This window comes from Malus sylvestris, chromosome 15 (assembly GCF_916048215.2).
Source record: "Malus sylvestris chromosome 15, drMalSylv7.2, whole genome shotgun sequence".
NCBI classification, from domain to species: domain Eukaryota; kingdom Viridiplantae; phylum Streptophyta; class Magnoliopsida; order Rosales; family Rosaceae; genus Malus; species Malus sylvestris.
In genome coordinates, this window is record NC_062274.1 from 4,434,483 (window position 1) to 4,642,906 (window position 208,424).

Consider the following 208,424-nt stretch of genomic DNA (forward strand, 5'->3'; position numbering starts at 1 on the left):
TTATCAATTCCCGATCAAAATTAAAATATTACAGGAAAAAGGAGATAATTGCCAATAGAAACCAACCCACCCACGTCTGTCTTTTATTCCCCCATTTTCTGATCAAACTTCTTCTTCACATAAACCTCTATATACAATCGATCATTCCAGAGACTTTGTAACCTCCCACAAAGAAAATGCGCGTTAATTTGAAACATTGAAGTGTCCCTCTTTTCCTGTGTTGCTAGGTAGATAAAATGGATGAGGAGGGAGTGTTTGGACTGGTGAGGATGCATCTTCACGTGGTTTAGTTGATGTCGTTGGTTCTAATGTGGTTATTTTAAGATAGAAGGAGACGAGAGGGAAAAAGAGAACGAAAGCTCAAAACGGAATCACAAAATCATAAAAGGAGTAATCAAAACAAATGGAGAAGAAAACACCATGAAAGACTAGCAGAACACACTATGTTCATGTCCATTTTTGTAAGATCATTTTTTAAAATCATGCAACTCACATATAATAAATCATAGCAAAGCATAATTTTTGGAATTTAGGAAAAATCTGTTGTAAACTTCTTTTATTTGTTTCTCTATAAATGAGTTTGGTTTTTCTAAGAGTTTAAGATAAGCTGTTATAATTATAAAACATAACAAAACTTCATTTTTTTCCCCACACGCATATTGTGTAAGCATTTTGCTAAACAACGATCGTTGCTAATGTTTGAAGTTTTAAATTCATTATTTGACTTTTTTTTTAAGGGAACTTTAACGAAAAGCTTCCGGTATTGTTCATTTTAACGAAAAATCACATTTTTACACTAAAAAATCAATCATTGCACTATTCACTTTACCATTTATTTTGTCATTTTCGTTAAAACTCAAAGTTTTCAAGCATTTTTCATTAATTTTTCCCTTTTTTAAATCTTTGCAAGGGTCAATTTTGCAGGTACTAAAAGAACTTAAAGACGCTTGAAATTCAAGGTCAAAAGAGTGTATGGTTTATCAGGGAACTTCCAGTTCTGTCTTCTGCAAACTATCCCACTACCATGCAAATCGAGCCTCAATAGCTTTATCACCACTTTCAAAATTGTTCTAGATGGAATAATACATATTAAGACATTAAATTCTACTGTATATGCTATGCTCATTGGGACGTTTTGTAGATTCGATGTTAATTTCAGCTTCACCGTAAGTTTACACAAGTTTCCTTTAGTTTCTTCGTGTTGTTTCGATTTCAATATATTGGGATTTCTAATATATTATGTGTTGTAACTTGATTTGAGTATTTCATGTATCATAGGATATGAGGATTATGAACCCAATAGAGAGGAGATTTTTCAGTTGGCGAAGAAAAATGTGAACGGTCTATTTGTCAGGAAGGAAAACGATTGATGCTTCATGCATGTATATCCACTGCATTTCACACGCATGAAATTGACTGCAAAACCAGAGGGCTGTTTTAATATTAGTCACTACCAAGGGTGAAAGACCATTGTTATTTCTTTATTCCTAGCTCTACCAAAGGCATGCGTACATATGTTTTTTATTTTGAATTTAAGGTTTGATCAAGTTTTTTTTTTTTTTTTATCAAACATCTATAACAATATTTGAAGTTATATTAAACGCTTTTTCTTAGACGATATTATTGCATCTTTCTTCTTCATGATAATTTTCCATCACTTTCTTTCCACACCATCCCACTTAATCATCTTTCTCTCTATAACAAGTTTCAATGCTGAGATGTGAATTTGAAAAAAAAAAAAGAAAAAAAAAACAACCGTGTCTTTGCATTTTTAGATGTCTAACAGTTCCTTAATTTAGTTTTTCTGTGTCATGGTTTTTTGCAGATCAATGCACAACGATTTAATTTTGATAAAACTCCTCATAAAAACATTCGTTAGAAGAAAGTTTAGGACTCAAATATTATTCGATCTACATTCTTATTTGGATATAATTGCAAACATGAATGTACCATAATATATAGTAATTGTAAGGGTGAACAAACACTTATTTTTGGTTCTTCCAATTTCTTTTTTCATTGCTCGACAAAATGTATTTAATTATGTTGTATACATTTTTAAAGTAAAGGAAGAAACAAAAATTGATATTGTGATTTGTTGTGAAATGGTAAAGTAAATAGTCTTCTTTTCATTTGTTTTGTCATCTTATCCATTATTTTCCTTCAACTAAAGACTCTATAATATTAGGCACTAGAAGAAACAAGAGCAGCAAATTCTAAACAAAAGAAAAATGTAGTATGATGATGTTGATGATATGCCATGTTCAATGACAACCCTAATGCCCTAATGATTTCAATCATTTGAATTTTTTTTTTACAGCTCTCTCAACCAAATATATATTCTTTAGGCAAATAAAAGGTCCTTAACAGAAGAAGAAATTAGTAGAGAAATTACGTATTATGGATTAATATAAAGTAAAAGATAGAGGGACATAGAGCAAGATTATAAATAAACGTCATATATTTAAAAGAATTTTAGGGGCGCATAGCGCCTTTGCTTAATGAAACTTTGTATGCCGAACGTAGCACATTGGGATGTAAAAAAAGCATTTCGCACGCGCAAGGCGTGTGCAGGAAATAGCTAGAGCTTTTATAAATGAAGTTTTTGAAGCTAGAGCTCTGTAAATGAAGTTTTTGAAGCTAGAGCTTTTGTAAATGAAGATTTTGAAGCTAGAGCTCTGTAAATGAAGCTTTTGAAGCTAGAGCTCTGTAAATGAAACTTTTGAAGCTAGAGCTTTTGTAAATGAAGCTTTTGAAGTTAGAGCTCTGTAAATGAAGCTTTTGAAGCTAGAGTTTTTGTAAATGAAGTTTTTGAAGCTGGAGCTCTGTAAATGAAGCTTTTGAAGCTAGAGCTTTTGTAAATGAAGCTTTTTGAAGTTGGAGCTATGTAAATGAAGCTTTTGAAGCTAGATCTTTTGTAAATGAAGCTTTTGAAGCTGATTGACATGAGTGATGCTCATGAATGTTTATGTTGATTGATATAAGTGATGCTCATGGATGTTGACATGAGTGATGCTCATGGATGTTGACATGAGTGATGCTCATGAATGTTTATGTATGATTGATATGAGTAATGCTCATGAATGTTTATGTATGATTGACATAAGTAATGCTCATGTATAATTTGAAGTACTGGACGTACTTTTGATTACCTAGATGATGATAATAGCGGCAAGCTGCCGAATAATTTGGAGTATTGGGCGTACTTTTGATCACTTGGTTGGCGATAATAGCGGCGGGCTGCCGAATAATTTGGAGTACTGGGCGTACTTTTGATCACCTGGTTGGCGATAATAGCGGCGGGATGCCGAATAATTTTTTGTAGTACTGGGTGTACTTTTGGTCACCTGGTTGGTGATAATAGCGGTAGGCTGCCGAATAGTTTTTTGTAGTACTGGACGTACTTTTGGTCACCTGGTTGGTGCTATTTTGGGCTTATGGGCCTTCGCCCTCCACACAACATTTCAGCCTATTTATTTTGGGCTTTTCCGTTTTATTTTTATTTTTTATTATTACCCTCTGATAGGGTTTATACAGATGTCTCCGAAAGATAAGAAAAATAAATCACATCATACAAAAACAAGAAAATAAATCACATCATTCTGGTGGGGTGTTTATTCCTTACTTTTGCTTTCTCTTTTGTTTTTGCTTTCTTAGAGGACCGCTCTTTTTAGGAATAATGGTGCTCGGTGTCTTCTCAATCCAACGTCCCAAGGCACTGATACAAGGAGATGCTGAGACCTTGTAGTGGGATGGTAACAGCTTGGCATCATTAGATGTTTGAATTCTTTTATCATCGTGGTCACTGGACCATTTTCCAGTTGTGTGTTTAAAGAAACCTGCTTTACCTTTACTGCTTTTCTAGTCAGATGTCATCTTTTGCTGAGCAAGCATAAGTTGCTGGTGTTGACCCGTAACTTCCCGGACCGGAAAATTGCAAACTTGGAGACCTCCGAGTACCGAAACCTAATCCTGTTCTCCACTTGTTAGAAGAGAACATGATTAGGTTTCGGTACTCGGAAGTCTCCAAGTTTGCAATTTTTCAGTCCGGGAAGTTGCGGGTCAACACCAGCAACTTATGCTTGCTCAGCAAAAGATGACATCTAACTAGAAAAGCAGTAAAGGTAAAGCAGGTTTCTTTAAACACACAGCTGGAAAGTGGTCCCGTGACCACGATGATAAAAGAATTCAAACATCTAATGATGCCAAGCTGTTACCATCCCACTACAAGCTCTCAGCATCTCCTTGTGTCAGTGCCTTGAGACGTTGGATTGAGAAGACACCGAGCACCATTATTCCTAAAAAGAGCGGTCCTCCAAGAAAGCGAAAGCAAAAGAAAAAGCAAAAGCAAGGAATAAACACCCCACCAGAATGATATGATTTATTTTCTTGTTTTTGTATGATGTGATTTATTTTTCTTATCTTTCGGAGATATCTGTATAAATCCATAAGAGGGTAATAATAAAAAATAAAAATAAAAATAAAAAAATAAAAAAATAAAAAAATGGCAAAGCCCAAAATAAATGGGCTGGAATGTTGTGTGGAGGGCGAAGGCCCATAAGCCCAAAATAGTACCAAACAGGTGACCAAAAGTACGTCCAGTACTACAAAAAATTATTCGGCAGCCTACCGCTATTATCACCAACTAGGTGACCAAAAGTACGTCCAGTACTACAAAAAATTATTCGGCAGCCTACCGCTATTATCACCAACTAGGTGATCAAAAGTACGTCCAGTACTACAAAAAATTATTCGGCATCCCGCCGCTATTATCGTCAACCAGGTGATCAAAAGTACGCCCAGTACTCCAAATTATTCGGCAGCCTACCGTTATTATCGCCAACCAGGTGATTAAAAGTACGCACAGTACTTCAAATTATTAAGCAGCCTGCCACTATTATCACCATCCAGGTAATCAAAAGTACGCACAGTACTTCAAATTATACATGAGCATTACTCATGTCAATCATACATAAACATTCATGAGCATTACTCATATCAATCATACATAAACATTCATGAGCATTACTCATGTCAACATCCATGAGCATCACTCATGTCAACATCCATGAGCATCACTCATATCAATCAACATAAACATTCATGAGCATCACTCATGTCAATCAGCTTCAAAAGCTTCATTTACAAAAGCTCTAGCTTCAAAAGCTTCATTTACATAGCTCCAGCTTCAAAAAGCTTCATTTACAAAAGCTCTAGCTTCAAAAGCTTCATTTACAGAGCTCTAGCTTCAAAAGCTTCATTTACAAAAGCTCTAACTTTAAAAGCTTCATTTACAGAGCTCTAGCTTCAAAAACTTCATTTACAAAAGCTCTAGCTTCAAAAGCTTCATTTACAGAGCTCCAGCTTCAAAAGCTTCATTTACAAAAGATCTAGCTTCAAAAGCTTCATTTACAGAGCTCTAGCTTCAAAAGCTTCATTTACAAAAGCTTCATTTATCTTTTCTCCGATTTTTCTCTCTTGGTCCTCCTCCATCTCTCTCTATCTCTCTCTCTCTAACTCTTACTTCCACAGCTCAAATCCGAAGCAGAAGCAACAGAGCTCGTTCAACAACTCACCGCCGTTCGATCAGAGTAAGCAGATATATATATATACACACGTATACGTGTATGTATAGGTATACGTATAAGTGTATGATGGGTACATGCCAGCGAGTGTTGGAGATTACCTTATACGCAGTACGACAAAGTTTTAGCTCGGAGGGAAACTCGGGGCGCCGATGCGGGCGAGCGAGTCACGGGAAATAGCAGACAGAAAATGTGTTGTGTGTTAACCGCAAGAGGAGCGGATGAGGGAGATTTTGAAACTGGATCGGACCGTTGAATCAAAGTTTCAGATCTAAGACAGATCATTCTCAAAGAATAAAGCAAGAGGGAAGAGAGATAGAGAGATATGACCTCGGAAGATTGCGTGAAGTCCTGACTCCGGAATGGAGCTTTTATATATCTTTAGATGGAGTGTCCTTCCCCTCCTCTAATATCTGTAAAGACCCAAACTTCTTGGTGTAGTCTGCAGTGTTTCCAGAAATGTAAAGAGGGAAAGATGAGAGCTTTCTACAGAGAGAAAGAGAGAGAGTGTGGTGTTCTTGGTTTTTTGTGATTTTTGCAGTGTTTGATTTTGCAAATTTTGCAGATTCACAGTGGAGGTGAAAAAATGAAAGAAAACCAACATAGTTTTTCGTGTTGATTCCCACAGACGGCGCCAAATGTTGATATACAAAACCAAAACAACGGAAATCCGACCGTGAATCTGCATGAAAGTAAATAACACAAAATGTATCGTGGTTCACCCCAATGTTTGGGCTATGTCCACACTGATATTGTATTTATGTGAAAGGATTGTGAGAGAAAGAACCTCTGTAATGTGAGAGGGTGAGAGGGCTTCAGGCCTAAGAGTTGGCCTCTTCTAATTGTGAGGGTGAGAAGTCATTTTGTAAAATAAGGGCTCCTCACTTATTACATATTTGCCCCTTCTTTTATTACATAATTACATTTAAGTCCTTCGAGTATTTGTACGATATCTAAGTACGGAAGCCTTAAGTATGGTATAAACACTTATATTAGGCGCCATTATATATTTTGACTTATTCTCATATAACACGTATTATGACATTGATTTGAGATATTACCAAACTAACGTTCTAGTTTCATGTGATTTCTTCTTCTGAGCATGGTTATATTTGATAAAAATGAATAACTTGGACAAAGACAAGTTCAATTGATGTGTCTGATTACTTAACTTAACCCCGACATCAGCACCCTGACTAAGACTAAGTGTTTGGACCCAAATTTACACCATCGGCCCGTGTAATCAAGGCCATTGAGTAAACATAGTTCTCAACCGTCGGATGGAAAAGGGAAGATATTTTTGTTAAAGGATAATATTATGGTTTTTATCATAATTATCTTTTAATACGAATTATATGCATCTTCTTAAACCAGATAAATAGGGTTCGAATTATATCTCAACGGAGAGACATGTGGAACATTCCGATTTAATTTGGATTTATTAACAGTGTACCGTGTGGGTTAAAGCAACTCGGCTATATATATATATATATATATATATATATATATATTTGATTGATGGTTGCCGTAACATGCATATGATGGAAGGTCAGGTTGTCAGGATGACAGCAAGGTGAGATTTTTACGTGAAGAGCCATGTAGAACCATCTTAAAAGATTCAGTGATTGGATAAAGATAAGTCAAAGGTGGGATAAAGTGGGATTGGCATGCAGAAGTCCTTATTTTTCATCAAATTCGCATGTGGTCATGGTTTTATTTCTCAGGACATTCCGTCACAAAGACTTTGGGTGCGATTGAGATGTTTATCATCCAACCGCGGCAAGCATATATCCAACCCTATAAATACAAGACTCGGTGCAACGGAATAAGGACCTCTAATTCAACAAACAACTGCCCTGTGCAAATTCTCTCAACAAACTTGAGATTTTTTATTTTCTTTTTCGCTGACACATCTTCAGTTGGCATAAACAACACTGTGGAGGCAACTGGTGATATCTTCAGTTGGCATAAACAGCACTGTCGTTGTAAAATCAGCCGATCTCGCAGCATCTTCAGTTGGCATAAACAGCACTGCGTCGAGGCCGACTGGTTACCTATCCAAGTCTCGGTCGAGAAGGATTTCTGAATCCTTGTTGGTCAAGGTCATTTCATCAGCCTTCTCGACGAAGTGAGGTGTTACGAGTTATTACATTCAGCACATTAGAAGCCGAATTTGATATTGAACTTCGCTAAATTAGCAGCTTTGTCTTCATGCTCTAGAACCCGAAGGCTGAGACAAGTTCCTTCCTTTGCCGCAATCGCAAGACGCAGAAGTCAGCTGCGCACCCAACACAACATCAACATATTTTACTCTTCGGCCGACGAGTTGGCACGCCCCGCACACAACCGAAGGATGTAGTTAGCTCATAGATTACTCGGCTTGCGCACCACGTAGACTTAGTAGTTTTTAGGGTCAATATTTTGGCACGCCCAGTGGGAAACAGTGCTAATACTACAAAATTCATATGATATATCAAGATTCCAATCTGGTTCAATGTAGCCGATTGCACGAGCTCCTAGAGGAATTGAAAAAACACAATGAGGAATGTAAAAGATCTTTGGAAGTGGAAAAAGTTCTTCGTGGCCATAGAGAGACGCAAAAGTCATTTGTTTACATGTTGAGAATAAAAGCTCCTGTTACCCTGCAAGAGCAATGGGTAAATGAAGACAGGGCTCGATTTAATGCCTGGCTAGATGATGACCGTTTTCCTTACGTTTCTGATTACAGATCAATTCCATTTGAAAAATGGTTAAGTCCAAAGGTCGGGGGGTAATTTTTCGCTCCGGCCACAAACATCATTCGGCCTAAGAAGATTGTCACGATTGCCGAAGAAGAACCTAGGCCACCTGTTTTGTCGGTCGAGACTAAAAGTGTGGTAGGCCTAGAAGAAAAAGTTCAAGTTTCTGAGCCAAAAATTGAATCAGAAAATAATTCATCAAATGAAGGTTCCAATGATGAACGAGGCCGATACACGGCTTCAAACCATAAAATCACAACGATTGATAGGGTAATTGAAGACATAGGCCTAGCCGGAAAAATCACGCCAATTGATATGATTATTGGTGATAAAGCCGATATGGAGAAATCCCATTCGACTAAGTTGTTCGAGTTAAAAGCCGAAATTGGCGAAATTATTATGCCTGGGGGGCATAATAATTGTTCACGACATTCGGTGGCCAATAAAAATATTCGTTCAAGCCGAACATATTTGGAGATGATCTTTTCTTCGGCTTTGGAAAATCTCAAAGTGAAAATTTTAATGTAAAAAGATCTTGGCTCGGAATAAAACATTGTTGGCCCCCTCCAGTTTATAGTTCGGCCACTTTTGTTTTCTTTTGTTAAATAAATAACTTATTTTCTTAACCATTCGGCTGCTCGGGCCGATACTTAAGAAAATAGGGGGCAAATAATCAGAGATCTGATTGCATTACATTTTGAAAAAAAAAAAGAATTATATATATATATCTAATGAATAAATTATTTTCTTAAACATACGGCTATGCAAGCCGATGTAAAGAAAATGGGGGGCAGATATTATAGGCTTGCTCTCAATAAGCTCCTCGGTGAAATTTAAGCGGTGAATGCTTGATACTTTTCTCGACTTCGGCCTAATGGTTTGTCTCGGCCCCACAATATGCAAGCATGACACTTGGTGCAATACTAAAAGATGCTTGGTGCAACTACTATGGGATAAAGGTGAAATGGCCATAGGCTGATGTGATGTGGTGATTATATCTAGACATGAGAAAAAGTAGGCTTTAGACATGTTATGGCGTGAGGAATTATGATTTGCTTCCAAATTATGTCAGAATACCACTGGGATGACAAGTTTTTGAAGGTTGAGCTCGACTAACTAGTCGAGATACACTTTCCAAGTTATGCAACAAAATCTTTGGGCATAACTTTTGAAACGGGGGGAACATGTGATATAATCGGCAGTTAAAATTTTTTTTTTAGTCTTGCCGTGAGAAGTGTTTTTAGCATGTTGGGCTACCATTCTTAATATTAATGCCAAGGCTAGTGGTTCTCCATGTTGCTCTGTTCAACATAATCACCTAGTCTATGGCTGTTTTTCTTCCTCGACAAGCGGTTCACTTGATGCGATTGTACTCGTCTTTCCTTTCCAGCTACCGGTATTGAAGGCTTCCTTGAGAGTCATGCTTGAGATTCATGGAGATTATTTTGTGGAAGGAAAAGGCAAACAATGGGAGTTCAAATTTTTCCATTCGACCATTAAGATTTGACCATTTAAAGTAATAAGAATTGCAGTATTGGTGCTCGGCCATAAGAAGTTTAGTTTTTCCATTCGGCCAATACATACATTTAGGACATTTAGTTACTTGATTGAGACAAAATGAGGAAATGTGTTAGGCAGCCCACTCATTGATGAGAACCAGATTGGGACCCCACAGTGAGATTGGAGATATAGAAAATGACCCATTTCTTGTGGCCATTCGACATATGCATGTTGTATCCTTTCTTGGTAGCAGAACGTGCTCAGTTGAGATTTAATATATAATTAGCAGTAGCACATAAGGATGCCATTACCAAATTTTAAAAACACCAAGAAGTGGATGGCTGAATGACACGTAGACCAGCTAGCCGAGGAACATCACATGCAGCACCGAGCCATGCGTTGACAGGACCCTTCTAGTATGCATGGCATATCTACATTAAAAGGTTATTGTTAACCCTAAAAACTATCAAGCCTACGTGGCGCGCAGGTCGAGTAATCTATTAGCTAACTACATCATTCGGTTGAATGCGGGGCATGCCAACTCGTCAGCCGAGCTCGGCCGAGGAGTAAAATATACTGATGTTGCGTTGGGTGCACGGCTGACTTCTGCGTCTCGCGATTACGACTGAGGAAGGAACACGTCTCGGCCTCTTGGGTTCTCGAACCTGAAGACAAGGCTACTATTCTTACGAAGTTTACAAATTGTCGTCGTCGGATTCGGTCACAATGATGGTATTTGTCAGAGTAAACTCACGTCGAATCGACACCAAAGTGTAAGGGCACAAATACTCAAAGCGGATATATATCTTAATAATAAACGTGGTTCGACCGTCGGAATGCCAAACTCTAAATCCCACTTAAGAGTATCTAATCATAAACTAACTCGGCGTGTAATATGCCGAGCTCAATAAACTGTAACACCTCACTTCACCGAGAAGGCTAATGAGATGACCTCGACCAATAAGGATTCGGAAATCCTTTTCGACCGAGACTTGGATAGATAACCAATCACCCTTGACGCAGTGCTATCTATGCCGACTAAAGATGCTGCGAGACCGACTGGTTCTACAGTGACAATGTTATCTATGCCGACTGAAGATATCACCGGTTGCCTTCACAGTGTTGTTTATCCAAACTGAAGGTGTGTCGGCAAAAAAAAAAAAAAGTCTCAAGGTTGTTGAGAGAATTTACGCAGGGCAGTTGTGTGTTGAATTGAATGGGGGCTTTGAATGTTGCTTGCGACTCTGTATTTATAATGACGAATACGCACTGGTTGATAAGATGAGAAAGACTCCCAAACTATTAAAACTGATTTTATCTCATCGAATCCAAGATAACCTGCATGCTTGGATAACGTCCATCTAATCAACCACCAATTATATACATATATATATATATATATATATATATATATATATATGTTGATGCACAAAACCAGTGATGACTTTGGTACAACAGAAAGTGTTAAGTTTGTGACCTTCGCTAGATTGCTCCGGCCACTAGTATGGATAAGTAAGTAAATGGATAGGGACAGGGAAGCAAACACAATATGTACGTGGTTCATCCAGATTGGCTACGTCCACGGAGTAGAAGAGTTCTCATTAATTGTGAAAGGTTTACACAAGTACATAGGTTCAAGCTCTCCTTTAGTAAGTACTGGTGAATGATTTAGTACAAATGATATTAGGAAATATTGTGAGAGAATTATCTCTATTTATAGAAGAGAGTTTCTAGTTTCATTCTGACATTGACACGTGTCGTGTTGTGATTAGCTTCTTATGTTAACACGTGTCGCGCTATGATTGGCTTCCAATGTCGACACGTGTCACGCTGTGATTGGCCTTCTGGTTGGAAAGAAACTCTTCTGGGTCCTTGACGGTATAACGTTGACCGGTGCTCAATAGTTTTGGGATTGGTTAAGTATGGTACAAACAATATATATGTATATATATATAACAAAGTTTGCACCTTTCCAATGAGTTCGCATACATAATGTCGCCAATTATATATATATATATATATATATATATATATATATATATATATATATATATATATATATGTGGCTGGTAGCCTTTGACACGGCATGCGGGCCATGTCTATTCACTTCATCTGACAACATCCATAAACCTAGCCCTCTTAGGTCTCCTATCTCATCCTCACCTCATCAACAATAGCCATCATCATTCTGATCAAATGAATTTTAAATCCATTTTACTTCCAAGTGTTGTCAGACATCCCAAATCAATTCGAATTGTACTGCTTATTCGGTACATGAATCACATTCTATTTATCTGGTTTAAGAAGATACCGAGATAATTCATTTTAAAAGATAATTATAATATTATCCTTTAATAACCAAATTATCTCCACTTTCTCATCTGACAGTTGAGAACCATGCCCACTCAACTGCCTCGATCGCTTGGGCCGATGGTGTAAAATCGGGTCCAAATAGTTATCCAGGTTATCATTTCAAGTAGGAAAAGGATGTGATGGAGATGCATGGCCGACAATTCATATAGGCAATCAGGTTACCTATATATATGTTTTTTTATTTATTTAGATATAAGTACTAGGAGAAGCAGTGGGCAAGAGTCCTTGAGACTTCGATCTCATTTGGTTTTTATCGGCCTTCGACTTCAGTTGGTTCCCTTGGCCCAAATTTCCTCGACGCCATTTGGATTTCCTCAGTCCAAATTCGAGATGGTCGAAGAGGTTATTTATTAAAGTGGCCGAGCCTTGTATGGAATTGTGGCAACCGAGAAAGATCATAGCGTTGGCAATACAGAGATATTGTTACTGAGTAAAAAGTTTCATTTTCGACAATAGGGGAGGTTCTTCGACTGACTAATTTCCTTCACCATTCGGCTTACGGGCCGAAGCTCAAGGAAACTGGGGGGCAATGTTTGGACCCAAATTTACACCATCGGCCCGTGTAATCAAGGTCGTTGAGTAAGCATAGTTCTCAACCGTCGGATGGAAAAGGGAAGATATTTTTGTTAAAGGATAATATTATGGTTTTTATCATAATTATCTTTTAATACGAATTATATGCATCTTCTTAAACCAAATAAATAGGGTTCGAATTATATCTCAACGGAGAGACAGGTGGAACAGTCCGATTTAATTTGGATTTGTTAACAATGTACCGTGTGGATTAGAGCAAATCAGCTATATATATATATATATATATTTGATTGATGGCTGATGTAACATGCATATGGCAAGAAAATGAGGCCTAGCCTAGCTAGGCTTCTAATATGATGGAAGGTCACGTTATCAAGATGACAGTAAGGTGAGATTTTTACGTGAAGAGCCGTGTAGAACCATCCTAAAAGATTCAGTGATTGGATAGGGACAAGTCAAATATGGGATAAAGTGGGATTGGCATGCAAAAGTCCCTATTTTTCATCAGACTCGCATGTGGTCATGGTTTTATTTCTCAGGATATTCCGTCACAAAGACTTTGGGTGCGATTGAGATGTTTATCATCCAATCGTGGCAAGCAGATATGTACAAGACTCGGTGCAACGGAAGAATGACCTCCAATTCAACACACAACTGCCCTGCGCAAATTCTCTCAACAACCTTGAGATTTTTTTCTTTTCTTTTTCCCCGACACATCTTCAGTTGGCATAAACAGCACTGTGGAGGCAACTGGTGATATCTTCAGTTGGCATAAACAGCACTGTGGAGGCAACTGGTGATATCTTCAGTTGGCATAAACAGCACTATCATCGTAGAATTAGCCGATCTTGCAGCATCTTCAATTGGCATAAACAACACTGCGTCGAGGCCGACTAGTTACCTATCCAAGTCTCGATCGAGAAGGATTTCCGAATCCTTGTTGGTCGAGGTCATCTCATCAGCCTTCTCGGCGAAGCGAGGTATTACGAGTTACTACATTCAGAACATTGGAAGCCGAATTTGATATTGAACTTCGTTAAGTTAGCAGCCTTGTCTTCAGGCTCTAGAACCTGAAGGCCGAAACAAGTTCCTTCCTCGGCCGCAATCGCAAGACGCAGAAGTCAGCCGCGCACCCAACGCAACATCAACATATTTTACTCCTCGGCCAAGCTCGGCCAACGAGTTGGCATGCCCTGCACACAACCGAAGGACGTAGTTAGCTCATAGATTATTCGGCCTGCGTGCCACGTAGGCTTGGTAGTTTTTAGGATCAACACTAAGTTAATTAAACTTGAAGCTAATTACTTGCTTATTTTATCCACTTGTTTATTAACTTTAATAGAAGAATTGATGGTACGCTTGTAGGGCCTTGTATACATTTCTCTGGTAATAATAGTACGGAGATTTTTCGAAACTTTTTTAATAGGACATCATCATAAAGTCCTGCATCATTAAGCATGGACCATCTAGCAGTTAGTATTAAGCCAACCAAATATTGTTGACAGAAACCAAAAAAGTAGACAGAAGTGGAGGTTTGCTAGTAATAATTAGACGCAAGATGATGGCTAATGGAAGCAGAAATGCACGAGGATAAAGTTAACAGTGTATCCTCTGTCCATCCTCTGCCTGCATCTTTTGTAGGCCAAAAAGACTCGTAAAGTCATTTCAACTTTTTTACTACCATCTTGTGATTCAATGTATGGTTGTATGACGATCATATTTAGAAAATTCATTCAATTTATGGTTGTATGACGATCATATTTGGAAAATTCATTCAATTTGGAGACTGTTTAGTATATGAGTTGAACACAGGCGTTTATAAAAACAAGTAGCATTCTTATGATTAACTATCAATTTGATTGATTACCTGGATGACTAAGGCCCCGTTTGGGATTGAGGTGATTTTAAAAAAAGCCACTGTGAAAAAAAGCTGAGGGTCATTTTTGTGTTTGGTAAACTGAAAAAAGGGCTTATTTTGGAAGCTGCTGTGAGAATAAGCTGAAAATCAAATGAAAAGCTGAAGCTGCTATTTGCTGCTTTGAAAAAAAGCCAGTTTTTTCAAAGCACACGAAGCTACAGTGCTCCTTTAATGAAAAGACACACTATCATCCTGATTTTTTTTCCAAAAGCACTTTCACAAAAAAGTTTACCAAACACTCTACTGGCTTTATTTCACAGCCGCTTATTCTCACAGCACAGCCGCTTATTCTCACAGCAGCTTTTTTTCAAAGCACAGCAATACCAAACCAGCCCTAAGTAGTTTCGAAATCAAATGAATTTTTTTAGAAATAATTTTTAAATGATGATCATGAAGAAAATGAACGATTCATATTATAATATTTATACACTGAAATAATGTGCCCGTCATCATTGAAAGAATAGTAACTTATTATATGTAAAGAGTTGAGCAGTATTCGTGATTTAAGTATCATCCTTTAAAGAACAAGCCAAGATTAAGGCTATTGGGTCCGGCAACGAAGGCATGTACTTCGGCCCTAATTTTCCGCATATAAGATATTCTTAGCCCAACCCTAGGTTTTTCTCTGGGCCTAATACAAATTGGGTCAAATTAGCCCAACCCAATGGACCCATTTGGAAATCCATTAAGATTTAAGACGGGAAAACACTGGACTGAAACTAAAGGCAGGAATTAATTAATTTAAAAGGGCGGGTGTAGCGGGAACCCTTCCACCGCCGCAGCAAACAGGCAACCGCCGCCGCCGCAAGCAAACCTCACAGCAACAATGGAATTATTTGAGAGCTCTACTCTCGGTCTCTGGAAAGAATCACTCTCTTCTTACTCGTCTCGCATCGAATTGCTCAACAAACCCGATCTGGTTTCTCTCGACGAATTCTACCGCCACCAACTCCCTCCTCTCCTCCGCCAGCGAAACCCTAACCCCTTCATCACCACCTCCGAGCTCTCCGACCTCATGCGCTGGAAGCTCAGCCGTGGCAAATGGCGGTACCTCCTCTCTCTCCCTCTCTTGATTTCTTCTATACATATAGTGATGATGTACTAACTTGGATGTAAAATTCTGGAATTTGAGGCCGCGGCTGCTGGATTTCGTTTCATCCTTGGATGATTCCGTGGTGAAATCGGCATCCGAAAAGGCGTTTCGGTCTCTTCCCGATATCTCGAAGGCCATCTCTGAGCTCACGGTGCTCAAAGGCGTGGGTCCCGCCACCGCCTCCGCCGTTCTTGCAGCTTATGCGCCCGACGTGGCGCCTTTCATGTCCGACGAGGTGATTTAATATTTAGGGTTTGGGTTGTTGATTTTTGTGGTAATTGCTTCTGATTAGAGTAAATATCCTCTGCTTAACATTGAAACTTATTCATTTGATTATGTGTTAATTGCTTCTGATTAATGTAATCCTGCTGCTTAATTATGGAATTGAATTTGTGTTTGGAATGGTGGAAGGCTATGGTTGCAGCTCTTGGAAACTCCAAAGACTATACACTTAAGCAGTACCTGTTATTTGCAAATAAATTGCAGGAGAAGGCAAAGGTCAGTCAGTTTCTTGCGGGTTTGTGTTACATCGAAAATTACTTGATGATTCCTTAGTATATAAGTTAACACATGCACATTACACAAATCTGATGCCACTGAATGTAATGTGGTGCTGGTGTGGGACGATAATTCTAAGTTCCGGCGGTTGTGATGAGATGAGTATGAGAGGGCGCATATACAACCTTCTCGATTGAAGACATTCTCAGGGCTATTTTTTTGTCCTCGTGACAGTTCAAAACTGCCGGCCATCTCTCCTCCCAATTGAAAAAGGATAATACTATGATACATATAGAATTCTGTGGAAAGCTGTAATCTTAACTCAAGGCATTCTTTACGATGGTTTGAGTGTAGCATTTTCTTTTTCGGTGTTCAATTCTCGTAAATTCTGTTCATATGATTTAGCATGCTGTTAAGCAAAACCAACTTGTGATCATGTAAAGTAATTTCCAAAGTGTTTACATGCAAGTGCCCTTCCTTGTATTTCAAGTAATGGTACGCGTGATCGAGTTTGTAGAGCTTTACATTTATATAGATTTTGCTTCACTTTTAAGTTTCTGCTTGAAATGTCTGCAGGAATTGAGCGCAGAAGGCGAGACCTTCACGCCATCAGATGTAGAGAGAGCTCTGTGGAGTTGCACTGTTGGGGCCAAGTTATCTTCACAGAAAGTACAAGACCCCAAAAGTGATACAAGTAAAAACTCCAAGCGGAAGAGAAAGCGTTGATATGGTGCCATGCCATTTAACTGGCAATGCCTGTAAGTTTTAACTAACTTTATAACCTAGATTGAAATGCCACCGCTGCTGAAGGCATGACACTTGTGTACTGTATAATATGTTGTGAGTTCTTAGACCTAAACCTTGTCGCTTCCACTTTGCATCCTACAAACGATGAACCTTCGACCCAAAGGTAACACAGATCCTGGTGATAATTAGTGTCAAGTTTTTCTAAGCACTCCTCTTTTAGGCTCCTACAATCACGAGAAAAATTGTAAAATATCGAATCTGGAGTGCAGATGGTCAATAATGAAGTGCGAAAATCGCTACCCTTGATTATTGATCAAGTCTCCTCATCTTCCATGCCTTCAGCTGCTGGAGTCAAATTAGATGCTTCATTCAACTTCTATGTTTGGTCAAAAGACTTCAATGCGTAAATTGGGCTGCAACTTCCGCAACCTAGAAGATCAAGTCTCCTCATCGTGTCGCTATCTCTCGTCATAGACGTATGCATCTGGCGGCACCTAAAATTCTGCCATGTAAGCAATCCGATTTGAAAACGTCTATGACAAAATTTTGAAATGCCCAAATGGGAAGGAAATCCGAGTAAAGCTTTATAAAATCCGATTTCAATGGAAAAAAAAAAGTCTCTTCAACTTAATTACTTGCGATGGTCCTAGTTGGGCGCCTCATCCCATCCTTGTGCGTTTTGCGGCAACGTAAGGACTTTCCAAAGCTCACCTTTTGTCTCTTTCTCCTCCCAAAACAACCTCGCAACTTGAAATAAACTTCCAACCAAACGGCAGCGTCACGCGTTCAAAAGCCTGCTTTCGGAAAGATATTCACGCGCGTCAACGCGTTACTGGTAAATACAGGTCGGCTCCATTGCAGACAACCCCCTCACATAAATCCGTTCACCAAATTTCCTCAACGGCTAAAACACCAATCAACCACCTCCCCGGAATGACGATTCTCTCCTCGGACCGGAAGCAGCGGCGCAACCCCAAGGCCCCGCTGCTGCCACAGAAGCACGACGAAGACTATGGCTCCGTCGAGGCCGGCTTCGAGGGGGCGTCTTTTTCAGGCGCCGTGTTCAACCTCTCGACGACTATCGTCGGTGCCGGGATCATGGCCCTCCCGGCGGCGGTCAAGCAATTGGGCCTGGTTCCGGGCCTGATTATGATCGTCTTGGGCGCGATGCTGACGGAGTCCTCCATCGACATGATCATGCGGTTCACCAGAGCTTCCAAGGCCGCCTCGTACTCCGGCCTTGTCGGCGACGCGTTCGGTGGGCCCGGCCGGACACTCCTCCAGCTCTGCGTCGTCGTCAACAACTTTGGGATGCTCGTCGTCTACATGATCATCATCGGTACAGATTAGATATGCTTTCGCTTTCTTTCTTTTTCTTTTGTCAAAAGATATGCTTTCTATTTTGGTATAGGGTTTTTGGGTCAACGTGGTTCTGACTTTCCGAATTTAGTTGCCGAGCGGCTATCGGGCTGAGATTTATTGGTTGGGAAATTGAATGGTCGGAATTGTGGGGGTAATTTTGGAATTCTATGGTGTTGCAGGGGACGTGCTGTCGGGGACGTCGTCGGAAGGAGTCCGCCATTCGGGGGTGATAGAAGAATGGTTCGGACAACGTTGGTGGACGGCCCGGTTCTCGCTGCTGCTTCTCACCACGCTGTTTGTTTTGGCTCCCCTTATTTCTTTCAAGCGCGTAGGTACAATCTCTCTACTTCTCTCATTTTTCTTTATATTATAATAAAAGTAACACGTATTTGTGAAATATATTTGTCGCTTGCATTGAGACTTTAGAGATTGGTTGAAGAATTAAAGACACAAATGAAGGTTTAGATGCTTAATTCTCCGTCTTTAGCTTAATTGTGTAAGGTATTGCTTTCGGTTTCTTGATTAGAATGAACAGCTAACGACTAATCGAGTGAATGCTGCAAAGATGTGAAGCGTGTTAATTGTCGTATAAGTAGCTGTAGTTTGGGTGGTGAGCTTGTATTCGTCATTTTGATCAAACCATGTGCAGCGCATTACCCGTTGTACATTGTTGTGTTGCCTAGCTTGCTTGCTGTCGCTGGATCATTCTTGTATAGAAGTTTGTAGAGGATTCGAACTTATGCACATTCGATTCTTTAACGTGCCCAGGATTTTAACAACTGTTGCTACATGCAGTGAATTACTAGTTTTAGTTGTTGACTAGCATAACAGCAATTTAATTAGTGACTGATTTCTGTACATATACTAACTTTTGATGCAGATTCTTTGAGATACACATCAGCGTTGTCCGTTGCTTTGGCTGTTGTATTTGTCGCAATAACTGCGGGAGTAGCAATCTTTAAGTTGATTGATGGAAGCATTGAATTTCCACGTTTGATGCCCAAACTGGTTGACCAGGCATCGTTTTGGAAGCTTTTCACCACCATCCCTATTCTTGTCACCGCCTATATCTGCCACCATAACAGTAAGTACTCCATATGCAAATTAGCCTGCTAGATTTGTTATGAATACAGAGGGAGTGGTTAAAGATCAAATGACGTGGTGGATACGCTTTACTTACCATGGTGCATATCTTCATCTAAAATGCGATTCGATTGCTTAATACATGGTTGTGTATTATTTTAGCTGACTACTATTCTATTGTACTTCTTGCAGTTCACCCTATAGAGAACGAACTAAGAGACCCTGCGCAGATGAAGTCAATAGTGCGAACGTCACTTGCATTTTGCTCAACTGTTTACATCGCAACCAGCTTCTTTGGCTTCCTTCTCTTTGGGGATCATACAATGGATGATGTGCTGGCAAATTTCGATGCTGATCTTGGAATCCCATATAGCTCGTTTCTTGATGATATTGTTAGGGTGAGCTATGGTGTCCACCTGATGCTCGTTTTCCCCATTGTGTTTTTCTCCCTCCGCCTACATTTGGATGGCCTTCTCTTTCCCTTTGCCATTCCTATCGCATATGACAACCGAAGATTCTACTCAGTAACTGCAGTTCTCATGGGTTTTATTTTTCTGGGAGCCAATTTTGTGCCTAGCATCTGGGTTGCCTTTCAGTTCACAGGTGCTACAGCTGCCATCGCCGTTGGTTTCATATTTCCAGCTGCCGTAGCTCTTAGGTAAGCAATTTATTAACTCTTATGAACTACTGATATCGTATAATTTGTGGCTTCTTACATTTAAGAGCTTGCTTAGTTATGATCATCAAATATCAGAAGGGAAAGTTGTCTCGAACTTGGACTAGAACCACTGAGAGCACTTTTGTGCCGTATGACTCGAATCAAATATCTACGTTGATGAATGCACTTTTGGTCATTTGAAAACGCTTCCTCTCTTTTGTTGCGCAGGAACACTAGTGGAATCGCGACGAAGAAGGACAAACTAGTCTCATGGGTGATGATATTTTTAGCAGTCTCCTCGAGCACGGCGGCCATCTCCAGTGACATTTACAGCATTTTCAGCCGTGAGAAAGTCGCTAGAAGCTGACACAGCAAAGTTTTACAATCTTTTCACATAGAATTACAGTTGATTTATTTTATTTATTTTATTTTTTTATAGAAAAATTCAAGCACCAGCAGTTAAAACCTGTTCTAACGGGAAGCTTGACAAAAGCACTATCAATGACTGATGATTTGTGACTTAGTCAGTTGTTATATTCCGTTAGTGGATAATTACATTAAATAATCATGATTTGCTGTCATTAACCAAAGCTGTTTTGAATCTTATGATTTCTACTGGCCCCCACAAAGCTGCTTTCATCTTCTGCCGCATCGTCTGCATTGTGAATTCATCTTTTTCGTTTGACTAGGTAATTTGACGTGGTACATAAACTTCCGCATCATCTGATTAGTACATTGCTCGCTTAGTGATTAAATTGGATTTTTCAGACTAGTGCGTTACAATTTGAAATGTTAGAGCATCACTTCAAGCGCGTACAAACGAAAAAGATGAATTCACTATTGTTCGCACTTAGTGTGGAGAAGTTCATAACAATGCTACGTGTTGTTTGAACGCACTTTCACATCGTTGGATTAGTACGTTGCTCTTTCGAAATGATTGATCGAGTCTGCAAGCTCGTGCATCGCCATTCCAAGCATAAATACAACCTCTTCCAGCATGTGAACTACCATTCCGAAGCGTAGACTTTGCAACTGTCGGCACTCATCGACTGTGACAAATGCATGCGAGGAAAAACCGTGTTGGGTCTGTCCGTTGTGTCCACTGTCAAAGTGTTATATGCACGCGACGCATGTATTGATTCAACCAATTTTAATTGTGGCTTTATCTCCACCTGGCGGAATAGCTGTTCCGCTTCACGCTCAATTCATCAAGACGTGAAGATTTGATGTGTATCACCCTTTTCACAAAGCTCTATAAAGTTGTATTGCCCTGTTTGTTTGGGCCATCTCTCTCCTATCGACAGCTGCTCTTCCGACGTGTTTCTGGATGAGAGCTTAAGCATAGACGGTTGGATTTCAAGTTCAGGCTAAATTTACTATTCTAGATTATCTTTCTCATCTTTTTCTAGTTATGGTTTTAGTCTTGTTTTTATGGGTTGCTCCAAGGCTGGAATATAATATTTTAGTGTCAAAGCGACCTATAAAAACAAGGAAACTTTAACGAAAAGTTTTTGGTACTGTTCATTTTAACGAAAACCCATATTTTTACACTAAAAAGTCAATCCTGATAGTATTCACTTTACTCTTTATTTTGTCTGTTAAAACTCAAAGTTTTCAAGCCATTTTAATTAGTTTTCCTTAACAACAAATACCCATTTAAAAGTTTTTGAAAAAAAAAACCCATAAATCTGATGTAATAATAATATTCCACAAGAAATGGTCCCTTGAGGATGAAGACGTTGTCTGAAGTTATGATTCAGAAATAGACAGCCACCTTAAACCAATGGGGTGGACCTAGGGATGTGTAATCATTATGGCGAGCGGGTAATTGTGGTTATTTACCCATAACTATTTATGTTCATAGTCGCATAACCGCTTATCCGTTGGGTAATTGCATAAACGTTTATACTCATAGCCATAACCGTTTATAAATGGTTAACCATACTCATAACCGTGTACCCATTTAACCATAACCGTTCACCCATTTAACCATAACCATAACCGTTTACCCATTTAACCATAATCATTTACCCGTTTTTGAATCCGTTTATCTTTTTTTACCCATTTACCCATTTTTTCACCTGCCTACATGTTTATTTTTTTAACAACTTGAAAATTACAAAATTCGGGAATTTCGAATGCTTGATAGACGACTAAACATCACAGTCATACACTGCATTTTGTGTCACAACATATACAACATTAACAAAGACCCATTTTTTCGACATTTTAGCTCATCAAACATAGAAAACATAATACTTAATCCTATAAAATACAACGTTAGAAGGCTACCGAACATAAACTGAACATCTAAAAATCATATCAAGACCCTTTTTTCTCCATTGACAAAAAAAAAAAAGAATATGATTAATCTTTAACACGTGATCAATTATATAGAAATTCAAGCTTCATCAATTGCTAAAGCACAAAAATTCATAAAAATATTGCAATTCTTAGAGAAACTCAATTCATGAAACTTGAAATAATAAGCAATCAAAACCCATCACTGAATAATAGTTAAAAAGAAAAATTAAATTTGATGTTGTGTTTGGTTTCTGAGAAAATGCAAGAAAATATGGAAACTGAAACCAAAGAGAAACCGCGAGAGAGAGAGAGAGAGAGAGAGAGAGATGAGCGGCATAGATGAGAAAGAGGGCGGCGTAGATGAGAGAGGGCAGCGAGGAGGGAGAGATGAGCGGGGACGGGACGTTTCAGACTCTAGCGGAGAAATTGAAAATTTAAGGTTTTTATTTTTATTTTTTAATTTTACATATATTAAATTAAATGGGTAAATAGATATCCGTTATAACCGCGGATAATACCCATAACCGATGGATACCCGTTATAATCGCGGGTAATACTTATAACCGCTCATTTAAATTTCACATATAAACGGTTATACCTATAACCGTTTTTTCGTCTAAACTGTTACCCATATCCGTAACCGTGAACTTTAAATAGACAGGTAACGGCGGTTATACAAACCCATGAGTATTTTGCCCATCACAACAGAACGCGACAGCAAAAGTTTTTGGACCATTTGTGGGAGCGGCCTCTAATTTGGCCATGTTTGATTGAAATGTTCACGGCGCTTAAATGTTTCAAATTACTTTAAAGTTTGGACAACGTCCATATTCACTTGACCCTAGCTTGGTATCTTCGGTCTGCTCACCAACCTACATCCAGCCAAAATGCCTAAACGGAAGACAATCAACCTACTAGATTACGATCGTTGGGTTCAACGGTATCTAGTCTTTATTTTGTTGAGAAAGTTCGACTACTCATTTCATGAACGAGGGCGTCATTATTTGCGTAGGAAAACTCCCAATCTCATGATCTATGGCGGCATTGTGATTTTTACAGAATGATTCGTAATATGAATTATTTTGATCATAAACACAAATTTTTGTGATTCAAACACGAAGAGTTTTTAGTAGGAATTCTTATGTCATCTCTAACCAAAAGATGGCCAAAATGCTTCCTTTAGCCCTATAGCCCTGCAATAAATTATATTTTAATGAACAATATCATGCTATATTTTATACTATCTCCAACCGAGAGGGCCAAATGGTCATAGACCAAACATAATTTATTATTTTAATTGAATTAATACGGTTACTTAAATTAAACTACCATATTAAGATAAGGTTTTCAAACATATTTTGAGTGTCACTTATCGCCAAATGAATAAGCCTCCAGATTTCTTATCTTTATATAATCTTAATATTTTTTTGGATAAAATTTTCGAATGACATATGTCGCTAACGTGAGTAACTCTCCATATTTCTTATATTTTATGTAATCTCAATAATTTTTCGGATAAGATTTCGAGTGACACGTTTGCTAAAGTGAGTAACTTTCTAGATTTCTTATCTTTATGTAATCTTAATAAATTTTTTTATAGGATTTCGAGTGCCACGTGTCGAGATATAATTGGTTGTGCAAATTTTAGATATGATTCTTATTTACGTGATACTTCTTATCTTCAGCTTCCAATGTTAATAAATTGACTGGATATTGGGGTAGAATTCACACACCTTCACTTGTTTGATAAGTACCATTGACACTATCTTTCGAGACCCATCTATAAGACCTGCAAAAAGCTTCATATTCTTTTTGGGTCTAAGCCCTTCCTTTCATTGCATATTTGGCCATTTGAAAATTATTGAAAAAAATTAAAGGAAAGATTATTGGAAGATGTAAGATAATAGAATGTGAAGAATTGAAATAAAGTGAGGTAAGATAGTATGTAATGGTGAAAAGTATGTGAGAAATGGTGTATGAATGACTTAGATATTTATAGGAATAAAAATTAGATTTTTTTTTTAAATTCGTAAAAAAAGAATCAAATTTCAAAGGTAACCTAACGGCAGCATGATGTCAACTAGTTGTTGCTAGCTAGTGTTATGCTGATGGCAAGTAGTTGTTGGCATTCAAATGGGCTAAGATTGAGGGCTAGCAAAATGTCAAGCTTGACATTCTGGCCCTGGAGGGTTGGCTGCTCTTGGCCAAACCTTTAGCCGGTTCTCCCATTTTTGGCCGGATGGGGACCAAGAGCCATTTGGCCTAGCCCTTGGTTGGAGATGGTTTTTGTGTCTTCCGCTATAAAAAAGCTAAAAAATAAAAATGCTTTTTTTTTTTTTTTTTTAAGAACAGGAAAGTGCATTCCAAGGCACATAGGCAAGAGAGGAAACAAGAGAGCCTACAAAGAGGCAAACAACAGATAGGATAAAGTAGGAAGACAGTGTAAGGAGTTACATACAGAGACGCTTCAACTAAGCAAAATCGTCACCCCCTACATTACCGCCTACAGCTAATGAGGACATGGAAGACCATCATTGATTAAAACAAAAACCAGCGAAGATGGAGGCCTATCGACCCAAACAACATCACACAGCTCCGCAGAATCATGCGACGTAAGAGTATCCGCTGCCATATTGGCTGATTTTGGGACCCAAGACCAGTGACAATTCTGGAAGGTTTCCCCCAAGAGCTTCACCCTTTCTAAAATAGGAAAAGCCTCACAACTGCCATTCTCCATAGAATTTGAGAGGCAAGAAATCGCCTCGGAAGAGTCAGATTCCAGAACTACCTCAGAAAAACCCAAAGCTGCACCCAGTTCACATTCGTGAAGCAAAGTTATAGCTTCGACAGCAGCATCACAAGGGGCCCGAATGTGGTATCGAGCTACTACAATGAAATGTGCCTCAGCGTCATGTAAAACCACTCCCACAAACCCCGAACACGACATCTTGAACTAGCTGGCATCAACATTTATTTTAGTAAAAGGGGGAGGATGAGGAAACCAAAAAGTGGCTCGACCTGGAACCTGGCCGACACACTCCCGAACCCTATTAACCACCGAACTATTGGAAACAGCCAGGAAAGACCCCACCGCATTAGAGATGGCCAAAACAACATTTAAAGGGTTGATTCGCACCTGGTTAAACACAAAAGCACACTTGGCTTTCCAAATATACCAACAAATGTAAGCCACTATCCTTTGGATCCATAACAACTCAGTAGGATTACCAATAGTAGGATTAAAAATAGCGTGCAGCTAACTTATCCAAGAGTTAATAGCTAGCCTGTTTATCTTATAACCCAAAACCCCTCCAAACCAAACAGCTTGAACCCACAGACAGAGAATGAGCAAATGTTCAACAGTTTCATCATCGCCCAAGCAAATAGGACAGGTGAGGGATGTGGTAGACCGCCTCTTGTACAGATTTGCTTTAGTTGCCAAAATATTGTGCAGAGAGTTCCATAGAAAATGGCGGATCTTTGGTGGAACATCGACCTTCCATATACAATTCCACAGCTCCTCCGGGATAGATCGAACATGAGGTAGGCGATGATCTCTCACGCTCAGAAACCTAGATTGCAACGATCTATACCCAGATTTTACCGTGTACCTACCATTTTTTGTTGCAGCCCAAATCAAACGATCTTTTCTACTAATATCCCCAATAAGCGTACCTTCAATTGCCTCTTGATCAGCCACTGAAAAGAAAGGAAGCAGAAAAATGATATCCCAATCACTAGACTAAGGACAAATAAGAGAGCAAACACGAAGGTTTCTAGTCACCATAGCCTCACCAAGCGGAGAAAGACGCCCCAATGGAATGGAGGATAACCAGTGGTCAACCCAGACTCTCACATCCTGACCACCCATAATTTGCCAGTGAGTTCCATTAATAAGAAGATCTCGACCCGTAAGGAGGCTACTCCAAGCCCAAGAGGCCCTACCCCCTTTTTTGGCATCCAAGAAAGAGCAATTGGGGAAGTAACGAGCCTTAATCACTCTAGCCCACAGTGAGGATGGCTTACAAAGAAGGCGCTAACATTGTTTGGCTAGTAGCGCATCATTGAACTCCATGAAGTTTCGAAAGCCTAAACCCCCCAAATTCTTAGGGAGGCCCAAGACCTTATTCGACACCTAGTGAATTTTATTGTCACCACCCTTGTTTCCCCACCAAAAACCAGCAACCAAAGTGTCTAGCTCCTCACAGACCATAGCCGAAAATTTAAAGATATTCATTGGATATGCAGGTATAGCCTGAACAACCGCCTTAATTAGGACTTCCTTGCCCGCCTTCGAAAGGGTACTGTTTTTCCACCCTTGTAGTTTCTCTAAAATTCTCCCCTTCACATAAGCAAGGCCATGTTTCTTTGAGCGTCCCCATAAAGCCTAGACACCTAAATAAGTACCCAGGTTGTCAACTACCGGCATGCTAAGAATAGATCCCAACTCCTCAGAAACTTTCACCGGAGTATTCGCCTTAAAGAATACACTGGATTTTTGCAAGTTTACTTCCTGACCCGAAGCATCATAGAATAACCTAAGGAGGTTGACAAGATTTCTGCAATTTTTCACATTTGCTCTAAAAAAAATTAGCATATCATCATCAAAGAAAATATGGGATAGAACCGGCCCAGTGACTCCCAATTTCACACCATCCAAAGACTTGTTTTCCACCACAACTTGGATCAATCTGGATAAAACTTCTCCAATCAAAAGAAACAGATACGGTGATAGAGGGTCGCCCTGTCGTAGACCTCTAGACGGAGCAAACTTTTTTCCTGAATGCCCGTTGAGAATGACAGCAAACTTGACAGAAGTCACACATCCCATGATAAGTTTCCTTCACTGTCTGCAGAAACCCAATTTTTCCATTGTTGCCTCCAGGAAGTCCCATTCGACTCTATCATAAGCTTTTTGCATGTCTACTTTAATACCCAACTCGAACTTGTTTTTCGACTTGCACCCTTTCAAAAAATGAAACACCTCATGTGTTATCCCAATATTATCCTGTATCTGTCTTCCCACCACAAAAGCATTCTGAGAAGGAGAAATAATCTGTGGTAGAATGACTTTTAACCTGTTTGCCAGAACTTTGGATAACACCTTGTAAGAATAATTGCATAGGCTTATGGGTCGGAAATGAGACACTAACTTTGGGTTCGAAAACTTGGGGATCAACACAATATGGGTATTATTTATCTCCGTCGGGCTGACCACATCTTGCAATAAAGACTTCACTAGATTGTTGACATTTTCCACAATAATCTCCCAGAAAGACCGGTAAAAAATCCCTTGAAAACCATCCGGACTTGGAGCTTTGAAACCCCCCATTTGAAGAGCAGCCTCCTTTATTTCCTCCAAGGAAACTGACTCCATGAGAGTCAGGACTCCATGAGAGTCAGATTCATCTCATTTGTAATTCCAATATTTATGCCTTCCAGCAAGTTTCCCCAGTCCCGAGGTCCTCTCGATTTGAAAACATTGAGAAAATGATCATCCACCAGCTTCCAGATATGGGTGGGACTCTCCATCCAACTGTCTTCACCATCTTTTAACTTTAGTATCATATTCCGTCTGCGTCTCTGAAGAGTGGATTGATGGAAAAACTTAGTGTTCGCATCTCCTTCCCGTAACCATTTTACCCTAGACCTCTGGTGCCAGAAACTTTCCTCTTGAGCCCAAAGAGTATCAATAAGTCTAGACTTCTCTTTTATCTCTGATACATTTGTGCTCCAATTCATTTGAAGTTCCCCCAACTGTCTGAGTAACTCCTCAATCTATAATCTCTTTTTTTTTTTAATTTGTTTCTGCTCCATTTGATCAAGAGAGATCGATAGTCATCGATTTTCTTCACCCATCTCCTTTGGACATCCCCACAAATCAGCCGGGCCCATCAATTTTCCACCAAATTCCTACATTCCTCTTCCTTCGCCCAAAAAACTTCAAACCTGAAAAGTTTTCTTCCCTTCCTCCCATCCAACTCCGTTTTGATAATAACCGGGCAGTGGTCAGACATTTTCTCACCAACTATTATTCCTAAATAACCTCTAGTATGCTATTTCTCCACCCACTATTATTCCTAATTTAAACGCTATTTTACCAACAATGCAGTCTTCTTCGACGATACTTTACTAACAAATGAATGACCCTCCAAATATTATGTTGTTGTATGATTATGCACTCCAATAACTATCATCAATATCTAATCATATTAGATGCTTGCTTCTTACCCTTCAATGGAAAGGGGATCTACATTCCAGGATTCATTCTATCCTCATCTTTTATTATCTTTTTGGCGACCTACATATTGTCCTTTCCTTTCACAACACAATATAAGTCTAGAGCTCCTATTACCTTTTCACACCTAACTTATTATTATTATATATCTTTTTCAATCATTTAACAAATGAACAAACTTGTAATTAAAAATTTCATTGAAGAGTGAGTGAGGAGATAAGACACTAGGCGCGGGAATAACGCTACTCTTCTTCTTTATCGTCTGATTTCTTTTGCTTTGTTGGTGAAAGCAGAAAGGATTAGTAACGATAATGTGTCTGATTGGGAATCCGAATAAATCAAAACACATCACACTAATCACGTTCTAATGATAGAAGAACTTGGGAAAGAAAGCAATATTTGTTGACTTGATTAAAACAGCAATTGAAATGTTAAACAATCTAAAAACTATACATTATGGTTGTCCAGTTTCCATCTGCAAGAGAACGACAATGAACTTGGACTGTTTGGATCCTCAGAAAGTCATTAGCAGCAATACAAAATTGAGGGAATGATGAAGACATGGACAGCATGAAACCACGCACAGAAAAGGCTAAGAGCTGCACGTTAAAAAATTTATTAGAAAACGACATGCCATTTTTCAATGCAACCACCATTTTCCATTTGTAACTTTCTCCCTTTTTTGTCATGGCTCGTTTAGAAGTTTTTTTTTATTTTTAAAATAGTTAAAAGCATTTTTTGTAAAAATGTTTTTAGAATAAATTTTGAGAAAAAAACAACGTATTTTGGGAACAAAAAAATATTTTTTCTAAAAGTACTAGTCATTTTAAAGCATTTCCATACAAGCTATTGTGCTTTTTTATTTTGCTTTCTTCTTTTAAGTTGGTCTGCTTAGTATTTTTATGTTTATCTTAGACTAAAAATATGAAACCCTTTGAATATAAATGATTTGACGAAATTGTTCGAATTAAATAAGAGTATCCCTAGGATCCTAGCTTTACTTGAAAGTTACTTTTTTTATTTTCCAAAACTAATGGGTTTATAATAATCGTAATTAATCATTGATTAGGGATTTGACGAGAGCAGTGTCGGTTTGTGTTTGCGCCGACGCAGATGATATCAAATACTAAATATATAAATATAGTATTTCAAAATTGCAATAGACCGTCCACCTGGACTGTAATTATGATCCCTAAACATAAATTAAGGATTAAGGGCTGTGCTCTTTGATCTCACCCGTCACCAAATCGTGATTAGATAAATAAAGATACCACGTCGAGGTCCTACATGTCCTCCAACTTTTAGAACTTTTAACTTTTCTTAATCCTTTTTTACATAATTAAAGTATTAATTAAAAGCTAAGACCATCACAAAGTAGAGCTGTCATCCACAAATTAACTTGTATAATTGGGTCATTAGTGTCCCGTTGCATGGCATCTTCTCTAAAATTGCTTATGGAATCATTAATTCCATCATTAATCCATGTGTATATGACAAATTATGTTTTCGTACGTAAATCTAAACAATTTAAACTTAATCTAAACATGCAAAACAATTTGATAAGAAAATACGTATGGTGATGACATTTGGTATATAAATTTTACGCCTCAACTTTGTTCTAAAGAATAAGTTTCTGATTAAATTTGCTAGCAAAATGATAGGATAACATTTTATTTATGTAAATATGAAGTGGGTTACAAGTTTATTTACTAAACTTTCTTATAGAAAAATGGGTGATAATTTATACTTACAAAAATGAAATATTGTCATATCATTTTTCCATAAATAAAAGTTAGAATACCTTATATTTACATAAATAAAATACCATCATATCATTTACTAAACATGTCATTGTCACTCTATGATTCGACATACGTTCTCTATTGACAAATTAAAAAAAAAAGTTAGAGAAACTGTATTTTTGTAGTATCATATAATGTGACAAGTACATAACACATCAATTAACGTATGATCTCACTAAATGTTTATTGTATTCATTATTTGACATGATATAGTACACTAATACGGTAAAAAGATGTGATATTTGTAGCCATTGCTCAACGAACCATCGTAAAGTGTCAATATTATTATAGGTAACATGTTTAAGATAAAACATGCCGTTATCGATACAACTCATGCAAATATAATTACAGTTAAACAGAGGGAACTACGTAGTCTTATGATCTTAACTATTCACTTACGTAGTAACTACGTGCATGTTGCATAGGTTTTCTTTCCTTTTCCAGAATTAGAAAAAAAAAAAAAAAAAAAGGGTTGGATGACTTGGCATTTGGCAAGGGGCCGGGAATTACGCTCAAATAGCTGTGTGTGGCCCAGTGCCGGCTGAGGGGTGGAAAACCAGTTTATGATTAATGCACCACCGACGTTCCACGTGTCTCATCCTCCGGTCGTCATCGCGCACACATTTTATGGAAACCTGGACGTCAACGGCGGTTTGTGCCCTTACCTCATCGTTCTTATGTGTCAAGATCAGCCGTCTTTCGAGAATACTATTCTAACCATTTATTTGCTAGAAAATGATAGGGAGATCAATTTATAAATAAAATTTATAAATTAAATGATGTGTCATCAAATGAGTACGTTTATTAATACTTAAGTAATAATTCAATTATCAGATCAACAAGAACGAAATCATAACGCTAACGTAACTAACCGAAACCAAGAGAACGATTTTGCACACCTTATGACATTTGGTATATAAATTTTTGTTGTTTGTTGTGTCAAATGTAAGATAGACAGAACTAGACATGATGTGTTATGAATTCACAATAGAATGAGTTGTCCAATCTATTCTTGCTCATGAATTACAAGTCCCTGCCAATTCAATCTTATCTCCAAAGCTCAATCTCTTTCGTGTCACCAAATAGGTTGTAAAAGAATACCAAGATCCTACTTAAAATTTTACCAAAAAAAGATCCAACTTAAAAAATATGCTATAAATACTGCTCATCAAACTAATACATTTTCCAGCTCAAGGGTTGTAATTATTTAGATTCAGTAAATTATGAAAAACTTTTGTTGAAAAAAAATTTACGATAAACTTATTTTAATAATAGAAATAAAAAAATTGTGGCATTACTTAATTTATTTCATTTGAATTATCAAGCATAGCACTTAACATTACAAATTATAATCTACTTTACTTGTACCTATTAATTATAAGAAAAACTAATGAAAAATACTTGAAAATTTTGAATTTTAACAATAATGATAAAATAAAGAGTAAAGTGAATAATACCAAGATTAATTTTTTTAATGTAAAAATATGATTTTATTTAAAATAATCAGTACAATAAGCTTTTAATTAAAATTCCCTTAATTATAATTATGTAGCTGCCTTTTCCCTAACGAAACGAGCTCATTTGAAGCTTCGAACTACCATCCGTCCATTAATTAATAATTAACAAAATACAAAACAAAACAATAAAAAAAACCATATTAAAAAAAAAAAAAAAAAAAAAAACCATTTCACTTTTTGTCGCATCAAGACTTATTTGGTGGTAGGTAGATACCCTGTCTTTTTCGTTGAAATATTATTATTATTATTATTCCTTATTATTTTTTTTTTCCTATTTTTCTTCTCAGATTAAAACATCAAAAAGTAAAAAGAGAGAAATGGTCAAAAAGTAAAAATTATGAGCTCTGAATTCACACGAGGAGGAGGAGGAGCCACCCAGACCCAGATGGAATTCCAATCGGATTCGGAAGGAGGAACGAAGCACCTCGTACCTTCCACCGCGCCGGAACATCTCTGTAAATTCTCCTTCCCCATTTTTCTCAATTGTAAATTGTAACAAAAACAAAAATTCCCAGAAAAAAAGATGCTCCTTTTACATGTACGAAGGAAATTTCCAGGGTTAGGGCTTACGTTGTTGGTCGTTGCTGATATTATTATACCTTAAAAGCGGTAGGTGAAAAAAAAGAGCAAAACCACCCAAACAAAAAAAACAAAAAAAAGGAGAAATTGTCTTCTTTTTTTTTTTGTCGGACATCCGGTTAATAACTGCCCTTTTTTTCTGAATTTCTGCACAGTTTGATTGACTGGATTTTTTGTTGTTGTTGTACGGAACCCAAATTATCCCAAATTAATTTATTTTTTCCGGTTTGGTGAAAAGTTTAGAAGGAAAATCTGGGAATGTTGTTACTGGTAAAAAGGATCAATTCCAGACATTGACCTTCGGGAACGTGGGTTCTGCGAATCAATTCAAATAAATTATATATATTTTTTGGTCAAGTTTTTTTTTTTTTGTTTTTCTTGCCTCCTCTTTTGATATTTTTTAATTAATTAGTTTCACTAATCAAAATCAAAGACGTGTTGAGCTGTTACGATTACCATCTCTTTCATTTCTCCTCTCCCTCTCTCTGTATCTTTCTCTCTCTTCTTCTTCTTCTTTTTATTGCGTCCCAGAGTCCTCATTTGCAAGCTGTAAATTGAAAGGTAGCGCATTTGGCCTCAGCCCCCACAGGAAAAGTCGCAACCTTTGTTCCTGTTGTTGTTTCTCTCTCCTCAATCACTTTCTCTCTCTCTCTCTTACACTCGGCAGCACCGAATTTGGCAATGATTTAGAGACGCCTCGCTCTGCTTTCTCTCCACCACGCGTCCTTCTTCTCCTTCCCCTTCTCTCTCTCTCTCTCTCTCTCTCTCTCTCTCTTTCCTTTGTCTCGCTTTCTCTCTCTACATTTCCTGACAATGAGACCAAACTCGTAGCCTTTTCTGCCTTCTGGGTCTCTTCATCTTCAAGCGGTCGAAAAGGGGTTTTGGCTCCGACCCAAAAATCGACAAATTTACAAACAAAAAAAATAGAAACGTTTCGGTTCGTTTCTGAGCTGGGTTTCGTGAGATCAGACACCCAGAGGAACTCACACCAATAAAAATGGCGCCCTCCTTCAGCTGGTGGAATAATAATAAAGACACCCACCGCGGCACTCCCGTCGTCGTCAAGATGGAGAACCCCAACTGGTCCATGGTCGAGCTCGAAGGCCCCACCGACAAGGACTTCCTCATCTCCGAGTCGCCTGGTCGGGTCCGTGGCAAAAACGCCAAGCAGTTCACTTGGGTCCTCCTCCTCAGAGCCCACAGAGCCGCCGGCTGCCTCACCTCCATTGGCTCCGCAATGCTGGGCCTCGCATCCGCAATCCGCCGCCGCATCGCCTCCGGCAGGATGGACACCGACGCCGACGTCAGGCCCGCCAGCGTCAGGGAAGTCGAAAACCCGGCCGTCCGGAGCCGGTTCTATTTCTGCATCAAGATGATCCTGTGGCTGTCGGTGCTCCTTCTGGGGTTTGAGGTGGCGGCGTATTTCAAAGGCTGGCACTTTGGGGCGCCGCATCTGCAGCTGGAGTATTTGTGGGCGTCGCCATTGGGGGTTAAGGGCGCATTCGATTGGGTTTATTCGAAATGGGTATTTTTCCGGGTTGAATATTTAGCTCCGCCGCTGCAGTTTCTCGCCAGTTCCTGCATTGTTCTGTTCATGATTCAGAGCTTGGATAGGCTAATCCTCTGTCTGGGTTGCTTCTGGATCCGATTCAAGAATATCAAACCGGTCCCAAAAGAAGACGCTTTCGACCCCGAAACAGGGGAAACCGGTTACTTCCCCATGGTTCTTGTTCAGATCCCCATGTGCAATGAAAAGGAGGTAAATTTACTGAATTTACGAATTTTTGTAGCTCAGTAACTTTTAATTGTACGCTTTTTGTGCATTTTGTTCTTGGCTGATTGTAGATTGTTTGGAAAATCAGGTTTATCAGACGTCAATTGCTGCAGTGTGCAATTTGGACTGGCCGAAATCTAAGCTGTTGATTCAAATTCTCGATGATTCGGATGACCCAACCACGCAGTTTCTGATCAAAGAGGAAGTTCATAAGTGGCAGCAGGAGGGAGCCAACATTCTGTACCGGCATCGAGTGATTCGAGACGGATACAAGGCTGGTAATCTCAAGTCTGCAATGCATTGTAGCTATGTCAAAGACTATGAATTCGTGGCGATTTTTGACGCAGATTTTCAGCCCACCCCAGACTTCCTCAAGAGAACAGTGCCTCACTTCAGGGTAAACCCTAATTGCTGCCAATTATGTTGTTAATCATAATCTGTTAGACTTTGATTGAGACTGTTCGAACTGCATTATTGTAAAGATTGTTGCTTTTAATGAGACGAGGCAGTTAATTATTGCGATTAGGATAGCCTTAATTACTAAAATTGGTTAATTATTGAAAATTTCAGGGCAATGATGAACTAGGGCTGGTTCAGGCTAGGTGGTCCTTTGTGAACAAGGATGAGAACCTACTCACAAGGCTACAGAACATTAATTTGTCCTTCCACTTTGAGGTTGAGCAACAAGTGAACAGCGTGTTCATTAATTTCTTCGGTTTCAATGGGACAGCTGGTGTGTGGAGGATAAAGGCGTTGGAGGAAGCTGGTGGGTGGTTGGAGAGGACCACTGTCGAGGACATGGATATTGCTGTTCGTGCCCACCTCCACGGATGGAAATTCATTTTCCTCAATGACGTCGAGGTACTATTTAGTCCTTATTAATCCTTTGTTAAAACTGGTTTACTTCCACCGTTTCAATGGTTGGCTAATGGTTGTTAGTGCTATATCTTCTATGTGCTCAGTGCCAGTGTGAATTACCCGAGTCTTATGAAGCTTATCGGAAGCAACAACACCGATGGCACTCGGGGCCTATGCAATTATTTCGCCTCTGTTTGCCCGCTATTATAAAATCTAAGGTATATATCCTTTGGGTGTTACTTGTCCCCTTGTTCAATTAAGGTTGTTTTGCAGCTTTTGCTTGCCAAGGAATTGTTTTGGATTGCGGTTAACTAATATATATCTTGTTCTTTGCTTGTCGCAGATCAGCATTGGCAAGAAATTCAATTTGATCTTTCTCTTCTTTCTGCTCCGGAAACTTATATTACCCTTCTACTCGTTTACTCTTTTTTGCATAATTCTCCCCATGACAATGTTCATCCCAGAGGCCGAGCTACCAGCGTGGGTTGTATGTTACATCCCCGCCACCATGTCGTTTCTCAACATCCTCCCAGCCCCAAAAGCCTTCCCTTTCATTGTTCCTTACCTTCTCTTTGAGAACACCATGTCGGTAACAAAATTCAACGCCATGATCTCCGGCCTGTTTCAGCTTGGCAGCGCATACGAGTGGGTTGTCACTAAGAAATCCGGCCGTTCCTCAGAGGGCGATCTCACCTCCTTAGTTGAGAAGCCAAAGCATCAAAGGGGGGTCTCAGTGCCGGACCTTGTTGAAATGAAGGAAGTAATTAGACAGCAGGAGCAAAGGGCCTCCAAGAAAAAGAAGCACAACAGAATATACACAAAGGAATTGGCATTGGCATTCCTCCTTCTAACTGCTGCGGCGAGGAGCCTTCTGTCTGCTCAGGGTATCCACTTCTACTTCTTGTTGTTTCAGGGAGTATCGTTCCTGCTGGTCGGTTTAGACCTAATCGGCGAACAGGTAGAATAAAAAGGGAAAGCAATAAACTTTCATAGCGATATATGGCCGATTGAGACACAGACAAGCCGGGGTGGTAAACACCGTATCTAAGTAGAACAACCGAGAGAGAAGACTCCTTGGGAGAAGGTCGTCGAGAGGGCCGAGAGTGTTGCTCTCTTCCTGCTTGTCCTCCACCCTCCGGACTCCCTCCACCCGGAAGAACAAGAATAGTTGTGCTATAAACGGAGAAAGGATATCATCCATGAGAAAAATACAGATGAGAATTAGTGATGCATGTTCATTGTTTGTTTTTTTTTTTTTTCAAATTTATTTTTCATTCTTTTGTTTGTAGTCATTCTTTTTTGTAAGAAAATCTGCTTCTTCAAACATCAAAACACAAGCTACTTTACAATTTCAAGGGCAATCATCTTGATGCTTTACTCTGATCATGTATAAATGGTATATATGTTTCTCTCTCTTGTGAAATTTTGCAATTTCAATTGAAGGTTGAGCACCTAACATTGGAGGAAAACCTTATCTGTAAACGTCGTTTCTTCAATCCAAATGTTAGAAATATAATTCTACAGATCAAACAAGGCCATATCAGGTTGAACTAGGCCTGTAAATTGGTATCAAACTCATTGCTTTTATATAGTACAAAAATATCTATCAAAAATTAGTTTGGACCACAAAACTGAAACTGCTGTGGTTTTTCTTCCTGGGTCACAAAGGCTGGTGGCAAAAATATGCACAAATAGAGCCGCTCTGAACCTGCTATAAGTCGGTTTTTATTTTTTATTGAAGTTTATAACCATTTCTATTGATGCATTAAATTGACAACCGGAACTTGCAGAAACATAACTCGTACTTTATTGCAAGAGAAACGGAGATTTTTTAGAGGAAGTTACAAAAACAATTGTTTCACAGTTTTTCCCCCCAAAATAAGACCCTAAGAAAGCTTCAAGCAAAGTCCTATTTCTACAAACACCAACCAACAAAGCTTCATCACCAATCAAACCTCTTGCCTTGCTGTCTCATTATACACATCTTTTGTAATATAACAAAAGTCATCTTCTTCTGCTAAAAATTCGAAGAACAAACAATTAGGAACGAGAGAGCCTATACAACCGAAATAACCTTTGTTTTCCTTTTCTTTCCGCTTTTCTTCTTCTCTAGCTGTGTCAAGTACAGTTAACCGAAAATTTGAATCATCCTTCGGGTGGGAGTAGACCATAATCTGTTCTCAATCTTATAGCTCTGGTTTCAAGCGGCCTGCTGAACATTATATCGTGTCAAGGTTAGAGGAAAGCTAAGACACAAGAACTTTGAAAGTGATTTGCAAACATGAATTTGGGTTATTTACCATTTTGTGCCATATTGTCAATAGCTGAACTAGAATCAAAACCCATATGGAGAAGACCTTGGAGCTCGTTGTCTAATACATTCTGCAAAATCACATGCATTAGTTCAACCGATGTTTCGACAAGCAAAAAGGAATGATTTGAAGTCTCTCAATTCAAATTACCTGAGGCAAGGAAGGAAATTCTGGAGCTGAAGTTAGCATACTTGGCAAGTTTCCATGGAACATACCGGGATGGTATGGGTGAGGAGAGCCGATTCCAGGACTAAACCTGAAGACAGCTCCACCACCACTCCTCGAGTTAAGAATCTACAGAGAAGGCAAACCAAGATAAAGTTCAATACATTCACTAATAGTTTTGTTGTAATTGACAAAATTATTGAGTAATACTAGCATTTTATGAACTTACGTCTTTGGATAGAATCCGTTCAATATCAATGTTGAGTTCTGGATTCACGGTCGCAAGTTTCATTGATAAAAACTGAAACATTAAAGAAAGCAAACCTTCACTGAATCATAAAACATTTCAGGGGTAGACAACCACGGTACTAAATTTCACAATCATGCACACGGACACGGTTATCTAGTTTCAGCTTTCGACTAGCAGAAATAGCAGGACAACTATAAACGTAGTGGATTAATTTTTTCTACAAAACACGCAAGTAGTTCCTCATTTTAGACTGCAGAATATCATACCTCAACTTGCTGTTGCAGAGACTGCACATAATTGATGATCTCATCAAGCATTACAGCCTTCCCAGTAATCTAGAAAAGTGATTGGTTATTAAATTGATCAGTATTCTATATATATATAACATAAGAGAACAATCATAAAACTGACCAACTCCCAAACACATCAATACCTTATTGCATCCCGGAACAAGTTCTTGAAGCGATCTCATCCGCTCGCTAATCTTTTCTCTTCTTACCTGCAAGCAGAAACTTATATTGCTTCAATTAACTAATTTGATGCGTGTATATATGTATATAGTAATGAGAACGCACCCTTTCTGCGAGGCTATGACTATTCGTAGCCTGGCCCCTTCGGGCTCTAACATGAATGTAACTGTCTTTTGGATCTCCGCTTTGAGAATTTTCTTTAGTCTGTTTGCCCATCTGCTTACCGCGCAGATTTGCAGCTGCGTTTTCGTCAGTTTTTGCTTTCTTCTCATCTTGTTCTTTCAGATAATCAGAGCTCTCCCCAGACATATCCTTGTTAAGTTCCCCATCAGCATTCTATTACAGATAACAAAGAAATTAACATCACGGGGATAAATAATCAATAAAAAAACTTACACAAATTCAGCATAGCAATTTACCTTATTTGGACTGAATGCAGAGTTGGATTCGGGAACTCGTTTCCTTCTCTTTCCATTCGGCGAAGATCCTAAAGCACTCTCTTCAGAAATTTGGCGATCATCGTGCGATTGGGCACCGATTGTTGAAGTGCCCCCCTCCCTGTTCGGGTTATAGTTCGGAGGACACCCAGAGTTAGCAATCTGGCCACACTCAGAGACACCAAAAGAACCAACCATTTCTGTGAAGCTCCCACTTCCAAAACATGGAGGAAGCTTTGGCATCATCCCAGCATAGCTTGAATCAGATGGATATTGAACAAGGTGGGAGGTGCTACTCATTCCCTGATTCTCCATCGCAATGGGGTAAGGTGGATTGGGAAATTCGCTGTGGGAAATACCCGTAGAACTGCCAAAATGATCACTCAGACTCAATGAAACAATTGGATCCCAACCAGAACCAAAGAAAGGGTCAGCCCCATTTGACGGCTTAAACATGGACACAGAACTCATCGCCATTCTCGAAACCTTTTCGGGCAGCGGATTCGTGTTCATCCCGGAAGATGGATAGTTCAGGCTCCCATTATTTCTATGCTGAAACCCTACATCCTCACTGTCATGACCTCCCATTTTCTCAACTCAGAAGTTATAATCCTCCAAAACTATGGAGTCCTCCACCACCACCCTATATGTTATTCAAATGATAAAAGAAATCTAAGAAACTAAAGGGAAAGTGGATGGCTTTGACCAAATTTGACTGGTGATATCTTGCAGACTCAACAAGGAACAAGTAACCTTTGCAGCTTTATGGTGCTAAAGCAACAGATGCCCCTTGTTGCAGCATCCCATGGACACAAAGTGAGAGGATAAATCCAGTGTACCAGGCATAAAATCTTATGCTGCACCACCCTACTGACCTCAAAAACCCTAGGATCAAGCTTCTAGTGCAGGGAAGGGAAAAATAAACAAAAGAAAATGCTCCCCACAGACAAGAAAAGTGAACCTTTCAGAGCATAAAGTAAGACATGGACAAACAATGACATTAGCTAAAGCAACAGCTCACCAGACTAACAAAAAGAAAGCAGATTCCCTTTTTCTCTTTATATATATGAGAGAGAGCTAAATTTTCAATTTTTTTTTTTAATCCTCAACTCAATCAAACATCAATCTGATTGATGGAAAAGGGCGTTTTGAATCTCTTCAAACTATGACCAAAATTGGGGAGAAAGGAGAATCTCTCCGAGCTTCAAGCAATCGAATATTATAATAATAATAATAATAATTTATAATAAAAATGGCCGCCAAATTACCTATCAGGAAATAACAACTAGCTCTTGCAAGTTTTGAATCAAAAGCTAGAAGCCTAGAAACTGAGAAAAAGGAAAGTTGCAGAACCCCTTTTGAGATATTCTCCGATGGGTACTCCAAGAAAGACCAAAAGGCATCAAATTTATGCTTGAATTCTGAAGGAATAGAAAATGGGCAGGGTTTTAGCTCAGTCCCTGAATTGGGTTTTTGATTTTACCTCCAAAATAATCAAATTCTTGGTCAAATTTGACAGGAAAATCTCAGTTCACCAATTGGGTATTTGAACAAACAGCAAAAGAAGCATCAAGTTCCAAACTTTTTATATAGATCACACACACAATGCAGCAGAGAGAGAGAGAGAGAGAGAGCTATGGAGCTATAGAAAAAAAGAGTGAGACTTTGCTTACCTGCCCAAGTTCACAGATGACATGTATGATTTTAAAAGAACCAAAAATAACCACTGCCAACTGCTCTGGTTGGAAAAATTATTGCAGAACCTAATCCCTCACTCTCTCTCTCTCCTTCCACACTTTACTCTCTTGTAATTTCTCCCTCTCTCTACTTTGAGCTTTCTTTGTCTGCAATTTTTCCAATACAATAATGCTTTCCCTCTGTTTTCTTTTGGGAATTATAAAATTGGAGAGGTTCTTCTCTTCAAGGCCAAGTTTGCCTGCTTCCCATCTTTGACATACTTTAAAAAAAATAAAAATTACTGACACATTTGCCAACTATTCTAGACCTCTCCTTGCTGTTGCACACTCATTTTTCTCAGTGCCAACTAACCCAATAACCCCCTTTCATTTCTTTTGAGAAGAAACTCATTATGCTCCTAACCTCCATCACCCTTCCATCTGCATCATTGCACATCAACTCTAATTCCTCTGGACCCCACTTCCAAATCACCTCCCTTCTCCACCTTTGGATTTCTGATTTTTATTTTTTTAACCCTCCTTTTTCATTACACTATTTACAGCTACCCAATGTGTTAGTCGTGGTAATTTAAAGTGCAATTACTTGTCATTCATAAGTATCGATGGAATGTAAGATTTATCCCTTAAATATTAATAGTAATATTATTTGAAGCTTGGTGGGCCCCGCTTTGACAGGTGTGTGCTTCTAGGGGACCACATTGAGAGTTAAGCTGGGGATGCATAACAGAGGCTAAAATCTCAAAGTTTTACTTAAATTAATCTAATATTAGCATATGGGTACTCAGTGTGTTGGGAAAAATTTTTATTTTTGTTTTTGAAATAGAATGAGAGATTAAGAGAGTGATAGAGAATATAGAAGTGGGAATTTTTTATTTTTTATTTATTTATAATTAAATATATGTTAAGATTACATGTATGTGAGGTTTTGAAAAAAAACAAACAAAATTTAATTGTGTGAAATTACATTTCTACCCCATATTTCTTATTCATGTTCTATTTTAATTAGAGGGTTAAATTGATAATTTCATAAAATATTGGTTGACAATTAATGTTTTATTAATTAGTAAAGATTAGTTTGTGGGGATTTGGATCCTCTCCTGAGCTAATGGAGAGGATCCTCCTGACCAGTTATCATGGGCCGTTCGATTTTATCCAACGGCTACAAATAGGAGATCCCTTTAAAGTTATAATAATTATAGCCGTTGAATTTTTATCCAACGGCTCATGATAACTGGTCAGGAGGATCCTCTCCATTAGCTTGGGAGAGGATCCAAATCCAGTTTGTGGTACTGGTATGTTTTGTTTCCATTTTTTTTAAGGAAAACTAATGAAAAGGGTTTGAAAACTTTGAGTTTTAATGATAATGACAAAATAAAGGGTAAAGTGAATAGTGACTTTTTAGTGTAAAAATGTGGTTTTTCGTTAAGGTGAACAGTACCAGGTGCTTTCCGTTAAACTTCCATTTTTTTTAACTTTGGAGGGTTTTGAGTCTGTGAGTGGTGAGGAACATAAGGAATAACGGAATCTAATCATGAATTTACCTCCTTGTCCTGGTACGGTTATCCAGCTGTGCTAGTATTATTGCCTGTTTAAAGCTTCTTAATCTCTTAATCTAAGTACCCAACAAACCTGGTCAAACAAAATTATCTGGTCAAACCTCCTCCCCCTCCTCCTCCTAGGCCTGGTTGTGATCTTTCTGGAAAAACTACAAATTTATTCCGAATTCAGCGGCTAATTTGATCCCAAGTCGTAATCCCCTACACCCTAGAAATGAGTCCTAAAATATTCATTAATTAATAATCCCGGAGTACATATTTGAGATGATGAATTTAAGTTGGCTCGGTCACTGTATTTCATATGCATTCAAATTCAAATCGTTTTTTTTAAATTAGTCTGACAACGGTAAAATAAGGAACTTTTGAATGAGATCACTTGATAGTTCCCTCCATATCGTTTCAACAATTTTTCGCTTGAGTCATGATACCTTTTCGATGGGTTTGGTGATTGATAACATTAAGCAATTGCTGAATTCGATCAATGGAGATTATGAAGCCTATATTGGTCGTCATGCTAATGGTGTGACTCATCAGCTAGCTCGTGTTTCTTACCATATCGATATGGAGCGGTATTTAGCTTGAAGAACCACCAGATTTTATTTTGGACGTGCTGTGTAATTTGTCATTTTTAAATTGCATTTAGTGAAGGCAGGGGGCAGGTTGTTTTTACAATAAGCACTTCAAAGCAAATATAAATTGTTAGATACGATGATAAGGATGGTACACCAAACTGATCAACGTGAGGACTCACGTTGGGTTTCATTGTTTGAGAGAGGTTACTTATACTAAACATTTTACTCCTAACATATGTAGTCTAAAAGTCTCCATGGGTTGGTGCAAATGTATCGTTGTATCAAAAGTATTTCGTGAATGAATGCATCCAAAACCATGAGAATGATACTCTCTCAAAATTGGAACTCGAATTCTCTGACACCTCACAGTTTAACGCTAATTCTCGTGCCAACATTATAAAATATTTTGTCAAAAACGTGTGGTGACTGAAAATCTATGAATAATCGCACTTTTGAGAGAATCTCATTGACATTTCTCATATAACTATTCCACCCCATCTTATTTTAAGATCAATATAGCTTCCATTTAATCTAATCAATGTTTTCATCTGACAAAAAAGAAAAAATTAAGAGCTTTAATTTAGTTTCGCCAGCTCTGCTTGAAGATAAACAAACCACAGATTTGATTCAATTCAGCCAACTTCCTCATGAAAATGTTTCAAATTCCAAAACCCCACAAAGAAATGTTTTTTTTTTCTCCCAAAACAGAGTAAAATTGATTATAAATTGATCACAATAATTCACCTTGAGCAATTTGCAGATATGAGTTAGATCGCTTAATCATTATTGCAACAGTTTAAGCTACACATCGTAGAAAACAAAATCAAATTCATTTGAGAGAAATTTGAACATTTGTCCCGCATGCATATGTGAATTGATCATGGTCGTTAATGAAGAAACACACAATTCATCAACGAACAAGATTAGTCATTACGAACAGACGATTGTCCGAGCTACACCAGTGGGCCCAACCTTTGAAAGTATGAGAGGGCATTCGACCCCAACAATTGTTGCATGTGTTGTGTTGTACATAAAACAAGTAAACAACCAAAATTAAACAAGTAAAGAACCAACATTATTATTAAGTTAATAATAAAAGTTAAATTAAAGCAAAACCAAAAAGACATTTAATTGAAGACTAATTAGAGAGAGAAATTGGTCCTAATAAGGTATCACGCGTGCGGCTGCATTCAGGACCTCAGGTGGGTCTTAATCTTAGAAGAAGCAGCAGCATAGATGTGGATTTGTGGTGGTCCTGCCGTGATTAGCAATGATGGGGTTGATACCTAAGAGAAGACGCATCTTGCAAGATTTAGCATCCATTGATTAGAAATTTCTAAACCCTAAGTTATCACTCTAATTAAAAACTCTAATCTTTGCTTTAACTTAGTTCACAGCCTATGCTTGAAAGGTTTATGCTTTTAAAGAAGCTTTTCCCTTCTTTACCAAACAGAAAAAATGATGCCACCCCTCCTTTTCCAAATTGCATAAAGCTCTACTAATGGCATATCGGAACTCATTAAAAAATAATTATCTGGTGTACATAGCCCAGTAATGTTAGATTGAAACACTCGAAGAGTTTAAATATAGAGAAAACTCATAATTTAACTATTTATGTGCGATACAATAATAGTATGGTGTATGAGAGATTATAACATATAATTAATCGAGAGTACGTATATCTCCTTATTAGTATATCTCTTATCACATGATAGTGACACGCATTGATTGGCCAAAGATTTCATCCTTGAAAAAGCCTGGGGGGTTCAAAATAGGCTAAATGGAAGTGTTTTGAGGGGGGGGGGGGGGTTTGATGATCATACTAATAATATTAGCCCATACATTAATAGGGATTAGTACTTTAAGCTTAAATAAGTTTATGCTACGTGGGCGGACATCCATACTTGATTTTATGTAAGTCCGACCATGGTGACAAGTTCACGTAATCAGAGAGATATTAGAGAAGAGGTACATGTCTCTTATTGCATTCAAGAGTTTCCAAATTCATAGTTTTTTTCTTAATTAAGTTGTTTTCAGTGTTTTTTTTTTTTACCATGAAACACAGTTTTGAAGAACATTGATCTTGTATTATATTAATTAATGGGTGGTTGGAGATTTTACTATGAAACACAATTTTGAACTCGTGAAGAACAGTTTAAACAAATAGAGGCACCAGCAGTGAAATTCAGTGCATGATGGAGATTAGAGAAACTAAATCCACATTGGAATTAATTAAGTATCCCCAAAACTCCATATATCTTCCAATGAAAATAGCGAAGCATGCGCAGCAAGAGAAGTAATCATCATCCTGATTTAGCTATGATGCATGCATGCCTTGGTCTTTACGATCATTTAAAATGTTTCTTCAAACAAAGTGAAACAGTTTTCTGCAGGCAGGCAGCCACTCGAAACTTGCTGCATCTTTTACGTGTGGAAGTACTAAACTAGACCAATTGAAATTGATGGCCTAACTAAACATGCATTTAGGCCCTACCACACCAACACAATAATCAAATGATGGGTTTATGTTCATTTTATCTCTTGTAAGTAAGAACGGACTAGTTTTGGATTGACTTGTAAGTAAGGACGGCTATTTAAATCTTGGTCAATAGATAATTGGTTAAGAAAATAAAGATAAGAAATCAAGATGTACATGTATCGAATATATTGAAGTATACTACAACAAACACGTTGTGATTGACATGTAAGTATGTAAGAATGACTGGCTACTTACATCTTCTTAGTTATTAGATCCTTGATCAAGGACGTAACCGAATACACTAAAACATAGTAGAACATTCATGGAAAGAGCCAAGCATTTTCTGGAAGGAAATGAAGGAGCATATGAAACTTGCATTGACCGCTGATGGAAAAGATTCATGTATCGAACGTACAATGATGAATTCAGAAGCTAGAAGTTGCAGCAGCAGAATAGGTACTTGTTGTCTCAGCTTCTGCAGGTCACTAGACTTGCGGTAGATTTTATTCTTCTGAAAAGGAGGAAGTGTCTGCTATCAAAATCTATGGAGTCAGTCGGGTAATAGGAACATAATTTCGCATTGCAGTCTAGCCCTCTACCTCTCCAACCTATATACTATCACTATTCTCCCATGTGAATATATCATAGTTCTTGACAAATTAACACAAAGAGAATATATCCCTATATCATCGCCTTTTGATTTGGCGTCGCCTGAATTGCGCTGAGATATATATATATATATTATACTCATTTTTACTTCATTTGTTTAAACCACAACGAAATTTTTTGTCACAAGTTCATCTTGTTCTTTCCTATTGACTGTCATAGACGGCTTTTTGTTTTGTGTCGTTCTGTTTTTTTATGCATAGTTTATTTGTGCACATAATAATAAGACAGTGGTTAAACGCTCTCTAATACATACGAGCATATACAATGTTAAGACTTAATTTTTATTAGAGAGTGTATTAGTAAGTTTATCATCTTTGCGTGTACTAATAATATCATTGTACTAACATTGATTGGTGAGTTTTGCAACCAATAGTCTTGCAATTTCACATGTTAGTAAAAAAGTTGTAGCGGCCAACATTATGCTTCCATATATAAATCCAACAATTATGTTGTTTTTTGTCGTTTTTGATAAAATTCAATATATACTAAAACCCAAATATAACTGATTCACTGTTCATAAGTACAGTGTGCTTCCTATTTTGTCCCAATTAATTTTGCTTTATTACGTTTCTGCCACTGTTTGAGAAAATATATATACATTTTTAAAAAAAAAAAAATTATTCTTCTTCCCTCTTTCCTCTCACGCTGCCGTGTTGCGACGCCCCGTTCATTCTCTTCGACAGCAGAGCACGAAAACTCAGTTTTCCTCCTTCCCCTCTTTGTTCCTGCTCACTTCAATTCTAACCTAAAAGCTCCCTAACAAGTCCGGAGGGCTCCTCCATATCACTCCCTACTCTTTGCTTCCCCTAACCCTAGAATCCAAATTTCACGAGCCACTTCGCTCGAGATCGTTCCAATTTTTGAATGAGAAACCCAAAACTCACTCACTCGATAGCCTTTTCAACTCGATCTCAATCTTCAAATCCATTGGTTTTGGTTAGCATGCAACATTAGATCCAGAACCCTCGAACCCAGTTTGGGTTCGACATTCCCAACAGCTTTCATAAGTTTTCCGGTTGTGGCCGACCCTGCAACCACATCTATTCGACTCAGGAGAGTCCCACCAACAACATTAGAGAGGTGAAGGTTTGAAGAAGATTGAAGCTCAATACGTAACCCAGATTCCGGCGAATCCGCCAGCTTCCCTGTATTTTTTTAGGCCCTCACAGTCATCCAATCACCAAATCTTAGGTATATTTTGATTCTACGCCTCTTGGGTCTATAGATTGTGATTTATGTCAAAATTTCGGTTAATAGATTCTTCAACTTTGATTTGAATCAAATTTTGGGTCTTCATGTTGTAATTGATGTTAAAATTTTAAAAATTTGACAATCTTTATTTGATTCATCAAATTTTGCACTATAAATGATGTAAGAGTTAGTCTTCAGGGGTTTAAGAGAATGGTGGTTTTACAGGAGTTTACATCTGCTTTAGTAAATATGAAATTATATTACTAATTAAATTTCATATCTAACAAAACAAGAAAAATATCATAAGATAAATCGTAATATTAGTAAATTGGTTGACTACAATTGTTAGTATTTGTAGCAATCCTATGAGATTTTTATTTTTATGCCCTCAAATTGTAATTTTGCCATGTCTACCACTTGCATTATACAGAAAAGACTTAAATTTTTCACTTTTATACCGAATTAAGTACTCCAATGTTTTCTAATGCAGACGTATGTGGCGTTTAGGAAACCAGAGCTTCTGGGGTTTGAATGTTTTCCAATTTTAGCTTATCCTTGAGTAGAGAATTTTGATGAATTTTTCCCTCCGCTATTTTGTGTTTTCATGTCCAAATAATTCTTTAAATTTGGTTCCCTTATGGCTCGGATATGCATCCAATCATTGTTTGGAATTTGGTTTTTACTGCAAATTTGGAATTTGGTGTTTTTATCATTTGGTTTTCTCTGATTTTTTATGTGTATTTGTGGTGACGGGGGACGAATTCTAGGATGGAAGTGGAAGGATTTGGAAGAATCAGATGTTTATGATGAGAATAGAAGAGTTGCCACAATGCTTGAGGTTGCCAACGCCAAGAGTTGTAGCTGGTTCAATCCGAAGAAGGGTTAATCTTTTTACAAAATAAGTTCCAATTCCTTAGTGGTTTGGCTTTACAGTAAATACCAAGTGAATTTTTCATTTGGTAGGTTTTTTTAATGCAGTTCATTAACTTGGTAGATTTATGTTGTTTATAGAATACATATGAGTTTTCATGGTTCTCAATCGTTCAATACCTCTATATGGTTACAAAGGGTTGAAGGTAATCTTTATACATTTTGTAAATAGCACTACCTAGCTATGGTATATCAGCGTTCTCAATTTTTGCATATAATATATGTACATAAACACTATTCTTTAGCACATACTTTTTCAAAATTTTCTACATGTTTAACAAAGTTTTGTAACCCGCGGCATCGCGCGGGTTTAGCTGCTTGTTGGTATCAAAAAGAGGAGCGAATCAAAAACAGGATGTGAGCTCTACCACTTAAGCTATAAGCTTCTTACACCAAACAAATAGAAGGTATAAATTCCAAAGTGGTATATGCATGGATCCGGTTCCTCTACGTTTTCTTTTTATACCGGTTAAATCTTAATTTTAGGATGAAACATATATGTATTTGTATCGTGCTTAGGTCCAAAACTACATCGTAAAAATAAGATCAAATTGTAGTCCAATTTCATCTAATGATGAAGGCCAAGTAGGTGGTGAGCATGTATAGTGAATCAGTGAGCCTATTAGACAGTTCAAATAATTTTTTGGGCCACAAGTTTTATCGAGCCTTGTAATCAATCGTAGGAGTGGTCTGACCCAGAAAAAAAGGTAAGAAGGTGGAGCCAAGCCTTCAAGATTTTTAGCCCACTACAAATCATTATGGACCCTATTTTATTGTGATAAATGGGCCACAAGATTAAACTCCAACAGAGAACCAGCGATGAAGCTTATCCCCGTCGTAGCCATAACCGACATTCAACTCGTGATTTTGAGGTCATATCTAAGTATATATAAGAGTACTCGTGGCAATTGGCCCAAACAGGATGCCGGCCACAATTCAAATTTCATGCAATTTTTTGTTCTCGAACGATTAGTGCAGTAGAAGGGTAGGATATTCAAACATAAATGGCGAGCGAGAACACATTATTCTAGCCAACTTATGCACGCTCGAATTTGACAAAATTCGTGGAAATTGTAAGAAAAGAATATGAGAAGTAAATCACTTAGACCATCTCCAACCGAATGGTCCAGAAGACCAAAAATAGCTCAAAAATTGTCTTCAACCGAGGGCCAGGTCAAATGGCTCGTGGCCCCCACTAGACAAAAAAAGGCCAAAGGGCCAACCGGCTAGCCCAACCCAGCCATCCCCGGACGGGGCTACATGCTGACCTCATATTTGATTTTTTTTTTCACAATTTTTTTTAACATTTTTTTTTTAAAGTTAAAAATTATGTTTGTTTTTCTTATAACATACTAAGTCATTAAACAACATTAAATAACATTAAGTAACATGAAACAACATTAAACAATATTAAACAACATTAAATAACATTAAGTAATATGAAACAACATTAAACAAAATTAAATAACATTAAGTAACATTAAACAACATTTTTTAAAACATTTAACAACATGAAAATTATTGACAATTCATATCATAAAATTATTGAGGTAATTTAAATTAAGTAACCATAGTAATTCAATTAAACTAATAAATTATGTTTGACTCTATGACCCTTTGGCCCTCGGTTGGAGATGATTTTTTTTTCACAAAGCCATATTTGGCATATGACCCTCTGGCTCATCGGTTGGAGATAGTAAAAAATATGATCTTATATTATTTATTAAAATATTAATTTTTTGAAGAATCAGATAAGACTAATTTTAAAGGAAAACTAATGAAAATAGCTTGAAAACTTTGAGTTTTAATGATAAGGACAAAATAAAGGGTAAAATGAATAGTACCAGGATTGACTTTTTAGTGTAAAAATGTGGTTTTTCGTTAAAATGAACAATAACATGTGCTTTTCGTTAAAGTTTTCTAATTTTAACCCACTGACCCTCCATCAATTGAAAATACCTTGGTAGCTAACAGCTATACCTGCAGGAGATATCAGAAAAGAGTAAGCAGGAAACTTTGGCGGTAAGTGGGATAAAAAACAAAGAACAAAACAATTCAGCCAGCAACAAACCATAAGGAAGTGATTGCGCGTAAGATACTGTGACAGTGACAATGCAAAGCAAACATTAATGTTTGAAGGGCCCACCTGCAAAATTTGCAAAATCTAATTTTCTCTTTAGTTTCCATCTCAGGGTCCAGCTATTTTGACTATATAGTAGTAGCCTAGTAGAGTAGGGGTTGTAAACTGTAGAGCAAAAGAATAAAAATTAATAATTAATTTTATTAATGGATTAGATTTGCTAAAAGAAGTAAAAATTACAGTAATCTGGTGAGCCACATTTAAGTCTGAGAGGCTCCGAGAAGTGTGGGCCAAGATGAAGATGAGGAAATCAACAAGGCTCCATCGACTCTCTTAAATTTGAAAGTAATAATATTGCAACTGACATGTATATATTCCATGCATGCTGCATAAATTGCAGCCCAGCATGTACACCTAGGTTTGTACGTGCACTTTGCTAGTTCGAGTCGTTAATGGAGGCAAATTATCTGTTCTCTTTTTTTTCATATATTTTTCATCTTTTTCTATTTGTACGGTCACGGTTAAGTTACGTTAATATTTTATATTCTTATTACTTTTTATTTTATTATTTTTATTAAAAAATTAATATAAAATGTTGACGTGGCTTAATCGTGATCGCACAAATAAAAGGGGACGAGAAGGGTATGAAAAATGGAGGGCACTGCCTTTGTGGTTAATAACGTAGATTCTTACACCGATGTGATGTATTCAATTTTAGGTTTTCTGCGAGAAAAAGAAACAATAGTACATCTTCATGGACTAAATGACTTCTTATGATTGTTAGATTTAAAGGCAAATGTTAATTAGGTCAGTTAGTTGGTAAATTATCCATCAGCTAATATTGGTCACAGTCCAATTGAGCAGTAAGAAGTATTTCTCCAGTTGACCATACAATGTGTCCACTCATTACATGCAAGTTAAAATCTCCATACTCGTACTTTATAATACCACATTGTAAAAAATGTATAGATTCAGAGCTTTATCCTCAGTTTTAAGTTGGCATCTCTCTGTTGTAAGCTAATGAAGGTCACATGAGGATTGGAACATTGATATGCACGGCTGGTCCCAAATTGACGATCAAACAACTAGAAAGTTGAAACATACTAGATTGGACAGAGAGTACGTGGTCCAAACCAAAACCCAAAACCCGAAAACCAAAAACCAAGACCCTAACAAGTTCAGTGTTTTGAGGTTGAAGTTGGGTAAAAATAAAAAATCTAGGGTTTTGTAGGTCTCCTTGGGAGAAACAGGTGTCCTTGAGAGGGAGCAATGAGCATCAAGTATGGACTATATTTATCCCATCAAATCAATTATTAGCAGAAAATGGTTTGCCAGGGCTCCTTTTGTTTAGTCCCAGAAATATTGCCATTCTTATTAGACAATCACAGAACCTGAGATAGGTCACCATCCCATGAGCTGTAACCTGTAAACCTGCAGTTTATAATTTACCGAAGTTCTACAAAAATTTGGGGACCATTTTTACTTGTTTTTTTGTATATTTGTAGGATTACATGTTTATAGGACATTGCCCACATCTAAAACTACTTTGAGGATCTTTCTCTCAGGCCACCACCATGGATCTTGGATCTATATTTGTGTTTCCCAAATCCTAAATTGATTGAGAAAAGCTCAAGCATTGTATTAGGGTTATTATTATCATTGTTTTTTTCTTTTGGTGTTTCACGTAGTAGGGTTTCTCTACGTTAAGCATTGTAATTTACATGTTATGTAGACTTTCGCAAAATGCACATAACTATTTCATCGTGTGGTCGTGTTTGACAAATAAGATGTAGTATTCTTTCGTTCAATGGACATGAATTTTATGTATAAAACCAAATAACCAATGTTATAGCAAAGATTGTTGAGAGTATGAATCCCAAAATAAAAGACTTTCTATATGCTTATAAGTAATTTGACTACTCTTTATATTGCTAATTAATTTTGATTTATAATCCAACCTCAACTTTAAATTTTGAAATATATTAGAGCAATTAAGATTGGCAGTGATAAAGCTTCCATATCAGTAAAGTATACTGAATACGAAATACAGCAGATATAAACTGATCAATTTAAAGCTCAGAACTCTTCTGCCAAGTTGCATGGAACTAATTGAAAAAAGTTGGAAGGACTGGTTGAAAATTTAATAAACTTGCTATATGGATGTATTGTGTACGTGTAATTTTTCTTCTTTTTTGTTACTTTTTGGGGGCTTATCTTACAGCACTGCGCAAGATATATATATATATATATGTTACCACTGATGCTGCCAAAGTCCTTCAATCCCTTCTGTGACAAAAATTGAGTTATTACCCATGGCATATGCCTTGCAGACAAGATTTAACCAATTGTACCATACATTTTTGTGTATTTACGTGATTTATGACTTGAACTAGACCACCTCACGTTATCACCAACTTATATATATATAGATGTTTGGTTCTCATCTGAACAAGGGAATTAATTGTCTGGAAGCCGGTTGTACATCTTTAAGTGTCTCTATTTTATGTACTACAATTAAGGATGTTAAAAGTCTCCCCGTCTTATATATCCATTAGGATCGCATTCATATGGTTACACTATCTATATTATATATGTCTCATTCGAGAACAAGAGAGAGCTTGTATATATGTAACCGGTTGTATATCCAACGTATGTATCTCTCTCATTACGTAATATATATAACTTAAGGTGGCTAAAAATCTCAACTTGTTGAAACTTATTTACCTACTTGAACCACAAATCACATTATTACATTTTATCTAGTTAGTAGTTATATAGGTCTCATTCATGAACGAAACAGTTTGTATTGTAACCGGCTGTATATCTAATGTATGTATATCTCTTTCATTATGTAATATAACCGAAGGAGCTAAAAGCCTCCGAATTTAACTTCTTGTTGAAACTCATTTACATACTATGATCACGTTCACATGGTTTTACTGTCTATGGTATCTTGGTACCATGTACTTTTTCTCTCCAATTAGATCTGCATGCAAGGAAAGATCCAGCTCGTACGCAGTTAAGATGAACAGAAAATTACGATTATTTTCTCCTATCCAACCTGTACACAACAAGCTGGTAATCATATTTGTTGACTAAACTGAAAAAAGGTTGAAGAAAATGTGATAAGTGATGCTTACTTTTCTGTAAAAAAGAACAAGAAACCCTTATTGCTTTTCAATCTTTTCCCACAAAACAGGCTTTTAATCTTTTGACCATTGAACTCGTTACTTATTTTCTAACCAAAAAAAAAAAAAAAATATTAGAAATCAGTAACTGTCAGTTGGTATAAATTTGTTGGTATAAATTTTGTTTGTTACTTAGGTTGTTTACTTCTTATATGTAGCAGAAGATATATTATAATTACATGTATTAAGTTTTTCTCTTTGATATCTCTTTCTTTTCACGTTCAGTTGCTATTGTTTGCTTAGCGCTCATATTTCTAAGTTTATAAATGCTCGTAAAAATAAGAGTTTGACTATTACTCTTCTCTAGGATTTTTTTTTTAATTTATATTTTTTATCTTGGCTTAACCTTCCCGCTTTTCCGGCATAAATCCCTCATTGCACCTTTTATCATATGAACCCTAATTGGTCAAGATTGCAATCGAGCTCAACCGTGTGGAATGCCATGATGCCAACCACTTATCACTGCAAGTGCAAACGTACGTGTGGAATGATTTGTCATACAATTTTATTTTAATTATTAAGCATCCACATTGCATACCACGACATGGAATAGCTTTTACATCCAAAAATTCTCTTTGGATTACAGCAAGAAGTGTGATTACAAAAGCTATAGAAATTTTCATCTCATATAAGTGCTTTTGCAAAAAGAAATAGCAGACCAAGTGCTTACTAATTATGAGCCATTAAATCCTAAAATATAAGCAAAACTAAAGTCTTGATATCCAAGAATCTCTTCCATCCTTTTTTTGAATAATGGGGAGGAATATTTGTTTGCCTTTGTGGAAGGCTCAAGTAAGAAAATGGTGTATTTTTGCTGACCAACCCCAATGGTAGTAGCACTTATCACTTTACTTATTATCGTTAGATGATTTTAAATTTTGAGATTTGTGTCTATCTACTACGTATATCTTGAAATTTAATTCACTCAACGGTGATAAATAAGGGATTAGGCATCATTATCACTTGAGATTAGTGAACAAAAATATTCCCATAAAAAAAGGGTAGTTGTAATCATGGTGTTATGCAGATTGAGGAACATGGATTAGATAGTTGAGTCAAAGCAAAGGACTTTAAACTCTTGTTTTTTGCATTATTGGAGAACATTGAGCTGGTTTTGTACTTGGGAGTTAGGAGGACCTTAAGAAAGTTTGAAAAGCTGATTCAACCATGGAAGGGCCACTTCTAATGTTGCATGCATCATTTCATAATTTCATTGCATAGTCATTAAGCACCCCTTAGGCTCTCAAAATGTAAAAAAGAGTCAGATGTGTGCATTGTAGGTTATATTTATGCGAGTTCAGATGATATTCAAATTCCCTACCCAAAGTAGCTCATCATCCAACCGTTTAGATTGTTGTACTTGTACCCAAGTTTTTTTTTACTTCCGTCGACGTTGCAAGATCTTCATAATTACCATATGAGCCAAAAGGTTTGGTTTGAAAAAACGTTTCTAACACTTCGGTTACAGACAGAAAAGTGGAACCCCCAAGGCCCACAATTGTCTTTTTGATTAATCCAGAATTTCCTCCACTAATTACTTACCCTAAACATAAATCAACCTTTATCTTTTTCCCTCCCTAAACATAACTAATTTCTTCCCATTTTTCCTTGTTCATGCAGAACACATCAGAGCTTTCTAGGTCTCATTCCAGGCAGCAAAGAGAGGCAACTGAGACATGGAGACAGCAGAAGGCCTCAGCTGTGCTGATGGGAACCAGGAGCTAACAGCTGCAGCAGCAGTTGGACTGATAAACTTTGATGCCAATGGAGGTTTTGCAAACAGCATGTTGGAGCCAGATTTATCAGGGCTTCCTTCTCTGGAGCTGCCCAAACTTGTCACCAACGACGATGGATTCGAAAAGTGAGCCCCAACCCTAGCTGATTCATCCATCAATGTCTGACTTGAGTGCACTGATTCAACTCCAATATAATCCTCCAATGCCATTGAGAAGGAAGGGTTTCTATAGCTCCCTGATCCGATTGATTTCTGATCAACTGTTTGAGCACAACTGTTTGCTTGTTGCTGTGCAGCAGATTGGTACAATGCCATCTTCCAGTCTAGGCTATTCCCATTGTTGATTTCGGTTTGAGTGGCTTCAACAATGTTCTGTGTTGGTGGGTTATGCTCAATGGCCAGGATGTCAGGTTCGATCACCTTGGTGCGCCTAGCAAATTCTCCGGCAAGTAGGGTATTGCTGGACATGATTTTTTCGACATCATACTTGGTAATGTCAAAGTTGGTGACCGCATTTGCGCCACGGAATTTGATTGCTGCTATGTCATAAGCTTCTGCAGCTTCCTCTTGGGTGCCTGAAATCACTTGAAATTTAGAAATTTGGACAAAACCGCATTCTAGCTGGGAAGTCCTTTTCTAACACAGCCTTCAAAAAGTTCATTGTTACATTTCGTCAGCCTTAAAAAAAGTGTGAGACTGAGTTGCCATATAAATAAGTCCTTCGAAAAAGTGCTTAAGCACAGAGCCTCATGCAATTTAGAAAATGTATAAATTTTACCAAAAGGAAAAATTCAAACAATACACGAATTTTACCAAAAGTTCCAAGATAAAGATCCTTGTTTCCAGCAACCCTGCCAATCCTAGCTTGCCATCTCCCATGCTGGTGGTGTCTGCAGAAAACAAAACCAAAATTAGCACAAAGTTTTAACTATTTTAACCTTCAAATTCGGTGTGTTTAATACAAAGGAAAAACTGAAAAAAAAACCTTGTCACGCCTCGGTACATTGAAGCCCCTCTCGAAAATCCACTGCTTTTCCTGAAAATCAAAGGAACACATGAATACACATCTAAAAATCTAGAAACATTAGAAATTACATTCTGCGAATAACAAACGAAAATTCCTACCTTCTCAGATGCGCAACATATTCCTGCCGGCTCATATTCTTCATCTCTTCAAGTTGTGCAGTGTAATTGTCCAACTGAAAAAAGACCAAGAGAATGAAACTTCAGCTACCATAAAGCTTTCACAATCTGATAAAACCCCGAGAGTCAGAACCCTACCGGAAAGTTTATATGAGTTGCAGAACCCCAGTACTTAAGAGCAGCAAGATCATATGCTCTAGCAGCTTTCTCCTCCATATCATAACCTCCTGCAGTTCAAATGAACAAATGATTAATTGAAATCAACAACAAATTAGTAATAATTAAAACTAAAATTCAAATTTATTCTTGTAGAGAAAAGACATACCAAGATAAACTGCATTATTTGATTTGAATGGTATCCAACAGCAGCAGAAACATGACAGGTAAAGAATTAATAGCAGAAGTCAAATTTCAGTCGCAGACGGGCCAAAAAAAAATTTCAGTAAAAAAAGAAATAATTCCAAAAAAATAGTAAGAATGGTGTCTTGTTTTAATTGACCAACCTTGCCTTCCTTTTCTGGTTTGCCCTTCCTTCTTACAGCTGTTGTCCCACAGATGTGCCTCATATCTTCCAGTCCATCTATGCCTAAGGGAAGCAAAAATTTAAAAAAAATGGTTACTTGAAGAACAATCTGAGAAAAAAGAAAAGACAAAGGGTAACGATTTTCACACTCCGGTTTTCCCCTTATACGCTACTTCCATAGTTTCCATCCCTCGATTCTCCTTGGATTTACCGTATCCAAAGACTAGGAAATAAGGAAGATGTGTGGCGGGAAAAAATGGGAATGCAAAAATCACTTCTCAATGACCCCCACACAACAATGTCATGAAAATTGGAAACAATTTCTAGTAAAATAACAAAAATGACGAGATGGTTTTGAGATGAACCTTGTGACACCTCTAAACTGTGAGGTTCTCTGCCCAAATGTGTCAATGGACTTCCTGTGAACAGGCTGCTTCTGGCCAAGCTTTCCGCAGCCTCTCTTCTTTGTTTCAATGGCTGCCACTGCACATTCTGTCTGAGTGGGAGAGATCTGCTTTGGAGCTGTCACACAGCTTGTCTGTGATCCAGGGCTCATGGACAGTGTCAGCGACTGCAAATCGCCACGGTTCATGCCTCCATTAACGGACCCAGAACCGCCATTCTCAACAACCATGGTTACATTGTTCATGTGGTGGTGCTCCAGAGCTGGGTGTGCAGAGTACTGCCTGGAAACCCAGCAGGTTTTTAAGTCCTCTGGCATTTGAGTCATTTGGGTATTCTTAGAATGTTCTTCCTCCAATTGGGTATGGTAGATTCCTTGGATTGGGATTCCAGAGTAGTAGGAATTGGAATGGACAGGAATGTGATGATTCTGCTGCTGCTGCTCTGCCGCTGCATTGTAGTAGCTTTCTAAGCTCAGAGCCATAGCTTCTCTCTCCTCACTCACATAATCATGAGCTGCTCCTCCTAGAAAGTCCTCCAGTTTTGGGGATGTGTTGGGCATTATTCCTTCACATTAACCAACATAAAAAAATATCTCAAAACTTCATACAGACTTAACCATTTTGTCTAGAGAGAGAGGGAGAGAACGAAATGTAATTTGGGTTTTAGAGAAAAGAAAAGGACCTTCTGTTTGTGACCTGCTGAGAGCTTCCATGATGCAGAGAGAGCCATCTGACTTGAGAGGCATAACAGAGAGAGGAGAGTAGTGAAAATTACCATTATCTCCAACTCCATAGCAGCAGACCCCAGAGCTGCTGAGGTTGTAGAAGCTGCTGTTGCCGCTTGGGAGGGCAGCTGAGCAGGAAGAAGAAGAAGCATCCTCCATTTTCATGTGGGGTAAGAGTGAAAAACCAAACCAGTTGTTATTGTTACTGTTACTGCTACCATTGTTATTGTTATGATCATTCATGGACTTCATCTTCCTCTTTCTTTTTCTCTCTCTTCCTTTTTTTTTTTGGGGTTTTGGATTTCAACTTCTTGCTTCTAAAATCTACTCAATCATTGACAGCAAATAATCTAATCATGTCAAAAATCTCCTCCCCTCCCCATAAGAAAAAGAAAAACTTGGTTTTTTGTTCTCTAGCTCGTAGCTTCTGAACTTCCACCAAGATAAACTAACTTCGAAACACTTGCTTCTATGCACTCACATATAGAATAACATCCTCTCTCTCTCTCTCTCTCTCTCTCTAAAGACAGAAGAACCTGTGGTCTCTTGCAACTAAACAAAAAGAATATAAATATATTTAAAGCTTCGGCAAGCAAAGCAAAATGCTGGAGGGCATCCGCAGCATATATCCCATAGGGATCTGTGTATGTGAGAAAAACCACGACTTTTCTTTTACTCTTAAACCCTACCAAAAACCCAGATCCGATTTATCATAAAACCCTCTTACTTTTCCTCATTAATTACCCAAATAAACCCAGAAAAACTACACTAATTATTATTCTCAATTTGTTTTTTTAATAATCTCTCTCTCACTGTTCATTGATAGTAGTCAGTAGTGAGCTGAATCTAGTGGGTGTGTGGAAGCCAATGGTGAGGAGAGAGGGAGAGAGATTGTCAGATATCCAAAACTAGTTTGCTTTATTTCTACAGTCACAGGGCCTTAAGATAGATTTGACGAGCAGGGCCTGCCCATCCAGTCACTTCATACAGTACAGCCTTTGTGCCCCTCTGCAGGCTCAAAGTCTCTACAAATTTATATTCTAATTAATGATTTTCAATTTCTTTTCAACTTTTTTATTTTCAAACTTTCAAATTCGAACGTAGTAGGAGAAACACATTACTAGTTAGATTGAATTCAAGCATGCAAAACTTGAACCAAGAAGCTGAAAAACTTTACCATTAGGTTCGACCGACTATGATGACGATTTTGCTGCATTATTATAATTGATGAGTTATCTTACTTGCTAAATATTCGATTCAAGTTTTTGGTACAAGCAATATTATTATTCTAGTTTGCATTAAAAAAGAGAACATTTGAATTCCGAGTTCAATGTGTTAAAAGAAAATCATAAACACCAAAATAATTAACTGCTTGCAAATGTCCGACGAACATGATTGTAAAAAAATGTTATTAATCCACCAATCAATTTGGTTCACAACTTCATAAATAAATTGTAATATCTGTAGTGGTCGTGAATTAAAATGGGAAAGAAAAATGATAACGTAAAAGAATAGAATAACTAAAAGAATAACAAAAAAATTTCTTATGGTGGTTTATTTAATATTTTATTTCTTCTTATTGGCAATTGTTTCTCACAAACGATCCGGTTTGATAAGGATTGGAGTGAATGAGGTGTGACATATAGCAATGTCTTTACTTTTTCATGTTAGGAAACGCAAACTTTCTCAAAAATGTGATTTTTTATGCATTTTCTGTTCTTTCACAGTTTAACGATGAATTTTATGATAATATTATTAAATATTATGTCTAAAATATGAGTTCTCAAAAAGTAAAATCTATTTATAAGAGAATCACATTAAAAATTATATTTCTAATCACAGCTGTGATATAATAATTACGAATTGGAATCCAAGTTAGATTTCTTTTGTTTTATTGATTTGGTTTGGCATAATGCTCCTATGATTGGAAAGAAATAGGTGATAATTGCTTCAGCGACCTCTTGACGTTTTCTGGAAAATTACAAAATTTATAAATTTTAAGGGCATTGAGATTGAGTTTTACGAAACACTTTATATTACAACAAGATATTAATGTTTTGCCGTATAATAATTAAGAATTAACAGTTAATAATTATGCATTATATGATATTCCTTTGTGAAGCGAGTGAGAATAATAAAACTTGGTTTGAATTTAATTAATTGTTTGTTTAAGGAAGCCACATCATAATTTTAAGGCTAAACTTGCAAAATCAAGTACTTAGATATCAGAGTGGAACTTTGCTGAAATAGGTAGCAGTCCAAAGCAGGTGAACATCCGGAGCATCTCCCTTTCACAACTTTAAATTCAAATTGCACCAAAGAACAAGTGAATTTCCTTTTTAGTAAAACAATAAGTGAATATTATTTTGTAAGGAATGTATGCTAAAGTATAGGAAATTTATAATATAATTTGAGTAAATTTATGGTTTCAATATAATTCGAGTAAGATAAGAACATGATTAAGAATGATTAAGAATCAATTGCTCAGATCGTCCTGATGGGTATAAAATTTTATACAAAAAACCTCAGTACATTTAGCAGTGAAGTTGGTCATTGTATGTTGTTCAATTCAACATGTAAAGATGACTTGAGATACAATGACCATCCGATGTACAGGGACACACGCCTAAAGTTAAATCCGTTGATTAGTATTCAACCGAATTAATTAATTCTGTGGCCAATTGCTTTTAAGTAATAAGGAACTTAGAGTGTTTAGTCAACACCTGCTTCCAGACAAAAAGTGGGACGTGGGTCTTATGATATGCATGAAATATTCCAGAAATTATGAGGAAAGGCCCCCCCGCCCCCCCTAAAACAAGAGCCTTTTTTGCAAAAGCGATTTCCTATCATCTTTTTGGTTTGATGCTAATCTGATCAGACACATCCAAACCTACCACTAAATAGAACATTAAAGATTTCCAATTTAATTTAAGTTGGTTTGATTAACTAGTTAATTACTATAAGAAATCATAATTTAGTTTCCCCCCATCCTATTTTTTTCTTACCTTTATTTTTTTCGCTGAAAATGGCAGGAAGTTGTCTAAATTGCTTTTTCAGTGTTTGCCCTTTTGTTATTTATAGGGTTTCTTTTTCGAGTGGGATCAGTGGCTGCATGGGTTGTTTTTGCATGAAAGTTTTTCATAGCGACAGATTTTCAAATGTGAATGATTTTGGTTTGAACCTTGGAAGATTGACTGAATTTGGGAGGGAATTGGTGAATATACCACAAAAAGCTTTCATAAGGCTTTTTATTTATTTTTTTTTTAGCAAACGGCTGAATAATTATACTAAATTATACAAAATGTGAAAAATAATGTGTGCCCTTATAATCTAATTTTTTATGCGTTCTAATTTTGACAAAATAATATTTTAAACTCGTCCAATTAACAAATATAAAATTTATATTCAGGTACAAGAGACGTGAATACTACATTAATCAACTAGTCTAATACCACATCAACGTGACCATACTTTTAAGTGAAGTAAGTGTACGTAGTGCAGTTTTTGATTTCGAACTATCGAGTATCAACATTATCCGGTTAAATCATTTCTTTAACTAAGCTTAGTGGTGACCCTGCCAACTGCATCAAAATGGACACGCATTGAACATGAAAAACAAAGTGTAATTAATTAGTCAGTGTTCAATTATACTACTAATAGATGGATTACAGAAAAAAAAAGCGGGAAAGGTGGGATGCCAGACGCACAAAAGAGACAACATTTGTCTTAGATGGTAACTTGTATTTTTGTAGTATTCAATTAGTCAGAGGTGTGGACCTTGGGAGGACAGCAAGAACCATAGAATTACAAAGTCAAACAGTAGAAAACAATTAAAATGCCAGTAATCACAAGCCAAGATTATTAAATTAAACTCATTTCTCCACTGTCATGAAAAGACTTGCATAGACTAATTGTACTAAGGCAATAGTATAAATGTTTGACGCATATTGCATAAACATGTGATATACATTGAACCGATTTCAAGTACAGTGTTAGCGTCTAACACGACCAATGTGAAACGCATGCTTCATGCAAGTTTTTCATCACCTAGCCATTTGAAAGTAGTAAAAGATGAAGTGTGGATATCTTTAACGACGTAAAACTCGAAATTAGTTGATTCATCATGTCATCTGCTTTGAATCTTTGTAATGACCAACAGTATTTGTGGTACAAAAGTCAACAGAAATTTGCAGAACTGAAGGATGAAGGTGCAGGTGTGCTTCACAAAATCACAGTGTTACATTAATTTCTTTGGCATAATCCGCATAACAGTGCCTGCCTCCTCTACAAGAAACCTAAACTAAAGATTACCTGCTGCCATTTTTCAGCTACCTCTGCTGCTAATATACGGGTTTCTATTGAATATGAGAGTACTATACACACATCTTTTTAATTTGGGTACATTCATGTTTCTATTCAATTTCAAGTTTACCCTAAATTATGATGAATTGACTAATATAACCTCCAATTCACCTGGCATGGTCCAACTTCAAATAATGGCATTCTGTGTTAGATGCTTGTTTGGCCAAATAATGGTATGATAGGTTTCATAGGATTATAGTTTAGTTATCGATTAGAGATGAATTTTCGACAAATCAGATCATTTTTTAGTTTTTAAACACTTAACCTTCTCTATTGGAGATACTCTTAAGCCATCTCCAACCGAGGGCTGGCCAGAGAGCTCGTTTTAGCCCTCTGGCCCTCTAAGATATTAATATTTTAATGAATAGTACAAAACCATATTTGTCTCCGTCTCCAACCGAGGGTCATAGGGCTCGTTTTAGCCATGTCACAAAAAACCATCTTCAACTAAAGGCCAAAGGGTCAAACATAATTTATTAATTAAAAACTATAACTTAAATTCAAATCCAACGGCTTAGGAATTTATAATTTATTGTTTAACGTTGTTTCATGTTACTTAATTTAATTTAATGTTGTATAATGGCTTAGGAAGTTATAGGAAAAAAAATATAATTTAAAAAAAATATGTGAAACAAATTTTGTGAAATAGAAGTTATAAGAAAAAATAGAATTTAAAAAAAATATATGGAATAAATTTTGTAAAATAAAATTTATAGGAAAAAAAATATAATTTAAAAAAATATATGAAAAATAGAAATTATAGGAAAAATTTTGTAAATAAAAAATAATAATAAAATTATAAAAGACAAAAATTTAAATACAACGGCTAGCAACTAGCAACTGCATTTGAAGAGGTTTGAAATGTTCGAAAAATAGTGGGTTTATGTACATGCAATGACGGAGTAATGAGAATCACGTGAGGAACAGAAAATCTAAAGAAAATCTAAGGAAAGATCAACACATAAGCCAAAGCAACTGTGAGCAGAAAGAAAGAAAGTGGATTATGAGATCACTGGATGGATGATGCCTACTCAACTCCACCGAGAGAAGGACATTTGTAGATCTACAGCCCTCTATCTAGCTACATCTATTAGGTCTGCAGCTGCAGCTGCACCTGCTGCTACTGTGCCACTCGCTCTCTTGCTGTTTTCCTATGTGCAAAGCATGTCCCCCCCTCCATTCGCATGCAAGCCCCAAGTCTTTCCATATTTACCAGTTGCTCTATCTGTCACTGCCCTTTCTCTCTCTCAGAGGTGACATGTCAAAATCCAAGCCCATCTGTCACGTCACTATCACCTTAGATTCTCTCCCTTTCATTACCTAGTGTCCTAGCTACTTTCATTCACTTCTAATTAGGAGATAGACGACTGGACACACGATCCTTAATCCAAGGACCTTAATTATAATGAAAATATAGTAAGATAGTTGTGAATGCACCGTGAGTTGATCTTGATCGTTTTAGCTTTATAACTTTACTGTGCATAATTGGTTAGAACCATTTCGCATGCATGCACAATTCTAAGACGTGCTCCTCTAATTACGAATAAATTGAGTATTACTAACTTAAGAAATCAATGGAATATACCATATTACTCTATACAGTGATGATATCATTACTCTATTGCTGCTCAAAAGTGTACAATAATTGGCTGGAGAAATTAAAAACATATGAAGATCTTCTTACTTGGGTAGGTAGGTTAATTTAATTATAATTCGTTCAGTTTTGAAGGCCTTGATCATATCGTCACCAATCTCTGAGATTGGCAAGTGGCTTTAATGTTTGATGCTGGTGCAAACAGCTAGCTTTTTCAGATGATATTCATTTGGGGTTTCCATTTTGCTTGTTAAATGGATGAAGAGGGTGAAAGGATGTTTCTTTTTATAGAAATATGGGATATTAGGTCCGAACATGTTCTGATCCATGACAGGAATGCGGTGAAAAAGAAAGCCACCCCCACACCACATACTTATATTAATATTCAAAGCTCAGTTCTTCACGTGAATCATTCTATTAAATATAAAAATTCTATTGTGCTTCAGAATATTTACATAGTGAAAACGATTCTGATTAGACAACTTATATTTTAGTATTATGAAACGCAAGTTGGCCGAACTCAATATGAAAATGGCTCCAGTGAAGTAGTCCTAATCAAGTATCAACTTTTACCATCAAAAGAATAGGCATGACTTGATCAAATGTTTGGTCTCAAGTAGTCCTAATTTGATGTGAAAAACTACTCAAATTAAATGGATCTTTACAAATTTTAAGTGTTTCAGCAAAAAAGGAAAAATATAAGACAATCTGTATTTTAGTCTAAGTTGGAGAACTACCTAAACTAGACGGATCCACACAAATTTTAACTTTTGCCAAAAAAATTAAAATTGGTAGGGCAAGATCCCTTCGTCAAATTAATAAGATGCCCGTTATCCCAATGAGAATCTAACTTAATCATAAACTCATGATCACAGGATCAATCAAAACGTCAAAATTGGTCAACCATGACTGAATCAACTGTGTCCAAGAAATTATTTGAACCCGATGGGTTATTAGGTGGAAGATACGAAAGGAAAGATAAAAGAAGTGGCTCTTTAGGCATATTCTGGCTGATGGGACACTTTAGGCAGCCAATGCCGACGGCTACATCCACAGGCTGCTTCTGCGTCTCAGTCTCAGTCTGCAGACTTATGCCATCCCTAGTATTATTTTATATTTCGATTTATTTTTTTTTATCATTATTAAATCCAAGAAGCAATAAATATAAAAAAGAAATTGTAATAGCAAAAAGATTCCGTTGCCGGGACTTGAACCCGGGTCTCTCGGGTGAGAGCCGAGTATCCTGACCAACTAGACTACAACGGATTTGGTTGTTCTTCTTGTGGTTTCAGCTTTAATAACAATTTGTAGACAACTTTTTAGCATGGGCCATGAAGAAACCCAACGGGCTTTTTCTATAAGCTGTCAGGCAAAAGTTATACATAAGCCTGGCCCAGTTTATTTGTAATGGATGGCTTCCAATTGCAACTTCAGTCGATTCTTTGTCAATTTCACCCTTTTTTATTTTTGGCTGATACAAGCGAAACATCGAAACCTAGGATTTCAGGTACAAAAATATGGCAAAATCTCAACTTTCTTTCGTATACTTTTTTTTTATGAATCTATTCCTCCTTTCCTGAAAAGTAAACATGCCCTTACATATGACATTGACGAAAGATATAGTTGGGGTTGTAGTCTAGGACTTTGCTTCTAATTGAGAAATGGAAGCAGCTTCATGGCTACAAGTTTCATAGTTGATGGACATTTTTATGCAAACATGCAACCAACCAAAAGATCCTTTCTGAAAGATTCAAATAGAATACGACGAATCGGTATAAATACATATGTGGATAAGGCGGTATAAGAACACCGGCCAGTGCAGGAAAAGCCGTTGCTTATGAGTCGATCTATTCTCTTAGCTTTACATTTGTGCTTCTGCTTCACAGTTGCACCCCGAAGGTTACACAAGTGATACCAAAACGTCAAAATCCATACAGCGAAAGTGAACAATCTTGATATGTAAACCATTGGATGAGATAAACTGATGTCGGGATTGGTATTAACTATGATGCAGGCAGATCGAATTAACTATCATCGTCACCACCTTCGTACTAACGACGTGAGCAACTGCAACAAATCATATACAGTTTAACGTTAGAAACAGTACGTCAAAAGATATTTGAAGAAGTGCTCAATAGGAAAGAGATTGTCTCCATCGAGTATAAAGTATATTATAAGTATAATCAGAGCGTAGGATTTGAATAACTGGCGATATACTCCCTCGATTTACAATACTAACCAAGTGCTAATAAGATCACAAGGCAAAATGTTTAGTTTTATCCTTTCAAACTACGAATGGCGCTCTACACGGTTCAAATTCATGCATATTACACAATAATTTCGACACTGAACAGTTTTCTGAAAGGAGGAATAGTTCTAGTCCCAAACATGGGAATGAGTTCCATTCTGGTCGTATGTAAAGAGATTAGTAGCCTAGTCCCAAACATGGGAAACAAAATTATCGAGGAAAGTTGGATTTGTCGAGGCAAAGTACTAGAGTCATGTGATTAGATGTTTCAAGACTGTTAAAACAGAAAATGTTAGTGTACCTCAAACAATTCAAATGGGCTACCGCGGCGATACACATCACTCTTCTTGCTCTTATCGCCGGGAAGAAACTTATACAGAAGTGCTCTCCATCCAATAAGTAAAACACCAGTGCTCCCCATTGTTGCAAGTACGAATTTGATTGGTGGAATGTGGCCAGCCGTCGATGCCCTTATGATTATCCCAAGCTGCCAAAAAAGTAAAATGGAAGATGGATCTTCGTTCGCCATTGCGTGTTTTAGCAAAACTAACACTCTAATGCAAAATTATTTAAGATTAACAAGTAATGCAATCAGTACAGAAGCCACAACAAGAAGTAATGCAATCTAACGAGACGCAACAAAAATAACAATGCCGGATATAAAAGAGTGGCAAAGTAGAGCGGAAAATCATAAACGGAACTCTACAAATAACAAAGTTAATCCTCTTAGCAATCATAACGAAACTATGAAATCCAAATCGAAATGAAGCTTATGAACTTACTGGAATTCCCAAGGCCCATGACTTAGCCGTAGCGGTAAGTGCCTTGGATTGTCCATTGACTCCACGTCCATCCTCACCAAAGCCTCCGAGAAAATATGCACTCAAAAACCATCCTGTAAAACCACGTTCAGCTTTTCGTTTAAAACGACAAAAACAAAGGCCATGCTTCCTTTCAATTCAAGTTCAAAACAAGAAGGCAAAGAATAACGAGCATACCAGCAATGAAAGGGTCAGCCGTGCGAAGTGTTTCGAATTCGAAAACGGGGAATCCATGGCTGAATCTTCCAATTGCAGCAAACGTAAGCAATGCCAAAACATCCCCACCAGCAAGCAATGCCACATGACTGAAACACACAAACAATCAAAACCCACAAGCTGAAGTCAATCAAAGAACAAAAAAAGAGTCAACCAAAAATTTACCCCCATTTGCGTACACGAGCAGAAGAATCGGGCTTCTCGAACTGAATCACGCCTTCTAGAGGAACATTCTCCTGACCCACGAAAACTGGTCGGTTATCGACGGAAGGCGGAGGAGGAGGAGGAGGAGGAGGAGTTGATGAGGCGGAGAAGCCCCGTTTGTCAGTGGAGGAAGCCGAATCGACGCCTCCGTCGGCCTTTGCGAGCGTGATATTGAGAGATTTTGAAGGGTTTACATTGGAGAAGAATCTGCTGGGTCTGTGGGTAGAGAAGAGCGGAGGGTTTGGGTTTGAGAATTTTGGCGGGGAGGTAAGATAACACCGCTGAGTTGATAGGGCTCCGCCGGGAGCTTGGCCGAGCACTAGCATTTTTACGCCTTCAGTTCTGCGGATAGCTCAGCTGGCCACACTTGCAACGCCACACTTTTTCTGGTTTGCATATTACTTCCTCTTTTTTGTAAAGAATTTTGTGGTTTATATGTTTAGGGTTTTTTTTATAAATATTTTTAGGAAATTTTAACAAAACACTTCTTATACTATTCATTTTTAACGAAAAATTACATTTATACATTTCTCTGATACTATTTACTATACTTTTAAAAATGACTTTTCGTTAAAAAATAAGTTTTTTTGAACTTTTCGTTAGTTTTCCTATATTTTTTTATGGTTTCTATAACTTTAAACCATGTTTTGTTTTTTTGTTTTTTGTTTATAATTTTTGTAAGTTTTAGACCTACACGTGTGTCACATCAGTATTAAACATAATTTTATTCAAATTGAGCAACGGTCAATGAGGGCGGGATAAATTTGAAAGACATCATTGATCGATTTGAAATAAAAGAGCCAAAAGTATGAATTTTAAATAATACATGTACAATTTGTGATAAAAAGCTCTTCATTTTTACTTTACAATTTTATTGGATTTCAATAGTTTCCATATTTAAAAGAAAAATATGGGCGCGACGTGTGAAATGATGTTCAGCAAATGGAAAAACTGAAAAATCAAACACAAAATCCAGTAGCAAGAAGAGTGTAGCTTGAGCGGTTAAGAGTTTTTAACCTTGCACCAGATGTTTTTTGTTCGAATTCCCCATTCCCGAATATCCCATCAATGATTTGCCAATGGATTACAACAAAAGAGGTTAAAATCTATTCACATTTTTTTTTCCACTCGAAAACAATGCTTAGCATGTCAATGAATTTTACAAGTTAACCAAATCATGCAAATGCATGCTTCTGTTCCAAACCTAACTTTCTGAATTTCGAATGAAATTATATCAGGGACGACATAATCCTGTGTACATAAACAGTAAGTTTTATGCTACCATCAAGATCTTTTTGAGTATTTTTTCTTGACAGCAGTACTGTTGGATCGAGAATCGACGTCCAGCTTCTTCACTTCAACCTGAGATGGCTTCACATTAACTGGTGGAAGTCCACTGCCGAACACAACCTGATTTGGTTTGCCACCGGTGAAAACAGCAGGCCCAAGGATCCCGTTGTAGCTGCCAGCCGCCGAGCCTCCACCACTCATGTAGCCGGGATATAAAGCGTTTCCATAAGGAAACACCCATGGCTGAGGTGCAATTGGAGCAATGTCATAAGGTGTCCCACAAGCTGCTACTGAAGGGTACCAACCACCGCCATAAACACTGGTTCCATACGCAAATGGCCCAAGACCATTATAAGGTGTTGGAAAAGGAAGAACCCCATATGTAGGAGCAGGGCTACAAGTATAAGGAGGGTAGATTCTGGGGAATCTGGGCGCATAATCAGTATAACCGCTTTCGTTATTGCCATTATCCTCCTTTGGCACAGCTCTCTTGACCTCCACAGACCTACCATTCAACTCATGAAAGCTTTCCTGCATCACATTCTCAACAGAATCCTCCGAATCAAAGGTGATAAAACCAAAGCCCCGGGGCCTGCGGGTTTTGTAGTCATGCATCACAACCACATCTGATACATTCCCAAACTTCTCAAAATAATTTTTAAATCCGTCCTCTGTCAAACCTGCTGATAAACCGCCAACGAAGATTTTTTTTGTTCTAAACTGAGTTCCATTCTCCACACTCCTACTCACCATTCTACTTTGATGTTGGTTTCGGGGTCTGGGAATTGCTTTTTTAACCTCTACCTATAAACAAAATCGAAGACCAATTACGCAACCTGTAAACTTAAATCTCTCATTTGGTTTTGCTTCAAAATACAGTACAGAGCACAGGGATATATATACATTAAAGTTCACATTTTTATGCAAAACATGTAAAGTTTTCGAATTTCGGTCATCCGACTTATGCAAGTAACTTAGGGGCAAAAAATTGAACTCTAGCATTTTCTCACTCGAAGATCCATTCAGCTACAGATTTTCCCAGCAACCAAACACACAACAAGACAGTATGTAAACAGAGAGGAAGAAGAGTAAAATTACCGTTCTGCCCAGAATGACGTGCGGGTCTTCAAGGGCTTTGTCAGCTGAAGAAATGTCCGAGAACCAGACGAAGCCAAACCCTCTAGGGTTGTGGTTGCTGCGGTCCCTGGCAATGACGGAGCCCAAAACGGTGCCGTAGCTCCTGAAGTGAGCTCTCAGCGTCTCTTCGTTCGTCTCCCGAGAGATTCCCCCGACGAAAAGCTTAGCTTGATCGGAGTCCATGGGAGAATTGATTCCCCAAAACCCTAGCTGCAGGAAAACCCTAAAACCCCAAATTACAGCAAAATCCCTAGAAATTGGAAGAGAGAGAGAGAGAGAGAGCTGAAAGCATAAAACTCAAATAAAAATTAAATAAATTAAAATTAAAATTAAAATAAATTATTACCTAGCTCAAAAATCCAAAAGCTGAGCTCACTCACCGAGTTGCTTCCCTGAAACTGTTGAAAAATGGAAAGTAATTTCTGAGCAGAAGAACCAAAGTCAGCCAGTTAATTTTAGGTCAATGTTCGTTTATGTATCAAAGTGAGGTTTGGTCTCAATGCTTTTTTATGTAGGCTGTTCTTATTTTGGGCTTCTTAGGCCCAATGGACACAGAAGCAAATGAAAGAAGGAAAACAAAATATTTCCTTATCATGATATTTCAATGTGCCGGAACTATGAGGCGGTACGATATATGTTATTATATAAATAGAGAGCAATTTTTTTTAAGTGTCCCTCTACTTGAATAATGTATAACGTATATGCTCGTATGCCGAGCACACTGAAAATTCTCTCCCATTCTAGACCATGTGATTATACTAGCATCTCTTCATCTTAGGTTTTTTTTAGTACATCTTCATCCGAGTTAACACAAAAGAAAACGAGAGAGAAATTTGACCATCTAGTTTCTTTCTAGGACAAAATATTTTCTTTTTAACAAAATTCTATTCTATGATATTAAATTCCTGAATAAAGTATCTTTCGTGTTATTGAATATGTATTACACCACATGAAAATAATAAATTAGAAAAAACAAAGTATAATGATCCAAAATTCACGTTAATTAGGTAAGGTCAAATCTGTGATCGGACAAATAATACGTGGAAAAAAAAAAAAACCAGTTGCAAAGGTTGGTTGGGTTGGTTGTATTTGTAAAGATAAAGGTCGTACCCAGTGCACAAGACTCCCGCTTTACGCAGGATCTGGAAGAGGTGAATGTCGGCTAGCCTTGTATTTGTAATGCAGAAAAATTCAATCCTGATGACTCGTCAAATGCAGGGTTTTGTAGCTCAATGCTTAAAGTGAGAGGCACCGAATTAATTAATTATAATTAATAGTAATATAATCCTTGAGTTCCTTGCGTGCGAATATTCGAAAATCGTGTCCAAGTTTTCATTTCAACTTGAAGGATATGTGAACATAAGAATCTACGTTAATCATTTTTCTAATCAATCTTTTATCTATTGTTTAATTATTTGCATGTGGCATAAGCTTTGATCAAGTCATGTCGTTACATGAGACTTGGACTCGAGAGACTGCCTTAATAAATTAGTTATTGATGCGAATAGTTATAAGTCTACTTTTCGAGGGTCGAAAAGATTTATATGGCCATTAGAGCTTCTTGTGATTTACCATTGCAGAAGATATTGTATATGTTAATATGAACCTAAATTAATTTTATATTATGACGTGCCGTGTGAAAGACTTATATAGACATTAGGACGTGCTGTGTGAAATACGAACCTAAATTAAGTTAATATTGATGTTTGAAACATGGAACAAGAGATCTTGTATATGTTTTGAACAATTATGTTAATACTAATATTATAATGCAAATTGAGGATGCGTATCTCTTACGTGACAAAACCAAACTTGACATGTTGTTTCAATGAATTCCCCAATTATCAATCAAATGTTGAAAAAGGGAGAATGGTAGTAATTAGGCAAGGGGATTAGTTTAATTAATCAAAGAAAATGATGATGCGATGTGGAGCATATTTGGTGTTTTGTGCTTTTAAGAATTAAACGAGTCTCGGAGTCTCATGCATTTGCATTGCTCATCTTTGTCATCTTCTCGTTGCCAAAAACATGACATATAATACCCAAATCTCGTTCTTCATAAAAGCTAGCTAGCATTTGTATACACAACTTTTCATAGGGTTTTGGGCAAACACCATGGAAGTGGAGACCATGAGTGCAATCCAAATTCCAAGTAAATATATCTACCCAAATGCTCAAAATTGATAAGAAAACACAACTAACTTGTTGAAGTTTGATCCAAGGCTGGCTTCACATTCTCTCACTCTCAGACCAAGGTTCTATATATAGTTTATGTTTATATATGGAAAATGGCACCACTAGGCAACGACTTGGTGATCTTGAGCCATGTGGTCTCAAGCTCCTAGCGAACGAGAACGTGGCATGCATGTAAGCTTAGACTTTTGTGTTAAGATTGTTCTATTGTCATACAGTAAATTCTAAGAGTTGAATAGTTTGTTTAACATATATCTAATGTTCAATGATAACATGTTAACAACTGTGAATCACATACAACGATTAATATATTAATTAGTAGAAACATATTTTACTTATATGTATTTCTTTCGTCGCGTTAATATGATACATAGTAAACACGTATCATGTATGATCATAAAAGTTTTCGTACTTAAGATTTGAGGAGCAACAAAATACCTTACCATGATCTTTTTTTTTTTTTTTTTTTTTTTTTTTTTTTTTGGAAATCGGAAATTCACGAATTGGGCAAAGATGGCAGAAGAAAACAAGAAAGCCTACTACGAGGCAAACAAGAAACAAACACCAGCTACAAGCCAGTAGTGCAAGAAGGCAAAAAGAAAATCAAGACGCCGCACCTAATGCTAGAGCGTCCCTTCTCACACTACCAAAAACAGATCAGTCATGAGGGCAAGGAAGCCCATCATTACATTAAACATTAACCAGGGAAAATGGGGATCTATCGACCCAGATGAAGTCACATACTTCCTTACATTGCCGCGACGCCAAGAAATCTGTAGTTGACAATGTGGATGCAAATTTCTTCGTCCTTGATCTTGGACAATTTTGCACCTACAAAACAATTAACACCTTAGGTTAAGGCCAAGAGCCTCACGCGCCCACGATGAATGGGGGGGGCTTTGGCCGAAGAACCTCCGATGCCAAAGTTAGAATTTAGAGAGAAAGAGTGTTTAGAGAATTTTGGGATTTTTGCCAAAGTGTTGGAATCAGCTTTTTAGTGAGAATGGGAGTATATTTATAGGGATAGGAGGTGGCTAGGGTTTTTAGGTTTAATTTAGGTTTAATTAGCCAATTTATTTGGCTATTAAACATAAGATGAATGTTTTGGTGGTTTTTGAATTTATTGGGTAATAAAAAGGAAGAAATGGTGAAAAAGGTAGAAAAAAGTGATGGATTAGGTTTTGAAATGGGGATAGCCGGCCATGTGGTGTTTTAGGGTTGAATTGGATGTATTTTGTAGTTATTTGGATATAATGGATGGTTTAATTGACAATTAATGGGTTAATTAGGCAATAAACCCATTAATTAGCCAATTAACATAATTTAAAAGGAATGTGTTTGGGAATTACCTTGTAGAAAGGATTTGATGAGATGGACTTTGAATTGTTACCTATTTTGGGCACTTCTGTCTTGGTTGAAAGAGGGTTGCCCGCTGCTTGCACGTAGGAACCTCGTTGTACTGCAAGGGTATTTTTGTCATTTTTGTCCAAAAATCCACGTGTCGCCCTGTGAATATTTTTGGCTCCACAAATGCCCCCACACCTGTTGGGCTGCTCGCAGAAAAGGGCAGCAGGTGTAGAGATCTTCTTGCTTTAGGAAACTTAGGACTGCTTCCTATTTTGATGTAGATTCTCTCTTTAATAGGAAATTAGATCCTTCTAGGAAAGGGAAATAAATTTCTCTCAAAGCCTATTTAAATCCACCTTAAGTGGGTTATTAAATCAACTTTGGAGAGCGATTTATTCTACCCTACAAGAGAGAGATAGCTTAGAGGATATTTGTTCCCCCTCCTCTAGCAATCTTCTACATCTTGCCCGTGCAAAGGACCGTCTTTCGTTGCTTTCTTCGTCTTCTTCGTGCCGCATCAATGTAAGAAAAATTTAATTTTTCTTGCCTTATTCTTGGATAGTGCTATTGCGGGGTAGCCGTCGGAGTGGTGCGGCACGTCGGCTGGCAGGGGCCAGGAGCTGGCTCGGCATGAGCTGAGGAGATGTCGTGGCAGGGACCACTGCTTGGGCAGCTTGGCTTGGCCTGAGCCAAGGGCAGCTTGTGCAGCTGGGGTCGAGGATTGTGGCGCTAGGGCACAGTGTTAGGCGAGCCGCATAGCTCATGTCCTTTGGGCTCTTGGACCTGACTCGGGCTAGGCTGGCAATTGAGAAAAATAAGGAGATTGCGGGTCTCATGGGCTGCTGGAATGTTGGGCATGCAAGCCTTCTGCCTGCTGGAATGCTGGGTTGAGCTCCCCTGCTGAGTACCATGAATGTCGTTGGCTGCTTAGTCTTCTTTGCTGAAAGAAAGGTGGGCTGCTCCAGAAAGATGAGGTAAAGAGGATCAAGGCGGATGCATTGGCTCGTCTGATCGCTGTCGTGGAGCTTACTATGAATGAAGATGGAAAGAAGAGATCTTCCCCGCCTGCTCATGAGATGCCTAGTTAAGAAAAAACTGAAGACTTCTTCTGCTGCTCATGAGGGTCCGCTTGCTACCGAGAGGTATGTGATTGACATGACTTCTTCTAATGGGAAGAAAAATAAGGCTGCTAGATCTGAGCATGTGGCGTCTTCCATGTTGAGAATGGCTAGTACAATTGTGGATAAGATTGCTCAGCGTAAAGGTTTTATCATGCCCCCAGTGCCGAAGTCTGTACTAGGACGTTCTTTGGGAGCCAAGTCCGGTTCACCTTTTTAGAGACTTGCTATTATGAAGAGTGGTAAGGTGGACTCTGCTGCTAAAGTGGCGCCAAAGCCTGCTCCCTTTGCTGCTGAGATTGATTCGCCTCAGATTCAAGATCTTAAGCTTGCAATTTCTGAGCTTCGTTTCGCTGCTTATGCTAAGAAGGGAGTGGATGAGCTGCAGTGCGTCTGTGTTAGTCTGCTTAAGAAGAATGAGCAGCTGAAAGGTGAGAATGATGGGCTTGAGGTTTTAAGACCTTCTCTATTTCTCCGAAAGACTTGTTTGCTTTTACTTTTAAGGCTTCCATTGGTGAAGTAGTTGGAGAAGTTAGTGCCCAGACTGGGGCAGCCGGGGGTGAAGCGCCGGATGATGCCGTTGCTAAGAGTGTTACGGCTGTTGAAGGTGTGGCGACCGAGTAGTCGTGGGATGTCCAAACTGCTGTAGTGTAGTATTTTAGGTAGCCTTTAGGATTTTCTTTGTTTTTCCTTGTAGCTTTTGTTTTGCTTGAACTCCTTCGGCCTTTGCTAGTTGTTTATAAACATGTTTTCCTTCGTTTTTCTTCATCTTCACTTCTTTTGTTCATGCCCTAACCTTTAGACTTGATAGACCAGTGGCAGGCATGCTACTTTTTTATAAGCAGACAAACTCGCGTAGCCTATGCAGCCGTATGTGTTGGTGTAGAACTTTGCAAAGTTGTTAGCCATAGGGTTGGCAGCCGGATGCCTTACTTACAGAAGCAGACAAGTCCGCGTAACCACTAGGCTGTTAACCTTGACTTTCTTCAATTCCGTAGGTTGCGTAGCAAGTATCACAACACTTTAAGACTTGGTGTAGGTTGTTCCGCGCTTGGCAGAGGTGAAGCTTATCGACTACGTAGCATGTCGGCAGTGGATAAAACTTCATATATGCGCGCTAGCTTGGTTAACCTTTCACAATAATGTGCGGTTGTATAAGTCTAGTGCGGCTTCACTGCTCGAAGGGCAAGCCGTAGGCAGTCTTCCGGAATCCGTAGGCTACCTTAGTGCACTCGGTAGTAGCTTTAAGATTCCAGGGCAGCCGTCCATCGGATGTACTGCTTAATGTGCCCTCTCCGTCTCTAGGGCCCGGTTCCCTACGGATTAGGCCAAGAGACCCAAAATCCTTCAGTTAGCTAAGCCTTGAAAAAGACCATTGCGGCTACTTCTAGGAATCCCGGCGCAAGCCATCGTGCATCTAGTTATACTAGGGCAGCCAGGCTCATCCACGTCTGGATATTCGGAGTGTAAAGTTTATCCTCCCGTCTTGGAGAGCTGACCCATATGGGTGTCGGAGAATTGGTTTACCCTCTCGCACTGGAGAGCATGGTTGGTCTCTCGGGGGACGCAATTCCTGCGATGAGTCCCTAAGAAGGGCGCAGTCTTCTTTTGAAGTGCAGAAGTGATTAGTTGTTGTAAGCATGCAGCCAAGCCAAGTTGTGATTACTTCTAAATTCCTCATTGAAAAACGAGTGAAACGAACGAGAACTTTAGCTGTAAGGTAGGAACTGCATAACAACTAGATAGTCCTCAGCTTGTGAGGTGGTGCCCGTTGAGCTTATTGAGTCTTCGGGTTTTGATGTAGCGGGAGGTCACACATGGTACTTCTTCAGATTGTAGGCCATCCATTTCTTTTCAATCTTTTTGCCGCTTCATGGTGGTGAGGGTGTAATTACTCTTGCCCCCTACTCTGCTAATCTTGTACGGACCTTCCCAGATGGGATTCATCTTTTTGGAGCCTTCTCTGCCGGCAGTGATGAAGGCTTTTCTGCGTCGTCGACATGCAAATGCAGAAGTCTCCATCGGGTGGAGTAGGCGCAGCTAGAGTGTGCTCGGCTACTTCTGAGGCATCGTTGGGCCGCTCTGTTGCGTCACCTAGGCTCGGCGTGAAGATGCAGTAGGGAGCTGTGGAGATGGGGCCATGTCATACACAACAGGAGATGCTCAACTGCCGGTATTGGGCCACTCTAGAGTTGAATCATTGAGCAAGGGTCGGCTAGGGCCGTGTGATGCACAGCAAGAAATGGTACTCAACTGCCGGTACATGTTGCTCCTATGTAGAATATTTTAGGGTGACGAGGACAAAACTTGCTTTCGAGTGTGTCCTTCCAGTGTTGCGTTCGTCAGAAAACTTTACATCCGCCAGGGTCTACGCCTTTATCGTCGCGCGTCTGGATTGGGCAGAATAGTACGTCATTAGGATAATTGCATGCGTTTGAAAGTAAAACTTGTGCTTCTGGGTTGCAACAACTATCGCCAAAGTTAGCTTTTGAATTTTTAATAACATCGAGGAGAGCTTTTGAACTGTAGAATACAGGTAACTGTGGAATACAGGTAGTCGGGCCCCCATCTCTTCTCGCATGATGGTAGAGCTTATTGCTACTTTAGATACCGTCAAACATGTGAATAAGTCATCCGCTGCTTCTAGGGAGGTGATGTTGGGTACTTCTTCAAGTCCTTGAATGTGCATTGGTGAGCCTCATCCCAAAGTGCATACTTCTCTGCCAAAGCAAAAGAGTCTGCCAGAGTTAGATCTTCTTTCATGATCAATTTTTCGAATAGCGGGTGGTCTGCTGGAAGTCATTTTTGGAAGGCTGCTCTAGCTATCGAGTCGTTGCATCCGACTATTTTTGCCTTCTCTACTTTGAACCTCCTCACATAGTCGCGAAGTGACTCCTTTGGGTTTTTCTTGACGTTGAACAAATGATCAGATTTCTTTTTGATCGAGCGATATGATGAATATTCTTTGGTGAAAACCAAAGAAAGTTCGTAGAAATTCCGGATGGATTGTGGCGGCAGGGTGTAGAACCAATCTTGCGCCTCGCCTTGTAGAGTGGTGGCGAATATCTTGCACATAAGCTCATCGTTGTTTCGATAAAGGATCATTGCGCTTCGGTAGCGCTTTAAGTGTCTCTTCGGGTCTTCATCCCCTTTGAAAAATGTGAAATGTGGCATGCTGAACTCTCGTGGAGGCTCTGCCTGCTCGATCTCGTCCGTGAAGGGTGACCTGCTTATGTTGGTCATGTTCCATTGTAGTGCCTCGTCGGTGACCTCGTTGCATTGGAAATCATGCAATCGCTTGGTCAAGAGTCTCTCTACTTCTTCCTGAATTTGCCTTTGTTGGGGTAACAGAGCTCTCGGCTGCCCCCAGCCATGACTTGGTGGTATAGACTGCTCTTCCATGTGTTTGGCTCGTCTACGCCGCAGATGCAGTGCATGTGGTGCGTTCCTAGCAGGCAAGCGAGTTCTTCGCAGGCTGCTGGTTGAACTTGAGCTGGATTGAGTGACTGCCTCTTTCCGTCCGTCGTGCTGCCTACTCTGATGTGAGGTGGATGATGCTCCTTGTGGGCTTAGCCGCGAATGAACACTTTGTCCGGAAGGTTGCTCATGTTGACTATCGGAGTGTGACCCCAACCGTGAATGTATGCTCATCCGTGGGCCTAGTCGAGAGTACACGCTCCTCCGCGCGCTAAGACGGGAGTATACGCTATCTCGGGGGCCCAATCGGGAATGTACACTGCCTGAACGTTCGGCTCGTGGCTGGTCGAATGGCTGCTTGCCGGGACGCTGCTGGAAAGGTTCGTCTGCCCTTGTCCTACTTCAGGATACCTCGTCCGAGGCACGTTGGATCCCGATGCGTTGCAAAAGTTGATTCACCAAAGTTGTCTGTTGTGCAAGGGCGCTCGTCAACTCTATGACTTGTCGAGACAAATGTTGTTCGCCATTTGGATTGGAAGAGCTTGGAAGGAATGCGCCTCCTTGGGCAGTGGAAATGTGGTAGACTCCGGGTGCAAGATTTGAATTGGGAAATGTCAAATCCGCGAAAAAATATGGTGAGAATACCCCCGGCTCGATGGTAGGTCCGGATGGTTGAGATAGTCTTGGGTTGACTTGGGCTGCTTGGAAAGCCACTGGAGCATGATGGGCCGTGAGAGTGGGCTGCTCGTCGGGAGTAGGCTGGGTCACGAGAGCAGGCTGCTTGGCAGGAGCAGGCTGGGCCACAGGAGTGGGCTGCTCGACGGAAGCAGGCGCGTGCTGCTCAATGCGCGGTGCATGTGAATGCGAGGCTTGGGCTTGGGTCCACGTAAACTTAGATGGCACGGCTTGGATTGTGGTCTTGGTACCGTGAGCCTTGGATGGCATGGCTCGGGCCGTGGTGAAGGCTTCATGGACCTCGCCACGAGTGGCTACCGAAGTAGCCACTGCGGTGGTTCCCATGGTGGCCGTGGTGAAGGCACCATGGACCTCGCCGCGGGTAGCTACCGAGGTAGCCACCACGGTGGTTCCCATGGTAGAAGCTTGTGGTGATGATGCCGCTCCCCTTATTGTTGCATTTTGCCTCACGGATCTCCGGGCCGTGGTGAAGGCTCCATGGACCTCGCCATGAGTGGCTACCGAAGTAGCCACCGCGGTGGTTCCCATGGTGGCCGTGGTGAAGGCACCATGGACCTCGCCGCGGGTGGCTAACGAGGTAGCCACCACGGTGGTTCCCATGGTTGAATTGGATGTATTTTGTAGTTATTTGGATATAATGGATGGTTTAATTGACAATTAATGGGTTAATTAGGCAATAAACCCATTAATTAGCCAATTAACATAATTTAAAAGGAATGTGTTTGGGAATTACCTTGTAGAAAGGATTTGATGAGATGGACTTTGAATTGTTACCTATTTTGGGCACTTCTGTCTTGGTTGAAAGAGGGTTGCCCGCTGCTTGCGCGTAGGAACCTCGTTGTACTGCAAGGGTATTTTTGTCATTTTTGTCCAAAAATCTACGTGTCGCCCTGTGAATATTTTTGGCTCCACAGACAAGACCAGTGACAATCTTGGAAAGCCGATCCCAATCTAACGCACTTCCTGAGAAATTGAAAATGTAAAACCTTGGCACCAAATAAATAGTTCTAATGAGCTTACGAGGGAAAGATCGAAAGAGAGGGACAAGTGGACAAGCACGGTGGGTGTGGCACGTCAAAGATTATGAAGATTTGTTTGTGTTGACCAAGAACAAGGTGATACGACATGCCTTTGGGATTACACACTTTCCTTTGGACTACGCAAGCCCTAGAAAAATTAGGGTTTTGTTTTTTATGCTCGCCCATATCGAAACCCGTTGGTTTATTATTGTTGTTTCCTCAAAACCCAATGAATATAGTAAAAGCTAGCTTTTCCCAATGCAAGACATTTGTGACCCACTATACCTCGAACCAAAAACCCTAATAACAAAACTAACCCTAATATTATATGCTTGTGAGGTTCCCTTTGTACTCCTTCCCGATGCCATTGGTATTTCCATGTCTTGGAAACCCACAGTAGTTTCTTCCTTGAACTCAGAGCAAGGAGAAGTGATCGAAAGCAAAAGACACATACAATCATGTCATTATTCAAATATTTCACAATTTTTTTTTCTAATAACGTAACACTAATTGATACGGAAAATTCTTATAACACTAACTGTTATTAAACAGTAAAACCAAATGCAAAATTTATATAATATAAAAGTACATGTTCTTAAACATATATTTTTATACGTTACACACAAATAACAGTTATACATATAACGCAAAAAGAAACGGTGGTGTTCTACTTCTTCACTCACTAAATATATAAAAGATTAACTTGGTTAAGTGAAACCATGAACGACCGAACCTAAAGTTTCAAGTGAAAACGTAAAGGGAAGAAAGAAGCAAAGTTTGTCACATGACCATCGTGAGCTCAACCAGGGACCCATGTGAATATATGATATGATCTTTTGGGACCCGAATAATTATGATGTTTTGGTTTTAGTCTTTCAAAATTGAAGATAATAATGCAACCCAAAGTCTATTGTTTTTTTGTTCTTTCATTGGAGTACAACTTGTCTTTTTAATCCCGTTAATTTGCATCACCGTTATTATATGGAGAGCGAACAATGATTGACTACTCAGGAGGATGAGTAGGTATTCTTATTTAGAAATCTTCGTATTTTAAATTACTGAGTTTTGTATTTATAATCGAAATCGTTTGTACTATGAATTATTCTGTAAATATCAAACTTTTGCAAAAAATGAATTAAAAATAAAATTATCTAGTTAATTTATTGTAGCAAATACATAGACAGTTTCTAATGCATTTACTAATTTCGTTAATCTGTTTTTATACAATTTAATGACTAAACGACCTTAATTTTAGTTGATTTTTTGTATATATGATATATATTGAGTAATTTATAATATGAACGATTATGATAAACACAAAGTTCTGTAAATTTGTAATAAACAATTTTGAGCATGAACACTTATCTTTTGAATGGTCTAGTATTATTCAAATGGTAATACTCAAATTTAAATGTGAACTTTAATATATTTTTTTCTCAAGTGCATACGCAAATGTTAAAACCCAAGTCATTTAGTATTACGGTCTAGTAGTATTCCTCTTCATTTGTAAATGAGATGTCTTATATTCGATTCTAGCCAAAAGCCAATTGAACCACTTTATTGCTAGCTCATTATGAAACTAAGACAACATCTTTATCTTAATATAGATAATATCGTTTATTTAAAAAAAAATGTTAAAACTCAAAATTAAGTTTAATTAGGGCATAAATTGCACCTTTAAAAAATTAACAATCTCCTTCATTTAGCTTTGCCCTACTGTAACTTGCATAGCCCTGTCAGATCAAATTATGTAGACAATCAGTTACTTAACACTAAAAAGTAAAAAATAGTACCAAAAAAATTCGGAAAAGAAAAATTTACAAAAAGTCAAACGAGTAGTGGTACTACTGTAAGCACAGTGAGGTTCACAGCTGGATAGCAAATCTCCTCCACAAATATCAGAGGAAGGAGGGATGGGATGGGCGAGTGGACCCGTTTAGTGGGCCGTTTAAAAGATGTACAAAATGGTGACGTAAAATGGGAAAGGCATCTCAAGGTGCGGCCCAGCCCATGCATGTCGGTAAAGAGGAGGCGAATTTGGTCTTCAACCAAAAAAACAAAATAATACTAATTTTTGGTCCTTAAAGAAATAACTTTCTCTCTCGAAGGCCATGCAAAAAATTATATTTAATTTATTTCTTGGGGGAACAGTAATGGTAGAAGGATTTATGTGGACTGTTACACCAAAACTGCGTCGTTTTGGTTCAAAAATGAAAAGGTATTTTAGCCCAAATTATCTCCACATATAACACTGTATTTTTGTTTATGAGGTTCAAAAATTATCTCCGCATATAACTTTTTATTTTTATTTCTGAGATTTTAAATTAATAGAAGTAGTTTTTGAGTTATATAGTTTTAATCATTTAGATAGTTTTGTGAGAATTTTCTGATAAATATTGACCAAAATAACAAAAAAAAAAAAACCATGTGAAATGAAATTAATAAGTCATATTTGCATAATTAAACTTTACGAAAACAGATAGACATAGACCTTCTCAAAATTTGTCATGGTAATGGCGTGGTTCACTGGAGCCACCACTTGTAGGTAGATAATAGCGTTATTCATACTATGTTTTTATATCATTTTAGGTGGTTTCTGATATGAATAGTTATATTATTTGAAAAATTTGTAAAATCCAATGAAGGAGAAAAACTCCTTGTATACCATAATTATAATTTAATTAATTAATTTTTCTTAATTATTAATTTATTAAATAATAAATTAAATTTAAAATTTTGATTAATTTAAATGGTGTGACTGTTCAAATTAAAATTGCTATTTAAGATGATACGAAAATTGAATAAAAAAACATGCACCAGGATCCTCGTCGGATCCATTCTCTAGGGATAGGGATCCCCCAATCGTATCCATTCATTGTATATCGTGCGGTCATTTTTCGTTAGATACTATTTACTTTTGAATTTTAAAATTTAAAATTTAAATATTTCTGACCGCACAATATACGATGAACGGACATGATTGTGAGATCCCTAGGATCCCTATGGAATGGATCCGGCAAGGATCCTGATCCCAAAAAAATGATAGACAAAGCAGGAGTAGGAGGGGACGGGGGAGACACGTCGTGGTTCCACGCGGCAGTATGGTCACCACAACCACTCTTGACACGTCAACGTCATGCCCTAACCACTTCTCTGACTCCATACGGTACCCCTGCTCCTTCCTTTTCTCTCTCCTCTAAGGGGAAAGTGCGACAGAGGCAAAGAGGGGCAAGGATTGTCTGCTTTTCTGTACCCTTCTATTTATGTGATTACTGTTAAATTAAATCAATTTTTTATATTATTATTTATTTTTTTCTTATTATTTTTATAAAAATAATATAAAATATTAACGTAACTCAATAATAACCAAACAAAACAAAAGGGTACGAAAAAGCATCGAAAATAGAAGGGCATACAATCCTTGTCCGGGAAAGAGAGATAGAAAGGGAAAGTAATAGTGATGAGAAATGTAGAAGATACTTTCAAAAAAGAAAATTAACTTTCTTGTCACGTCATCTTTTTAGTACAATATTTGTGTCAATAATTTGATGAAGTTCATAAAATATTCTATTTTAAAAGAGTCGCTCGAACATATCTCAAAGTGTGAATTCCCAAATCCCATTCATTACTTTTAAGTTGGTGTTCACACGTACTCATTTTTATTTATATATATATATAATTTTTTTAATTGTCGAATAAATAGATTATAAAATATCAAAACGATAGTAATTAATGGAAAGTATGTAAAAAATGAAAAAATGGGTGTTAATAGCATTACTCTATTTTTTACTTTTATTATTGTTTGGAAACAATAATATCCAAAATGTTACCTGATCAAAATATACATATACTGTTATCATTAATCTAGTATTTAATGATATATGTTTCAGCAAATATATCTGTTAATTGATTTATATATATATTTAAAATATTTTTACATATATTTTTAGGTATGATTTAGTAATTTTCTTGTGGTAATAGCTCCTTGGTTTGTATTGTTTTAGAATTGGACAAAGATCCTGTTGTAATATTGTTATGTTAAAAAATTACTACCTTTTTGTTTCAAAATCTCGTAATTCTATAAATTTTACTAATATCAGCCATCTACACTACACTCACTTTGTATTAATGATTTCTACATCATACAAATGTGAGTCTCGTCACGACCATATACATTTGCAGTACGACTAAACTATACATTATGTGATTAAAAGCTATAATTTTCAACGTCTCCATAGTTGTCATAACTCATAACTGGAATGGAAGATAGTTTTTGGGTGATTGTTTTTGTAAGGATTAATCCAAATCTATAAAAATCAAGAATAATTGTCCTACTATTTGTCTTCCTACCTTCATTTTTTTTTACAAGGAAACATCAAGCATGCTTTTCCAAGAACCATAATTTTCCATCTTCTTTTTATTTTTGTTCATTTTAGAAGTCTTAATTAATTATTTTCTCCATTTTAAAGGTGCCATAATTAACCAAAAAAATTAAAATAGTATGAATTTGTGAAGCATGCATAGAAGAAATAAGCCATGCTACGTACAACTGGAACAAAATCGTAGGGTTTTGCTTTTGCATGCATGGCAATGTTGTCGAAGCTTCACAGTTAGGAGACACACTGCCGGATATTTATGCATGCATGCATCCAAGGAGTTGTGTTGGTACGACCACTGTAAATTGACAAACCAATGCAGGAAAAAAAAAATCATTCGTTAATTATTCTTCCCAATAATTAATATGTTTTACTTTTTTCAGTTGGATTATATGCAGTCTCACTGATATCTGAGACAATTTCCCCTGTCTAAAAGATCGAATACTTTTACCGTTCCAACCTGTAAATTTTGCTTCAAATCTTTTTTCACCTGGATCTCGCCGCCGACAATCGGTTTATGCTAGGCACCACATTTCGTTTTGTATAGTGTGTGTTTCAGGAGAAAATTCTTCGATCCGACCTCCACATAAGCACGTGATGCTGCTGTAATTTTCACTCAGTTATGTAACGTTATTGGTTAACCTATGTTATAACTTTTATCGGCCACAACACAGTACTTTGTATCACATACATGGTATAATTTAAGATGAGAATATATATTTTTACAAATCCTTTTTTTAAACTACATATTTGTGCGAAGTTCTGATGTGGCTAACACTTAGAACAAATCTAGCTAGAGATATACAAGGGAACTGGAATTTATTTGGAGGAACAACCCTCACCGCAGCAATAAAGCAAGCGTGTACACGTATGCAAACCACATTAAACTCATATCGTTGAGAGTTGTCCCAGTGAAGGATATGGTTTGCTATGTGCTTATATGGTCATAGGTTACTCCCCATATTACCAATTGATTTTATGGTGGAACCTCAATTTTATCATGGTATCAGAGCGGGTTGTCCTCGTGTGAAGCCAAATGGCCACACGTGCTCCACGTCACTCAGTTGTTGTCCACGTGTAGGCTTGAAAATCCGCCACAAGTGCGGGGACGTGTTAAGAGTTGTCCCACATCGGTGAGGGACATGGTTTGCTATGTGCTTATATGGTATTGGGCTACTCCCCATATTACCAATATTGATTTTATGGTAGAACCTCAATTTCATCAAATACAAGAACAAGCCAGCTGCATCCTGCATGCATTTTTCCAAACATCTGATGCTTAGGACTTCTCTAGCTAACCCTGGTGTGAGACAAAAGGATCAAATAAGATAATATAAAGATGCGAATTAATGCTGTAATTTTCAGTTGTACTAACTCTCTACATGTACTTGATTTATATGGTATTGATGCTCATCTAGTTATGCTTCTTCATTAATTGGGAACATTTAACTTTAAAGTAGTGTGAGAGGCCTTGCCAATTCATGCTAATTTGAACTTTCATGCAGTCATCTATAGTGACAGTATTGATATTTGTGATGAGTTTGATGTCTAGTTAGTTGCATCGATCAACCTTCTTATGACGGCATAGCAATGCAAGCAAGCTTATTCATCTGTTAATTTGCTTAGCATTCTGAATGACAATTGTGATGAGTTTGATACTTAGCTAGTTGTAGTGACCAACCTTTACTGATATTTGTATGGAGTTTGATGTCATCGAGCAATTACCATCTTTTGTTATATTGGCATAGCAATACAAAACCTCAGACTATGTTGATCTACGTTTTAATACTTACACTTTAAGTGCATGACATATCAACTATATTGTGTCACCATGTATTCATAACAATATGTTGTCGGTATTAAGAAATAATCATGTATATTTTAGGATGTATTATCATAAAGTGGGGTATACTTGCACAAGCGTGACTTTGTAATATTTTTCATAAGGAAGCATGTGCACGCACGCAGCCATTGGAGAGAGATAGGGAGAATAATTTTTCACAGACAAGTTGACGGAGAAGAAGCAAAGAGAGGGTTTGACCAAGTGGGTATACGAAAAGAATAATATCACAGAAGAGAAAAAAAATCGACCTCATGTGCGAGCTATAGAAAATAGAATTTTCACTATTTTTATAATCTGTGCAAATCTCATTACACGTAATGCAGATACCATGAACGTGTTTATTGTATACATACAAAAACTTTTTGTTAATTAACAATACTTTCGTCACACTCAACCAGAGGAAGGTCCATATTTTCGGATTTGTTTTACCGTGTAAACGTTATAATCGAATCGTTCATTCTCTTTAAAATTAATTCAATTTAGAAATCGTTTGATCTATTATATTATGATCAATAGTATGTTTATTCTACATATGTTGGATAACTAAACTGTCTTTGAAATGAAGATTTTTTTCTAAATATAATCATTAAATGTGAAAAAGAGAATAAGTTGCTCCGTTTGTAACATTTGTATAATAAAATAATATCACGATAGTACATAATCAAGACTTTCTTCCTCACCGAAAGGAGAGAAGGTTTTTTTTGGAGAATGCTATTTACATATTTTTTTAAAATATATTGTTCCTTGTTAATTTGTTCTGACGGTCCAAAATTAAGAAAAATATGTGAAAAGTAAAAAAATTAATGTAAAAGTACGAATAGCAATACTTTTTGTTCGAAAAGCAGAGAAGTATTACCATAATTTAAAGGCTAAAATATCGACCCTCACAGATAAAGTATACATGCATATTAGAAACAAAATCAATTCAATCTCCTTTGACCACCATCTCTCCTTGACCAAGATTTGCCTGCTGGATGCTGACATGGACCTTGATCAACACAAGTCTAGAATATAATTAACCAATTAACCTACCCATTTTTATAAAATAGTAGGATTATGAGATGAGGTCAGAATATTTGTGGCGTGCATCCAGATCACGTGGCAGTGCATCTTTGTTCATGCAGCTCACCACTTGTTCATTTGTCTCCACCTTTTAGCTTTGTGACTCAAAAAAACCAAAACCCTCGTAACCGCTTTCCCCTTTGCAAGCCACAAATCCATGAGATTTGCTTCTGTTATTACGTACCTTACCTACTAAGAGGCATCTCCATTTTGGAATTCCATCTACTCCGGATCTTAGTATTTGGAATTTAAGAATTCATAAATTTGGGCTACATAAATTGAATTCGATAGTTCTCTTAATTCATTATGCGAATCTACTTACAAACCAACGATTGCGATTTTTTTTTCACACAAATATGTGGTTCAGAATTTTTTTATCCCTAATATTCGGACGTTAAGGTCTAGAGTGGATCCAATTCCCTCCATTCTAACCTTGAAGATAAGGATAACATGCCAAATAAGTTGAGTTGAAATAAATAATCCCTTTTGTAAAGATGAATGCAAATTGAATTGCAACTTATTTACCAATAATTTTATGGAGATAATATGTGAGTTGGACGATTTTATCATGCATCTTGTCAATGCACTCAACAAGGTGTTTAAAATTGTTATTTATTCTCTTTTAGACAACATGTCAATAATCAGTAACGAGTCGATATTAAGAGCTCAATAAATTATGAGATTAGGCGGCAAGACCCAACTTTAGCTTTAGAATGTTGAAGAGTGTAAACTACAACATTGGAAAGTTCACAAGATAAACCACAAGTCTACAACATCTAATGAAATGTTCCATTTTGAGTAGCATCAAATTGGAAATGAATCATCTCCGGATCATTTCTATCAAATCCTACCAATCAACAAATTCAGACCTTCGAAATTTAATCAAACGACTAAAAACAGGAGACCTATTTTAAAGTTATAATAACTTTAACCGTTAGATCTAATTTTAAAGGTTCAAATTTGTTGATTGATAGGATTTGATGGAATAGATATGAAGATAATCCCTTTTCCCATCAAATTAACATCTTGTAACAAAACTCATATTTGATGAGTAAAAATATAATTAAATTGAAAAAATATCAATGTTTGAAAGAGTGGATCTTTGAAATTGTATGCACAAACAGTAACATCATCATGGTGCAACTATTTTATTGAGATTTGACAGTTATTTTTACAGAGTGTATAAACATCTTGAGGAACAAAAAAAAAAAAAAAACCAAATAAATTATTATACATTTGTGAAAAAAACAGGATAAAGACAATGAGAAGAAACTTTTTCAGTGTGCGCAAGCACATATGCTATAGTGTACTATTTTATGGTTCAAATACATTGAAAAATCTATTTACTGTAAACGGAGAAAGACATGCACCACATTTTACAAGCTCAAGGAGATAACCGATTCTCGAATATGTTTTTACATGGAATACGAGTCAAACAAGTTATTAAGATGAACAAATAAAAATATTACTCAACTAATTGAATCCCAACGCAACACTTGTCGTTGTGGAGATGCCATTGCCATATATCAAGTTATGACAGAAGCATCTCTCCCTCTCTCTCTTTCTCTCTCTCTCTCTCCAATTATTTAATCTTTCCCTCAAAATATCAACTTGCTGATAGCTCTTAAAATGCACCCTTTCTCTCCACCCCTTAAAGGCAAAAGCTTGCATCTTTCTGTAGGCAAATGAAAACCCAAATGCTGCATTTTTCTTAAACCGCTCTGAGTTTTTCGTGTTCTATATGGATTTTGGGGTGGTGGGTTTTGGTGGGTTGGGGGGTGGTTGTTCTTCAGATTCTGGTTTTCCTCTTGCTGCTACTTCATCGGCAGATCAGGAGGCGGCCAAGCACAAGTGGTTGTACGGATCTGGGTACCACAGGCAGTGGAGATCTGCCGACGAGGAGGACTGGAGGAGCTCTAAACTTGCCAAGACTGATGATTTTTCATCTTCCAAAGCAATGCAACAGCAGCAGTTACTGAGCTTCTCTAACTCTCCCAATCCAGAAGCTGTCTTGGTTGAAAAGAATGCCGCAATGCCTTCCTTTCACCAAGCTGTATCTGCTTACAATAGAACTTCTGCAGGTAGTTAATTAGTAATCATGTTTAATTAAGGTTGTGTTTTGTAAGTATCAGAGCGGCCTTTCTAGCCCCTTAAGCACTGCGTCGCTTCGATTTTTTTTAAAATATGAGCAACTGCATGGAGCTTTTGGGGTTTGGTAAATGTTTTACTGAAAAAAACATTGTTTGCGTTGGTTCCCCGGGAGGAGGACTTTGGTGGGAGGTCTTTTCATGGAATTTTTTTGAGTCTTGTCAAGCACTAGAAAAAGCCAAGTTGTTTTCTTCTTTACTAAAAAATCTTTGTCTACCCAGTTTTGGTGAAAACAAGAAGGCAAACAATTGGAGGAGAAATAAAATAGATAAGCGACTGGTTCCAATTTCCTTTTTATTCTATCTTCTTCCGGTAAAATTTATAATAATAATAAAAAAAGAACTTCATGATTTTATTTTAAATTTATTTTCTATTTCTGCAAAATTGGTTCTTGGGTTTTTTTTTTAATTTGTTTTTTTTGGGTTTCTGATTTCTGGCTGTGTTTCAGGGCATAATAGTGGGAGTTTGAGTAATGGAGGTGCTGCCATGCATTGGAGTATAGCAGGAGGCAAAGGACCTTTCACTCCATCTCAATGGATGGAGCTCGAACACCAGGCCTTGATCTACAAATACATCACTGCCAATATGCCTATTCCATCCACTCTACTCGTCCCTATCAAGAAGGCCCTTGATTCTGCAGGATTTTCGACGTTTCCGAACGGACTTCTCAGGCCCAATTCATGTAATTTCTTCATTTTACTCGAATGAAAATGATTTCCGCACACTTCATTTTTTTTCTCTTATGCACGTTTCTGCTTATTTATGTGGCCTGTATTTCGCTTGATTTATTTAATCCAAAGGATAGAAATAAACTGGAGCAGAAAAAGGATGTTTGGAACACATGTTAGGACGCATGTCAGACTTTTAGATTTTTCATGCCTTTCTTGCATTCTAAGTTTTTTGGATTTTCGTGGGGTTGTGTATGTGCAGTGGGATGGGGTTCTATCCATTTGGGATTCTCCAACAACACTGATCCCGAGCCGGGAAGGTGTCGCAGGACCGACGGGAAGAAATGGCGGTGCTGGAGAGATGCCGTTCCTGACCAAAAGTATTGTGAGCGGCACATGAACAGGGGTCGCCACCGTTCAAGAAAGCCTGTGGAAGGCCAGACCGGCCAGACCGGCCAGACCGGAACCACCGCCTCAAAGCAGCCTTTGGCTTCTTCGTCATCAACATCCGTAGTTTCCGTTTCTGCTGGTGGTGGTGGCAGCAGCCATGCTATCACCAACCAGCAGCTCAAGAGCTCACAGCAGCCTGCTGCATCTAATTCTTCCGCAGCAGCCACTCAGATGAACAGGTGAAATAAAAAAGTTCAGACTCACCCGGTGGTCCTAAAATTTCTCATCTTTTCAGCATTTATTCCTCAACTTCATTACTTATAGAAAAATGATTTCCGCACTCTCTTTTTCCCTCCCACCTGCGCTCCTCACCTTTTAAAATAGCTCATCGATTGTATAAATAAAAAAAGAACCATGGAAAAACAAGAAGAGAAGTGAACAAGGAAAAACGAGATTGCAGAAATCATTTCCGTTACTTGTACAATCTAATAGAAATCACAGCATCTTTTACATCCATCTTTTTATCAGCGTTGTTGGCCACTGCTCTTTTACTAGCTGAAGTTACTAGAATCTACTCAGATCCAATGTTAATCGTCTGATTCGTATCGGTGGTTCTTACGGGTTTGTTTCTGTATCTTGTTGATTTCTCTTTGCAGGATGTTCATTAACAAAGAGAATGCGGGTGGGAGAATTCAACACACACCAGGCCTCACCATGCTGTCGAAAGAAAACCCATTCTCGACTCAGAAACAGCAAATCGGATACGAAGAATCCTCGAGAACGGAGTTCGGGCTTGTCCCCACTGACTCCCTCCTAAATCCTTCACAGAAAAGGTCATACCCTGCAGAAACAAATTCACAACAGCATTCCCTTCGCCACTTCATCGACGATTGGCCTAAAACTCAATCCGACCGCCAACCTGTTTCATGGCCTAACCAACTCGGCATGCAATCAGACAGAACCCAATTATCAATTTCGATCCCCATAGCTTCATCCACAAGCAGTGAGAAGCTCACGCTCTCACCGCTCCGTCTCTCTAGGGAACTAGAGTCTCCGGCCCCAACGGGATTGGGAATAGACAGCAGCCTTACCCTCAATGAACAAAACAACATGAAGCAAGCGAATTGGATTCCAATCGCTTGGGAGACTTCACCTGGCGGTCCTCTAGGGGAAGTCCTGCACAATCCCAACAGTAACAACAATGCAGTAGAGTACAGGAACAACTCTTCAGTCCTTAATCTGATGACTGGGGGAAGTTGGGACAACAATAACAATAGCCCTTCATCTTTAGGGTCATCTCCGACTGGTGTCCTACAGAAGGCGGCTTTTGGGTCTCGGTCGAATAGCAGTGCAGGGAGCAGTCCAAGAGCAGAGAATAATAATAGAAGCCATGAAGGGTTTAGCCTTTGCAACGACCTCCTTGGGTCCAATATGTTCAACTCTTCCTCCTTGCCTGCCTTGTAGGTCAAGGAAAAAGAAAAAGAATGAGTTTTTATCTGTACTACCAAGCAAAATAGTACTCAGGAGTTTTTTTTTTCTTTCTGATTAGTCTCTTCTGATTTTCTTGTGTTCTTAAATTTCAGTGTGTGTTCCTTTGTGCTTGTTGGTTTCCTTACTACTTTTGGAAATAAGGCTCCTTTGGTCGATATACATTGGAGCGTAAATGAGTTAGAATTAAGATACGCCAAGGGTTCGATCCATTCCACCGCTCAAGAAAGCCACTGCTTCGCTCCCCGGCTTTTCCTGTTGGTTGAGTTTCTGCCAATGGCCTTGGTTCCGATCTCACTCGCATGCCAATGGAAAGAATGACTTGGTTTTATGCATTTTTTTTTCCTTAAGTTGATCGTGAACTGTTCTTTCCGTATACTTTCTTCGGTTCTGTTGGATATCCCTCGATCGTTATCAAACTGACTACAATTTTTTTCTGTCAAAGAGGTTCCCAGATCAAATGGGAACCCGTTAACTGTTATCAGTTAATAATTATTGAATTTTAATCTAGTTTTTAATGAAGTACAAGATGCTCTCAGAAACTAATCAAGTTCTTCATTTCTGTTTTATCTTTTCAAATGGATACTGGAACAATTTTTTAATTTTTGTTCAGATCTAATTAGGTTCGGAATCCACAATCTAAACAGAACAGAAAGCAATAAACAAAATACAAAACTTGGTATCCTTCAATGTCACCATATATATATATATCACTTGAACATGTCCTTTAATCCATCTTCCTCGTCTTCCACAATCCGAAGAAACTCGGAACTCGGGCAAAATATCCTCCTAACTTTGGGGTCGCAGTGACCAGACCCGTAAACTGTTTACCCAAAAACACCGGTCTATGCACGGTTGTAGAACACCATGTATGGGGGATGATGCCTAAATAGGGCCAGAAGATCCAGGAAGTTGTTGCCTTTCGGACTTAAAAATGCACGAAAGAACATATCATTAGGCTAAATTTGAGTGCTCAGAAGCCAAGCGTAACAATTGTATTTCATTGAAAAATCCCAAACAAATCGGGATGTTTTCTTACGTGTTAGCTGCTCATCACTGCTCTCTTTCAAGAATCACAACTCTACTCATCCAATTCAATTCACCATCTTGCATTTTACCGATCCCTTCTTAGGGGATTTCACTCCTCCATACAAAAACGAGACGATAGGGCAACTGTACGGAAACTGTATTGTATTATGACATTTATATTGGGTCGCGTTCTCAGTACACTGAAAAAAAAAATACGTGTTTTTATGAGTTGAAGCTAATGTGGAGGTGTGCGTAACCCCACATTCTGGATTTTTTTTTCGGGTCAATTAGGGCTTTAAACACCACCTAGATCCAATTTAGGAGTGTGTCCAATCACAGAAAACACTATTAGCAAAAATGCTCTGTGGATATACAATAACCAACTCCTCTAATTATATTTCCTATAAACCTTTATAAACCTTAAACCCTAAACGCTAAACCGAAAAGGCTGGATCTTCAAAAAAGTTATGGTTGCGCAATTTTTGGCACCGTTGCCGGGGAGCGGCTTGAGAAGGAGCGCTAGAGTATTTCTTAAGCTGCTTCCCGAAACGGTACCAAAAATTGCAGAACACGAATGAGAAAATCACAGCCAATATACAAAAAATACAAAAAAAAAAAAAAAAAAATTGAAGTTAATGGGAGAATGAATGGTTGCTCATATTCTATGGGTGTATAGGTGTCTGTCAAGCCATGGCTATGGCAAATTCAGAACGAGGAATTTTTATAATCACCGCAACCAAGCACCCCATTTTTTCAAAAACTCAATCCAAAAACAACTCCACATGCATCAAATGAATCAACAGAAAGCAATTCATAGATTTCAAACGAATCAACAGAAAACAATTCATAGATTCGAAAACATTTGCAAATTTTGAAAACGTTTAGGAAAAAATGGTTATACAAAATTTGGGTTCTGAAAACTGAGAGGAAACTGAGCCGCGGCTGCGATTGCTGATTTGCTCACCAAGTTCGTATTTTTATAGGGATATTATTGGTGAGGGAAGAAAGCACTCAAACCCTAGCGCGCGGCGCGCCACGTTAATTGAGATCAAAACGCCGGTGAAGGTGTTGTCGTACTTATTGGGTGGGTGAAAAATTGGGCCTTAATAGAAGGGAACGGTTGGGCCAAACCCAAATGAAGATACGGAGCCCCTTCTGAAGGTCAAACGCGAGAGCCAGAATTGGCATGGGGACTTGTTTGTAAGAAATTTTAGTATAATTAAAAGCGCTTTTAGATTACCAAATGCGTTTCTGATCGTATTTGATAAAAAAAGAAGTTAATACTTTATGTTCAAATAAGTATTTAAAGTGCTTTTTGACAGTTTAATAACTATGGGCTCATTTGGATGTGCTTTTAAAATAGTTAAAAGTGCTTTTAGAGAAAATGTTTTTGGGTTTCAAAAGCACTTTAAGTGATTTCTGCAAGTAGTACCAGTGATGTGCTTCTTCAAGGAAGCACCTTAAGTGTTTTTCTAGGATTTACCATTTTTACTAAGGATTGATTCCAAAAAATATTTTCACCAAAATTGCTTTCAGTTATTTTAAAAGCACATTCAAACAAGCCCTATGTTATGTGCTTGTTTCAAGAAGTATTCCCCTCAGCTATATAAGCCAAAAAAAAAAAAAAAAAAAACTCCTCACAACTCTTTTACGCTATTGAACAATGACGTGAACTGGAAAGGGGCTCGCCATCTTTTCCCGATATTCATTTGGCGCATGGCTACAATTTTAATTAGTTAAACCTATCAAACAAAAGCAAAATTAAACTACCAATTTAAAGGCCACAATTAGCACATAATCCTAAACCATTAACCTCGATCATTGCATTAGTTTCCACCATTACACTATCGATCAAACACCATGCACCGGAGGAGAGGAAGTGACAATGAGGTCGTATTGTCACGGCACTCCCGGGCTAATGTACCCTTTATATGGGAGATGAAGCCCGGGATGCCCAAGGCTGCAACGACTGTACATCATGGCGATCATCGCGATCGTAGAGTACTATTAGATCATTTGAGCATGGAGCAGTTAAAGCTGACACCTCGTCCTCGTTTATCGTCCCTAAGTGGTGGCAGTGCTGGGTTCGTGGTGGTTGATCGGCAGAGCCGTCTTCCTTTATGCTCAATCCAGCCTTCGTTTAGGTTAAACTCGTTCCGATTAATCGTTGTCGGTGTTAAGAAGGAGGAAGATCCGTTTCTGGCAGCTTTGGTGAAATGCACGGGTAAGAAGTACGCTGGGAAGAAAACTAAGACCAGGTTTAGTTTTTCATGCAGGTAGTTAAAAAGCCTCAATTTTTTATAAATACATAGATGGAGAAAGGTTTTCGTTTACTATGTTTAGATGGCAATACCTAATTATGATGGTTTTAATAACCCCTCTATTTGGTGTGTATTGTTTGTCGTTTTCTTCTTTTCGCGTTATCTAAAGCGTTTGACTGTTAAAAGGGCATATGACTCGATTGGTTAAATATTTACTCTATAGTCGACATTACAAGATTTAAGTTGTTTTTCCTTCCTATATAGATGTGGTCTATCTGTGTAGTTTTTCAAGTAGTTTGGTAAGTGTTTTTGTTTCTTTTCCACATTCCATAAAAGTCCCCTGGCATTGATTTTTATCATTGTGGGAATAATATTTGTTAGTCGCTCATTTTTTTAATTCAATAAGATTGTTTTTTCGTGTAATTTCTCTCGTGTACAAACTTTCAAGTCTCGTTTGAATTTTGAATTACAATCTCATCAGTTCAAAGACAGCAATGATGAGATATTTTTCGGTATGTTTGGAATATGGTCCATTAACCATATGTAATTATACAAGTGATGGAATTTTTTTCTTTCTTTAAATGTCCATCTAATTGTACAAGTACAAATGGTATACCATCCGTGTTATGACCATACTGAAAAATTTATCGGCAATGATGGAAAGGCCAATTGTTTGAGTCAAACCCCTTAAACCACCGTTTCGAATGAAATATAATAAAATTGAATCCTGACTCTTGTTACAATACGCATGCATCAGTATTTTTTATAGTTTGATTCTTTGAGTGTTTCTTGCTCACTTAATCGGTTAGTAAAAGTAAAAGATTAATTAAATGTTTAATAGATTAGCATACAAATACGACTTAACCTACCTTGCCGGATCTTTTATATTTTTTTGTTGGAAAAAAACTACATGGAGGCTCGTTGGTGTGTCGCATTGTCATTTGGCATGAGAAAAGAGAATTTTTCAACTTTGGTTTTTAATTGTGACATAAGTCTCTTGTGGTTGTCTTTTTGCAAGAGCAAGAAGATTTTCTTTTGAGAGATGCAAGAGCAAGAAGATAAATACAAATTCAGTCACACATCCATGCTTGTCTTGTGGCTCCTTCAACTTCATTTCCCAGCAACGTTTCAAAATCGCAGCTAGGCCCATGATGCCTCAGTCATATTTTTCTATCTCATATTCCTTGTTTTTTGCTTTTATTTGATTTTTCACTGATAACTATAGGAGAATAATAAAAAAAAAAGTTTGGACATAAATTATTTTTGTGAATTTTAATTTGATAGGTCTGGTTTGTCCATCTTTGTTTTGGATAATACAAATCCACTATGATGAGAATTTGAAAATGAAAATATGCTATATTATATATATATATATATATATATAGTATATGTATATAAATAAATAAAAATGATCTATTATCTAATAAATTAGATTCTAAATTATCTATATATTCGAAATATTTGTATGAGCGATGACTTTTTCTCGTTAATAAACAATGAAAAAAAACTATTGATGTGCTTTTTTAAAACTCAGTCAAGTTCTTGGTTTTTTGTTTTTTGTTTTGTTTTTGTACATCTAAAGATTCGATTGCACTAGTCGGATATGAAAGGATAATATTTTTGTAAGCTTCTCTCTTGGTAAGCTTAAGTTTTTAAGTTTTTATATTTAACAATTGTTGTTCATGATATTTGAATTTTATGAACTAATTGTTGGAAAGTTTATTACGTTCTCTATGCAATTAAGTCAGATTATTATATTATGCTAAAAGAATATAAGAAAATAAAGAAATAAAATTTTAGGCACTTTTCTCCAACTAAAACGAATTTCTGTTTCTTCTTTGGGGGTGTTCCTAAAAGGTTTTGAAGTTTTTGTTTGATGCAAGTCAAATTGGGAAGAGGTCGAAGCTACAACCTCGGGTGCGTGGATACATGACAATGCTCTTAATCAGTTATTTATAAATAGCATCAAGGAGTTGTTTACAAATAATATTGATGAATTCAAATACAAGTTATCAAATACAATATTATACGTTCTTAATGATTTGAGCTACAAACTCGAGCTAGCATATGTTTAGGTTACCTTCAACATTTAGTTTTCCATTTGGCCAAACAAACACATATTTTTAGTATATTTTAATGCGTTTTGTCATATGAAAGTGCAAACACATAACTTGCGGGCATCACCAACTTGTGACTGAACCCAGATCCCCTCACGTTTTCTTCATTTGGCCCTATTGATCTATTGCCGCCACAAAAACCCTTAAAAGCAATAACAAACTCTCTCATCCTCCCATATATATATATTCTCCTTCACACTTCACATCCTCTTCATATTTTCACACCAAAATCTAGAAGCCAAACCAAAAGTATGAGCAACAAGGTCGAATGCTCCCCAGGCAACGTGCCCTTCGCATGGGAAAACAAACCCGGCGTCTCCAAACTCTCACACAAACAGACGCACACAGAAAGGAAGTACTACTTGCCTCCGCCACCTTGCCCTTATCGGTCTTCCCCCAAACTTTTTTTACACGACTTTCAGCTCCCTCTTCCTCCCTGCACGTTTCAGCAGCCGCTTTCGCGAAGCTCCTCCTCGAAGGCTCTCCGGGATGACCCTTTTCTAGTGGCCTTCCAAGAGTGCACCAAGCCCGACCCCAAGGACAAGAGCAAGACGTTGTCCTTGTCACAAAAGTATGGTGTTAGATCTGGATTTGGGAGGTGGTTTGGGTTTGGTGACTTGTTGTGCAAGAGTTCGAGTAGTGTGAGGGATGGTAGTTTGGTTAGGGTTTCTCGGCTTCCATATCATAAAGGCAGATCACTTTGACTGGTTTTTCAGTTTGGTGTATGTAATTTGGATTGTTTAATCTTGTAATATTTTGTTTGTTGTCTTATCTTTTTCTTCTTCTTTTTGTTTGCTCAATTGGAAAGTACTTATTGAGCCAACCAACTTTTATACAATCTCTGGCTATTTCTTTTCATTTTTGACATGTTCATGTTGCCTTACTAAAGAAGACGACATTTACACATATATGCCACTTTTCATTTTCCTCACGACCAACGTGGGATTTGTACCACCTAGAGCAGATCTCAAATTAAAATGTTAAATTTCATTTTTATAGTTGATGCGGTAAAATAATATTTTGTAAAAGTCTCTTAATTCAATTGAGATGTCAAATTATATATATATTTTTTGGTTACTTGTAAAATAAAGTGGGTTAGAATTTAATAAATAAAATAATGGATAAGTGAGGAAAAGTAAAAAAAATATATGGGCCCAGCACGAAAGTAAAACAAAAGCATATTTTAGCGTAGCTTTCAAATTTGACAGCAAAGTGGAGAATGTCAATCTTTGTAGGATTTTGACATCTTCTTCGGAACTAAAAAATCACATTTGCTTTGTGAAAACAGTCCATATAGGATTTTGACATGATCTTAACGTGATAACAATAACTTTTTTAAAAATTTGTACAAATTTTAGTGAGTGAATTTAAATTGGAGCAGCTTTGTTTAGCCGGTTAAGCAGTGCGGGCTATGAGAGGCCAGGCCCGAGTTGACCCGAAGGATCCCGTATCTGCTCCGTTTTCAATGGAAAGGAAAAAAATACGGGTGGTGGTGGTCAACTCCGACCCGCCCAAGTGACCCGAACACCAACGGTCCAACACACCAGTAATTGTAAACGATTAACTGTGACTGCGTGTAAATCCCGCGAAAGTCAGGGTTATTTTCGGTGGTCGGTAAATGTCGATACCCGAAATTACAACCCTCTCCGAGACTCCGATTTCTTCAGCTCTCTCTGCTAGCAAAAATCCTCCGATTTCTTAAACCCTAGCACCTGTGAGTGGTGGTGAACCCACTGTCGCAGAGGTCCTCTCGCTCCTCCGATCGTCGACGGAAGCAAGTTCTCGCACCGCCGATTGCCTCCCCCCCTCACTCTCCTTCTGTAAGTGTTTCTTCTCCTCCTCCTTGCTCTGAAAATTCCGAACGATTGCCCATCCCTTTCTTCTTCGTGTTCTTTCCCTTCCTTTCCTCTACGTTTTGCCCTAGGTTTTAATTGCAGAGACCAATTGAATTTGATGTACTGTTATAGTCGAATTCGTATTTGCAAATGCGGACGTAGATATGGGGACACGAGATAGAACAGTGAATAGGCGAGCTTAAGTTGCATTGATTAATTCAGCGTGCTTTACCTGTTTTAATGCATTTGCAGTCACATTTTACTGTTTTTTTGGGCATGTACTAGCTCCATCTTGTTCACTTAATTCGCAAGATTTGATTACGTTTTTTTATTTTTGCAGTTGGGTCCCATTGTGTATGCGCTGCAATGGCGAATAACCCTCAATCCTCAGCTGCGCAGGTGCCGAATTTTAACCTTGTTATGGTTAAGCAGTCAATCATATGAATTTATTTCTTGTCCTGTTTTGCAATTCACTTTTGATTATAGTTTATTGTTTAGATAGTGAAATTATTTTAAGGATGTTCCATGTTCATGTTGGCTTGCTTGGGGACAAATAACTTCGTATTTCATCGTTGTTGTTAAGGGGCCGAATACCTTATTCATTTCAAGTGCATAAGGATATGTGTTTAAGTAATCTTGTTTATGTAATTTTCACCTGTTTTGAATCTGTTTTTTTCTTTGGTCTCTCCTATCTATCTGGATTAGCCATTTCGGCTTCCCCCAGTTGCTCCCATGGGTCCTCAGAGTTTTGGTTCATCTCCTCTTCAAGTAAATTCCTTTCCTGTCCATCTTTGGTGCCTTTTGTATTCTCTACTTCCTGGCGGACTATTAATAAGTGGTGTATGTACAAATCCCTTCAATGCAGTACCGACCAGTGGTTCCAACACAGCAAGGACAGCAATTTATTTCACCAGCTCCCCAACAATTTCAGCCTGTGGGACAAGGTATTCCTTCTCCAAATGTTGGGATGCCTGCTAGTCAAAGTCAGCAATTACAATATTCTCAACCAATGCAACCGTATCCTCTCAGGCCAAGTCAGCCTGGTCATCCTCACTCGTCACAGGCGTTGCCTATGCAATACATGCAAACGAGGCCTATTACATCTATCCCATCACAGTCTCAGCAACCTGTCCCACCTTTTAATAACCAAATGCCTGGAATGCCTTATTCTTCCTCATATGTGGTAAGTTCTCACAGTGTTATCTGTATATATGTGTTTTCCTCGATTTGATTCAGCATATTTTTAAAATATTTACGTGCATCTGAATTGTTCAGTTCACTCCGCCTACGTATGCCCAGCCACAAAATAATGTCAATTCACAGTTTCAGCCGATGTCTCAAATGCAAGCACATGTTGTATCTGCTACAGGACAGCCTTGGGTGTCCTCTGGTAATCAGGGTGTAGCAGTTCCTTTTCCAGTACAGCAGTCTAGCCAACAATCTTCAAGCACTCCTTCCACAGATTCTGTAAGTGCTTTATTTATTAAAATTCAATTTAGTTACCTTTAAGCCATTAAATGTTAGGTTAAGGTCATTGTTTCAATATCTCCTTTTGGTACTACCCCAGAACCCAAAAGATATGTCATCTGAGTGAATTTCTGATTATTTCATCTAAATTGTCATTTTAAAATTACATTTGTCATGTTTTTGCGATTCCATACAGCCCCATGAAACAGTAAGCACACTTAGATGCTGATGCGACACTGAATCATGCAAACCATTATCTTCAGTGTCAATGAAAAATGAATGGATTTTCTTCTTTGTGTTGTAATTTTTACTCTCCTAATTTTCAGGCTGTAAATGTTTCTAGCCAAGCACAGCAATCTTCTTCGGATTGGCAAGAGCATTTGGCGGTTGATGGAAGAAGGTAAAATTGTAATTTTGTCTGCTTTTTCTCCTTCTAGGTTGGTGAAATATGATGCGTTATTAAAGTGGTTCTTTATTTATTTTTCAATGAGAAACACTGTGGTTCGATATTTGTGAGACTTACTCTGGTTTATTATTTATTTTGAAGTTCTTCCTGACCTTATGCATTCTTACTTGTTTTATTTCTATTTTGTGATGGATTCTTTTTTTTTTCTTCCAGATATTATTTCAACAGAAGGACAAGACAATCTAATTGGGAGAAGCCTTTAGAATTGATGACACCGATGGAGGTGAGTCATATTGCTGATTGGTTACCAGTGGCTAGAACTTTTATATATAATCTCCAATGACCTGTTGAACATGCCTTTGGAATGTTTTTTGTATTTGCAATTTTGCCCAGAAAATTTATTGCCATTTATGGATGTTTGAAAAATTTAGGTTGTAACTATGCTTAAATTGGTTTATGCGAATTATTCTTTTATTTGCATGTGCTTTAACTGGTTTGTAGATGTCATGGCAAGTCTGGAGAAATTTTACAACTGCTCTATAAGCTCACTTTGAAGACGAGGTTTCATTTCACAAGGCAGGCAATAATTGCTATTTACTTCATATTTATCTTGTAGTTGGATGTGGTTAATGAATGCCAAGCAGTAATTGATGCCATTACCCATATCATCCATTATCCTTGGTGGAGATGAGTGTACTTTTTGCCTATTTATTTTTCTCTCCTCTGTGGGTTGGTTTTGTTTGAGTATCTTCTTAGCGAAGTGTTTCCAATTTCTATTTGTTTCTTATCTTCTTTCCCTCTAAGGCTATGTTTGATATTCTTGTTAGTTTTTATGGTTTTTAGAAAAATGAATTATAAAACGCACAGGCACACAGCCAACCCTTCTTTTCGTCTTTCTTGCATACACAGTTGCATTAGTAGATTAACATATGCATGTATACTCATGTGCACGCCAGTCAGAGAGTCAGACACATATGCGCACCCAAACTCCCACATTGATGCTGCTTGTCACAGGTTTTCTTGTGGCTGTGGTACTTGTTCTATGATATTTTTTTTAACTTAATTTTTTTGTTAGTATGAGAGTTATAATATTGGACAGTATTATTTTTAACCTTTTTCTTAAAAAGGTATCCCTGCATGCACTTGTTAGTTGTATATGACATTTTTGTTGTCTATGGTTTATAAAGGCTTTTTCAACAGGAACTCTTGTGCTATTGTCAGAGGTATGAAATGATACATCACTGGGATTGGGTTTTTTACTTCAACAATTATTATGTCTGTGATTAATATTTGCATGTGTCCCAGCTTTTCATTATATGTAGATTTTAGTTATATCCTGTCATGGTTTCACCATATGCAAGGAAAGGCCTAACAGTGCTAATGGAAGAATCGCAAGGATATGTAGAACTTCTAGTGGGTACTGTAATTTGTACTCTGCTGGTGTTAATAAACTATGAGTTCTCTCCTGCTGCTTTTCTATAGAAGTAAAGGAACCAGAGGATATAACAGTTTATCACTGCTGCTTTGTTGTAGTACTTTTTGTTTTCATTTTTCACCTGTTATATGCATTTGGTTAGCTTCATTTATTTGCTTCCTATACCTGTTGGGTGTGTAATTCGCCACGGGAGGTCAGGCATCTTCATTTACATACATGTATCGATCTCAGGTTGATCTTTTGGGGGTTTTTTGGGGGGGGGGGGAGCTTTTGTACGAACTTATTTACGGTTGTTTCTTTTTCTAGTGAACCTATTCTTTTTTATTGATTATGCTAGACTTTTAGTATTCTTTCAGGAATGGCTTGATTGAGATAATCTTTCACCTAATAATTTTTCTCGCTGTAATAGAGGGCTGATGCATCAACTGTTTGGAAGGAGTATACATCTGCAGATGGGAAAAAGTGCGTGTATTCTTATCATTCTGTTTAATCCCCTAATTCCTGATTTTGTTTTCTCAATATGCATGTCAATGATTTTTTTTTGGGGCCATTGTTCACTGTTAGTTTGAGTGGCTGATTCAGGTATTATTACAACAAGGTTACAAGGGAGTCTAAGTGGACAATTCCAGAGGAGTTGAAGGTTTCTCATCCTGTTTATTCTTTCTCTCCCTTCTTTATTTTTTTGTAATGTCCTTACACTGTGAAGTACATGCTTCCAGTTGGCTCGTGAACAGGCTCAAAGAGAACTAATCCAAGGAACACATTCAGAATTGAATTTGACTTCTCATACCCCTCCTGCTGTTGCTTCAGCTGAAACACCTATGGGAGCTAGTTCAGTTGGCCCCAGCACTTCTTCAGCCCTACCTGTGATGGTCTCGAGCCCTGTTGCAGTTACACCTGTGTCTTCCTTTTCTAATCCTTCTGCTATCACACCTACTGGATCATCAGTTGCTTCTGGTGCACAGCCTTCCATAACTGGTGCCGTTGGCAGTCAACCTTCTGCAGTTACTGTGAGTCCACTGCCCGCTTCTGTTTCAGGGAGTTCCGGAGTTCCTCCTACTTCGGTCAATACCACTACAAATTCACTGTATGGATGTTTTTGGGTGCTTTATTTTCTATGCTCTGTTGATCCTTCTGTGGTTTATATAATCTTCGAGTCCAAATTGGTCTTATGTGTCTTGAAAAATTACAGGAGTACTTATGAAACTGTAGCATCTCAAGATATTTCAAGTTCAGCTGATGGAACTTTGACTCAAGATATTGAGGTAAGGTTTTTTTCTTAATGGAAACATGCACATTAATTTCACCTTTTCTAGACACTGCCGTAGCAAGTCTTATTTCAGAGCAGTTCTTTTGCCTGTTTCAATTGTGGTTTAAAGCAATTAACGAGACCAGATGCTTAATCGTCTTTTCTGAGATTTCTCTATGGCAGGAAGCCAAAAGAGGTATGGCAGTTGCTGGAAAAGTCAATGTGACTCCTTCAGAGGAGAAAACATTTGATGACGAACCATTGGTGTATGCCAATAAGCAGGTACAAAGTTTAGGTTTTGTTTCTTTGTTCAATTTTGTTTCATTTTTGTGCCTTTATTTATTTATTTTCATTTTTGTGCCTGTCTTTTTCTTCTTTCGTCTAAAATAATCTGATAATTTTTTTTCTCTTTTAGGAGGCAAAAACTGCATTCAAATCACTTCTGGAATCTGCAAATGTTCAGTCCGATTGGACTTGGGAGCAGGTGGCTTCACTTCCATTCTTTTTTTCACTGTCTTATATTGTTGAGGAGTCTTCTTATATTCTATGGTATGTTGTATCAGACAATGAGGGAGATCATTACTGACAAAAGATATGGCGCATTAAGAACTCTAGGTGAGAGGAAGCAAGCATTTAATGAGGTAAACTTTTGGTTAACGTCTTAACTCGCTTTAGAGTGAGTGTGTCGTTCTTTTGTTACATGGAAGACTACTTTAATCTAATTAGAATTCTTGATGCTTAATGACTTTCCCTCTGCTTAATATTCAAGATGTTCATCAAGAATATTTCGTATCCTGTTTAAACCTAAAACATATGTGTTGAATTGTAGTACTTGGGTCAAAGGAAAAAACTGGAGAATGAAGAGAGGCGCGTGAGGCAGAAAAAAGCTCGGGAAGAATTCACAAAAATGTTGGAAGTATGTTGATTACAAGTCATAATTGGTTATTGCATTTTTTCTTTACAACTTTATATTACCTCTTATCTAAAAGACCATGTTTTGTTTTTTTTTAAAGGAGTCCAAGGAACTTACATCAGCAACTAAATGGAGGTTTAGTCTCTCCCTGCATCATGAATAGTTTGCTATTATTTTACTCTTTGTATGTGTATTTTTTACAACACAAAATGTTTTAGATGTTCTAACTGATGCATTTACCTGATCAGCAAAGCTGTGAGTATGTTTGAAAATGATGGACGATTCAAGGCTGTAGAAAGAGGTAGAGACCAGGAAGATCTTTATGAGAGCTACATTGTAGAACTCGAAAGGAAGGTAACAGTTTGCGTTTTATTTCACATTTTCTGACTTATTCAATCCACCAGATGTAGATGTCATGTTGTACATTTGGGCTTAATATTTGACTCCAGATTTTAAATTCATAACGAAAGATTTTTGGTAACCAATAAAGAGAATGGAGAATCAGAACTACTTGCTTTATGTGTGAATTATGTTGAAATACCAGAAATTAGGCACGTAGTATTCGATTATAGGCTGGCAGCTGGCTGCCTCACATACACATACTATAATCCTTAGTCCGGTTTTATGCTCGTTCCATATCCCTTCAATTTGTGGCTTCTTTTAGGATTTAGGCAATTTCTCATTGTTAAATGTTGCCCTAAATGGTTTCCTTTCATTTTCATTGTCCTTTTGGTGTACTCCAAAATGTTCTGTCACTAAATGTGGCACCTAAGTAGACATTGACAGTTCATAGATGATAGGGAATATCACCACATAGCGAAGTGCACAATTTTAAGTTTTTTAAGTCTCAAGCAGAACTATGAAAAACTAATACTGAGATGCATTTGGTTGCCATATGTGTCGGTATTCCATTGCCATTCTCTTTTGAAGTTTGTGGATAAAAAAATAGGTACTCGTATGTCACAAAGGATGTCTGTTCTTACTGCATAGGTTGCAATGTTTAATTGCAGGAAAAAGAAAAGGCAGCTGAAGACCATAAGCAGAATATAGTAGAGTACCGGAAATTTCTGGAATCTTGTGACTTTATCAAGGTAAGTCTTTGTAAAATGAACGTGCACATAATTAATATTATATTTTTGTTTTTGTGATTCCTTGTATCTATAACCCATTTGCATGGTCATCGTCATTTGCAGGTGAACAGTCAGTGGCGGAAAGTTCAAGATCGCTTGGAGGATGATGAGAGATGCTTGCGCCTTGAAAAGCTTGCCAGGTTGCTCATTTTCCAGGTAAGTCACATAATCTATTGTCAATCAGGCGTGTTCTGTGTGTGTAAAATGATTGGTTATGTTAATTTAGTAGAATTATATGACGGCATTTTTGGTGCAGGACTATATTCGTGACCTCGAGAAGGTGGAAGAGGAGCAAAAGAAGTTACAGAAGGTATAATCCCGTATAAATTATATTTTCCTTTTCAAGTTTATGTTCTTATATTTGTCTCTAACTTCAAGGAACAATTGAGGCGGGTAGAAAGGAAAAACCGCGATGAGTTCCGCAAGCTGATGGAAGAACATGTTGCCGATGGCACTCTTACAGCTAAAACTCTCTGGCGTGATTACTGTTTGAAGGTGCTCGACCTTAAAATTGTAGCAGAGATAATATGTCTAGAACAGTTGCATAGTAAATTCAAAGACAATTGATGATTTTCTTCTGCATCAGAAATTCGTTTCATAAGTGCTGTCTTTGGGTTGTAGGTTAAAGACTTGCCTCCTTATGAAGCTGTTGCATTGAACACCTCTGGTTCAACACCAAAAGAATTGTTTGATGATGTTTTTGAAGAATTAGAGAAACAGGTGATGCTTAACATCTCATGCCTCAGTCCATTAATGATTTTGTATTGTTAGTTAATGTTGATACATCGAGATGTAATTGAAGGAAGTTGAGGTTCTTCATAAAACCAATTGGCAATATGGGGAATAGCCCAACTTCTTGTAAACACATGCATGGTCCCTTAATTCTCTGATATGGGATTCACACTTTCCAAGTTATCAACACATAGCTCACTTGTGGGGTCATGGAATCCTAACATGTGGACAACACATATTGGGTGATGTGGGAGCATGCCGGTTGTTGAGCTTAACATGTGGGCTAACCTACTGGGATACTATAGAGGAAGTTGAGGTTTCACTATATGAGGAGTCCCAACATTTTATTACCACATGCAAGGTCCCTTAATTCCGTGATGTTGGGACTCACTCTCAACAGTTTGGACTGGATGCTCTTACATATAGAGTATCAGAGATGGCAATTCATATGTTATGCTAATGATCGCATGTGCTCCTCACCACCCAATATTCTAAAGCTCCATGTGTTTTGGCTCTGTCACGGCATTCATGTCACACGTGAGGTGTTGTTGAGAATAGAATCCCACATCGGAAAATTAAGAGCCTTGCATAGCAATAGATATTATCACGGTACTCTCCCACATTACCAGATGATTGTGGGTTTAATGCTCTTACTTCTACAGCTAAAATACAATATCAGTTTTAGAGTTTGATTGCATTACACAACTTTGAACCTGCAATTCAGATGACTTTATGCATGACATTATTTTTTCTTGTGGACAGTATCATGACGATAAAGCTAGGATAAAGGATGCAATGAAGTCAGGGAAGGTATGATGTTTATAACTGTATAATCTTATAAACTTGTGGCATTTTGGGAAACATTTCAAATATCATTCATTTCTTTACCCAGGTTGCCATGGCATCCACATTGGCGTTTGAAGAGTTTAAGGTTCCTATTCTGGAAGAAATTGGTTCTCCACCAATATCAGACATTAACTTCAAGGTAAACCCCTGTATTTTCAGTCTGTTGCTAGCTTAAAACTGATATTTTTCCCCTATCATTTGTATGCTTGAAATATAAAGGTATGTAGAATATGAGTTGATTGTGTTTTTTACTCATTGTTGGCATATTCCCAGCCCCGATTAAGCAAATAAAGTTAGTTTGTGTGTAATCAACATATGTTGAAGTGGCTCTTTGTTCACTGAGATTCGTACAATTTACTTGGTTGTAGCAGTATCAGTGTTTCTTGTATCTACTTGGTTTGAAACTTTGCTATTTTGACCCTAGCAACTTATAACCTGGTGTATCATTGTAGTAAGAAGCCTTAATGGTTCAGTTTATCTGGCCAAGACATTAAATAATATCATTTTTTTTTCTTTGTGCTTCTTTACTTATTAAAGCTGAATTGAAATTTGAAAATGACTGCCAGTAAATAATTAAACTGTAAGCACTTATCTTCATTTGATTTAAGTTTACATGATTATGCCATCATCTGTAACAGTCAATTCACGGATGCAAGGATCAACTGTTTTTTGGTTTCTAAATCAGCAACAACTGATGTGACTGTTTGTATTTACCTGTGGATAATTTGTGTGTTTGAGTCTGCTAATACTTTTACTCCTTTTGAAGCTTGTGTACGAGGAATTATTAGAGAGAGCCAAGGAGAAGGAGGAGAAAGAGGCAAAGAAGCGTCAACGACTTGCTGATGATTTCAATAAACTTTTGCACACAATCAAGGTACAGTGAACTTCTGTGGAAGAGGATGATGTGTGATGCTAGAGATTGTATTGACCTTCTATGTTATGTGCTTTGTAGGAGATAACGGCTTCTTCTAATTGGGAAGATAGCAAACAGCTTTTTGAAGAAACCCAAGAATACAGGTTTTTCTAATGAGAACTTTATTATAAAAAAAACATTTAACATGCCTTTGTTGTCTGAATTTTTTAGTTTTTGGTCTGAAAATTATTTCTTAATTTTATTTTCAGATCAATTGGGGAAGATAGCGTTAGTAGGGAAATTTTTGAGGAATACATTACAAACTTACAGGAGAGGGCTAAAGAGAAGGAACGCAAGCGTGAGGAGGAAAAGGTGTGAATCTTATTGTCATCTATAATCTGTTGGTGTCATTTTTAAAAGACAATATCTCAAAATTTGAGCCTGTGTAATTTTTTGTAGGAGTGGCATGTAATTCATTGTTATCATTTATGAACTGATATCTTGAATTGGGAATTTCTTACTGATTCTGATACTTTTGCAGGCCAAAAAAGAGAGAGAAAGAGAGGAGAAAGAGAAGCGGAAGGATAAAGAAAGAAAGGAGAAGGAAAGAGAACGTGAAAAAGAAAAGGGAAGGGAACGATCTAAGAAGGATGAAACAGATAGTGAAAATGTAGACATAACTGATACTCATGGGCATAAAGAAGATAAGAAGAGGGAGAAAGACAAAGATAGAAAGCACCGGAAGCGGCATCAAAGTTCTGTCGATGATGTAGGTTCTGATAAGGAGGAGAAAGAGGAGTCTAAGAAACACAGACATAGTAGTGACCGCAAAAGATCAAGAAAAGTACGTGAACTTATTTCGTAATATATTTGGCCAATACCTTTAAGCTATTAATGAATGGAAAATGTATGATTATTTTCCTGTTGTTTTATGGTAGCATACACCTGAATCTGACAGTGAAAGTCGGCATAGAAGGCATAGGAGAGAGCATCGGGATGGTTCCCGTCGAATTGGTGGGCATGACGATCTTGAAGATGGGGAGCTTGGTGAAGATGGGGAAATTAAGTAAGCCCTGCTGATGTATCTTCATAGGAGGTGATTTTTTGTGGCATATCAGGGTCTAAACATGCCGAATATAACCAAGATTATTTTGTTTAGCATATCTCATGGTCATACACGACGGAAATCTGATAGATGACATGTTGCTGTTGTTAATTCTGAATGAAGAATTAATATGTCCAGAGTCCAGTGGTAGTTCTTTTGCATAATGTTTGAAAAGAATTTTTTGATTTCTATACCAAGGCGGTCGTCTGAAGGTGACTGGATAGTGGACCAAAACAAAGTTGCGGATGACCGAAATATAAAATGCAACATTCTTCAGAGTTAATTTTCAAGTGAATGCTGTGTATTATTCAGCGGTGGGTGGAGGGCGAGTAGTGAAATTGATCAGATGTGGTAAGATTAAGCTCTCCGACCACCGGATTGACTAGTTTCTATGCAGTATTTCTGAGTTTTGTCGAGTCCGATAATTGCAAGACAACTGAACATGATATTGCAACAAGTAGATATGCATAACAGGATTGTGATCTTATCTCTGAGGTGATACTGGAAAGCTTATTGGGACCATATGATTTAAGCATTAAATGCAAAGAGAAGAGATGAGGCAGGTTAATTCTGGGTTTTTAATGTTATATTGCGGGTGGTTCAAATATCTACATCTCAACTTCTACTTGTTTAAATGCTTATTGCTTCATCCTGCTGTCCATGTTGTGCGTGCTGTTTGGTTTTCTTCTCTTTTTGTTCCGGGCGAAAAATAAATTCACCTTCCAAATGGTTGTGCTGTGTCTGTGTGCGCATTTATATTGGCTTCTTGTATTATTTCTCTCTCCCCTTTCGTTTTGTTTAGTTACGGATTTAAGAATTTATAAAACTTCTCTGGTGAAGGGAAAAAACTAGATAAGGGGGTGTCTGTGTCCGGCAATGTCATATCATATGTAGAGCACATATCTTAAAAGCACAAAACTCGTATTTTGTTCGGATGTGTCACCATGTAGTTATGTCGGTGTAAGAGCTGTCTTAATCAGGCCGCCTGCCAAAAAGTTTACTTTTGGCAAAGATGACATGCTAGGAGGCGAGTGTTGCCTACCAATACTCAATAAATCCGGAAGAAAAATATATGTTTTTTATGTAACAATCATTTCCTCGTTACAGGTAAATCATATTTTAACACATGCCAAAACTTTTATGTGCTAGTTTGTGTTTTGTAGTTATGAATTAATGACTTCTTTAACTACGAGGAGCAAAGCAGTAATCTAAATAAAGTGTGCTACCCAGAACTATCGACGACAATGGGAGACAATAAGATGACGGGACACGAGTGGTTGTGAGAGCCGTCAAAAGTAGGAGAGTAACTTTCATGATATTGTATCATTAGCACAAGTCACAGCAGCGCCTTGGAAGTCCTCGTATAGGCTTCCTTGCACTGCTGGTACACCAGTATGACGACACGTTGGACCAATAAGGTGATGCCATGTGGGCGGTCTGGGATGTCACCATGGCGTACCGGGAGTGTATGGTAGTCTTCATGGGATGAGGTTGCTCTGTCTAGAATTCAATTAGCCCAACTAACTTGGGTATCTCATACCAAATAATATTTTAGTCTTCAGAATATGTCTTTGATGATGTCTTGTAAAATGGCGTCTCCAATTTCCGACCCAATTTCCCTTCTCTCTTGGTAATTATCACCCCATTCTTCAGCCGAAGCCAACAAGTCCCACTCCAACAAAAAGTTGACGTTGCCTTGGTGCCCAGCCTGTTTATCCCCCCAACTCCCCAACTTCTCATAAACCAGCTTCCCAATCTCTTCGGCTCCAAGAAATCGGTCGCAGTTATGCTGCTGCTGCTCTTTCAATTTCTTCGCATGATTTTCCATCATCTCCCTCACGCAATCAAACAGGAGCAGCCTTGTCTGCTGCCACACCCTCTTCGATTTTGCGAAATGAGGGGATGGATTGATGCTAGACCGGGCAGGCTCTAGCATTTCTGAAACTCCAGAAGCTGTTGGGTTCTCAAATGGTGGGTGGAAAAGTAGTTCCCAGAGAGAAGATGATAATATTGAGTCTTCTGTAATCTTGTTGAAGCTATAAGTGGATGGACATGGAGTTTGCAGTTCATACTCTGTTTAGCCACAAGAAAATTGACTAGTATAAAATTCCTTAAAAATTCTCATAATTAAGACGATATTTTAAACTACTCTAATTAATGGTGAGGAGAATTCGAAATTGGGTAGAGGAGTTAAGTGCACCGTCCTGACCAACTGGCCTAACTCGTGTATGCCGAGAGAGAGAGAGAGAGAGAGAGAGAGGGACTAACTGTTATGAAGAGGTAAACTTGCATTTGCATGGGGAGGTTTATCTTCTGGTACCGAATCGGGGTTTTGTTGCTTACGGTGAATCTCCGATGACTGTCCGTTGAGCCGTTCTATCTGTAACTGTAACAGCCTGTTGGCTTTGTTAGCAAGCAAATCAAATGAACATTTTTGTAGAAATCGGAAATTGGTCTGCTACCAAACTATCATCAATATTGTCGAAAATGTATCGATAACATGAAAAGGAATATATCGAAAGTGGTGTTTCCACCTTTCTCTCTTTCATATTGCAGGATTCCGAAACTTGAGAAGCGTCTGCTGCAACTGAGGCATCATGATCATTTCGCAACGAAACAGGGGCTTCATCTGTTGATTCTTTTTCGCCCTCGGTGCACAAATCATACTGCGTCTTACTACTAGCAGATGAAAATCTATCCGATTCCCCGCTTTCCCGGCTACTTCTCCGCGTGTTGGTGCCGGCATTGGACTCCCCCTCTCTCTTTTCACAACCCTTAATGCTTGTTGTCTCACTATGTCTTGAAACAAGCTTTTTATACAGACATCTCAGTATCTTAGGGCAGCTGAGATTGCCCCAACTGGATGATCTGGTAAGTTTCTTGCCCGAATTGCTATTCCTACTCCTCGAATTTCTGTTTGTACTCGAGCTTTTTCTCAGGTAACCCCTTTCGGATAGGTAAACCTCTAGGACGAAGGGTTCTTGCTGCTCTTGGAGGAGATCTGCAAGTTTTACTGGCTTGGGGGTGGAAGCCATTGGAGAATTCTATGGTTAGGGAGGGGTTGAGATAGAAAGAGTTGGGGTGCAAAGTAGAAAAGCTGGCAAATGAGAGACGGTGGTGAGGTTCTGAAGGTGAGTTAATTGAGGACGACAAATCATATCCATCAGCTTTGGGACTGAACAGAAGCAGAACAGAGAAGGAAGGTTGGTATTTATTTTGTGTGTGTGTGTGTGTGAGAGAGAGAGAGAGAGAGAGAGAGAGAGGTTGTATGTATAACTGGTTGAGGTTATTGACCTAAGAGTTTTAGGTATTGCCTTGTTGCAAGTTAGGTCTTAGGTGTGTTTCTAACTGAAGTTGGTATGTCCGCCCCCCTTTGCACTTGATTTCTTACTGCAATTTTTCATCCACATCAATTTGAAGAGTAAAAATAAAATAGTATTTTAAAAGAAAGTATTGGCTAAAATGATTAGAAACAAAATCTCAATGGTTGAACTGATCAAAATCAAATATAAACGGCATACTGAAAAATGAATCATTTCAAGAACCAACCGGAATTTAAAAAACAATCATTTTAACTAATTTCCCGACCAAAAAGTTGTGTATTAACCCTTACCTGTATTTTGGTAAATAATAAATTCCAATGTTGTGTTGTATTCAATATCCGTCTTATATGGATTTTTCCGGTATGAATGGTCCCATATTTTTGTTGTGATTTGTGGCCATAAAATGTTATGGTTGGTCGTGTCACAAGAGGCAAATTGGGAGTGTAATTTGTTTCTGCATGGCATAAAAGAAGTTAAGGAAAACTAATGAAAATGGTTTAAAAACTTTGAGTTTTAACGATAAGGACAAAATAAAGGGTAAAGTGAATAGTAAAAGAATTAATTTTTTAGTGTAAAAATGTGGTTTTTTGTTAAAGTGAATAGTACCGTGAGCTTTTCGTTAAAATTCTCTAAAAGTTATTGTACCAACTTTGTGGGTGGGTGGGAAATGGGAATGGTGGCCATGTCCATGGGTTTGGTTCACTTCGCGGAGGCGGTGGTGGTTGAGGAAGGTGGTTAGTTGCTAGGGTAAGTGGGAAATTTACCTTAGTTTTTAGATGTGGGTGGGTGGGAAAGGGGAATGGTGGCCATGGCCGTGGGTTTGGTTCACTTCGCGGAGGCGGTGGTGGTTGAGGAAGGTGGTCAGTTGCTAGGGTAAGTGGGAAATTCACCTTAGTTTTTGTTCTTCTAAAATGACTTTTTGCTTTTATGCGAGCGATTTGGGTTGGGGGGTTGGTCATATTTTAGTTTGTGTACGAGTTTGACAAACTATCTGAATCATATATTAAAGCAAAAAGTTATCTTTTCAATCGTTCAAACTAATGATTCAGTGTCCAAAAACAAACAAAAAACTAATGATTTTGAACATATCATGACGGTATCACACGTCATATTGTTATTTTGTTAATCCAAATTCAAATAATGATATGTTTAATTAGAATGAAAATTGACTTTTGTGATTTTCACTTTCACACCTTCAAATAAGTAAACATGTCATAATCGTATGTTCAATCAACAGCAGAGCCACTAACAAGGCTGAGGTGGGCTCTAGTATAGGGAGAGTTTTAGTTCTTTAACCTTACAAATACTAGTTGTTTGGGCTATTTTTTCTATTTTTAATTGTTATGACCCACCCAATAAGTACACGCACAATAGCCTCTGAAGTACGTGTGAACGTTTACTGATTTTCTTGTCAATTGTAAAGTTTTTTACCACTTTATTCTTAATTCTTGATCTTGTTTATTTGTTTATTGTTTGAATTTTAAGAATTCATACTTGAAATTTCAATTTTTAATTATAATATTATTTTCCTGATAGCTTTGTTAGATATAATTTATCATATACAATTGTGTTATTGTTGTTGAATTTGTTAGGTCCAAACGTTTGTGCAATGAAGAGGTTAAGAATTATCAATTCATTTTTTAGAAAAAGAGATAATGATGACAAATTAGAGAGTGATACACCTTCTGCATCTAATGAAGAGGTCCTAAAGGTATTATTTGATTGATAGGTCAATTTGACTTGTATTGACTCTTCCCATTTCTACATCAAGTACTAAACGAGCTTTTTTAGCAATGAATCTTATTAAAACAAGACTTCGCAACAAGATAGATAGTGAGTTTCTAGCATATTCAATGATTGTCTACATTAAAAAAATTGCCAAAAATGTTGATTCAGAAGAAATAACAAAGGATTTCAATTCTATTAAGGATCAAAGGGCACAACTTGAATAAGTACTTTTTCTTCTTTTTATTTGTTAAGTTGAATAAGATTTATGATATATGTTTTCTCTTTATTGCAAATTGCAACTTTAAATGTTTTTTTTGTTAAATTTAGTTGAAGCTTGATGATATATGTTTTCTCTTTAGTATACAACTTTATGTAGGTAACAAAAATAAAATTTAAACATTTGATTTCGCAATAATAAGTTTAGCTTAGCCCATCCACCAAATAATTCATGGCTCTGCTATTGTGTCCAATCACGGTTAAGGATTGAAATTTTGACAACATAATATAACATGTCATGTAACCAATAAGAGAATATTTTATAATATTGCTTTTGTTATGTATTGTAATTGCGTGCATCACAAGATATAGCATATTTGATATATTGTCTTGACATGCATATGTGTGAGCATAATTTAAGCACACGTCATGTGAGTATGTGACATCTTATAGTTTCTATCCTTGTCTTGTTTTACATCATCAACGTGGAAATTTGGGGATCGCGCGAAAAGTATCATCAACGACGACGAAGTTTCAGAAAAAAAATGTATTACAAATGGTGTCCTGAAAAAAAATTGAGGTATCATCGACATAGAAATTTTGGAGATTAACAAAGAAAAGTAATATCTAGGAAAGAATAATGTTAGACGAGCCAACTTTTTAGGTTACATTTGCAAATCATGTGATATGTCATCAATAGGAAATAAATACATTAATCAATACTTAATTAATAATTCAATCATTAACAACCACGTTATATGATTTACAAAATATAGATTAAGTGGATAATTTCTCTAGTATTTTTTTGATTGTCGGCCAATATACCATCTCATTTAACCAAATGCGACGTTCTCCTAATCTTTCTACAATGGATTTTGTGAAATCCCTTGTATATACGAAACGAGCTACTTGTTATAACACTGTTTTGATACTAGTGTGAGTTTAACAGCTGTGAGAATCATATTATTATTAAACTCAAACTTTTCAACCTATTATAACAACCTAAGAGATATGTAGTTTACAATTACAAAGTTGCACTTAACAAAATCATTTGCTTGTCCCATCCTCTCTTTTGTTTTGCCTAGCTAGTAGCTAACTTTTGGTGTCAAAATTTTGGCTGCTTTTCGTGCTTTTGTGTGAATATTTTGTTGTGTGTATATTCTCATTTCAAAAGAAAGATGTATTTGCAAAGCAACTCTGGGTTTGGGATTCAAGTACTTGTGGTGATATGGCTTCTGATGTAGACTCTCTATCCTTCGATTCTCTGACATGTATTTGTACATTTATTCTTAGTTGGGGCTTCCTTGTCACATTATTCGTTCATCTAAGGCTACACAAGAGTCGTGCATTGTAGTAGCTCCACGAAAATGGACGTGTGTGAGAGACTTGAATGCATGAGGCTCTCTTGTTTGTGTTTTGGACAAATGAGTGTGACACTGTGACGTAGTACGAAAGCCCATACTCAAGAATATCACCAACAATTTGGCCTCATCTTTATACAACAAAGGAAAATAATAAGATCAATTGCTTAAAATTTTGAGCTGATTCTGACAATTTTTACTTGCAGAACTTCCAAAGAATGAGCGCTCAGAATTAATTTTGTTTTACAAGTTTCATTTTTGTGATTAATAGTTTTCTGTGGTTCGTTGTACTTAAGAACTGCGGTTATATGGCAAGGAACTACGACCAAATAAAAAAAAAACTACGACCAAATATACATAGTATTAGTTCGTATTTAATACATTTACAAAATTTATGATTCGTTCTACATTTACAAGTAAATCGTTTTTCGTGTTACTAGAGTTAAAAAATATTTGTTACAAAAAATTAATTAAAAATTATAGTTGTTGCAGTAAGGACCACCATCAGTGGGCAAAATAGGTAGTAGCTTATAGGTAGATTAGCACTGCCAGGAGCTCCACTTGGGAAGTACGAAGGATCTAGCTCGCCTGCCTCCCCTGCCCCCCCTGTGATGTCTAGTCCCCGTGGCACAGGTGGTGCAGTTGACTGTGGTGGCGTGATTGGTTGCGGTGGTGGTGTGATCGGCACTGGCGGTGGCTTGATATCTTCTGGTGGTGGGGTGATTGATGGCAGCGATGGCGTTGGTATGACTGATACCGGTGGTCGCGCTGGCGGAGGAATGATTGGTACAGGTGACGGCGATGGCAGTGGCATTACCGGTACAGGTGACGGCGACGGCAATGGCATTACCGGTACAGGTGACGGCGACGGCAGCGGCATTACCGGTATAGGTGGTGGCGATGGCAATGGTAGGATTTGTACCGGCGGAGCGCTAGTTTTTGGTGAAGATGGTGTTGTTGGGGTCGTAGGCTCCGTTGTTGAACTCTTTAGACAAGCCACGTCGGGCACCGTAGTGCCGACATGAGTTCCGTCGGCATTGTTACAAGATGCAAAAATCTTCATATCCCCGACCGCTGGCACTATATTAATTTTATCCATCAAAATATTATGACAGCCACCAGAAACTTTATCACAGTTGAGTTTAATCGCCTCATCCGTCGCAGAAGTGCCTTCAAAATCGTTGTACGTCACATCCGCCACCACCACGGCCGACGACTGACTTTTGCAATTGTGTTCCCCATTGCAATAGTACTGATCAATAATGATAGGGTATTTGGCTCTGTCAAGTTTGATCCTCTCAAACGTGATGTTCCTCGCATACCCGGAGCCGCCCTGCCACGTTTTTATTCTCGCTCCGTTTGTAGTTCCAGTAAAACTACAATCTTTCACGTATATGTTGTCCACTTTATTACTAGCTCCATCTTCTCCTAAGCTTCCAACGCTGTTTGCAAAAGAGAATTAATCTATGAGAATCTGAATACTAATGAAGATTAGCATTTGATTATATTTATTTAACAATTAATGGAAAAGAAGGGAATGGAGACATACCTAATTCCATGGCCTGGTCCGCACGCAATGTTGGTGATGTAGAGAAAGGAACACCCGTCGCCAATGGCGATACAATCATCGCCTGTTCCGATAAACGAGTTGCGAATGGTGACATGGGTCGAGGAAGAGATGTCAATACCATCAGTGTTTGGACTGTCTTCCGGCGCATGTATGTTCAAATCTGAGACATCTGCATTGTCACAACTATTTATACCAATATGCGCTTGCGGGCTGTTCAGAAAAGTCAGTCCGCTGAGCTTAAGGTTTTGACAGTTGTGGAACTGCAATGCCTTATTTGGTTTGCAGTCGTTATTTGCCAAGAGTTTGCGCGATCTCGCATTGTACTGGCTGGTGCTCCACCACGCAGCCCCTTGGCCGTCGATTTTTCCTGAGCCGTCGAGCATTAGGTTTTCAATGTTTGAAAAACTTAGCCAGTCCCCCGAATCGCATTCTTTCCATGCACCACGCACAGGAGCCAATAAATTCCCTAGAATCTGAACGTGAACGCTCTTCGAGTTGCATGGACCTTCAAACTTTATACGTTGCAATAAGTACGTTTTCCCCTCCGGCACAATAAGTATCGGTATGTCATCCGTAGCGTCATTATTTCCTTCACATAAATCTTTCCACGCTTTAAAAAAAGCTTGGGAGTCGTCTGCCCGTCCATCTCCCATAGCACCGTATTTGGTTACGTCTAATATTTTGTGGCCTTGTCCGATGCCAATAAACAACGATGAAGCGAGAAAGAAAACTAAAATGCAAACGAGTGTGTTGGTGATCGACATTGTTTGCAAACAATTCAAATAATTATACAAACAAAAATCCAAAACTATTGTAGGCCTATTTGATTGAACTAATCTAGAGAATTAGAGAGAGAGGTCCGACCACAATTAGAGAGTAGAGAGAATGATTTAATTGTGAAGTGTGTCATTGTGTCTTTATTTATAGTAGTAGGATAGGCAAAAACCTTTCCCTTTAGGAATATAGGATACATTCCTATATCTACTTGGATTTACCTCTAAATAAAACTACAACAAAAACCAATTCCACCAAATTAAATTCTATTTATTTGAGCTGAGTTTCGGCTTTTGAAAGAAGAAAGAGATTCCTTGCACAAAAAGGTATCTGAATCATCTCAAAATTCGAGCCTGTATAATTTTTTATAGGAGTGGCATGTAATTCATTGTTATCATTTATGAACTGATATCTTGAATTGGGAATTTCGTACTGATTCTGATACTTTGCAGGCCAAAAAAGAGAAAGGAAGAGAGGAGAAAGAGAAGCGGAAGGATAAAGATAGAAAGGAGAAGGAAAGAGAACGTGAAAAAGAAAGGGGAAAGAAACGACCTAAGAAGGATGAAACAGATAGTGAAAATGTAGACATAACTGATACACATGGCATAAAGAAGATCAGAAGAGGGAGAAAGACAAAGATAGAAAGCACCGGAAGCGGCATCAAAGTTCCGTCGATGATGTAGGTTCTGATAAGGAGGAGAAAGAGGAGTCTAAGAAACGCAGACATAGTAGTGACCGCAGAAGATCAAGAAAAGTACGTGAACTTATTTCGTAATATATTTGGCCAATAATTCCCTTAAGCTATTAATGAATGGAAAATGTATGATTATTTTCCTGTTGTTTTATGGTAGCACGATCTTGAAGATGGGGAGCTTGGTGAAGATGGGGAAATTAAGTAATCCCTGCTGATGTATCTTCATAGGAGGTGTGATTTTTGTGGCGTATCAGGGTCTAAACATGCCGAATATAACCAAGATTATTTTGGTTAGCATATCTCATGGTTATACACGAAGGAAATTCCTATTGGCCCTGAAGCTCATCTGAAGAACGGATTCAAGCTTCCAGAGGAGAAGAGTACTGATCTAGCCAACTTGCCTAATTCTGTAAGAATTTTAACTTATTTTTCCTACTGTAATTTGGAAGCAAATGTTACTGGAAGGAAACCAAAATTGTTTAGGAAGGTGCGACACCAATTGAAAAAAATTTAAATAATTATACAAAAAAAATCCAAAACCAGTTACACCAAATTAAATATTTATTTTGAATGAGGAACGAAGTCGTAAACTTTTCGCGCCAAGTTTATGCAATCCAACCAATGCAAGATCTCCAAACATTGGGGTCCCTGTCGATCACGACATCTTCTGCGTAACGCCCATGTAGCTAGGGATCTTCCTCCGCACTCTGGCCACCACGCCGAGCTTAATCTCCGCAGCGAAGCGCAATACGGTTTGGGCAATAAGTCGAACATCTGGCGGGCTGCGGCGGGAGAAGTAGGGGGAGGAGTGCTGGTTGAGCCAGAGAATGCAGCTGATGCAGCCGGTGCCGTCGTCTATGGTGAACCTGAGGAACTTGTTGGGTTTGAGGTCGCGAGACGTAACAGTGCCGACGGCCTCTGCGCGTGATAGGAGAGCGCCGTTGCAGGAGAAGGAGATTGAACCCGATGAAAATGAGGTTTGGGTGAGAGAGTTGAGGTCGAAGGCCAAGAGTTTTACGTGGGTGTTGTATAGCGGATGCTCCATCAGTTAGGAGGATGAGAAATTTGAGAAAAAGTGTGAATTGGGGGGATTATTAATTAAATATCGACTAATGTATTTATTTTATATTAATGACATGTTACATGGTTTGCAAAGTTGATACACGTAGCGCTATCATTTTTTTTTTAATTTTCCACAAGCTATTGAGGGAGGGAAAAATTACGGCAATTTACTTTTTCGGAGGTTAAAAAGACTCATAAAGGCATTTCAACCTCTTACTATCTCACTAGCAGTACAGTCTAATGATATCCCATAGGATATCTCAAGTTCGACTCATATTAAGTGATGAATTTAATACCCAATTATCGTTGCCATGTTATGTAGTTTAACCAAACTCTCATCCTAAAAGTGGAGTATAGAAGGAAGTTATTATATTTCAAAACTGTAACTGAAAACAGATCAAGAAAATGAATCCAATCAACACAAAAATCATTATACTAATCCACATTGATGCATAATCACAAGAGTTTGAAAGAACCATTCTGAATAGGAAAGAAACAAACATTACAACCTACGTAAATATTAATAATCGTCACTCTATAATCTTCAACATCCAACAAATTTGGGTACTGAATCTGGATTTTTGGCCCTCAAACTCTCGAGTTTCGACTTAAACTCACTATGGAAAGACATGAGCGATGTCTTCCGACAACCAAAAACAACACGGAACTGTTTGATTTGTTCTTCAAGATCTTTCCTTCTCAACAACTCATGATTCAGATCCTTCACAACATTTTCCTTTTGGTCGGTAACCAGAGCAAGTGTTTGAGATGATTCAGATACCTTTTTGTGCAAGGAATCTCTTTCTTCTTTCAAAAGCCGAAATTCAGCTTCCAAGGCATCGTATCTTTGCTTGGATTTCTCCAGAAGCTGGTTATTCGAATCCAGCTCTTCCTCCAGGCCGCGGTATCTTTCCTTGATAGTGTTGAGCTCATTGCTGAGTTTTTCCTCCCAACCGGCAGTTTCTCCTCCCCTTGCGTAGTCCTTTTATCACAAAAACTACAACTTATAACAAAACCACGCTAAATTGCTCTCGTGTCCGGGAAATATACCTAGACAGAACTTTTCACAAATCTTCAATAAAACACAACTTTTTTTTTCACTAAACAAACATTAAGTGAGCACTAAAGGGACACCAACACGCGTTTTATTGCCTGTTTATCGCCCCATTAGCAAAATAAAAAGTTTTGTCCATGTTTATCTCTCCTTTTTCTCAATCCTAACTAAATTTGCTTCTTTCATGATTTTGGTGGGTACAACTAAAACTTAGCATGTCAGAGCGCACACTGCACATATAAGTAAATTGCAAGAAAAACTCGGAAAAGAACACATATATAAGTGATTATAGCAGCTTGATTCATTCCTATGTATAGATGGCTTCTTAAAAGTTTTTTTTTTTTTTTTTGCTACATTAGAAGCAATTGATCCTATTCTTGAATCCTAATACTTTATGCATCAACACTGTTTGGAAACTTGTAAGAAATCTTCAACAACAAGGCAGAGAATAAAATTATAACTAATGGAAAACATCTTTTTAGTTGTGACGAGGCAGCTACCTTGTATTTACTGCTGAATGGCGAATTCCTCACTTGTTCATTCTCAACACTTGATGGCTCTGATGATACCAATAATTTAACAGCGCTGTTCAACCTCTCAGAGAGCACTTTGTGTTGTTCTTGGATTAGAGAACTACTCGCAAAGAATGATCTTTGGCCATCATCAAATGCCTCTGAGAAATGGGTTTCGAGAGTTGTAAAGAGGTTTGTGCCAATTTCACTTATGCTTGACAGCAATGTTGCCACCGAAGATTTTTCATCAGATATAAAGCTCTGTCCGGATAACTATACTGTTACAAAATCAATAACACCAAATGAACTTTCGAGTGCCCGATTTGAAAACAGCAATTACCTGAGTCTTTGATAACACATCCACATAAAAGTCTTTGCAAGTTGCTGCACATTCAGAAAGCCTATGAGGGATTTCTCGAATAAGCTTTGCTTCTTTTTGTAGTTCAGATATATCCCGAACTAATTGATCGTTCAGTGCAGCTTGTTCAGCATGTTTCCTCTACACAGATAATAAAAAGACAGAAATCCTAGCCAGAAGTATAATTTATCCATTTTCACTCAAAAGTAGGATTCTACAATTTCCAAGAACAGTTATGCGATAAACTAACCTTGAGATCATCTCTCTCTCCAACGGCAAGTTCTAGTTGTCTCTTCAAATTCTGGACATCCTGCTTGTAGTTCTCAGTTGAGCCCTGGAAAAATTTGATGAGATAAGTGAAAACAACATAGAAATTAAGCAAAATGCAGCACGAGAAAATAGGACGAGGATAATAGCTTCTCACTTTCCTGATGGAATAAATAGAAAAACAAAGAAAATCAGGAAAGTGGAAGAAAAATAGATGAAAATTAGACTCACAGGAACTTCGTCACTTGGCGGAAAGGATTGAACTTTTCTTGCAGGAGTCATTTGAAGGGAATCAAGGTCAGCTATGAAACCTTTGTTCATTTTCAACCATGTGTCTTCATCAACCACATTGCTAAAAGCATCTGGAAGAGGGCTAAAACTGGGCAATGGTGAGTAATTTGAACGCTTGACAATGAAGGAATGGGTAGCTGCCTTGAAATTTGATGGGGTACTGAAGATATCTCCTTGAGATTTACTACTGCTGTCACTACTGTCTTCCTTAAGGCTGTGTGTCCCAGAATCCTGTGCCTATACATAGATTTAAGGATATCAGAGACATGCACTACAAACAAAATGAAACATGAAAGATACAATATGTATGACTCTGCATTTAGACAACATATAACAAAGCTTAAGAGTTATACCTGACTAGAACTTCTTTCGAAGTCTGAAATAGTAGAAAGACCACTGAGATTGTCAGTTTTCATCTGTTGATCCCTGATGCATTGTTCCTGTTGTTTATGTGATTTCCGCTGCTCTTCCAGTTCCATTTCCAGCTTCTCACGCTCTAGTTCATACTGAACCATAGAAAGGTTAGCAGAAGTTGACAAAATGGAAATAAATATACACAAGTTAGAAGCTAAGTTGGTAGGTACGAAAAGTTGGTGAGGAAAACGCCATACCTGTAGTAAGTCATTTCTTAACTTCAATATTTCTTGCTCCAGCACCCCGGCATGTGATCCCTGATAATTTTGTGTATTTCAAGACATGACATTTATGAGAGTGTGTTTCTAATCTTTTTGTGCAAAATAATATGAGATGATTTGTACCTGAAGTTTCATACGAAGATCTTCTATCTCTTGTTTTTGCCGCTTCAGTAAGGCTGCGTCTGTCAAAATCTGCGATAGATTTGACCATTAATGATGCGCTTAAAAGTTTCCTGTATGAGATGCTATAGTCCTAAACTAATTAGCACAACAAAGTGTTAAACATACTACCCAAGAAGAAACATACCTCATTCACTTGAGCACAATTAGTGATGCACTTAGCTCTGCTAGCAAATTGAAGGGTTCCCTTTGTTTCCTCAATGTGTACCTAAATGCCTCGATAACATATTATAGTTAAAATATATATACATTAATTATGCTGCAAAACTAAATTATATTACCATAAGAGCAAATTATAGGGTACCTCTTCTGGTGCTATAGTGCATATAATTGAAGTTTTGGCATTGCCTCCAAGGGCAGGTTGAAGTATACGGGTAAGCTTACTATCACGATAAGGGATGTGACCCCTGTACAGAAGTTATCATTAGAAAAAATTGTTTACATTCAGCGAGAATGATTTACTAAAAACAAAATAAGTACCTGTTTTTTGCGCCATCACTAAGTTTGTTAATTACATTACCAAGAATCATTAAGCTCTTGTTTATGTACTTTCCTTCCTTCAGACGTACTCCGCCAGCTCCAGTTTTAGCAATTCTTTCAGAACCAGCTAAATCTACCAAATTCTGCACCCATAAATCAAAATTTAAAGACAAACACTCACAGGGTCGGGAAGTAAATAATTCGGATATTGTAAAGCATAAGAGAACAAATCATCTGGAACTGTTCTGTCAACTTTGATAGAGAATGGCTGAAAGAATACGAACCAAGACAGAGACACGAATAGCATCAGCACTTGAACTAGTGTCCTTCGCATGGCTTTCAATTACCTAAACTCATAGGATACAGGTACCACTACTTAGGGGGGTACATCCAATATTTAATTGAAGCTGTAGATAGAAAAGTATAATATTGACATACCATTCTGAATATTGTGTGAGATCTACTACTCCGAGCATTCATGTTTGTTTCTCCAAAGTGCCTATTAACTGTAAGAAACATTTTGCCAGAGACAGGTTAATGACAAACATTCAACTGAAGGAGCACACAAGAACAGAAAACCGTGTTCTTCAAGTTTTGGTTTCAAAGTGCAAACCTTCTCCAGATTCAATGAGCTTCAACACCTGTTCAGAATTACTGACAATTTCCTCCCTGAGGCCAGCAACAAATATGCCACGCTGAACACGAAAAAATCAGTTAATTCAGTTCACTTAAAAGAAGCTAACTAAATTTATCAAAAGGGTCAGTAGCCAACCTCCAAACTCTCATGAATCTGCAATTTCTGATTCTCTACTGCAAAAAGGTCGTTAATTTCCTCATTGTACAATTCCATGTAGGATACTCGAATCAGAAACTCCTGGTGTGACATCTAGAAACATAAATAGCAACCAATTCAACACAGTAATTCAATACAGCGAGCAACAAATTTCAAATTAAGAAAGCACATATGGATCATTACCATCTGGATTCTGTCAAAAACATCTCTAACGGCTCGATGAATGATACCTGGATCTGTTTTGGAACCATTCATGGTGAAAGTCTTCCCACTGCTAGTCTGTCCATAAGCAAACGCAGTTCCTACAAACGTCAACACAAACATCAAATTAAACGCAAAACACTATCGAAATGGAGCAAATAAAGATTCAATTTTTTCACATACCATTAAATCCTTCGACTGCGGCATGAATAATGTCCTTGGTGAGCAGCTCATAAACCGTAGAATTCGTACAATCTTCATCGAACACATGATCTGCAAACAATAAAAGTGCATTTCTCGCAATCAAATCTCACTGAAACCAAACCAAACCAAACGAAATCAGAATCAAAATGCTAAGTCTCATGTGCTTGCTTACCGAAAGCGTAGGAGATACCGGAGATCGGCGTGCCGTGGGGCTTGTGGAGCGAAATGCGGTTGTCGTCGACCTTCCAGATAGTTCCGGTGGAGGAATCGTGAGCTACCGGAGGCCTCACTCGAACCGCAACGCAGATCTTCTCCATTAGAGCCATCGATGTTGTTTCTCTCCGAGAGTTTGAGGGACTGATGGAGTTCAACTTCCGCAGGCGGCCAAATGCTCTTTGCTTTTTGGAGGGGAGCAGGATTTGAATTTCGTTCAGTTTACGAAAATACCCTTTATTCATATTTTTCAGTCCAGATTTCAACGGTTGGATAACGTCCCGAAATAATAGTAATTGTTTTGGAACTTTAACAAAAAATTTTCGGTACTATATATTTTAACGAAAAATCATATTTTTACATTAAAAAATCAATCATGATACTATTCACTTTACCATTGATTTTGTCTTTATTATTAAAACTCAAAGTTTTTAAACGTTTTTCATTAGTTTCCTAATTGTTTTTCTAGCAAGATCCATGCTAAAGAGCCTATACTACTTTGCTCTCTCTAGTTTGAAGCCCAAGTCCAATAAAAAGAATTGATGCCCAAAATTTGGCCTTTTGTGCGTCTGCCTCGTTTTGTTAGTGGCTACTCTATTCCATACCCAAGTATTTAAATCAGCTCGAAATAACTCGAGTTTGCATTGGGTTTAGCTCGTGTTTGACTTGTCCAAGTTTTAAAATAGGGAACTTTAACGAAAAGCACCTGGTACTGTTCACTTTAACGAAAAACCACATTTTTACACTAAAAAGTCAATCCTGGTACTATTCACTTTACCCTTTATTTTGTCTTTATCATTAAAACTCAAAATTTTCAAGCCCTTTTCATTAGTTTTCTTTTTAAAATAAGTCAATTTTATGTTCGGCTCGATAAGAGCAAGCTTGAATATTGGTATATTCAACACTTTTTTTTTTTTAACAGGACAACTAAAATTATATTATACTCATGGAAGGAAGATTGAAATGAAAGCTTATGTCTACTTTATCTTTTTAAGATTGAAAAGATAGATGGAAATGAAAGTTAAGACAGCTCAAATTAGTAGCCTTTTTTCCCTTACTTATCTTACAAGCGATATTAGGCGAAGAAGTACTAAACTCGAAATCTCAAATCCAAAAATAAATATTATCAACCATTATTTGCATTATCATTTCACTCTTAATTAATCAAGTAATGTTGCGAAGATCAAATTTTTAAACCAAATTTTGTAAATCATATGACATAGTTGTTGATGATTAGATTATTATTTAAGTGTTGATTAACGCGCTTATTTTCTATTTGTGACGTATTATATGGCTAGCAAATTTGATTTAAAAAGTTGATTTACTTAACATTACTCTAATTAATCTATCTAAAGTGTGGTAACCTTGGATAAGTCTACATAAATGTGTCCTTTTTTTTGGAGTATTTATCAATAATAGCCAAAATTTGACACCTTATTTCATAAATGTCACATTTTATAAAAACTTTCAAATATAGCAAAAAACTCATGTAAAATAGACCTAAATACCCTCAAAATCCCAAAACTTATTCACACATAAAAGCCAAAGCACTTGAATACATCTCCTCTACATTGTTGTTCACAGTGCGAGGCCACGAAGACAGTTGGTAAATGTTGTGGAGCAGTTGCGGGTGTTGTTCAACTGTCAACTAATTGAGTACCAACTTGAAAATTTGTTGGTCATGTCTAAAACTCAAACTCAATCTTTCCTGTTGATATAATATCATCATGACAAAATATTATTTGTACTAGAGGTGAGCAAACGGGCCCTGGGCCCGCGGGTAGGGACGGGTATTAGAGGTTCGGGGCGAGTACGGGGCGGGTCCTGTTTTTTAATAAGGGAAACGGGGCGGGACGGGCCAGGGCAATGACATTTTAGGGTCGGGCCGGTTCCAGATGTATAGAAAAACGGGGCCTCGGACTGACCCATTTGTAATTGAAATGGACGACCCAGATTGAAAATAAACATACCTTCCAATCATGACTGTTGGTTTTTACCCTAGTATCTCTAAATCTGATCGAGTCTCTCTCAAAGCCCACTCCACACTGTCTGTCCCTCGACTTCAACTCTCAGTCGTCTCTCCTTCGTCGTTCGTCCCTCGACCACCCATCCTCCCATCCTAGGTCTTATCGAGCTTGACTTTGTCACTGGAGTCCCTCCCCAAACCCAACCAACCATGTCGAAGCTCGTCGGCGTCCTTGCCTTCTTAACCCTACCCCTCCCATTTCTGGCCCACTCATTCTTGCCAGACCACCCCACCGACCGCCACGTTCTCGTTCTGCTTGATGACCTCACCGTCAAATCCTCCAATTCCATGTTGGTCCGGATGGTCTCGACCTTATGAGATTCACACCAATCAACGTTGGGGCGGCCGAAGACGCCATCGATGTTGAAGATGTGGGTGGGATTTCAAATCAGACATTGCGACCCAAGAGATGTGGTGCACTGACTCGGTTGTTACTTGCGACTCATCCTCCGACTCGGAATCTTGAGCTTCTCGGCGCTGGTGGTTTGGGAGATGAGGAAGTGCTGCATGGTGGACTGTAAGTCCCTAACGGATTTGAAGGCAATGGTGGCAGTTTCGCCAAAAAAAAAAAAACCAAGAACCAGAAGACCCGGCCCGTTTCAACCAGGCCGGGTTAGGTCCGGTTCCTATATAGGAATGTGCTATCCCCGGTCCGGCCCGTGCCCACCCCTAATTTGTACAATCAGTTTAGCAGACGTGATATTAGTTGAGGATTCTAACTCATTGAAACCAAATTCCAATCCAACTGTGCTTACGAATTTTCCTTAAATTTGTTGGATGACAAGGATTTAAAACCATAACAGTTTTCACAAGAGGAGCATTCCAATTAAATTCATGCTTCTCTTCCCCGCAATTCTAATTAATCTATAACCCCTATTAGCAAGTTCAAAATTGTACCGGATCTCACAAACCAATCAAAACTAAGTAATGGAGTGAGGGTGTGCGAAAATGCTGCTCTCAACAATGGGGCTAGAAATATTAATCCATGTGCAGAAAGTTTTAAATTTTTAAACATGAAAATGATTGGGAAGTTCAGCAATGTTGCTGCTCGTATATAAAGTTGTGGGGTGAGAGTTTTGCCACGAATTTTTATTTGGTTTTAATTTTGAGGGTATTTAGATCTATTTAAGTAAGTTTTCTGTTATATTTGAAAGATTTTATAAAATGTGACATTTATGAAATTGAGTGTTAAATTTTGGCTATTATTAATAAAAACTCTTCTTTTTTTGTGCCCACCGTCATAAACATTTCTTTGCCATAAGAAATTGTAAGGCTGACTGCAAAAGAGAAGAAGGAAGAAAGAAGGAAGAAGGAAAAAGAGATTGAACATATATGGGATATAATCTAGTTTCCTTTTTCAGGTGTGAGATTTACATGATTATCCAAACCATGACCTACAAGTCCAAAAATGTATGCATGCACGACGCGTACTTTGCATAACAAGTCAAAAAGAAATTTACTTTCACCAACTTTTCTCAGTACTTTTGTTTTAATTATTACCAGCTACTTATGCATGTGTTAATTAAGTTGTTAACAACTAAGAACATTGTCAAGAAAAAGTATCCAGGAAGAGACACAACAGATACAGTAGATACAGTGCTCTTCCACCATTTCCCTGAGTTTGAAGGATTCTACTGTGCTCTTCCACCATTTTCCGAAGTTTGAAGGACTAACGTATGTGCATTGGAGAGCGTTAATTATCTCCTTTGCTTTTCTGTAGTTGAATAATGGTCGACCTAGCTAGGGGGTTTCTTTTTCCTTTTCTTTATTTTGCTTTTTTATTTTATCTCCGGAATGATACGTGCTTTGGTGATCTGATGGGGGCTACAAATCCAAAATTTCAAACCCACTGCCTGCATCTGGATTGAAAGAGGCCCATCCACTTCAAGATTAATTGCTTGCCTTGTAAGGTAGACAAATATTTTGTCCATGCACCTTTTCTTTATCCATCAACTATAAATACATATGGCTATTTCCATGGTAGCTACCTAACTCTCTTGACTACATTTCCCATTTCGAATGGCTTCGGAATTCCAGATTAGGTTAGAAGTATTAATGTATTTTCTTTGTCTGAATGATATTTATGTTTTTTATGGAATATGTGAATTGCACATGATCGTGCTCATGCATGTGATAATAATCAGCTAATAACTCAATGCGGTGATTACCACTTTGTACAGGTTCACTTCACAATATTTATCATAATTTGAACCAATTAACATTTGAAGATCAACAATGGAAAGTTCACTCAAATCAAAACCCGTGTTTAGTTATCTAACTTTGACTTGATAAATAGACGAACGTAATATTGTCGATGAATACTTAAATGCATTGGATGATAATCAAAGGGCTAAATGATTCTATTTTCAATGAATTCTTGCATTGGTAATTTATGTATGAAATCTAAAAAATGAACAATTCAGATTATAAAATTTACTTTGGAACAAATCTAGACAACTAAATAGCACTATCTTAAATTACTAACTAGTTAACGGATGCGCACTAACGTTTAACGGATATCCACTGGCAGGCTAGAAAAGTCAGAGCCTCTTGTTTGCAAAACAAAACTAACCACAGAAACATCAGCATGTCGATCGCATCAATTAGGCAGCTGAGGTACGTAGTTGCCGCTTTGCCAACAAGTAATGGGAAAAAGTTAAAGTAGTAAGTCATCATGCGCTAACTAAAGCAAAGCAAAATGTGAGATTATAATATATGGAAAGAAATGCATGTGTTTGGAGATTTGAGAATCTTCCATACTATTCCTCCTCCGATTTTTCCAAATAAAGTACAGCGTTGCACTGCTTTTCCTTCGAATGGACATCTCTCTAAAGTTGGCGAGCCTAATATATATAGCACACATATATACATGATATATACCACACACAATATATATGTACCAAGAGAATATCATAATTATAATTATTTGGAGAAGACTGAATCTTAATTAGATGTGGTGGTTGGTTCTAGTCCAAACCTAGTATTACATCTAAAATGCTCGACCTAGCTTAGCTGTAAAGAATAAGATCAGAGTTTAACTATTCATTCTTAATCACCCTAATAGAAAAATATTGAACCCAAACATAGTACTAATAACATAATTTAATGTATTAGGGCTTGGACCTTACATGTGTGTGCATGATAGTTGGTTATGGTTATGATGGGTCGGAATTATAAGGTATATTATAGTATAATACAATATATAATTATATATATTACCGAATTCAAGATACATACCACATCGAATCCAATTTCTTTTTTCTAAACTTTGAAATTTTGATTTTGATGCATCAAAGTTACAAATATTTGGCTCAAAATCGGTATTTTCTATCTAACTTGCACTCCTAAGTATAACAGTTGATAAGGAACCAAATAGTCTCTTAATTACAAGTGTATCCCTCATATGTTAGGGTTATTTTGCGGTATACGTACGTGTGAGATTGATGGATTTGAACTATAATATTCTCCCCTAAGCTAGGCAGAAGAGACCCATATATTGTTGAACGTTTATTCATGAGTTTTTGCTTCTTCTTTTTTCCTCCTTTATTTGTAGCATTCCATTTGGTAAGTCCATGTGTCCTATGTTGCATAATCTAGATACCAACTTTAATTTTTCTCGTACAGTTTTCAGTTAAAAGACGTAGATGAGTACGTATATTAATAACATTGTTTATACCATACTTAGGGCATCCCTATTTAGACATCGTACAAATACTCAGGGGACTTAAATGTAATTATGTGATAAAGGAAGGGGCAAATATGTAATAAGTGAGGAGCCCTTATTCTATAAAAGGATTCATCACCCTCACAATTAAGAGAGGCGAATTCCTAGGCCCTCTCACCCTCCTCTCAAAGCTCTCACTCTCAGAGTTCTCTCTCCCTCAAATAAATACATAATCAGTATGGACGTAGCCAAACCTTAGGGTGAATCACGATACATCTTGTGTTATTTACATTTCATGCAGATTCACAGTCGGATTTATGTTGTTCCAAGACCTCCGGTTTTGTGCATCAACAAATACCACTTGAAGCAGTAACAATTTAATCCATAGACAAATTGCTCATTAGATTGGAAGACAGCTACAGTAAGTAGTTAATCATCATTTGTTATGGGTCCAATTCTCTTTAGGTGGTGGTTTTTTTAGGGTTGTTCACGAATCACGACAAGATGTACCATGAATAATTGTTAATCGCATTTCCAGCAGATTTGTGAAAAAAGTCGGCGTTTCAAACAGGTGGACAATAAGAATTTAGTAACATGAAGCACGGATGCAGAGGGGGTTGAGGGAGAGCGAAAGATGCAGTCCTACAAGGTCCAAAATTTGAAGGGACCCCTAAAAATTTTATCACCTAATATTTATATGTAATAATGTTTTATATTTAAAAATTATTTTTGTAAGCACTTTAAAATCTCATCGTACATTTCTTATAAGCTTTAATTTTTGTTCATTTCTAAGTATAAAAATTTGGAGTATAATGAGATACTTTTAATGGCAATAATAATACCTTAAAAAAGGTTTTTTTTTCTTCAATTTATTATATAATAATGTTATATATTCAAGTGAAACTTTAAATTTAGAGTTTTTGAAGTTTTTTTTTTCCTGTTTGGTTATTTAAGATTGAACTGTTTTTTATTATTTAGTGAATGTTATGTTTGTAGCTCTTTTTACTTTCTAGCGTCAATACATTGTCCTACCTTTTTAAAAAGCTATCTTAAATAGGGGCCCTTTTATTAATTGTGCACACGGCTCCTAAAATCTCAAAGACGGCCCTGCACGTATGGTTATTGGGCTTCATGCATGAACCAACATGTTCTGATACATAATTAAAAGTTGAGAGTAAATTGTAGCAATGATCCCTCAATTTTAATCAATTGGAGCAATGGTCCTTCAACTAAAAATACATTACCATTGGTCCCTCAATTCATCAAAATGTGTAGCTATGGTCTTTTTCGTCAACTTCGCTAGAATTTTGTCAAAATAAGTTATGTTGGGAGAACTATTGCTACAATTAGGTCCCCCAACTCATCAAAACGTGTAGCTATGGTCTTTTTCGTCAACTTCGTTAGAATTTTGTCAAAATAAGTTATGATGGAATGACCATTGCTACAATTGGGTTAAAGTTGAGGGGTCATTGATTCAATCGGGTTAAAGTTCAGGGATCATTTCTCCAGTTGGATTAAAGTTGAGGAACCAATGGTAATGGATTTTTAGTTGAGAGACCATAGCTGCACGTTTTGATGAATTGAGGGACCAATGGTAATGAATATTTAGTTGAGGGATCATTTCTCCAATTGAGTTAAAGTTAAGGAACCATTGCTAAAATTTACTCAAAAGTTGAAGTTCCTTATTCCTTCGATGTGAAATTCATACTCTCAACATGCCCCTCATATGACGTGGAGATGAATAACCAAACTATATCTTAGCTAGCTAGCATCAAATTTAAAGTCGCAGAGAACGTCATTAGATGAATTAAATTACGAAAATGAAGAAAGAAAAAAAGAGGTCTTCAACATGCAAGAACAAAAAGCGAATCTTTACATAGACCAACAACTTGAAACAAACATGCAGAGCTACCTGCTACCAATCCTTTAAAAAAAAAAAAAAGGTGCAAAACAAGAGCCTCAAGTTCACGAAGCGACAAGCGTGATCGAGCATGCATGGTAATGAAGCTAAAATGCCTATAAATATTGACAGAAAAAAACTTACATGCACTCATTTCATGCATCTCTTTCACATGTAGACATGCATGGTTACGTGCTAGTCCTCAATACGTACAAAGCTACTAAAAAGAAAGTTTTCCCCGATCGACAACGGGAACCCAAAAGTAAAAGCAAAACCTAAAAGATTATTTAACTATCATTTTCAGTGACACGCTGAGCATGCATGCAGCCTAATGTACCCCACAAAACCATACCACTCTTTAACCTTGCTCTAATTAATCTTCATTAGAGCTTATTGATCATCATTTTGTTACTTTAATAATTATTGTGAGTACTGCATCTGCATGGCAATCAAAATCCGGTATAAATCCGAAAGTCTCGCACATAGAGCTAAGGACTCGGATGTCAAGCGGTCATTTTCTCTCCATGTTACGTGACACTTTTGAGCAACCACCCCCAACCGGTTCTTCATCTCCAGGTTCTCTATTTTCAACCGTTCCACCTCGTTCGTCATGTCCTCTAAATGCCTCTTCTTTCTCCACCTGGACCGCCGGGCTGACTCGCGATTTGACATCGTCCGTCTACGCTTTCTCTCGTCAACTGTATAGACCTCCCGGTTCGACCCCTCTGAGCTTGGGGAGGCCGAGTTCCCTGCTTGAAGCAAAGACAGTAGCTCTTGAATCTCGGCTGTTGTGAGCTCGGTTTCTTGAACCGGGCACTCGAAGTGGCCCATGTGGGCCGGTTCATGGTTGATGAACATGGCTGAAGAACTCATCATCATTTGAGTGAAGGGAAGGGAGGGAAGGAGGAGAAAAGGGAAGGAACGAAGAGGAGGGGCTGAGTTTTTATAGTCGAATGAAAAGAGACAAATGGGGTCCACCCTATGCAAAAGTTTTGGAGCAGTGAGGGTAATTTTGTCCAAGAAAAGTATGTGTTGAACAAAGGACTAGGGTTTCTTTTTATTTTTGGTTTATAAAAAATTTTAAATGTATTTTTGGGTTGGTGTAGTGCCATTACGTGCACAACTTTTGTGTAAAGGGGGAATGGGAATGGAAATGGTGATGTGTGGTGGTAGGGTTTCTGCTTTGTTAAGGAGAGAGGGATGGTGGGCTCCAACAGAAGATTAGCTTTAGCTTAATCACGAAGAATCAAACAAAAATGTATAAACAAACAACAGATTATCTGAAAGTTTAGCCGACAAATTTCGCACAAGGCGTATGGAATACGCAGTTGAGAAGGTGATGATCTGATTCTCTCAATAATCAATATACATACCTGTGTTTGGAAAAATTCTGAAAAATATACAGTCAAATTATCCAAGATTGATATTATATTGTAAAAATCAAGATCTTCGGTCGAACTCATGATAAATGCGTATGTATAGACAGGGTCTTATGCATTTAAAAGGATGAACGTTCACAATTATGATATATTTTTTTCTTTAATTTAATTTGATCTCATTTTTTAACAGTCACAAAATTGACCATCTAGGGTGTATAAGCTGCTTTTGTGAGCTTCGCTTTTACATGGTTAGTGTCAGATTTTGTGCCTGAAGTGATTAATCAACCTAAGACTAGAATCCTAAAGTTTATGCTTCAAATGGCGATTCTACATCTAAAATCGAGTCAATAAATGTGATCAAAGAAAGAAAATTAAATTGAGTATAAAGATAGGTTTTATTAACAAGATTGATTGTTATTTAGCGTCATAACCAGATAATAACCAGTGCATATATATAATTCTCAGCTCACCGTGAGATGCATTAGTAAGCCTTTTGAGAATATTTCATTTGAAAAGAGTTGAGCTCCAGTAGTTAAAAGCAAGTTCTGTGTTCAAATTCCTCATTCTCCATTAATATTACCCCCTGTACCAGAAAAAGTATACCTCGTTTGTCATATTATTCTTTGTTCCTAGAACATGGCGTTTCGAATAAAATACTCGCATACAAATTAAGATTTCGTGGAAAGGAATCAAGGCAGTTTTCTTAGTTAGCATTCCTGGACTTTTTCTCAGTGGACGTTTTGGAAAGGGGTTCGGCTCTCATTAGTAAATCCAGACCAAAATATAAGTGGATGCTAACATGCACACGTTCTCTTCTGCGTTTGAAGCTTTAATTAACCAGTAAAAATACAATCTAATGAAATATTAATTAGGGTAAATTACATTTTACCACCTCAGGTTTGAGGTGTATTACAACCTCATACAATATTTTCAAAACATTTCACTTTCATACCTCACGTACTATTTTATTTCAATATAATACATCCGTTACATTTTTTATCCATTAATCTGTTAAGAGTTGACATGGCAACCACATTTGTGCCACGTGGCAAATTTTATTTATTTATTTAAAATATTATAATAATTTACCTTATTAAAAAAATAAAAATAAATAGAAAAAAAAGGGTAAATATCAGTTTACTACCCTCAAGTTTTATGGTTTTCAACATTTGGTACATAAAGTTTTTTTCATCCCAGAGTCATACCTAAAGTGTTAATTTTGGGACAGTCTCATACATCCGTTAATCAAACTGTTAACTCTTCCGTTAACTGATGACGTGGTGCCCATGTGGACAATGACTGGGTGTCACGTGTCATTAAAAAATTAATTAAATATTAAAATAAAATAAAATAAAATAAAAGAACCAGAACGCCTTCGTCTTCCCTACCCTCCACCACTCCACCCCCTCCAGTCCCAGGGAAAGCCCTAATCTGCGTGCAGAGATGGTCGTTATCCGTGGAAATCCTCAATGCCTATGGTTGGGACCTCGAGCTCGCGATCTCTTCCTTCACTCTAAAAAGCATTTCAAAACTCAAAAACTTTTTCCCTCATTTCTTCTTTGCCAAAAATGGAGCCTTCAGCTCTCAAACTAGTTATGGTTCAAGGTCCGCGGAAGGGTGAAACCCTAAAATTCGTACCCTGATCCAATGTCTGAATCTGCCGCGTTGTTCAAGGCAACAACCTCCCAATTAAAGACTCCGGCATTTCCTCCAAGCACCTCTCCATCGAATCTGAATCAGGCAAATGGGTACCTCGACCCCCTAAATACGCTCGTGGATCTCACCGACGGCGACGAAATCAAAATTGATGAGTACACTTTCGTCGAGGTGAGGATCGCCGGCTATGAAGAGAGCCGGCTGAGACAGAACCCTAGGTGTGCGGTGACTGCAACGGAAGCTACTGCTGTGCTGGTTTCGGAGAGTCGGGGAAGAAGAGGTAGGGTTGTGAATGAGAGCGAGGTGATAACGGAGGTGGAGAGAGCGAATGTTGTGGAAATTGAGGTCGTAGGGAAACGAGGGAGGGGCCGACCGCTCAGAGCTAGGGTTTTGAAGATTGAAGTTGCGGAGGAGAAGCCTGTGGAGGAAAATTTGGCACGGCAAGTGAGTACGAGGCAAACTCAGAGCTCCAGGATCGAGGAATTGGGGAAGATCCCAAGTATCGTCGGAACCTCCACAGTCTCCGATGCCAATCTGGACAGTTGTCAAACCCCATCACGGCACCCGGGTTTTTAGGGGAAGGGAATGGGCTGGGTTTTTGTGGAAGGAGAAAAGGCTTGGTGGTAAAGGTGGGTATCAGGGAAGGGGAAGGGTGTCGGCGGGTAAGGAGTGGAAGGGATGGAAGGGTGTTGGGTGAGGAAGACGAAGACGTTCTGGGTTTTTTTTTTAATTTTTTATAATAATTAATTAAATAATTAATTAAATTTTTAAAATTTTTTTAATGACACGTGGCGCTCAGTCATCATCCACATGGGCGCTACGTCATCAGTTAACGGAAGAGTTAACAGTTTGACTAACGGATGTATGAGACTGTCCCAAAATTAACACTTTAGGTATGACTCTGGGACGAAAAAAACTTCATGTACCAAATGTTGAAAATCATGAAACTTGAGGGTAGTAAACTGATATTTACCCAAAAAAAAAACTCAAACCCACCTGCCCGCAACCCCCACCCCAGCAAACAAACCCAGAAATCTTCACCCCACCCACCCGAGACCCACCTCCCTTCCCAAAAATCCCCTTCTCAGTCCTTTCCTCACTCGCCATTTCTAATTGCTTCTCACTCTCTCTAGGAGATGAGTCCTCAAACCCTAACCCTAATCTCATGCACTCATCTCTCTTCTTCTTCCTCTTCCTATCGCCGATCGATTCGTAGAGACGCTCGCCGACGGTCTCCGCTCCCACAGAAAACGTAGGAGCTTGGACAGAGGGGGTGGCTCGGGTGGGATTTTTTGGGTGTGGCGGAGGTGGGATTTTTGGGCGTGGCAGCGGTCTCCGGGAGGAGGGAGGTGAGGGTGGGGTGGGATGGGGTTTTTTTTTTTAATAGGGTAAATATTATTATATTTTAAATGCATAAAAAATTAATATTTTTGTCACGTGGCACATTTTTGGCAGCCACGTCAGCACAAATGTGGATCTCATATTTGCCACGTAATCACTTAACGGATTTTCTAAGGGATGTATAAAATTGAAATAAAATGATAAGTAAACGTATGAAATTGAAATGTTTTAAAGATGTTGTAAGGAATTGAAATTGACCCCAAACCTGAGAGGATAAAATGTAATTTACCCTATTAATTATTAAAGCTTAATTACTGATCAGGTTTTTGTCTCCCCTTTAGTGTGCCGCATCAAATTTGGTAAATCCAAAGTAGGGTTCATGTGCTGTGCTGCTGCACAGTTTTGAAACCTAATCGATTCCCTCATTTTTTTTTTTAACAGTGTTTAATATAAAATTTTGGCCTGGTTTGTCTTTCTCTTGATTGTTATATATTTCGTACATAATATGGTCTAAAGTTAACCAGATTGATTAGAAAGCTAAAGAGATGAAATCACTCTATTTAATTATCCCTTTTTCGGTTACATTGGAAGGAATCGAACCTGACCTAGTTAGGCTAGCTAATTTCATTTCTCTATCCACTCACCATTTTGGCTAGCTTCAAAGGCTTATCTTACAAGTCTCTTTGGATAACATTTTATAGGACCAGTGTATATATTGCCCGATGAAAACAATACATTATAAATCCCCAATTTGGCTATCCTAATACGTTTTGATATGATACGCAAGAACACTAACGGATCAACAATAAGGCCAGTGCATAAACTGTCGAATGTTCCTTTGATGTTGTTTGCGAGTATATTGTCATGAGAGCAAAATATTTAACAAAATATCTCAAGAGGCTGAGGAAGTGCCTCGATTAGACAAAGTGGCGTGTGAGCTTCATTTTTCCTTGGAAGATAAATGTATGCATCCACCATTGTCTAAAAGTGTCGGGAGCTAAGGGCAACTGGACAAAGTGGCGCATGAGTTTGATCTCACCAGGAAGATAGATTTATGGATCCGCCATTGTTCAAAACGCGTATGCTATAGCCGAAGAATATTGCAGTATTTAGAACCGGCTGGCGGCTACATTAAAATCCCTCATCTAAACCGGCCTAAAAGAATAGAACCTTAAAAGCTACAAAGTCGAAATCCCCTAGGGTGCTAGGACTAGACTAGCTCATGATCACAAATCAAACTCTAGCCATTAACGAAATTGTGTATAAAAAGTGCTTCCACTCTCCAATAAATATTATATAGCTAGAGCTTATTGTTCACTGAACCTGGAAAAGTACATTGATAGTGAAGATGCTGCTTTGTTTTGTAAAGAAGAAAAGAAATGTTTTACAATACAATTTACAAACGGCCCTTGGCCGGCACCACTAGATGTGTACACGAACAGCAAGATGAGGCTCCATGTACAAATGACTTACAATCTTTACGTTTATAGCAGTCGATCGAACATCTCTGCTTGTCTCATGTTTTCCTGTTGCCAGTTTATAGACTCGTATATGATATTCGAAGCCAGTGAGAAGTATAAATGATGCTTACAATGTCACTGGAGGAGTACCCTGCGTTTCACAAACGAGAGAACTAAATTTTAGTACTCTTTGAAGTGTGGAAGGAGTGATCAACTGCGGGTTTTTTGAAGTTTTGTTTTAAAACTTATTTCCACAAGTTACAATTAACCAAAAGTATTCTATAGGAACCGGGCACAACAAACTCACCTTAAAGAGAAGATCATGTGCAATCTGTTCCCAGGGTAATGAAATGGACATTAAGCAACATTTGAGAGGTACCATCTCATCATCAAAACTATGGGTAGAAGAAGCAGCTGCATAGGCATTCTTCGCAGCCACAGATGCAACAGAAGCTGCTTTGCGAACAATGGAGCCAATCCCGAATCCTGTCTTGGATATAACAGGTGAAAAAGGACCCAGATCTTGTTGGCTTTGATCTGATAACATAACATCTACTTTCAGTATTTGACACAAACCCTTACATCATAGGATCAATTATTTGAAAATAGCACCTTCATCACAAAAGCACGCAGGAGCAACAACCTCACATGAAGCTAGATGAACTTTGCAGGAAAGATAATGGTAAATCATATTCATATGAATTTCCTAATAGCACAGTGAAGAAAATTAGCTCAGCAACTCATCCTAATTTGTCAGGAATAATTTTCTTTAGACCCTTCAAATTTGTAATTACATGCGGGCCACATGATAATCAATCTACATCTAAACTATTGTGACTGGACATACAACAACAACAACAACAACGCCTTTTCCCACTAAGTGGGGTCGGCTATATGAATCCTAGAACGCCATTGCGCTCGGTTTTGTGTCATGTCCTCCGTTAGATCCAAGTACTCTAAGTCTTTTCTTAGAGTCTCTTCCAAAGTTTTCCTAGGTCTTCCTCTACCCCTTCGGCCCTGAACCTCTGTCCAGTAGTGACATCTTCGAACCGGAGCGTCAGTAGGCCTTCTTTGCACATGTCCAAATCACCGGAACCGATTTTCTCTCATCTTTCCTTCAATTTCGGCTACTCCTACTTTACCTCGGATATCCTCATTCCCAATCTTATCCTTTCTCGTGTGCCCACACATCCCACGAAGCATCCTCATCTCCGCCACACCCATTTTTATACGTGTTGATGCTTCACCGCCCAACATTCTGTGCCATACAACATCGCTGGCCTTATTGCCGTCCTATAAAATTTTCCCTTGAGCTTCAGTGACCTATGACGGTCACACAACCCGCCGGATGCACTCTTACACTTCATCCATCCAGCTTGTATTCTATGGTTGAGATCTCCATCTAATTCTCCGTTCTCTTGCACGATAGATCTTAGGTAGCGAAAACGGTCGCTTTTTGTGATCTTCGCTAGATTGCTCCGGTCATTAGTATGGATAAGTATATAAATGGATAGAGATAGGAAAGCGAACACAAGATGTACTTGGTTCACCCAGATTGGCTACGTCCACGGAATAGAGAAGTTCTCATTAATTGTGAAGGGTTTACACAAGTACATAGGTTCAAGCTCTCCTTTAGTGAGTACAAGTGAATAATTTAGTACAAAAGACATTAGGAAATATTGTGGGAGAATGATCTCGTAATCACGAAACTTCTAAGTATCGGAGTGTGGTATCGTCTTGACGTGCCTTATCTATCTCATAGGTAGATGGGGCATCTTCTCTGGAAGTACTCTTTCTCCATCCCGGGGTGGTATCTTTAACTGGTGGAGATGCACAAGGTAATGTATCAATTTCACTTGAAGCTTACTTGTAGTTTCAGGCTTGGTCAAGCGCGATACAAACCATGTAGTAGGAGTCCCCCAAGTCGCCGAGCTAGGGGATCTGCTGAAAGAGGTGACAGACAAGGTAAGCAATCATAGCTCCAGCTGATTGTTCACAGTCTCCCTATCTTGCAGGCAGCATGAAGGATAAAGAGAAGAAAATGAGATGAGATGATATGGGATACTTTTGCTTTTGAAGAAGTAACTTTCCACAGGCTTATTCTTGAACTGAGCTGGAGGGTTTTCTGGTTTCCTCCAGAGTATAAGGCCGACTGAAGAATTTGAGGGTCAAAACAAGTCCATCAAATCTAGAGTACGTTCGACCCTGCTGATATGGGATACTTTTGCTTTGACAGAGTAATGGATGTATCGGCACGTGTGCTGTTACGCTTGTCTCCACATGCTTCCTTGTATCCTTCTCCCTTGCCCTATCTGTTCCTCAGGCAGATGCGGTATCTTCCCTGGAAGCATAAGATGTTGAAGATGAGTACTCGAGAGCAATGTCAGGTAAGTAATCAGGTAAGGGGTTCCAGGCAGTCAGTTCCTGGCTGGAAGCTTGATTCCAAGTACTAACTGATTGCTCTCTTTCTCCTTGTCTTGCAGGTAAGAACAAGGTCCAAGGAAAAGACAGGGAAAAAGCATGATATGGGATACTCTTGCTTTTAACCCTGATGATATGAGATATTCTTGCTCTAGTATAGCTTGTTTGCAGAGGGATTATCGGGGGGAAAGAAAGCTGAATATTTCGAAAGGCTTCGTTGGGAGTGCCCTCTCAGATATGAGGAAGGGTTGAGCATTTTTGCAGGTCTGCCTGTCCATTGGGGATGGAGGTCGACATATATAGGAGTCTCCTTAACAACAAGTAGTAATGCTATTCCTTTACCCTACTTGGTCATAGCACGGTAGTAAGAGCTGTCAGCTTCACATGTTTTAACGCTGTCAGAGCACTTTGAAAAAATGGTTTGTGGTATCTGGAAAGCTGATGTTGCGTGTGAAGATTACAGACAACTTTATCCAAGGAGATCCGGCTCTTGAAGTTGGGAAAGTGTTGCCTCTTCGGTTTTCGAACAAGCAATCCTATCGGGGATCTGGCTCTCGAGATTCGGAGAACGATGCCTCTTCGATTTTTGAGAAAGCAATCATGCTGGGGGTCTGGCTCTCGAGATTCGGAGAGCGGTGTCTCTTCGATTTTTGAGAAAGTAATCATGTTGGGAGTCTGGCTCTCGAGATTCGGAGGGCGGTGCCTCTTCGATTTTGGAGCAAGCAATCTTGTTGGGAGTGTTTTCTCGAATGTGAGTAAAGGTTGGGCATGTTTGCTAGTCTACCTTGCCACGAAGCACAGAGGTTGACACACAAGGACTTTCCAATTATCCAGCAATGGTACTGTTCCTTTACCCTCTTCGATTTTTGAGAAAGTAGTCATGTTGGGAGTCTGGCTCTCGAGATTCGGAGGACGGTGCCTCTTCGATTTTGGAGCAAGCAATCTTGTTGGGAGTGTTTTCTCGAATGTGATTAAAGGTTGGGCATGTTTGCTAGTCTACCTTGCCATGAAGCACAGAGGTTGACACACAGGGACTTTCCAATTATCCAGCAGTGGTACTGTTCCTTTACCCTTGTGGGTAATAATATGGTAGCTAGACCTTCAAAATTTATGTGTCTAAACTTTGTTAGTGTTGTTTCTTTGCTATTCTTTTACCCTTCTTGGTCAGAGCGATATAGTGGGAGCTGCAAGCTTCACGTGTTCAACTTTGGCAGAGAACTTTGGCAAAGTTATCTGTGGTACCCATGAGCTACTGTTGCGTGTGGGAAGTGGGTGATTGAACAGTAAAACTCATGTGCTTTCTACTTCACCAGAAGTCTTCGACCGAATGCCCATAATTTCCGCAAAGCTAAGTGTGCGTGTGACAGGTGCTGACAAGGCTGGAAAAGTAGGTGCCTCTTCGATTTCTGAGATCGGCCCTCGTGGTCTCTGAGCAGCCCAGCTTTTGAGAAAGCAAGTGCCTCTTCGATTTCTGAGATCGGCCTTCGTGGTCTTTGCGCAGCCCAGCTTTTGAGAAAGCAAACGCCTCTTCGATTTCTGAGATCGACCCTCGTGGTATCTGAGCAGCCTTGCTTTTGAGAAAGCAAACGCCTCTTCGATTTCTGAGCAGGCGCCTCTTCGATTTCTAAAGCTCCGTCGAGTGCAGATTTTTATAGGGGCTGGCATTAAGTTCCAAAGCACACTTGAATCTCCACCAGTAGAAGCTCCATTCTTGCACTTCTAAGATCTTGATTTGTCCGACCTCTTCTCTCTTCAACACCTTTGAAAATGTCTGGCCCCTCCGACCGTCGTTTTGACTTGAACCTTGTTGAAGAGGCAGCCCCGCCTTCTCCTGACAACATATGGCGTCCATCCTTCGTCTCTCCTACTGGTCCTCTTACCGTTGGGGATTCCGTGATGAAGAATGATATGACCGCTGCGGTGGTGGCCAGGAACCTTCTCACTCCCAAAGATAACAGACTACTTTCCAAACGGTCTGATGAGTTAGCTGTTAAGGATTCTCTGGCTCTCAGTGTTCAGTGTGCAGGTTCTGTGTCTAATATGGCCCAACGCCTATTTGCTCGAACCCGCCAAGTTGAATCATTGGCGGCTGAAGTGATGAGTCTCAAACAGGAGATTAGAGGGCTCAAGCATGAGAATAAACAGTTGCACCGGCTCGCACATGACTATGCTACAAACATGAAGAGGAAGCTTGACCAGATGAAGGAATCTGATGGTCAGGTTTTACTTGATCATCAGAGATTTGTGGGTTTATTCCAAAGGCATTTATTGCCTTCGTCTTCTGGGGCTGTACCGCGTAATGAAGCTCCAAATGATCAACCTCTGATGCCTCCTCCTTCTAGGGTTCTGTCCAGTACTGAGGCTCCGAATGATCCCCCTCCGGTGCCTTCTCTTTCTGGGGCTCTACCGACTGCTGAGACTTCTCCTAAGCAACCTTTGTGAAGGCTCCCTCTTGTTTGTTTATTTTGACTTATGTATATGTACATATTTGTAGCTTATCGGGGATATCAATAAATAAGCTTTCCTTCATTTCAACGTATTGTGTTAAATACACCAAAGCCTTCTTCGCTAAGTTCTTTGAATTTTCTTTTGTTGAAGCTTTGTGAGTGGAGCATGTAGGTTGAGGTAGTGTTCCCTTAATTTCCTGAGTGAGGAAAACTTCTCGGTTGGAGACTTGGAAAATCCAAGTCACTGAGTGGGATCGGCTATATGAATCTTAGAACGCCATTGTGCTCGGTCCTGTGTCATGTCCTTCGTTAGATCCAAGTACTCTAAGTCTTTTCTTAGAGTCTCTTCCAAAGTTTTCCTAGGTCTTCCTCTACCCCTTCGGCCCTGAACCTCTGTCCCATAGTCGCATCTTCTAATCGGAGCGTCAGTAGGCCTTCTTTGCACATGTCCAAACCACCGTAACCGATTTTCTCTCATCTTTCCTTCAATTTCGGCTACTCCTACTTTACCCCGGATATCCTCATTCCTAATCTTATCCTTTCTCGTGTGCCCACACATCCAACGAAGCATCCTCATCTCCGCTACACCCATTTTGTGTACGTGTTGATGCTTCACCGCCCAACATTATGTGCCATACAGCATCGCCGGCCTTATTGCCGTCCTATAAAATTTTCCCTTGAGCTTTAGTGGCATACGGCGGTCACACAACACGCCAGATGCACTCTTCCACTTCATCCATCCAACTTGTATTCTATGGTTGAGATCTCCATCTAATTCTCCGTTCTTTTGCAAGATAGATCCTAGGTAACGAAAACGGTCGCTCTTTGGTATTTCTTGATCTCCGATCCTCACCCCTAACTCGTTTTGACCTCCATTTGCACTGAACTTGCACTCCATATATTCTGTCTTTGATCGGCTTAGGCGAAGACCTTTAGATTCCAACTCTTCTCTCCAAAGGTTAAGCTTTGCATTTACCCCTTCCTGAGTTTCATCTATCAACACTATATCGTCTGCGAAAAGCATACACCAAGGAATATCATCTTGAATATGTCCTGATAACTCATCCATTACCAACGCAAAAAGATAAGGACTTAAGGATGAGCCTTGATGTAATCCTACAGTTATGGGAAAGCTTTCAGGTTGTCCTTCATGAGTTCTTACGGCAGTCTTTGCTCCTTCATACATATCCTTTATAGCTTGGATATATGCTACTCGTACTCCTTTCTTCTCTAAAATCCTCCAAAGAATGTCTCTTGGGACCCTATCATACGCTTTCTCCAAATCTATAAAGATCATGTGTAAATCCTTTTTCCCATCTCTATATCTTTCCATCAATCTTCGTAAGAGATAGATTGCCTCCATGGTTGAGCGCCCTGGCATGAACCCGAATTGGTTGTCCGAAACCCGTGTCTCTTGCCTCAATCTATGCTCAATGACTCTCTCCCAGAGCTTCATTGTATGACTCATTAGCTTAATACCCCTATAGTTCATGCAATTTTGTACGTCGCCCTTATTCTTGTAGATAGGCACCAAAGTGCTCGTTCGCCACTCATTTGGCATCTTCTTCGTTTTCAAAATCCTATTGAAAAGGTCAGTGAGCCATGTTATACCTGTCTCTCCCAAAACTTTCCACACTTCGATTGGTATACCGTCTGGGCCTATTGCTTTTCTATGCTTCATCTTCTTCAAAGCTACAACCACTTCTTCCTTCCGGATTCGACGATAAAAAGAGTAGTTTCTACACTCTTCTGAGTTACTCAACTCCCCTAAAGAAGCACTCCTTTCATGTCCTTCATTGAAAAGATTATGAAAATAACCTCTCCATCTGTCTTTAACCGCGTTCTCTGTAGCAAGAACCTTTCCATCCTCATCCTTGATGCACCTCACTTGGTTTAGGTCCCTTGTCTTCTTTTCCCTTGCTCTAGCTAGTTTATAGATATCCAACTCTCCTTCTTTGGTATCTAGTCGTTTATACATATCGTCGTAAGCCGCTAACTTAGCTTCTCTCACAACTTTCTTCGCCTCTTGCTTCGCTTTTCTATACCTTTCACCATTTTCATCAGTCCTATCCTTGTATAAGGCTTTACAACATTCCTTCTTAGCCTTTACCTTTGTTTGTACCTCCTCATTCCACCACCAAGATTCCTTTTGGTGTGGGGCAAAGCCCTTGGACTCTCCTAATACCTCTTTTGCTACTTTTCGGATACAACTAGCCATGGAATCCCACATTTGGTTAGCTTCCCCATCTCTATCCCACACACATTGGGTGATTACTTTCTTTGAAAATGGCTTGTTTTTCTTCTTTTAGATTCCACCATCTAGTCCTTGGACACTTCCAAGTCTTGTTCTTTTGTCTCACTCTTTTGATATGTACATCCATCACCAACAAGCGATGTTGATTAGCCACGCTCTCTCCTGGTATAACTTTGCAATCCTTACAAGTTATACGATCCCCTTTCCTCATTAGAAGAAAATCTATTTGTGTTTTTGACGACCCACTCTTGTAGGTGATCACATGTTCTTCTCTCTTCTTAAAGAAGGTGTTGGCTAAGAAGAGATCATATGCCATTGCAAAATCCAAGATAGCTTCCCCATCCTCGTTTCTCTCCCCAAAACCATGGCCACCATGAAAACCTCCATAGTTACCTGTCTCCCTGCCCACGTGTCCATTTAAATCTCCTCCTATAAATAACTTCTCCGTCTGAGCAATTCCTTGCACCAAGTCTCCAAGGTCTTCCCAGAATTTCTCCTTCGAACTCGTATCCAACCCTACTTGAGGTGCGTACGCACTAATCACATTGATAAGTTCTTGTCCTATTACAATCTTGATTGCCATGATTCTATCTCCTACCCTCTTGACATCTACAACATCTTGTGTCAAGGTCTTGTCCACGATGATGCCAACACCGTTTCTCGTTCTATTTGTGCCCGAATACCAAAGTTTAAACCCTGAGTTTTCTAGATCCTTTGCCTTACTACCAACCCACTTAGTTTCTTGTAGGCACATAATATTTATCCTTCTCCTCACCATAACTTCCACTACTTCCATAGATTTTCCCGTTAAGGTTCCTATATTCCACGTTCCTAAACGCATTTTGCTCTCTTGAACTCTACCCTTCTGTCCTAGCTTCTTCACCCTCCCCCGTCTAATAGGATCAAAGTACTTCTTTTGTGTGTCCCGTGTAAAGTTGATAGGAGCATATGCTCCCAAACAACTTTGAGTGGAGTCGTTCGAAAAGAAGTTTCTATGGCCCCCTTGCTCATTTAACACTGCATCCGGGTGCCGATGGAGATACAGCGACCCTTGCTCACTTATCACTGTGCTCGGGCCACACAGCGCGCCACTTACGGGTGACGCCCTAGCTTTAGCGCAATTTTGTTCTGAATTCATTTTCATAAGGATTCGACGTGATCATGGAGTGCCGGCTGTCGACTACCTGACGCCCTCCCCCTCCTCCTTTATCCGGGCTTGGGACCGGCAATGTAAGTACATAGGCGGAGTTATTGTGACTGGACATAATTTAGAGAAAAAGTACACATCCACCCGATCGTGTCAATGAAGTTTAATTTCTTTTATCCCATAAAGGTCATAATAATTTTATGCTTCAGAGCAACATTTCCTCTGGAACATCAAACAAGAAATCAAGTGCAAACTTTATACCGTCACTAAATTATAGAGTAAGAACTCCTCACCTGCAACACCAGAAACAGCTACTTCAACTTCCCCACGTCCTCCGGGACCTTTCATGTAAAGTTTGTCTGTTTTGCCAGGGGAATGACCAAGCAGATTCCCAAATCGAGACTTGCCAGCTGTGAAACAGAGACAAAGAGATGAGTGACTAAACCAATATGATGCAATCAAATCCCCTAGTAGGCCGCTGAGAGATAAATAAATGTCATTCCCAATGCATTGTTCAAACTATATAGTGATTGTTTGGGTGGAACCCGGTCCTAATGGACTAGCTTTGAATCAAACTGATTTATAAGATAAAAGTCGATAAAAAAAAAGGTCTAAATGAAACAGCATGAATTTAGCGAGTTTATCCAAATGAACAATACTTTTGCACATCACATCTAAAGTCAACACATTTCAAAAATTCTTCATGTATAACCAGTGAAAGACACTTTATACTCCATCCAACTTAAACCAGAAAACATACAAAGCCATCCAACTGTTGAAGGGAAAATGGAAACCGTATCTAATGGTACAACAGACAAATATAAATTCATTTCAAAAGATTTTCACCGAGAAATAAAAGCAAACAGCAACATAAAGTTAATATCTCTAGTAAATCTTACCATCATATGCATCTCGGACCATTTGATAGCTAACGAATCCTGAAAAAAGAGTCAGCTGCAGTCACAACACCAGAAAATCAGTGTGTTTACAGAGTATTCCTTGAAGCAACGACATGCGTGAGACATTCATTTATACCTCATCTCTAATAGTAGTTATGGCATGTGAAACAGAGATTTAGAAAGAAACCTTAGTATTTTTCGTCTTTGCAGAATTTGTCTCAATCCTCAAAGAGGAACTATCACTAGAACTGCATTCATCCACCTCCCTTACCCTAGGAAATGCTGCCCCATCGTGTGCATTGAGAATTACACAGTAGCAATGGTCTGTTTCAGTCAAGACCTGGAAAAACATAAAATCATTTCTCACAGCATTGTAAATTGTACATATGCCAGAAAGCAAACTGAAAGACTAGCATAAAAAGTTGGTTAAAGTCTGAAAGATGTGAAATTGAAAAAAATACGAAAATCATCAGTCTCAAAACAAGCAGGTTCTTCAAACTAATAACAGAAAAGTGACGATAAAAAGCATGATTACACATTTAACTGTTGTGGGGCAAGAACATTTTCAAAATAACAATGGAAGGTCGTTTGTAAATGATCTCATCACATCTTTTACCACAGCATCAAAAGTGGAGTCAAAGTCATCGATTGCAAAACAAATATCTGGATAAGCAGGTGTTGTCTCCACTTCCTAGATAAATGTCATCGATAGTGTTAGAATTAAGTGGAAGCAATAACATGATTCAGTGATATCACGTTTATCAGAAAGTACCTAAACTTGCCTTTTTCGAGTCCAACTGAAAATCGACACGGCTTGGAGATGCATAAACAGTCTTTACAACCTGCAGAGGTGCCACAAGTCGTATGATGTTGTATGGAAAACATAGACTGCACCCAGAGATATCCACAGTATGCAGACTGTATTGCAATTTTTCCATAATAAAATACAGAAAGAAGAAGATTGTAAGACATACTTCAACACAATAATTTTAGGTTGTGCATACCTTATATATTGGAGATAATGGTATACCTTGCTCAGCTTGATGATTCCGAAGGTCCTGATGACTGAAAATCAACACTTAATTTAACTTTTACCATCGCAAAGCTCTGGTGAAAAATTAAAAGCATATAAGGATATTTGACTACAAATCTACAAAACATAAGTAAAATCATTGGTCCTTTTTTCTAAGCTTTTGGGATAACTGAACCGGGGTAATGAAAAGTTGATCCAGTGAAACTCCAATCAGAGAAAACATAACAAGACAATGCAGCAACATATAAACAATCCTGATCACTAGATTCACTACACATCTGAACTCTATCTCCAATACTTAACTAACAACACAGAAACGTGTTTGATAAGAAAAAGAGATGTGCGAAACTTATAGAACCGAAGCATTATGCCCATGAAAGACAAGAGCTAGTTACCTGCAAATAGCCACTGTTACAGTGAATGAAGTGTGAGCAATCAAGTTCAAGTAAAACGAACGCCTCCAATCCACATCCACATTACTTTCCCCAATCAAGTCATCCAACTGTTTGATAAAAGTAAACACACTTATGAGCTACAGTACATCTAGAATCTCTTAAAATTTCGACAAAACAAAAACCCGAAAAGGCGATTTCGAAGCCCATTTTTTTACCTTATGTGCCCACCTGCGTACAAAGTACGGAGAAACACCTTCCTTGCCGTCATTAAATCCATACCCATAATAGCTCTGCCCCCAAAAAAATGCATTAATTCAAACAAATGAAGCTATAATTTTTTTTTATAATTTAAGCAAAAAAATAGAAACATATAAATAAAAGGGTACCAATTTTCTGACGAAGAAGACGAGATCATCGTCCTGACGTCCTCTGGAATCTTTACCGCGTACGAAGTACAAATCCAACATATCGTGCCAGAATCTGTGGTCCAATTCGACATCGGAAGTGTCGTCCTCGTCCGCGACTATCACTGTTTTCCCCAACAAGTTCGAGTGCTTCTTCACCATACTCAGCAATTCAAATCTACCCAGAAGAAAAAGAACAAAAATTTAGCTCGGGGAAATTTTACGCAACCAATTTTCCCGAGAAACAAACAGAAAATAGCAAAATTGAAGACGTGGGTTTACCTGGAGGGGGTTTCTTCTCCATGACCGAGCATTTCGATTGGTAGTATTGCTTTGGTTTTCTGAGGGATGATTGAAGAAATTGGTAGAAGGAAGGTAGGAGGTAGTGGTTATGAAGGTCACGAGTTATGGTGAGTTCACTCGGTGACCTGCTGCCGCTCTCTGTAATTTTTCCACCAAACGGTCTGACAGGGATGACTCGCGTCACTTTGGACTTTGGAGTAATTTCAAGTTTCCCGTAGTTTAAACTTGGTTTATATCACTTGACGTGGTCTACTACCAACAAGTCGTTGTAGTATAGTGGTAAGTATTCCCGCCTGTCACGCGGGTGACCCGGGTTCGATCCCCGGCAACGGCGTTTAGTTTTTATTTTTCAATTTCTCCATACATTTATTTTGGGCCTGCTTGTTTTGAATTCGACTGATTAACTTTGGGCCAGAAAGTTCCAATCCAGTAGAGACTTTTTTTTAAGGGTTTAGTGACCCAACACCGATAATATGTTTGCCATTAGGGACGGGTTCAGTTTCAATTGATTCGATTTTTTGCCAAAATCAAAACTAAATCGAATATTTTGTTCAGTTCAAATTTTTTTATTTGGTCGGTTTGAATATTTTTCAATTCAGTTTCGATTTTTTTTTTTTTAAACAATACAGTTACTGGACACACCGATCCTTTAATGGCTTGTTTACGTAATCGTAATCAAAATAAGAGGAATTTGATTGAGGAGGAATTGAGTTGATGAGGAATTGGAATGAAAATGAGTCAAAATCAGATTCATGTTGAAGTTGTTTACTTAAATGTTCAAGAATTGGAATATAAATGAAATTGAGTTCATATAAGTTGTTTACTAATTCAGCTGAATCGGAATAAATATCAGTATGATTACTAAATTACCCTTGGTTATTTTATTCTACATTTATGTTTATAAACATTTTAATTAGATATTTTTATTTATTTAATTAAAGTAAAGAGTTAAAATATGCATTATTGATTTATTGTGCATAAATTAGATTATAATCTAATTAAAAGTAAAAAACCTAGCCACATTCATCTTCCTACCCACAGAAAAGAGAACCCAGATACCTTCAGAGTCTTCAAGACCTTCCTACCCCGTAGAAGAAAGAAGCCATAAAGCAATTGAAGAGTCAAGTCCTTCCTACCCCACAAAATAAATAACCCAGAAATTCAAAGAAATTCATTTGCTCATGCCTATTTCTTTCTCAGGTTTATGGTGGTGCAGTGGTGATACATAAGGGAGATGGAGATGGAGAAGTGGTTCGTGCTCTAATTTTCAAGATTCTTCGATTCTTAGGGGCAAACAGAGAGTAGTTGTAGTGGGTATGGGATCTGGGCTTGGCGGAGCAGCATCTAGGGTTGGTTTGGTATTGCTGTGCTTTGAAAAAATATTGATTCTGATGTGCTGTGAGAATAAGTAGCTGTGAAATAAAGCAGCATAGTGTTTAGTAAACATTTTTGTAAAAGTGCTTTTGAAAAAAAAAAAACAAACAGTATTATAGTGTTTGGTAAACTTTTATGTAAAACAGATGTGAAAAATGCCAGTTTTTCAAAGCTGGGTTTTGCAGCTTTGTTTTTTTGGCTTTTTTTCATCCAAAACTGTGAAAAAAAAGATGAAGCTGAATGTTTACCAAACAGAAAAAAGCTCCCAGCATTTTTTGATACCCATTTTTTTCATAATTACCTCAATACCAAACCAGGCCCTAGTCGTGAGGTAGATGAAGCAGCAGCACTGGTAAGAGCAATTCCACCCATGGAGCCCTTCCCCCTGACAATCCACTATTCAATCCACCATATTAAACAGTAACTGCCTTAAATGAATAGTAACTACCATTAATGAACAGTAATTGTCATTTACATCTCCACCCTTGGAACCCTCCCCCTGGCAATAAGCAATTAAAATAATAGTTTTTTTTGTTTGTTTAAATAATAAAAAACCCTCTCTCTCTCTCTCTCTCTCTCTCTCTCTGACACAAAAAAAAATAAAAAATTGCAAAGGCCTCGGGCCACAGGCCCGTCGACTCCCCACCCCCCCTTCGCTCGGGCTCCCACCCTCACTCGGGCCCTTCCCTGCTGGAGCTACTCCCACCGGCCCTCAGGCCCTTTCTCCTCCCCTGTCGCCCGAGCAACCAGCATCCGCTGGAGTTGCTCTAAGGGAGATGATCACAGTAAGATGAAGAGCAGTATTGGAATAATCACAACCAAGTGAGGGCATAATTGGTAAAAGAAGTCCATTCCCGATTCCCCTCTAATTTAGGAATTGAAATACCTCCCTCATGTAGGAAGTCCAATTCCTCCAAAATCAGGAATGAGATTCCCCAATTGATGTGGACCCCACATATTTTTTGATTTTCCAAGATTAAGTAAACAAAAGTGTATCCCGTAATCGAAATCCAATTCCATAAACTGATTCTGATTACATGTACGTAAACGTGCTCTAAATCTTATGTCCATAGATTCGTGTAGAAAACATGCAAGCTTCATATAGAAAACCTGCAAGACTGCAAGTTTCAATTAAGCACTACTACCTAACACCTGCAAGACTGCAATAGTAGATAGAAATAGAATACTCTGATTACAACAAATCTCTCTGTTCATGGACGATTTACATCACATCACTCAGTTCCAGGGAAATTCTTTCAATATTTATGACATAAAATAAACTGTCTTGTTGCTTACCTGCTAAGTTTCTATACAGACCTTATCATGAGAGACTTGTAAAAAGGCTCCATGCAATAGTCAGTGACCATTGACATGATGATTAGTGTGGACCACTGACATGATGATTATTGTGGACCTTGAGTATTTGTATATAATTTTTATAATATGAATTATTATTAGCACTTTAAAAATTTTATTTTACACTTATCATAAGTGTATTTTTCTTTCTTAATATAGAAAGTTTTGAGTGTAGAATGAGATTTTTTTAGTACTAATAACAATTCCTTTTATAATTAATATATATTAAATAATTAGTAATATATATATATTTATATATATATCGATTCAGTTCGGTTTCCAAACCGCCAAAATTAAAACCAAACAACCAATTTTGGTTCTGTTTGAATTGATTTTCTTAGTTTGGTTCGGTTTTTTTTTCAGTTTTTAATTTTTTGAACCCACCCCTACTTGCCATGGTTTTCTTGTTACTGGCTTCCTGTCACGCGTCTAACAATTAGCTTTTTAAAAATAAAAAATAAAAAAATTTATGTTTAGTTCTAATTACATGTTTTTTAATCAAAAAATAAAATAAAAAACAAAGAAAGAATAATAAACCTCCCACGACGTGGGTTTGAATTCATTTAAAACATGTAAAATGTCATTTTGTCCATATTTTGTTTGGGTAAATTGTTCATTGTCCTTGTTATAGTTTTCTTGTTAGGGGTGTGATATCCACACACCCCTTTTTACTTTTCCCACACCTTTTTGGTTTTCGGCCGTCGGATCAGATGAATTAAAGAAGATCAACGGACAGAAATTAACAAAGGGTATGTGAGAAAAAAAAAAGATGTGTGGATAGCATACCCCTTCTTGTTATTATAACCATATTGTATTCCTCATACTTAAATTCATAATTTTATCCCTCAAAAGATAAAAAAATATCATAATTCTATCGCTTAAACCTTTTACGAGTCCTCTTAATTCGAATGTAAGTTCACATATGACCTTCTCTCACACTTAAAATCTCATATAAGATCCGTTACTAATTCCGATACATGGGCTCAGCTGATGTGTTGCCGCACAAGCACCTCTTCAGCTCATCAATCAAAGCTTAGAATTTGCCCGATTCGAGACACCTACCCCGACAAAACGAAACCATCCGTACATATTCAAATTAAGTGCTTATGTTTTTTGACCGGAGGGAGCCGCTGTTTGACACACTTTCCATGGGAAAAGGTCGAAGGCAAACAACTCATGCGCAGCCGAAATATACAGTGTTTGATTATAAAAGATTTTGTTTTGAGTGTTTATGTAATTTAGTGGTCTGATCTTTGTTTGGGGTACGAATATATCTGGCTTAAGTAAAAAGATTTGATAATTATACGAAAATTTTAAAATTCGTGGCACTCAAAAATTTATATGTAAGCGAACAGATTTGATAGTTATACAAAAAATTTATAACTCGTGATACTTGAGAATCTATACAGTTAAAGTGGCCTAAACATAAAAAATATCTTCTTAGCTATAGTGCTTAAGATGGTGCGACCAAAAAAGAAGAGTAAAATGGATTGGAGATTATCAACTTGGCACTTAAAAAACCAATTAGCGACACTAATGATGTTATCAGACGTGACCTTTCACCATAAGAAAGAAACTGGGTCATTGTCTTTGTTTTTTTCGACATAATCTTCATTAATAGAAGAAAATGTTACATAGAGAGAAACCTAAGAGCTCAAAATTTTGGATTGGTAATAATTTGATACCTAAAGTTTCCAATTAAAAGAGGCCAGAGCAGACAACGACAACCAACATTACATAGCAACACCGCTGTGGCCAAACTGAAACCAACAACCATGTAAACTGTACAGTATTATAGAAGGAGGCGGTACGAAGACCCAAACCGAAATCAAGGAAACGATTTTGCACACTTTCCACTTAATAAGCGATAAATCGTTCTCACAGTAAGTGGTTAATATAAGTTTCAGATTATACTTCTCAATCGAAAGCAAAAGCATAGGCGGCAGCCTGGTGTTATGACAGAGAAGGACGGTAGGAGAGGAAGGATAAACATGTCGATTACTAGAAGAGGGGGAAAGAAACTAAAGCAAAGGCTATGGATTTGAGATTCATTTGGGAAGATAAAAAAATGTGGCTTAAGAGAGCAAGTGTAAGATAGCTATAGAGAAATAGGTCTTTTAAGGAAAAGGTATTTTATACATTAGATTAGATCTTAGTTTATTAAATCCTTGACTCAAATTTTAACGATTAAAATTTTGATGTATAAGATATTTCGAGGTAGAGTAAAAAATTTCAAAGAGAGTTATAAATCTCCCATGCTTTGGATTCCCTGGTCTTGGTTGTACATGGTCGAGGGGAAAAGAGAGCAAAAAAGGTAAACGTAACTTTGGGCAATGAAACGTGCTGATGATTATATGAAATGACAGCATATTGCAAAATCATGGAGAAAAAGAGCTAATCTTTGAATATATAGTTAAAGTGGCTTTTCCTGCTTTGCTTTTCTTCTACATTTCATTCTGGCATGAATTTTAAATCATAATTAGGAAATCCTTAAAATCATTTAAAATAAATTAAAACGATAATTTCAAGGTTCCTGCAGGCTTGAATCTTGGCAGCAGCAGGCTATGTGAACAAAAATCAGCATATTCCACGACTAAGTAAAAGACTAACAATCCAAAATTTGATCACATATATGCAGATATTTATTCAAAACCAGTAATTAATTAACATATGATTATCATCATTAATTTCCAGTCATTAATCCAAAACCATAACCAGCAAACTTTCCCAACTGCAAATTAAAGAAACCACAAAAACTGATTTCACTTATCAAAAGGGAAGAGATAGATAGCATTTCATTTGCTTGTTACATATATAAATTAACATACAACTTATTTCTCAATCGGTCGACGTGGTGCTAGTCCAGCACTACTAGTACGTACCCTTCTTTCCTTTGCCTGTTCTTCTCCGGCTGGTGGTGGAGTGATCAACAACCTCATGCCGGAAATTCCCATCGTTCAAAATCAACGGCAGGTCGTTACAATCATCGCCGTCTTCTTGAGTAATGATACGGATGCAAGAGCACCTTTCTAAAGATGCAAAGAAAGCATAACTGACACTGTGCATGAGCCACATAGCCACCCCATCAACCTTGCTACAGCCGTGTGATGAGCCGCTCGACGAGGACCGGAGTTTGGGCTCGACGGAAGAACTACTTGACCGGAAACTGAAGAAGCTGGAGCATGTGGTGGCCATGGAGTAGGAAATGGAATTAAGTTTTGGTAGCCAGCCACATTGTGAGAGATATGTTGAGAAAGCTATAGGCTTTAAGCATTTTCTCAAGGGACCTTTATTAGGCTTGTGAATGATTACAAGTTGAAATTCCAATATATGATATTGCAATTTGGTTCGCATTACTGTCCTTTCTGCCCTGTTGGGCCGTCTACGACTAGTGCAAAAATACAAAAATTAATAAGACTTAAACATCAATTATGATTTATGATTAATCTATGAATGCATCATACCAAGCGTATATATGATGTGATCTTCCTTCATTAATAAGTTAAACACCAAAAGTATTAGTTAGTTAGAAGCTAAATGGCTACTAGTACTAATTAAGGAAAAAAAAATAAGGTGAGTATATTGTCTAATACCTTTTTCTAGGATCATCAATAGAGGGGACGGTGAATTCGAATTTATGACATTTTAAAGAATTGAAATTCGAGTATTGTAGACCGAGAAGACAAAAACTAGTTGACAAATAGAACATTAATTAGTACTTGAGTTCATAAAGGGAACTGTTATTATCACTCTAAAAATCTCATTTTACACTGCTCATAAATGTATTTTTCTTTATAATTATAGAAAGTTTGGAGTGCAAAATAAAATTTTTGGAATGCCAATAACAATTATTTTCATAAAAAGAGACTTCATCCCAGTGAAAGATCCAAGAAGACAAAAGCCGAAGAGGACGTCCTCGCAACCTACCATGCCCAATGCCTAAAACCCAATTCTCTTTTTGGCATAGTAGCTATGCTTGAAGAGAATATCAAAGACGCATTGAATAATTTTATGCGTAGCGATTGGGATGAGATGTTGGTTCATATGTGTGAAAAACTTATTCAGTATGTGTGTGTGTAGTTTTGTAAATTGAGAGTACGGATATTTGTGAATTTAGCACATATCTCTTGTAACCAAAAAATATTTTTAGAGACTTTATTCGTTCAACAAAGATTTGTTACATGATTGATAGGTGCTTGCCGCATGATATTTGATTGACAAAACAATTTATAACTAGGGGCATTCCCATTCTCCTCTATGCTTGAAAATGTTATAAAAACAAATTAAGCATATTTTAGTATAAATTAGTAATGAAAATCTCGATATATATAATAGATAGGAATATAAGGATAATGCTGATATGTTAAAGAATGGAGGAAGATAATGATGAGCGTCGAGTGCGTTTCATCATTTCCATTACTAGCTAGCTAGCTACCTAAAGCTAGTTATTTGATAGAAAGAGATCGATCAAAGTCTCAAAGACATTTTTTAAAAGGAAATACTAGTGAGATTAAAATTTTTAAATTAAATTTACAAATAAAATGATATGGTTGTTGATGATTGGATTATTATGTAAACGTTGATTAACTTGTTTATTTCTTATTGTTGATACATCATTTGATTTACAAATTTGAGTTAAAATTTTGATTTCTCTATCATAGGAAGATTTGTTTTGTTATAAACCAAACCCTAAAAAAGTTAACTTTCGTGGTGTGTGTTGGGTACGTATGTGCATGCGCGCGCATGCTAGAGAGAGATCTAGAGAGAGAGAGAATCTTTCCTTGATATCCAAACAAATGCGTGGCAGAATTGCTTTGCAATAGAGTTGCTGCAGCAATTAGAAGATTTCTTACCGGCTGTGACTTGAACAAATAATAACTAGGTTAGCTAGGAGGTAATTCAATATTACCAGGAAAACAAGCCCCAGTGCTCCAAAATCAATGTATTCACTTTCTAGGCTAGAAATTGATGTATGTGTGCATGAATAATAGGTGTCATTAGACAGTCTTGCATAGTTTAAAGAGAGATTTTTTATGTCATCGGCTATACACAATCACGTTTATATTTCTCAATACAATCATGTGCATGTCTCTTTCATCACGTCGTTATTAAATAGTTTAGTCGACTCCAATAAAATATTTTTGAATGTCATCGATTGTATACAATTATGCGCCGATCTCTCTCAATACTTAATCACTTTAATAAACAAGAGAAACATGTGTAATTGTATAATTAAACAAGTAATTAAATACATTTGTTCTCATCATGACAATTCACTTCTCTTCCTCCATGAAGGCTTAATTTTGAATACTCTAGCCTGAAAGCTTCATTTCAGACAGTTTTTAGATTTAAGTCCATTCTTTACACTGCAATGTGCCAATGTTGTTTGTTAAGCGATGTGCCAATGTTGTTGGTTTTATGATAGGTGTCACTAGACAGTCTTGCATGGTTTAAAGAGAATATCAAAGACGCATTGAATAATTTTATCACAAATGTATTTTTCTTTATAATTATAGAAAGTTCGGAGTGCAAAATAAAAATTTTGGAATGTCAATAACAATTTTTTTCATAAAAAGAGACTTCATCCCAGTAAAAGATCCAAGAAGACAAAGCCAAAGAAGACGTCCTCGCAACCTACCTTGCCCAATGCCTAAAACCCAATTCTCTTTTTGGCATAGTAGCTATGCTCGAAGAGAATATCAAAGACGCATTGGATAATTTTATGTGTAGCGATTGGGATGAGATGTTGGTTCATATGTGTGAAAAACTTATTCAGTATGTGTGTGTATGTGTGAAGGGTAGTTTTGTAAATTGAAAGCATGGATATTTGTGAATTTAGCACATCTCTTGTAACCAAAAAAATATTTTTAGAGACTTTATTCGTTCAACGAAGATTTGTTACATGGTTGATAGGCACTTGCCGCATGATATTTGATTAACAAAATAATTTATAACTAGGAGCATTCTCATTCTCCACTATGCTTGAAAATGTTTAAAAAACAAATTAACCATATTTTAGTGTAAATTAGTAATGAAAATCTCGATATATATAATAGATAGGAATATAAGAGCAAGTTCACCCCTAAGAACTTTGTGCCAGCACCCAACCCATTTATCAACTTCAGTGAACAGTGATAGACTCTAAGACCATCTCCAAACCTGGGCTAAAAGCCAAATTACCTCCCAAATTATCCCCCCAAACACTCTCCAACCCATGTTAAAATTTTAGGCTAAATGCCAAATGTTATTTTTGGGCCAAATACCCCCCAGCTTTCCCCCCGGGCTAAATACCAAATGTTTATCGGAATTTAAATTTTTTTATATTAAAATGTTCATAAAATTAATTTACAATAATCTACATATTTATTTAAAAAAAAAAATTGATTTAAGAAAAAAATTAGCCTAAGTTCATTCTTTAATAATTCTGGGCTAAAATTTTAGGGCAGAAGGGTTGGAGTAAAAAAGATGTTTCTGGGCTAAAAGCCAAATTTTTCGGGCTAAAAAATTTGGCTTTTAGCCCAAGGGTTGGAGATGGTCTAATGAATAGTAATAGACCAATGCATCTCCACCCCTAAAACTAAATAGCCTAGTCAATTTTATTAAAATATTATTAATTTTTATTATAAAATAATAATTGGTTTTTTACTTTCTGACTTCTTCCTTCTGGAAATGGACCTCCTCCTCACCACACCAACGCTCCCCCAAAAATGGACCTCCTCCTCCTGGAAAAGAAACTTCTGGGTCTCTCCGTGGCAAGAAATTCAAGCTCCCGCCTGGTCTCATACCCGTACCCGTTTTTGGAAACTGGCTCCAGGTCGGCGACGACCTCAACCACCGTAATCCCACCGACCTCGCCAGGAAATTCGGCGACTGCTTCCTCCTCCGCATAGGGCAACACAACCTCGTGGTCGTCTCCTCGCTGGAGCTCGTAAGGGGAAGGGGGACATGGTGTTGAATACATGGATTTATTAGGGGAAGGGGGTTGATGGGGTTCCAGGCGTCAGATCGGGTTCCGGATGAGAAAGACAGTAGCCATGACGTCAACATGGCGTCAAATGAGCCGTCTCCTTTCTCTGTCGATTTTAGGCTGGCCTGTGGACTGGCTTGGGTTGGGTGCCAGTCTATTCCACGGGTTGAAGTGAATTGGCTGAGTCCCAGCTTGTTTTTTCCACTGGGTGCCAGGCTATTCCACCTCCGGTGGAACTGCTCTAAAGAGAAGGCTGCTAGTATGTTAAAGAATGGAGGAAGATAATGATGAGCGTCGAGTGCGTTTCATCATTTCCATTACTAGCTAGCTAGCTACCTAAAGCTAGTTATTTGATAGAAAGAGATCTATCAAAGTCTCAAAGACATTTTTTAAAAGGAAATACTAGTGAGATTAAATTTTTTAAATTAAATTTACAAATTAAATGATATGGTTATTGATAATTGGATTATTATGTAAACGTTGATTAATTTGTTTATTTCTTATTATTGACACATCATTTGATTTACAAATTTGAGTTAATTTTTTTATTTATCTATCATAGGAAGATTTGTTTTGTTATAAACCAAACCCTAAAAAAGTTAACTTTCGTGGTGTGTGTTGGGTACGTATGTGCAAACGCGCGCATGCTAGAGAGAGAATCTTTCCTTGATATCCAAACAAATGCGTGGCAGAATTGCTTTGCAATAGAGTTGCTGCAGCAATTAGAAGATTTCTTACCGGCTGTGACTTGAACAAATAATAACTAGGTTAGCTAGGTTACTGAAGTGTCTCGGAGGTACTTCAATATTACCAGGAAAACAAGCCCCAGTACTCCAAAATCAATGTATTCACTTTCTAGGCTAGAAATTGATGTACGTGTGCATGAATAATAGGTGTCACTGGACAGTCTTGCATAGTTTAAAGAGAGATTTTTTATGTCATCGGTTATACACAATCACGTTTATAGTTCTCAATACAATCATGTGCATGTCTCTTTAATCACGTCGTTATTGAATAGTTTAGTCGACTTCAATGAAATATTTTTGAATATCATCGATTGTATACAATTACGCGCCAATCTCTCTCAATACTTGATCACTTTAATAAACAAGAGAAACATGTGTAATTGTATAATTAAACAAGTAATTAAATACATTTGTTCTCATCATGACAATTCACTTCTCTTCCTCCATGAAGGCTTAATTTTGAATACTCTAGCCTGAAAGTTTCATTTCATACAATTTTTAGAATTTAAGTCCATTCTTTACACTGCAATGTGCCAATGTTGTTTGTTAAGCGATGTGACCAATACTTTCCTAACCAATCATTCCCAAAGTACATAAAAATCTTGGTTTTATGGTCTCAACTCAGCATGAGGATGTGACCAAATATAGATGTGATGCTGAAATATCCCCACTCTTTTGATTGATCAGACATCAGAACGACAAATCTGTCACGAACACTTTGGTGACAATTTCAACACATATAATGCCTCCTTTTGGAAGATTCTTGTTTGTAATTTTGTTTTTTTCCGGAGATCCAGAAAGATCATCAGAATTTTGACATACTTTCTGCAATCTGCATATCCAAATTTAGAGTGGTGGAGGGGACTGCCTTGTGTTTTGTTCCTATAGCTAAGTCCCTAGTTTGGGAAGAATCCACCGACACTGTAGTTTGAACGTGAGCATAACGCATTATCACCTTAATCCAAGGGTTATTCAGTTATTGACATCGTGAGTTCTGACGTTTGACTCACCTAGTTGATTTTACCTATAATTCAAACAGGAATTTAAATAACAAAACATAAAAGGAAACCATACTGGTTCCAAAATATTCATAAACTTGTATAATCAGAAAATCATAAAAATCACAAACCTAATACAAATGAACAGGAAATAAAATCCTAATATATATTGTAACTTCTATAAAATTATAACCAGAATAAGAAACCAAATCCAAAGTCTTGCCAAACATCACGATAAAAAAAATAAACGATTTTATCACAACAAAACAAAAAAAAAATATTCACTTTCAAAGTAAAAAAATACAATTCAAATCACCTACAAAATTTTCATAAATTGTTTTCTTTTTCAGTTACAACAGTTTAGGGTAACAAATTTTGAGGTGAAATTGGGGAGAGAATTGGATAGATTTTTAAATTTAGGTAGAGCCAATTGTCAGTTGGCACTATTGGCTCTGATCCAACCATGTAAACCTGTCAACGAGTCAGTATCCAATTGGTCCAATTGGACATGCAAAACGACCTAACAAAACCCCCACTATAAATCTCCACTCAGGTCTCACTTCCTTTCACACATTGTATTCCCCCTTCTCCACAGAAACTCAAAACAAAAAAGAAAGAAGAAAAAATGGCTAAATATATTATCACCTTCTTCACCATAGTTCTGCTTCTCAGTTTTCAACTCACAGCCTTCGCTGCTCGTCCAGTCCCTGCTGCTTTCACCAACAACGCTCTCAAAACCCAACACCAAGTAAGTTGTTTTAATTGTTTTAATTTCCGGCGTCCTCTAATAACCATTTCATTTTGTTTTTGTTTCACCTTTTCGAAAAGATTGTGGTTTTCTAAAAACTAAAAAACGAAATGGTAATCAAACGCATTCTAAATTTACTAAATCTAGTATTCTTTCATTAAGTTTTGTATCTTAAAATTGTTTTGTTTTGTTTATGTTGTAATTTGTTGAATAAAAATATGTGAACAGGACATAGACGCGGAGATCGTTGCAGCGGAGGGAGGCGGGAGCTGCGAAGGAGTAGCGGAGGAGGAGTGCCTGATGAGGAGGACATTGGCGGCTCATGTGGATTACATATATACACAGAAGCACAAGCCTTGAACTCGTGCAACCAATTAAAATTATCTCTCTTTGTTTTGTCTTTTTAAAAAGCCATGCAATACTAAAGCATCCATATGTTATACTAAATAATATCATAAAAGCTTATTTGGTAAACTCAATCTTTGTTTTCGAAAGACAATGGATTTAATTAGGATAATTTAGTTTGTCTTTATAATATTTCTTGTCTAGGGTTTGACTTTATGTCCCCTTTGTACTTTTAAAATTTTCTAATCAAATTTGGATGACACATCTGCTGGGCATATGAGAGTTAAGATTTTTACAGATCGCTATGAAAGCATAACTCATTATATATGATAGTTTGATAACTTGTTCTATGTGTAATTTGGCTCACTTAATACTCTACCGCCCACTCTATTGTCAATAATAGTAACAAAAATAAACAAATTATGTGTTTGGCAACAAGAAATTTGTTGCCATTTTGCTAATAAAAGTAAAAACCCACGACAAGTCATGAGCTTCTGGTATGAACAGTGGACTTTGGTGCAGGATTTCTTAGTTATCCATGGTTTGCGTTGATGTAATATGTTATCAGAGTTGTTTTTAGCATTCTAAAAAAAACGTTCCGTAACATTTTCTAATAAAATACTTTATAGAAAAAAAAATATAAGTGCAGCACTAGTGTGCAAATATCCGTTCTCTATTTAATTTAACAAAATAAAATATTTGCTGTCCTCATCTGTAAAGGATGCCGATGGAAAACTAAGGCAGCTTTGTGGAGATAAGTCAATATGATACTACTATAGGTAGCCGTTCACACTTCCGTTTTCTCATTTTGTGATCCTTTCATTGATTCTTTTTTATTTATTCAATCCAACAAAAAAAATGAAAAAAAGAGTAGTGTATAAATCATTTTCTTGTAGAACACTGCTCGCAATTATGCACCATATATTTGGTCAACTATCGTCAATGAAAGCAACTGCTAACACCCGTATTCATAACCCATGATTAAATTGTGGTGATTAAAAGTTGGAAACACAATATGAGCAGAGTGTCAAACACGTCGGCTGTGTTGAATAAAGAATTGATGTGTCATTATCCTGTAGAAGTCCAAAGCTAAAACGAGCTTTTGCTGCGACTGCTTTTGGGAATTTCAGATTACGAAATGCAATTTTAACAACCCACCAGTTGACATCAGAATTCCATCTTTGTACGTGTGCATGCATCTTGTCTGACCTCACAAAGAGGTCCGTAATCGATCCGTAATCTTCTCGTCGGCATTTAGATCTCGAGAGATTTTTGAGTGTCACCAGTTGTATATATGTATGTCTTTCTCTCTCTTATGACAGGACTAATTTGACAAATGAATGGAATAGCAAGCATCATTAGCACCAAACGTTTAGAATGGTGGGAGTGGCACTTTGATCCACTTACCAAATGAAATATGAATTTTCAATTGGATGGCACAGTCCAATTGCGCTAAAAATACATTTATATGCCATTAAGGGCAAAGAATCATTACTGGTTTCAAACAACTCCACCCTTCCTCTTTCGGCAACAGATTGATGACTGCCTCATTCATCCATTTCCCATAACTCACTTTCGCCGGAGACACTAAATCAAGTCCCCGTCCTAAGAGGGCGTCATCGTGCATCCATTTTTTTCCCGGAAACGCTAATTTAGGTACAGCTATAGTACCAACTGAGTTCTTAAGTAAAAACATGTTGGAAATAATCGCTAGAGCCTGCATGGTGATACCCAGGGCCACCAACTCTCTCAATTTCCAGATTTAAACAGATGAACAGCTAGCACAATGTAATGAATGTCCACTGCAGTACAATTCTACGGGTAGTAACTAACAAAACGCGAGTGATAGTTACTACAGAAACATTCATTGCACACATAGGATAAATCAAATTCCCGCGGCCCCTGGATATCTTAAATTGCATCTCCAAACTTCTTATTACAACGTTGAATTGCAACTGCTAGCTAACCAGAATACAAAAGAACGAATTATCTCAGCTGACAAAAGAAGGCATCAGAAATGGTAACCTCCTTCGAACGTTGCCTCCGCTCTCGGAAAACAGTTCACAACTAACCAACATGAACCAAAGCAGTCAGAGAGAACCAGAATCTGCTGGTACAGGTTTTTATCACCATACCTTAATGAGACCAGAATCAGAATCGTGCAGCAAACTCTTCCAAATGCGGCAACGAGATCCGGGTGCCACTAATCGCTACTTTTCTTCCATATTGAAATTATTCTGGTTTAAGTTTTTTCTACCTAAACAAATCAAGAACTAGGTAGATATCATGAATGTTTAAACAGTACAATCATTATTGGTCTATTTCGATTTAACTTCAACAACCTAAAGCATGATTCCTCTAGATCGAAAGTAGGGATGTTCTAAACCACAAGATCCCACCAAAATTCAGATATGTATAGTTGCATTCACTCAAGGATTATAAATTTAATAATTAAAGAACAAAAAAGGAATAAAAGTTCCTGAATTTAAAGCATGCGTCACAATGAATCATGAACCCCCTTTTCCCCATTTGAATTAAGTAACAAAGTTATACACACATAGCCTTCCTCAAAAGGGAGCCGTATCCGACTGATAGGAGCTCCTTACAAGGGAGGGATAACCCCATCAAATTAAGCAGCCAAGAGAACTCTTGAACCACCCAGGACGTATAAATGCAAAGCAAGACATACAGTAACTATAACCGAAGACTTCCCACTGAAGTATCTGATGACTTGCAATCCCCTGTCTGCAACCTCCCCATGAAGTGCACTAAGGCTTCTTTTCAAGCCATCTAATAGCGTCCACAACATAAACTCAACGAGAGATCGCACCGTCTCAAACGTCACCCTCCCTGTCACATCCAGAACAAACTTCCTATTGCTCGGCACAGCCAATGTAGATGAAACCTTCCTAACCCACCCACTACTATGAATAACATCCGACGAACTCCCCACCTTCCCCTGCTTTGGAGATACCTCTCGCTGAAAGCACTCATCCGCAGTTCCACTTGGACCTTCACTCTGATCAACAATTGGACATGCATGCGAATTCGAGCTTGAACTCGAACAGGAACTCGTCAAAACTTGGTGAGATGTCCTCACAACTGTTTCCACAGCACCATTACAAACAGAAACTAGAACATCCCTCACTTCGTTCTGATGCTTGGGATTGGTCAACCCATCAAACATATCTTCATAAACGTTGATATCTTTCGTTTTGTCAAGGTAAACCGCAACAGCAGTGCTTACAAAATCCTGAATGCAATTTGCTATGAGATCCTTACTTCTGTCACTGCAAATCACATTAACCCATCTAGGCACATCCGATGAACTTGATTTCGACACACTTGAATTCTCACCCAATTGCTCATCGGAGTAAAATCCCAGAACCAAATTCTTAGCAAAGCTTCCAACCATAACCGAAACAAACCCGGTTCCAGCTGTAGAGAAAACCTGCTCCAAAACCCTATCTGAAAAGCTCGAATTCCCCATACTCTTCTCCGATTCACTCTCTTTGTTCATCTCCAATCTACACCCTCGAATCATCCCAACCGTCATAGCCTCTGTAACCCTACTCAGTGACACGGAGAACTCTTGCGACCTAGCAATCTTCGAAATCTGCTTCAAACTTTGGGGCATTTCATCCGAATCGGATCGCAAAAACTCCTTCAAGTCCTTGGAAACAACCCCGATCGTCTCGGCCGAATCGGAGACCGTCTCGGCCATAGAGATTAGGGCTCCAACGAGCTTCAGGCATCTCTTCCGCTTCCTGGCCACAGAGGGCAAATTGTAAACCCTATAAGCTCCATAGCCGGAGACCCCAAGAGCTGCGAGCATCAGAAGCCATCGCCTTCTTCTCCGAGAGAAATTCAACCCCTTCGCGACGAGCCCAAGTTCCATTGGAGCTCGAATAACAAAGGGAAGCTGTAAAGCTTCGGCCTTTAAAATGCTATTGGGAAATGAACTGACAATTTAACGAATTGGTTACTGAAAATCGATTGCTTTGGGTCGATGAATTTCTAGGGTTCTGGAGTTGCAAATCCCAATGAATTGGAAAGACCAGATATTAATTGGGGGAATTAAATGAGGAGGGCGATGAGAATACGAACCTTTGCGACTTTGAAATTGTCAATTGGTGGGAGGAGAGAGAGAGAGAGGAGACGGCGGGCGTTGCAGTGTCGGAGGGAGGGAAAGCGGGACGCCCCAGCCAGAAATATTTTATTGTATTAAATAAATGACGCATGCACTGATTGGATATAATACCCGCGTTATTTAAAATATCCCGTTTACCATATTTTTGGAACACATTCTTTTTCTTTTTAATGCGAGATATTTTTTATGAGATTGTTAAAGTGAAGGAAATTTTCATGTGAAATTTTGATATATTCTGATGATCTAAATTTTTCATAATTTTGCGTATAACTTCTATTAAAATTGTTCTTGAATTCTAAATGATTATTCAAATTTGATCAACCCGAATTCCTTCAAACTCTCATGAGCGACAAAAAAAAAATATTACTAAATCTGAGTACTAAAACAAATACTAAATTGTAAAGCTAACAACAGAACTATAAAAAAAATAATTGACTCGAACGGCTTATACAAAATAGAATGACATAACGGAGATGTAACAGTCTTGGCATTAGCAAATATCATTTGAACCGTCTGATCATGATTCACGGGCTGACATTGCCTTCTAAACCATTTTCATGAGCAAAGCATCTCAATGCAGCAGCAACAACAAAGACCAGTCAAACTGCAACCATAAAAATAATGAACAAAATGTCACTCTCATAATTCTTAAAAGTTATGAATCCTTAGTTAACGAAGTTGTTCTATCCCACATTTCGTCACATGATTTGTTTGGTACATCTTGTCCTAATTTACATTTTTGAACATTAAAAAACATTGTATAATGTGATATGGAAATGGAGATACAGAGCTAATTACCATGCTTCCAAACAACCAACATTGGATTTTGATTGTGGTGGCGGCGGTGGAGGCTGATACAGTACTTGAGGCGGCGGAGGAGGCTGAGGAGGCTGAGGATACCCCTGTGCCAGATACCCCGGTGGAGGATAATCACCATAACCTATATACAACCCATATGATTCATCATCTCAATTTAAAAGAAAAAAATACACCCACGGCACAAACATAACAAATTAAATCATAAAACTCTTTTCATATATATAAATTCAACCAAGTATGGTTAAATCTAACTCACTACAAATATATACCTTGAGGAGGAGGAGGGGGAGCAACAACTTGGGCTGGCTGAGCCTTGGAATTATTATGGTAACTCATGTTTTTTTTTTCACTTGATCGTTTTTAACTCTTTTTTTTTCCTGAAAGCAGAGACTAACACCCAGAGGGCAGATAGATATAATTTATATGGAAGATGAAGTTTATATGTATATATAAATTCGTATGAACTTATATGGGAAGGAGATTTTGATTTTAGCTCATTAAGATTTCATGCCTTCATACATGCACTATAATAACGAATACGTGCCATTTACTTTAATTGTTTAAAAAAAAAATTGGGATTGTTTTCTTGAAATGACTTCAATTAAAATGCATGGTCATTATTATAGAATCGGATTCTCTTCAGCTAATTTTCTTTTTTTTTTCATTATGCTTTTCAACTATAATTTATTTTTAATATCGGATTTTCTTCTCTTAATTTTTCAACTTAAAATGCTTTTAATTTTTTCATTCTAATTCGAAATTGGACATCGTTTGCGCCTATGCGCTCGTGAGATTGAGATATATCCATCTATTCTAAAATCACATCAAAAAACCAACATAAAATTTAATATGATCAAAATGCCATTAAAATCGTTTTCCTCAAACTATAAAATACAAAAATAATAAATTTTGAAAAAGAGATTATATTCACACACCCCAAATTACTTCTCCTACAACTTTTTTTTTTTTTTAATATTTTCTACACACCACTAACACTTGATAAAAAATATTAAAAAATTAAAAGGGTGTGTGATAAATAATTTGGAGTGTGTGAATATAATTGCCAAGAAAGTCAAAATTTTAATAACAGCACATCATGTTGATGCACAAAACCGGAGGGGTCTTGGAACAACGTAAATCCGACCGTGAATCTGCAAGTAAATAACACAAGATGTATCATGGTTCACCCCAATGTTTGGGCTACGTCCACACTGATATTGTATTTCTCTGTTTGTGAGAGGATTGTGAGGGAGAGAGCTCTAAATATCAGAGTGAGAGGGCTTGCTCTGAATATGAGAGGCTTTGAGAGGGTGAGGGGGCTTTCTTCCTATGGCCTAAGAATTGGCCTCTAACTCCCCTAATGAGGAGAATCAGGGGTTTTTTTATAGAATAAAGGATCCTCACTTATTACATATTTGCCCCTTCATTTATTACATAAGTACATTTGAGTCCCTCGAGTATTTATACGAGATCTAAATACGGAGGCCATAAGTATGGTACAAACAGTTTTGGCGCCATCTGTGGGAATCGACACGAAAAGCTATGTTGGTTCTCTCTTAATTTTTCACCTCTACCATAAATCTGCACAACCCGAGATCCTACTTGATCTTCAACCAGGGATTTCAGAGAGACCAGACGGCTGCAGATGCAAAGGAAACACCACCACCCCACCATCAGTAAAGCAAAGCCAACAAGGAACTAAATGACAAAAAGAGGTTGACAACGAGCGGTGCAAACTTTGCAAGAGCATTTACTGTTCAATTTGGATCATGCAAGTTCCCAGAGAACTTCACTGGTTACCAAGATCTCGCCAAGCAGAAGGCAAAAAGGGTAAAGAAAATCTGGATTCCTTCTGCAAATCGCAGTGGCGGTCGAAGGTGCAAGCTTTAAAAAAATGGAAGCAGCGACGGAGGAGCCCATCAGGGTTCAAGGCCTAGCCCAAGCCGGTTTAACCCAAGTTCCGCCCCAATACATTCAACCTCCCCAGTACCGACCCAACCGACGTGTCCCTGCGGAGTCGACCCACCCCCTCTCCTTCTTCGGACACGACACCTTCCTTCCTTCATCCAAATTCCTTTATCTCTCTCTCTCTCTCCTACAGAAAATATTATGTAAGCAGCAATTTCTGTGAAGGAGTAGCAAACAGAAGCTATGAGGGTCATCTTGCTCTCTCATTTTTTCTCCGGGGTCTTAGTTTTTCGGTGTTATTCGTATGCTCTACATATGTAAATCATACACACTCAGAAACTCCAGCAAACCCTGATGAACAAGTCCCCCAATTGTAGATATTGTTAGGGTTGTTTTCTTGGTCTGCAGGTTGCTATCATGTCTTATCTAACGGCAAGAACAGGGCGGCAGAGGCAGCGCTACAACAGTCATTTGAGGCTTGTTTCGGGGGACCCAGAAAGTTGGATTCATGTCATCATTAGAAAAATGAGGAGAATTTCGTATGAGAATGATCTCGGTAACTTTAGCTATGACAGTGAGAAGGGTCTGAATGAGGCGCAAAGTCACCACCGCAAATCAACTGCTGTTAAGTTTTGAAGGTTTTGGTCGATCTTTGAGATTCATATCTCGAAATATCCACCCGATTCGGGCCCAAAATGCGGGCGGTGTACAATGCCCGATTGACCATGTTTGAGGACTCCGAGAAAGAGAGCGAGTATGGCTACATCCGCAAGGTCTCTGGACCAGTCGTTGTTGCGGATGGCATGGCTGGAGCTGCTATGTACTAGTTGGTTCATGTTGGATATGATAATTTGATCGGTGAAATTATTCGGTTAGAAGGAGTTTTTGCCACAATTCAAGTTTATGAGGAAACAGCTGTGTTGATGGTGAATGATCCGATTCTACGTACTCGCAAGGTCGACGACCTTGTTGGCCTCCTTGATCACTTTGGTGGACAGCAGGCATCTGTGGTGGGACATGACCACGGAGCGCTAGGAAAAGAAAAGGGAGACCACCAGTAAAGCTACAGGAAAAAAAACAAAAGCATAAAAGAGAAAGTAAAAGCAAAAGAAAGCAGAAAAGGAAAAGCCGAAAAGAAGATGCTCCACTATTCCACTATTCCACGGGATAACATGATTAAAGATAAGAAGATGCCCACCAAGGTTCCTCGTCTCCACTTTCTGTTGGACCAGAAGATGCCCATCAACATGTTGAAAACATTTAATTTATTTTTCTTATATTTCTGAGACATCTGTATAACCCATCAGAGGGTAATAATAATAAAAAAAAAGGCAAGCAAAAGAGCCAGGCCTTATGGCTCCAAAATTATTTGGCAGTCTACCGCTATTATCACCAACCAGGTGATCAAAAGTACGTCCAGTACTCTAAAATTATTCTGCAGCCTGCCGCTATTATCACCAACCAGGTGATCAAAAGTACGCCCAGTACTCCGAAATTATTCGGCACCATGCCGCTATTATCACTAACCAGGTGATGAAAAGTACGCTCCGTACTCCAAAATTATTCAGCAGCCTGCCACTATTATCACCCACTAGGTGATCAAAAGTACGTCCAGTACTCCAAAATTATACATGAGCATCACTCATGTCAATCATACATAAACATTCATGACCATCATTCATATCAACATTCATGAGCATCACTCATGTCAGCATTCATGAGCATCACTTATGTCAATATCCATGAGCATCACTCATGTCAATCAACATAAATATTCATGAGCATCACTCATGTCAATCATACATAAACATTCATGACCAGCATTCACGTCAACATTCATGAGCATCACTCATGTCAACATTCATGAACATCACTCATGTCAACATTCATGAGCATCACTCATGTCAATATCCATGAGCATTACTCATGTTAATCAACATAAACATTCATGAGCATCACTCATGCCAATCAGCTTCGAAAGCTTCATTTACAGAGCTCCATCTTCAAAAGCTTCATTTACAAAAACTCCAGCTTCAAATCTTCACTTGCAAAGCTTCACCTACAAAGCTTCAGTGCAGGGTATACAAATACCGGCTCCGAACAACCACCATTTCGGCCTATACATAGATTGAATTTGAAGTCTCCAGCCAACAACCTTTATTGACTGAAGACTTGGGGGATTACAATGTGTACCATATATTGGGCTTCCACAACTGGGCATCACGAAAAATACTTGGGGGACTTAGCCCATTATTTATGTACTGAGGAGCGAGCCCTTATTTTATAAAAGGGACTCCCTCACTTTCATTAGAAAGCACCTATTATTCATGTACTGAGGAGCGAGCCCTTATTTTATAAAAGGGACTCCCTCACCTTCATTAGATAGCATCGCCGTCTTACCGCGAGCATCACTCCTAACCCATCACTTATGTATTGAGGAGCGAACCTTTATTCTATAAAAGGGACTCATTCACCATCATTAGAGAGCATCGCCGCCTATTGAGCAACCAGCTCACCGCGAGCATCAACTCTAGCCCATCATTTATGTATTGGGGAGCGAGCCCTTATTCTATAAAAGTGACTCCCTTACCATCATTAGAGAGCATCGCCGCCTATTGAGCAATCACCTCGCTGCGAGCATCAACTCTAGCCCATCATTTATGTATTAAGGAGCGAGCCATTATTCAATAAAAGGAACTCCCTCACCTTCAACGCCACAAGTCGAGCCAACCAAAGCAACATAAGCCATAAATCGAGCAGCCTCGCAACATGTGCTACTTCTAGTTGAGCATCATTTCAGATTGAGCACTACCTCATATCGAGCATCAGTTCAAGACGACATCTAGTTACTTCGGCCCACACATGGACTGAATTTCAAGTCTCCAGCCAAAAGACTCTCTTTTCTAAAGACTTGGGGGACTAGTGTTTGTACCATACTTAGGGCCTCCGTATTTAGATCTCGTATAAATACTCGGGGGACTCAAATGTAATTATGTAATAAATGAAGGGGCAAATATGTAATAAGTAAGGAGCCATTATTCTATAAAAGGACCCCTCATTCTCCTCATTAGGGGAGTTAGAGGCCAATTCTTAGGTCATGGGAAGAAAGCCCCTTCACCCTCTCAAAGCCTCTCATATTCAGAGCAAGCCCTCTCACTCTGATATTTAGAGCTCTTTCTCCCTCACAATCCTTTCACAAACAGAGAAATACAATATCAGTGTGGACGTAGCCCAAACATTGGGGTGAACCACGATACATCTTGTGTTATTTACTTTCTTGCAGATTCACGGTAGGATTTACGTTGTTCCAAGACCCCTCCGGTTTTGTGCATCAACACATCCTATAAAGGTAAAAGAAAATTATAGATTCATTGAAGGGTAATGTTAGGAAGATAAAATTTGCAAACTAAATGATGTGTCACCAATAGGAATAAGCACGTTTATCAACATAATAAGTCAATATATCAACTTCTATGTAATACAGTCATATAGGAAATATCTCCTATATCTTATTAGATGGATGCTACTTCTAGTTTACACAATCACACTTGTAATTAAATACTGTTTACAAGTTTTTTTTTTAATTTTTTTTTTACTTTCTATTATAAAAAATTATATATACTACTGTAAGCTATGTTAAGGGGATGTGAATGGTTTGAACAGGAGACGCAACAAATTAACATGCACAATAAGGTATAGGTTATGGTGTCATAAGTGTTTCTTCATAGGTCCGCCCATGAATTTGATTAAGGGAACTTTAACGAAAAGCACCCGGTACTGTTCACTTTAACGAAAAACCACATTTTTACACTAAAAAGTCAATCCTGGTACTATTCACTTTACCCTTTATTTTGTCCTTATCATTAAAACTCAAAGTTTTCAAGCCATTTTCATTAGTTTTCCTTTTGATCAATCATCTTCTTGCTTTGTGAGAGGAAAACCCTAACTACCAAGGTGATTCCCCACTTTCCATTTCAATTAATTATCTTTCACCCTCTGACATGTGACTAGAGATGCCACACAACATGTATATACATGAGATTTATTTTTCTCTACCCCCTTCGTTTTAAATGAAATTATCATAACTTATTGCTTAATCGCTTCAATCTAACACGTTTGAGACTATTGCTAAAAGAGCTAAAAATATGGTTTGGTAACTAAAAATACATTTGATAACGTTTGAAAAAAAACTTAGAAGTACTTAAAAATTTATGAACGTGTTCTTAGAGCATAAAGAAAACTAAAGGTTATGAATTTATTAACAATCGAGCCATAAATAAAAAATAAACATGTTAATCAAATAACCCAATCGTTAACTTGCATGTCCTTTAGTTTATAAAATTGAGTCTTAGCATTAATTCATTTGAAAAATAAGAAAAATAGACCATTAAAAATAAAAGAAAACCAAAGGTTACGAAATTTAGTTGGTAAGTTTTGTTCTTAATTGAGGAAATTAATTGGAACATTGGTTTAATAAAGCGTTCTCTGTCCAAACTAAAAGTCAATGAGACACCACGTGGCAACTTGTTAGGAGCTGCCAACTGACGATGCTAGAAGGTGTCAGTGACGTCAAATAGTAATTGTGATTTTAAATTCAAAATTATTATTAGAATTGCGCGCTCTTTCGACTTCCCTCCTCTTGACTTATCTAAAGCTTCTCTTACACGACTCAACGGCTACTCTCTCTCTCTCTCTCTCTCTCTCTCTCTCTCTCTCTCTCTCTCCCTCCCTCCCTCCCTCCCTACCTCCGGTTAAAGCTTCAAGCTTCTAATTATCGGTTTTCCTCTGCTGAAAGCTCCTAAAGCTTCACCATCTTCACCTGATATTGTTGTGAGTCTGCGTTTTTTCATATATTCTTTCTTGAAAAAAGATGGATTTTATTTATTAATTTTATGCTTTTGAAGTAGCGAAATCGGTCGAGGTGATGGGGGTTGGGATATGCTTTTTTTTTCTGAGCCATTTCTTCCCTGTGTTCTAAACTTTTAATTCGTTGTTCGGTTTTGATTTCGGCTTCACAGGCGCATTTCGTGGTTTTTCGGTGTAGGTTTGCATTTTGCAAAGTCTCAAGGCCAAGCATATATTATGATGATGGCTTCCAGAACTCCTGGAACGCCAAGAGCTAAGAAGGAGAAGATTGTTGTTTTAGTGTGTTTAAGGCCTCTAAGCAAAAGGGAGGAACTTGCAAAAGAACAAGTTTCGTGGGATTGCCTAGGCGATAACACCATTGTTTATAAACCCCCGCCTCACGAACGTTCCGCTCAATCCACCTCGTTTACTTTTGGTGTGTAAAAACATCTAATTGTTCCCTTATCTTTGATGATTCTTATTGTACGTTTGTTATGATTGATTGTGTAGATTATTGATCACTGATTTTCTGTTTTGTAGATAAAGTTTTCGGTCCTGGTTCAACCGAAGCAGTATATGAGGAAGGAGTGAGAAATGTTGCCTTGTCTTCTCTGATGGGAATTAACGGTAGTGATTATTGCTCAAATCATGTCATGTTTTTCCATCTAAATCTCTACTCGCATTGAATGATTGTTTACGTTCTCTTGTTCGCAGCAACTATATTTGCTTATGGACAAAGTGGCAGTGGCAAGACATACACAATGAGACGAATAATGGAAAAAGCTGTGGATGATATCTACAACCATATGATAAAGGTAAGCTCGAAAACCCTTTCGTTGATAGTTCTTTATTTTATTTTTTTTGTTTATTGGTTCATGCCTTGGTAAATGTCTTGGTCTGTTCTGCACCAAGAATTGCGGTTTTCTGCTGTTGTTTCTGCAGTTTGATTTACTAAGCTGGTGTTGCTATTGTTTGTTTGCGCAGACTCCAGAGAGAGAGTTTGCAATAAAAATTTCAGGACTTGAGATATACAATGAGAATGTCCGCGACTTGCTGAATACAGAATCTGTTGGTAATTTAAAGCTTTTAGATGATCCAGAGGTATTGCCCTTCTAAACTTACTATAATCTTCAGTGAAATAATTAATCCTCCTTTTACTTATTTAAGTTCGAATGTTTTTTTTAATGTAGAAAGGAATCGTGGTTGAGAAATTGGTGGAGGAAGCTGCAAGCAGTCATCAGCATCTGAGAAGTTTAATCGGAATTTGCGAGGGTAATTCAGTGGAGCCCTTTACTTGGTTAGCTTCGTATTCTCTCAATTTTTTTTCATTAGCAATTAGTTAATCAACTTGTTTTTGTGTCAGCTCAAAGAGAAGTTGGTGAAACTGCTCTAAATGAAAACAGTTCACGGTCTCATCAAATAATAAGGCTGGTCAGTTCCTTAGTCTCTCTTCATCACAACATCTTTGATGTTTTCTAATGAAGTACTTTTCTTCTTCCGACAACTAACACTTTGTCACTAATATTGTCTTTCTGTACAGACAATTGAAAGTACAGTCCGTGAAAGTTTAGACTGCAGGACGTCTTTCGTTGCAAGCCTGGTAAATCTAAAATAAGAAACAGAAGTTGCAACTGAGTTGGATTCTTGGTTAACAGCTAAAAACTGCAATCTGAATGATCTGCAGAATTTTGTAGACCTAGCTGGAAGTGAAAGAGCTCCAGATACGCATGCAGACGGTGTTAGGCTAAGGGAAGGCTGCCATATTAACCTTAGTTTGATGACACTTACTAACGTTATCAGAAAGCTCAGGTCAGAATCTATATAGCAGGACAGAAGGACCATTTCAAAGTTTCAAGTATGAGATTACGTGATAGATATATCTGATATATAGTCAATTTGGTTTCTCACTCTTCGAATTGATGATTATCAGTGCTGGAAAATTAAGTGGTCATATACCTTACCGAGACTCAAAGCTCACTCGCATATTGCAACATTCTCTTGGAGGAAACGCTCGCACTGCCATCATATGTACCTTGAGTCCAGCACTGAGCCACGCTGAACAATCTCGAAACACTCTCTTCTTTGCTACACAGGCAAAGGAGGTAACAAATGATGCCAGCGTGAACACGGTATCACTTATCTGCTTATCACCTTTCTTTCAGTTTGCCTGTCTAGAATACAGAAGCTTTTAATCCATTTGTTTCAAAAAAATTATTTTGCTAGGTTGTATCAGACAAGCAGCTAGTCAAACACTTGCAAAAGCAAGTAGCTAAGCTGGAAGCAGAGCTGTACACCCTTTATCCATTGAGGGAAAGAATTCAGCAGGTAAACATTCATATAACATCTGGCCGCTTGATATTTTATTTGATGTGTGTATATGATTTTTTTTTTTTAATTTTTCATAAAATATGATCCTCACTAGATGGAAATGGAAATGGAGGATTTGAGAAGCGAAAGAGATTTGGCTCGATCTCAGGCGGATGAGTTACGCCATAAACTTGAGGTTCAGGTGAATCCCCAACTGTTCGTTCTCCCTCTCGCTGTTCCCCAAGCCCTTGGTCTACCGTTCTCCTCTCCCCTGTATAAGCGTTAGTTTTAGATTTGTCATTAATTCTTGTTGTATGCCAACTTCAGAGTTTATATCCATTGGAATTACCTCATCGCTCTGTGGACAACTATCTCTCCTACACTGGTGTGCTACCAACATCATTTTATGCCAAGGAACTAGGAGATTGTGATACAGCAACAAATGCAAGGACCAAGCACTCCATTAGGCACTCGGCAACTCCTCCTTTCATGCCAAGACGTGAAGTTCTAAAACATGAAATCTCATCAGAGCAACTTTCGGAGGAACCAAGTCGAGCTCTAAAACTAGAAGTGCTTTACAAAAGCAAATTGGTGATTGGAGGATTTAGCTTTCAAAATTTAGCTTTCAGGTGCTTAGAGGATTTATTGCGTCCTCAAATAAACTCTCTCTTACTTTCCACACAGGCAAAGGGTGAATCTAACATGGTACTACTTTTTTGCTCATCACGTTTTTCAGTTCGCATTTTTACATACTCAGAATACAAACCTATTAATATATTTATTTCAAATACTTTGCTAGGTTGTTTCGGACAAGAAACTAGTTAAACGTTTGCAAATGGAAGTGCTCAGGCGGGAAACAGAGGTACCCACCGTGTCAAGGGAAGAAGATTTAAGAATTCAGAAGGTAAACCTTCCATACAAAGTCTTGCTTGATATTTTATATCGTGTCTGTAAATGTATATTATAGGAATATTTTGTATTATGTTTTCCTAAATTTTTACTGTGTTCCAAATTCAGGTTTTAAAACAACTGGAATTACCGCATCCTTATGTAAAGAAACTTATCTTCTGCATCGGTGTGCTACCTGCAACATTTTATGCTGAGGAGCTAGGAGGCGGTGATAGGGCAAGAAATACAATGATCAGGCACTCCATGAGGCTCTCATCATTTGCTCCTTTTACGCTAAACCATGAAATTCTAAGACTTGAAGTCCTGCTGGTGCAACTTGGGGAGGGACCAAGTCGAGCATTGGAAATAGTAATACAGAAGGAGGTACTAGAAAACCATGATAGGGCAAGAAATACAATGATCAGGCACCCCATGAGGCTCTCATCATTTGCTCCTTTCATGCTAAACCGTGAAATTCTTAAACTTGAAGTCTTGCTGGCTCAACTTGGGGAGGGACCAAGTCGGGCTTTGGAAATAGTATTACAAAAGGAGGTAGCCTGGCAGGGACTAGAAAACCAAGATGCAGGTGAAACTTTTTGTAACCTGCAAGCAGAGATAAAAGAAACGCATTATACCAGTTCTCGGCCAAAAGAATTTGAAGTAGGAAGTCTTGTTCCTGTTAATAAAAATGAAATTCCTAGACTTCACTCACAGGGCAGCGCCATTGCAAATCTTGAAGAACAGTTTCCAAAGGTGCAGTATTTTACAGACAAATTAGTATCTTTCCCTTGCATTCAATTGTTGGCCTTGAGGTTCTTGGAGGATTTATTTCGTCCTCGTGAGGTTACTGGTGATGTTTTGGAACAAATTAAGAACGAGGTAATATAACTAGTCAAGCGTTTTATTTACTTCATTTTATTTAAATGATTCTTGAAACATTTAACTGTAATCATAATATTCAAATGTTGTCAAGAAGATGAAACGGGACCCCTCTTGGTGTTTTGCAGCCTGTAAAACATAACATAGTTCCGTTGCTCGGATGTTGGCAAGAAGATGAAGCCGAAGTTGATGGTGGCTTTCATCTTGAACCAGGAACATCAAATGCTGCTTCTCCAGATGTATCTGCTGTAGAATATGACCATATCAGTGAACATGTTTTTCATGTTCAAGTAGAACATCCTGCAGATAGATATGAGAAGAAGGCTATTTCTGATGAAGCCAAAGAGCTCATGGATTGTCATAGGGAGACAAGTGACAGCGGTGCATTCCGTAATGGGAAGATTGATGTCTCCGTGGAAAATCGTGATTTCTTGGGCTTCCTATGTAGCAATGGTGGTCAGCTGCTGATTTGTAATACAAGTAATTGCCCTTTCGTATTTCATCAGAACTTCTTGGATTCTGACTTAATATGCTATAAGAAGGGTAAATATTACTGCCCCATCTGTTCATATTCTCTTGCTTATGAGAATAGGCTGGGTGAGATAGAAGAAAAGTTGAGCAGAAAGGCAGTGGCTTTTGATGAAGTCTTCTCCGGCTGTACTGATGGTTGTACCGTTAATGAACAAATGAATGCGCGAAATGAAAATGGTTATGGTTGTGACTGTCAATTTGACGATGCTCAAGTTCATAACCAATTTGTCGGAGTGGAAGACAATGAGATCAAAGAAGGGACGGAGTTTGAGGTTGAAGATGAGAACAATGGTGGCAACAGTGTCAGTTGTAGAGGTGAAGGCACCAATGAAATAATTAGAGCAGGTTCTGGACACCCATGCGTATCTGAACTGCTTGAGTTGCAACAGGATGAGGAAACTGCTGTCGAAGAAAATTCAGGCGAAAATGAAGAAGATGAAGGTGGGAAAAGGGTGTTTGTGGAGAAAGAAGACGAAATTGAGAATGCAGAACTTATGCAACCAGAATCAATGGAATTGCCCTCAAATACCATTGTTCTATCTGACACGGAGTCTCCTTTAGTGCATAAAAGAAGGGAAGACAATGAGATCAAGGAAGGGATGAAGTTTGTTGAGGTTGAAGATGAGAACAATGATGTTGACACTGTCAGTTGTAGAGATGAAGGCACCAATGAAGTAATTAGAGGAGATTCGGAACACCCGTGCGTATCTGAACTGCTTGAGTTGCAACAGGATGAGGAAACTGCTGTCGAAGAAAATTCAGACAAAAATGAAGAAGATGAAGGTGGGAAAAAGGTGTTTGCGGAGAAAGAAGACGAAATTGAGAATGCAGAACTTATGCAACCAGAATCAATGGAAGTGCCCTTAAATACCATTGTTCTATCTGACACAGAGTCTCCTGTAGTGCATAAAAGAAGGGAATACAATGAGATCAAAGAAGGGATGAAGTTTGAGGTTGAAGATGAGAACAATGATAGTGACAGTGTCAGTTGTAGAGGTGAAGGCACCAATGAAGTAATTAGAGGAGATTCGGAACACCCGTGCGTATCTGAACTGCTTGAGTTGCAACAGGATGAGGAAACTGCTGTTGAAGAAAATTCAGACAAAAATGAAGAAGATGAAGGTGGGAAAAGGGTGTTTGCGGAGAAAGAAAACGAAATTAAGAATGCAGAACTTATGCAACCAGAATCTCTGGAAATGCCCTCAAATACCATTGTTCTATCTGACACAGAGTCTCCTGTAGTGCATAAAAACCACGAAAAAGCGCCAAAGAGTTTTACCATCGTTCTGTCTGATTCCTCGGAATCTGATGCTTCAGATACTTGGTCTCCTTCCATGGAACCAGAAGTTTCAGATACTCGGCCTCCTCTACTGGGCGAGATACAGCCTAAACATAAAGGTCAAAAGACAAGAGAATTCGGAAATCAACCAACGAGGTGATTGGGGGGTTAAGCTATCGATTTGGAGTTTATTTTATGAACTTTTACATGCAGTTATCGATTGTTAATCAACTGTTTCTCCTAACATGCAGCTCAAACTTGCCACTGCCTAGGACGAGGCGGCGTATGAGATTATACTGGACAAGAGAAGAAGAAGAAAAGTTGAAGGTATTTAATTATCTAAACTGAAGTAGTATCGTGGATGTGTGATTTCATCCAGATTATATAAACCATCTTGTTGTTTCGCTTAATTTCGAAACTCAAATTGTCGTTTCTAAGATGTCCTTCATTTTCTTAAACTTAGAAATGCTGAACTCTCCATTTCCAATCAAATTTCGAAAAGTTCTTGGAAATTTTCTATTTTGTAGTTGCGTCGGAATCTAACATAAGTAATCTTATGCTCCAGGAGCTTGTGAACAGTTTTCCAACCACTGGAAAGTACCGATGCTGGAAGAAAATTTTGGAAAATGGTCGCGATGTATTTCACAAGGATCGAACTCCGAATGATCTGAGAAATAAATGGGGAAAGATGCGGGTGAAAGGTGCGGTTGATCACTTTCTAACTCTCCGAGAAAACATTTGTTCCATTCGAAAAATGAATTGAGGAAGGACTTGCTTCGATCTCTATGATTATTTAATCGCATTTACACACATATTTCTCTAAAACGATGCACTTCGATGCAGGCAATGCTGAATTCTGACTTCTGAAAGCGGCGAACTGCATAGAATGTACTGAAACCTCGCTTCGTGACCATCGGCATTCTTTGAGATTTTAGATCAAAGAATTTGACTTGATATGTAAATTGACTTTGTAGCAATATGTAAAAATGTTTTTGCATCCTAAGAAACCTGTACATATCTCAGCATTTGCAAAAAGTAGAGCAGCAGGCCCTCACTGATTCATACACCAGAAGACTAGCCAGACATAAAACTAAAACTTGGATTACAAGAAACCGATGTGAATTACAACGATATGAGTTAGAAACCAAGACTGCATACGAACAAACTAATTACCATAAGGAGAAAAGATTGAAATTTGCTCCAGATATATTGATAAGCCCGGTCTTAATCTTCCGTAGCCTTCGCTACAAGAAACCCTTGGCTGCCTTGTAACGAGAAGCATAGTTCAAGTTCATGAGATGGTAAAAAATATAACAGGGAAGTCAAAATTCTTTGTATATTTTCTTTCCAAGACATTTCATTGATGAAATGACCACTTCTAACCTCTATCTCTCTCTCACAACTGTAATTACAATCCTATCACAACCAAACAAACATATACTTTTCTGTAAAGATTTGGACCACAAGAAATCAACATATCATGTACAATTTGGTATTGGAACAAATAGCATCATCACCAGAGGCTTGAGTCCCAGAGGGACTATTCAGCAGGACAATCAGCAAGCATTTACAAGAGTCCCAGCGCAGGTCCATACGACAGTGTTCTTCACAAGCGGTAGTGTCCTTGCCACTACCAGTTTATCCATTGACTTGAAGCTCCATCTTTTATTCAACGAGCAGAGCATGTGCCAATGGTTAACCTCTCTTTCCTTGTGGTTTCTTATTCCTTTGAGACAATCTTGAGTTTTGTGGATGCAAGGAAATCATCGTCCTCTAGATCACTGAAAGATATGTCGTCTTCATTGATTGCATGAATAGCTGTTCCACTATGCCCATCTAATTCAGAATCTTCCTCTGGCCAGTCATCATCGTCATCATTTTCATAGATATTATCTAGCATCTTCGAGGATGGACCAACTGTTAGATTCTTGTCCTCGCTCTTAATGATGGGCTTTTCTTCAATAACAGACTTATCAATAAATGGGATTTCATCACTCTCAACTGGGTGCTTCTCAGTCTCATAAGCCATGGGGGACATTGTTGATTCATAAGGATATGTCCTTAGCACCTTGTCCTCGTAATAAACACTACAGGATGAGACTGGAGCACAATCTTCGTGTAGTATATTGGAATGGTCTTTTAAAAAAGAAGGGTTTCTTTCAAATTGATCATCTTCTAATGCAGTCTGACAATGTAGCTCCCGCATCCACATTGCCCTGGCTTCCATTACCTGCCACCAGTATGATATACTACATTAAATTTCAGAAACCTAACAGGTTTAGCATGAACTTTGGTTCAATCTCAAAGTATAAATAAAGTTTTAATCTAATAAATAGAGCCATTTTTCTGGAACCATCTAGAATTCCTAAATCCTAACTTTATTCCAAACCTTAGGGAAGATCACCTGCAACCTAAATAGACTATTGAAGTTGAACATCTAGAACTACGAAAATCCATGCCGGGACAACCCCATGGAGGAGTTCAAGCAGCTACTAGCATCCAATAACAACGAGGACTTGTGATATACAATCAAGCTGATCGTGAATGGCATGAAGCAGCATTTCCAACTTTACAATGCCACAAAGTGTAGTTACTATGTTCAATTAATCCTTATAGTGTCAACTGATTCCACTTTAATATAACTTTAAATCTCAGGGTTTAAGTTGGAAGCAGAATCGAATTTAATCAATTGACTGCAGACACTAATGGTAATTATACAAAGAGGGAAGCTTACTTGGGGTGTGGACAAGATCTCGGCATCCTGCTTATTGAGCCTCGAATGCAGAAGAACAAAATAGACTTTCCAGAAGTAACTCTCACTCATATGGCACGGACAGAGTTCAAATCTCAAAGCAGCTAATCTTGGTGCAAGATGTTCAATCACCGTAGCATGCTCTTGCTGGGCATCAGACATGTCAAAATCTAAAATAAGAAAGGTGTATCAATTAGACACCAATCCCAAAACTGCATACTTAGAAAAAGCATCCCCCCCCCCCCACCCACGCAAATGTAATTTAACTCATCTTCCAACAATTTGTATCAACTGCATTGTGCATAAAATTAAAATCCATCACCACAACGAGACAAGCTACGAACCATAAGCAACTCTACTGCCACAACCTTATGCATTGTACTACCGAAATCAAATGAATCTTCAATAACAAACACATTGAAAGTCGAAGATTAACCCAACAATTTGAAGGATAATAATGCAATGTACATTTGAACTGCACGAAATTTTCCACATTTCAAAAATTCGCCAATGAGAACTGATTCCTACATTGAAAAATACATACAGTATAAAATTTCGTATACGTATTTCCATACATACCGCCCAAATCCTCCTCTTCGTCGAGAGGAAAGTCCAGCCACGTCTCCGGATGCATCGCGATGTTCCTCGCGAACGCCAGCACCTCCTCAGTGACCCCTACGGCGCAATCCTCCTCCAATTCCTCCTCCTCCTCTTCTCCTTCACCAAAATCCATCGCCAATTGATCGGGCGGTTCGGATCGACCGATGTCGGGAGGATCCGTTCGATTACTGGATGGCAATGAAGGGTACGGCGGAGGCGGTGGGGGCGGAAGCGGAGCGAGGAATGACGCGACCCCCCAAAATTGGCGGGTCAGCGTCTGCTTGAATTCGTCCAAATCTTCCCTCACGCCTCGGGTCTGGTCGTCGTCTTCGTTCTCCTCATCTGAAGATTCAATTTCGCTTCTTCGAACGACGTCGTTGTCGGCGGTGGTTCGGATTGCTGATTCGTTGGGTACGACGTCGTTCTCGGCGTCGCCGTCCTCGTCGAGCCGTAGAGAGTCAGCGAGGGAGCGAGCGAGCCATGACATTTTTTTTTTTTTGGAGTGGAAGAAAAAAGTGACGGATTTGAAAAAAAAAAAAAATTGGAAACGGGACGTTCGATAAAGGTTCGGGAAAGTGCGGGGAAGAGTTCCGGTGTGTTTTGAACTGCCGTCGTCTATGTTCGTGGAGCGTATGGGATAGCGACACGTGTGCATGTTCCAGGGTGAAAACAACCGAATTATTTTGTCCGGCACGAGAAGATTTAGATAGATCGGGATATGATTTATTCAATCATATGGAGCTTGAAAAGTGCCTAAGAACACACGTGGTACGAAATAATCTTGGTACTGTTTACTTTTAACGTTAAGGATATTTTTACTTTAAAAAATCACTCCTGATGTTATTTACTCACAACAACTTCTTATTCTTTTAATTAACACTCAAAATTTTCAAATTTTTTTAATTAATTTTTCTTATTATGAATTTTCATGGGCCGTTAGAAGGGTGAATGAAACTTTACTTTCCAAGCTTGAAGCCCATGAATTAAATGGATTTTGGGCTTAACGTAATAAAAGAGTTACAACTTAAAAAATCCAAATATGACTTAAGTTCACTATCTCTCACGAGGGATTCTGCTGTTACATGTTCACATAATGTGCTATCTTGAGAAATTACTTCTTTTTTTTGTCAAACGATAGATTTTGTTAAATTCGATGTTGGATTAGTAACCAATGAGGTTCGAACCAGGCTATCATGCAAAAACTCAACACATTTCCACCACTGTGGTAAAGGGTCCCTTGCAACAAAACTACTTCTATATTACAACTGAATTTTATGATTATAAAAGAATATAATTGAATTTGCATCTACATACCTAATGTTTATAATGCTATATAAAAAAATAAATAACAGATAATTGATGGGTCCAGAGAGAAGGGTGCTTGACAAAATAACAAAAAAGATGAAGGTATTGATGAGTTGCTTTGAGTAACATTTTTTTTTAATTTGAAAAAATAAAATAAAATGAGAAAAATATGTTTTGTTTATCAAAAATAACAAAATTTTGTGAAGTTCCACTAGTACAGCATGAGAAGCCAAGTCATGAAAATTACAAGTTTCGTTCCAACCAAGTAAAAGTTACATAAGAATTCCATACTATTTCAACAACTTGCATGACCTTCTTCTCAATGTTGACGGGTTGAGTTGTAGAGTGGAGTTGGTGGTTTTACGTTGGGTTTAAAGGTGATGGCCTGATTGGGGTGATGATGACTGTTAGTTGGTGGAGGCTATACTTCAATGACTAGTTGATTTAGCATATTTTTAATAAGAGTAAATTGTACAAATGGTCCCTTAACTTTAATCAAATTGGAGCAATGGTCCCTCAACTAAAAATTCATTACCTTTGGTCCCTCAACTTATCAAAACGTGCAGCTATGGTCCCTCAACTAAAAATTCATTACCATTAGTCCCTGAACTTTAATTCAAGTGGAGAAATGGTCCTTTAACTTTAACCCAATTGTAGCAATTGTCCTTTCAATATAACTCGTTTTGACAAATTTTTTGACATAGTTGACGAAAAGAACCATAATTATACACTTTGATGAGTTAAGGGACCCTAATTATATAAATGGTCATTCCAACATAGCTTATTTTGACAAAATTTTGACAAAATTGATGAAAAGCACTATAGCTACACATTTTGATAAGTTGAGGGACCAATGGTAATGGATTTTTAGTTGAGGGACCATTGCTCTAATTTGATTAAAGTTGAGGGACCATTTGTACAATTTACTCTTTTAATAAAGGTTTAACGGATGTGACATTTTCAATAGATTAGATACTTATTTGAAACGTTTAAAAATATTGAGACCAATCCAGAAATAACACTAAAAAGTTATGATTTTAAATACTTAAATTTGTTTTTATTTTCCGTTATTTCGAGTGTTTTTATTTTTATTTTTTTAGCTACATTATTGTTAATGCATATCCATTCAAAGATGCTAGATGTTGCAACTGTCGCAAAAGGAGTTTTGGGTTGTCATCGTCTCTCCTTTTCAAGTAGACAAGGTTTCAACCCTCTTTTCCCCACTCCACTCCACTCCAAAATTTGGAGAAATTTCTTTTCATTACCAAAGGGCCCAAAAGGAAGAAGTGTCCATGTGCACCCGTTCGTGACAGCAAAAGTGAAATGTGAGGGCCCTTCAAACCCCCCACTTCGACATCTAAGTTTCAACAAAGTTAATTCTGAGCGGGCGAACAAACTAAAGTTCTAAAGCAAGTAATACACGATTTGAGATCCGTTTGAGATTGCTTCTGAAAAGACCTAAAACGTTATTTTACAACTAAAGGGGATTCTGATTGCATTTGACAGAAAAAATTAGAAGTGTTTTTGGGTGCTAAACGCTTCTTCAAGAAACACTTTCAAGTGTGTTTTTTAGGATGTGTTTGAGTTTTCAGTAAAAATTTGAACATGTTTATAATGAATTCATTTTTAACATAAACTTTTATGAGCAAATGTTCTTCGTACACAAGGAATCACAAATGAATCCTTAAACAACACTTTGTAAAACTTATAATGAACTTATGGTGTGATAAATATTTTAGAGCGTTAAGAACAATTTCTTTTATTGTATAGATTTCCAAATTTAGTCATTCAAAACTCCATTTTATAGTAAAAAAATAAAATAAACCTTCAAGTTCCGTTTTTTATAGTTTGATTTTTGAAGTGTTAAAAATTTCTAGAAATCTACACTATAAATATTTTTACAGCAATACAAAAACTTTAGCTATAAAAAAAATATTGAAACTTTGGAAATCCAAATAAAGAATAACCCTCCTTCGATGTTAAAAGAAGAGCAAACCAATTATAAATAAACTCGTATCTGAATAATTGAAATAGATAATATAATTAGACACTTGTTCATTTATTATCGGATTTTGGCAGCAATTACTGTTCTTCTTTCAACAACAAAGCATTGTTCATCCTAAAATGGAATGTTAGCTGTTGGGACCCTGCACTGCAAATTTCATCTTTAAGACGATGATCACTGATAGGACTTTGGGATTAATATTTGGCTAATTTTTCTCTGATATTTCTTAATTTATATTGTCCACTGAATTTCATTGGATTTTATTTTTAATACTTTGATGGTCCAATTACTTTGGTGATCGATGATGGAATATGAATGATGAGTAATTAAAAGCTCAGTCAATTTTTTTACCCCTTTGTCGTTTTAACTTTTTCCATTCACGTATGAAACAAGAAACCTCCTGTGTTTCTTTTCTGCTGTACCAGCTTTTCCCAGAGAGTAAGATATTGTCCTCTTTTTCTCTTCCTTGCCATTCAATTCCCATACAATAAAGAATATCAAACAAAACAAGCAAAGCCAAAATCCCCCCTCTCCTTCCATCCGAGTTTGAATCCTCTTCCGACCTCACAATCCAAAACCTAAGGATGATGGAATTCGGACCGTCCTGCGAGAGAAAAAGAGATATGAAGTCTTAATTTGTGTGAGGTGGGCCAGCGAAATGAATTAATGGAGATTATGATCAATTTGGACGGTCTCTGTTCCTTGGGCTCCAAATAATGAGGTCCGCAGAAGATCTCTATCCCTCCCACCCATCTCTCACCTATCAGATCTCAAGTTATCCAATGTGAAAAGAAGATTCGTAGCTCTCTCTCTCTTGTGGTAAAAACTTCGATACGTCAACCTGATCATTCAAATGGTTAAACACTCTCACAGGAAAACGTTTTTCTTTGCGTTTGGGTATCATCCGCCCTCGTGTAGGTAGGTACTACTTTGAATGTTCTCTATGTATTTGGGTATCATCCGGCATTGTATAGGTACTTTTTCCCAATGCACGTGGTCTCAACCAAGACCTGACCAAGTTCAAGCTGCTCTACTAAAATTTTTCTACTCTGGTTGTATATCTCTTAGTGTCGAACTCTCTTGTAACGAGATTACGAGTCATTTAAGGAGAAGATTATTAGATATTCCCGATTATATATCTCCTTGTGTTTATCTATCATTACGGGATTTAGAATTGAACTACTCATCAACTTAGAACAGTACAGTGTCAAACATAAAATAGGTGGAATATAAGTGAATGGAAATTCAAAACACATGATGGGAAAAGTATGAGAATCAATTAGGCAGTGCAGGGAAGCAACATCAACTACAGTTAACAGTTCAGAGCTCATGGCAGAAGCTTTCACCTTCACTCAACTTCTTTACAGACGCATGATAAAAAAAACTGCCCTATTCTGGAAATTGAAAAAAAAAAAAGAACAAACAATTTGCCTGTGAGAGACAAAAATATTAACTCCATTTGGATTCAAACTTGCTGAGGCTTATTGGCAAACTCAGCTCAAAATTGCCAGCTTATATAGACAGCGGAATTACAAATTCGAAAACTGCAACAGAGTCCGCTTCGAGCTTGTCGGCTTTGTGGTACAACTGAGGATCAGCAAATCTTGGGTCCGTCTGGCACCCGGATGGATCAGCGTATCATATTTACCAGAAAATGGAAATACATTGCCCAAATCGACCCACATTATGATGTTTCTTCTGGTGGCGGAAACAATCGATCCAAATCAAAGATGTTATAGTATACACAAGAAAGATGGGCACCTCAGAAACACCATATGACCTTTTGTCTTGAATTTTCTTGGATCCCAAACAAGCTCTGCGGCTCCTTTTATCCATTGGGACAGAGAAAAATTGAGAGAATGTATATCAACAAAGTGCCATATTTTTCTTCATTGTATTGTTCTAGTAAGCTTACATTTCGAAATGAATAGTGTAGCGGTGTAATTTAGACTACACAACTTCAAGAGCTCAGCAGCTCTTTGCTTCAATACAGGATTGCAACCACTTTGAATTACAAGCAGCAGCTTGGCTGCCAAACCCGCCTCTACTGCAAGCGAAGCGCATTCGTCTGGCGCGAGCTTGCAGACCGCCCACAAGATCGATAATGCGAACTCAGTGCAGCTTTCTGAAACCTTCATCAGTAGTCTAACTACACAGGGGATTGTCTTGGGACAATCTTTCAAAGCCTGCCTTCCCTCGGGAAGTGTTGACAAAACTTCTAGAACATGAAGGGCTATCTCCAAACACTCGTGATTCAAACCGGGCAAGAGCTCAATCAATTGAGGAACTGCCCCAACGCTCACAACCGAGTTCCTGACCGATTCGTGGGAACAAATTGTCTTGAGCAAACTGAGACCAGGCAAAACCCCATTAGGGTTCCTTTTATCCTTGACCAATCTCAACAATCCAACCACAAGACTTAAGCTTGAGACATTTTCCGCCTCCAAATCCTTGCCCTCCATCAAAACCTCAATCAATTTCGTGCAATTGATCTTTGTCTCAATCGATCCCTCGTTCAACATATCAACCATCAACGAAACCTTTGCAGGTTGCATCAGACTCGTCCTGGACTCTGAACTGAGCTCCAAATTCACAAGAGTCCCAATTGCTTCCGACCCAACGGCGTGCGAAGTGAAAGGACCCAACAGAGAGGAGATCAAGGCAACACCCCCGTTGTCCACCACTGTGTTCTGAGCGGAAGCATGAGCTGCCACTACCCTTCTGAGCTCCTTGAGAGCTTGAACTCTGGCTTGGCCCTTAACCTTCTTCAATGTCTCCAAAATCTCCAGAACCCTCCCCTGCACGTCCTCCGACCGCTTCTTCATCGCGACGTACTTCTGCGAAAACCAGCTGCATATCAACTGGTGAAGGGTATTATTTGGCGTGACTGAATCATCCCAAAGCTCCTGCATTGTTGTGGGGCAAGTGTAGTGCCCCAAAGAGAACCATCTGAGAATGTTCGATCTCTCGTAGGTCTGACCCGTGCAAAGGGTCACCGGATCCTGCATTGGCTCCAACGAAATCGGGCAGATGAACACTGAAGGAATCTCAATGGACTCCAGCTCCTCAATCATCTTCTTCAGATCCAACTTCTCCGCCACAACACCGACTCCGCCACCGCAAATTAACCCGCCTCCGCCGCCCAAAATCCCATCTTTCACCGCGGTTTCCAGATCTAGAACCTGCCCACCACTGCCTGCATCAAACTTCATCTCCCCACAACTTCTTTTCCACCCAGATGGATGGTACATAAGCAATTTCAAAACCCCTTTTTCCCCAAACCAAGAACAAAATCACACAAAACAACAATTGGGTATTTGAGATTTGAACTTCAACACCCCCAAAACCCACAAACACCAGAAAACAAGGATTCAACTCGAAGACCAATCTGTCCCATCATGAGATTAAGAAGCGTGCGGCAAAGAAAATCTAGAGAGAGAAGTGTGGATGTGAGAGAGAGGAAGGAAGAGTTTTTCTCTCTCCTTTACTCTCTTTGGCTAAACCTTCTCATTGACAAATACAAGCAACAAAGACCATCAAAATGCAAAGGGGATCTCTTTTATTTTCTTCCTCCTCCTCTCCCGATTTCTCCTGCTTTATCTGATCTCTTTTTTCTATGGTCAAAACTCAAAAGGCCCACCTTCCTTCTCCTCCTCCACCACCACTACCACAACCCCATCATTTTCTCATCACCAAATCAAGCAAAATCATCAACTAGTAGCACTAGTAATCTTCCTTCTCCAATACCAAAGCTCTCTCTCTCTCTCTCTCTCTCTCTCTCTCTACTCACTCACTCACTCACTTCCTCTTCAAGCTCAATAAAAAGTTTGAAATCATAAATAAACCCCCCAGATCAGGGAAAAAGCTATCAAAAGCAATAAAAAGGTACCAAACTCACTCAAACCACTCAAACCCAAATGACCCAAAAATTAAAAATATAAATCAAATTCCCAGAAAGAATTGAAATTTACAAGAAAAAAAAAAAGCTCAGAAGCATACCATTGATAGCGAGTGAGGAAAGAGACGGGAGGGAGAGAAAAAAAATAAAGCTACCTTCTTCCGCAGAGTCTCCCCCACTGCTCCTGCTGGTCTTCTTGTGGGGGCAGGTGACGAAAACCCCCAAAAAATTGTTAATTTTTATTAATTTTTTAAGGAAAATTATGGATGTGTGTGTGAGGGCGACCGGGTATAGCCGGTGGCGGCAAGTTCAGGTCTGAGCGACTGTGCACCACACGTGCAGTCATAGCTTCAGTCACAGTAATATGCCATGTCTGATGATATTTTGTGTTTTATTTTTTGGTATTATTGACATTCAACGTAATTATGCAACCGATGCAAGTTAGGATAAAGGCTCCTTTTGACTGGAATATAAAGTATGTTTGACTGATATAAACTACAAATTCATAATACACCTTTTTTATAACTTTTATTTTTAATACCACTAAAATACAGATAAACTACTAAAGTCTGGTTTGAGATTGCAGTTTCTATTGTGGTTTGAGAATAAACAGCGGTAAAAAAAAGTAAGTGCTTGTTAAGCTATAGTGATAAAAATTATTTTAGCAAAAAAAGCAAGATGGAAATATGATTGTCAATATGAAAGTTTTATTAATTGGTATTGTTCATTGCCTTCAATGAAAAAAATGTTTTTTGAGAAGTATGTACAGAGTTACTTCTGCTTTCTACTGTTTTGAACTCATTTACCAAACATAATTAATGCCCCAATTTTTTAAAGAACAACTTTTAAAAAGAATTAAGCAACTACAAACCAACCGTAAAAGTAAAAGAGCATTTAAAGTTGTCCATGAAAAATGACTTGTATGAAACAAAAACATTAAAATAACAATATCTCTAATAAATCATACAATATTATGTGAAAAATTTTAAATACGTGACACCAGAAAATCCTAAAGAGTAGTTAAGTTATTCTTCTCCACAACTATGATCTAGTCATGTTAGGTATGTCTCCCATGGTCAGATTCAACCACCTATGACCGGCATTTGCCTAAACTAATATTAGTTGTTTAAAAAAAATATACATACAATTTTTGGAGGAACCCTAAAAAAAACAATACATACAATTGTTAGAGGAACCCATATAAAATTTTAAGAAAAAGTAGTGGGTGGATGGAATGGTCGGAGAAATATTTTAAGATGATAGACAATGTATTAACTTCAGTAGTTTTATTAAATTATAGAAATATTAAATGCCTCATCAAATTTATTAAGTGGGTTTAACTTGTTCATGTTTTTCATACGAATTTCATTTTATATTTTCCTTTAATTTAGTTGTTGTCACGTTAGTTGTTATTCAAATTTGAAAGAACAAATAAGAAAATAAGTTGGTGGTGTGCAAATGTTGATAAATTAAGTTATGTTTCATAAACTATTATTCATCTAATCCTTCTTTAATTTCGCCCAAACAATATTTATGTATAGAATGAAAAATTTAGGGTTTAGGTATTGGAATAAAACTATTCAAAGTCTTTTTGTGTTTGAAGATTGAAACCAAAAAGGCCTTGTTGTTAAAGAGATTTTTTAGTGTACTAAGACCATCTCCAACCCTTGGACTAAAAGCCAAATTTTTTAGCTCGGAAAATTTGGCTTTTAGCCCAGAAACATCTTTTCTGCTCAAACCCTTCTGCCCTAAAATTTTAGCCCGGAATTATTAAATAATGAACTTATGCTAATTTTTTTCTTAAATCAATTTATTTAAAAAAAAATAAATATGTAGATTATTGTAAATTAATTTTATGAACATTTTAATCTAAAAAATTTTAATTCCGATAAACATTTGGCATTTAGCCCTGGGGGAAAGCTGGGGGGTATTTGGCCCAGAAATAACATTTGGCATTTAGCCTAAAATTTTAACATGGGTTGGAGAGTGTTTAGGGGGGGTAATTTGTGGGGTAATTTGGCTTTTAGCCTAGGTTTGGAGATGGTCTAAGAACACATTCTAATACACTAAATGTAATAATAAAATTGGTTAGAAGCTCGAAAAAAAAATGTCAACCAAGTGCATTATGATACTCGGTGTTTTGAGCAATGCTTTTTGAACACTGAAAAATTTATCTTGTACTTGACCTTGGAAATTTGGAATATGGAGCTATTTTTGTGTGGGGCCATTGATCATTGATCTAATTTGCAAACCCATTTAGGAATTTTCAAATCGTCTCCGTTAATCGTACATCATACGGCTATAAATCATTTTAAATACTTTTATTTAAAATTAAATATGAATAATATCTGACGAAAACTGATTGCACGATATATAATGAACGAATATTATTTGTAAATCCCCAAAATCCTCATAAAAATATCCTTCTGGACCCACCACAACATTAAGACTGTTCATTATGTACTGTAAATAAGAAAATAATATTAGACCAAAAATTAAATAAAAACAAATATAAAGACCAAAAAATTAAATAAAAACACAACAAAAAAGAACATTATTGGTCAAATCTCTACTTCTCAGTCTTCACTCTGATCCACCTTTAAACAATAATACTGCACAAACACAGTTACATACAATAATTAATTAATAATTAATTGTGGCTTAATACAGAGAAAAGTGTCTGGGTCTTTGGACGCACAGTTCCCGTGGCCACGTGGGAGCAGGTGATTGGCCGAGATAAAGCAAGTGCTTGAAGATACGCACTCTCTGCATACTCCCAAAGGACTTGAAAGTTGAAAGTGATCAAACCGGACACCGGAAAGCCAAAAATTGCCGATCGAGGACTCCAAAAAAATGAAATTACAAAATTTTCCTTTTAATTTGATTTGGTTTTGATTTGTTTTGGACCGAAATTGTAAATTGCAAATATTTAGACCGCACAAGGAATCAGGATCGGTCAAACGAAACTCAGCTGGCAGTCTGCCACTTTATGAAAGCCACGCTCTGGTGGGTCCCGCCCCACGGGGTTCCAGTCCTCCCCCGAACTTCTATGCTTTTATTTATACATATATATTTTTTTTCCTCCCCAGTTAACATGATAAATAGACACTTAGTGTTACTGTCTAGTGATATTTTATTTTATTGTAAGTAACTTTTAGATTCATTTCTCGTAAAACCCGAATTTGAACTACATTATTATAGTTAGTCAATTGTGAGACTTGGCTCATTCTCTCGCTCTATTAGTGTATACCTAATTCAAATAAAATATAATTACAAAATCACTTAATTCACACACTTAAGTTATTTATTTTTAATCAATTAACAGTATTCGTTTACACTTATATGTAAAAAAAAATATTACAAAATTAATAACTAACTCATCATTCACAAAATTTAAATTTAAAATCTTGCACTTATATGTAAAAAGAAAAAAAAAGAAAAAAAAGAAAAAAAAAGACATCACTAAACTGTAATCCTACTGTATTAGGAAATGCAAGTGGATTATTAACAGTTCATCATAAACTTAGTTCATGATATAAATTTAATTTATTTATGTCAATTATTATGTTGTCTACATATGTATTAGGAAATACAAAATATTAGCATGTTTTTTAATCAATGACTTGTGCACTTGTACAAATAATTTGTGCATTTTATTCCACTACAAGTTTTGCTCACGGTTATGAAGTGATGGTGATGGTCATTAACTTATTTATTATTGCTAGATAAGTTTAAATTTTGATATATGTGTAATGAACAGATATAAATGGAATTGTGAGCATTACCGCCACTTAAGGGTGATGAGCAAAAAACAATCCTTTTGTTCCACACTTCTATCTTCGTTTATTGACTCCATCGATATGATCCCCACTTCTTGAAAGAATTGTGGTACATGCACCAAATAAATTAGTGAATTTTATTGATCTAAATGTTGGTTGAACTCATAAGATACAATGATAGTGGTAGATACACCCACTTTGGACTAGTTAAAATTTATATATTCAGTATTAAAGTTAAGTTATTTGCAGGGTTTGGGTTGATTATTAAATTCCATCGTGGAATTAGAGCTAAGTTATTTGCATATCGAGCAAAAAAAAAATGTAGAAAACTTTATATCTTTATCGTAAGAGAATTTGGTTGATTTATTTTTTAGAAATGAATCTTAAAATAGTGATTTTAAAAATAGACTATGTAGATTATCGAGCACCGTTTTAAAATTGTAACGTAAAACAACCGTAATAACAAAATTTTATCCCACTAAGTGAAAGACTATATAAATCCTTGATTTTGCGCCAAGTCTGTTAACTCCAAGACCATGTATTTCCTTACAGTTATTTTTTTTTCCAAGTCTTTTTTTCTGGCAAATATCATATTGGAGTGTTGAGATTTCATGAGTCGTAATGAAACTGCATCATGCATTATATCTACATGAAAGAGATCCTCTTCGGATCTCTTCCTCCAAAACTCACAGATCAAGTAATTTGGACCTTTGAAATTTGATCCAACGACTAAAAATAAAAAAGTTAGTAAAAACATTTAAAAGTTATAATAATTTTTTACCGTTAAATCAAATTTCAAGAATCCGGATCACTTGATCAGCATACTTTGAAAGAAGAGATACGATCTCTTTCTATATCTACAAATAGCGTAAGACGGTAGCGGACTGCCTTGCCGATCGTTTGTTTTTGGGCTTTAGCACCGTTTATCACCAAAAAAAAAAGAAAAAAAGAAAAAAGAAGAGAGAAAATCAACCAAATTCTTTTGATGTTAAGCCCACTGAAGCCCAACTTTAGCCCACTTCTCCTACGTCGCTTAAACCCCTAAAACCCTAAAAGAAACATTTTTTATTTTTTCATTAAAAAGAAAAAAAAAGCTCAATCCCTAGGCGTGTCTTCTCGATCGATTTTCTACCTCAGCACTCAGCAGCACTCGGTTCCATTGCAGTCTCTGTGCAGCTAACAGGTACGTATGTAATTTTCTCAGCTCATTGCATTCATTTTCTTCTCCCTGACCAAGAAATTTGATTTTTTGGTGATTTATGAGCGGCTGGTTCTTTCCTGTTTAAGCTAAAGATCGTAAATTTACTTTAAAGTTTTTGAAATTTATTTTAGGGACTGTAAATTTTGGGTTCGATTCCGGTAGTCCACTCACTTAGTTAAACTTAGACAGTAAGATTTAAGTTCTGGGAATTGAAATTGTGTTTTTAAAATTAGGGTTTTGAATTTGGGGGTTCTGGGTAGAATGCTTATTGTAGTAAACCGACATGTAGCTCAACAATTTTACGAAGCTGCCACTTTGTTTGTTACCAGCTCTCATGTTGAGAAAGTAGATAAGAGGTATTGTTATTTGTCATTGACATGAATTTATATTCCCAGTTGGTCCGGCAGTCGACTCTGTTAGCCGTAAGCAAAAATGGCGGATGTGGTCCAGTACCGGATGGAGCGTATGCTCCCGGAGTTGGACGACCTGGAGAAGGAGGAACTATTCACGAGACGTGAGCTTGCTGAGATTGTCAAGCAGCGTCGCAATTTTGAATTCCGGCTCAAGCGGCCGAGCCCACTCAAGGAGGACTACCTTGCCTACATTGACTACGAGACTAAGGTCGACAAGCTAAGGTGCTTGAGGAAAAAGGCAAAGTTGCCTGAGCGGGAAGATAATGAGGAGACGAAGATGAAGAAAAAGAGGAAGAGGAAGTCGGTTTCGGACTTTGCTGGTGTCAGGAGGATTCTTGATATTTATAGGCTTGCCGTCACCAGGTTCACTGGCGATCTTGAACTCTGGTTTCGCTACCTAGACTTTTGTAAAGAGCGACGAAATGGTAGGATCAAGGAGGTAATTGTTACCGAGTGAATTTAACTTAAAAGTTAAGTGTTGATTACTGCATTTAAACTTGTTTCGGTAGATTTATTTTTATTTCGGATTTGGGATTGTTCTGTAGGTCTTGAATAAGGTAATCGGGTTTCATTCCAAGCAGCCATCTGTTTGGATATATAAAGCTGCTTGGGAATTTGACAACTACTCAAATGTCGAAGCTGCCCGTAATACAATGCTACAGGGGTTGAGATTTTGCAAAAATTCAGAAGATCTTTGGATAGAGTATCTTCGGATGGAACTCACATTCCTTAATAAACTAAAGGCTCGGAAGGTTGCTCTTGGAGAGGATGAGGGCAGTCTGGTTCGTGATAAGATTAGTGCTGATGAGCAACAATGGAAAAGTGAAAACAAAGATTTATACATGCCTCTCAATGAAGAAAGAGAAAATGATGATAATAATGAAGGGTCAGATATCGAAGAAAGCAAGTCAACGAAGAAAGTTGATAAGTTAGAAGAGGTAGGTTTTGGCGTGATAAAAACCATATACAGTGAAGCAGTTAAATCTCTTCCCTCTAGCTTTACCCTGAGAAAGCGGTTTTTGGAGATCTTGGAACCTATCAACTTGGCTAAGTCTGGGGAAATGCGTGAGGAAGTACTAAGTGACATGAAGAGAGACTTCTCAACAGAACCAGAGTATTGGGATTGGCTTGCTAAATTCGAATACAGTCCTGCAAGTACACAGGAGGAGATGAGTGAAGAAATCACATTTTCTCATATTGGAAAAGCCATTCAGGTATTAAATGCATGCATCACCGACTAAATCCTGTAGTACTAGAATTGTTTATTTAGTCTTCTATTGAATAATTGGTCAACACCTATGCTTTGTTTTGAAACTGAATTAGATTCCGTTTGTATATATCTTATGTCCCTATCTATAATTGTTTGACAAATAAAATGGATGTCATGCTGTGGGTAGGTCTACGAGGATGCCATAAAAGTTTTGCCTTCGGCCATAATGTTCAAGCACTATGCAAAGTTTCTGATGGGTACTGTAGCTCTTCTAATAGGAGACAACAAGCCTTCTCTAGACAATCAATCTGCTAGTTATATATCACATCTTTTGGGCCTTTACCAAAAGGCTGATACAATCGGGTGCACTAATGAGGAACTTGCCTGTGAGCATATCTCAATTTATTTGCAACTTGGAAGAGTGGATGAAGCTCGGAAACTGGCACAAAATCTTTGTTGCGGAAAATTTCCGAATTCAGCAAAGGTACGGGTATTATGGGCCTCGATTGAAATGAAGCACTTCACAAGGGATCTTATTTCTCCGAGCAAAGATACGCTGCTATCGATCTTTGAACTTGTAAAAGATGGTTTGACAAGACTGTCCATTTCAGAAGCTGAGAGCTTGTGGGTAATGGTATGTTATCTATACATTTCAATTTGATGAACTCCAACTATGATTGTAATTACCAACTGTGAGTAATTACCAATTATCTTGGTGAGAACAGTTTTAACGTTACCACATAATGCAGGCCCTTAAATTCTTTGCCAGTCAAAAACATTATTTTGACATGTTGGTTGAGGTTGCTGTTACATCGTTAATTGAATATCGTGGCAGTGATGAAGGATTTTCCCTCTCTTCTGTTATTGTTAATTTTGTTCTTCAAAAAGATGGAATTGCACATGCTAGAGAGATGTATAAGCGGTAGGCCCTTTCTTCCATTATTATATTTCATCTTAGATTATGCAGTTTTCTTACAAAGAAGTGTCTAAGCTTGTATCAGTTGAATTTCAGCTTTACCGGCTTACCACGCCCTGGGCTAGTTCTATATAGGACCTGCATTGAATTGGAAACAAACCTTGCATCAAATGGTGATAAAACTGGTCTTGAAAATGCCCGGAAGTTGTATTTTTCTGCACTACAGACTTACGACCAAGATTCAAGCCTGTGGCGAGATTTCTGGCTTATGGAGACCAAGGTGAGATTTCCTCTGGCTTATGCAAGCATCTCTAGAATCTAGAAAAACTGCAATTTCCTTTTGTAACAAGAAGGCTACTTTTCTTTTTCCAGATTGTTTTCTTGGACATAATTAAGCAAATGAATTGCGATTCTGCGAACGACACTATTGTTTTGTTCTAGTTTGTAATCCGATATCAGGACTTGCTTAATCTACTAAAGACCTTCTTTCTTTCCTCAAATTTACAGATGGGAACATCAAAGACAGCTTCTGATGTATCTTGGCGTGCGCGCAAGACACTAAAAGACAGTAGTGCACTTTCGTTGCCAGATTTGTGATAATAGTAATGCAGAGTGCTCTTCAATTGTAACTTGTAAGCCTTTGAATTTAGTTGTTTCTTCTGTCAGTATTCATTGAATTTAGTTTTATAGGCAAATAATTCATACTTTTATCTCATGTCAACAGAATTGAGTAAAATAGTTATAAATTCAGTTTTTACAGTAAAAATGTTATTGCCTGAATGATTGCAGCAATCTCTTGCCTTGTGAATAATTGCTCCAGGTCGTCCAACTCCATCAATTTCAATATTCCATGTTCGTGGCCAGTTGAAGGCGATGGAGCGGTGACGTCCGAAATAGAAGAATAGCTAGTATCCCCACATAACCATTCATTCATTGAACGCTTACATTCTCAACAAAACTTAACTGGGAATTAATACCAGAAATTTCCCTAACTATTTCATCAAGTGCATCTTCATCTTTGAGCATTGCTGTATGAGACACTCCCGGAACTCTGATCGTTTTCAGAGTTTGATTTTTCGTATCGGACCACAGAGATTCATGTGCCAACAGGCTCACCATGTTCACAGTCCCATCTCCATCCCCGTAAACAATCTCAGGCTGCTCATCGAAACTGTTGCTTCCATAGAACAAAGTCTCTGCTGTCTTCACACCACTTCCAACAACACAAGTAATAGGCACCCCAGGAGCTACCAGCTCCTCCATTAAACCCAAAACCCTAGTTTTATAAGGATGAACACCTTCTCCAAATCCAATGTCGTCAAGAAATCTTGGAACATCGGAGGCCGAATATGTTGCATTTGGGGTGATCACAAGCAGGTTTTTCCGACCGAATATTTCAGGATTCGGCATCAGCCAAAGGTTGCTCTCTGAGCTCCTTTGCTCCCCCCTTACCAGCAACGGATCCACCAACGGGACTCCTAGAGTGTTTCCTGAAGCAAACGTGAGCATTTCATCCACAGTGCCACCCCACGGCGCGCAGAGTGCAACCAAGTGTTTGATGAATTTTCGCCGCCAAGACGGCGGGTTTCGGTTGAGGAGTTGGAGAGCAAAGAGGCCACCTAAGCTGTGTGACACAAGTATGACTGGCTTTCCTCCGTTGGAAGTGCTTGCATTTTCTACCAAATGTGTTAGGTCTTGTAAAAACTTGGAGCCGACGTGGCATGGGTGGCCTTCTGGTGCCAAACCATATCGAAAATCGTATGGAGCTCCGAACAGGGTTTCATCATTGACATATCCAATCTTCTCCAATGATTCCACTAGTGGTGCCATGTATCCTGTGATGTGCCTATATATATAAAAATGTAGCTAGCCACTATTAGTGCAAACACAACTAATTTTAATTTGCATAAATACCATCTAGATTCTTAAGGGTGTGTATACACCTCCCATAGAATTATGTTCTGCCAAATTTACCACTTAAAGACTATTTTTAGTGTGAATGTACCGCATAGCGCATACATGAGTAATTTTTAGTTAAATTTTCGCCACTCCATGATTTTAAATGTTTAGGTGAATAACTGTGTTGATTAAAGCTAATCGGAACAACAAAATTGTTGTGTTGAAGTTATTTTGTTTCTGTTGTTCCCACGAGCTTTAGTAAGCACTATTCTTATTTTCAAATCGTTTATGAGTCATGGAATGACAAAAATTTCCATTTACACGACATATAATGTGTTTCAGTGAGATTTCTTTATAGATAAAGTACGTTCACATTTAAAGTGTCCGAACGGTAAATTATGACAAATAAACTTTCTAGTGTTATTTGTGCACAACCGTAACAACCTAAGTGGTATCATCTTGCAATTTTCCTAAAATATAGTATCTTATATCTAATATGTTATATTGTCAGACCGTCATCTAAGTAACCAATCAATCATTCTTTAGACTCTAAACCTTCAAACAAGTATAAATTCATCAGTTCTTAAAACCATTTGCTGTAAAAAAAAAATGCAGAAGGGCACCCAGTTATGAAACAACACGAAGTTATAGCTTACTTGAGACGGGGATCAAGGTAGAGAAGTGACTCGGTGGAACCAAAGTGAGGGACCCTAGTCTGGACCCCAGGGGCATTGTGGTAATCATCGGAAACTGCGTCGTAATAAAGCGTCATTCGCTGAGCAAAACAGCTGGTGAACGGAGCAATGAGGACGGTCGGGTCGAACCACAGCCTGAACCAGCCGTCCTTCTTCTTCTGAAACGGGTACCAACGGTTGCATAACAGACCGGAGGGCTTGTAGTCGTTGGTTAACCGAGCTTCCAGCTGGTTCCCGCCATTCCCAGGTATTAAGATCAGAGGGTGGAGGTTGGTAGTTCCTGCCTGACACTTGTACAGCATCAAAACCATTGATGAGAACACCAGCAACAGTTTCAATCCTCGTGGTGGCTTCATGATTTGGTTCTCTGGTCTGATGTTTTGGATTTGGCTGTCATCTTGTTCGGGACCTTGGGTTATAGATAATGTGCATAGTATCTTGCTCTGCTAGAAGTTTGTGGTTGAGAATGAGATAACGTAATGCATGCATATTCTTCTTGTTTGGGGGAGCATAGATAAAGATATTTATAGTGGGCATGATACATCACCATTTACACTTACGTTGAATTTTAGCTATTAGTTTTATTTGATTTTTCAATTCAATGGCTAATAACAAAGAGGGGTGTGCAAAAAACTAAAAAAAAAATGTGAAAATCACTTCTCATTACACAAAGTCAGATTAAAGATCTTAAGTTCAATTTTTCTTGCACTGAAATTTTAGATGATTTTTCTTTTTCTTTCATTTTATTATTAAAATTAGGCATACTGGTTCAAATTAGTTCGTATCCCTTTTTCCGAGTTTAAACTAATTTGAAACATCATTTGCATATAGAATTCAAAAACTATAGTCGAACTAAATTCATTAATTAGGAGTCGCGCTTGTCAACACATTCCTTTTGCAGTGACTCATTGTAAAAATGTACAAAAACTCACGTCCAACAAACGGACCCAAGACAAATGAAAAGCCCAAACCTACGCCGTTTGCCAAAAAAAAAAGAAAGAAGCCCAAACCTACGCCCATGACAGGCTTTGGAGGGAAAACTCAGACTTGGCATCGCATTTAGCATGTGCTACCGAGCAGAAGCAAACCGAGACCGAACCCAGTCACTGCCTTCAAACCGCCACTGACTACTATCCAGGTGTCACGAAGTAAAGTGAAGAGAGCAATAGACAGATGAAGGGCTCCAAATCGAATGAGGATCCTGGGATCCTCAAATCGTACGGTCATAAATCATTTTAAATTTTTTTACTTAAAATTAAATGTGAATAGTATCTGATGAAAATTGATTGTACGATGTACGATAAACAAATAGGATTTGATGATCCTTAGAATCCTCACAAAAAGTTGAGTATCTGGAGAGAATCCTCATTCCTCCAAATCTTACGTGAAAGCAGAGGATGACATCATGACCTAATCGAAGGGCAATCGTCAACACACTTGCCGACTTCTATATAAGAGAAGAAGGAAAACCTGGTTAAGCAAGGTTTCGAGTTCGAGCCATGCGAATGAAGAAGCCAACATTGGGAGAGCTTAACCCCCAAGTAGGGTCCGACCCGGCTTGAGGGATTAATCCTTACCAATAACCAAAATATCGATATTATCGGCGAAATATCGCCGATAATATCGTTTTTTTAGATGACGATATTTTCACACTTATTTACTTAAATATCGTCAAAATATCACAATATTATCGATAATATCGCTTCTTCCTCTGCAGCTCTGGATCGCTCAAGCTCCAGCTCTTTGTCACCGACCCATTCGCCGACTTCCCCTTCCTAAACTTCTTGCCGTTGTTTCCCACCAGGGTTTGCTGCTGCTGCTGCGGGTGCACTGATGACACGTAGGACGTGCTATAGACGAGGAAGAGAGGGAGAGAGTTGAGAGAGTTGACGAGACGAGGAAAAGAGGGAGAGAGTTGACGAGGTGATGGTGGTGATGTTGTCGATGTCGGGGTGGCGACGGTGCCTCGACATGGGTCTGGGTTCAAATGGAGAATGAGAGGTGAGTGGGATCTTTGAGAGAGATAAAAGTGAGCTGAGAGGGGGAGGCTCGGGAAAGGAGAAGAGGAAAAGAGATGGGGACTTGCCACGTGGCAAGTCGTGATAGGAGGATAAGAGTTAGGAAATCCCATCCGGATAGGGTAAGTGTTCAAATGACCAAATTGTAAAATTCGTTAACTTTGAGGGACAAATATCTGAAATTACAAATTATTTGAGGGTGGGGTTTTATAATAGGTGTTGGACAATTATTTGGCCACCTAAGTCAGTAAAAATTAGGTACTAACACCTTATCCCAGTATTATCCTGCTGACCATTTGTTTATTTTTTTTCTCTCTTAAAATATTGTGCTAACCACCACTTCTCTTCTGGTCTTTATCTTTCTACCCCACATGTTTGTTTACCAATTTCCTCCTTTTTTTTCCTCTTATGACCCCATCTTTTTTGTGGTTTATTAACTCATTTCTCTCCTTTTTTTTTATTCTTGTATGTATTTTTATTTTCTCTTTTAAGATTACACCGTATTTATCTTAAACTCTCACATTATTTATAAATATCGTATTACTTTTTAAAAACAATGTAAATATTGTTTAATGCTTATTTTATGATAATTTAAATCCATCTAGGCTCCTACCTAGATCTCGCCTAGACACCTAGCTGCTAGTTCCCAATCCGCTGTTTGACTAGCGCCTAACATTTTTTAGGATCTAATCCTAGCCAATTTAAACTTCTTACATTGGCTTTGATATTATTGCTCATAACAGCTTTGGTGGAGAGATTTTTTTCTAGTATGCAATGTATCTTACCATGCAATTATTGGGGCACCTAAGTCACTCATGTATCTTACCATGCAATGTATAAAGTGTAAAATATTGTACTAATTCATTATATATAAATGATTATGGTGTGTTTAAACTTCTTTCATTAATTACTACATATTTTCTACACTCACAATGTTTGACAGCTCGCTATATAATCAACTTAAATCAGTTAAATCCATCATGCAATGCATTTCCTTCCAATTTTTTGTGATAAACTAATAGATAATTGACTAAATAAACATCATGCAAAGTTTCAATAAAATTTTCCAAGTTTCTCTTACAATTTCCGTGGTTTTTATTCAATTTTTATCAATATCAATAATATCCCGATATTTCCATCGAAATTTATGTGTTTTTGAATTACCGATATTTCCGATATCATCAATATTTTAGACCTTAATCCTTACCTATGTGTGGGGGATACCCTGGATTCATCCAAAAAAAAGAAGGAAAACCTAGAAAGGAGAGTTCACCAGACAACCCTAAACTTAGTAGTATTGTTCTCTATCCTTAAACGATCCACCAGAGGCTTTGGAGTAGCGAGACCTGCACCCCACCTCCTCAACCAGGCCTCCTTTTCTCTTTCATATAACATCTGTAACTCTATGCAAGTATTCAACAATACTTCAATGAACGTCGCCGATTATGGGTGTATCATTATTTATCTCTGTGATAACATTACTACTAATTTCTACCACAATAGCCTTTTACTATAGTGGTGGAGAGAAATGTTATCTTTGTACTGCGGCGTGAGTTCGAACCCCGTTAGCTCCTTAATCTAATATCTAATCTAACAAATCTACCATTTGACAAAAAATAAAAATAAAAATACATTACTACTAAACCCAAAACCCCTTGGTATTCACATCCTAAAGCCCCCTACAAACCACTAATGTTAACCTTACCAATCTATGCGTTAGCAATGCTTACTTGCACACAAATCATAATTTAACAAGTATGCATAAGGTTTTCTTTGTTAATTTCATTGCTTTGATTTTTGATTTTTGATTTTTTTTCATATTGAGACTGAGCTATGATTTTCAAATAAGATTGAATAACTCATTATAAAGAAATTTTCGTCGATCACCCTAGAAGTAAACTTTTCAGTATGAGGGTCATACTACCAAATAGTGTCACTTATTAATAATATAACATGGGTATCTGCTTGTTAATATTATACATGCATTAAACTCATAACATATCACTCAAGTTATTAATTTTTATTATAATACATGAAAGTTAACAACATGTGGCGCGTTGTGGCGTATCAATACAATGTGCTTATACAGTGAACAAAAAAACAGTGTGCTTACAGTTGAAGTTTATGTTTAGGCAGATTTTTTACTTTTGAGTGGAGTTATACCTAAATCTTATTTTGAGCCAGTAATATTGTGCTTTCCTGCCGATATTTGGTACGAATCGTGAAATTTTGGGCCTTGAATTCTTCTAATTACCTAATAATTTTCTCAAGTATTTAGGAAACTTGCCACGTTATAACATACAAACAAGACTTGTCGCATGCAAAGGCGGATGTACACTGGGACCTAGGTGGTCCTAAGACCATCCCGAGTTTAGAAAATATACATGTTAAGGTCTTTCGAGGATCCTCTGAATGTTTTGTATGGGTCCTTTTGTACCTAACAAGTGTTTGATGTAATACTTGCTAGGACTACACTCGACATGTTGTGTAAACAATGCTCGATAAATTTTCTCGATATCGCTTATCAAATGTTTGACAAAGTACCTAAGTGAATAAACTGAAACTTTTTTTACGTGCTTTGCGCTCCGTTTCTATCTAAAAAAACTCTTGGACCGCCCAAGAGCCACTGATCGCATGATCTTTTCAAAGTCAAACTTTGGTGCGCATGCTAATTACAAATGTGACTGCCGCTTGCAATAATGTAAGCTGTTTTTTCAGAAACACACAATACATGAACGAGTACCGACAAACAATGGGCGCCAGTAAATTGGCCTTTTTATATTTATTTACTTATTTTGGATATTTAATTCTTATTTAAAAAAAAAACCTTAATTTTCAAATTTTGATGTAAAATAAATTCATTAAAAAGGTCATTAACATCTTTATGGGGGATGGGGGTTTGTTTCCTTCATTTTTTTTTTCAAATATCCGAACGGACTATAATACTTATATGTATTAATCCTATACTGTAGGTTATAGACTTGGCTACAATTAGTACTTCTAAGTATTATAGTCAATTCGGATATAATTACGTGATGTGCTAATTCATGTGTATAATATGATAATGATAAAATATAGACCACAAGTGCCCACAAATTGAATAAATATGTTGGCTGGCCGGGCTATGTATTGCCTTTATGTTGAATATTTCATGGATAGATATTATCCAGTATAATAAAAGGTGAGTTTTTACTTTTTAGGGTGTAAGTCGTATAATCACGTAATGTAAGAGAGAACCAGTCCATACTGTGACAGAGTCAAATATTTGCACGGCATTGCTGCTGAGAACACTACTAGAATTGAATTTGACTGAATTAGTTTTTTATTAAGTTTTTTTATCATTTACACACAGAATTGCCATGAAAGAATAATAAAACTTATTTTGCAAGAAATGAGGGTGTGGTTGGTTTTGAACTTGACCACTGAGCTACAATCTCCTGATTTTATTTATTTTTATTTAATTAATTAAATAAATAAAACTTGTTCATAGAGGGAAAAAGAATGTTTAAAAATTATATATTCACCAAGCACAAACGTAAGATTAAAAATAAATAATTAAGAAATCAAATGTGGAAAAAGTAATAAACTTGAACCTTCTTTTTCAATTTTTTGGCCTACTTTATCTTTTGTCAACAAATTGAACTCACCCCCACCAGCTCTTTGTTCTTATCTATAAATTTCTTTATTTTGAATTTTATTTAATTCCCCAATCTCGTGGGTTTTGAAAAGTCGAAACCCACCACCTTCTACTTGTTCATATGCTGCTCATGTTTGAACGACGTTATTTCTAGCTCACCCCTCTACAAAACCATTCTATATAAAATCCATATTTCCTCACATCACACCCTCCTTCTCCTCCTCCCCCTCCTCCGTTTTCTCATATTTTTCTCCATAAACCTCATAAACCCGATTTTCGCAGTGGAAAATTTCGGGTCCTCCAACGTATAACCTACAGTAGTTTTGGTGTCACGTAATCTGTGCACAGCATGAGGAAGACAAAGGTGAATAACCAGAACATGTTCATGAAAATCATCACGGTGCCCATCAGAGCTCTGGGCAAGGCCAAGAACTGTTACGTCGGTAGCATCACGGACGTGGGCGGCAGATTGACCTACGGCGGTACCCCTGGAGGATTTAGTGGTACTTGCGGTCGAGGCCTGCCCAAGAGCTACAGCGTTAAGACAACTTCTTCTAGGTCAAGGGAAGATGACGATTATTCAGAGCTTATTAGGGCTGCGTCAGCAAGGAACTACGAGGAAAGGATGGACGTGAACATGATCATGCAAGAGCACATGAAGCGATCGGCTACAACCACGACTATGCGATCAGATATGGGATCGAAAATCGGATCGTATAATCGGGCAGTTTTGCCAAAGTGCACCGTGGCCATGGGGAGGATTGATGAGGATGCGCCTGAGGATTTTGATGAAGGTGCTGCTGATGTCAAGGGTGAATTGCACCCTAGAAGCAGAAGCTATGCTGTTAGAAAGAAAAGTGCTTTTGCGTTTTGATTGTTGATCGAGCGCATCCAATTAGGCGTCAGTCGAATTCAAGACCTGCTGATATTTAGTTGTACAGTGAAGCCAACAAATTACAAGAGGACCGACAATTCTTTTGTGGTTTTGATTCAATTTAGAAGCGCTGTCATCATTGAAGCGGTTTTGTTTTGTATATATGCATTTTCCTTTCCTTTTCGTTCATATGAGATTTGAACTCGCGAATTTCTCTTTCAATAGAAGTAAGGATATATACGTAAGACCTTTTTGAGGATTGTTAAATATGCTTTGCTGCAAATACAAGCAAAATTATGAGAAAAGGAAAACTAGGGTTATTGCTTGATTAGGTGTCTTATTTGTTCTGGTTGCAAGGGAAAAAAAATAAGTAGTATTACATTTTGTCCTTTCAGATTTACGTCCAATTTCAAATTCATACAATGTAATTAAAAAAAAAAAAGACCAATTTAAAAGTTGACTTTCTATTACATGCAGCACGAACACTATATTGTTTTATTTTTATTTTTATTTTTAGTTTTTATCGTAGGTAAGTAACAAAATTACTTACATTTTTAGTACTTTAAAATTTGAAAGAGATGATGTAAGTAGTTTTCTGTACCGTAAAATTCAATCAAGATATACAGTTAGTTATTATGGAGGATTATTATAATATACGTGATTGAAAAATTTACATTTTAACAATAATGTAACAGAGCAACAGTTACACCAAATACATGATAATATAGACATACAATTATTATATCAAAATTTCAAATTATCAAATACACGCATATAATTTAATATCTTAATAAATATAGTATTATGTTTTTACTCATGTATTTGATAATAGTTCCGAACTTTCGCCTTCCCCGAATCACGACGAAGAAATTGAAGCCAATGACAATTGATACTTTCACAAAGTCATGCATATCATTTAAAGCTTTTGATAAAACCGAAATTTTATTTAATGCTCTGGAGCTTTCTTGTGATGTCCACTTCATTTAAATCGTCACGTAGATTCACAAAATATCTGTGGGCTTTTGGCCCACCAGAATATATTGTTATGAGCATTACATCGCAGTTTTTTTGGACTTAGCTCCAGTTTTGGGCTCATAGCTTTTGAGGTGGCAATTCGGTTTGCTGGTCGGCTTTATCTCTTCTCGAATTCCACACAAATACGATTAAGGTTAATTTATGGTTGTTAATTAGGTTAATCTGAACTTAACATATGATTAATTGGATTACTTGTCACAAATAAAATAAAGTACATGTCCACATCAACTAAAAGAGTTAAACTTGTCATTTGAAAAAAGAGTTAAACTTGTCGATTTAATGTGAATTTAAATGAATAATTTCTATATTATTGTAATTTTATCAAATCTCTTGATATGCGTAGTCATATAATTTTCAATTTTAATTTTTCATTGCGTTTGGGAAAATATGAAAGTTAAAAGCTGAAAATAAAAGATAGAGTACTTATCATACGAATCTATTTCAGTGTTCTTTTTATTATTTTAAAAAAAATTAAAAATAGTTCTCAAACAAAGTTAGAAGTTATAAAGAGTTATTTCACGTAACCGAGACATGTTCACGTCCATAATGACAAGTACCATCGCTAACAACCTAATTCTTGTTACTTCGTATTTGTGTCGATTTTTAGCACTGTTCTAAAAAACGGCCTAGGCAGTGGTGAGCTGATATGTTTTCTTGCAAATCGGTTGGAAAAATCGGATCGGCTCTAGGTGGCTGCCTAGGC

General features: G+C 37.9%; 23 protein-coding genes, 1 long non-coding RNA gene, 4 other non-coding genes and 1 pseudogene across 47 annotated transcripts; 11 read left to right on the forward strand and 18 right to left on the reverse strand.

Annotated features, from left to right (window-relative positions):
• The first annotated feature begins 15,353 nt into the window (after positions 1-15,353).
• LOC126604760 (uncharacterized) lies at positions 15,354-17,188 on the forward strand. The gene is made up of 4 exons (XM_050272067.1): positions 15,354-15,692; positions 15,778-15,973; positions 16,150-16,236; positions 16,813-17,188. Exons 1-4 carry the CDS (start codon positions 15,472-15,474, stop codon positions 16,960-16,962), a joined length of 654 nt encoding a protein of 217 aa, XP_050128024.1. The 5' UTR covers positions 15,354-15,471; the 3' UTR covers positions 16,963-17,188.
• A 137-nt stretch (positions 17,189-17,325) lies between these two features.
• On the forward strand, positions 17,326-20,676 carry LOC126604759 (amino acid transporter AVT6A-like). The gene is made up of 5 exons (XM_050272066.1): positions 17,326-18,322; positions 18,525-18,677; positions 19,226-19,429; positions 19,621-20,086; positions 20,315-20,676. The coding sequence occupies exons 1-5, from the start codon at positions 17,917-17,919 to the stop codon at positions 20,451-20,453; spliced, it is 1,368 nt and encodes a 455-aa protein (XP_050128023.1). The 5' UTR covers positions 17,326-17,916; the 3' UTR covers positions 20,454-20,676.
• Positions 20,677-33,039: 12,363 nt separating this feature from the next.
• Positions 33,040-36,581, forward strand: LOC126601934 (probable xyloglucan glycosyltransferase 12). Its single transcript, XM_050268708.1, has 5 exons — positions 33,040-34,285; positions 34,389-34,697; positions 34,871-35,161; positions 35,263-35,376; positions 35,502-36,581. Exons 1-5 carry the CDS (start codon positions 33,524-33,526, stop codon positions 36,123-36,125), a joined length of 2,100 nt encoding a protein of 699 aa, XP_050124665.1. The 5' UTR covers positions 33,040-33,523; the 3' UTR covers positions 36,126-36,581.
• Positions 36,582-36,942: 361 nt separating this feature from the next.
• Positions 36,943-40,873, reverse strand: LOC126601935 (transcription factor bHLH74-like). 4 transcript variants are annotated; one of them, XM_050268712.1, is made up of 9 exons: positions 40,466-40,873; positions 38,775-39,159; positions 38,461-38,691; positions 38,319-38,384; positions 38,152-38,220; positions 37,865-37,936; positions 37,621-37,764; positions 37,459-37,540; positions 36,943-37,370 (listed from the first exon to the last, which is right to left on the reverse strand). In XM_050268712.1, exons 1-9 carry the CDS (start codon positions 40,486-40,488, stop codon positions 37,345-37,347), a joined length of 1,098 nt encoding a protein of 365 aa, XP_050124669.1. In that variant the 5' UTR covers positions 40,489-40,873; the 3' UTR covers positions 36,943-37,344. The 4 variants fall into 4 exon arrangements, with proteins under 4 accessions (XP_050124669.1, XP_050124667.1, XP_050124668.1 ...); XM_050268710.1 differs by having other exon boundaries at positions 38,775-39,435; positions 40,466-40,609; XM_050268711.1 differs by having other exon boundaries at positions 36,943-37,367; positions 38,775-40,609.
• A 5,528-nt stretch (positions 40,874-46,401) lies between these two features.
• LOC126601940 (uncharacterized) lies at positions 46,402-47,990 on the forward strand. Its single transcript, XR_007615868.1, has 2 exons — positions 46,402-46,956; positions 47,724-47,990. It is a non-coding gene; the product is annotated as an uncharacterized LOC126601940 (long non-coding RNA).
• Positions 47,991-54,572: 6,582 nt separating this feature from the next.
• Positions 54,573-58,557, reverse strand: LOC126601939 (AP2-like ethylene-responsive transcription factor ANT). Its single transcript, XM_050268720.1, has 9 exons — positions 57,642-58,557; positions 56,921-57,524; positions 56,536-56,618; positions 56,358-56,366; positions 56,171-56,259; positions 56,015-56,088; positions 55,875-55,925; positions 55,703-55,779; positions 54,573-55,464 (listed from the first exon to the last, which is right to left on the reverse strand). The coding sequence occupies exons 1-9, from the start codon at positions 57,934-57,936 to the stop codon at positions 54,791-54,793; spliced, it is 1,956 nt and encodes a 651-aa protein (XP_050124677.1). The 5' UTR covers positions 57,937-58,557; the 3' UTR covers positions 54,573-54,790.
• Positions 58,558-64,833: 6,276 nt separating this feature from the next.
• TRNAE-CUC (transfer RNA glutamic acid (anticodon CUC)) lies at positions 64,834-64,906 on the reverse strand. Its single transcript has one exon. It is a non-coding gene; the product is annotated as a tRNA-Glu (tRNA).
• A 472-nt stretch (positions 64,907-65,378) lies between these two features.
• On the reverse strand, positions 65,379-67,545 carry LOC126601938 (uncharacterized). The gene is made up of 5 exons (XM_050268719.1): positions 67,091-67,545; positions 66,887-67,014; positions 66,671-66,783; positions 66,190-66,375; positions 65,379-65,707 (listed from the first exon to the last, which is right to left on the reverse strand). Exons 1-5 carry the CDS (start codon positions 67,453-67,455, stop codon positions 65,678-65,680), a joined length of 822 nt encoding a protein of 273 aa, XP_050124676.1. The 5' UTR covers positions 67,456-67,545; the 3' UTR covers positions 65,379-65,677.
• Positions 67,546-68,213: 668 nt separating this feature from the next.
• Positions 68,214-70,030, reverse strand: LOC126601937 (RNA-binding protein 1-like). Of its 5 annotated transcripts, none has more exons than XM_050268715.1 (3): positions 69,903-70,030; positions 69,518-69,766; positions 68,214-69,223 (listed from the first exon to the last, which is right to left on the reverse strand). In XM_050268715.1, the coding sequence occupies exons 2-3, from the start codon at positions 69,737-69,739 to the stop codon at positions 68,414-68,416; spliced, it is 1,032 nt and encodes a 343-aa protein (XP_050124672.1). In that variant the 5' UTR covers positions 69,740-69,766; positions 69,903-70,030; the 3' UTR covers positions 68,214-68,413. The 5 variants fall into 5 exon arrangements, with proteins under 5 accessions (XP_050124672.1, XP_050124675.1, XP_050124673.1 ...); XM_050268718.1 differs by having other exon boundaries at positions 69,937-70,026; XM_050268716.1 differs by having other exon boundaries at positions 69,518-69,779; positions 69,937-70,026.
• An 18,108-nt stretch (positions 70,031-88,138) lies between these two features.
• On the forward strand, positions 88,139-91,369 carry LOC126605830 (growth-regulating factor 1-like). Its single transcript, XM_050273279.1, has 4 exons — positions 88,139-88,708; positions 89,224-89,457; positions 89,706-90,072; positions 90,490-91,369. Exons 1-4 carry the CDS (start codon positions 88,369-88,371, stop codon positions 91,295-91,297), a joined length of 1,749 nt encoding a protein of 582 aa, XP_050129236.1. The 5' UTR covers positions 88,139-88,368; the 3' UTR covers positions 91,298-91,369.
• Positions 91,370-92,289: 920 nt separating this feature from the next.
• LOC126606095 (small nucleolar RNA R24) lies at positions 92,290-92,384 on the reverse strand. The gene has a single exon (XR_007617117.1). It is a non-coding gene; the product is annotated as a small nucleolar RNA R24 (small nucleolar RNA).
• Positions 92,385-92,999: 615 nt separating this feature from the next.
• LOC126606118 (small nucleolar RNA snoR8a) lies at positions 93,000-93,090 on the reverse strand. The gene has a single exon (XR_007617135.1). It is a non-coding gene; the product is annotated as a small nucleolar RNA snoR8a (small nucleolar RNA).
• A 5,240-nt stretch (positions 93,091-98,330) lies between these two features.
• Positions 98,331-118,690, forward strand: LOC126603469 (pre-mRNA-processing protein 40A-like). Of its 3 annotated transcripts, XM_050270317.1 has the most exons (30): positions 98,333-98,548; positions 98,904-98,962; positions 99,269-99,331; positions 99,429-99,746; positions 99,839-100,030; positions 100,357-100,430; positions 100,650-100,719; positions 102,281-102,333; positions 102,454-102,511; positions 102,591-102,958; positions 103,064-103,136; positions 103,304-103,402; positions 103,536-103,604; positions 103,684-103,761; positions 103,950-104,036; positions 104,134-104,168; positions 104,282-104,387; positions 105,044-105,124; positions 105,227-105,319; positions 105,420-105,473; positions 105,542-105,658; positions 105,785-105,883; positions 106,658-106,705; positions 106,788-106,880; positions 107,508-107,615; positions 107,694-107,758; positions 107,864-107,966; positions 108,136-108,438; positions 108,533-108,690; positions 118,597-118,690. In XM_050270317.1, the coding sequence occupies exons 2-29, from the start codon at positions 98,930-98,932 to the stop codon at positions 108,662-108,664; spliced, it is 3,072 nt and encodes a 1,023-aa protein (XP_050126274.1). In that variant the 5' UTR covers positions 98,333-98,548; positions 98,904-98,929; the 3' UTR covers positions 108,665-108,690; positions 118,597-118,690. The 3 variants fall into 3 exon arrangements, with proteins under 3 accessions (XP_050126275.1, XP_050126274.1, XP_050126273.1); XM_050270318.1 differs by lacking the exon at positions 118,597-118,690 and having other exon boundaries at positions 98,331-98,548; positions 108,553-108,688; XM_050270316.1 differs by lacking the exon at positions 118,597-118,690 and having other exon boundaries at positions 108,533-109,271.
• Positions 109,756-112,020, reverse strand: LOC126603470 (uncharacterized). 2 transcript variants are annotated; one of them, XM_050270321.1, is made up of 3 exons: positions 111,234-112,020; positions 110,968-111,079; positions 109,756-110,772 (listed from the first exon to the last, which is right to left on the reverse strand). In XM_050270321.1, exons 1-3 carry the CDS (start codon positions 111,732-111,734, stop codon positions 110,258-110,260), a joined length of 1,128 nt encoding a protein of 375 aa, XP_050126278.1. In that variant the 5' UTR covers positions 111,735-112,020; the 3' UTR covers positions 109,756-110,257. The 2 variants fall into 2 exon arrangements, with proteins under 2 accessions (XP_050126278.1, XP_050126276.1); XM_050270319.1 differs by having other exon boundaries at positions 110,968-111,085; positions 111,234-112,016.
• Positions 115,794-117,661, reverse strand: LOC126601237 (probable polygalacturonase At3g15720). The gene is made up of 2 exons (XM_050267918.1): positions 116,877-117,661; positions 115,794-116,769 (listed from the first exon to the last, which is right to left on the reverse strand). Exons 1-2 carry the CDS (start codon positions 117,659-117,661, stop codon positions 115,794-115,796), a joined length of 1,761 nt encoding a protein of 586 aa, XP_050123875.1.
• A 150-nt stretch (positions 118,691-118,840) lies between the features above and the next one.
• LOC126604963 (CST complex subunit STN1-like) lies at positions 118,841-119,514 on the reverse strand (annotated as a pseudogene).
• Positions 119,515-119,833: 319 nt separating this feature from the next.
• Positions 119,834-124,825, reverse strand: LOC126601415 (kinesin-like protein KIN-7N). Its single transcript, XM_050268124.1, has 18 exons — positions 124,575-124,825; positions 124,382-124,471; positions 124,181-124,299; positions 123,977-124,090; positions 123,818-123,899; positions 123,643-123,710; positions 123,489-123,551; positions 123,205-123,347; positions 123,029-123,131; positions 122,852-122,932; positions 122,668-122,736; positions 122,521-122,580; positions 122,263-122,415; positions 121,850-122,146; positions 121,602-121,685; positions 121,334-121,492; positions 120,982-121,254; positions 119,834-120,409 (listed from the first exon to the last, which is right to left on the reverse strand). The coding sequence occupies exons 1-18, from the start codon at positions 124,726-124,728 to the stop codon at positions 119,972-119,974; spliced, it is 2,550 nt and encodes an 849-aa protein (XP_050124081.1). The 5' UTR covers positions 124,729-124,825; the 3' UTR covers positions 119,834-119,971.
• Positions 124,826-132,155: 7,330 nt separating this feature from the next.
• Positions 132,156-133,138, reverse strand: LOC126604564 (basic leucine zipper 4-like). Its single transcript, XM_050271858.1, has one exon. It carries the CDS (start codon positions 133,082-133,084, stop codon positions 132,626-132,628), a length of 459 nt encoding a protein of 152 aa, XP_050127815.1. The 5' UTR covers positions 133,085-133,138; the 3' UTR covers positions 132,156-132,625.
• Positions 133,139-137,837: 4,699 nt separating this feature from the next.
• On the reverse strand, positions 137,838-149,525 carry LOC126604173 (uncharacterized). Of its 4 annotated transcripts, none has more exons than XM_050271318.1 (12): positions 149,324-149,525; positions 149,024-149,219; positions 148,853-148,927; positions 148,638-148,744; positions 148,214-148,274; positions 147,988-148,051; positions 147,826-147,896; positions 147,397-147,549; positions 147,210-147,264; positions 146,604-146,720; positions 138,349-138,578; positions 137,838-138,192 (listed from the first exon to the last, which is right to left on the reverse strand). In XM_050271318.1, exons 1-12 carry the CDS (start codon positions 149,353-149,355, stop codon positions 138,169-138,171), a joined length of 1,185 nt encoding a protein of 394 aa, XP_050127275.1. In that variant the 5' UTR covers positions 149,356-149,525; the 3' UTR covers positions 137,838-138,168. The 4 variants fall into 4 exon arrangements, with proteins under 4 accessions (XP_050127275.1, XP_050127274.1, XP_050127276.1 ...); XM_050271317.1 differs by having other exon boundaries at positions 147,826-147,900; positions 147,992-148,051; positions 149,324-149,524; XM_050271319.1 differs by lacking the exon at positions 147,826-147,896 and having other exon boundaries at positions 147,992-148,051; positions 149,324-149,524.
• Positions 149,526-149,606: 81 nt separating this feature from the next.
• On the forward strand, positions 149,607-149,678 carry TRNAD-GUC (transfer RNA aspartic acid (anticodon GUC)). Its single transcript has one exon. It is a non-coding gene; the product is annotated as a tRNA-Asp (tRNA).
• Positions 149,679-161,336: 11,658 nt separating this feature from the next.
• On the forward strand, positions 161,337-162,153 carry LOC126601841 (phytosulfokines-like). The gene is made up of 2 exons (XM_050268611.1): positions 161,337-161,533; positions 161,762-162,153. The coding sequence occupies exons 1-2, from the start codon at positions 161,411-161,413 to the stop codon at positions 161,891-161,893; spliced, it is 255 nt and encodes an 84-aa protein (XP_050124568.1). The 5' UTR covers positions 161,337-161,410; the 3' UTR covers positions 161,894-162,153.
• A 2,228-nt stretch (positions 162,154-164,381) lies between these two features.
• On the reverse strand, positions 164,382-166,116 carry LOC126605634 (protein PHLOEM PROTEIN 2-LIKE A10-like). Its single transcript, XM_050273045.1, has one exon. The coding sequence runs from the start codon at positions 165,774-165,776 to the stop codon at positions 164,508-164,510; it is 1,269 nt and encodes a 422-aa protein (XP_050129002.1). The 5' UTR covers positions 165,777-166,116; the 3' UTR covers positions 164,382-164,507.
• Positions 166,117-166,583: 467 nt separating this feature from the next.
• LOC126601253 (cysteine-rich and transmembrane domain-containing protein WIH2-like) lies at positions 166,584-167,183 on the reverse strand. Its single transcript, XM_050267938.1, has 3 exons — positions 167,117-167,183; positions 166,827-166,968; positions 166,584-166,632 (listed from the first exon to the last, which is right to left on the reverse strand). Exons 1-3 carry the CDS (start codon positions 167,181-167,183, stop codon positions 166,584-166,586), a joined length of 258 nt encoding a protein of 85 aa, XP_050123895.1.
• A 6,269-nt stretch (positions 167,184-173,452) lies between these two features.
• On the forward strand, positions 173,453-180,491 carry LOC126603560 (uncharacterized). 7 transcript variants are annotated; one of them, XM_050270446.1, is made up of 19 exons: positions 173,453-174,036; positions 174,141-174,227; positions 174,315-174,415; positions 174,585-174,701; positions 174,791-174,872; positions 174,964-175,031; positions 175,141-175,200; positions 175,285-175,409; positions 175,531-175,729; positions 175,824-175,925; positions 176,023-176,109; positions 176,235-176,612; positions 176,707-176,811; positions 176,925-177,674; positions 177,803-179,063; positions 179,403-179,640; positions 179,736-179,811; positions 180,050-180,185; positions 180,328-180,491. In XM_050270446.1, exons 1-19 carry the CDS (start codon positions 173,838-173,840, stop codon positions 180,342-180,344), a joined length of 4,188 nt encoding a protein of 1,395 aa, XP_050126403.1. In that variant the 5' UTR covers positions 173,453-173,837; the 3' UTR covers positions 180,345-180,491. The 7 variants fall into 7 exon arrangements, with proteins under 7 accessions (XP_050126403.1, XP_050126404.1, XP_050126406.1 ...); XM_050270447.1 differs by having other exon boundaries at positions 177,803-178,988; positions 179,328-179,640; XM_050270445.1 differs by having other exon boundaries at positions 173,455-173,585; positions 173,800-174,036; positions 177,803-179,640.
• Positions 180,492-180,667: 176 nt separating this feature from the next.
• LOC126603561 (uncharacterized) lies at positions 180,668-183,399 on the reverse strand. Its single transcript, XM_050270450.1, has 3 exons — positions 182,816-183,399; positions 182,219-182,406; positions 180,668-181,714 (listed from the first exon to the last, which is right to left on the reverse strand). The coding sequence occupies exons 1-3, from the start codon at positions 183,321-183,323 to the stop codon at positions 181,205-181,207; spliced, it is 1,206 nt and encodes a 401-aa protein (XP_050126407.1). The 5' UTR covers positions 183,324-183,399; the 3' UTR covers positions 180,668-181,204.
• A 4,005-nt stretch (positions 183,400-187,404) lies between these two features.
• On the reverse strand, positions 187,405-190,223 carry LOC126603562 (U-box domain-containing protein 30-like). The gene has a single exon (XM_050270451.1). The coding sequence runs from the start codon at positions 189,395-189,397 to the stop codon at positions 188,036-188,038; it is 1,362 nt and encodes a 453-aa protein (XP_050126408.1). The 5' UTR covers positions 189,398-190,223; the 3' UTR covers positions 187,405-188,035.
• A 4,614-nt stretch (positions 190,224-194,837) lies between these two features.
• LOC126603835 (uncharacterized) lies at positions 194,838-198,558 on the forward strand. The gene is made up of 8 exons (XM_050270824.1): positions 194,838-195,006; positions 195,420-195,876; positions 195,983-196,651; positions 196,835-197,281; positions 197,397-197,569; positions 197,660-197,843; positions 198,071-198,195; positions 198,384-198,558. Exons 2-7 carry the CDS (start codon positions 195,457-195,459, stop codon positions 198,158-198,160), a joined length of 1,983 nt encoding a protein of 660 aa, XP_050126781.1. The 5' UTR covers positions 194,838-195,006; positions 195,420-195,456; the 3' UTR covers positions 198,161-198,195; positions 198,384-198,558.
• Positions 198,241-200,662, reverse strand: LOC126603836 (lecithin-cholesterol acyltransferase-like 1). Its single transcript, XM_050270825.1, has 2 exons — positions 200,119-200,662; positions 198,241-199,409 (listed from the first exon to the last, which is right to left on the reverse strand). The coding sequence occupies exons 1-2, from the start codon at positions 200,511-200,513 to the stop codon at positions 198,494-198,496; spliced, it is 1,311 nt and encodes a 436-aa protein (XP_050126782.1). The 5' UTR covers positions 200,514-200,662; the 3' UTR covers positions 198,241-198,493.
• A 5,499-nt stretch (positions 200,663-206,161) lies between these two features.
• On the forward strand, positions 206,162-206,686 carry LOC126601260 (uncharacterized). The gene has a single exon (XM_050267945.1). The coding sequence runs from the start codon at positions 206,162-206,164 to the stop codon at positions 206,684-206,686; it is 525 nt and encodes a 174-aa protein (XP_050123902.1).
• The last annotated feature ends 1,738 nt before the right edge of the window (positions 206,687-208,424 follow it).

Bases quoted from the DNA above. Each gene is read 5' to 3' on its own strand.
- LOC126604173 (XM_050271318.1), bottom strand. From the start codon at position 149,355: ATGCTCGGTCATGGAGAAGAAACCCCCTCCAG. The intron at 147,897-147,987 runs GTTTAGGTACTT...TTATCTAGGAAG, and splicing joins GTTGGACTCGAAAAAGGCAA to TGGAGACAACACCTGCTTAT. The intron at 146,721-147,209 runs GTAAGATTTACT...TCTGTTTCACAG, and splicing joins GGTCCGAGATGCATATGATG to CTGGCAAGTCTCGATTTGGG.
- LOC126604759 (XM_050272066.1), top strand. From the start codon at position 17,917: ATGACGATTCTCTCCTCGGACCGGAAGCAGCGGCGCAACCCCAAGGCC. The intron at 18,323-18,524 runs GTACAGATTAGA...ATGGTGTTGCAG, and splicing joins CGTCTACATGATCATCATCG to GGGACGTGCTGTCGGGGACG. The intron at 19,430-19,620 runs GTAAGTACTCCA...TACTTCTTGCAG, and splicing joins CTATATCTGCCACCATAACA to TTCACCCTATAGAGAACGAA.
- LOC126601939 (XM_050268720.1), bottom strand. From the start codon at position 57,936: ATGAAGTCCATGAATGATCATAACAATAACAATGGTAGCAGTAACAGT. The intron at 57,525-57,641 runs GTCCTTTTCTTT...GTTAATGTGAAG, and splicing joins CAGCAGGTCACAAACAGAAG to GAATAATGCCCAACACATCC. The intron at 55,465-55,702 runs GTAAAATTCGTG...AAGTGATTTCAG, and splicing joins TCTTTATCTTGGAACTTTTG to GCACCCAAGAGGAAGCTGCA.
- LOC126601935 (XM_050268710.1), bottom strand. From the start codon at position 39,380: ATGGGAGGTCATGACAGTGAGGATGTAGGGTTTCAGCATAGAAATAAT. The intron at 37,541-37,620 runs GTAATTTGAATT...GTGATTTTGCAG, and splicing joins AATTTCCTTCCTTGCCTCAG to AATGTATTAGACAACGAGCT. The intron at 37,371-37,458 runs GTAAATAACCCA...TATAATGTTCAG, and splicing joins TGACAATATGGCACAAAATG to CAGGCCGCTTGAAACCAGAG.
- LOC126603560 (XM_050270443.1), top strand. From the start codon at position 173,838: ATGATGATGGCTTCCAGAACTCCTGGAACGCCAAGAGCTAAGAAGGAG. The intron at 174,416-174,584 runs GTAAGCTCGAAA...TTGTTTGCGCAG, and splicing joins TCTACAACCATATGATAAAG to ACTCCAGAGAGAGAGTTTGC. The intron at 175,032-175,140 runs GTCAGTTCCTTA...CTTTCTGTACAG, and splicing joins CTCATCAAATAATAAGGCTG to ACAATTGAAAGTACAGTCCG.
- LOC126603562 (XM_050270451.1), bottom strand. From the start codon at position 189,397: ATGTACCATCCATCTGGGTGGAAAAGAAGTTGTGGGGAGATGAAGTTT.
- LOC126601253 (XM_050267938.1), bottom strand. From the start codon at position 167,183: ATGAGTTACCATAATAATTCCAAGGCTCAGCCAGCCCAAGTTGTTGCT. The intron at 166,969-167,116 runs GTATATATTTGT...GGTTGTATATAG, and splicing joins TCCCCCTCCTCCTCCTCAAG to GTTATGGTGATTATCCTCCA. The intron at 166,633-166,826 runs GTAATTAGCTCT...TTATGGTTGCAG, and splicing joins GTTGGTTGTTTGGAAGCATG to TTTGACTGGTCTTTGTTGTT.
- LOC126601938 (XM_050268719.1), bottom strand. From the start codon at position 67,455: ATGCTAGTGCTCGGCCAAGCTCCCGGCGGAGCCCTATCAACTCAGCGG. The intron at 67,015-67,090 runs GTAAATTTTTGG...TGTGTGTTTCAG, and splicing joins GCTCGTGTACGCAAATGGGG to TCATGTGGCATTGCTTGCTG. The intron at 66,376-66,670 runs GTAAGTTCATAA...CTTTTTTGGCAG, and splicing joins CATGGGCCTTGGGAATTCCA to CTTGGGATAATCATAAGGGC.
- LOC126603836 (XM_050270825.1), bottom strand. From the start codon at position 200,513: ATGAAGCCACCACGAGGATTGAAACTGTTGCTGGTGTTCTCATCAATG. The intron at 199,410-200,118 runs GTAAGCTATAAC...TTATATATATAG, and splicing joins TACCTTGATCCCCGTCTCAA to GCACATCACAGGATACATGG.
- LOC126601260 (XM_050267945.1), top strand. From the start codon at position 206,162: ATGAGGAAGACAAAGGTGAATAACCAGAACATGTTCATGAAAATCATC.
- LOC126601237 (XM_050267918.1), bottom strand. From the start codon at position 117,661: ATGTCGATCACCAACACACTCGTTTGCATTTTAGTTTTCTTTCTCGCT. The intron at 116,770-116,876 runs GTATGTCTCCAT...TTTTGCAAACAG, and splicing joins GGACCAGGCCATGGAATTAG to CGTTGGAAGCTTAGGAGAAG.
- LOC126601937 (XM_050268715.1), bottom strand. From the start codon at position 69,739: ATGGACTCCGATCAAGCTAAGCTTTTCGTCGGGGGAATCTCTCGGGAG. The intron at 69,224-69,517 runs GTAATTTTACTC...TTTTGTTTATAG, and splicing joins ACGTCATTCTGGGCAGAACG to GTAGAGGTTAAAAAAGCAAT.
- LOC126604564 (XM_050271858.1), bottom strand. From the start codon at position 133,084: ATGATGATGAGTTCTTCAGCCATGTTCATCAACCATGAACCGGCCCAC.
- LOC126603470 (XM_050270319.1), bottom strand. From the start codon at position 111,734: ATGGCTTCCACCCCCAAGCCAGTAAAACTTGCAGATCTCCTCCAAGAG. The intron at 111,086-111,233 runs GTGGAAACACCA...AGGCTGTTACAG, and splicing joins GCAATATGAAAGAGAGAAAG to TTACAGATAGAACGGCTCAA. The intron at 110,773-110,967 runs GTTAGTCCCTCT...GTGGCTAAACAG, and splicing joins AAGTTTACCTCTTCATAACA to AGTATGAACTGCAAACTCCA.
- LOC126604760 (XM_050272067.1), top strand. From the start codon at position 15,472: ATGGAATTATTTGAGAGCTCTACTCTCGGTCTCTGGAAAGAATCACTC. The intron at 15,693-15,777 runs GTACCTCCTCTC...CTGGAATTTGAG, and splicing joins CTCAGCCGTGGCAAATGGCG to GCCGCGGCTGCTGGATTTCG. The intron at 16,237-16,812 runs GTCAGTCAGTTT...AAATGTCTGCAG, and splicing joins AATTGCAGGAGAAGGCAAAG to GAATTGAGCGCAGAAGGCGA.
- LOC126601934 (XM_050268708.1), top strand. From the start codon at position 33,524: ATGGCGCCCTCCTTCAGCTGGTGGAATAATAATAAAGACACCCACCGC. The intron at 34,698-34,870 runs GTAAACCCTAAT...TGAAAATTTCAG, and splicing joins GAACAGTGCCTCACTTCAGG to GGCAATGATGAACTAGGGCT. The intron at 35,162-35,262 runs GTACTATTTAGT...CTATGTGCTCAG, and splicing joins TTTTCCTCAATGACGTCGAG to TGCCAGTGTGAATTACCCGA.
- LOC126605830 (XM_050273279.1), top strand. From the start codon at position 88,369: ATGGATTTTGGGGTGGTGGGTTTTGGTGGGTTGGGGGGTGGTTGTTCT. The intron at 88,709-89,223 runs GTAGTTAATTAG...GCTGTGTTTCAG, and splicing joins TTACAATAGAACTTCTGCAG to GGCATAATAGTGGGAGTTTG. The intron at 89,458-89,705 runs GTAATTTCTTCA...GTGTATGTGCAG, and splicing joins ACTTCTCAGGCCCAATTCAT to TGGGATGGGGTTCTATCCAT.
- LOC126603561 (XM_050270450.1), bottom strand. From the start codon at position 183,323: ATGTCATGGCTCGCTCGCTCCCTCGCTGACTCTCTACGGCTCGACGAG. The intron at 182,407-182,815 runs GTATGTATGGAA...TTCTTATTTTAG, and splicing joins CGAAGAGGAGGATTTGGGCG to ATTTTGACATGTCTGATGCC. The intron at 181,715-182,218 runs GTAAGCTTCCCT...TACTGGTGGCAG, and splicing joins AGATCTTGTCCACACCCCAA to GTAATGGAAGCCAGGGCAAT.
- LOC126605634 (XM_050273045.1), bottom strand. From the start codon at position 165,776: ATGGAACTTGGGCTCGTCGCGAAGGGGTTGAATTTCTCTCGGAGAAGA.
- LOC126603835 (XM_050270824.1), top strand. From the start codon at position 195,457: ATGGCGGATGTGGTCCAGTACCGGATGGAGCGTATGCTCCCGGAGTTG. The intron at 197,570-197,659 runs GTAGGCCCTTTC...GTTGAATTTCAG, and splicing joins GCTAGAGAGATGTATAAGCG to CTTTACCGGCTTACCACGCC. The intron at 197,844-198,070 runs GTGAGATTTCCT...TCAAATTTACAG, and splicing joins TCTGGCTTATGGAGACCAAG to ATGGGAACATCAAAGACAGC.
- LOC126601415 (XM_050268124.1), bottom strand. From the start codon at position 124,728: ATGGCTCTAATGGAGAAGATCTGCGTTGCGGTTCGAGTGAGGCCTCCG. The intron at 124,300-124,381 runs GTATGTGAAAAA...TGACGTTTGTAG, and splicing joins CGCAGTCGAAGGATTTAATG to GAACTGCGTTTGCTTATGGA. The intron at 121,493-121,601 runs GTTAGTTTATCG...TTATCTGTGTAG, and splicing joins GAGAGAGAGATGATCTCAAG to AGGAAACATGCTGAACAAGC.
- LOC126601841 (XM_050268611.1), top strand. From the start codon at position 161,411: ATGGCTAAATATATTATCACCTTCTTCACCATAGTTCTGCTTCTCAGT. The intron at 161,534-161,761 runs GTAAGTTGTTTT...ATATGTGAACAG, and splicing joins CTCTCAAAACCCAACACCAA to GACATAGACGCGGAGATCGT.
- LOC126603469 (XM_050270317.1), top strand. From the start codon at position 98,930: ATGGCGAATAACCCTCAATCCTCAGCTGCGCAG. The intron at 102,334-102,453 runs GTGCGTGTATTC...TGGCTGATTCAG, and splicing joins ACATCTGCAGATGGGAAAAA to GTATTATTACAACAAGGTTA. The intron at 103,605-103,683 runs GTGGCTTCACTT...ATGTTGTATCAG, and splicing joins CCGATTGGACTTGGGAGCAG to ACAATGAGGGAGATCATTAC.